Below are 207,097 nucleotides of genomic sequence, written 5' to 3'. Positions count from 1 at the left end.
TATGTCATAATTACATATTCTACTGCCGTTTATTTCATCACGATATACGGAACCAAGTCAAGAGTGTTCAGCTTAACCTTGCCCACTGTGTTTACATTTTAAAACTGTTCTGTCAGTCAGTAATGCCCTTCGCATGACTTTTGTTTCCAAGAACGAAACAATGGAAAATTATGTTTGTCAGTGTAGCGGGACTTACAAGAATAGTATTATCCTGTTTAATACTGTATAAGACAAGAGTTTTGTTTGAGATTTAGTCAGTATTGTGTATGTATATATAGGCTTTTAACTATCCTGCACGCTAATCTATGACAAATTTTTGGACTCCTCAAAAAGCGTCAATATATGGGAAGGTGGGGTAAGACGGGGTAGCGAGGTAAGATGGGGACCCTCCAAAAATATATAATACAGTATTAATTGAAAAGTTATTTTGACGCCATCTAGTCGTATTTATCAGTACTTGTTAGAGTCGCAAAAAGTTTGTTCGAAGGAGCGCACGATTCTTCATGGTAAGTACATTTTTAAAATTTGAAGTGGTTTTATCTAATTATTGAAGCATATAAAGTGCATGACTGTTATAATGTATGATAAACATAATGTGTGACATATTTTTTTTGTTAATTTGTATTTATTTTACTATTGTAAACTCATTAATTCATGCCGGTTTCTTTTGATTTATAACCTCTAAAAATTCAATACAACTTTTAAGTCCAGTTTGGGAAAGATGGGACACTTATGTGGGGCAAGACGGGGTAGGTACCCGATCTTATCCGCTGAGTTGTTATTCAGTTTGTTTTGAGATTGCATTCAACATTAACTATTTTTTTATAGTACAGTTCCAAAAACAGTAATGTTGTCATTTCCTGATGCTTAAATGGCTACACCGCCGTAAATCATTTAGCAAACTCTCCACCTCCACCAACTGCTTCAACCTCATGTCTCAAGCAGGCAACAGTAAATGATTATATAGATAATGATGCATTCCATCTGGTTAGCCCGAAAAAGTTAATGCCTTATTCGCGATTCGCCGAAAAAAGACCAAGACAAGTTCGAAGAAGGGGAAAAGCAGCTATTATTACTGCTTTTCTATATAAAAAAGAATGAGAGGAAAACTAAAATAGGTAGAAACTAAAACCACATGTAACAAACAAAAAGTAAATGACAAAAATAACAATAAAGAGAACTTGAAAAACCGAAAAAGCGAAAAGGCACAGAAGAAGAAGATACAGAATGTCTATACTGTCGCGGCTTGTATTCCGATTATCATACTTGTATCACTTATCGTACTTGAGGCAAGTGAGCGCATTGTGTCTGTGCAGGAGTGGAAGACAGCGATGACGAAGCTGAACATATCTGCCCGGTTTGTGAAGATGACGGCGCTTAAATAGTCTATACCCCATCTTACCCCAGGGGTATACCCCATCTTACCCTATAGGTGGGGTAAGATGGGGTGATTCAGTTATTTTTTAAAAGTTTATATTTTTATGAGAAGAACTTATTTTTTTTTGTTTTGACTGATTGTTATTAAAAGAAGAAAGACTGATTATTTAATTAATAAAAGTTCCTACGTTGTGCAATTAAAAAAGATGGGTTTTATTTATGAAATACCTTAAGGTCCCCGTCTTACCCCACCTTCCCTATACTTATTCATGTAGTAGCAAATTGATGATCTATACGTATTATTAAAAGCGACACTAAACGTGCGTTTACAATGGCTTGGAACATGAGCATAAATTGGCCAAGATGTTCTCGAACTCTTTTTAACATTGAGTTGTCATGTAGAGTGGGTTTTTATTGACTGATGGCCGTTGTGCTCCACTCTACTCCGCCAAGTTCCACGTCAGTGTAAACGCAACTTATTTGACTGACCGATATCTATTCCTCTGACTTTGCAGCTTTACAGATTTTTCGGTGCAAAATGCCTCTTCAACTCAAGCCATAATTAAATTAAATTTTCCAAAATTGTACGATTTTTTCTTCTATAATTAAACTGCAAATCCTTTTACAAAATAACATATAAAATTAAAAACACTAATAATACCTAAAGACGTCACTAGTACCCATATAAAAAAGCAGATATTCATTACGTAATAAACTCCTCTTCACAGTATTAAAATGAAAAATATCTTATTTTCAATCTGCACTTTACGCGGTGCGGTGAAAAGCAATTACGATAAAACAGTCCTGTGGTCACTGCGGTACATGATTTGTGACCCGCGGGTAAATTAACTCGTGCCAATTAAAATCTCGTAAGCCTTCCCTTGGATAAGAAATAATGTGTTTAAGGCAATACTGAAATAATGTTACAATTTATAAATTAAGATACACCAAGAAACCAGTTTTAGCTGCCGTTACGATGTTTTATTTCTCTGTTTATGAGTGATATTTTTTAATAATTATGAAAGTACATTCAACTCTGAAAAAAACACATTTAGGGTCCCGTAACATAAGCCAATAAGCTAAAAAAAACTGATTAACTATGAAATTGATGGCCGTACCACCATTGCTTGACCATAATTCTTATTTCCTTTATGTCTTGTAATATATCATTTGTAAAACTTTTGACTGCCTAGATGTCGCGATTCATGAGATACAGCTCGGTGACAGAGAGACGGAAAGACAAAAGTATCTCAATCATAAGGTCCCGTTTTTTAAAAAGGCTTTCAACATAGCTGGCCTTTCCTAAAACGAATAAATAATAATCCTGAAGTGCCATATGACTTGGAGATTGCAATTAGTTAATGCTGCTAACAGCATTAGCACCAGTGCTTTGCTAGTTAAGTTTAAACTTAATTGACACCATTGTTAGCTAACGAGATGAAAGTCCCGCGGTTAAACTGAATTGTTTGCTGAAGTATTTTGATACTACATTCATTAACTGCGCCGGTAATTAGGCAATGGCTTCTTTCGGCTGCGCTTCATGATAAAATAGAATTTAAATCGTCAACTTTATAAACAAAATACAATATTAGTTATAATATATAATAAGTTATGTATATTATAAATGTTGTAGGTACTCTGGATTTTAATGAATCAAAAGCTTTTGCATGGCTTTGTCTGCAGAAATTCGGTTATTGCTGCCAAATGCTAGCACCCACAAACTTTAACTTCAAATGTGTTAATCCACCAATAATTTTAAGACCAACCGACCTCGAATATTACAAATAGTAAAAATACATCATTTGTAAAAAAAACTGTCTAGCTGTCACGGTTTTCGAGAAACATCTTGGTTACGCACGGACAGATAGACTGACAGCGGACTTTCAGTAATCGGGTTCTTTTTTGGGTACGCAACCCTGGAAACAAACAAACAATCTTATTTTTATACTTATTCTGATTTATATTGTCTTAGTAAACAAGTTTACCACATTCGTAAACAACCGAGTGATTATCGACCCAACTGGCCTATATCTCGGTGCCTCATAAAAATGTAGGAAACTTTATATAGGACCATATTTGTCACAATATATAGGATTTGTGACCTATTTGTCACATCGGAATCCCTAGCCTAGGCCGGTTGAATAAATAATGTTTAGTGATGTAACGTTGTAAGAATATCGATTTGTTTTAATCGGTGTTTTTTTGTATTTTTTAAATTATAGGGATTTATGAGAATATTTTTCGTTTACAGAAACTGTCAATTCGGTTTATTATTTTGCCTTAAATTTAACGAGCTTTCAGTATTTCAAAACTGCTTGATTTTAATTAAAAATCTTTTAAAATAAAAATATATTATATATTTTTAGCCGAATTTATGTACTTTATACGTTAGATTTATAAGGACTATTATTCAATTTCAAGGTCAAGAATGCAACAGTCTCCAATTCTCCCAACCTTCTGGGCGCGTTTCTCGACTTTGGCAGGGATGAAGATGTGTTTTTTACGATTTTTAAATGATATATTTTTTATTTCGTATTCATATTTAGTCTAATATAGTTTTGAAATGTAAATATTATACATAGTGGCCACAAATGTCGAATTATTAAATAAATCATATCCAATAAAAAATACAAGCTCCACAATTCTATAAATTCCACAAAACATTAACAGATCTATCAGTTTTATCGAATAGTCTTTCAACATGAGACCCAATCTATCACTTGTCAAAATCAGAACTCTGAAAATAGAAATAGCTTTATATCCATTTACCGAAGATGGTTGGAGATATTTTCTAAATTTAAACTGGTACCTAGTTTACACTTTGACAGCTGTCAAGAATCAAATCAGCTCTACTGTAATGACACAGACATAGTTTAGAAAAGTATCTTCGTAAATGGAAAAGCTAACAATTTCTTTCCTTTTCTATAATTGTATGTTTTTTTCATACTTTAAAACATGATTTATGAAACGTGTTACGAACCTTATACTTGCTACTTTGAAAATAAATTTTAACGGTTTAGTACAATATTCAAACGGTACTTAATTTTAAATTTATTATTATCTTTTAAATCCTCCTTAAGATTTTAATTACACTGTCTGGACTGGTTTTAATTTACTCACTTAATGGACACACTTTTTGAGTATTTCCAGTTTGTAGTGAAACTTTAATAATTCACTGCGCGAAAAAGCTTGAAAAAAGCGTTGCGCAAAGTTAGTTAAAGCGTTAAATATAGTCTAGAATAATAAGATGGACAAATTGACAGTACACCTCTAGTTCCAAAACACTTTCCTGCTTATTAAAAAAAACTTATAAAATCAAAATGTGGATAACATTTATCGATATCATCGTGTCCCAACACTAAGAAGGACGTCCTACAATTTTGTCGCAATAATTTCTAGTCTAGCAGACAGAAGGATAATAAAAGTGTTTACAAAGAAGGAACTCTATTATTACTGTTAACTTACGATACTTCTCATTATTTATTTTTCTTTTATCAGTATTTTGATACCTATAAGTAGGCTAGAATTTAGTGAGCGTTGAAATCACGAAAAGTTACAAAATAAAAAAATCTGAGTTGATTGATAAAAATAGTGTGCAACTGAAAGAGAAATTAACTAGCCCGTTCAGTAAATTCCTCAAAATATTAGATTCATATTTTTTATTTCAATAAATACGAAATTAAAACGAATTAAAGATGGCGACAATTAAGCGAGGGGCTAATAACCTCACTTGTCGCTAAAAACTGTAATGATAAGTGACGTCACCCGAGATTTCAACAACTATGACCTTCCTTTTTTACCAGACAAAACAAAAAACATTTACGTATATTTTCTGCCTGTCTCTCTACAGTGGCAGCTATAATAATACGGCGTAACGTTAACAGCCATATCCGGTCCTTACAATAAAACCTCCTTCGCTTGCTGAAATTAATTCACGTTTCCATTGTAATGGTTATTGACAGTTACTCAGGACCAGACGGATTCTTAGAGACCATTTACAAGTATTAATTTCTCTCTTTATCGTTAACTACCTGTGGCTCGCGGCTTTGCCTGCCTGGATGTCGGTTAAAAATATAACCCTTCTTTAAGGAGATTACATACGGGTTAATCCAAGGTGCCAGCTGCCTCATACCAAATTTCACAAACATGCCAAATTTTATCGGAATCGGTCTAGCCGTTTAGTCGTGAAAAGGTAACAACTACACTGATACACAAACACATACGCGCATGCATATACTCACATACTTTCGAATTCACATACTAAATGATAGTGTGATAGTGGCAGTTTTTTTAGACATAAAAAAGCGGTAAAAAGCAAGTGAAACCGCAAAACAAAGCTAGTATGAAAAGAATATTATTACATAACATTAATGTGTTTTTGAAGACCATGTATTTTTTATATTTATTCGTTTTATAGGTCTTGGCAGTCCACTCCATAGCCTATTGTTGGATAATTTTATTGGATCCCATGCTATGACTAACAGTTTTATTAGAACCTCATATGATAAAAAAATGGATTCAGACTGGACTTTACTCGGTATTGTGTATTGAATTAATAAAATAAACAAAATCGAAAACGAAACAAAATACAGACGAATTGAGTACATCTTCCTTTTGAAAGTCGGTTAAATGATGAGAGTAATCTTAAGAAAACATGGATAACAGTTTTTTTTACGTGTTTGTCACTATTATATGTGGCTTAAATTCTATCACCAGGTTGTCCCTTACATATTTTCGATGACGTTTTCCCCTCGCAAGTAAAATCAAGCACGATCTTGACCCAAAAAGTAAAAATGTTATACGAAACCTTAAATATGAATTATAAAGAAAAGCAAATTAATGAGCATAATAATTTAAACATTAATTGTATACTCAAAAAACTATAAAACATGACCCCAGAACTCATGACCATTTTATTTCTGCTCATCTATTTTGTGCTACAGCATTTTAATATTTATTAAAACTTAACTTGTGATTACTTAAATGTATACAAACAATCACACCTAAGGTTAAACTTACATCAAAATGCAATAAAAAATCACATACATATACAGCTCAATTCAAAAGCAGTTTCTAGACCAAGTGCCGTTCGTATCAAAAGCTAAAGGAAATAAACAAGAGCAAACTTGTAAACATCGATAAAATGGAGTAGTATTCATGAATCGATTTGTTAACCGATTATATTTAGACTACACCGGCTAGTCCAGCGACCGTGTCTGTATAACGACATGTTTTATAAACAAAACTGAAATAAATTGTTCGAAACGTCGTTGTGACAGACATACAGACATGTACGTTACTTTTGAGCATGTTATGATTTACTAGCTACCAGCAGCCCGATAGGCTAGAAAATGATTCCACGAGAATGCAAAATCGAAATAAAAAACTATCCTATGTGTTAAACTAGGTTATAAACTGTGTGTCAAATTTTATCCAAACCCCTTCAGTAGTTTTTGCGTGAAATAGTAACAAATATCTACCCCTACATACAAAATTTTGCTTTTAAAATATTGTTAATTGTCTTCTACGAGTATTCTAATATAGGTATATCCCTTAGGCTTTTACTCAAGAACACGTTTAAAGTTGTTTTTAAGTAAATCTCAAGATACAAGCTTCTTCAAAACTAATGTAATTTATTATGCAAACCTGCAATAATTAAAACAAATAATATTTAAACTCAATTTCGCCACATAAACTGTCACTTATCACGGTCATTGCATGAAACTTATCAATCATACAGAAATATTAAACAAAAGGAGGCGATTATTTCAAACTATTGAAAATTACAAAATGGTGCATTATTTACACAATAACTCTTGAATGCACAAACATTTCAATGACATTTACATCTCAAGTGATTTTAGATTTCAATCAATGTTCCCATCTGCTTTCTGTCGTTTGCAATGGGTTATTCAATTTATTTACTTTAGGGATATCTGTAATTTTATTTTCAAGGTCAGATGATATACAATTAGGTCTATACTAATATAAATGGGCATAGAATACACACACATTCATGACGAAGAGAGTCATCATCATCCTAGCCATTCCGCAACTAAGTTGGGGTCGGCTTCTAGTCTTACTGCATTCAGCTAAGTACCAGAGTTTTACAAGGGGCGACTGAAAAAAAAATACACAGAAAAATGCGACAAAATAAAATTTCAATTGTTGTTTAATTATTCACTAGTAAATAAAAATCTAAGTTGTAATTATCAACCGATTTTTTGCAAAAGGTGTTGTCAATTTGTCTTTATTTTGTTTTTATTTCAAGTTTTATACCTCAGAACTTTTAGATTCTTTTTTTTTTATCGAGAAACAGATATCATTTTCTCCGTTTTGCTCAGTAGTTTTTCATTTGAAGTCAGCTGTATGTTTTGTTGTCAAAACAATATTATCTCAACATGATATTTATAATTTCATAATGAAACTAATAATCTGCCGGAACAATACAATTCAGAATATACATATTAACTATAATTAAACTAAGTGATTACTAACGTACAGCATTTTCTTAACACTAAATTGTAAAGCAATAATATAAGATTACACAACATACAAACGTCGTGCTCCTTCACGACAAATACACTCACTAATTGGTCCTCAGGAAACCAATTAAATCAGTGTGAACAATAGTATCAAATAGATTCGCAATTGCTTGGCATCTATCACAAGATTTCTAAGTCAGACTATCGCTAATGTTGAAACGAGATGCAGCTCTACGCCGTATATAGCGTTGTCCTTTTTCAACAGACGCCACATTCTTGCTTGAAGATATCGTGGTACCGGGGTGAGTTCAGACAATAGAGTAGGCTTCATTGTTAAAATACATTGGTAATTAACTCCTGAGTCGCTGTGAATTTGTCGGCCGCGGCCTGAAATTGATTAACCTCACTGTTGGTCGATAAAGGGACTTTCGAATGACAATTCAGTAATTTGGAGACTCTAGAGTCCATATTGGAATTTTGTAATGTCAGCAATTTACTGAAAGGGGGTCACAAAGTGTTTGTTAACTGGAATAGTGAATGTTTATCTGTCTTTATATAAATATATAATGGCACAGCTGGGCATACGCCTCTTAACGTCATATAGCTGAATATACAAGATGTAACTTTACAAGCTTCATTCTATTATATTCATTAATAAAAAAATGAGCGAATTAAAGAATAATGTAAAACAAAAAATACAAAGTACTTCACACACAATAAAAACCGTTTGCATAAGTGTGAGACACATCGCTTTGAATCAATACAATTATTAACAGACATTTTTCCTGTATTACTTACTAGTTAATTGTCCAGCCAAGTCCGACTTTAGATTTTCCGTCTAATTTATTCTTCACCCTTATCCATATTCCATCAAATCCCAGAAATTGTTACGACTAAGGACTGAAGTCATAAGCAATGTCCACATTAACTAAATTCAAAGGTAGAGCAAGACTAGCAATATACCCGTCCTTCAGACAGTCACCTAATCCAAGAAAACAAACTATAGAGCAACAAACAAGGCTACCTTGACCGCCACCAATATAGTCTGACTAATACTATGAGAATAAAATGAGCTCTTGAAGTAGAGCTGTTCTTGTTGAGCAAGCAAGACGACGCTCTATATTGTGTAAAGCTCTATCTCTCTCTTACAACTACACTCGGCTCTTGCTACACTGGCCACGTTATATTGCTTACCTAACCTATCTATAAAGTTGTGATGTAACTGCGAAACTTATTTGTAGAATAACAAGCTGAGCTATCGAAAACGGTTTGATTATTAGAGAGGAAAGAGGTTCTGTTGTTTTAATAGATACCTACTTTACCGATGATGATGACTGTGACTAAATGTTGTACAAACTCTATCATGATTGATCACATGCAAAATCTATGTTTGATTCTGCTTGATCCATGGTAATTTCGTGTAAGATTGAGTGATAATAAAAAAAATCAACTTCCACATTAAGGAGTTTAATCTTTATGTTGTAAGGTGTATCACAAACACTCAAATCGTATGCACAAACCTAGGCTCAGTACAAGCATTCGTGCATCACACAAACGCTTGTTCCACGCGGAGATCGGAAACAGTGTGTTTACCTTGATGACCTCAACCACTCTGCTATCCGTGCAGTCATTGTATGTCTATCATTGAAACCAGATTCTTGGGTGTTTCATATTTGGTGATTTATTTTTAAATCCAAAAAAAAATACACGGCAACATGAAACTCTTCTCTCGACACAGTTTATTGTGCCCAAATAATTTAAAAAGTAATAAAATATCCGCTAGAGAGGTCAAAAATGTTAATTCGAAAATTGTAGAGCCTCGCAAATTTCAAGGGCCATTAAAATTTACAAGCCTTTCGGTTATTTGCACTGAATTAATGTTTATTAAAAATGTCAGAAGGTAACTGTTGGGAATTGAATTACTTTTACTGTTGAAAGTCCTTGGTTTGCTTACTCAGATGAAATTGTATTAACGGATGCCGACACGATAATAAGTTATGTATTTATTTAAACCGTTTGCAAAACCATCTCCGTAATCCTCATTAATTCAAACATCTTTTTTGGTTTAGAAAGCTACTTAGTAAGGTTTGATTTGATTTAGCACATTTTAGTTCAATTAATTTGTATAGCACCAACCATCTTCAAACGGTAAGAAAAAAGTTAAGGTTTGAAATAAACGTTTCTGAACATCCGTGGCTCTGAACTATTGTAGACAATACATAATTATTATAACCAGCATACCTAACTTTTATTAAAGCTTTGTTGGGGTCGCTCATAATTTTCAGACTTGCATTTTAGTACTAATATGCTGCTAATGCTAAAACCTAGTTTTACCTGGTAGTTCAAATTCATGTTACGACGTTAAATATTTATAAACATGAACATGACATTTTTTACAATATTATAGCAATAGTGCTTGGATGGATATTTGCATTTTAATACAAAATATTCCATACATAAAATCAAAAAGGAAGCAATCAAAAACCGTTTACGAATGCACATATAAATAAACAACCCTGGCCCAAACCCAATAAACAACATGGCGGAAAAGGATAAAATAATGAAAGGTCTAATGTATGGGGTCCGCCCCGGGCCTGGCCCAGGGTGGTGCCCGGGCGACGTTTTCACAGGCCATTAAAATTCATTGCCCATCCGGGATAAAAATATTTTTATTTGACACTACGCTCGAATGGATTGTAGAGACAATTGGGGTTTAATCTGCCAGATGAAGTTACAAAAAAAATACCGTAAATCGGGGAAAATAGAGTAGGAAAAGTTGAAATTAAAAAAATGGGTCTTGCTCCATAATTGAATACTTTTAACAAAAACTTTGCATCAACCTAGAAGAATAGTAAATAAACTTTACTTATAACCAAGAAAATATGTATATAAGCAAAAGATAAAGTAAAAGGACGCCTAAATACTTTTTGAAGTACTACTTACGTATTGATGTTAATAATAAATAAATAATTCGATAGTTATTGAACCTACCCTGACCTGCCCTAACCCTGAATACATGGCATTTGTAAATAATTCATTCATTGAAGGTTGTCAAACCAAATTTAGAAATAATAAGCCTTATAACAATTTTATGAATTCAATATTGGGTGGTTGATGATTGATTCCAAGGAACGAAACTGAAAACTCAAGGGTAACGGAATGATAAATTATATTCGCCAGAGAAAGGGCTTGTTATCATGGTAATATCCTGTTTTAAAAGAAGTTGAAGATGGTCATAATCTGACTTCTTGACTGTACTCTTTCAAGCTATCCACATTAATGGAAATGCTCAAACTGTTAAGTACCCTCCACCTCTGCTAACTTGTCCCAATAAGGGCTTACATAAAACTAACATTCCAAATAAAAACAATTACTATCGGAGCACAAAGAGGTTGCATATGTACGGCCTAGGAATCCTTGATCGAAAATAGCAAGGAGTATCATACCTCGGAAAGGAGTTCGTCTACATCTTCATTTAGTTTTCAACTAACCTCTTTTGCACCATCCCCTTCACCTGTCCTCCATCGACATCGGAGTTGACTTAACGTTTTTGACAAGTACCTACCATATGATTTTGAAATATATTTTACAAATAATTTTGTACATTTAATATCTTACGATATAACTTTAAATTAAACTTAGAACTACTTTAAAACCACTTTATTTTTCAGTAATAGGGACTTGGTGGCTTATATTAGTGCAGCAACCAGAAGTTGTCCTGGCATAACCTCAAAATCTCATCTTCAATGTCCACATTGCGCAGAAAAGGTTATGAGCAAGTTCTAGAAGATGTCCAGGGTCTGAGCTAACATTGTGGAGCAAGGACCTTTAATTTGGAAAGTTGTTAGTTCAAACTGCAGGATCTATCAAAATCTTGCATTCTTTTGCTGAATCCAGAAAATCTAGAAGATACTACTTTCGGAATATCAAATTCTGCGAAAGCTGAACGACTACTCTTAGGATTTAAGCTTCGGAATTTTAGCCATTGATCAAAATTCAGTGAGAGGTACCAAAATCGGCCAATGATGAACGTCCTCCGGTCTATGTTTGGAGTTTGCAGCAGCTCAGCTGAGAAGGGAGAGGTCCACGACACTATAAGGAGAGTATTTGGCCATGATATGGTGATGAAAGACAACACAGACAGATATAACCAGTAAGTGACCAACATTTACAGTTATGTAGTCAAGAATCTAATTTTAGGTCTTGTAGTTTTGACGTAAAATCTTTTCAAGACACATTAAACATACATTGCCTCTACTATTGGCCTAAAATGTCATAGTTGTCTTGCGGTTTTATAATAATACACATGGATATGTATGCAGGTGCAGGTTCAATCCCAACACAGGCAAAGTAACAATGTGACTTTTCAAACTTGTATGTACTTTCGTCATTATTCTAAAATGCCACTACCAAACGGTGAAGGAAAACATCGTTAGGAAACTCGGATTCCAAATATTGAACATCAAGGAGTTAACGAATTTGTTGTAGTTTCCGACGAAATCCAGTCTTAAACTTATACTACCACGTTCCCATCCGACAGACTGAGAGTAAACTCCTTGCTGTATGCTTTTCGACTATAATTTGATACTTTCCATAAACAAGCTGAAACGAGGCATGCTTTACCGTTCCAACAAAACGCCGGTGTCAAGTGGAACTGTTAGCTTCGCTGCTGCGTAGCTCTGCAAAGTTGACACTTGTGCTACTTTAAATTAAATTCAAAAGAAAAACAAAGCGACGCTTCCCTAGCCATTTTGGAGTGACTGTGTAAAGTCAGATAGGGTTGAACCCTTGACAAAATGAAAACATTTCCGTCGTTTTTAGCTAGAAGAGATTGCAGTGTAACATTTTATGTAAAAAGTTACCACTTGTGATTACCTCCTTATCATAAAAACAGACTTGCTTTAATTATTTTTTTAGGTATCACCCGCCTTTTTCAAATTCGCACTAAGCCGTAAAATAAAATAAAACCTCTTACATCTAAATAGAGTCGTATGATGTCGTCAAAACACATAATTTGCAAAAAACACAAGCAACATATGCTTAAAATGAACTATCTTCGCTTTATTGCCAAAAACTCTTTGAACTTTGTCCCTATAACCTTCAACGGAATGTTATCAATCAATCTCTAAAACTAAAGCTTCAAACACCGTGTGAGCAACTCCACTGGAATCGTGTGTAATTACCTGGGAACAACATAAGTAGTGGCAACTGTTCCCGTCATTATAAACTCATCGAGTATGTATAAGAGGGTACCATAATTGAATCAATCGTGTCGGCCAAGTATAATACTGTTTTCAGTCAATTTTCTTATTAAAATACCAAACTGATTTAGCATAGTCGTTTCGAAATGTTAAATAACTCTTCTCTGACTTGCCAATAAATATACGATAATGATTTGGAAAAATTGGGACTTGCGATATACACAGCATCCCATGAAAATCGGTCAAGCTATTTAGGAGAGTCCGATCTCAAATGAAGGACTTCCCTTTTTCGGGATTCAATAACTGTTGCCTTAAAATTTCCTAGAGCGGGAAAAATAGTTTTTCTCGAATTTTATAAAACCTCGGTGACACAAAGATTGAATTCCTTACTGCGATAGGTTTGTATCTATTTTCAAATAGTTTCATTCTTATGAACATATTGTTTACTTACATATCACGCATCATTGCTATATAAAGTTTTTAAAATTGTACCTTTGCAGTGACTTAATAAAAGCTCTGATTGAATAGCTTTTCAATCAGCATCTATTCTGCAGAAAATTACTATGTTAGCGTACAGCGACAGTAGATTAGGAATGAATTTATTTGCATGTTGGTGCATGGGAAATTGCTAGTAGTCTTGAAAAATTCCATGTTCTATCGATGCTACATAAGATTTTCTTTATTATGTTATTACTAGCTGTTGCCCGCGACTTCGTCCGCGTGGTTAGAAGATATAAGTTATAATTTATACCTGCCTTCTATATATCTATCTGCCTTCTATCTATCTTGTAGGATTCAGTCAGCGTTTGCAATGTAAGCGCAAAAAATGTGTTTTTTTACGACCTCACATTAGAAACCTCAAAAATTGTAGCCTATGTGTTATTCTGATGTATAAGCTATATTGTGGTAAGGTTTCATTCAAATCCATTCAGTAGTTTTTACGTGAAAGAGTAAAAAACATCCATACATCCATACTTACAAACTTTCGCCTTTATAATAGTAGTAGGATACAATATAAAATGATTAACATTAAACAATATATAGTAAGCAGTAAAACTGTTTTATGAAAGGGTAAAGTATAAAATTGAGATTGAAAGAATGTCATGACTGACGGGATTCTTTGTTTTTTGATAAAATACACATTATACTAAACAAAAAATTGGAAAGAAACAGCATGCAAAAGTTTCAATAACTTTCCCTTTAATAATAACGTCCATTACAAATACCTATATTTATTTACACTGTACTATCTTATATACTCATTACCGCCATTTTTTCAGGAGAAGTAAATACGTAAGTCATATACGAGAGAACTTAGGCAAGATGCTGGACGCGAAGGTCACGAACTTCAAAACTAAACAAAACAAGAAACATGCGCCACCTGCACCAGAAGTAAGGAACTATTATCACTGAAAATTAAAAGTCTCAGTATTCTTCATCTACTTCGTTTGCACGCACTTAGTAGCTGGTTCGTACTCCGGTGGTTAAGGTCAAAGCCATCACTGTACGTGCCGTGTTGCCACTTCCATTCCCTCATAGGACAAGCGTTTGTGAGATCCACGAATGCTTGTCTTGCTTCTGAAACCCCCTTTTCTTAAGGCGGGAGAATCTTCATGGACATCCTCTCCCTCGGGGGAGGAAATGTGCAGTGTCAGACTCTTACTGACTAAACCTGGACCGCCACGCTACGTCATCCGCATTTTTGTGGCAATGCGTTGCAATCCTTCATACACCTTCTGAAACCCCCTGCGATAAATAATTCTTTAAAGCGGGAGTCGTTTATTAAAATAAACGTTAACAGTTTTTGTTCTAAGTCCAAACTGTGTCAGGTATAATATTATGGGTAAACCAAATTCCAAATTGCAATCTGCTTGTACCAGTTCGCAATTAAATAAGCGTGATCAAAGATTAGGGACGTTTGTCCATCAGCAGAAGGTCACAGACATGCATATTCTACGTAGGCTCCTTTCTGTCACTGGATAACTTCATGGGAAGAGACCCGGTCATTTTTGAAGGCGTACACGGGGACACAGGTCCAACATGTAGAGGCCTTGTTGAGAACTTTAATCTGAAGAGATGGGGTATCTAAGGGGCCATCCACCCCAGCTCTATAAAATAACAAATATGGACGGCCCAAGGTAGCTGCAAATTGTACTGTGTATAACTAATAAGGGCTACTGGTATAGTACAAAGGCTTATTATTATAACACTAATATTCAGCTTTTTTGTACTGACTAAGTTCCATTTTTCAGACTACAGATACAACTGACGATCGGCCTGGGAGAATAGGACCAAAAATCGTCGTGTTTGACGCTTCCACAGGTTAGTCTAAATTGTTGTTTAAACTGAAGTACCCAATAATAAATAGTAGAAACACGAAACGAGAGAAATTATATGACACTTTCAATTTAATGAATTTTACTTCAATTTAATACCACATTATATCTTAGTATTTATAGGAGACAGGTGACATTTCGAGAAAGGTTAGGGAATTTCCAAACCTAGCAGAGCTGTTCAATTAAATAATTAATTCGTCATCAATATCAATCAGATCGAAAATGATCCGAAAAGCACATAATGTCTCATAATCCAGGTTATATAAAGAATCTACGTACAAAATTCGTTTAAATCCGTTCCACGATTATGCGTGAAAAAGTAACACGCGTCTTTCACGTTTATAATACCTATTAAATAGGACAAATAGGTTATAAGATCTCGCTCACATTTAATGAGTCGCATAAGGAACTTACGTATAGAAAAAACTCCATCTACCCAACAACATGCCCCCCCCCTCCCAGATAGACATAAAATACAGTGAAAATGAAAACCCCCTTTTCAAATATTAAATGATGTAACGGTTTACTCACGCGTATTTATCGGGGTAGCCCGACTAGTTTGGGACCCAACCGGAGTCCTTAATCATGAGCAGACGCGGCGGGATCGCCGTTTTCCCTTTTGAAATGGAAAAAATACAGCCTTTATATTGTTCTAATAGACCATCCTCTCCTTTCCAAATCAGTAAAACTACCATACGTTTATTGTAACTTTATCTGTTTTATTCTATTTTAAGTTTCACGCTAAACTTCATCTGTTTTCATGAATATACGTGGAAGCCTCATCAAAAGCCCGTTAATAATGATCACGTTAGCTCGCTCATTTAACTGTCACAGTGTACGGAACCGAATAATTACGGCGTTAATTAGTACAGCCCCGTCTCGTACCGGCGTAGTTGCGAGCAGTTTGGTGATTTGCTAACTCGTTTGAGTACGAACAACTTTTGTGTAGGTATTTTGAGTTACGGTAACTTCATGTGAAAGGTTTGTAAGTACTGACATCGGAAAACTTAGTGAGATTAAAAAAAAAATACTTTAATTTTATGCTAGAAAACCGCATTTTTCTCTTGCAATTTTTTGTCAAGCTTTCAGCTGCTTCTGGGCAAAAACCAGCCAAATTTTATTACTAAAGTAACCCTTGCGGTTTGCTGCATGCTTTTAATTTAACCCGTCACTATTTTGGCAAGCAGTTACTGTAAATACCTTTAAGTACTATACTTGTACAAAAAGCATGTTTCTTTTATTTTATTTTTACTCATGTTCAATATGGATCTCTGTTGTCCGAATAAATCAATTTTATTATTATTATTAAAAGTATGTCATATCGAAAACTACATGTATCCTAGCAACGCCATCTATCGGTCAACATAGAAAATTACATACTGCAACTTCACTATAACCATGATTGCTAATAGTTTGCCCTGAACCAGTACCTATAATAATATTGCAGGCACAGGACGTCTCGTCCTAGTGGGTGACGAGCGAGTGAGTGTCCAAGGTCTGTCCAGCTTTGCCACCATCAGAGCGACGGCCTGCGTCTTCGGAGGCAGGTGGATGTACGAAGTGCAGCTAGGAACTAAGGGGATTATGCAGGTAAGAGACTGAAATCCGTTAATAGGTGTAAATGGAAGTAGGCCAATGTTGTAGAATAAAAGAGACACTGCATCGCGAGTAGAGCACTGTCTGATGTTCAAATGCTGTTAGGTTTTTAGAGCTGAACTTAAAGGTACTGGTAAAAAATATACTTTTGTTACTGTGGAACCGGTACTGCTGTTCCAGAAGTACCTTTGGCCTCTGTTTCTAATTTAGATAACGAAAATAGTATCAACGGCAACAAATATCCTACTGCATTAAGGGGGTGGATATGATGCTCAAATGCCTAAAAACAAATTTCTTTAAAGGATTGACAAGTTTTCAGAAAAAACGAATTAACTACGAGGAATCAAAGCGGCATCACTATTCCCATTTTGCAGCATCTTTTTCACATAGGCCAAATATAAACCCAAGTCTCTATCCACCAGATCGGTTGGTGCACCGCATCCTGCATATTCTCAATGGACACGGGAGTGGGGGACACAGCCCATTCGTACGCGTACGATGGTGGCAGGGTCAGGAAGTGGAATGTAGCCACCTCACCATACGGACAGGCCTGGCTGCCTGGTGACGTCATCGGATCCTGTATAGACTTGGACAGGGGAACGTTGGAGTTTTACAGGTGAAATGGAATGACGTAATTATGTCTCGCCTTGAATAGAAGACAATTGTGGTAGCTTTTTATGATAATGATGATATGTAATGCTTAGTAACTGATCTAATTCGGTGGTTGATCTTCTTTGCGTTTTCTTTGTAGTTGGAGGGAAGGGAAAATGAAATCATTTTTTTTTTCTTCGTTAATTTACGTTAGTTTAAGTAATTGGTGGTAAGTTTTATAACGACTTACAAGAGCTGTATCGATGAGTGTATTTTGGTTTTATCTATACGTAAATATCTATACATTAAGATAATGATTATGCTAAGCAAGAACTGACTTGAAAGAAGAGAAAATTAAGAAAATTCCAGATGGGAAAAATCCTTAACAAGGCTTATCTTTCCTATAACAAAAGTACATGATCTTTTATCAATTGAGCAATTTCCGAGTGTTGATCAAACGATCAACTTCCAATGTGACGCTAACTCAATCGGGAAATTCATCTTCGTGCCTCGATGCAATCTCGGACGCCAATTGATTTGTGCTATTTTTGCTTTTGTTCAATATTGTTTGAAGATATAAATATTTTCGCTACTGTTATATTCACGAGAATTCTGAAAATGCCAAGGATGAGATGGTTGGTTTCTTGATTTCCGTTCAATATATTTATTTGTCATTTTTAAAGATGCCCTATTTTAGAAGTAGTGACATAGTGATATAACATAGTGACCCGGAAGGTTTAGGAGCAGGTTTTAAAATAAGTTACATAATCATTGTCTACCATCCAGGTGGTTTACCATTATATTTATGATAGAACCAAAAACTTTACAGCAATAATCTGAAAAAATCTGGATTATTTTTATGCAACAAACATAATTTCTTAATTTATTTTTTGCCGACACCAATCCCATATTACGTATAAACATGTGAGCTGTTGGACATCCTAACCACACTTTCAATTAACGTAACGAGATTCTCGTATTCAAGTGCTTGAATATTAATACCTGAATATTTTCAATAGCAAATGGCTTCATGTAACTTTTGTATAATTCAGGATATAACGTACTTTTAATATGCATGGACGTTTTAAACGTATCTCTATATTTCTCTCTATAAAAACAATATTTCATAATTATTAAGTTAAAAATACTCGAGATAGCAAATCAAATAAGACTCAAACATGATGCAATCCACCCTACAAGTTGCAATACACCACGAATTTCAGTATCAGAAACCGACTTGAATTTCGAACCCGATAACATCTCTTCTCCAAATTTTTCAAGCTCTCCTTTTCACATATCCGCCATCTTAGTAGACGTCCAGATTGTTTGACTACTAGCGCCATCTGTTTTGGGATCGGCTTCCAGTCTAACCGGATTCCACTAAGTACTAGTGTCTTACAAGAAGTGACTGCCTATCTGACCACCTCAACTCAGTTACCTGGACAACGCGATACCCCTTGGTTAGACTGGTTGTCAGACTTTCAAGCTTCTGACTATCTGTAACGACTGTCAAAGATGAACGAATAACAGCCGGGACCCACAATTTAACGTGCCTATCGAAACACAAAGATGGTCACCCATTTACGGACCAACCGCGTCAAGCGTAGCTTAACCTGTGATCGATTCACTTATGCAGTTATAGCTTCGCCACGAGGTCGCCATCTGTTATTGTTAAACAATACTGATTCATTTTATCCTTCAGGAATGGCATATCAATGAGCATGGCGTTCGACAAGGTGACTCACGGTGCCGGGCTGGCATACTTCCCAGCTGTGTCTCTGGCTATGCAGGAACACTTATACGCCAATTTCGGGCACGTGCCGTTTGTGTAAGTACCTGCTGTCAAGTACTTGATAGTGACGTAACGGATGTAAGGTATTTGAGTGGATGAATGTAAATATTAATATTGCATGTTAACAGTATGATTCTTTTTATAATTAATTATTACATTATGATTTTTTGAATTTGTTATTGGACTAACTTGGCGTCTTAATATGTTATTATTAGATATTGGGTTCTCAACTGAGTCAATACACTAGGGTCTTTAAATTGGGTGTCTCTCTGCATTTGAGTTGTATGTTTGTAAACCCCTCGTGACACAAGGATTAGAATTCCTTACTGCGGTTAGAAAAAAAAAATATTTACTTTATTTATTACACTTATAGAATTTAATGAGATAAGAGATGGATTCATAGTACCTGGTTAACCTAAATTAAGTTTAACCATTTTCCTAGTCCAAAATATCTATTAAGCAAAGGTCTCCTAAGTATTCCCCCAATTGTCTCTCTCAGAATCCTAAAAATGGTGTGTTTAATGTTTCTTTCACCCCCAGGTTCCCTGTAGATGGTTTCGCACCTCTACAGGCAGCGCCAACCCGGGAGTGCTCCCGCGCCACTCTGCTGTTCAAGTCTCTGGACGCGCTCCTGGATGAACTGGCTCGACCCACTGACCTGAAGACCTCGCTCACTGCTAAGAGCAGCAAGGTATCCGTTCTACATATTATTATAGCTTTTTGTATTCTTTAGAAATATGTTTGGGACTTTCCCTTAAATTTGTTTTTTTTGGAAGTCTTTAAAAGTAAGAAATGTAGATAAGCTAGCATTTGCTCGTGCCTTCAGTTGCATAGTATGCTTTAACTATCTTTGGTATCCAAACTTCCGCGTTTTACGAAAATAGGATGAACGTTTTATCCGGGAAAGCGTAACAGAAACTCAGCATATTTATTATATTCTAGAATATGAGTAGAGCATATTGGTAAGGTATTTTTTCTGGAAATATGGAGACTATCTTTAAGGATTAGATATAAGAATGTACGTAAAGTAATTTTAAACAACTTTATTGCACCACGCCATAAAGAAACGCCTTTAGCAATCGAAATCTCATTTTTTTAAGAAAGCAAATCTATGTACATTAAATATAGAGAATATCTATGTACATTAATAGAGTGATCCTTCGTAAGAAACTCCCCTGTATCTCAAAGATTATTATCATCAATTTATAAAGGGATCGTAAGCCCCTCCTCAAACTAAAACTCCAACTTTGGGAATATCATGCAGAATATTCTTTTCTCTTTCTATTTCAGAAGCCACTACTATCTGCAAAACGACTAGCTACTAATATAAAAACTACTTTCAACCAGGCTAAGTCGGAATCGTCCAAGACTGCTGAAGAGGAGGTGGCGATAAGGATCCACAGCTCAGGGTCTGTGTACAGTCCACGGGACTCCCCGCATTCGATCGTCGATGCTCAGAATGCTGAGACTAAGAAAATGTCCAAAAGGGTTATTTACTTTATATTCTTTATATTAGACGTTCTATAAGACGTTTTACGGAGGGTCTATGTGTAATATTAATGTCCTGTAAATCTTTTGATGTTGTCGAGATATACGTAAATAAAATAAGATTGACAGAAATGACGTCTTCATGTTGAATAACGTCTAACCTTTATGTTACCAAATTTTAATTCTGTGAACCATTCACAAAAATCCTTTAGAAAATCTTTTCACAACAGAATGAAGTTAGAAAAAAAACAGAATATTCTATAAGACTTGAAGGAAAAAACTGTGGCAGTTTCTGAGTGAATGCTTATTATGAGTGTGGGTGATTTTTATATTTGCAAAACTTCCTTTGATACAAACATCAAAGGAAGTCCAAGGAAGGGTAAAATAGACTTCGGGCGCGAGTTGTTAAAACATTTTTAATTTAATTGCGATAGGTTTTCCGAAACATAAGATTTTTCGTTGAACTTTTTGCACACTCCTTTTTCACAGTTCTCCTAGCAGACTGCCTTAAAAAATTCTGACCTTCTCCTTTCCCAGGCATTCCTCATGTCTCTATCAAGACTGGTGGTGGTGGAACTGGGAGGAGTACTCCGGCTGTCGTACGTGGTGGTGGCGGAGCTGCTGCCGCGTCTCCGAGGGCTGATCGGCCTGAAGAGCAGGAGTCTGCATGCGGACCAACACGCCATCGACTTCTATATGAAGTGCAGGGACGAGAACTTTGTTAGTGGAGTTTGTATTTAACTGACTTATACTTATAATAGTAGGTATGATGTTTTTTTTAGTTTTTGGTTAAAGTGCCGAGATGTCAGGACTTTGAAGGTATTATCAGGAACGGTAGATAGGTAGCGAGAGAAGTTAATTACGTTAATATTTTTAAACATAAAAGATAAGATTCAAAATGCTATTTCCTGATGAAGCTCGTTTAGACGCTAAATTTCATTTGACTTTATGTTTAGCTTTACTTTCGGAAAATTTTGGAAATTCTTTAAAAGTCTTTGAAAATCCTTTATTCTATTGAAAATATCCAGAAGGTTCACATCTGTTTGGGCTGAAGGGTTTTTTAAATTCGTGGTCTCCTTCCATAAAAGCAAAAAAAAAAAAATAAGCCGACATATGGAAAATACATTCAATGTCCTCAAACAGATTTAAACCGGGTCAATCCAAACTGACATATTTTTTGTTCCACTCTATGCGGAGTAACTGGGAATTATGTCAATCATATTTATCGGATCGTTCTGAATATCCGAGCTTATTCCAAACAATTCGTTATAGAACATTGAACATGCAATGTTTTGTTGAAAAAAAACTGTTTTTTTCCTAGTCATCCATTTTAATCCTGGCTTACAATTTTGACACGTTTGGACAAAATACAAGCTGATACGAGAAACACCGTATGGAAACCAAGCACTCTTTTTATAGGGATTAAATTATTTGTTAATATGTATGCAAAATGTCAGCACATTCGGTAACGGGGAAGTGGGTCAAATACTACTCGCAAGACTTGATAACATAAAAAAGGGAACGGTTTAAATTTATAAAAGGTCACTACTTAATAAGTCACGTATCAACCTTGAAAGTTGAACAGATGATTTTGTAAATTACACAAATCTTAGTACAAAATGTTTTCTATTATCTACCAAAATAACTACAAATATTAACGTCCTATATGACGTAACTATTAATGGACGTGGCAATGCAATATTCACATACAATACATTATTAACTCTTCACTTAAGGCGAGAAACTCTTTCCACATTTTACCTCAACCCCGCAGACTAGAAGTGTAAGATTATGGGTAGTGACAATAACGAAACATCTACGAATAGACCCCCAAAATGTACCGAAGATCTACCATTAACTCTTCAATTAAGACTCTGGCCGGTAGAAGGGAGATAGAGCACTACACCACGTAGAGCGGCATCTTGCTTATACAACCAACACACTTTAAGAGGTAACAGTGGGCTCTGAAGTGTCCTTTGTGATCTGACCGCATATAAATGTATTATTTCGTTGAGAGCGAATTAACAGACCGCCCTTGACACACTTAATGCAAACTGCCTCCAAAGACTTTTGTTTTCGTACGAATCCTTATGTAAGTTTGTTTTTTAATCAACAAAGTTATACAGTCGATCGTGAAAAAGAGAAATATTTAAGTAAAAACTAGACAATCAGGGTAAACGTTATTAGGATACAAATTGTTTTTACTTAGGGCAAACCTATTTAGGTATTTAAGCCTGAATGTACCTAAATAACAAATAGAAACATATACAAAATAAACCTATTCAAATTGGTCAAGACGATTCAGAGATGTTTAATACTCAAAATAAAAAAAAATAAAAATTTGGTAAGCCATTAAAATGTTAAATGTAAACATTTAACATTTTAGATGACCAAATTTTTCTTCTTATTTTAGTTCTAAAAACTAAAATCTGGTTAAGAATACCTGCTATTAAATTAATTTACTGTAAAAGGCTTAACGTTTTTTTAATGAAGTTCCAATAGATAGACCTGTTCACAATTCTTGTAGTTAGCACTTTGTAAAACGGATAAAGATGTATCTAAATACGGAACAAGAATCACGTTTATTAATACCGTTGAAGCCTACAGCCGTTTAAACAAGACTCCTTTGACATTTAAACCTGAGCTTACCTCTCAACTTAAAATTGATTCAGTAAGGCAGAGCCCTTAACAGTTTATATCAATTAAACGAATTTCTACTTCTTCATAATTATATTTTAACTTGAATTTCTCGACTTTCTTGGATGATAAAGTTCTTAAATCGGTTTCGCTTAGCTCTAAGAGGTGAAGAACTCTTTCTTTTCAACTCTTTCTCTTTCAAAATGCAACTTGGGAGTGACGTGGAAGCCATAACTTATACGAAACGGTATAATTACTTTGACTTTTAACCAATATTGAAAGAACTACAAAAGATAAAAAAACGAGTTTAGCTATTTTTTCTTTACAAATAATGAACTGGTTGGGCTTATCATGGGGCACTATACCTAATTTACGCGAAGAGTAGAGACTTCGACCCCCGCGTAAGACACGCGTTTGTGTGATCCACGCGTCCTTGTTCTAGGTCTGGGTTTCTTTTTGCATGTGATCTTAATGTTTGTAAAACTCCCGCGATACAAGAATTAAAATCCCTACGAGTTTGATATTTCAAGACACCTAAATAAAAGCGAAATATATTATCAATTCCACGCGTCACTAAATCCACAATCACGTTGCAGTGAGGATATAATCCGTTGACAGAATACCTAATTCCATTTCAGCCGTTTTGAAGTACCTTATCCTACTTTATCCTTTTTCCCCAGGCCGGCCTCGCAGCCAAGCTCCTGTCTCAACCCAACACTAGACTCTGCACGATGCTGGACCTGCTCTGGACCTTCCTGGACGAGTCGGCCCTGTGTGACGTACTAGAACATTGTGTTGTCAGGGAATGTCTGCTATTTGACTTGGTTTCTCAGGTACTATGTGGTTATGTTTAGTGCATACCGGACAATTCAGAATAAAGTTGATGTCAAAAATATTTGAATATACTTCAGATGGTCAAATAGTCACATTATTTTGACTTCGTAAACCTTCACTGCTAGATGTAGTATTGTTTTAGTCGAAAACTCTACCCTTAAAATAACCCACTAAACTAGGTATTGAAATATGAGATCAATTATGCTATGGAGCAGGCCTTTAAGGCTTTATCGGGGTGCGTTTAAAACGAGTTTGTCTAAAATCATCTCAGCGTTTCTTTGTACTACACCCACGGAGCGTAACTTAAGAGATAGCAGAAGACAAGAAACTAGGCATAACTAAGTCAAAGTATCTATAAATGTGGTTCATTTCCAGGACATGTTCTTTAACCATCAAATGGAGGGAGTGTTCGTGCTGTGCGGGCTGATGCAGCATCGGGAGACCAGGCATCATCTCGTCAAATATGTATTCTTCAATAAAATCACGTGAGTACATATATATCGCCATTATTATGTATCCACTGTTGGGCATAGGTTTCCACTTATTCCGTTCTCTTTTTTCTTGCCTGTCCGCCTGTATTATTCTTGGTATCTTACCGATTTCATCTTTGGCTTATCTGAATTACTTCGTTCACCGTATAAAGGAAAATTAGTTTCTTAGATATTCCACTTAAAGCAGATGAGTCGATGAGTATAAAATTAAATAATTAAAAGATAATTATGGAATACTTTTACGGTATATGCTCACGGGATAATCCTTTTAGAGATAAATATTAAGAAAGCCTCAGTCTAGATACTTAGTTACTAACAACACCAAGAAATTCCGTATTAGCCTTGGTCTCAGCAAAAATATTTCCTATTCCGACATAAAACGAAATAAATCATATCTTATCTTTCCTAATGACATGTTTATTGCGACTGGAATGGCGTTGGCAGTCTTATATGCAGACATTTGCTACACTCAAATGGACGCTTTAGTGTGTTCTGCAATTTTTAAGAAGCAGATATTGCAATCTTGCCGTTTTATATACTTCTACTGCGAGAATGTTCGTGAATAAAAATTGTATGTTTAAAACAGAAATAATTTCATTTTCATTGATCAGCTGATCTCCTTACATCTGCTACACTAAGTTTAATAAGCTTACCACATGCATTTAAGGCAACAATATTTCTAATATAACGGTTCTAAACTCACATGGATTTATTGCGATTGCCCGACCCAGTTCGATTTGCGACCCCATCATCCGAAATAAGTCAGGCAAGGTGTAGACCTTTACAAAATTTAATAATGGGTCATCTTCACTAAAGTTGCTATTAAACAACTGTAACGGTTATAGAATTAAGACAATGCAAAATCGTATTAAAATGTTTCCGGAGGAATCACAAGGTCGTATGTAAAAGTTGATGCGACAATTACTGGACAAAAAACATCATACATAAAAACATAATAACAGACTTAACCTCAGCATTTTGATTTAAGGTTCGACAATTTCCTGAACGTGAAATGCCCGGACGACACCGTATTACGGACGGTCATCAGGAAGCCGTGGTGGCAGCGACCCACGTCCGTGCAAGGAGAGACTGATCCAAGGATAGCAGGTAACATCAGCGGGATCATCAGGGTTTCTATGGTTACCGGGGCCCCTATACACGAAAGGCTAAGGAAGGTACATGGGTGGGTTTTTGTCAATAGAAGTTTGACACTCCCATCCACTCAACCCAAAGCGGGGGTAGGTCAATTTTTGATTTTCTGTCTTAAAATAAAAAAAGGACAAAAGGTAACGTAGACCTTTGTAAGACAGACTGGTCGCGTCATGCATTCCATCGAATCATAACACTTAAGTTTGAGTATATATAGAAAGAAAAATAAGTAATTTTTATTATTTATGAAGCATACAAATAGTGTAAAAGGTATGCCTCGGATACTCGAAAACTTGATGTGATGTGTGACTACTGGTATAACACAGACTTTGAAGTCTTTGGCTCTCCTCCTAATCCCTTCATGTATTAGGAGGACTCATTGTCTTGCTTTTACCTCATACATGAAACGCCTCACTCACATTTGCTACCGTACCCTACTGAATTCAAATTAGAACACTGACTAAGATATGATCAGAAATGGATCCTCCCCTTTTTTTCGAACTTCCAACTTTTGTACAAAACAACATAACATAAGTTAAATTAATGTTCCTAACCGTCCCATAACTATACATAGAGATTTCCAACAAGAAATACAGAGTTCATTTTCGTTTCCCGATTTGTTGAGTCTTCAGATAATCCTAGTGGATTTTCTCCACAATAAAAGGGAATTGAGCGCCCAAGTAAAGCAGGGCGGGACAGCTAGGCCAGTAATAAACCCCAAACACCTATTTGGCCGGCTGCCCAAATACTCTTTACTTTTGAAACTGGTCGCAAATACGCGAACAGTCTGAAAGAGATAATACATTCAGCGAATTTTAAAAACCCTTTTGTTTGTGAAACGTCGGCATAAAATAGAATAGATGTTAATTCGTAAGAGATACAAAAATATGTTAAATTTAGTATACTTTTCTTACATATCTCGCCTTCAGTTGACGTCATATATACACTGACTTTTTGGGTGCATTCGTTTTGATCGACTTAAAAATTGTGGCGTCCAGCCCATTACTTTTAATGTATAAGCAAATAAAGTTTGTCGTTGATGGAGGCCACAGCGTAAAACAATTGGAAGTCTTATTTTGTTTAATCTTGATTGCACAAAAGTATGTATTCCAAGTATCCAGCACAAAGTAATACACAACTAGTACAACTTTCTTTTCAACGACGCCACAACTACAGCCACTTCTTTTAGGTCGTCAAAATTCAATTTCATCCAGTGCCACACACCTTGGTGCGTTTGTTAGGACAGCCTGTTACCAAGAACACGGGTAATATATGGTAAGATAGCTTGTTACCCAGGACACACGGTAATAATTAATACGAACAGCCTCTCCTTGCCCTGAAGAAGCTGAAATGTATTACACAAATATCATTTATTCACAGAAATGGCCGAAAAGGGGACCATCAAACGCTCGCCATTCGCACCGACCGGTACAGGTACTATAAATCATAACATTTAGTTTCAAGAGCCTTCAACACAGGTAATAATTCGAAATAACTACGTTTTACAACAACAAAAGGTAGAAGAATTTCTTTTGCTTTTTATCCCGTACACAAAATTCAGAATCTGAAAAAGTGCAGATTGGAACGTATCTATATATTAAAATTGTGTACAAAATAGTTTTGTTACGATAGTTGCAAAAACGACTTTAACGCTTACCGTGAAATTAAGAAAATACATAACACACTATAAATGAAGCTTTGTGAGTTTGTTTCTGACTGAATATTCCTCTATTTTTAAATCGTTGATTAATACATTCATATTGATGGAAAAATCGTCCATACTATTAAACCACGCCATTGCCTACACTAATACCCATATGCCATATATTATAATGTTTAGATAAAATATCGAAGCTGATGCCGTCCACTCAAGATGATGCGACAGTGGAGGCTCAGTACAGAGAGGACTGCAGCAAGATCACGAAAGCTGTCGCACCCTTGGAACAAGTACAGGTATCTTTAATAAAATAAATGTCTTTTTGAAACAGTTTTTCAGCCTTGGAGACAAAAATTACAAAACAATTCAAACGAATCTCGCTCGATGGTGTTTTTTTATATGTTACTAGCTGTCCTGGCGAACTACGCTCCGCCTAGCAGTTGAAGTACAATTCTCTTTTGCAATTTTTTAATATTTTTAAACCATTTACACCTTCCCTGGGCTGCTAGGAATATTTCAAGACTAAGATAAGCCAAATCGGTTCAGCCGCTCTCGAGTTTTAGCGAGACTTACGAAAAGCAATTCATTTTAATATATAAGATGTCACGATGTGGCATTTTCACGCAATATATATATATACTGTCAAAATTTCAGCTCTATCATAAGAGGAAAATTATTAAAATTCAACTTGAATTTTGATTACAGACCAACAAAATGACAGAGTGACAGGTGGATCTAAATAAAACCTTGTCAAAAGCTTTGTATAATATTCGTATAATGCTAATTGTTCTTTTTATTCTCGTATGGTTGAAGTACAACCCTATGTCAGACTTTTCATATTCTCTGAATTCCTCTTATGTGAGAACAGCGAATTTCTCAACATAACCGTGCCTATAAATATAAATATTTACCCATACATGTACAGTCACTTCACCTTGAAAAAGAAACAGTTATGAAAAGTAAATATACACATTTTCGCTTTCCCCTTTATTGTTGCATCATATAGATAAGCCAGCAATGCAACTTACTGAAAACAAGCCAAGCCCCGGGGCAGGCCTATAAAGTTCACGGTTAAAAGCCTAGGTCACGGATAAAAATTGCCGGATTTTGGCAACTTTCCCATTGGTCACAGTTATGCAATTCTGGCAATGTAGCAAACGTTGAACATAGGAAAATGGGGGAATTGGTGGCAAGAACACTACGCGCTTATCGGTTTTAGGAGATGATGATGAATACTGATCTCAATGAAGCCACTTCCACAAGTCTCTATCTTAGGCAACCTCGAACAAGCACGTGCTGGATGCGATCAGCCTTTCCACATGGATATTACGTTTCGGCCAATTTTTGGTTATTTTGGGCATAATTTCAAGCAATTTTTCTTGAATAAAAGCAAAAAGATTTTCTTTTATGACAGTGTTTATATTTTTCGCATCTGACTTATTCAGATGTATAACGAAAGGCGACGTGCATCAAAAAGTGATTAACTTTGTAGACTCCAGAACCAGTTCTACGACAGTGTAACCACTCCCCTCTACTTCTCTCTGTTCCGTGGGGCCGCATCGACAATTTCCTTTGCCTCGCGAACTGTTGCTCGACAATGCGACGATATTACGTCGAGATCTGTATGCTAATTTGGCAACCATGTATAAATCTCGTTTATATGATTTGTTGTGGCATGCTAAACTTCTTTGGACGAACTTTTTGTGTGCACAAAGTATTTTGTGCTTGTAGCCAAATCTTGACAACTTGGTGGTGAACAGTATTAACAATATTGCTCCATACAAAAGTTGTTAAATGTATTCTAAAGAACTGACGTCGCAGTTACTTATCAAAAAGTTCGAAAGGTCCGCCTACCACCTAGCTGCAATAACATTGTAGTTATACAATAGACATAGGGTGTTCTTTAAATATTTTAACCTTAAAACGATGAAATCGCAAAAAAGATTGAAGGCAAAAGATAAAAGATTTTTTTAACATTTTTTTTTAAATCCAACTTGCAGCCTTATTACAACTAGCCAACATCTCCATTGGAAGACAGCTGTAGTCCCAGAACCGTTGATTAAATTAATTTAAGTAATATATATCTTTGACAGTTAGAATTTCTTCTACTGCTTCTTGACAACTCAGACGGCACAAACATGGTGCCGTCCACTCGGAAGATATTCCTTGAGAAGTTCAGGAGGTACATCATGGATAACTGCATCCTCGATATGGTAACTATTTAATTCTAAGAATGGTAAACAGACTCCCTCTAGCCAAGTGACATTTCGTCAATCGTTACATAGATGGAAAATCAAATGCATGGAGATGATTAATCTAAGTCACGTGATCATTTATTTTCATTCATTGACGTTGACAATAGTAGAAATGCCACTATGAAGAACGATGGCTAGAGGGACTAATGATGTACAAAATGCTGTGTGAAACAAAACTGGAACGATAGACGAGCACTATAACTATAAAAAGTATATTTTTATAATAATTATCCTGAGACTGATTCATTATTAAATGATGCAACGGTTTACTCACACGTATTTATCGGGGGTGCCCGACTAGTTTCGGAGTCCTTAATCATGAGCTGGCGATCCCGCCTCGTCAGCTCATGATTAAACCAGCGTGAGTAAACCGTTACATCATTTAATTATAAAAAAGTAACTTGAGTTCAGCAGCCCGTTCGCCAAGCTTAAGTTAGGTATTGGATCCATTCTATTGAGGATCCCTCCAAAAAAATCTTAGTTTTATTTCACACACAAACTACTTAACCAGTAGCACAGGTTACCCCTAATTAACCAAACAAAAGAGGTAAATAGCGAAATACGAATTTACCGAACATTCCGGTACAACTTGGGGTCCGAATTTCGCAATAAAAAGTGTCAGGAGGCCATATTTCAGCGGCTGTTCAACATCTCCCGTAACTCTCCCGCCATCTCTTGGTGCTGCCACTCCAGACTACTGACCGCCGTGCTCAGACTGTGGAACGAAAACCCGATCGGCACACCGTAAGTATTGCTCTACAACCATCTTCTTATAACCTTTTCATATGACACAGCGGGAGAAATATTAGTACACTAGCTGTTGCCCGCGACTTCATCCGCGTGGTTAGAAGATAGCCTAAAGCTTTCTTCGATGAATGGTCTATTCAACACATAAAAGAGTTTTTCAATTTGGACCAGTAGTTCCTGAGATTAGCGTGTTCAAAATAAACAATCAAACAAACTCTTCAGCTTTATATATTAGTATAGATATGTACTCGTATATGCAAAAATAAGTATCATACATTTCAATCTTCAAGTAGAGGAAAAATAATGTAGAGCTACCAATGAAATGCCAAAACTCCTTATTTAATATACTTCATTTGTTTAATATACTCATACGACACAATTTACTTATTTAGCCAACTCACTTTAAAATGTAAGAAAGTTAAAACAAAGAAGTAAAAAATACCTAATTACTAGCGCCCGAGGCAATTCAAATTCAGCGAACGAGACCAGTTGGCACGGAACGTCTGAAACTCGCCGTTTCTTGCCAGAACTGCAGTCTTTTGTAAATCAAGACACGTTTCAAAGGAATATGTAAAGGCTTATTCAGACGATGCGAGAAATATCGTGTCTTAATACGTACATATCTGATGTTAGGAGTGAGGTAAAGGGTGTTTGGTTTATCGGTTAGCAAATTGATTTAGGTCAATGAAAAACTCATCAACCGATATATGCGCTTTCCTTGAAACCCCACAACGCGCTGTTTGCAATACCGTATTCAAATAAAAACAAAAATAATTATATTATTAAAAAAATATATGTGAATACGGTATTGCAAACGGCGCGTTGTGGTGGCGTGGCGCTATAATGGTTACATTATTTAAATAAATCTTCAGAAACAAAAAAAAAGAAAATGCGACAGATATGTGTAATAGGCTTTTGTTTTGGATATGTGTATTCAGTATATCCATTTTGTACAGAAGGTGCCGCCTGAAGAGATTTAAATGACATTTCCTTTGAATCAATTCAAGATATCAAACGATGCACCAAACACCCTATATATAACCATATCTCGCATAGTCTAAATGAGCCTTTACTTTATCTTTAAACAGAACATTTCACACGTCGTGTGGCGTATAGAGTGCTTCTAACATCTGGAGCTTTATGCTTCATTGATTATTCAATTCCTTATAACAGTGAAACTTGGAAAGCCTTTTTATTTAACAACGCGGAAATATTGCATGTCTTGCAATATAATAAAGTTGATAATTCGTTTTAGTTTTTCAATTCGCATCTTCCTCACGAAGAAAGCAGAAATTGATGTAAATGACAGATTTCAGACGCTAAAGAAAAATATTGCAAAATCAATCAATATAGCAAGAGCTATTTTTTGGTGTAGCATTTGATTTATGTATTAGTGACAAAAAATAGTCACATGTTTAAATGGTACATTATTGGATTTTTACGTTTATACGTTGTGTTATGTTGGAATTGCTGTCATTTAAATCACAGCATTTCCAACATATATAATAACTACCCTTACTAGTACTTGAGAACATTTGCTTACTAAGGTCCTTTTACCGAGTGCCCTTTTCGATCAGAATAAGATATTGACAATACCCGTATCGAAGGACGAAAATCCTTTTTGATATATTCTTCAAAGTGAAAACAAAGAGGTTTTGGGTCCTCCCTGATTTTATCAAAGCTCTCTATTAACAATAAAAGCGTATAAGCTCATTGTTTTTGATCTTCCCCGTTAGTAAAGATACGGAATATTATATTTTTTTGGAGTACGTTTCCGTGGCAAGGCCTAATGGTTACCCTCTATGTTTCTTTGTTCTCTTCACATATAGAGACTAGCTGTTGCCCGCGACTTCGTTCGCGTGGTTAGAACATATAAGTTATGATTTATACCTTCCCTGTTTTTTCCACAATTGCCATTGTATCTTCGCTCCTATTAGTCGCAGCGTGATGGTATATAGCCTAAAACCTTCCTCGATGAATGGTTTATTCAACACAAAAAGATTTTTTCAATTTGAACCAGTAGTTCCTGAGATTAGAGCGTTCAAACAAATAACTCTTCAAAACTTCAGCTTTATATATTAGTATAGATATAGAGGTTAGAGATAACAACATGTTCAAATACCTATCAACTATTTACGAGTATCTTAACCTAAGATTAAGATATGACAGCGGCAATACAAGCTTGGTATAATTAATGTTCCCTAAATTACATGTCCTTAATTAAAAATCAATATTGAGGTTGTAGAGAACAATAGGCTTTTATTCATGTAAATATTGAATTCCGCCGAAAAGGGTGAGTTTGGTAATTGACCCTCAGAGCTTGGGAAAAACTGAGGGTTGACGTGACAGTGACAATTTGACACGCATTAGCGCCGAATTAATTGCACAAATGTAATAATAATGTCCTAACCAACTAAGAGTGACGGCGTCTACTTTCGTAATTTAGTGTACAGCGAAGAAAGATATAGTTTAGTGGCCAACACAGGTGCACTCTCTTCTCTCCATTACTCTCATCGCCCGATAGGACAGCAATCTGAAACGACCGGGAACAAACAGAAGTTGTGATATTTATTTCTAAAACGCACACAACATTCGAAATTCAGTGCGTGCCTTGGCATCGAACGCGAGATCTTAGACTTGGCAGACCTGCGGACTTAAACAGTCACAGCTTCGACTTAATAGATACATTTCTCAAATATACAGCTTATAGAAACGCTAATAGAATAAGAGACAGGTGCATTTAAAAGTGAATAGGAAATACTGTTTCACACTGATTTTAAAATCCTGATTAACAAAACATGCATCTGCATCTGTAATAATCTTGGTATACGTTCAAGTAATAAGCAGTTATAATAATAATATACAGTTCGAAGAAAACTGAAGTGGACAAGGTTCTAATATTTTCTCAATTATAGTAACCAAGTAACCAAAAATATTTAAAACAAAGACTAAGCACGTTTTTTAAAATAATAGTTTTGGAATATAAATCAAAATATAGATGTAGTTGTGAAACTTTTACCTATTTATTTTGTGCCTGTGTATTTTAAAATTATGTTTGCGACTTAGTCTGAAGAAATAAAATTATAAATATTCGAAGGATTGGGTTTTATTGCTAATTGGAATCCTTTTTTTTATATAACCTTATGTTAGTTATTTTCTTCTTGGAGTATGTTCTTTATGATTCCAGACATGCAACGCCCCATGTACCAGCTCGGACATTTATAGATGGAGAACTAGATTTCTATAACGTGGACCGTTTGGGTGGAGTCCTACCTTTTCTGGTTAGGACTTTGAGGTAAGTCTGGTTATTTGTATGTAATGAGTGTTAATACCTGCAATCATGTGTGTCTACAGAACTACATATGTAGAACATTCCAGAAATTGCAACCTAAGCGCTAGTTGATAAAAATAAAAACTTTTCTAAAGATTCAGAAACTTTTTTAAAGATTTTTCATCATTATTAAATGATGTAACTGTTTACTCACGCGTATTTATCTGGGTAGCCCGACTAGTTTCGTACCCAACCGGAGTCCTTAATCATGAGCAGACGCGGCGGGATGGCGAGTCGAACTGATACCCCAATAGACACGCGTGAGTAAATCGTTACATCATTTAATAATTAATCATTCTCACGATAGTTATTATAAAAAAAAAATCATCAATCACTTTTATGATTGTACCAACCATTACTAAGCGCAAATTTTTATTTTTTGTTATTATGTCATCAGAATACATATAAACATTGTTTAGCTATTCATGAGATATAGCCTGGTGACAGACGGATGTATAGAAGGTGGCGCTTTAGTTACAAGGTTCAATTTTTAATCCATGGTTACGGATCTCTAAAATTCGGATCAACTCTTTTCTCTTATGTTCTGTTGAGGTTACTTTTTTATTGAGTGAGATTTTTTTTTTTTGTAACAATGTTTTCTACTCTATACTTTCATTTAGAAATGCTTATAAATACAACATTTATCTTCAGGCAAGACTTGGTTAACGTGTTGGGCGAGGACAACCCCTTCATACAGAGCTTTGAACCGAATTACAATCGCGCGGGCGGTATTGACACAGGTACTGGCAATATTTAACTTCGTTTTAATTATATAACTTTTAGTGGCAGTATTACTGGAATAAATAAGGTACATATTTCTGTCAGTTTTTTTGAGTAAATTAACTTGTAATTGAATGTAACGCGCGATGTGTCGCCGGTTCGATCCCCGCGTAGGCGTAGCAATTTGTAAGAAAAGGATCAAGTCACCCAGTGCGAGAGTTATTAAAAAAAGAAAGTTTTAAGAATAATACTTTGTACAGTAAAATTGCTGGCTTATAAAGAATACGAGCAATATAAGATAGATATCTGCCATACTTTTCCAAATATTTTTGATGAGTACTTAAAACATAGGAATTACGGCTAACGGTATTAAGTTTTTTTCCCGATAATAAGTTTACTATCGGGAAAAAAACTTAATACTGTTATAGTAGTGCTATTGTTTAGTTAAACAATCCTTTTAAGAAATATATTAGTATTACAGAACCCATGCTCTTCATATAAACAGGCTCTGACATTGCTTGATCAGACTACTTTTGGAATTTCCCAGGTGTGAGTGACATGGCTGCCGGCTCCCCTGGCTTGGCCACACTACCTCAAGTCATATCCTCGATGGCCAGGTTCATGCATCCGCCGATGCCGCCTATGCCTAATAGGTAAGATAGTGAAAGTACTACGACTACTACGATTTATCATATTTAATCTACGTGCTACGATAATTCTACGGCGTAGGCGTCGACTACGAACGCTACACGGTCGTAGCATTTTGTAGCACAGATGTTTGCCGCAGTAATATTTAAGGGATTGTTTTTTTTGGATTTTGAAATGGAATTACAGTTCTCTACTCTTGCATGACGTAAAAGCTTTACATGTCAGGACGTCGTGGACCTCAAGGACTGCGAAGATAAATGGTTTTTACAGAAAAACTAACAAATTATTTATGTATATGGTTAGTTACGTAATACTTTATACCGGGCATAGTTCATATTACTACAAAACATTCCACTATCTCTATATCCATTATCAAATCAAACTAAAACTAATCAACAGTTTCTCTCAAGCATCCATCTCACTCTCTCTCAGGACTACAGGAGAGACAGCGCTAGCGCTAAAAGGCACTCGCTCCATGATGCCAGGAGCTGGGTCCATCGACATCAGGTCCGCGTACCTCAGGCTGGTGGACGGACTACTAGCGCTATACCACGGAGCTGCCATCAAACATGCTGAGAAGGTAGGTATCAAAAAGTACTTTCTTACAAGTAGTTGTCAAAGTATTTTATATCTAAACATTCAAACATGTTTCGATATGTTTGAATGTTAAGATGTAAAATATGGCCTTAACTCACTAAATTGTCGTCAGTTTTTATTTTATTTCAGTGGTCTATTGCTTCCTTAAAGAAACTTGTTTATTTCAATGCCAGGAAGCAATATCTTCTTATATATAAAAATGAATTGCTGTTCGTTAGTCTCGCTAAAACTCGAGAATGGCTAATTTTAGTCTTGAAATATTCGTACCAGTCAAGGGAAGGTTTAAACGGTGAGAAAATACGGAAAAAATTACCGCAAAGAAAAAAAATACAACGCGGGTGAAACCGCGGGAAACAGCTAGTGTTTAATAAAAATAAAATAAAATTCATGTATTTCAGACCGGAATCCATAGTCTTAGTGACAATAATCTTAAAAACTATGTTACTAAAATAATAAGCTAATAATAATTAATATGAAAGAGTCTCTTTTTTAAAACCGTTGACAATTTTTTCGACAGCTAAAAGAAAAACAAGCTTTTATGATTACTTCATTAAAATTATATTTCTTGCAGCTCTGTGAACTGCGTGACAACCAACTGGACATGGCTGACTGCCTGCACGACATAGAGCATCGTATATACACCGTCACAGCTGAACTACAGGCCGGCGGTAAAACACCTTTGACTATCAAATCGCAAACAAAAAGGGATGTACACTCACTGTCATTATGCCAGAACAATACTTAACTAAATGGCACTAATTAATTTAAGTACTTATTCATTTAAAAACTCATAACACTCCTTAGAGAAACTTAATTCTAATGGGATAATCTAGACAACATAACTTAGTACACATATACCAGGATTTTGGACGGTATTAGTCGATCAGTTTACAACTAATTCCATCGTCAGATCGACTGATCGTCACTCTGATTGTCTACAAGACTAAACAATCAACAATTTGCCACTTAAACTTCTATCTGGGAGTAGTGGCTCAATTTCTTACTTAACTTTTTGAACTTTGATAAAGACAATAATTCAGGTTCCGATGTAAACACCGCGTCGTCAGAGCAAGAAAAGATAAAAAAGCAACTTATGGAAAACATGCTGAAGGAGCTGGAGAGATCGAAATCTGTTTACGAAGTAAGTAGTGTATGAACTAGCTGTACCCTGCTGTCTCATCCGCATTGCCTTTACTGTTATATACAAATCCACTGACATTCCTCTCTATGTAGTTTCTGTTATTTGTGCCATTTCCCAAGTCCAGCACAAAATGTATCATTTATTGAAAAAAAATCCGATGTTCTTTGCTTTAGAACACTTACAAAACAATATAAATAGTTTTCAACCTGTGCTTAGTGAAAGCTGTCACCAACCTTTGTTTACTTAAAACGATTGGCCCGATTCTATTTTTTACACAAGCTTTCAATTTCGACATTCTACTCCAAATTCCAAGAAATATTCATTTCATGCTCTAACATTATGATGATCATAGGCTATCCTAACGACAAGAACGGTTCTTGGTTGAATATTGTAACCCTAATGAAAACAAAATCTTCTAATATTGCTCAGGAGAAGTTGGAAGCAGGTGCTTTGCAAATGGCGTGGGTGATCGGTGCCATCTGGACGAAGCAGCGGCAGTCGGAGCTGGCGAAACACTTCTCGGGGACGCTGCATTCGCTCAGACTCTCATCAGACCCTGAGTATGCGACTCACGTTCAGGTACGTTCGTATTGGCTTACCCACCTATAACAGTCACATAGAATATGTATTTATACACACAAGATAATATTTTATATACTTTAATTTATCATCCCTATCATACATTTTATAGCATCGCTTTGGTTTATCTGTGACTGTAATGGTGTTATAATTTAGAAATAAATAAAGAAACTAAAAAAATAGTCATTTTTCATTTGATATAGGGTCAAGTCTAAGAATCCTAAGGATAAGAATCCAAGATTTAATTTTATAACAAACATCTGTGATCTATTTTTACCATTCGTGCCCTTCGCCAACTTGGCTTTAAAGTTTTGCCGAAGCCATTTCAACATTTCAAAGAGACATGTTTTCTATTTTAGTAGACAGTTGGAAAACCTGTATTCCTTTTTTAAACCTTGTATTGATTTCTCATTAACTCTGATTATCAATTTTGGTAGTGATTCCTGACTTTATCGTAGCATTCGCCTCAAATATGTGCCGTCAAACGTTTATTCCGTTTAGTACGCACAGGTGCAGAGCAAAGAGATCCTGCCCGGCAAGAGCTCGCTCCTCGGCGGCACCAGCTACGCCTCGCTGCAGCTGGAGTACACTTCCAGCTCAGATCAAAGGTAAACACACATGAAAAAACATCTCAATTTATAATTATCTTCTTTAATACCCGCATCTACGTTCTATGGTATACCGGCCAAAGAGAGCTTCTGCTAACTCAAAAACCAAGAGTCTTGCAATTGTGAAAGCGATACAATGCTTAAATACCTTTTCGTAAAGACGGTATGGGTTTCAGACCACCAAGTCCAATTTTATCCTATACAAAAAAAAAGTGTTTTCTTCCGCCAATAGGCCTAAACGCGTACTGCCGCTGGATCGTGGAGAAATTTAGAGGAGGCCGAGGCAGTTAGCTAGACCAAAAATCTCTGTGAGTTTACTTATATGTTTGATTTCAGTCCTCAAAGCCCAACATCAAGAGCAGCGACACCTCGCACGGGATCCAATTCACAGATAGGAACCTCGAATCGTAAGTTGCTAAAATCATTTATATAACTTATGAAGGCTGTATAAAAATAACAATGAAAATGAACTATTATAGATTAAGGTTGCATATACGATGTACGAGTCTGTCCATCTTGGTGTTCGATGCTTAGGTCTAGATTTTCAACTGTCTAGGTAAAACGGTTCAAGAGATACAGCATAGTGATGAACAGACCGACGTACAGAAAAATAGACAGATGGACGAACAACGGAGCCTCAGTAATAGGGTTCCGTTTTAACTTCTGGCTACGGAACCCTAACATTCAACAAGTCAAAGGGCTTCATATGGCTTACTTTGGCTTGTTATTGCTTAACATCCCTTATTATGGCATATTTTGGGCTTAGACACAGGTGGCCAAGAATTTGCAGAGTCTCTGTTCGCCTTCGTGCCGGAGTACCACGTGGACGCCATGCTGGAGCTGTGCAACACGCTGCGACTGTACATGCATCCCACGATCCCCGTGCAGCAGATACCAGGTAATACTGCAAATAATAATATCGTAGAGGTATAATGGGGACCAATTTTTGAATAGCTAGTACCATAGTACACGATTTTTTTAATTATCGTGCGGATGTTTCTCTATTTAATCAACGATTGCACCGATAGCCGAGTGGTTGAGGTGACCACGCCAAACCCGCTGTACGTGACGTGTCGCGGTTTCGATCTCCGCGTAAGACAAGCATTTGTGTGATCCACGAAAGCTTATCCTGAGTTTGGTTGTCTTAACAAACTTTCGTCGACCACACAAATGCTTGCTTAGCCTGCGCTAACATTTTACTTTGACACATCGGCTACTCTACACAAGCGCGCAGTCAGAAGCTGTTCAGCCGAAGTTAACATTATCTTTAATTCAAGTCGAAGGGTGCATTGGTTCAGCCATGATAGTGCAACATGGACAGCATTTCTAACATTGACTATAATAAGTACTAAATACAAGTTGCACCAGCAAAACAGAAGCCATTTTGTAACTGTCCAAAATGCCAACGGAACAGCTTAGATAAAGTCTGTCTAGATTAGAACCGTTTTAGGTCATCAAGGTAAAAGGCTTTCGGTCTAACACCGTTATTTATTGCCGCGCAAAGATTCGCGACTTGGCAAGCTTTCAACCGAACGCTTCGAGCTGGAAATGTATAGGTCCTGGGCTACTGGACTGTGTTTATTTTTTCGGACGGGAAATCATCAAATGACCTCTTTTGCTTTGGGTTGAGCGGGAGTGTCAAACGTTTACTGATTAAAATCCTGGATGATTGTGACTGGAGTTTTATTTTTATAACACTTTATTTATAAGAGCGCTAATTTCGCCAACATACTGTTTTGCAGTTTGGCGATCGTGTTTTTTTTTGTATTTTTTTTGTTTTGGTTAAATAAATGACTTTCTGTTGCCGGCGACCCCGTCTAAGTGAGAGAGAGAGAGAGATTTAAGTTTAAACCACGCAGTAGTTCCCGTTGCTGTAGGAATGCCTACCCAAAAATATAAAAATGCACATAACATTGATGACTTTGTTGCGTAATCAAAAACTTTTTATCATGACATTTTTTACCAAGTAATGACGTTACAAGCTACTCTGCGCTCTTCACACAAGGTAGAATGAGTGTACTATTCAAATAGAATTTCGATTGATTTCTATTTGCTCTTCCTGATTAAGCGGTTTTATTTGCATACGCTATCAATTTTCTTCTCGTATGTACAAAGACGCAAAGATATGGAAAAAATACTCCTTATAAAAGGAAAAATTCTTACAACATCAGGTGATACCCTCAATATTAATTTAGTAACACTAATAATATCCAGAAGCTATGAATGTTTTTCAATATCTGTTTTGTTTTAGAATGGGAAGAGCTGGTGGTATCCTGTGCTGCGTTCCTGTGCGCAGAGTTCGCCGACCAGAGGATAGTGTTGGCTAGCACAAGGGAGTCTTTAGTTCAGACCCTGGCTTCGTTCGCCACGCAGCCGGCCACTATGAGGGCTATAGAGCGAGTGCCCATCAAACAGTAAGTTCTGGTTTTATTTAATGGTGAATGACAAAAGCTGAGATCCTATCGCCATGTTTCAATGTACGACTTGAAATTTAAAACTGATGTAAAAGCGAGAGAGTGCACGATGTAGAGCGACGCCTCTTTACTATCACTGCAACAATATTTATTATAAAAGTGGTTTTTGTAAAGTCCCTGAAATAAAATATAATATCTGCTGTAAGTGCCTTGAAGAAAGCTTGTTACGAATGTGGATGTGAACAGAGCATACATAGCTTAACTTTCATGCCAGATAACTTTTTTGTGTTTCGACCGATTTTTTGTTAATCATGTCATAGAACAGTCGCCGTTAATTATTCAGCTGTAATAAAAAACGAACTTAATTGACATCGCTCTAGCCTTTACGGGAGCCGACCCAATCCGGGAGCTACTACGCAGACACACAAATCAAACTTAAGACACCCCTCTTTTTGCGTTCGGGGTTAAAAAACTAAAGTTTTATCAATAATTATTAATAATTATTTATTTATCCGCCCACATACCATTATCAAACCATTATTTAATGTATTCAATAGGTTTCACAAACAATATATAATAATTAATTTATCAGACCTAAACTGCTGTCTAAAATGTTTTATCTAAACTTTTAACTTCGAAATAATCAATTCTAGAACAACCACATCGGATTAACACGAAATCCCTTAAGCTGTAACAAATATAAAGTTATATTTAAAAGTTCTGGACCACGCACGCCGTATTACTCGAATGTACGCTGATCCCTCGTCGAAACGTAATGAAACTACGTCCACTCACCGCAGCCCGCTGCACTCTAACTTTTAAGTTGCAGCTTCAAGTTTAAGTATAAAGTTGTTCTGTAACGATTGAACTAAAAACTAATAGTCGAGGTTTTATATAATACTAGCCCAGCAAACGTTTTTTTGCCTAATAAATTATTTCTAGTTGTATTAAATTTTTTAATTATAAAAAAATAAAAACAAAAAAACGTCAAAAAAATGTTTTTTTTCGTGTTAGCAACCCTTATCACTTAGGGGTATGAAAAATAGATGTTAGCAGATTCTCAGACCTACTGAATAGGCATATTAAATTTGGTAATAATCGCGTAAAGCCGTTTCGGAGGAGTAACTAACATCGTGACATGGGAATTTTATATATTCGATCTATATCATATATTGAACTATGTAGATTTTTCCCGTGTTCAATTTATGCTTACGTAATTCGCTATTCAAGTTTTGTCATTCATTAACCGAGTAAAATATATTGCTTTAACAACAAAGAAAACAAATATGAACTTTAAATAAAAAACTACCTAGTCGGATTTGATGTTTTTTTATGAGACCAAATGACAGCCAAAGAGTAAATCTTTAAATGAGAGAACAATCAACAAAATTATTTTATCCAGTCCGCAGTTTTGAAGTACCAAAAACCAGCTCTTTGCAGTCGGTTGAATAGAGGTTTTTATTTTGTTTGCTAATGAGAAACGGAATTTATTTATTGATGTCCACGGATGCGTCGACGACCACGACTTTCGAGTTTCTTACCCGTCTTTTCGTAAGTCATATTAGTCGATACCTAAATACATCGTAACAGATTTGATCTACAATATTGCTTCAGACAGATGTGCATGGTGGAGGAGCTGGTGCGCCCTTACCAGAACCGCGCGTGGGCGCAGTCCAACTGGGTGCTGGTCCGCTTCTGGCACGGCTCCGGGTTCGGATTCCGGCACAGGCAGTGGCCGCATCTTGCTGCCAGGTAAACTTTGAAATATATATTACTTTACTTAAACTGTCTAGCTATTACGGTTTATATGCTACAACCTGGTGGTACAAGAAAGCAGTCAGTACGGCAGTTGTCAACATTTGGTCCGTCATGTTGTGAACAAGTTCATTCCTACATTTTCGTCAAAATTCGAACTTTATATTAAAATAAAAATGTTATGAATCCTTGAAAATTTGTTTACATTTTTTATCGCGTCTCGTTGGCCTTACTATACTCACTTTCTTATTTCACTTATTTAGGACTTTCATTACAATAAAATAATCCATATGAAATACATTAAACTGTACATTTTAATTTAACTAAAATGAATTATTTAACATTACTTTTAAAAATACGTAGGCATTTTCTTTTGTATCTATAATTAAAAGAAAACAAATCTTAAATCTCATTTGTTAAAACAATACTTTTAAAAGAATGGAGAGAAAAATCTCTTTCCACCTGAAAAGATTACGGCAATAAAACTCTGAACAATAGAAATAGTATTTAAAACAGACCACTTGATAAAACAGTCTTTTGTTTAATGGCTGCGCGTTAAAACAATAAAAACTAAGAACTTTTGTTGATTTAAAACAAAAGAAATGAATCTCTTTGTTGTGAAAGTGTTGAAGATTAAACTTTATGTGGAATTTATTAGATAATTTGTAAGTTAAGGATTTTAAAGGAAAGACAGTGTTTTGTTTAGACCTTGGAGCTCTATTTAAGTATATATTTCATCTGGTATGGAGATGTCATGGGTACATTTGTGTCCACGAACGCTTGCTCCGAGTCTATGTGTCTTTGTACATGTGACTTGAATGTTTGTACATAGGTACTAAATTGCGAGAGTAGTTAAAAAACAACTAGGGCCATCGCGATCCACTGCTAAATTAATAGTCTTCAGAATATCTCACAACTACCCTAAAGTACAAATTTACGTAACTATGTCCGATTAAATTTCTGTCAAAAACGAACATTCAGCTTCTTTTCTACCAGGGATACTTAACGAGGGATTTGTTTTCAATGTTTATTTAGATTCGCTTCGTCAGGGAAGTCTGTAATACTTGATGATAATTTATTTATTTATTTAAACTTTCATGTACAATTGTGGTATATAAGGCGGATTAAGATAATGCCATGTTTGGTTCTCAATAACTAATCATAGCAATGCAACACAGCCTGAAAAACGAAATGAAAAGTCTAAAAACAAAGCCTAAAGAGCCGCCCACCCTTTATGCTTTAATTAAATCTGGTATTTACATAACGTTGACACAGGAACAATTCACGTGACTCATGACCGAGCCGTAATTTATAGCCCACAAATCGTCGAGATTTATCGCGCAATACACAAATGGGATCCTATTAAATACTCCACAAATACCACAATAGGTATCTGTTAAGCGAGCTTACCTATAATCGTTATAAAATTTGAAATTCTCAAACAAAAAGTAAGTATTGTAACCAGTCAGTATTTGTCCCAATGCTGCTTAAATTCCAATTAAGAAAGAATAGAGTATTTGACAAAATCTAATATAGACATATGAATACTAAAGTATAAATATGAATAAATAAAATTTAGGTTTATTTTTTGGAAACGTACATATGTGACGGACTGAAGTTTTTTTTTGTCAAATGCCTTATTGGAAGTCCTTACTTTTTTATTTCATTTTCAATTTCATGACGCAGGTACGGCGACAGGGAGCCAACAGTTAACAACCTCGGTGCCAAAGTCGACGCGGGGCTTATGAGTCAATGTTTCGGTAAGTAACAACTATAACAGACTACTTCCTAAGTAAACCCGTTCTCTGGCGCTTTCTAACACGGTGATGATGTAAACTTAGATATTTATTTGTTGTCGAGCCTAATATTAAACCGATTATTATTTACTGAAACCGCTAGCTGGCGTTTTCTACGATAGTTATTGTTACTAAATTTTTGACCTTTTATTTTTTATCTGGCTGAAAATGACTGGACGATACTTCTGACAGCTAACAATGATTTTTCCGGTTCATATAATTGAGACAATTCTTAATCGTAAGAACATCTTTAACAGACTACCAACGCTATTCATTACGATATGTAGAGCCCACTGGAGACTTTTGCAGCTAAAACATAGGCATCTTGTATACTCGATAGGTCCTTGTCCATCGGAGGTGATCCAGACCCGCATCAAGGAGTACCTGACGAGCCACCCGACGCAGGCGGCCGCCTACCTCAACTCGCTGCTCAGCCAGCTCAACTGGGCCTTCTCCGAATTCATCACCATGATGCAAGAGGTGAACCAAAAATATAGATCTTCTACTTACCATAAAACCCCAATCAACCTGTTATTGAACCAAATCACTTGCCTATCCTTTTGATCCTATTTTTTCCGTCCCATTATTTCTTAAACAAATTGTGATAGCCTTAAGATCTTTTATCTGTACCAACCAGATATTTTAAAGAAAGCTGTTTATTTTTTATCTCTTCTACTATTGCGTACTTTACTATGAATCTAACCACATTCAAGTCGTAAACCAAAATGTTGACTGCGCAGATTGCAAAGTTGTTTAAGTCATCACGCCAAATCTATGGTGCACGGGTTTGCTCACCGCATAGGACTAGCATTTGTGTAATCTAATTAGTTTTGAGTCTGCGTTTTTCTGTGCATGTAACTCATGCATATTATACATGCATGTTTTTTAAATCCCCGCAATTTATTCTTCTTAGGGCAGGAGTAATTTTTCTTCCTTAATATTAACCTGAATCTCTGATTCCTTCATCAGATGGACAGAAGGTTTAAATTCTTTAGTCCGGGAGCAATTTCTTCTTTTTTTAATACTAACCTTACAAACTGCCATTTCAACAGATGGACCGAGTAAGCGTGGATGCCCACCTGGAGTCGCGTCAGATCAAGCTGTGCGCGACCTGCTTCGACCTGTACCACGGGCTGGCGAGGGCTCTAGAGATGACGCTCCACCTGGCGCCCACCCTGCTCACCAAGCCAGAGGCCTGCGACAACCAGAACGAACTGCTGCTTGGAAGGACTTGTCAGGTAAGTAGGATAGACTGAATAGGCAGCCAAGTTATGTATTGGCGAAATATATGGCGGTATACTTATGAAAGTGGCAAAAGTCTAGCGGTTATTCCACTAATAGATACAGGTTTTGCAGCAGTTATGTAGATATACAATTACTGGTAGTGCAACTTTTGAAACCCTCTGCCATATACAGGGACATTCAAATTTTAAAAAGGTTCACATCACTTAAAAATGTATATGGAGAGGTTGCCATATCCTGGTTTATTAGATCAGCCCTAATCCTGCTTTAACATAATTAGGTATATCAGTATCAAACGTGTGTTAATAATTAGAACGGATTTTTTTACTATTTATTTTCAGTTTATTTTTAGACATAATTTCCACCTCTTCAGTCTGTATTTCTGTATATATACATACTGTATACTTAATTTATTCATAATTTCCAGATCCTAATGGCCGTGGTATCTCGCGTCTGCATCAGAGGCGGAGGCGGTGCCAGTTTCGCTCGCCTCGTCGCCAGAGGCTTGCCAGACACTGACCGGGTGCACTACTATGTCGCTCTGGCACCAGTGGCTGGCTGCCTCATCAGGATGCTGGATCCCAAGCTGACGGCTGAAGTTAGTAATATTTTGGAGAAAAGTTTGTCATATTTAATTGAAAAGCATGTATTTAGAAGTTGAAATCGGTTCGTTAAAATAATTTTCAGTTATAATAGAAATAAGTTTATTTTATCTTTAATATAAAATTTTTGTGTCACGGAGTACATATTTGAACTCCGAAACGGCTCAATCGATTCACATGAAATTTTGTGTGTGCATTCATTTTTATTTCCTCGAACTATATTACATTTGTACGTCAAAACCACTTTTGTTGGGACAGCTAGATTATCTTTATAAAATTGAGTTTTCTTTATTAAAAGTTAGTTATTTACGTAAGTTTGTATGTAAATCCAAGTTAAACTTTACAGGTTAAATAATAACTATGTGTAAAATTGTATCCGTAAGTAATATAGGCACATTTGCAGGTAACTTAATTTTCCAAAACATCTAATTAAACCACCGACCTCAGTTTGCTACATAAATATTCTCAACTAACTTAACAAAAAACAACTTGCAGCGGGCAATTAAAAAGTCATTAAGAATACTCGCAGAGGTATCCATTACCTTAAAAACTGCTGTTGTGGAAGAGAGATGCCACGATACAAAATATAGTACACTGTCACGCTTTCACCACTGCAACTCTCCCACTTTAAGAGGTAGTAGTTGTTATCCCTTGACAGAAATGGTCAGCCATTTTGTTTTCATTTTGACATTACGTTTTCTGTTGCAGCATTTGGAACGAGTGACAAAGGCGCTTGTCACGGAGCCGCTGTTCAGAATGGACGGACTCGACCTCATGCTTGGGAAGACGAAAGATCATAAAGTTTTTTCTTTCTATAAATGTTAGTTGATTTTATTTTTTACGGGTTTTTGTACAGTAAGATGTGAGTTGTAGTTTTATATAGATCGACGAATTGTGAATGGCTACTTTAATTTTTATGGCTACATTCTGCCTTAAATTCCCAGTTCTTGACTGCTTTAATATTGTAGAGTCAGCGAACTATCGTATATTAAACTTTATTATGATCAGGTATTTGGAAGCAATTCTATAAAATTCTTAAGATTACCTAGCTAATTGCTAGTTTAAATATAAGCTTAAAAAATTGAACCTGAACGAAGATATAAGGAGGAAGGCAAGAAGGATTAAGGCAGAACTGTTAATATAATATGTAATATAGTATGTGCAGTGTAGCGCCATCCTATATCCCCAACGTCAACCTAATACAATATTTTATTCACCTCAGATCCAGATGACGTAACTATGGAAGAACTAAAGGCTCTCGAGGTGGTGGCCGACCGGCTGCGGGTGGCTCGCGACACGCTCGTCAAGACCAAGTCCCCGGGCTCCAGCGGCGCGCAGTCAGACCTGCTGTGCACGATCTGCTACGCGAGGCCCGCCGACACCGCCTTTGTGCCTTGTGGTCATCATTCTTGCAGGTATAATAGACTGCAGGGTTGTACGAAAGGGTTACCGAGGCTACGGTACACGAAGGGCAGTACAGCAGTACAGGAACATGTGTGGGTTTTAGTCAGTAAAATACTCTCGCTCAATCCAAATGGAAGGTGACTTGGATGATTTCCGTTACGAGAAAAAGGTACAGATATCATTTTGCATATATTCAAACAAAAACCACCCTTCTTTGTTTTCTGAGGAACTAGCTAGCAATTTTTAGGAGACGTTTTTAGGTGTAAGATATTTGCAGTGATTGAAGCGAGATAACATTCTTAGCCGAGTTCTGGAACAAATTTTATCGACAATTTCATTCTTTCAGAGCCTGTATAATGCAACACCTTCTAAACAGCAAGCAGTGCTTCTTCTGCAAAGCGGAAATAGACTCAGTTCGCGAAATAGAACCGGCCAACAACTGACGCCATGTTGCTTCGTCACCAAACAAGATGGCTGCCTTGACTGAGAATGAATCTGTGGGAACTAGAGCCACCCTACATTGTTTTTATAAAATAAAGTATGGAAATAATTTCTTGTATGTAGAGACGGTAATAATTTGGAATATTTCTAATAAATTATGTTTTATTTATTAAATTCTTTTTTATTACTCTACTGGGTACTAAATTACCAAAAGTTTTCCCCTATCTATAGCATACTGACACTGACTAAATAAAATAAAATAAAAAATACTGACGCCATAACAGAAAAAACATATCTTGGCTATGGTTTAAACCTAGCTAACACATCCGTCGCTCACTCAACCGTTTGTGAAGTAAGCGCAAAAATCTAGCTCTACTTAGCAGATTTCACTGAAGCTGTGCTGGCTACTGTGTTAAAGTCAGACCGTTGGGAGATAATATAACTCTACAACTATAAAAGCGAGAGAGCGAGAGAGAAAGCACACTGCACGGCGCAATGCGTCTCTCTCAGAACGGTACCTAACAGGTACTTTAAGACATGATCCTAGAACACTGAAATAAACACATGCAAACAATTAAAGGTTTTATTAAGTACATTAGCAGCTACGGTCAGGGTCCCTTCATGAGGCCTTGTGGAGAGTACCCGTAGTACGACACAGGGCACTCGCAGGTGCCGCGCGGGCCCGGGTATCCTCGAGGTCCAATTGGTCCTAGAATAAAGAAATATTGCAATTAAATACTTTAGTGTAATGTAAAAAATATCCCATTAAAGACCCTCACCGCCGCGGATTTTGCAACGTAGCTGTAGATCGTTTTAAAATGCTCGACAAAACGATGCAAATGTGTAACTGTATTGATTCAGGTAGGCAATAGGCAACGCTAAAAAAAGTCGCCTTGGCCGAGTGGTCTAATAAACTTCTTATTCCAAAAGTAGTAAGTCCGTACATACAAAATCGTTGATATGATATATAAGTCGGCTCTAATAACTAGTTGCTAGTTGCCCTTGCAATATGTACTGAAAATTCAAGCAACTAACCTTCTCTTCCCGGATCTCCTCTTTCTCCCATTCTTCCTGGATGGCCAGGAGGGCCAAGTGGACCTGAAAATACAAATATATAATTACTGTACACTGTGTTACAATCAACAGCTGAACACACTATGTCAAAAAGGGGTCACCGACAAAAATAAAAAGTTGCACGCATATTTTTGACAAGTATTTTATAAATAACGCCCATTCATAGTCACCATAAAAATGTTACTCCTGGGTGTGAATTGAACCCCAAGACTTTCGGTTTAACAATCTGGGACATCAACTAGCCAACAGGGGATTTGACGGAAGTTTATTTCAAAACGCAATAACAAAGGGACTATACATTTTCCTGACAATACATTACCTGCTATTCCTCTGGGTCCCTCTGGTCCTGGCAGTCCGACGCCTTCTGGTCCCCGGTCGCCTTTGTCCCCCTTCTCTCCAGGGACACCGGGGCTACCCGGCTTGCCAGACTCTCCTGCCTCACCAGGATATCCACGAGGACCTGGCTCGCCAGCATATCCTTGGACCCCTAGAATTTTATGGGATTTTGTTTGATATACAAAATTATGAATTAAATATTAAAACTCTTAAGAAACTTTTCAATGCTAAGAAGGTATTTAAAATTAAAAACACAACTAAAAGATTTCTCTTTTCTTGAAAGATCACCAACTGTTTCAAGTATACGAATTTTTCACAAAACCTTTTTGCTTGTGGTGTTTAACTATCAGCACAGTTGGACCTGGAATTCTTAACAGGCATGATATTTTCTTTCAATAACAAAGTAACTCACATAAAACTTTCACAATAAGTCCAGTAGTTCATGCAGATCAAGACCGGAGGTATAAAATCTATCTCGGAGGAAATATAAAAACTTTTTTTATGGACATTAATTGGTAAATGAATGAATCATCATCATACCTGGCGGTCCAGGCGGTCCTGGTCTGCCTGGATGCCCTCGTTTTCCAGCTACAGTCTGTGTGGGCAGTATCAGATTTGCAGTCAGCTCTCTAAACCGTTCTGAGGAGGAAACAAGAACGATTTGTAAATTACAAGTATTTTGGATGGGTTATACAAGGCTGATGATTTGAAATTGTGGATGAACGTTAAACAATTCAAATTTTACCTTTCACCACGTCTTCACATATGTTTCTTATTTCAGATTCAGATATTGACGGTGCCTGCTGCTGAAATATCGATAATTAAGTAATTAATTTTAAGGTTAACGCAATTGACTAAAAAATTATTAATTTATCTAATTAAGGGCCAATTTTTCAATTGCCAAATAACTTTTATCTGACGAATATGTTTGAAGTTTTGACAGCTTTTGTATAGAAAATATGTCAAACGGCCATATTTATTCCTCAGATAGAACATAACTGATGATTGAAAAATGGTCCCTAAGTCAAATTTATTACACAGATACAACTTGAGGAAGAACCCTTTGACTCCAGCCTACTTTAAACAATGAACAACATTACCTCGTAAACCCTAGCAGGGGGTGCCGGAAGTCCTGGTGGACCCGCTGGTCCAGGGGCTCCAGGGACCCCATTCACACCATCTTTGCCGGGGAAGCCTGGGAAACCGCGTTCGCCTTTCTGAAAATATTAGACAAGATTTTATGGAGATAAAAAATAGTTCGAAATAAGTATCTTTTACTTTAAATACAAATTCAGAATGCTAACTGGGTAAGAAAAGAGAAACTATTTTGTCCTTCATAGGACCTGAGGATATACCATTATGGTTAGTAATAACATTACGGTTGTGTAAGTATGACAGCGCAATACACGGCGTAGAGTGGCATCTCTCTTAAACACCAGCAATAATATTATTTAAGACGTGGTACTAAGCTTCTTCGACTAAGTTATATCGCATTAGAACAATTCATTAAAAGATTTCGCAAGAATTCATTTCATTTCATTTCATTTCATTCCAATAAACACTCACTTCTCCGCTCGGACCCTTAGGTCCAGGTGGTCCTGGTATTGAGATTTGCGCCCCAGCAGTGGCTGCAGTTCCTGGGGGACCTGGAGCCCCACGAGGCCCTGGTGGCCCTTCCGGACCCTAGAAATAAATAATTGACAGTCAGCGGCATGAAGATATTACTCTTCTCTTTTAATACAGTTTGCATCAAACTTGTCCGTATTAGTCGTCGTAACGTAAAATTATTAAGTATTTGTGATAATTTGTAAGAAACATTTAAATAATTTTCCAATATGTATTGTATCTACACCTATAGCAGTGAAAACAAATGGATCATTAAAACGGTTCACCATCTAAAATTAAGTTTTTTTTTTGTAAGTTTAATGAAATTTTCCAAAATCTGGGAAATATTTGTCGTTAATGCTGTGCTAAAGAAATATATGTTGTTGTTACAGTTGGTTGGTGTTGGTGTTACAAGACCTGGATTTTATTCGAATTTTCTTGGCAACGTCTTAGAAGTCACTTTTTTCTCTTTCAAATGTCGGACAGGGTTTTTCACACAAGCCATATATTTAGTCCATTTATAAACATAGATGTAAACAAAATAGCTACTTCAATTATATCTTGTAACAATAACCTGTAATCCTTCAGGACCCCTCTCTCCTGCGGGCCCCTGTGGCCCGGGCGGACCGCTGGTCCCCGCCGCACCTGTCAAACCAATTGGTCCCTGGGAACCCGGTTGACCCTAAAACCAGTTAACAATGATACATACACCCTAATTTATTTCTTCATCAATCAATACAATAAATGCCATCACCACAATCAGTGTCCCAAAAATTTGAATATCAAAATTGTTTTGCCCGTTACATGTAATACACGTATAAACAACTTTTTCAATAATAGTGTCGATTTGTTTGCATGAATTTTCCAAAAAGGTTTTCGTCTTTCCGAAAACTGTTTGGTGATTTAATGACTGTTATTGTGTTACATATCCATGAACGCTATTTATTATGTTAATCAGAATTCCGAATCTAGCATTAAAGTGAAGTTTTATCAAAAATGTTGTTCATAAACTTGTGCTTTATAAATATTTACGTTACCGGAGCTCCATTTAGTCCTGGCAGTCCCCTGGGACCAGTCTCCCCATCTCTGCCTGCTCTGCCCGGTGCACCTTTTTCTCCTTTTGCACCTACAAAACACAATATTAATTTAATCACATAAGGTACTGTGACCCCGGTACACAAAGATCACTTCAATAATGAAGTGAAGTGAAATATAATCATTAATATATAACAGACAATAATTACCTAATACGAGTGAGGAGTTGAAGTTACTGGCAGGTCCGGGCGGGCCCTGCTCACCGCGCTCCCCTCGCGGGCCCACGGGCCCTGGTGGTCCTGGTGAACCCTGAATAGTAAAAATTTCTCACAATAATAAAGTTACAAATTAATTTTAATTTCGCTTGTTATGTTCTTATGAATTGCTAATTTCCTACGGATACGAGGCTATGTATTTGAGGCTGTCCTAAGCCCTACCAAATCCTTCGTTCCGTTTCAGTATCCAAACTCTTCACTGCAAATATCTTGAAACTGAAAGCGGAACTACAGAATTTTGGTAATAATACACATTTTTTCCTTACAATAATAGTTGACTTACATCTTTCCCATGTGTGCCCGGTACACCAGCTAATCCAACCAGACCTGCTTCACCCGGTTCTCCTATAAAGTATAATGAAAGGTTATTATCCAATAAAAGGAAAAGTGGAATCAAAACATTGCTTTCTGGAACCGCAACAATGAGCAATAGTCTAGGCGGCCTTGCCTTTTCCCAACTATATTGGGGTCGGCTTCCAGTCTAACCGGATTCAGCTAAGTACCAGTGTTTTACAAGGAGCGACTGCCTCTCTGACCTCCTAAACCCAGACTGGTTGTCAGACTTTCGACTACTTATAATAACTACCAACGATGTAGGAATATCTGCCGGGACCCGCAATTTCACGGGCCTTCCGTAACACGGAGGAACTCGTTATGACAAAGATGGTCACCCATCTACGGACCAAATACATCAAGTGTAGCTTAACCTGTGAACAATTCACTTATGCGGTTATAGCTTAGCCACGAGCCCCTCGTTTACCTACGAAGATTCTACTCAAAAGATGAGAATCCTCACCTTTTTGGCCGACATCTCCCTTTTCACCTTTGGAGCCGCGTCGTCCTGGTTCTCCCGGCGGTCCAACATATCCTGTCCCTGTCGTCTGAAAACATTTCAATGGCTTCAGTTTCTCTACAATTCTAAAATAACATCCTAAAATTCTATCATCTCTTACCACTACACCCATTTATATCAATATCGTACTGTCCTCCAATGACTGGCCAAGGCCGTTAATACTGCTATGCTGGAGGCCGTGGGTTCGATTCCCACCCAGGGCCACTTACTAGACCAACAGGCCACTCATTGGAGGACCTACCACTCAGGACCTATGTTTGAGTGATGAGCACAATCATTTGGTAATGTCTGGTTATGTCTAAGGTGTAATTTATCTATTATATGAAATGTATATTTAAAAATAAACAAGTCTGTTTATCAGTTATCAAGAATACATAATACAAGCTTTTTTACTGCGAGACTAGATGACATCGTATGAAGATTGTGGAAATACTGACAAATAAATCCTATATAATATCCAAAAAGGAGCATGATAACAACTTACATTGACGACATACCCCGGCAGACCGGGCGCCCCGGGATCGCCCCGGTCACCCTTGATCCCCGGTACTCCAGGCGCTCCTAAGAAACCTGGGTCACCTTTCGTACCTCGTATCCCCTGGAAAACAATAGATCCAAGTTCGTATGAACGTATAAAATAATTATTTTTAATATAATCAATTATGGAGTTTCTTGCCGTTTCTTCTCCATACTAATGACACTTTGGAACCGCGCAACTAGAGACATTTCTATAAGGTTTTTAAAGTTCCGGGAAAATCAGCCTTGAAGTAAAAACGTATGATTTTTTTTTAATTTTGAGACATTTTTTTAAGGCCTTCTCATAGTCATCCCACTCCCATTTTATCTTGGTTTCGACGTCAAGTCTAACTAGATTCAGCCGAACACTGTATTCATTTTGAGCGATTTTCTTATGGATTTCTTATTAAGTACTCTAGTCATTTACTTACCGGGATACCAGTAAATCCTCTCGGTCCCGGCTCTCCTTTGATGCCTGGAGGTCCAACTGGACCCTGTAAAAGGCGATTGTAATTTTTAATGCAAACCAAAACATTTCTTAGATATATAATTTTTCACTACATTTGTATAAGATCCAAAAAAAATCTCTGTTATTTTCACATTTAATTACAAGACAGTTGTTTAATTGAGTTAATTACTCAATTAATCCTCAGCGTCACAATAAATGCGAGTATGAAAAACCTTTCAAATAAAATTATACAAATGACAAAATTGCCTCTGACTACGTAACAAATTAATTATAATAAATACGGGAACCACGATTTTAATAACATTATTCAGTAACGTACTATTTAGCCCACCATTGGGCAAAAACCTCTCACTTAATAATTCATCTTAATTCTTCAGGTACCTTTCGTATAAGGCTTTGTTTTAATCCAACCTAGTTCAATTATCTTGGCTGATTAGCACGAATACTGTATACTAAACTTTTCGAGTTGTCCCTCGCAAAAATTTATGATACAATCATTATTATTAAATGATACAATAATCAAATGAAAATCTTAAAACAATTCCAAAAGCTACTCACTGGCGGGCAGGTGTTATTACAGGATAATACGAACGGCTCGGCTATAGCAGACGGGTCGACATCATACTAAAAACAAACAGTTATAATTAGTCAAATTATTTTAAAACTGTTCGGTAAACATTTCAAACTTCAACTTGTTTAATTTTAATTCTAATTCTTGCAGAATTTTAAGAGAGCATGGCCTGTCCCTGTAAGGCACAGGCCATGCAATCGCAAAAATTTTGATGTGATTTTAAACGATAGTAGCAGCATTCTTTTTAAAATTAATTCATTTTATGGTTTATCCCTATCGTTTTTACACATAATAGGTTACATATAGTATAATAAGGATCATGGTGTGCCCAACCCGTAAGAGCTGAACTATGATTTAAAAGATCATAATCCGAATTCGAGATCAACTAAGAGAAAACTTACAGTCGGTGGTGATGTTGCTACGAGGAGCTGCGGCTTATCCTAAAAAAGTAAATGAGTAAGTTTAAATTAAGAAAAAAATAATAAATAATTACCATCTACCTGTTCACAAGACAAGTCACTAATTTATTATTTTGAAAATGAAGAACTGAAAAATGAAATGAAAATTACGTGCTGTAATTTAAGTAGTAAAAAAAATCCTGTGGAATTGAGAGCTTCCTCTTTTTTAAAGCCTTTAAAATGACGCTTGTTTAAAGACGAAAGTTTCTGTATGGGTAACGGATTTTATAACGACTGTTGATTACTCGATGTAAAGACACACTGAATTTAAGTTAAATAGTTCTACATTTTTCGATTTTAATTACTAAAATGTCTTCATAAAATAAAAAAATAAAAAAAACCTACTCACAATTTCTTCGCAGCTATCTCTAGTCAGGTTATAGCGGTCGCAGCTTAGCGACAACCATTGAAGGTCTATCTGAAAAGTGTTTACAAAAACATTAAGGCTTACACATTTAAGCAACTTGTACTGTGGAATTTGTTGGTCCATTTCAGAACTCTCTGAAGACAAGAGTCTTTAGGACGCGGTGAGAGACGGATAAAACATTAGAACATTGGTACATAGCATATGTAAGCATACCTTTCTCGCGAAGAGAGGTAACTATAATATTCACACAAGTCATTAAAACTTCACAACCGCCTTGACTGACGGTCTGGCGACGACTGATCAATGGACACTGGCAATGGCACGATGACAGTATTACTTTGTGGGTATAAGAATATAATAATATAATAATGTGAAAATAATCAAGAATAATCTAATATGAAAAACGTGTATTTATACTTACAGGTGCAGCCGTACCATCGTCGTTAGACACAATAGTTATTGAACTAGCATTCGTGTAGTCCCGGACGTCGATCTTCTCTGGCATTAGCTGCAAAATGAAAATAAAAGAAGTGGTTTCAGAAACACCATTAATTTGAAACCCCTGCGGCATAAGGATTTGAATTGAAGAGGGAGTCGTTTTAAAAACAAAAAAGAATCCTTAATAATTTTATAGAGCCGTAGAAAAACTCCTGTAAAATTCCTTGTTCCTCCTTGTTATTATACAGATTTCAAGACATTTTAAAACACTATAGATAATTGCCTCTTTATAGACCTTTGAAGCAAATATTGGCCAGGGCAGGGATCGAACCCGATCGAACTTGCAGTGATAGAGTATTGTCAATTGTTTTCGTTACTATTCAGGGGGCTTAGACAAAGTAACATCGCTTTGTAGCGAAACGATACCGAATTTCGACATCGTCTGTGAGATAACGACAAACATTTCCTAGCCAATGTAACTCCGTTGTCGTGATCGTTGTGACGAACCGATCATTCGTTAAAAACCAAAATATTGTTTATGGTATCGAAAATTTAGCTGTCACTGCAGCTGTCAGTTCAAATTGTTTAAATCCGCGAATTTTTTGTTTGTTTTAAAATTAGTATAAACTAAGTGTAGCATTGCTTTCATAGAAAAGTTTTCAAACAAAAACAGTATTCTGACGGTGGTAAGTGAAGTGAGGAGTGTTATTACTTATAGATCGTCTGCACAACTTAATTATATTTAAAATACTTATTTTTTTATTCACTGATGTTCAAACGATGAGTGTGTAAATTATTTAATTTTTAGCGATTAAATATGGAATCAAGAGTGCGAGCAAGTCCCGAGCAAATGACAACGATGCTTGAATATATGGAAACGTAAGTAAATACAAGTTTTAATCGTTGATGTGTAGTGGTGTAAACAGTAACGCGCTCTTTTAAATGAAATACTTATATTGAATCTTTGTTTGTTTACGTTAGTCATGGTGACCTGGCGAGGCCTCTTGCTGGTCCACAAGGTCGGGTACGGTTAGACCGGCTCTGGACTGAACTGGCCAATATGTTAAATGCTGTTGGTGGTGGTGTCAGCAAGACTACAAACAAGTGGAAAAAAGTAAACACCTAATGAACAGTTATTGAAAGATTCTTCCTTCGCAACAGTGATTCTTCCATCACTGGTGCTATGGGAGTGTAGCTAGCAATCTTATGTTTTCAAGGGTTTAATGCAGTGTATGAAAGTTGGCTTGAAATCAGTCTAAAGATTTTTGTAGAATATTTAATTTTATGTAATAATATGTAAAGTTTAGATTTTGTGTCAAATGGCCATATGAGAACAAATTATCCAAGATGCTTATTTATTTTTAAATTTTCAAAGTACTTAAACCTATTTCAGTTATGTATAAATGCATATACAGTTAAAACTAATGATTGATGTGATCTTTATTCAAAAAAGGTGTGGGCTGATTGGAAATCCAAAACAAAAAAAAAAGCTTTAGCCATAAGGCATCATGCAAGAGGGACGGGAGGTGGGCCAGCATGCAATCAAGCATTGTCAGCAAGTGATGAGAGAGTGCTGGCCATAATGGGTGCGCTAGCAGTGTCAGGCCAAGGCTCTGTAGAAGAGTTAGGATTTAATGTAAGTATTGTACGTCTTCAATGCTCCTGCTCAATAATAACCAATGTTTTTTAAATATACAAATTTGAAATATACTTGGTGAAACAAAAATTAATTAATATGCAATACACTATATTTTTTTTTTGATAAACCTGTTTAGTATTACTTTCAGTATTTATTCCATAAGTGTGTATTGTTTTCAATAAATCTGTGATTACCAATATTTTTCAGCGATCTAATCATTTTGCGCAAGATGATCCTGTCACCCAAGATGTTGTGATCTCATATTTAGAAATTGAAGATAGTAAGTATTAAAATATATATCCTTTAAATAAGTAAGTAATTATATATTATAAGTCATCTGAATAACCTAGGGAACTTAGTTTTGCTAATTATATTCTATATCATTTTGCCAATTTTTTTTAGAAATCCAACCAGCCAATTGCGCATTATTGAGTGAAAAAACATCGAACTATTTTAAAATATTGACAGGACTCAAATTCAACTAAACAATACCAACCAAAAAAAGAGGTATCTGTACTGCTCAAAATAATACAAATTTTCTTTAGCAGAAACTCCACAACCGTCACAGCCCTCAAATAATTTGTCTGCAAGGCAAACACCCCTTCCGCTTGTGCCGACTCCACTTTCGGCTCATGGACGGCAGCCTATTGCGCCATCCCCGCTAGCCCCAGTAGCGCTATCCCCGCCAGCCCCGGCAGCTCTATCCCCGCCAGCTTCACCAGCGCCCTCTACTCCGAGGCGAAGGCGACCAACTGTTCCCCGCGCGTCAGCTATTACTCCGCCAGCCAGGCGTCGTCCTCGCTTGGGTCGCAGGTCGCCGGCGTCACCGCAGTCTGCTGCTTCTCCCGACCGCCCCCGCTTGCGCGCCCGCCGTAGATTTGCACCGACCCCTTTTGAGAGAGCGGCAAGCGAATTTACAGCCGTTGAAGTACGACGCCTGGAGCTGGAGGAAGCCAGGAGTAGGCGGCAACACGAGCGCGACTTGCGAGCGTTGGAGGTCGAGCACGAGCGAAACCAAGTTTTCAGCTCCTTGGTACAAGTTGCTCAGGCTTGGCTTGATTATTATCGCAGTAGGGACAACACAGAACCGGTGAACACTGCGTAGTTCAGCAATTGTCTTGTCCCTATTTCTAAAATAATTAAATGCTTATCGCTGAAGCCTTAGCATTCTGCATCGCATACTAGTGCAAGGGTCATACTAAGAGCCTTGCACAAGTATGAGATGCAGAATATGTTTATGCAATATGTTAAAATTGTAACTTTGAGACTTTTTATTTTTATTTTTAAGTTTTGAAAATATTTACTTAATTAATTAATACTTGGAGCACCAAAGCAGATCACCTAGGTGATATCTGTACACCACCGAGGTGCTTTGCTGCTGCTGTGTTCTGTGAGGGACAGGTGTAACAGGAGTACAGAAAGTTTAGTTTTAGTTTATACAGCTTGATTACCTGATTATAGACTAGTGAGTTGAGGCTTGCCTAGAGCCCAACAGTTGAAATAAAAGGCTGATTAATATAATTGTTGTAAAGATTAAAATTTTATAGAGTTTATTTAATGAATAAGTCTATTCGATATAGCTTGATTACCTGATTATAGACTAGTGAGTTGAGGCTTGCCTAGAGCCCAACAGTTGAAATAAAAGGCTAATTAATATAATTGTTGTAAAGATTAAAATTTTATAGAGTTTATCTAGTGAATAAGTCTATTAGATATAGCTTGGTTACCTGATTATAGACTAGTGAGTTGAGGCTTGCCTAGAGCCCAACAATTGAAATAAAAGGCTGATTAATGTAATTGTTGTAAAGATTAAAATTTTATAGAGTTTATCTAGTGGATTAATAAAAATATACAAATTTTCAACTTAATTTTATTTATTAACATAATCACATCCTACTAACTAAGCGGCTTCGCATAGCCCTGCCTCGGATTAACTCATTTTGGTTATCATTGATGGAGGTGCTATGGTGTACAGCATCATCTTCACTACCTTCTAAGCTTCCGGCTGGCATATCACTCGGAGGTGGTATACTAGCATGTAATGCAATGTTGTGCAGCACACAACATGCATTTATAATTTTACTAGCCATCTCCGGGTGATAATGAAGGACTCTGTGTCGAAGCATACACCTCCATCGAGCCTTGAGTAATCCGAAGCAGCGTTCAATGCGAGACCTCGCTTGGACATGACGTCTTGTATAGGTATCTTCTTGCGACCCTGGTTCACAATTTAATATGGGCGTCATTAACCATGGGCGCTGTGGATAGCCAGAATCTCCTAAAAAAAAAGATAATATATATTTTTTTATTCCACTCAACTTTCAATAAAAAAGAATTGAATAACCATTATTTCTTTCAAGTTATGCTCCCTAAAATATAGTGCAATCAACTTGGCATATAGACCTATTGCAGATGTCTCACTATTTAAACTTACCAAGTAACCAAACATGTTCACCACTTTCATGCAGCCCTTCCATGTATGAGCCCACATGACTCGCTGACCATATGTGGGAGTCATGAGCAGCTCCACCAAATTTTGTGTTCACATTGGTTATTTTTAAATCATAATGACATATCTGCAAAGAAAATAAAATATTAGTTACTTATTGATTGATTTGCACAAAGACACAAATTGCAATATGAGGAGGGATTGAATTAAGCACTAAAACTAAATCATTAAAGTTTTATAGCTTATACTTACAAAATATAAACATATACATTATCATAATATACTTTGAATTGCCGTTGAATTCACTTTAAAAATAGTGATTATTTTATTCATAAACATAAATAGTTTCTATTAATTTTGTTAACCATGCAGTTTTGTACTATGATTGGAATTGATTGAGCAGCTTACCATTTGAACATTTAAGGAATGAAATCCTTTTCTATTATAAAATAAATGTTCTTCCTCAGCCGGTCTCACAATTGCAATGTGGGTACAATCAATGCACCCTATCACACCAGGCAAATTATGTGACCTTTGAAACCTGTAAATTATTTAATAATTTTACAACAAATATCAAATAGAACTTTAGTTATGCAGGAACCTTTAAAAAATTCAACCTATTTAATAAATACATACTTCTCTTTGATTATGGATCTCTCCTGAGGTGTTTGTGGAAATACTATCCACCTACTGACCATCCAATTATGGTTAAGGGCGTTTACTACCTCTCTGATGCAGCGACTTGTTGTCCGCTGTGTCAAATAGTGGCCCACACCCACAATTTTTTGGTACGACCCTGTAGCTAAAAAGCTAAGAGCACATAGCACCTGAAACATATAATAATACATAGGCAGGTTAGGCCATGAAGGTTGATTTCATTATTTTAATTTACATAAGTAATAGGTTTATCAAGTATTGTGTGATAAGTACCACGATATTATTGTTGTGTAGTACATCACCTATAATACAATTGTTTTATGAATTTAAAATTTCTTACCTTTGTTTCCAGGGAAATCTCAGATGAACCTTTCAATAGGGTATGACTTTTTAAGTCGCTGCATAGCTTTCGAAAGGTTTTTTTGTTAAGCCTGAAATGTTGCATGAACAACAATTCTGGCATTTCTTGAATTGTTTCCAATTGCCTTCGGTGTAATGTACGCTTTTGGCGCCTCTCCCAGGTGTTTTCATTGTGTGCAGCCCACAATAAACGTAGCGAATGCATTTTAAAATATATTAACTTCGCGAGAAAAGAAACTTCAGAGTGAACTCAGTGAACACTTGACGTCTAAAATCAGCTGCTTAATGAAATTCGGCCATATTGTAACGATAACTACAACGTTTGAACGTTCGTTTCGTTATCTTTTTTGACGATCACGATCGAGACAATAACGAACACCGAAAGTGCTGCTTGTCTACGCATTTGTATGGGATAAACGCGATATCGATTCGTTTCGTTATGGTTTCGTTATGAATTATAACATTGTCTACCAACTTACGATAACGATGACGATTGACCACGTGACTTAACGCGGCTTATGTCAATCCCATACTGTTTAAACTTATCGAACTTCGTTATCGTTTTTAAATTGTTACTTTGTCTAAGCCCCCAGCTCACCTCCACACAATCCACAGCCACATGAACAGTGTCGTTGGAGATCGATGCGTGTATTTTGTGCCATCCGGGAGTAAATATCTGGAAGTATGGAGTAGGAAGTAAGCTATTTTTTTACGCTTTTATTAGTATTTGTTACTGGTATCGTAAATGTTGTCTAAAATAATGTGGTTAAAAATATTTCCATCCCCTTTTCTCATACAACTCTTTCTAAGTTTCTTAAATAAATAATCCTTCGGACACAAAATCATAATTCCGAAATCCGATGTCGATGATTTTCATAACAGAATATGTTTTTGGTTAAAGTTTACAGTCATGCGGTCTTTTTTAGTTTTTAGTCACACACATTTGATTTAACAACTCATTTTACTTGTAAACGGAACAATAGGTTCGTAGGAAACAGAAAACAGCAGACTCAACTTACAAAACTCCACCCAACGGCTTCATCCCACACAACACATCACTTTCCTCTACTTATACATAGCATACTGTACCTCCCAACTATTAAAAAGCACTCTGGACCCTCCATAGAAGACCGCAATCTTCTTAGACACGGGTAAGAAGGTCAGTGAGAACAGAAGACTGTCGGCGCGAGCTCGCACCAAACTCCAGGGTCGGCGCTGACCGCGAGCGTTGAATGTGCCGACTATGCTGAAGTGTCCTGGTATACCGTTTGGGAAAACGTCCCTGGGAATTGAGAAGAGTTGATTAGTAAGGTGGGATTTTTTAGCAGAGGAATTAAGTATTATGTCTGCCTTAGGAAGTAAGAAAGCCACTGAAATGCTTAAACGACTATTTGACATGTACTTATTTTACTGTTTTGTTATTTTTTCTTTAAAAACGACTCAAACTCAGAACATGCATTTGTGGATCATTTCATTTCAAATACTTATCCTAGGCGGGAATCGAACCTATGGCCTACAACTAGACGTCGCGCACTGTGGGTTTGGTGCCACTCGGCTTTCAGTGCAATTGGTTGTCATAAGTCTTTTTATCATGAGTTCATGACATAATGGATCTCGACAAGCAACGAAGCACCTGTAACTGCATACATACTAAATTCGTCTATTTCAGGATTGCGGTTTCTAACACAGCTAAGTAACAATAATTAATCTGTTCCAACAAGTCTATAACTCAAACATAAACTTTTGTCTTTTCAGCGTCATACTCGACGACAAAGATATATGTCCCTGTTACTATATAATATCCATATCAGACTCACTTTAACGGCAAAGTAAAGTTAACGTCCAGCCCTATCCTATAAGCTCTCTGCAGGTCTTGCGACCCCTGTACCATGGTAACCCCCTTGGTACCGGGCTGGTCGAGCCGGTACACCGCTATCAGGTCCACTGTCTGGAAGTCCACGTCTCCAGGTCGCAGCCCAGAGCATGGAGCCACCATGTCTGCTTGGGGCATTTCTGTTGTAGTATTTTCTAGAAGAAAATTAAAATGGAATAACAATAATCCAATAGATCAAAACCGAAAAGTCTTTTGAACGTCATAAGCAAGAATCGGATTTATTACTTAGAGGAGAAAATATTTTATTTAATTAAACGGAATCATTACTGAACAACGGCCTTTAAAAAAAAACGGTATTACTAAAAATATCATTTTTACTTAAAATCAATACATTTATGTGAGTGTCTCACCTGTTTCTCCATTACTAGTTGGGTATGATGATATGAGGATTAAGAAAACTGTAAACCTGAAAAGCAAAACAAAAATGTACGTAGTTGAGCATTTAAGTACTTCTTAGCGTTTGTATTTAAAGTAATTGACATATTGTCAATTAGTTCGCCTGCTACTAAAATTATCGAACTATCCTATACCTATTTTAATCCTGGTTATAAACTAACTGTGTACGTTTCGTCTAAATCCGTTCGGTTAAATCCCCTCTAGTATGTGCCATAAAGTTTTACTATCCAAATGACTTTACTGGATCGTAGCGAATTAAAATCCATACCTACCGATATCATGTCGTCATATGAAGTAGAGCTGTCTAAACTCAGCCGTTACTCTCCATATTTTTTCATCCACAACTGATTTAACATTGACATTTTAACATAAAACCGATGCATCAAATAAATTGAAACATCAGCCGCGGCCTACTTTGGGCATGAAATCTCGATACGGGGGTCAACAAATAATTGATCTGTCTGGCCCACTTGTATGACCTTCAACAGTCAATGATTGAGCGAGCCAATTTGATGGGATCTCCAACGGGGGCTTTGACGTCAAACCATTTGAATGGTTTAATGTTTGAGATAACGAAGATATGTATGTGATGAATTGATGATACATATTTTGCTGTCTTGTAACGTTTCCGGATATAACTGAAGAATTGCTTAAGAGCCGTTAAAAATTTTTGCGAATAGAAACGCATGACAGAGAGATAGAAACAAATACAGAGTCTAATGATAAACAAAACGAATAAATTCCCTCAAATTCATTTGTCATAACCGTAACTTTTACTTAAAATTCGATCTTCAGTTTAAGTGAGCATTTGTTGTACCAGAAATACAGCATCTGTCAATTAATCTTCAACTCTCTGGCTATTATAGTGCATGAGGCATAGCCTGACGACGAATGTACGGAGGGTCAGACGGACGGACAGTCAAACGGACAGCGGACTGACTCAGAAATAGGATGCCAATACAATAAAATAATTTTCAATCTACGGGTAAGTCAACAGTTTTCCATAAAATTATGATAATTTAAATAACTCTTTTATAGGTTACTAGATTCTGTACTTCTTTCTGATCTTAATCATATTGAATTCTAAAGTTAACAAGACTCGTAAATCACGTACAAAATTGATGAAATGCAAGCTGTGCTTACTGCAAGTTTTACGACTGCCCAATTGAGAGTAGACACGATCATAAAATTTAGTGTATTGTTAACCATTCAAGCCAGTCACATTGTATTAAGTTTCTAGCTTGGTTAAATGGTATTTTGGAACCCCGACTCAAAAAGAGGAGTGTAATAATAAATAATAATAATAAATCATCGGTAATGAGGTTATATATCCCGCGAAAGTGTGGGGGTCGTGGCTTCCTAAATGCCAAGACCCTCCATAATCGCGAGGTATGTAACCTCAGGGAGTATTTCCTCCGAGTGGACGTGGGGATGCACCGAGATGTGGTGGCAGTGGATAAGGGCTTCACTCCGCTCTCTCTAGGTAAAGAGAACTGGCACAAACCTATCGTACTAAGCGTCAAAGACCGCAAAGATGTATGGCAAAGCAAGGAGCTACACGGACGCTATTATCGGACCCTTCACGGGGCCGATGTAGATTTCTTAGCGTCCGTGGCCTGGCTACGCTTCGGAGATCTCTTTGGAGAAACCGAAGGGTTTGTATGTGCAATTATGGATGAAGTTATCATGACGAATAACTACCGAAAATATATAATTAAGGATGGTACAGTTGACATCTGTCGGGCATGTCACTGTCCCGGTGAATCCTTGAGACATATAGTTTCGGGATGTTCTCGTCTTGCTAACGGTGAATACTTGCACAGACATAACCAAGTGGCCAGGATTATCCATCAGCAGCTTGCTCTGAAATACAAACTTGTGGAATCTGAGGTGCCGTACTATAAGTATGTGCCCGACCCAGTTCTCGAAAGTGGTCATATCACACTGTACTGGGATCGATCTATCATCACTGACAGGACTATTGTTGCCAATAAGCCTGATATAGTGGTGATCGATCGATCAGAGCGTCGGACAATGATTGTTGATATCACTATCCCCCATGACGAGAACCTCGTGAAAGCAGAAAAAGAAAAACAATTGAAATATTTGGATTTAGCTCACGAGGTTGTCGACTTGTGGGAGGTGGACTCGGCAATCATTGTCCCGATAGTCGTAAGTGCCAATGGCTTAATAGCCAAGAGCCTCGATCAACATCTTCGGAGGCTCTCGTTGGGCGTCAGGGTCAAGGGTTTGATTCAGAAAGCGGTACTTCTGGACACGGCGCGCATCGTGAGGAGGTTCCTCTCTCTGGAGCCCTGACCACCGGCAGCTTGGGCCCTGTACCCGTTGCCGGTTGGACACTATTTTTTATATTTTTAAATGTATGTTGTTTTTTATATATATTTAAAAATGTAATTTATATGTATTTTAATGAAATAAAGGAAATAATAATAAATGCGGACAACATCACATACATTGTTCTGAACCCAAAGTAAGTTGCGAAAGCACTTGTGTTATGGAATTCAGATACAACGAAGGTACCACAAACACCCAGACCCGAGACAATGTAGAAATTTGAATATTTACATTGACCCGACCGGGGATCGAACCCGGGACCACAGAGCTAGCGACACCTTGAAACCGGTATGTACGCCACTCGACCACGGAGGTCGTCGAAAAATAAAAATAAGCTTTACGTATCTGTCTGTCTGTGACACCATAGCTTTTCAACGGATTGAGCGATTTCAATTTCATTTGTTTTGTATTAAAGATGAATTATGAGTGTTCTTCTTACTTCTTAGCCATGTTTGATAAAAATCGGTAGAGCCATATAAAAGTTGTGGGTGCTGGAAGTTTTTACTCTCGAGGGTTTATTTAGTTTTACTTTTTTTTGTATTATTTCGTATCATTCTGTAACTTTTTACCACGCTTTTATTAACTTCACTTGTTTTTGATCTACTTCGAAGGGTCAGATTTCATTTAAACTTCGGAGACTTATTGAGGACCGATGACGATATAATAATTTATATTTCATTTACTTCACTTGTTTTATTTTAAAAGACTGGCTCGCAAAGGAAATTAATCCAGCACAGGCATACAGTCACACAGACTAGGAAAAATCACTCGTGCGTCACACAAAAGCTTGAGGTCTGCCGTGGTAACCTGTACACGTCCGCAGAAGTTTGGACAGTTATGAAAAAAACTGCCAAATTGTAAACCTGCTCTATTTTTTTATTCAGTCGTAAAGATACCTTAACATAACAGAAAGTTGACATGAAACAAATCTGACATAATTAGCAGTTAAATCACTTTTAAAGACCTTTTCTTTTAGTATTTCTTCAAGATTTATTTACTTAAACTTGAAGTTACACGGAAGATATAGTTTAATGCAATGCAAGCTTAAGGAATCACCGTACGTTAGGTAATTATATCAGCTTGTCTGTTTGATTTAATTTAAATTTACCCACTATGTACGAATCTATGTCTTCTGTAATAAATATTCTATTATTTTCTTTGGATTTGTCTCCTCTATATTCCATTATTTCTATACGATATCACTAAATAAATGTCCGAAGTAATTGTTAAGGCCCAAAGCGAATGCGCGAAACATTACTAAAACTATTAACTATGTCGTTATAACATTCCAATGCCCCAAATTAATAATTTAAAGTTAAACCATAAAAGCCATTATAAGGGACATTTTAATTCAGTTCAAGGACATTACAATTATCTTTGGGTGAGCGATTTGGGGCAGCCTATAAGTTGCCAATGAGAGTTGACTTTAATACAGAGATATTCACATTAATAATAATGACAGTTAGCCCGTGATACCGAACATTAAAATTCTATTTTAATGTTTTTTAGAATAAATTAATAGAATATAGCGACTCTCGCTATTTTATTTCTTCTTGAAGTTAAAAGAAGTTTTCATTTGCAAAACCAAAACCTTTACGAAATTCGTTTCTATTTGAGGAACATATTTTAAATATCTACGTAAAAATTGTCATTACCGTTTGACGATAGAACATGGTCATGCGATACTTATCTCAATGACACATAAAATTCAGACAAGGATCAGCCAAAATTAATGCAACAAAGATATGAATATCCATTTTTTAATTTTTTAAACGGCACTAAACGTTATATAGCATTCAGCAGTTTCCTGAAAGCAATCTCTCTTATTTACTAGCCTTTTCATCAGATACTGGGTCGCTTTCCAGTCTAAGATGACTCAAATACAGGTATTTGAGTCATCTTAGACTCAATCAGGATTGATTTTACACGCACCAAGTTTGTCTGCCCTCAATAGTCCTCAGTCATAGTATGTATCCCGTCAGAAAACCAGTTGTTAGTTTCGCAATAGTTTAAAGGTACAGCAGTATCTTCAAAACCCGAAAGTCTAAGTCTTAGAAGTACTAAAAACATTAAATTTCTATTGATATATGAATGATATATATTTCTATGAATATATAAGTTTCAATATTTTCTATACCAAAATTTATGAATCATTTTTTTAATAAAATATGATTCGAAAATATTATTTGCAAAATTTATTTGAAATTTATCTGAAATTCGTAGTACGCACGTATTGAATTTCAGTAAATTTAAAACCAAATCGAGCCCCTATGACACAAAAAGTAGCTTCCCTATTTAAAAAAAAAGCACTTCCTACAATAAATAAAATACTTACCTAAAAACCGCCATCATAATTTAAAATAACGAACACATATCGTAAATAGAACACATGAGATGCGCGCGCGCAACCCGCGCGATCCAGCCGCTGCGGCTTATACGTACTGGCCAGAAACCACTGAGATTTGTCACCAGCCATATAGTAGACATCAATTAATTCCCAACTGACAACTGGAACCGCAATTGAATGCGAAATATTTAATACAATGTCTGAAGATTGCGCCTTTAATCAAAATGAAGATGCTTTATGACGAAATTGTGTTTAAATGCACTGAGAGTGTGTCATAGTGGTCATATAGGCAGTACTTTATTATAATATGAAGAGGAAACTGTTAGTTTTAGGTCTTTTTTGTAATTTTCTGTGGATGCCATAACTGACTATTTTTCCCACGTTTTTATACACTCACTTTCTTGTTTCTGTGATTGTCGGTTTGTCGCTCCGGTTGGATTTTTGCAACTAAATTTTGAGACACTTCCCGATAAGCTAGCACACTGGAATTTTCAGTGTAGCTTCAAACCCGATGACAATGCAACTTACAACTATAAAAACGGTTAGACTGATCTTGATAAAATTTGAATAGAGTGACATTTAAAAACGTGGACGTGGACCAACATTGTGCTTTTGAGATTTTGCCATCCAAGTTTTCTGAATAGTTTAGTTTAGACGCATTACACATTGTCGAGGGGGACGCATTACACAATCGTAAGTCCTATATTAAAACATGGTGATAGGTGTCCTGGTACCTCTAAGTGATAGGTAATAGAGCTAATTTTGATGATGCAATAGACCACCGTGGTTGTTGCCGGCACAATACCTAATTACAATGCAGTTTTAGATATTCGTGCTAAAAAGGCGTCTACTCAATTTTGTATACCACTTATTTACAGAGTTCTAATTCTGCAGAATGTTTAAGAGTCAATTGGTTTAAAAATAACCGTTATTAACATATTATGGTTAGGCACTTTATGAAATCTACACATATTTAAGAAAGTTAAATTAAAAAAAAACAACGAATATGATTATTATATTTAGATATTAAGAATAGATTCAGTAGCTTTCCTTATCGTATTTTGGGGGCTTTGTGTTTTCTTTTCAATTTTACCCATTTACTCTAAAAAACGTTTTGTTCAGATTATAAAGTTAGCTGGTAAGCTTGAAATTATATTTAAAAACAAATCGTCCTACTCCTCCATGTAGGACGATCTTAAAGTGTAGATATAAAACGACAATTTTCGACGACAAAGATTACTCAAGAATAATATATAACCACAGCCTAATTAATTAATTAACTGTGTGGATATAAGGACTGTCAGTCATAATTAGACTTATCTAGACTGACATCACTCTTCTGAAAAATACTATTGTTTCATGCCGCTGACATCTGCCCGACATTTGATCCTTTCGCTTGTCATTGTTTTATCCACAACTCTAGCTTCAATTAAAATGACCAGTCATACGTTTTGTGAATGATTGAATTAGTTGTCAGTTAGATTATTAGATAGTTGCGCACTAAGTGATTAATCATACAGTTTCATGGTTCTTTCAGCCAATTTAAGGAGACATGTATGTATTTGATAGCAACTTAACATAACCTAAATCATTCGGAAAATAAGTTTCCAATTTTGGTCCTTCCACCAACCTCGGTGTATCCATTACTTCTGGATCTAAAATGGAACTGTTTTATAATTTTATTAGAGAGCGAACAAACTAGTAATTAATAATCAAAAAGAAGTCCTATAAAATTGATTTTTTTTATTGAAAAGTCGTAAAGTCGTGGGAGTCGTACGTGGAGTTTGAAAACGAAATGCATAACCCTGCGTCTCCTGTTAGGTCGATAAACGAAGAAAAGATTTTTTCATCAATTCTTTATCAATATATTGCTCACTATACATATTATGTGGGTCCATAAAGGATATACAATCGCACTGTCAAGGATATAGTCTTTAAATAGGCCTTCCTAGAACATATCTAGTGAATATCAGCTCGGAATGCGATAGATTTCATTTGTTAATAGGCCTTAATGAACGCTAAAGATAAACACGCGCCACACTCCCACTTTAATTATAACTACACAGTAACAAATCATTACGATTGTAATATTTTATTTCCTACATTGTAAATGACATGAAATGATTTAAATAAAACAGTTGATAGTGAACAGCTGTTGGTGATGAAGATTTTAAAATTGTTCTGTCGTAACTTGCTTACATCAACATTTAATTAATGGTCTTAATTTTGATTTGGTTTTATTAATTTTCAAAATTAAATTGACTGTTTTCTTTTGAGTAAATAAATGAGTAAAGATGTGATAGTAAATAATAATTCAGTTATTGTTGCATTAAACCAAAACTACAAAGAAGTTGATTTACAATATTCTTCTATATAGGAAAAAAACTTTTATCATTACCTACTAATTTTATTGTAATTAATAATTTGTAAATTCTATTATCACTTTGATTGAATGATTCGCGGCTCGTTTCCGTGTAGATCAAACACTTGAGGAAACAAGAAGGGGTAGGATGCGTGATCAAAAAGTGTAATAGAATCACTTAAAAAATACTATTTTATTTTTTCATAATATAATATTTTATTATGTAAGGAGTGTAAGGACATTCGTCAAGACGTGAGCGGTCGACAAAGAGAAAACATTACATACATTTTACAACAAGCAACATCGATGCATGATCAATGTTCGTTTTACGCAGGACCTTGTTAGCACCTGCAGAGCAGTTCATGTTCAAGAAGCAGTTAATTTAAGGATATATTAAATACCATTTAGAAGGCATATTTCAGCTTTACTGTGTAACTGAAGTAAATATTATTCTATTGAAATTTATTTCAAAGCACACCAGGATTCCGCGTAACCGGTCTTCATCATGCAACTTGTCAAAACGGAACGTCAAAGTTGTCTTCTGTCGTCAACGTGAACAAGTGCTGTATTTCATCATTATTTTAATTATTAGCCTCGATTATTTTCAAAATAAGATATAAAACACAACCAAGGTAATAAAAAGAGCAAGCTAAATGCATTAACTACCTTAAATTCGAGTTGGTTAGAAAGTGTTAGGTTATGAATAAAAAAACTGTTTCAGATGCCTCTTTCGTGTCGGTTTTATCAAGAAAAGTATCCTGAGGTGGAAGATGTGGTGATGGTGAACGTCAGGTCCATCGCGGAGATGGGCGCGTACGTCCACCTGCTAGAATACAATAATATTGAGGGCATGATCTTGCTCTCCGAGTTGTCCAGACGTCGTATCAGATCCATCAACAAATTGATCAGAGTGGGCAAGACTGAGCCCGTGGTCGTCATCAGAGTGGACAAAGAGAAAGGTAATAGTGCTAAATAGTCTTCTTTATGTATTGAGATAGTAGAACTTCTGTCTTCACCAGACATTGAAACTTTTACAAGTTACTCAAAGAAAATAATAATACAATGGGCATTATTGCCATTTTATTACAATTATTATGCCTGGAATGGTCTCTCTGAAGATCAGGAGACAGTTTTTCATACATGAAATATTGTTAAAACTAGAAGTCTGGGTTTTTTCCTATGTAGACTCCAACAATAGACAACATAAAAGCAAAGAATTTAAAACAAAGTACACCTCCAGTATCTACAACTTAGCTCATTATAAATTGTTATTATAATATCACCCAAAATATTACAGGTTACATAGACTTGTCAAAACGTCGTGTATCAGCCGAGGACATAGATAAGTGTACAGAGAGGTACGCCAAGGCTAAAGCGGTGAACTCCATCCTGCGTCACGTGGCAGAGCTTCTGCACTACGAGAGCTCGGAACAGTTGGAGGAGCTTTACAAAAGGACAGCATGGCTCTTTGAAGAGAAATATAAGAAGAAGGCCTCTGCTTATGATTTCTTCAAACAAGCAGCTGTGTGAGTATTATTTAATTAATATGGCAACATTTTTGTGGTCCTAAAAATATTCAGGCAATGGACATATCTGAAAGTCACAGTGCAAGACTTAATTTTTTGTTATGACTTCTGTTAGACCAGTATTTAATATGTTGGAAATCAATCATCATAATAGAATCAGATAACAAATCTCAGATGTTCCAATATGTTGAATACATTGTTGTGTTGATTAAGTTGTCTATGTTACACAATGCTAAAAACAAACTGATAAAAAATCATTTAAAACGAAAACAACAACAATACTAATATCGCCAGAAACAACTTTAAAGTTTTAGGCCTGCAGAATAGCGCACTATGCAGCACTGCCAAGTAATTAAAAAAAAAAACAAATCCAATAGACTACTTACTTACATCAATAAACATTACGATAGCTTCAATATCTTTCTATTTTCAGAGACCCATCAGTGTTAAATGAGTGTGGTCTTGACGAGAACACTAAAGAAGTCCTTCTAGCCAACATCAAGAGGAAGCTGACGTCACAAGCAGTCAAGATTAGGGCTGACATTGAATGTGCATGCTACGGTTATGAGGGCATTGACGCCGTCCGTGCTGCATTGAAGGCAGGGCTCGCACTCTCCACTGTGGACTTGCCTATCAAGATCAATCTCATTGCTCCACCCTTGTATGGTAAGCATTACCTATTTAAATAAGTAAACTATTAAAATATTTAAGTAAATTCAGTTCTACTGATCTAATACTAGGAAATAAAACATTTAGGGTATTGTAGTTCAAGAAGGAACAGTGACCTTGGTTATTATTTTTTAACTATAGTATTTTAGACTTTTATCTCTATTGCAATAGTTTTTTTTACGGCAATCTGCTAATTGCAATTGCAGAATTCCTGTATCTAAAACAACACAAAATAGATGTTAGGGTTTGCTAATACTTACAATAGATACTATTTACATGTATATTATTGCAATAGTTTCTTATATTTTTCAATTTCAGTAATGACGACGTCAACTCCCGAGAAGGCTGACGGTCTCAAGGCGTTGCAGGATGCCATAGACAAAATCAAGGAGACCATAGACACCGCCGGCGGTGTGTTCAACGTGCAAATGGCGGTATGTTGAAAAGACATTTATATGTAAACTATATACATTTTTAAATGTTCACACTTAATAAATGATGCAATGGTTTACTCACCCGTATTTATCGTAATTGCCCGACTTGTTCGACCCGCAACCCGCTGCGTCATCTCATGATTCAGGTCACCGGTAGTGTCCGACGAAACAAATCGGGCAAACCTGTATGACCTGTATGAATAAATACCTATATGACTAGAGATACTAAACTGTACAATGTAATTACAGCCTAAGGTGGTGACAGCGTCTGACGAAGCTGAGCTGGCGAGACAGATGGAGCGTGCGGAGGCCGAGAACGCGGAGGTCGCTGGAGACTCCGCCGAGGAAGACGAGGACCAAGGTATGAGTGGATGAGGAATCATATGTATTGCTTAGAGTCCAGATACTTCAGGTAGACATATAGGCAAGTTAAGAAAGTTGCCGTATGTACTGCGCTATGCACTGTTGCATCCCTTAGTGCATGCTTCGACCCTGTCAGATGAGGGTTGAAGAGGGTAAATCTCTTATCATAATTTCAGACAGTAACAGCAAGGTATCATTTTAACACAGTCAATAACCAAGACGTATATTTTTAATGTAGCTTCAATAGGAGACTGACCGACAGACTGACACTAGTTTTTAATATTGTTCATATATAAATTGTTTTGACGTTCAAAAGTGCCATATACTGGTCTAATTGAAATAAAGAATTTGACTTTGACTTTAATAAGAGATGAATTGATGACTGTTATTGACTTTTGCCGGCTCCCACGGTAGAGTGTTTGATCCATTTGTCGCGGGAGGTTTCACAAACATTGAAGGCACAGGCACAAATAAATCCAGGCCCAAAAATTCGTTTGTTCGTTTTTATTGAACTTTGATTTTATATGAGAGATATTTTGATTCGCTATATTGGTAGTTTGCGGCAGCCTACGCTATTGGATACGTTTGCTGCCGCAACCCTATTCATTCGTTTGTGAGATAGGCGTAGTGTACCTAATTAACAGCCTTACTTACTTCCTATTGTATACCTTGTTGGTTTTTAATTAGATCTTCTTTCATTAGGTATGGGCGATGTGCGCATGGATGATGAACCACAGCAGAACGGCGCGTCAGACGAGGAAGAAGGCTAGACCCCGCATTATATATTATTATATACAACCGATTGTTGGTAACAACACCTTAATACCTAATATACAGAAATTTTATACATAAACGTGTTTCATTTTAAGAGTGAGCATTTATACCTTCAGTAGGGGACCATTTATTTGGACAATACATTATTATTCGTCTATAGAAAGTTCCATATTTTTGGGATATTGATATTGTAAGAGCACCATTTGGTTAAATTAATGTGAAGCTTTACATCTGCTTTACACATACAATCACTTTGAAGATGCATTATTGCATCCAAGTGATAAATATTGATAAATTATTTACTTTTAAACATGCATATAGTAATGATCAAAAATTAAATGAATTGTCGTTGAATTACATAGATACATTGCAAAGCAATAAATTAAATTGCTGTTCAAGTTTGAGATTGACGCTTCGATGCGCTTCAACTTTATGCTGATAAAAATGACCAAATGGGATCTAAACTCCGAAATCCATCGTGACCAAACTTTGAATGCGTGCAATACGAAAAATACAAGTTCATATACTCACTAAATAAAATACAGTATAAAACTCAACAAACTATAATAACCAATATAATTATCTGATGACAACATTGTACGCGTCCACTACTGCCTTCTCGATCTCCTTGTGAACCTGGTTGACCTCGGCCTGAGTGAGGGTCCGCTCCAAATGCCTGTACACTATGCTGTAACATAAACTGTGCTTCTTGGACTTGGGGTGAACGAACTTATCTTTCAGTTTTACCTGTAAAGGAAAAAAACATTATTTGTTTCTACAGAGAAAAAATCTAAATCAACAGTTTTCATTTGGAGTAAGCCGTTTTCAAGGCAATTTCAAAACGTTACAATGATGACACTATAATAGTTGCGCGGTTCCAAAGCTTTATTCTTATGGAGAAGAACGAGCAAGAAAAGAGCTGTGAGGCTCATGGCCACATAACTCCTTCAAACTTTTGTTAACTCCTTTGAAACTCCATAACACTTTTAGCCTATAGAGAATTCCCATTCTTATGAAAATAAGACATTTTCAACTTAGTAACTATGATAGCTTGTTCTTAACTAACTTACCGCTGCGTCAGTTCAAAAAGGACTACGTTGAGTCAGAAACTAGTCAGGCTATAATGATAAATAAACATTAGCAAAACATTTTCAAACAGTTACGAATAAGCCTCACGATATTTATTACGATTATTAAATATCGTATCGTAAAACATTGCGAGAAGTAGCTTTTCTAAATTAAAACTTAAGAATAAAATCTGTAATAATAAACAAACCTGTTCTATAATATCACCACCAACATCCCGAACTAAGTCATAGAAGTCATTGCTCATAAAAGTGTCTATAGTCAAGTGGCTTGGTAGCCAAAATGACATATCATTTGTACACTGCGGGTACGAAGACACCGGCTTGTAAGTTATGTCCTCATTCAAATCCACATTCTCAAACTGTGTTACAAATCCTGAATCTGTACTCCACATTAGCCTGATATCCGGTATCTTGTATAAGGCCATGGCAAGTCGCTCCAATCCCAAACCGAAAGCATACGCAATAGTGTTTCTACTCGGTCCTGCGTTCACAAGTATTTCGTTTCTTACTATACCACAGCCTAGAACTTCAAGCCAGTTATTTTCGTAGTATATTTCAAGTTCCCAAGAAGGGTGAGTGAATGGGAAATATGCATCAACCCATCTGCACTTTATATCATCTCCAAATAAAACCTTTGTGAGCCCAATCAGATGGCTTTTCAATTGTCCCTCCATTAGTTTCGCAGCTTCTAAAGTATGGCAGCTCTGTTTCATCGGATCATCTATGGAGTTTACGTAGGCATGTGCATTTTCTTGGTCATATGATGGCTCAAATATTTCTAGGTCTGGCTTTCCAATGAACAGTTCTTCTTTTCGTTGCGATCTTACAGCATCTACCTGGAAAGATTATTTGATTACTGTTAACATGCTGCAAAGCAAGTTAGTAAATTTGGCTAAAAAATATGTATGTTAGTAACTATTCTGATTTATAAATACATAGTTTATTTGTATTTATGTTTACTAAGTTATACTGATATTGGTGCAGCCAATTTTGGGATGTTATGAGAAAATATACTCGGTTTAATTCATAGTCAACTTACTTGATGAAATACTGGAAAATGTGTAGAATCTATTTCATCCCTCCTATACACATCTCCGATCATCAAAAAATTGTCTAGGCCAGACCTTAGCAGCTCACTCTGGTGTGCGGTCATATGGGCCCTGAGCAGAGTCCCTCTATTTATGTAGTAACAGTCAGACTTGGCCCTACTTGGGTGATCGGTCGGAATCAACAAATCATCAAAGTTCTGCTTTGTGGTAACTATAGGTGACAAGTTATCATACACGCTAAATGCAGGGTGACCTCTCTTAGTGAACGAAGAGTAAAAATAATTCACTATTCTTTGCCTGACAATGGATAAAGGGTTATTCTTCTGTAAATGTAGATTTCGACCTAAATATGATATCATTTTAGGAGTCACGTTCGTGTAATCATCGCATATAAAGTTCTGGCCTTTTATTTGAATACTAGAGACCGATTTTGGTGCTGTGCTAAAATTATATTTCGATAAAATCGTCGTCAAGATGCGATTTTGTCTTGTAAATAGTTTCATGATTGACGATGTTTCTTCAAATAAATATTTGTATCACAGCTCAAGGAAGCTACGTAAAGTTTATTACTGTGTATTCGCAATAGACTTATAATACTTTTATTGGTACATTTCTACCAAAACACACCGCTGAAAACCCAATAACATGAGACACTAATTTGACAGTGTCAGACAGCAGACTGACAGATCTAAGATAGGTACGTTCAATAGGTAGCATCTCTGACTTAATTTAATTTGATATGCCATTCTCCATTTAATTTGATAAGAGTTGGTATAACTATCATTTGTTATGGAAAAGTGTACTTAATAATTATTCCACTATTTAAAATGTACAATTAATGTAACTGTGCCCACGCATCAAACTTACAAAATACGTTTTCAGTCTCTCATCTGTGATCTGTCATCTGAAAAATCAACAAACGTTAACCAGATGTCATATCACTTTACATAACCTTGCAGCTACATTATCCAAAGGATTCGTTTGATAATATTAGTGAAATTGAATTAAATACTTGTTCAAACAATTAGAAATATAACTGTATAACTATAATCTATCAGTTTATAAAATGATTCGTAATAGATTGTTACATTTGGCTCAATTGAGTGCTATTGGTCTAACCGGGTACTATGTTGGTCAAAATAAGGATAGGCTTTGCGATATTTTGTCGGATGACTCCGTAGTTATTGATGGAAAACGAATTAAAAGCATGCCTGGCCTACCGGTCTTCGGAACAGTGTCAGCGGCAACTCCTTACATGGAAATGGGCGGCAAAGATAGGGTAAGGGAAATACTCAAATATTCAGAGGCATGACCTAACTATTTATTGATTTAAAATATTCTAATTTCTTAGCTTATTAAACTGCTATTTGCTTTCATTTGATTTGACGGGCCTGTTGGTCTAGTGGTTAGTGATCCTGACTGCTATACCGGAGGTCGTGGGTTCGATTCCCGCCCAGGACAAATGTTGTGTGATGAGCATGATCATTCGTTCTGGTGTCTGGGTGTAATTTATCTATAATATGTATGTATTTAGAAATATATAAGTAAGTTTATCAGTTGTCTGGTTACCATAACACAAGCTCTGCTTAGCTTGGGATCAGATAACCGTATGTGAGTTGTCCTTGGATATATTATTATTATTATATTATTATTTAAATTTCAAAACTAAATAAATTATATAAAATTATTGACCATAACATATGATAAAACTGTCTTCTTGTACTACATATTATCTGATATTAAAATATGTATTAAATAATTAGAGAATTGTTGTAATTAATTTAACAAGTTAAATTATTACCATAACAAAGCAATCAATCAATTATTGAAAATGAAACAAACAAATATTATTTTTATTTTTCCAGGTATCACAAATAATGAAATATGGTTTCCCTAGTTTGGATAATGTGAGGTCATATGATGACTTTGTTCTGTCCTACGACAGACGTAACAGGGTACCTAACTGGGTGTTTGAGCATATCACCAAAGATCACATAGCTAAGAATGATCAGGTGGACCGCAGTAAATGTGACTTTAAACCGGATGAGAGCATCCATCCCTTCTTTAGGTAAGAAATTTCAATAAAAAATTACAAAAAAAATTAGACATAAGGCTCTTTTTTTTTAATTGTATTCCCATAGGTACATAGTACTTACTACTTTTCTGGAAATGTATCAGTGAGCCAGAATTTACTAGGCATTTTGAAACATTCACCTTAAATAACTGATAACTTACCTTCATACATGATTAAGTGTCTTAATACTATAAAATTAGTATATAGTTACTGTTTGTTGCCGTGGCTGATGATTCATCAGTGTTTGATAGTCATGTTTGATGTTGTGTAAGTTATGTCAGAAGCCTATTCACTAATATTAATGCAAAATTAATTGTCTGTTGTTGTCTGCACACTACACTCACGAAGTTTCGAGTTCTTGAAGTTTATCGCTTGATTTAGGGTCTATAAAAATTATAACCAAACAAATTTTTTTACGAACTGATAAACATGTTTATATACGTCAGTAATATTTCTGTTCTCTACAAATCTGATGTTTCCCTGAACGTTTTTGCTATACACAAATAGAAGCGCAGACGCACGTCCGGTCCTTTCCGCGTCCGTTGCAAAACTGACAGATTAGCATCGAGAGATCTACAACTACCCTCTCTACTTTTCGACATTTACTAAATGGATTCAAATACAACTTTTATGTTGCTCAACTTTCATTGCAACAACATGCATTGCGACTGGCGAGGCCCCGGGCGGAAGGTCTTAACAAAATGATCTGCCTACTTGCTACTTCAAAAAATCGAAAAAATCGACGAGCTTTTTTGCTTTTTTATAGGTAGTCTTACTTGTGAATTTGAATTTTTACGATTACGATTGTTAAATAAACTTCAAAAATTTTAGGGGCGCGAGGCTCCGGTCGATTGCCCTGTTCGCCACCCCCTAAGGGCGCCACTGTTCCTACTTAAAGATACAACGGTTTATATCATGCGTATTTATCGGGACCTACTAGGGCTACTAGTTTCGGTCTCAGTTCGCGACCAAACCCAGTTAATACGCGTGAGAATACGATTGTGTCATTTAAGTATGTTAATTTATTTATAAACTAGCTGTTGCCCGTGACTTCGTGTGCGTGGTTGGAAGATATAAATTATGATTTATACCTACCCTGTTTTTCCCACATTTTCCATTGTATCTTGGCTCCTATTAGTTGCAGCGTGATGGTATATAGCCTAAAACCTTTCTCGATAAATGGTCTATTCAACACAAAAATATTTTTTCAATTTGAACCAGTTATTCCTGAGATTAGCGCGTTCAAACAAACAAACAAGCAAACTCTTCAGCTTTAAATATTAGTATAGATAGGTACTTAAAAAATCTTGGAGAGCCATATCTATCTATATCTTATTAAGTCTTTTAAGAAAGTGTCTCTATTACCTATAACATTCTTCGAACTTTCTACAACTAGTCCCTACTAAGGAGAGCCCTTTTTTGACAACTAAATAACTATTGAATTAAATATATGTTAGGTTTTCATGTAATCTCTTCTTCCAGATCGCAGAACTCTGACTACAAAGGTTCTGGGTTCGACCGCGGGCACATGGCGGCAGCTGGTAACCACAGGCTGGCACAGAAGCATGTGGAACAGACATTCTTCCTCACTAACATGGCGCCACAGGTAACAACCAACCTCATTAGTCATGACTAGCTTTGTCAAGATGGTCAGCAGAAAAAAACAGGTTTTTGCCGCCTTGTAAGAAGAATTAAAGCCGATTTAGATTGTTTGAAAAAGAACATGCAGGTTGCGGTACATTGACGTCAATGTTCAATCATTTTTGTTGCTTTTGCCGTATCATACAGCAATGTATTACATGTACAAAATTTCTCGCATCATCATTTCCATCTACCGTCGCTGATGACGTAGCCCGGCTTAATGCTTTTGTCAAAGTCACACTATCCTCCCACTATTCCACGCTCCCTGATAACTAGTCGAAAATAACTAATGAAACACCACAGTAACCGGAGCCCTGAGCGGCGTTCTTTGATGACAATTGTAACCTAACCTTCTTATTAAGCACTAGATGTTATCTATATTGCTAGTCTAGACTCATATAATTTGTTATTATTAAGTCCTGGGACAATGATAAATGAAGCCCGTCAGATAATTTTAATGCGATGAATGAATCAATTGCTATACTATATTCCGTAGGTCTAAGGAACTTAAAAAAAAACTAGGTTATGGTGTGGTTAGGTGGGTATGTAATTTGGTAATATTTACTGTTGATCTATATTGGTATTTAGTCGCGTTTTATTTTGAACTGAGTTTTAGAAAAAACAAGCACCAATATCGTTTACCTTTTATAAGTAAATAACAAAAGAAGCGTACATGTAATATATTGTAAAAGTATCCGTAATAAATTAGCAATAAAAAGATTAACATCGATGGCTCTGGCTCAATATTTTGTAATTATTGACTAAATGTGACATCATACGATAATCTAATTTTGGCAGTGATATAATAAATTCTTCCAGTATATATTTAAATCTATGTATTACACATTACAGGTTGGAGAAGGCTTCAATAGACACGCGTGGAACACATTGGAGAAACACGTTCGGAAGCTAACTAAAGTGTATAACAACGTTTACTGCTGTACCGGTCCGTTATATCTGCCCAGGTAATATATAATAATAGTAAAATCTCGATGACGTGCAAATAGAAGGTTTATGTCTAGCTGTGGACGAAAATGGGCTGATGATGATGACTGAATGACATACCTTTTTAGATCTTTTTTTAATTTTCACGACACTTCGTGATTTTTTGGTTTGGCGTCACCTGGACCCCGACTCCGCTATTTCGAATGACCGATTAATTAATGGCAATTGGACTAAAGTTGTCACTATTGTTCTAAGCATTTTGCCAATTCAATAATTGAAAATTTATTGTATTGACCGTGAGTGTTTTGCCTGTACTGAATGTCCAATTATTGTTCAGGAAAAATGCTTACGAGAATAACAATAGTCATTTTAATCATATATCCATTCATTAATCGGCCATTGTAGATTGCGCAATCAAGGCCCTGAACTACTTGGTCATCCGTGCACTCAAATACGAATTGACCAATGTCAATCAAAAAGATACTTAAAATCTAATCACTTAAACCCAAATTTGTGTAACAGGCGTGAATCTGACGGCAAATCCTACGTGAGGTATCAAGTAATAGGCGCCAACACAGTAGCTGTCCCTACTCACTTCTATAAGGTGGTGGTTTGCGAGGCTCCTGACGGCACCCTCGACATGGAGGCCTACGTCATGCCGAACCAGAAGATACCGGACGAGACGCCCGTGTCTTCGTTCATGGTGAGAATTATTACTGATGTTTTTTTCATATTATGCTGATGAAACATAACTTGTACAAAAAAAAGCAGAAATAGGATAGTTATGAAGGGCAAAAGACTGAAAAGAATGTCAAAAATGAAAGGAGGCACATGAGTGGGTTATTCGAGGCTGATGATGTTGATGGCACCAAAGATTTTAGATATTGTCTCGCGTAGGTATCACAAACATTCAAGTCACATTCAATCAGACTACCCTTTTTTGTGTTTCTCCATTGTTTGTTAAGTAAAGTTGTTAATTTTTCATCAGTACACTGATATGATTATGATGATACACAATTCAAATTAGCTGCATCCATAATACAACTGGATTTCGCCGACTCACCATGCTTGTATAACATAATACATCTATAATTTTCGTTATTTTTTGTCCAGGTCCCACCTGAAACAGTTGAGAGGGCAGCAGGGCTTCTGTTCTTCGATAAGGTCCACAGAAGTAAATTGAACAGAATAAATGGAAAAAAGGTGTAAAAGCCAGGCCAAATATTTGATAGGAGACTAGTCAATGTAACTATAGCATATGTTTACGTAGACCGAGGATCTTAGGGCCTACTGCCACGTCTTAAAATATAGTAGTAATTGTGGAAGAGAGATGGGAGTATTCGGCGTGTAGTGCGCTGTCTTGCTTCCACAACTGTATAATATTGTTTTCTGAAGCATTGATAGCGTTGTGGTAAGTCTGTAGGACTTGCCAAGTCAAGAGATCCCAATTGAAGGCATCATCTTCTTAAATGTTTTTTTTTTGTTATCATGTCAAATCGTACACACAACACGGCTGCTTGTGTCTTGCGATACTAGCCGTCTTGGCCGAAAATCAATCAGGACATTTTATATTTATTGATTAAATTATTAATACAAGTCAAGACATTATCAATATTACTTTAAGACGTAGCGGTTGGCCCTCCAGCACCTTTATTATCGGTTCATCAAAAACACAATTTAATCAAATTTATCTCCATTCATTATATTATGTATATGAAGTTAATCTCACAAGATTCGATGAATTAGGTTTTTGAAACTGTCGATTTTTGCTAGATGTTATTGTAAATGGAATATAATTATGATGAGTTTGTACATAATTGTCATTTGTAAATAAAATTTTCGTTACAATATATGGGCTTTTTTTATTTCATATGAAGAAGTTATTTTGCTGTTTAATATTTATGGATAAATAACTAAGATAGGTTCCTTACCTAAAAGCGCAACTATCTGTCCGTCTGTCACAAGGCTGAATCTCAATAACTGTGATAGCTAAACAGTTGAAATTTTCACAGATTATATTTTTGTATTGCCCCTATAACAAATACTAAAGATCGTGTTTAAGTAACGATTTGAGACTTGGGGATTTTTTTAATTTGGTTTTCTTTTAGTCTTACGGAACTCTGAGTGTTGCCAGTAGGCGTCTGTATATTTCTACGATACTTACCTACCACGAAACCGAAAGTCGAGTTTGCCAGTGTTCATACATATAATATCTGCCTTAGCTTATGAACCAGAATCCCAAATAAAACTACCATTTATAAATAATAGTACATTTATTACTTGCAACACCAATTTTTTGGTGAACGTAGATGTGATGTTAAATTCTTATTACATACAGGTTTGCGAGTCATGAATATAAAATATCATTAATTCCCGGCAAAAATAATACCACATTTATTAATATGTAATTTTAGGTAACTTATGTTTACAATACTTAAAAGTTTGCGGACCAAGACTATTGAAAGTCATGCTGTTGAGTTTATGAAAGAGAAGTGAAGTTTTAACGTATTATCTAAGTCTCATTTGAAAAATACTTCACAATGAAAAACTATTTTTATCTCTGGTTTCAAACAAGCTGATCGATTTTATTTGTAACGTCTACTGACCACAAATGATTAGCAAAATACGTAGACATATGTATGTATTGCTAAGTATTTTGACATTTAAAACTGAGCAAATAATTAAATTTAAATCCACAATAGAAATTACGGTTTAAAATTCTATACGTAGTATCACAGACAATACACAGATTTTATCCCGAGATTTATAACTAGAATACATTGTAAAATGACTTTTTTTAATATACTACGACGCACGTAAAAGGAACTCTAAGGTGTCGGTTGAGGTTGACTACTAAAAAACCAATATGTACAAAATTTTAGACATACACCGCCTTTATCCATCACATAATTTACGCGCCTCACAAGGCATATCTCCCAGAGTTTTTTTTACATGCGTCAAGTTGTAGCTTCACAAAAATACCTCATTAGTCCTCATTATACAATAGAAACCAGCCCAACAAGATGTAAGATTTTACCAGCTAAAATGCTTATAAGTACCCATGACTTGTTGGTACAAGAATTAAAGTTGGTGTATTCGTTCAAGTCGAAATCACGTGACTTCAAAAGATAACGTCATTGGCGTTCACTGACCAACTCTTATTGACGTAAACTTCAGCCTACAGGGCGAGGGTAAATACAAAAATACTTATTCAAGTACCTACACAAGTGTGTGCGTTGCTCACACACACATACTAACATGACCATCAATTTACTGACTCTTAGTCGTATGCAACGAATAATGCGCACAATGCACATATACATGCATTCCGAGGCACCGAGGGCATTGATATTCAAAAAGGACACCGATCCTCAGACCAACCGCCACAAGAGAAGCTTACCCTCTAATATCTTCGGTTCTTACTTAAAACGAGCCAGTTACTTAAACTTACTTAACATTAAATACTAATATTTACATAAAACAAATCTTAAAATATACATTTATGTTTTTTTCACCTTGAGAAACTTAAGTTTATGTAGGTACCCTTATAATTAAATGCAATTTTATTGTGATATAAATAATGATAGTGGTCTACAATCCACAAATGTGACTCAACAACCGCCTCTTTAAGTGAGACTGTAGCTGTTGTGCGAGCGAGAGACCGAGAGTGCGAAGAGAACAACCTCTCTAGACTCTCTGTTCAATCGTCAATTATTATTCATATAAATTAGTTAGTAAAAAGCAGTACTAAAACATTACGGTTTATAATCAAAATATACTGTCAATTTGCGGCACAAGATGGCGCTCAAGCAGTAAATATTGGGAATTATCCAATTCAATTTTATAACGTTTGTAAATTTTAACTTTTTTTAAGTATAAGTAATCGTTCACAAAATACAAAGATAACTCAAAAAAAAATGTTGTAAATATCAAATTATTAACCGTAATGACACACATATATTATTTAAAACAACGAATGACAACCGTTGACGCTGATAGTAAAGGCAAGTTTCACTTAATGACTTTTTCTAAATGAACTGACATTTTAACAAATATGAGCGATTTCTAACCGACTCCAAATAGGACAAATATCTTATTTCGAATATGACATTTTCAATTGTCTATAAGTGCCACTCGCAAGTGCAAATTGTTGCTACTTATGGGGGATATTTTACAAATATCATGTAGATAATATGAGATACTTAAAAACTTGATCACAACAATCTTGAGATTAAATCTTACAGAAAACTTCAATTCTTTGACACTCAAAACCCTAATATACAATGTTCCTCGGAATCTGCGTTTTCATCAGCCGGAAATATTTCAAAATGTGGTTCCAACTCTTCCGCGTCGTCTACCTCCATAGACTCATCAATATTGCCAACCTGGCTACATTCTGAATTTATTACATCTTTTTTAGCTGCCTCCATGTTGGTCAATTTCCGTTTCGCTTTTTTAGCTAGAGGCTCTTCATCAGATGAATCAGAATCAAGGCCTCCTGACCGACTCTCTAAATGCGGCGGAACATTATCGCCATCCATTGTGTAATTAATTATTTTAGTTGGTGGATCAGGTTTGATCGGGCATGAAGCCTCGGACACTAAAGTATTTTTCTTCACCTGCATGCCATTATCATCGCACAACAATACAACTTGCTTGACTTTTTGTTTTCCATGTGGATATTTCCGGAGTAAAGAACATGGATTACTGAGCTCTCCCTGTGTCGTGTTTGGTACTTTGGGTAACAGTTTAATTAGTTTAATTGGTTTCGCATTGTTCTTGCGGGATATTATTGACGGCATACTCGTAACTCTAACAGGTGCTTCTACCCGCTTCGGGACTACGTTTGCGGGAGAGGCGTCGTCGTCTTCCGTCAAATCGATCACCGCTTTTGGTGTACCCGTTATTACTTTCGGGCAAATAGGTAACCTAGGCAAGCTGGTAGTCGATTTCATACATACTTTTACTGGCATAAGCAAACGCGTCTCGAAGTCTAGTTTGAAGAATAGCCCGTTGTTTAAACATGCGTACTTTAGTTCACATAGAGAAGTGATTGGGGATAGTTCACTGATGACAGGTCTACCTGAGGTAAAGATTTGCGTTCGTAGATAGCCGTGTGGATTGAATGGCGGCGCGTAGGATTGTAGGACAGAAGGTATTGTAACCGCGGGTGTGGCAGTGTCAGGGGCTGACGACGTCGCTTCCGAAGGCTGCGCTGTTGGTACGTCTTCGTCAAAAATCCCTGACATTTCCATCAGGTCTGACAATATATTTTTAGTAGCCTGGTTCTTTGACGCTGGGTCCTCAGGGGTATTTGTGTTATTACTTGGTTCAATAGGTTGTTCGGGAGTCGTAGCTGTGACGTGGACGTCTTGTTGAGAAACGTCTTTAATTACTGTCAGTTGGTTATCATTGAGATTACTTTCGGTAAGTGCATTTTCATCTTGTCTCGTTCCGTCAGTATTTTGAAGACCTGTTGCTAGGTTTTGGCCACTCGCTATTTCTTGGTGACTGTCTGTATTTTGTTTAGCTGTTGCACATGCATCGTGACCTTGTTTAGTAGGTGATACTTCGACTGTAGGTGTCGATGTATCAGAAATGCTACCTAGACTCGCTGTTACGTTAACGATTTGCTTGTCAACATTTGTATCAGTTTTTTCGGCATCATCTTTTGGCCCACTAGTTCCAACTGGACTGATATGAATAGTGATGTTGTCGTTTTTTGTGGCCTCTTGATTGGCGGTCTGTTCTTCACCCGCTGGTAATATGGCCAATCTAGAATTGCTTTTATCATCGTTTTCGTCCACATCAACAGTAGGTTTGTCTAATTTAATACTGATTGTCGCTACTGGTTCGGGTGTAGACTTTTTAACAGCAGTGTTAATGTATTGTTGCATGGCAGCTACGATACCCGGTACTGCGGCCATGTCGGTTGCTTTCACCTCAACGTTGGGGCTGACCGTGTACGTGACTGTACCATCAACTGCCAGAACTAAGTTCACACCATTGGGCGGATTTATAGTCGATTTCAAAACCTGTTGAGCTTCCTCAAATTTATATAAATTGGGTGGAAATTTAACTGTAGTCAACAGTATTTTATTCTTTTCTAAAAATATAGGGTTGTCGGCAGACAATGACGACGTCTGTTTACCGTTTAAATAGATTATTTTTTCTGGTGACCTCTTTATCGGCGTCAGCTGCTTTTGGGCTATTTGTAAGTTATTAGTATTTTGTGCCTGTTTTGCTGTGTTAGCTTGAGGCAGTGGGGTTGGCTCTACTGTTTTAGCACTCTTTGCTAGGTTAACACATTGCTTTTTGTGGGCATTGCACTTTACCACTGTGGTTGGTGTGGCACCGTGTAACGTTCCTGGTCTACGTCCCCTTCTTCTAACAACATGTCCATGCCGAGGAGGTGCCGGATTAACATTTAAAACAAGATTTCTGCTGCATGTCGTAGCTACATCAGTCTTAGGTGGGGGGGTGATGGCAGATGAAGCGCTACCTGACGTTGGTACTTTGACTGGTTCTTCACTTCTCACGTCAGTAATGATTGGTCCTTCAGTGATAGTAAACGATTCATCGTTAGACTCATCTAGATCTATTACTGTGTCTGTTTTACCATCGCTTATACTTGTTTGTATGGCCGCATCGATTAATTTGACAGGCGAATCTGCAGTATTGACATCAGTAACTTCGGGAGTTTTGTCAACAATTTCAACAGCCGTAGGCGGAGTAGTATGCGTAGCAGCCGTAGCAGTCGTTTCAGTAGCTTTAGCGTCTCGGTTTTTTTCCGCGAATTCATTTGATTTAGGGCAACAGATAACAATTTTAACTTTCTGATTATTCGGATCCGGTTTAGGCTCAGGGCTATCATCACGGATTTCAATAGCGCTTTCAGCTGTGGCGGTCTTAACATTTACATTATTAGACGGGGTATCTTCAATAAGTATAGTTTTATCCACATCTTTATTTTTTTCTGCTAGTGCTTCCTTTCGAATTTGGGATTCAGCCTGCTTTTGAAGTTTGTCGTTCAGAGCGTACTCCTCTAATAAGTGTTTGCAGCAGCATGTGCATACAGGGTACACGCATTCATGGAGAGGCAACTTTTTAGTGACACCCATCATGTGTATAATTTTCTTTTGCGCCCAACAGCAGCAAGTGCGTGAATTTGATTGCTGATCTGGCATTCTCTTTTCTTTTTTACTTTTAGGTTTCTTTTCTGCGGCTTTTATGCTTACTTTAGGCGTCTTCGTTTGACTTGTACTTTCTTCTACATTGACAGGGATCGGTGCATCGAAAAAGCTTCCGTCTATTTTCTTTTTCTTTTTGACCTTTTGTTTTTTTTGCGAACCATCATTCTCTTGCTCGTCATAAACAAATAGGAATAACATTTTGTTTAATGTGTCTATGGTAAGAAGCGCTTCGTCGCTTTTACTTGTAGAGCCGGCGACGCTTGGGTCAGAGCTTTTAGGAATCCAAGGAACTGTTGGGCCCAATGTCCTTTTCCTAACAGGCGCAGCCTTCGACCAAGCAGGCCCCACGCGGGGTAGTTTTTGTGTAATTAAGTCTGGGTAGCGCTCGAGATATCCGTGAGGACCTTTCTGTTTTGGTTGGATAAGCCTTGAGTTTCGGGAGTTAGGTTCATAATTGACCACGCCAGGTGGGCACTTGGTTGTGTTTGGCAGCCGCGTTTCTGCGAATGGGGCTTTTGGCTGTGACGTGTCTAGGTCAATAAATCCTTTTTGCAGTGGCATTCCTAATGCAGTTGCAGGAGCTGGTTTTTGAGCAGTTGGCACTATAGAAACCTGCACTTGTGGCATGTTATTTTGCACCTGTATAGGACTAACCTCTGCTGTGAGTAAAGTCTGATTAATTCGACGTATCTCACTTATATCAGGTAAGTTTATTATTTTCTTCCTTTCATTAGTTTGCTCAGTCGGTTGTACTTGTGCTTGGTGCTCGCTAGGTTTTAAAGGCTCATAGTTAACGGTAGGGAATATTTCAACCGGTTTGGAGTTATCGATGAGACTTTGTGCGGGCATAGCGGAAGGTATAACGGATACATTTTGGCGAGTCTCTTCCGTATTTCTGGATTCTGCTTTTGAATTAGCCTTAAGATATAAAGTACCGTTTATAAGTTTTCGTTCGAAAGATTTCCCGAGGTCAATCGTCAATGGTTTGCAAGTCTTCAAAAGACCCCTGTTACGCGGCGAGCTTAAGAAGCCGACTGTCAAACGTTTGAGCCTCGTATTAAAATCTGGGTTTTTACACAGCTGTATAGGATTGTACGTGCGCGCTCGCGGTTTCTGTAACAAGTAACTGGACGATTTTACTTTCAGACTATCAGGAACAGTTTCCTCTTCACTATCTTCAGCCATTTTTAAATCATCTTTTGTTTCTTCAGGTTTTTCTTTGACTGCTTGCTTCAGAGTAGGTTTGCTTTGTTTACAGATAATATCGATCAGCTGTTTGTCTTGTATACGTTGGTAATACTTGAGCCCCATGTCGTCTAGTCGAGTTGTATATGTTATAGGTAACATGAGGAGTTTAAGGTCAATTGTTGGTACATCTTTAATAACTTTTTCTTCTACTTTGATAGGTTTGTCTTCTGTAATAAATGATTGAAGTTCAGTTAAATTGTTTAATTATGTTATCTAATTTTTTAGACTTACGAACGAACAAAAGCTCAAAATTAAAATATTTATGGATTTGTATATATTTCTCGATTGATGGGTTAAATTTGACTCAAATAAGCAAACGATTAAGCAATACGATTTTACAGTCTCGAGACAACATTTTTCTAAAATTTGTAATAATGAAGAAATGGAAGGGCAAATTGGCATTAATTAAAAAAAACAATAATGCTGTCATCATGTTTAGTAAATTTCGCGAAGTCTCAGAAAAACACATACAAACACTTACCATAATCATCGACATAGGCGATCCCGTCATCCACAAATGCTATACCATCATCAGCAAAACTCATATCATTCGAAAGCTCACCAAAAGAGAACTTCTCAAATTCTTTAACTGCCGTTATTTTTTTAGCTGTTACTTCAGGTAAGTCTTTTTCAGTTTTAACTTTGGGCGTTTCAACATCGGAATCATCGTCTAATTCTATTACTTCAGGAGTTGGTTCTGTGCTTTTAGGAGCTTCAGTTACAGTTGGTTCAACAATTTCAGGCACATCAACAGGAATTGTACTTTTTTCAATAATTTCAGGTATATTTTCTTCTGCAGTTTCGCTATCATTAACTGTAGGTATAGTGATATTTTCTTCTATAATTTCATCGTTAGTAACAGGATTAATCGAAGTTTCAGCATCTGTAGCTACAGTTTGTTCTAAAACTACGTCTTTAAGCGTTTTAGGGTTATTAATAGTAGCCCCTGACTCATCTATTTGCGATAAAATTGCGTTAGTATCGTCGACATTACCGAATACGCACGTGATTTGTGGTAACATGTTTTCTTTTTGTTGGTTTAGTGTGAATTGAATTGCTTGCGTTATTTCATTTTCTGCGTCAGCGAGATCGTCGGACGAATCAACGCCTTCAGTTTTATCTAAGTTTTCGTGTTCGACTGCAGTGTACTGTAAAGCTTCGTCGAACCATGGGTTTTTGGGTTCCTCAATGTAAGGTCCATCTATGTCCATGTCTGCGGGTTCTTCCTTGATTTGTGGTGGTTCCAGGGGTTGTTTTTGCTCCGTGTTTGACTTTGGTACTTCACCCTCATTGTCAGAGTCTGCCCCAAGATCTATAGTTTCTATCACAGGTTCAATGACCTCCAGGTCAGGACTATGGTCTGCAGGGAAAGGGAAATTATTAAAAAATGAAAAATTCTTAATATATCTTTAGAGTTCCAACTTAACGTGACCATCGATATGACGCATGCCATCCAATCTTGAAGCAAAATGCTAATGATTCACTTACCTTCAGCGACTGGTGTCTTTTTAACAGGTATCCCTGGTTTCTCAATCATTTTATGTGCCTGGAACATTATATAATATCACGTATTTTTTCTACACACCCAGACTCTGAACAAGCAGTCGTGGATCACACAAATATTGATTCTGAATCAGTCGTTGGAATACGAGCGGTGTGTATTCTAATTGTATGGATTCTGAGATAGTTTTACTCACCAGCATTTCGGGTAATATGACTTCTTCTTTCTCTATCATCTGGTCCCACTCAGGGAAAGGGAGGGTCACCAGACATCTATAACTATAAAGAGAAAATTAAAAATTGTCATACAAATGTTCAGTGACCTACATCCATTTTCATCAAGTTAACAGATAATAACTTTCGTGAGGATAAACGGTTTACTCACGCGTATTTATCGGGATCGCATAGTCGTGCAAACTAAACAGTTTTATGAGCTGACGCGGCGGCGATGTCACTACTCTAAGCAAGTCGTCTCGCGATTCCGACCTTGCTTCATGGTTAAGAACTTCCGTTTGAACCAGAACTAGTTGCGGGTGATCCCGATAAATATACCTTACTAAACCCAAAAGCAATTTTCGAACAAGAAGACTTCAGTGTCAATGTTAACAAATATTTGATTATGTCATAAAAAAATTGCAAGTCTGACGTCTCCATTGTCTCTTTTACTTAAGTAATAAACTATTTATGAATTCCTCAAGTCTTTATGTTACATACTGCATAGCGATCTCGATTTGCAGCGGTGAAGGCGTGTGTGGCTCGGCGAAGGACAGACGTTTGACCATGCCGCGGTACGCGAACCAGAAGTTATAGAACTGGTCTCTAGTGGCACGCTTCAGCTGGTACCAGCGCAGCTGTAGCAGCATCGGAGAGCACTGGTGGCCCCTGTAAATAATAATTTTGATGAATGAATAATCCCTGCTAATATTATAAATGCGAAAGTAACTCTGTCTGTCTGTCTGTTACGCTTTCACGTCTAAACCACTGAACTGTATTTAATGAAATTAGGTACAGAGGTAGAGTTGACCTAGAGAAAGAACATAGGATAGTTTTTATCCCGGTATTTTGAAGAGTTCTCTTGGAAACGCGATATAACCGACCTCGACGCGGGCGAAGCCGCGGGCGAAAAGCTAGTAATTAATAGATTACGTGACCATGATTTAGTGACCATCTATGTCATAAGCAGTGGCGCAGCGATGGGGGGGGCGGGGGGGGGGCGGACCGCCTCGGGCGCCACTGTCAGGAGGGCGGCAAATTATCATGCAAAATTTCGACGTTCCGCGCGCGAACAAAACAAAGAAGTGTAAGATAACTTCATTTTCAATCATTTTTCCAACTTTGGGCGCCAAGGTGAATCCGCCCCGGGCGATGGTGACCCAAGCTACGCCACTGGTCATAACTAGTTCCTCACAGTTCCTCCCTGTATCGGCTGTGGCGCTAATAAGTGCTGCTACATCATCATGTATCGGGTTGTGCGTCTTCTTTAAAAATGGTTGAGCACTACTTGAGCTGCATGAGCTACTCGGGGCATGCGAACAGCATGATGGCACGAACTCAGATTCATCTGGCTCTTCGTTCCAAAGGCCAGTCCAGGAACTATATATTTACTCATTGTGGTAAACTACACTGTCTGGACTTGAGTTTGTTTCGACGCACGGATCTTGAGCGCTGACCTTCACCTGCGCAGAAGTGATGTTTTGTGTCCCTTTTGCGGTATGAAGTGAGGCGCGGGGTGAACTAAAGTGCAGTGACTGTCCCGCAGCGCATCGCGTCATAGCCGTCCCTCGTTGATTCGAGTACGCACAATTGATAGGCGTTTTCATTTACGATGCGCAAAGCGATCCTTACTCTTCAGCCGAGCGCTCAAGATTCGTGCCGGTAACTATAGACAGCTGAAAAATGTCGACACCTGATAGCTTAAACAGTGACATGTAGAAGTAATGACGTCTATCCTATTAACAGAATAAATTATATCTTTTCATATTTTATTTTTTTTATATATCCTGGAACAACTCACACACGGTTATCTAATCCCAAGCTAAGCTTTAGAGCTTGTGTTATGGTAACCAGACAACTGATAAACTTACTTATATATTTCTAAATACATACATATTATAGATAAATTACACCCAGACACCAGAACAAATGATCATGCTCATCACACAAACATTTGTCCTGGGCGGGAATCGAACCCACGACCTCCGGTATAGCAGTCAGGGTCGCTAACCACTAGACCAACAGGCCCGTCAAAAAGTGGTATACCATTTTTTGGTGGTATACCACTCGGCTATCCGTGTAGTTCTTAATAAAGTCTAGGAACAAGTACTCACTGGTTATTGTAGTACAGCGTGGCGGCTGACCAGGCTTGCGCCAGTTCCTCGCCCCGCGCGCCTTCGATGCCAAACTTCTTGACAATCGCCAGCAGATCCACCAACGGCTTGGGATCCTGTTTCGATTTTACGGCTTTCGGCTGCTAAAAAATACACGCGATTATCATATGGTTGGAACGAAGAGAACGGATGTGGATGAGACGCTCATATACTGTAGCCGCATGCAACACCAACACTTAGCTAAGTGCAATCATAATAATAGATTTGAAAAATCGAAATACCCACTTTTTTAAATGTCAAATGTTATCAAATTTCGTCAGATTTTATAATTGTAAATTGCATTGTCATCAGGTGTGAAGCTACCCTGAAAAGTACAGCCGGCTAGCTTATCGGGGAGTGTCTCAAAATTGAGTTACAACAACCCGAACGACAAACAAACATACAAACAAGAAAGTGAGTTTATAAAAACGTGGGAAAATTACGATTACGATTTGTCTCTCTGTTGGTCTATTGGTTAATGGCCCTGACTGCTATACCGGAGGTCGGTTGGGAGTCCCACCTCAGGACAAATGTTTGAGTGATGAGCACGGTTATATGTTCTGTGTCTGGGTGTAATTTATCTCTATATTATTTAAGTACTCATAATACAAGCTCTGCCTATTTGGAGACTTTATGGTGTTAGGCGTAAGAAAGAAAAATACAGCACGATTTGCTCATTGTTTCGTTGTTGAAAACAGCTATAACTCTTCTTTTAAACGTACAATAATTCAGACAATAATTAAATCACATTAATTAATTGAACAGAGATCCAAAAAAACTAAATGATTCTCTAAATTTTAGTGCAATAGAAATTGAACTTTATTACCATTTTGATAACGTCCACGTTCTGGTGAACGAGGACCATGTCGAACATAAGCCAATCCGTTAAGGACATTCGCGCCGCCTTAGGTATCCTGGCTACTTGATCGTTGCATTCGAACAGCTTCTCCAACTTCCTCAAAGTTAAAGCTCGCATCCGAGACCTGGGGAAGAACAGCCTTGTTTTAGGTAGAGGTACATAAAGCGCGGATATCGCTTAGGTATTCAGTATAAACTGTGAAGTTTTCTACCCCTTTAATCTGATTAGACCTTAAGCAGAGATGACATAGGTGCCGAATACGCAGTTCAATTGCAGTCGACGTACAATCGCACCGCACGAGCTTGAATTGCAATTTGCGTTAAGAAATGCTTTAATTTTTTGCCTCGCAATGGATAAACAGATTTAAAATCAAAATCAAAGTCATTCATTTAAATAAGGCTAATAGGTACTTTTTTAAGGTCTTCTTAAATTGGACACACCGCCCACGCTTCACCGCTTCCTTGGAGCTTTTTCTGTGAGAGAAAAAACGGCGCAACAAACTCCCCAACGAATACCTAGACTTCAGTAGCTGAAAACCTTTTTTGTATAAGAAGACGATTATCTAGTCTAGTGCACTAACCATAACGCCTTGCATTCGTACGAAGTCTCCCTCTTTAAGCACTCCCAGACCTCTTTCTCCGGCCTCTTCTCCAGCAGCAGCAGACGAGCGACCGTGCGGATCAACCGCCGCTTGAACTTGTCCAAATCCGACACATCTCTGGTAATGTGAGCTGGAAATAGGCTTCAATTATTATCTGAAGACTTGTAAGGTATCAAACGAATAGAATATGCGAACTATAAAAAAAAAACGATAAGTAAACAAAAGAGTAGAATAATATTCAATTTATATCTTCTAATATATAAAATTCCCGTGTCACGATGTTAGTTACCGTACTCCTCCGAAACGGCTTTACCGATTTTTACCAAATTTTATATACGTATTTGGAGGTCTGAGAATCAGCTACTATCTATTTTTCATAACCCTAAATGATAAGGGTTGTCCACCCTTAATATTTTGTCTCCACTGTGATCATCGACTGTTAGGCGGTACGTAGTTCGCCGGGTTAGCTAGTTTTAGCCCGTCTAAACTGAATAATAATTAGTATTTTTACCCAATAAAGTATTTTTTTCTCACTTATTTGTCATGCCCGACAAGGTCACAATGCTCCTAAATTAATATTTATCTTTATGTACCTTCCACCAAATTTACAATGGCCGATGAATGAATGGCAATGGGATTAAATTTGAAATTATTCCTATTCTCTTAAGCATTTTGCGAATACAATAATAGGAAGTTAATTGTATTGACCTTGGGTGTACCGGCCCGTACTAATTTTCCAATTATATTGCAGGAAAAAAAAAATTTTTCATTCATTCATCGGCCATTGTAAATTGGGACCCTGGAGGCCGTCGATCTTAATGAAGTTTAAGATGGGGTCTCCTGATGTTTACTGTTTGAGCCTTTGTTACTAACTTTGTTAAAAACGGTAACTGCCAAAAATTAGAAACGGCCTTTGAAATAATTCAACATTTATACATTCATTTGGGTGTCGTCGAAGATCATCATTTTTAACAAAATCGCAAGTCTTAAAATACATATACTTTTCATGTATAAAAAAAACTATAGCTATGCATACAACAGTTTCATACAATGAGTAGATATATAATATATATATATATATATCCTGGGACAACTCACACACGGTTATCTGATCCCAAGCTAAGCAGAGCTTGTGTTATGGTAACCAGACAACTGATAAACTTACTTATATTTTTCTAAATACATACATGTTATAGATAAATTACACCCAGACACAGAACAAATGATCGTGCTCATCACACAACATTTGTCCTGGGCGGGAATCGAACCCACGACCTCCGGTATAGCAGTCAGGGTCACTAACCACAAGACCAACAGGCCAGTCAAAGATACTTGCTCCGTATTTACACCGCGTCCGAAATTCGCCCACTCTCCCCTACAATGTCTCGTCCACAAAGATCTGTGTTAAGGTCCCCTTGAGCAGTCAAAGCTTACAGACGGACAGATTACTTTCGCATTCATAAAGCATAAAGATTAAGCCATTTATTAAAGGTATACCTGGATGATACTTGGCCATCCGAGGGACAGCATCAGGTCTCAGTTCGAGATAACCGCCAAACACTTCATATACATCATAGCCAAAAAAATCTTTATTCATCTGAAAAACATTATCATGAATTTCGTTAACTAGGTACCTACTCGTTCAATCTTCGAATCAAAATTATTTATTCAAAATAAATTTTTTTTACTGTCATGATTTTACTAGATAGCGCGAATCGCCATATTTTTCGATTTTCAGTTTTATTAAGCTATGAAATGGTTGTTATGGATTAAATGGTCTTGTTGGATAAATTTTGTATATTGAGGGAGGACCCATAGGAGCATACATCGAAACAAGAGCAACATAAGATAAAAGAAGAAAATTATTTTGATCGCTTTTTTTCCATTCTAAATAGGCATGTATTGGATCAATACTTAAAATAAGTAGGTATTTCATACACAATTTTTTTTTTTTAATTACTGACAAATAACATTGTATTTTTTATTTAGTCGGTTGCGGCTTTTGCTATTCAGCCGAGACGACGAGGTGATAAGTATTTAGTCATTTAATAGAATACGCGTTTTTTTTTTAGTTGGGAAAAAAAATGTCATTAAGGTAAACTTACATCAAAATGATCCTGACACACAAATCTCTCGTTAAGAAAATACCATTCCAACGTTATACTTTTCCATTTCTCCCTCAACTCCGGGTCCTTCGGTAAACTGAAGAACGTCTTCCTTGGATTATTAACATTGTTGTTCTTACAATTTTTCACTGAGCAAAATTTAATGATCATGTACTTTTGGACTTTAATCGCCATGGCTTGGCTTTCGAGAAACTTCGATCAAGATACTACCAGCTATAGTATTATACTAAACAATATTTAAAACGTAATTAGTTGCGGAATTTATTTCGTATTTATTTCCATTTGTTGCTATTTTATATAAGACCCCAAACGCAATCTGCATTTTACTGTAATACTATTAATTGGTAATTAAATGCATCGTTCTTCATCGTTGTGTCACAAATTAAGTTACACGACAACAGGTGTTCTATTTAGATTTCAAACTGTTGAACACATAATAATATTAGATTCTTCTATTCGAATCTAAATACCGCGTTACCGCTTCTCTCAATTCAAAGATCAATAAATTATTCACATTAACAAAACAAACAAAACGCTACACATCAACATGGTTTGCGGACTCCACTTAAAGTATTTCGGAACTCTGTTTTTGTATCGAAAGCACAACACTAGACTGTCTAACTTAAAAACACGAAATCGCTTGACAACACTACAGACATTATTTAAAATCACTATCATATTAACTTATTTAGGCATTTGTAAATATTTAGACCGGCGGTGGCGGCCAACGAACTGTTTCGATGTAAATCCATCATAATCATAATATAGGCAGCCTATTGTACCGGGCTCCCGCGCATGCGTACTAAGGACTCTTTGGTTGCAACTCGCAGCTACTTTAACTTCGGTCAAAGAAGCTTTTAGGTTACCGCTAAAACACTAAAAAAAACTTGGCAGTTATCTCGAATAAGAAGAAAGAATACTTAATAAGTACGTTTCCTGATGTTGGCGCCTGTTAAATGTTAATGAGAATGAAAATTTATCCTGGAGAAGAATGAAACTAATTCGTGCAGGCGAAGCGGCGCGTAAGCTAGTTTATGTCAAATTATGAATAATTCTAAATATCTATTCAAAAACAAGGAACTGCTAAACTAACTCCTGTAAACTTTTAATTGTATTTCGTTATCATCAAACTTAAGTCGATTTTGGCGCCGAAACCGGTTAGTCGTTTGGCTAAATTTTACTTTTCTCCACATGATTTAATCTTGATTTTCACATTTAGAATACTTCAGTATATACAATTTGGATGATATTTCAAAATTTTGTTGCTTGATTATGGAGGCAAAGTAGGTATAGACATACATTAAAGTAATTCTTTTAAGAAGCTGTAAAGGTTCCCTGGCAAATTAAGGCTAAATTGGTTGATTGAAGGGAACAAAACGTTTTGGTAAAAAGATTAAGAATGTGCGTTAGCCAGACATCCTCAATTCTGCAGTTTAATTCTATAGGAATTCTAATGGATACCATGACATATTATTATGGCAATGACAACCTTTGCTTTTAACAATTGTTCGTTAGTTAAAATAACAGCTTAGTAAAAGGATTAAAATAAAAGATCTTGAATAAAAGTAGTTCGCATAAGCAAATATATTTGTATCTTCTAAATAATGACTGGCTTGTTGGTCTAGCAGTTAGTCCCGACTGCTATACCGGAACTTGTGGGTTTGATTCCCACCCAGGACAAATGTTTGTTTGTTTGAGGCTAGATGGTATTGTGTGAAAGTTGTAGTATTTAATTATATCTCATTATATTATTAAACTGAATAAATTAATTTGAACAGTTCACAATTAGGCATAAAATAATGCAAAAGTATCTGTCAGTCTGGTTTGCTTACACAGCCATACCTGAATCGATTTTGATAAAACTTGGCACAGGTGATGCTGGAATCCAAAAAAGAACAGTTTACCTTTGCCAATATCAATTTGTAAGAATTTGTAAGTTACAAGATCGCACAGCAATAAAACAAATAAAACAGTTACTAGGAAATCTTTTACATTGTGTAATTTATGTAATTCATCAAGTAAAACACTTTCTATAAATAATTAATATATTCATAAAATTTCTTCAGTACAATTTCTTTTTTTCTTTTAATAATCAATGAACTGGTTTCTTAATTTTCCTTCTTCTTTTGTAACTTATTATGCATAGCCTCATTCAGAAAGGTAGTTGTTTGTGTACTTATTATTAGCATAGCATAGCATCTAACTGCCATATGTCTCAATAGATGTAGGTATAGATTAACAATAGTCAGATGCTCAGTATCAAATGTTCAGTTATACTATACACACCTATGCTGAAATGAAAAAAAAAAGAAATTAGTTATGCTTGTCTTTGTATTATAATTATTATTTATAATCACATTAATGTTATGTCTTAAAAAGCACTGAAAACTTAACAGAAATTGAATTTTAAGTTATTACAAGTCGACATTCAGTCGAACACATCGATAAAAATATAAATTTATACTGCAGAAAATAAAGCATTATCTGCACTATTATAGAATTAAATACCATAATATTGTTGTCATGAAGAGTAAACAACAACATGAACTTACCGCCAATCCAGCTTCATTTACAAGTTTTATCATTTTAAGCCTTTTGACATTTAGGACAATAATTACTTCGTTCAAACTCGCAGTTATAGTGTATAATAATAAAATAAGTCTTTAAAAACATTCGCAAGAACCATTATTACCTACCATTTGAATCGCATTTCTCGTGTTAAGATAAAATATGACAATCAAAACAAACACCTTGGTGTTGTCAAAATAGCGCGTGTTCTAGTGTTGCCATAACGGTGCTAAACAAAACCGAATAAATCAATTAAAAAAATAGGCTATCAAAAATAATGTGTTAGCGTTAGTTGCTTGGCAGAAAAAAAACACGTATAAAAAAGGGGCCCACTAGGAGCCATTTTTTCTGGTAAATTATTGAAACTCATTAGACTATTTTATCGCAATAAACAGTAAAGAATGAGGACGTCTCTACTTTCACTATGAAACATTTTTGTTCAAACTATTTCCACAGAATATACAGTTGCTATTTCATTGTCTAGTGACGAAAAGCCCATAACTTCCTAAATATTGACTTATATTGCGGTATATTGGTTTTTGCCATCAATATTTAAAGGTAGAATTAAAAATATAATACCACTTTTTTGCGTTTCAACAAAAATTGATTTCGTCTGTGTGACTAGACTACCGTCACTGAAAATTGTATTTATTCAAAGAAATTAATAGGGAAAGGTCAATTGTTTTTATTAGGATAAAAAACATTCCATCCGTATGTAAAATATTATTCATCAAATTATTTTACAAGCCATTTTCAATATATAATAATTATGGTTAATATGTGGGCTAATTAATTATTATTACTATCTGAGATTCGAGTTCGATATATTGAAGAATTAAACGATAAATTTTAAAATATTCACTTTGACTTACAGAATGAGTAGAAACTAAACGTAACACTGTTAAATTACGGATTGCGGATTGTGTAATATTTGAAATGTCAATGGCCTACAGATAATTCGTCACGTGGTCATAGAACACTATAGTTATAATAAGAACACTATTGTTTCTATTTGCTTTCTTTAACCGATCACGCATGCTTTACCTACTTGGTTTTTAATATCCAAAATTATTTTCTTTGATTTAGCAGTAGGTAACTGTTACAAAAAAAGAATTCTTCTTCCGTAAACAAAATAAAAATATACTAAAATAATAAATAGCCCGAATTCAGTCTTTTCTTTTTGAGGACGGTTAAAAAGCAATTACTGATCTGGTATAAAAGCACATTTTTGGAAACAAATAATGAAAACAAGTAATATTTAGAGCAGTATTGAAAGTACGGTAGGTAGTAAATACTACAACCCCAGTACAATATCGCCGTCTCTTTCTGCCCCGCCGTTATTTCGTATCTACGTCTCGCTTCAACTATCTCTATCTACCTTTATCCCATAAAAACGGTATACTCGAAGAGAGTCAGACGTGTCGCCCAGTAACAGAAATCCAGTAAATTATCAAAAAAATTGAAAAAATGCATAAATTTGTTCATCGCTGATGGGATCTAATGGACTGTTCAATATCGTATTGGCTGATTCTAAACTTCGTCATTTTTTATAATACGAAGGAAAATTAAGACCTCAGATGCGAGTCAGTATTTTATCTTGATTTTATTTCGTCTATTTTTGCCATTAAAAATAGACGTTCACTTGGTTCATATCTCTTTATTGAAAATTGAAATGCTATCGCTGTTTTTTTTTTATAATTGTATAGAAATAATTGAACGATCCGTTTTCGCGTACCGGAAAAGATTTTTTTTATAATATTGTTTTAAGTAATATTGATTAGCTGGACATGGTCACGGACAATTTTTTCGTATTATGTAATTAATATAAACCGCACAATATTTACGTTCTAATGCAACATTCACTCGCAAATGATATTTTTTTTTCCTAAAAACGCTGTTTTGCCATATTAATTACTTCTAGCGAATTTCTGGTATAGAAAAAACGTTATATGAATAAAGTCGGACAAGCCTTATCTGAAAAATAGTTTGTACCCATTTTTCAGACCTAGGTAGGTATAGGTACTTAATATGCATATAATTTTTCATTTCTTTATAATCGGTCTAGCATTTCGGAAGAGTATGATAACTATCACGGAGAGATTATTTATAAGATATTCAATGAAAAAATTAAACGTAAAATACATTACCTATAGAAAAGATTTCACTTTATATGTGAAAGTATTCCGCATAAAATTTAAGGTTAAGTTATAAAACTACATGTAAATATAAAACCAATATTAATTACACGAAAATAAAATAAATAATATCTAAAGAGAATATTCAGTTGAAATGTCGTCTTCATAGACGTCTATCCCCGTTTGACGCATGAACGCAAATGAACATTCGGTATAAGCCGAGCCAAGAAAAGGTACGTTTATAGGTTACCCATCGATAACAGCTGTCTCCAAACACTTCTATTAAATCACACACATAACTATTTAACACGGACACTAAATAAATAACAAATACGAGTAACTTTTTACAGTTTTCGTTTTTCACCGCACTTGTGAACACGTCAACGTTTCAAAACAATATGGCGAAAACGGGCATCGTTCAATGTACGTAGCGCGGGTTTCTAGTTCTACCTCGAGGCTCGAAACTGTTACGTTTGACAGAAATAGCAATACTACCTATCTCTGTCGCAAGCCCCTTATACTGTTCCGCTGACAAGGACACTGCGCGAGGGAGATGAAACATGCCCATTGATTGCCGCCGCCATTTGGAAAGCAAACGTCGAACGAGCCGGACGCATGTCGCTACAGAAATTGCGCTATGAAACAATACATAACGAATGCTTCACGTGTTATTTTTTAAACAAACGTCTGTATTCTGTACTGTTCTTTTAGTTCACCGTATATCGTGTTTTCGAAATGGTCATCGAAAGACAATTTAAAACCGGACTTTTGCTATGGTAAAAAATATTGAATTCTGGCAGTGATGTCGATTTCCAATGATTGTAATGGTGCTATCGAGTCGATAGCGATAACGACCTTGACGTAATGTAAAACATATTTTTTTAGTCGTGTCATAATTTTAATACATATTACAATATCTATAAAATTACGACACGTTTAACTTATTTATTTCAATTTGAGGTTACAATCTTCTTGTAGGTGCTTCTACAGATAAAGTAAAAGAGTGGTATCTAATAGATTGCGGCAAAGTAAATATTACGTTCTTACATTTTTTGTGTACCAATTGCTAGCGTCTTGTTGTGATAATTGCAAGAGAATTATAACTCTGATAAAATCAAGATCCCCTACTACTGTCTGGGTTGTTTTCTTTTTGTTAGCATCAATCGAGCTAAAATTAATAAATATTCATTATTAATATTTTATTCGGAGGAGCTCGAGGCTAGATTATAAATGCACAAGTTGATTGATCACAGGTTAACGCTCTACCCGGTCGGTCCGTAGATGGGTTACCATCTTTCCTCCGGTTCGTGGCTGTTAATGCTGTTATTCATACATATTTTCAGTCGTTACAGGTAGTCAGTAGCTAGAAAGTCTGACAACCAGTCTAAAAAACGGGTATCGTGTTGTTGTTGTTGCTTTTTTTTTTAATAAAATGATAAATAAATATTTTATTCATAGCAAAGCTAATAATTAACCATGGTTTTAAATTTATGAAAAGATGCACATCAAAACATGAAATGTATTAAACGATAGTCAACTGCATTACATTGTGCTATACCTAATTATTATGGGTATTGGTATTATCGGTTTGTATCGAAATATTAAGTCTTCTAAGGTTCACGAGACTTCATGGGAAGAAGGCGTGCAGAGCGCTGAGTGACACAGGGCCAACATGCGTTCATGCCTTGAAAATCTTTGAGTTGAGATCCTTAATCTAAAATATGATGGGGATCTACCATCCCCTGCTCTATAAAATAAGGGACGTAGACGGCCCAAGGTAGCAACAAACTTTTAGGTATTATTTATACTTATAAAAACAACAGGAATAGGATATGTTTGTCTTCTCTCGCCTTTCGCATCTGAGAGGCAGAGGAGAATTTCATATACAAAAGAGGCATATACCCAGCCGTGTAAGTCAATGCCAATGGTGGTGGTAATGCTTAACAAATATCGTAAAACATAAGGACCTTGGTGAAAAGAGTAAGTCTCTCTGTCTCCTAAGCCTCAGTATAATTAGGCATGCATCAAATAATTAAAAAAATACTTTGAAAATGGAACAATTTTCGATATTCGAAACGTGTGGTAGGGGACTCTTTTCTTATGTTGTGAATGTTTCCATTGTATTAAGTTACACAAATTTTTATTGATGTCATTTTATGTAATAAATACGCACAAATAATATTTAAAGTTTTGTTTTTTTTCAATCTACACAATTTCGAAATTTATCCACCTAAATTAACGTATTAAATGCCGACTATATATTTAATTACGTCAATTTTCTTCATATGAGCATCGAAGCAGCAACTCTTTTTCCAGATAAGGTAAGTAGAGTTAAGTAAATACGCTAGTTTGTTTCCCTACGATACTTAAACAGAGTTTAAATTTAAACCTACGTAGGTCAAAAAGTATAAAGGTGTAACATTTTTTTAGTCAAAAAAATGTTATTGTGAAAGTGGTTTTTGAGTAGGTATTAAAGAAATCTGGTAGGTTCCGCTCCGGCAGCTTTTTACCGGCTGGATTCCTTTTAAGTTAAAACTATCTTCCCCAGCAACGAACAACCATAACAACGATAAATTTCCTGTCTTAAATATCGTAACGTGCTGTACGAATGTTGTGGAAACAAACTTGAGAAGATATACTCATATAAATATATGAACAGTCTGTACAAAGGAATACAATGTTAACGCAACCTGCATTAAGGTTCTTTTTCGTTTACTACTTTGATGAACTTTCTCAAGGTACGTTACTCACACTAATGGTTTGTCTATGTGATGAAACAACTGTTTCGTAAACAAGTGTCAATGCTTGTATGAAATTTAAGTGAACTCTTTTTTTTCATCAACTTTTAAATTTCATCAGCGAATTTTAAAAGCCTCCAGCCAAGGAAAAGATGATCCATTTTTTTAAACAGCTTTGAAGCATACCTTTTTATGTCAAGATCAAAAGTTACAAGGATAACTGTAGTTGCTCGGTTCCGAAATGTCATTCGTAAGGAGAAGAACCGGCAAGAAACTCCATAAGTTACTCTTTTTAAAAATAGATGTAGGTATTTACAGTATATTTTATAAAATATTATGTTTTATGCAAGCACAGCGTAAAATAGTAAGTAGTCTTTCTATAAAAATGGAAAGAAAAAAAAACCAAATACGTTTTATACGTTTACACTGTTGATACATTTACAGAAAAAAAGAACATTTTACACACATCAATTTAATAATATGTAGTATGTCAAGGCTTGTCAAAACTTTCAGAAATGTAGGATCAATGAATTCCTTAATACAAATGAAAAGAACCCAAACTCGAGGGGGTTTTCTCGTTTTATAGCGGAACTCCCATAGCCATCTTGCAGCAAATTAGATCAGTCCATGTCTTCCTAAGATAATTATAATAAACATCAAACTGGAATAAAATATCTTTTTTTTAGATACTAACTAGTAGCTACCACAATTAGTCATAAATATACCTAAAGGCCCATAATCTTACATAACCATTTAATCGCGGAACCTTCTTCAAATAAACTTAATTTAGAAAATCGAACTCAGAATCCATACTTGTTTTCATATTTTTACACAGCGTCGATGTCCTAACCCCCATTACGCGCACCCTAAACGTTCATATTAAATGCATACTTACCTATAGCATCATAAATCGAGTCATTCAAATGGGTTTGTAATAAATCCAGTCGGAGTCTCACAGCACGGCTAGATCGATGGCAGACGCATTCATGACACGCGGGGGGCAGACCGCGGGCCGGATACGCTATAGGCTGCCTGCAATCCTTGCATTTGCGTCACAAGCCGAACGCACCCGAAGTTTGACGAATAGCACGCCTGTTGATTGTCCCGCCAAATTCGTATTTTACGATAGAACGATGAATAATATTAATTCACATCTCGCTCACTAATGCGAGATGTGAATTTATTGTGAAATTGATTTCATCTAACATGGTTACAACATGTGTGAATTATGATAAAATGAATGGCACATCATTATTTTTGTAGTAATCTAATAATCACTAATAATCCACTAATGAGCCAATAGTGATATTAAAAAATACTTTACATACTAAGTATATTTATTTCTAACTAATTAGGGTCTTGCTAGTGGAATTCGGACCAAGCAATTTTATAAAAAAAATTAAATCTTTATTGATATTAAGGGGTTTTTATACACATGGATTCCATGCTTCAACCCGATTGTACCTTATACAAAATTTACTTACACGCTACTGAAAAGGGAATCACTGATTACCTACTAATACATTTATATACGTATCTGTTGTGTAGATGCTTATAATTTATCATCTCTTTTGTCACCTTCTTTTTCTCTAAGTATGCTCTCTTCCCCTTTAAATAATATACCTGATAGATAAATTTACTTGGCATGAAGCTTTTGCAAAAAAGCTCTTCATTCAATCTTCATTCAAACATCAACAACAAAAAATACCCAAGTCGATAAAACATCCATTATTTTAATATTTTTTCACAATTAAGGAGAGTCATTTTTATGAAAGATTGACCGTTGGACCAACGCGTGCAACGACTCCGGGAACAAAGAAATCTATCCTCTTTGTTAATTCAGGTTATAAAATATTAGTGTACCAAATTTCGGTTTTTGCGTGGAAGAGTAACAAACATCTATGCAGACCTACTTATGTACAAACTATCGCGTTTATAATATTAGTAGCATCTTTTAGTAGAGATATTTTTATGAAATAATCAAAACTCTACCATCTTTTTTACTAGCTATCTTGCTTTTGATTAACTAAATAATTAATTGTTACCACAAGATGTATGCATATGTACCTGCCATTCAATACCAAATTATTACAAAACGAACTTATAGACCAGCAGACAGCAGCCATTGAACGCTATGTCTATTCATATTTCTACGTAGGTAGTGTAGGTACATACATCATAAAACATTCAGAATCCACTAGCAACAGCAGATTCTCTGTCTCGTCTCGTTATTGATTGCTTCGTCCGGTGCACAGTGCAGGCAGATACTATAGGTTTATAGACATGTACTAGGTACCTGCGTCGAGACCTATGCGTACGAAGAGCTCAGGTCAAATCAATATAGTTTCCCTGTGTCGCTCTATTATTTTATGTTCGCATTTTAATTTGGTTTGAGATTAATTTATAGTTACAATAACGATTACAGTCTGTAGTTTCATTAACTCTAGATCTTTTGACGATATGCTATTAGGAATGCACAATAGCTTCGGTAAAAAGGGGTGAATAAGGCTGCCGGGATAGAGTCGAATTTTGTCTTGTCCCGTTTTTATTTTACAAGCGAAAACTGCTTCCTTTTATAAAATAGTCAAGAGATATCATTATATCTTAATTTGTTCAATAAATTATTTCAAAGCCCTATCCTATCTATTAATCCCAGAGCTCAAGTTACGATATTTATAACTATTTCCTATCAAGAATTATACGAAAAATATTTTAAGTAGCAATATGCCAATCAGCTTAATAAGATGTTTTGAATCATGGGGAAGTTTTATAAATGAAACAAACATTGGATTACAAGGTGTATTGGGAGAAGCAAAATACATCAAGTTTGAATACAGCAACTTATATTAATATAAATGTAAAAATGACTAGAAACCATCATTAAAAACTTACTCTATAAATTAAAGTCTGTAAATTAAATAACCTAAATAATAAAAAATACTAAAAAAAGTCAACTTCAAGATGATTTTGTAATCTTGAGAATTAAGCATGATAATTACTGCTTTTCAATTGAGTAATTTTTGAGTATTCATTAAAACTTAATTATAAAAAAACAATCGCGCTAACAGCCCTATCCTAATCCCTGCATGTTACAATCACTGCTTTCAATAAGATTTTGCGCTTCAGAGTAAATTTGGCACAATCAATACATGAAGTAAATAGACAATCTAAGACCCCAGTCCTTTTTAGATCAAAACAAAATAGAAACAATCAGACCATTTTCAACTCCTTCATGAAAAAAAAAAACAGTACTACCCTTGTGTTAAGCTGTGCAAGTTAACTCTTTGGTGTTGCACACCTTGTTAATATTTTATTTTGATATACAATTCTGAGGATAGCCAAACAGGTCAAAATCTTTCCTACCAGCTTAGCTGCAATTATTAAACTCAATATAAAAAATATAAAGTTTAAATTTGATTAAAAAATTATCACAATATGAAGCAACATTTACTGATAGACATGGATCACTACAAATAAATATTGGTGGGGTAATGACTTTCCACTGGGATATAATATTGTGGAAGTCATTAGTTATCAATTTCTAGGGCGAAATTGTGAGGAATCACACGGTGAGGACAGTCCCTCAGAGTATTCAGTCCTGCTGTAAAGGAAAAAAAATAAAGTTAATTCGCTGAAATATTATAGTAATTATTCGCTAATGCTGCTAAAAAGCTGTTTTAATAAATTTATTTGATAATTATGCTTTACAATTTAGTATAAAATAATTAATAAAGAATGGATTTTATGCAAGGTTTTTTTTATGCAATCGCTTTGGCAAAAAACACAGCCTTCAACGTTGAAATTCAATAATATTATATTCAGTGCTTTAACTGTCAGAGAAATCAAGAACTTAATAATTTATATTATACAACTGTAGCACCTGATTCTAATTGAAGTTTAAGTATAGAGCTGTGTACTGAAGATTCATAAATAATAGATTTAAAAAAAGTATAGAGCTACTTACTATCCTCCGGCAGGCCCTTGACACGGTTCACAATCCTCTTCAAGGAGCAGCTACAATAGTCCTTGTCGTAGAAGCCCAGGGTCAGGTCCCATGGCTCCAGATTGAAGTATTTGGTAACTACAAGAAGAACAAAGAGTCTATAATTATAAATAATCTATGGAGGTATTATATATGGCTGATGAATAATTTGCCAATGATAATAAAAAAATAATAAATAAAAATTATCATAGTGAATTAAGTAAGTAACGAAATTCATTTACTTATGCAAATATGTGTAGTATATATCAAATATCAAAAATTAAGTTGAGTAAGTATAAAAGGAATTTAGATTTGTAATACTTTTTGTTTTCCGTTCCAATGTCGCATGGAAACTTCCTAGATATGCTAAAATAAATAACAAAACAAAATAAAACAGTAAAAATCAAGATTTTTACATAATAGATTACGATTAACGTCGGATAAAATTGTTTAGTAAACAAATACAACACATTAATAGGCAAAACTCACCGCAGTAGTTGCAGCGTTGGAAAAAGCTGTCGAAATAGGTGCTGTTGAAGAAGATAGCAGGCAGAGGAGGCCGCGGGGACCTCGGACGAGTCAGCCTAAATGCTGCAAACGCATTTTCCAAGGCAAGAACAGGTTCCTCATCAAACGCAATATCCTCCGGATTTTTTGGCTTCTTCGTAACAGTCATCGTAAACGATTTAGAAGAAGACTACTCAGATAGTAAAGATCAATACGACAATGATAATTGAGTAAAATTAAGCACAATTTATTTTATCACAACAAGTGTACAACCACCGGTATCAACGGCAAACCGCTTCCGAGTACGACGTACGTTGCGGCGCGCTTAGGTAGGACAGGAAGTCGCAAAATGTCAGACGACGCGTTGAACTCGGTCGGAGATCGGCTCTGCTCGGGTCTCGGCCTCTCGGGCGTGGGCGTTTCAATAAAAAGGAAGGATTTACTGAAAAAACAACAAGTGTTGCGACTTAAAAAAAAACTTAGTAGAGGGTTTTGAAATGTATTGAAGTAATATTTCCTGTAGCTGAACATCGCACCCATTTTGGCTCTTACAGACCAGACCAACGTGCAGCGGCGGTCTTACTCCAGATACTGCTTTGGCATTGTTTTTTTTTTATTTGTTTCCGTACTGAACTGGTGCTTTCGAAGCAAACCAAGAAGGAGTTACCGATCTGTACCTACTTCAAGGAATTTATACAATTTGTATTTGATTTTGACTTGATTTGTCTTTTGTAAAACAAAGAGAAAAATTACCAAATCAAATCTTTCTGACACTTATATCAATCGTTTTTTAATTTAATATGACTTTTTACAAACGACACTAAGATTTTTTACCTTTTTTGCACCTAAATAAACGGACTGGAGAGCTATCAACTTATCCGGATCATTACCTGTCGATCGAAAGAAAGCAGCTTCTGCTCGTGCCACTACACGAATTGGCGCTAACAGTGTACCAACTCGATTTCATAATATGTATATGAAATGTGAGACTATATGTAGTAATACAGATTTTTAGAAATGTAATGACGACTCTCAAAGATCAAGGTTAAGTCATGTTTTTTGTATTTACGCGGGCTTCGAACCCGTAACCGTATGTCCGATGGTCGGTCTTGCTAACATTAAACCAACGAGACAAAGTTTTATTACATTTACAAATATTTGTTTCTATATTTTTGGGTGTTTCAGAAAGAAAGAGGTTTTAATAAAACACGATCGTGGGATATTGAAGCAATATTTGTTGTTCATTTTTATTTTTCTAAAATTTTCTACAATGAACGATAAAAGACTAGCGCTACTTTTTTCCCTACAGATATGATATGAATACACAGAAATACGTATATCGAAGAATAATATAGATAGACACTTATTAAAATGTTAATTTTAAAATATTCGTCGACGATAAAGGTTTATAAAATAGTTCGGCTACATTTCTCCGACATATTTTGCGTTTATTTATAACAAGACAACGTAGGTAAGTTGCTGGTCACGTATTTACGTTTGGAAATAAACGTTACCCTATCGTTCCAACCTTACAAACATTAATAGCAAGAAATATTTTTAGAAAATATCATTTTATCCAATATGATCTACTAATCAAAAATTCTAAATCCTTAAATATAAGTAATACAGCGGAATTAAGATGTATGAACATTTAAAGAAGTCACTTGTTGATCTATACAATTATATTTAAATTCTCAATAGTTACTTATTAATACAATTCTCAATGGTTAATATTACTAATTTGCTACTTTCACAATACAATTTTAGAAACCTGAAACAACATCAATAGACCTTACATCTTTATTTCAGTCACTAACTTAAACTTATCTTAAAATGACAGGGATATAATGTTGACAAAGTGACGGCGGTTCAGTATAAGTGACGTTTTGGTGTTACACTGCATTTACACAGCCTTTTCATCGATTTTTTATGGATAATTTGCATAATGTTTAAGGGGCTTCATAATTAGTGTTGTAACTTAATTATCAAGTATAATATTAATTATTTGAAAATACAGGTGCAGTTTGCTACGGTCAATACAACATGCGTCATGATGGGTTTATACCATAGGTTTTACTGCATTTTCTCACTAAATACACATTCACTGTTAAATTAAATTTTAAATGAATGTATTTTTTCTACGAATCACATTTTCATACATTTAGAATTACGTAAAATAAATAACATTTTTTTGTTTATTAACTTAACAATAAGTTATTTATTAAATCATATAATTATATAACGGCGAACTTTACTAACGTAAGTACTATAAATTTAACTTAATCATCGTTCATTAAAGTTAAACATAAAATAAAAAACATAAACAACAACAAGGGTCCATGAATTGAACTGTCTTTACACGAACACTTATACAGGATGTCCCACAAATCAACGCATAACCGAAGTCAGGGGGACAGGGTGTCCCTTTAAGTAAATTTAAGTTTCCTAAAAATATTACATAATTTTTATACATATACCTTTTACCTTGTCACGATGTCAAGTCACACAGTGACAAAAAAATGTATATTACTGGTTATTTTTGCATGAATAACTTATCTGTTTACAATTGGATAGCCCAGTAAAAGTATAGCCCATTAAGTTATTGGTTTACCGGCTAAATAACAAATCGTCTTACCATGTCATTAGATTTGGATAAAATAGTAGTGACAACTTTTTTATGTTTATTCCCTTAAGTATTTTGAAAATACGATTACTCTTCTGATCTACATATAACCACATACAAAGATAGGATAAAAAAGGTTGAATCTAAGGGATTCCGCTCATTATTCTTTTTAATCGATTATCGACTGTTTATAGCCCCGGATTAGCATTGAAGATTGAGATAAGCATAAGTATGAAAGTATGTCAAAAAGTCAAAATATACAGATTTTATATAGTGCTACATTATAGAACATCATTTAAATATACATATAAATGCTAGGATACTTAACATACATACATATAGGAAGCATGTTTTTTTTATTCATAGTGGGTGCCTATTACCTCCTTTCAAGGCGGACGACGCAATGTACGGTGCAGCAAAATCTTACTTGAAGAGGCTGTGATAGGCCCCCACTAAATACAGTTGTATGATTAATTTGATGAGTAGACTTGATGTCGTCATACAGTTCCGATGCGTTGCGAGGATGTATTGTAGTTGTCACGAACTGAAATAAAAAGACATGAATTATTTGTAATGTTTACACTATTTTAGTACAGTTATAAGTTAACAACATCCGCAGCCTCTTTCCTGCCACTGCTAGACATAGGCCTCGTGTCACTTTGTCTTGCGTTAGCCTTATTCCCCGAGACTGTTTTTTTATGAGTTGCTAATGCTAGTTTGCAGGACAAAAAAAAATACGTATCCCTAGTAATGCATTCAAGTATTAGACGGACACTGTAAACAAAATCTTTCCTATTGACATTAAAAAAGCGAAAGGGAAAAATGTATACTGACCTCATAGATCTTTTCTCGGGCTGCAACCCCTCAGGGTTGCGTTACTCGTAGAACCAAGATAGCGAGCTTTTCGTTGAGAGTGAGAGTTGGTGGCAATGGATACGGATATATCAATCTTGCTGATGAAGTCAAAAAGTTCATCTGGGAAAAGACTTGTGGACACCCAGAATACAAACAAGTATCCTGGGTTTTGACTAGTAGAATATCTTTGGGTTTCTACAGCTAGTTTTTCAAGACGCCTTTTGACGCTACTATTATCATGTCTGATTTAATCAATTATGACTATGTCAGTCTCGTCTTCAATTTGCAATACATTTCTCAATATTTTTAATCTTTCGACCCTCTCGTCTGAAATGTTACAGTCAATACAATTTTGAATCATTATATTTACAGCCTCATCTTGTTTTAAAGAATTTTTTGAAGCAGTTTGCTGAGAATCCTCCTTCAATGTATTTATATTGCCTTTAACATTACCGTTCAAAGTTCTGTTATTCGTTCCATTTTTAGACACTAAATGAGAGGTACTGCTTTCTGACGCGCCGGCGGTCAAGCCTTTAACGTTAGTACCATTTTCAGAACCTGAACTAGACAGCGTTTCATCAGGTGCGTTAGTAGAAGACTCATGTTTGATTTTAATATTTATATTATCATCGTCTGCTTCGAATTCTTTCAATTTGTCAATTAATCTTGACATCATAACAGAGCGATACTTAGCAGGTTTTTTGGGTTTTTGTTTATTACTTACAGTGGCATCGTTTGCAACCGAATCAGGTTTTTGATTATCATTTTGTTCGGAAGTTGCAGTGCCAGCATTATCATCAGCTATAAAAAAGCTAAATTCAATTAAATGCAATAAGTACTGTACTTTATGCTCACCTACAGTGTGAGCCGCTTTGTTAACAACTGCTACTATATCATCGTATAAATCTTGCATTGTGGAAGCATGTGAAGTGTTATTTTCAGTAGTAATATCATCATTCAAAGTGATATCTGGCGGTTTCTGTTTATCCGTGAGCCTAACGTCAGGAGTTCGATGGTAACCGTTCTTCGGAGGTACGTCCGTTTCAATATCAGTAGTATCTTCAATTTTCATTGCTAATTCTTTGTTGTTTTCACATGGATTTCTGTTTGTGCTGGGATTCGATTTTTGATTATGGGCTGAGGTTGATACATCATTCAGATTATGATTAGAATCTCCGTGAGAGGGGCCTATTGGGGGTGTTTGTGATAGACCTGCACTAGAAATTTCATGTGAGATATTTTGAAGAGAATCCGTATCATCTATAGAATCCCCCAACAGAAAACTGTGAATAGAGGTTATGGATCTTACACTAGAATTATTATTAGAATCATTTGTGGTATTTTCATTTTTAATTGGCATAGGTGGATGAGATTCTTCAGATATGCTATTCCTTAGTGTATTGGAACAAATGGTGTTACTTGAATCTTGCGGTGCATCTTCTGTTAGGTCAATCACATTGTCACCTTCGTTTAAATATTGAATTTTATCTGTATTTAGCGTTAGCTCGTTTTGTGTTTCAATATTAGTAGTATCTTCACTTTTCATTGCTAATTCTTTGTTGTTTTCACATGGATTTCTGTTTGTGCTGGGATTCGATTTTTGATGATTGGCTGCGATTAATTCATCATTCAGATTATGATTACAATCTCCGTGAGAGGGGCCTATTGGGGGTGTTTGTGATAGACCTGCACTAGAAATTTCATGTGAGATATTTTGAAGAGAATCCGTATCATCTATAGAATCCCCCAACAGAAAACTGTGAATAGAGGTTATGGATCTTACACTAGAATTATTATTAGAATCATTCGTGGTATTTTCATTTTTAATTGGCATAGGTGGATGAGATTCTTCGGATATGCTATTTCTTAGTTTATTGGAACAAATGGTGTTACTTGAATCTTGCGGTGCATCTTCTGTTAGGTCAATCACATTGTCATCTTCGTTTAAATCTTGAATTTTATCTGTGTTTAGCCTTAGCTCGTTTTGTGTTTCAATATTAGTAGTATTCTTCACTTCACTTTTCATTGCTAATTCTTTGTTGTTTTCACATGGATTTCTGTTTGTGCTGGGATTCGAATTTTGATTATGGGCTGAGGTTGATACATCATTCAGATTATGATTAGAATCTCCGTGAGAGGGGCCTATTGGGGGTGTTTGTGATAGACCTGCACTAGAAATTTCATGTGAGATATTTTGAAGAGAATCCGTATCATCTATAGAATCCCCCAACAGAAAACTGTGAATAGAGGTTATGGATCTTACACTAGAATTATTATTAGAATCATTTGTGGTATTTTCATTTTTAATTGGCGTAGGTGGATGAGATTCTTCGGATATGCTATTTCTTAGTTTATTGGAACAAATGGTGTTACTTGAATCTTGCGGTGCATCTTCTGTTAGGTCAATCACATTGTCATCTTCGTTTAAATCTTGAATTTTATCTGTGTTTAGCCTTAGCTCGTTTTGTGTTTCAATATTAGTAGTATTCTTCACTTCACTTTTCATTGCTAATTCTTTGTTGTTTTCACATGGATTTCTGTTTGTGCTGGGATTCGATTTTTGATTATGGGCTGAGGTTGATTCATCATTCAGATTATGATTAGAATCTCCGTGAGAGGGGCCTATTGGGGGTGTTTGTGATAGACCTGCACTAGAAATTTCATGTGAGATATTTTGAAGAGAATCCGTATCATCTATAGAATCCCCCAACAAAAAACTATGAATAAGGGTATTTTTTTTTACATTGGAATTACTATTAGAATCATTCGTTATAATTTCACTTTTAATTGGCTTAGATGGATGAGATCCTTCGGATATGCTATTCCTTAGTATATTTTTACTTGGTGAATGTTTTTCTAGCGTATTGGAACCAACGGCGTTACTTGAATCTTGCGGCGCATCTTCTGTTCGGTCAATCGCATTGTCATCTTCGTTTAAATCTTGAATTTTATCTGTATTTCGAGATGGCTCTTCAAGAATCTCATCTATACTTTGAATGTCATTAGTCTTAGCAAAAGAATCGTCAACACAGAGTAAGAATAGGGACATGTTTTTTTTTATTGATTTGATACCTAAATTCTTTGCTCCATCTTCTAATTTAAATAAAAGAACATCGCCTGATAATTTGATAATATTTGCTCTCTTATCATAAATTAACTTCCCAATCTTCTTGTAGTCAGTTGAATTTGACCTACGTCTGGTTCTGATTAAAGATTTATTATTTGACAAACGTTGTTTCCTAAGATTTTTGTAGCTACTTTTTTTTATGTAACGAGAATTACGATGATGAGTAATACATGGTTTATTTTTAAGCCCTTTGGTACTGATTTTTATATCCTCTTTTTTTAACGTAGAATTGTGATGCATAGTTGCATCGTTAATTGCGTTTTCGTCTACATAAGTGCAATTATTTACGCCAAGTAAAGCGCTTTTTGGTACTTCCTCGTGATTAACAACTTTGCGAGTGTTAGGCCGTTTTTTGTGATTTGATACGACGTTGTGCAAAACACTTGAAGAAGGCAAGCTATTTGTTTGATCTCTGTGTATGATTTTGGATTGAAAAGGCTTGGTAGCCTCATTTATAGTTTCGTTACTATTATGACTTTTATCTACGGAAACATTATTCCGTCTTGGTTTGGATTGTTGTTGAATTGAACAATTCGCATCTCCATGGCTGCTAAAATACAAGGAATCCACTAAACTTTTAGGACTAGACGGTATTTTTTTGGGGTTGGTAGCCAATAAATCTTTGTTTGTCTCTGGTATACAACAACTTTTTGTCCGTTGCCTAGTTCTTGGTCTATGGTCTATGGCTGTTTCGTGTAGTTGTTGTTTTTTATTATTTCCTTGTTTTTCTCTTGAGATATTTGATGAATTTTGGTTATATTCCTTATATTTACGAGCGCTGGAGGATGCATTCGGACAATCGCCGTAACACTCATCCAAAGACGGACAAGACTTACGTCGTTTCTTGATTGCAGAGGATTCCTTTGCGAATGATTTTGAACGAGTCCTTTTTTTGGGAATTTTGAACCCCTGCGTAACATCAGAGGTTGTAGGATCATTTAAGGTATTTGCGTTCATATTGTAAGAGTCCTCCTTTTCAGCTTTTTTAGGATTTGGTTGTGCTTCGCTTAGCACTTCATTATTTTTTACTCTGCTTGATGATGCTGCAGGTGTGGACGGTGGCGATGTAGTACTCATCCTTCTCAATTTTACGGTATTACCACCATTTTGGGAAGGAACAAACGTATAATTTGATAAAACTGCTGAAGACGGGACGTCGAATAACTCATCTGTCTTGTTTAGGGGTGTTTTATGAATGGTGGGTGTTTTGCTTTTCTTCGACTTCGACGACGCTTTGTTTTTACTTTTTGATTTTCTGTCTTTTCGTTTGTGATTTTTGTTTTTACTATCCTTGTGTCTTGTTTGAACTGATCTTAATTGATCATTATGAGATGCATTAGGACCATTGTGTAAATCCATTTTGGCTGCTTGAATATCTTTGTTATCTGAAATGAAATAGCACACAGAATCGTTTTTTTGCGTTTAATGTATACTTGAGTCTATTTTTAAGTTTTTAAATTCTTATTATTGTATGTTATATCGAAAAATTCTAGTATATAGTACCCGACATTGGATCAAATATTAGGTTTAAGAGTCTCTTTTGCAAGAGTTCCCTACTAAGTTTACCCATTTATTGAAAACTCAAGCACTAGATTTTCTATTAGAACTGTAACTACCCTGGCTAATTTCTAATTCTGGAAAATTGATGGATGCATATTCTCTGAAGGATGCGATATGCTGTTTATTTGTCGTAGCAGCTATATTGGACAATAACTCTGTCAATGACGACGACGTTTCGGATGTTTTAGATGCAACCGGCTCTTGTTCGTTTAGAGTCGGACTAATATCAATAATTTTCTTACTATTCTCAAACTTTTCTGTAAAATAACGTCTTTTATTTACAATCATAGATTTAATTAAGTCAAGTGTAGTCTTTAAAATAGACAATTCCGTTTTCGACATAGTTTTCAAATCAACGTCGGCAACTACAGTGTGTTTTGCAAGCGTCCCTTTTATCGTGAACTTTATTTGACTAAATTTTGTTAAAATTTCTATAACTTTTTCTGGCTCTTTTAATTGTTTAATTTCACTTGCACTGTCGGCGATCGGCAGTCGCAAAGCAACAATAAAGCTTTCTAATGGAATGTAAAATGAATGGTCAAATTGGAAACGTTCGAAATTTGTTTTTGTTATAGTCGAAACTCTACCATTAGGAAGGGATTTATTGTATAATACATCATTAGAATGTCTGGCAGTCAAAGGCAATAGTTGAAGTTTAGATTTCACTGTATTTTCTGGCTTACAACAACAAGCACAGTAGTTTATGAGACAACGATGCGGGTTTCTTATAAAATTAACAGAACTGCTAGGAACTCCTTCTTGTAACAATGAATAAGCATACTGTTCACGTTTATACCAGCAACAAATATTATATTTATTAGTTATTAACATAAACCTAAAAAGACTAAAATTTTTAAGATTTAAAAGATTTTCTTTTTCATTTACATTCTTACATAATAATTCAATTTCACCATTTAAGCCGATCTGATAATATTCACCAGGAAATTGAAGATTCGTTGGATTTGTAAATATTGCGTTTTCTTTTGGTTGGTTACTCCTCGTTTTCGGTGCGCTTGGAGGTACGGTTAGGCATTTGACAAGAAGGTTATTCGATGCCGTACTCTTGTTTTGTGCCTGGTCGGTATCCGATACAAAACAACTTAACGGAACATTGTTTGTTAAATTCTTGAACCAAGTACTTGGTGACGTTTTCTCCAAGTCATTAATAGGTTGCGGTGTAGATACTGTTTCGTTTATCTTGCAGCAACACAAGCAATGACCGGGTCTGCAATTGTGTGGTTTTCTTAAGCCTTTCGCTGTTTCTTGAGGAAAAGATACATTTAGAAATCTTTCTCTTTCGAACCAGCAACAACAGTAGACTCTGTGAAATGGCGAATCATTGAATGCGGCCGTAATATTGTCATCGACTTTCTTATAATCCGTTACGCGGTAATTTTTATCGAAGCTATATTTTTCGGCTTCATTTTGTTGATGATCATAAATAATGATACCATTTGGGTTGCTTATGGGGTGCTGGGGCTTTATAGGTGTATCCGAGAGTTTTATCTCCTGCAAGCTACTGTCACTGGCTGATCTGTCACTACCGGTACAATCTTCATCAGCGTACATTTGTTTCTCACTATTGGATTCATACCGACGAAATTTTGTACTTTTTCCCGAATGCACCTCTGAATTGATTATATGAATCTTCTCTTTTAATCTTTGATGTGTTATTCCAAGACAGCCTAGTGTATTGCGCTTGAGAGGATTAAATACGGGCTTACTCTGTTGGGCGACAATTTCATATATTTTTTTTGCTTTTTTATGTTTTGTGTTGTTCCTGAAGATGTCTAGTTGTTCGAGTCTAGTTGTGTACACTATTGGGGATAAAGGTCTGTGATCTACTTCTTCTTTAACGTGAACCGCATCGCACCCAGCTGAGTCTCTGGTATAAGTCCACCCATAATTACCCTAGAAAAAAACACACACTTAACGGCTAACCAAAACACAATTCTTAATATTATATTCAATTACATTTTGTAATTCATTAAACAAAAATATGGACAGAGATGCGAATATAACCAAATATTTTGTAATGTACATTTTTAATTGTTGTTTAATGATATACCTATAAGTGAGATTGCAGAATAATGTTTATCCTATACCCTATCCAAAATACCCAAAAAATATAGTGTAAACAAACCATTCAAAGAGTTTTTCGATGTCATATTTTTATGGCTGGATTTATTTGGAATAATTAGATATTTATTATAAAAGTCTGAAATTGACTACAATAATAAGTTGATTGAGTCACTTTAAAATGTAATTTTAAATATTCATATTTATGCTTTGCAAATCGTACCTTAAAAGGCACCTAATAAGACAGCTTTTCCAAACTTCAACGCTATTTCATATGGTGACAATTTAAGGAATACCTCAAACCTGAATATTTTACTTGACAGGAGAAGCTTTTTGATTTGGTAGTACTATGACCACCACCATGCTTTTTTACTCGTTGATGCTAGCGTACTTTCGTATTTTCATATTTTAGTTATTTCCTTGTTTTATCGTTATTTATTGTTGTTATTCTTAAGTTTTTATTTTATTTATTGTTTTTATTACTTAAATTGTGTAAGTGTACATTCGTGAAATAAGTGAACCTTATAAATTACATAAGTCATTATGTTGAAGATAGTAACTGTGCTGCAAGAAAAATACAACCAATTATCTTAAATTTTATTTTATAAAAAAAATGTTGAGAAGTTTGGATTCTTAGTTTATTTTTGTTATTTTGGTATATTGGATAGGGTATACTCGAATTTCGCTCAAATGTCAAAAAAAAACCGGCCAAGTGCGAGACGGACTCGCGCACCGAGGGTTCCGTACAAACCTGCAAGGTTTACAAAGTTCGTTCATTACTACAATCGAGTCATATAAATATATATTTTGTAATGTAACAAAAAATTTAAGGTTTTCGGAATTTTTCCTTTATGTGTGCTATAAAACGTTGCTTCATGCCAAATTTCAAGATTCTAGGTCGACTTACGACTGGAAGTACCCTTTAGGTTTTGATTCCCTTGCGAGTACTTGCGAGTTTCAAAATATGCAGCTTAAATTGCTGTTTCTTTTGATTGCGTTGACATAGAAGTTTGATTTTGTTACAGCTTAAAGGTATTATAGACCTGAGTATTTGGTATGAATTTCAATTTAATACCTCTACGCGTTTATGAGGAAATAGGTAGTAAGTTTAAAATTATTAAAAAAATATATATTATGTGATGTAACTAAAAATTTATGGTTTTCATAATTTTTCCTTTATCTATGCTATAAGACGTTGCTTCGTACCAAATTTCAAGATTCTGAGTTCACGGGAAGCACCCTGTAGGTTTTGATTCCCTTGCAAGTGTCGAAAATTTGCAGCATAAACGGCTGTATCTTTTGATTGCGTTGGCTTAGAAATTTGAGGCTGCAAGGGACAGTAGACTTGAGTAATCGATATAAATTTCAGCTTCATACCTCCACGCGTTCCCGAGAAAAAGGGTCTTGACAGACGGACAACCAAGTGATCCTATAAGGGTTCCGTTTTTTCCTTTTGAGGTACGAAACCCTAAAAAAACGAGTGTAATTATGACTAAAGTGAAACTTCTTTTGCTCAGTCTCGGCAAATATAATATTCTATTTTTTTTCCCCCATCCCCCAGTCTACTAGCGTTTGCTTCGTCGGATCACACTATTCGTAACGCTTACCTTTACCCCAAGTCAAGCTTGCGTAGAAAAAGTTTTACTTCAAAAAGATTTCATTAAACTTTTGTGCGAAGTTCAGAGCATTTGAAATGTGTTAGCAAGTATGTCTGGTCCACGCTGACGAGTACGTTACCACCAGCGCGGTTTACATCAGACTATGCATCGTGTAACGACAGAACAGATGAATGTTAAATTAAAACCAGTCAAGTACGTGTAAGGCTCGTTTTCAGGGTTCCTTACAAATAGGACAAATAAAAAAATTTGGAAACAAAAATAGACACCAATCATGACGGTAACAAGATTTTTTAAACGCGATCTTTATTTATAGCATTTAGTTGTTTAAGATACCTACAGCCTTGTTACTGACGGACGCACCGAGAGAGAGACAGGGTTACCACAGAGTTAGGTTACGATTTGACTCTTAAAACCCAAAAAAGGCAAAACTGTTCATTCACACCTTCAAAGTATATGAACCGAGCCTTATTGTCATCTTTGTTTTTCTTCAGAGCTTAAGAGTATTTTTAAATACTAAACGACTTTTAAAATACTACGAAACTTTAAATAAATTTCGCGATAATAATTTCTGATAGTCTCCAAATAGAATAAATCGCTAACAACATTTTAATAAGACTAAAAGAATAAAAAATTAAAAAATTGTGTGCTATGTACAATTTCGGGAAAGTCTCACGAGTTTTTAAGCCATGGTTACTGTGTCACATAAATGTCCAAAAAAGATGTGACGTGGTTACATGTATCATCATCATCAGCTCATATTCGTCTACTGCTGGACATAGGCCTCCCCAATTGCACGCCATCGAGATCTATCTTTGGCTGCTCTGTTATATGTGCAGCTGTATATCTGTTATAGCACAAGCTAAATTTTACATCAACACTTATATTTTTCATCTAATATGGAATTTGAAAAGGATAAACAAAATTCAATTTTTTTTTTTATAAATGCGACCCTATTTTGTAGCATTCTTTTTTTTTTATAAATGCGACCATATTTTATAGTAATCGATAGTCTTTACGAAAAAAGATATTTCTATGTATCATATATTTTTTAAACTTTAATTAAGTATTGAATTGCACTGAAAAATCTTTTATATGTTTACTCGCTAAACCTACACTCACTTCGTATTACGAGCAATCTATTGACAGTTTTCACGGATTGTAACAAACAAGTAAAGCGAGATGTTTAAAACCATATTTGATCAAAAGCTTTTGCATAGTTTCATGGAATCAGTAAGAGTCCTATCATAGGGCTTTCAAATTGTATTGCATGTAACACCAAAGTAAAAATAAAATATACCAAAAAAAAAAAACACTTTTTGAACAAAAACCCAATGGGCATCAAACATCAAAGGAAAAAGGACAAACGAACTAGGGTTCGAAAACATCAGCACCTATTGCCTCCATGAGTAAGCATTTTGTTCACAATCACAACAAAAAGCAATATTTATTATAAAAAAATATTTTTGAAATCAATTCAAAATAATGCAGCATAAAATCAAATTGAATTAAGTACATGTATCCCGTAATGTTTGGTTAATTTTACAATCTGTCAAATGATCACTTTCAAAGCAGAATAAAATATTTAAACGAGTCATTGCAGAGCCAACATTAATAAACACCAGGTTATACAAATTATCAATATTTGTAGTATATTCAGGATGCGGAGCTCGTGGCTAAGCTATAACTGCTTAAGTGAATCGATCACAGGTTAACCTATGCATGGCGCGGCTAGTCTGTACATGGGTGACCATCTTTGTCATAACGAGTGACTCTGTCTTTCAGAAGGCACGTTAAATTGTGGTTCCCGGCTGTTATTTATAAATCTTTGACAGTTGTTACAGGTACTCAGAACCTTGAAAGTCTGACAACCAGTCTAAATAAGGGGTATTGTGATGCCCAGGTAACTGGGTTGAGGAGGTCAGATAGGCAGTCACTTCTTGTAAAACACTGTTACTTAGCTGAAAAAATCAGTGGTGCCCGCATTAAAATTGAATGTGAACCTTGGGCATACAAATTCATAAATAGAACAGCAACAGCAGACAACTATGTTCATTTTTAATACAAGATTCCTTTTTTTTCTAACATTTTCTATTTGGTTTACTGAGTCGCATTTATATTTAACACACTTTACATATAAATAATATATTTGAAAATAATTGATAAATAAATTGAACAATAGTGCTTGATATCTTTAGCTGTCCTTTTTTCGCATTTTTTTTAACATAGATCTCAATTATTATGTATTCTAATAATAAATAAAAAAAACATTTGTAAACATTTGCGCCATTATTTTACTAATAGTTGAGTCTAGTGATTATAACCAAAAACCTTTACTAAATTTAAAATCAGATTACTGGTTTTCTGCATTAGTCTATAGGGCAAGGGTGAAACAAAAAGGACGCAGCGCGCATGCGTATTATCTGTTAAATTTTAAAGATATTTGGTCGTAAATTCAAAACTCGCAGAGCATGTAAATAGAAACTCCATCTATACAGAAACTTCGATTTTACACTTTCCATCCATATTAATGCTTAAAATATCACATATAGCAAAAAACACTTACCGTATCCATGTCCTGATTAATTTACACAGATTTTCGAACAAATGACGATAACATAAACACGATTTAATTGTAAACAAAAAACTAAACGATAAACCAACTGTGTTATGACGTATAGTGTCAGAGCTACTCGCGACGTGCCGGGTCTTGGTAAACGGATTGTTCTCGTTGTCTTCGTGAACCACAGACTATATTTCCTCAAAGAAAAGGCTATCACATTTAACAATATCCTCAGTATTCTAGGCGTTAAGTTATTTCCAACTTCAATACATTTAAAATTCTGACACTATAAAATGCAGAGAGAGGAATTATTTAAAATAGCACTGACCTGACGATGCGATGCGTGGTCTGGCGCTCGAATGCGACTTGCGATCTGCGCGGAAGCGAAGGGGAAGGGATGTGAGGGGTGGTTAGGGTACCTGCGAATGCAAGCAGACTATATCTGTATTGCCTGTAACTATACTAAATATGCTCCGAACTGCCGGCTTCGGCCTTGAAACTGGGGGGGGGCGCTGTGCGCCCGGGAAATCATATTGATTTATGAGCTCCTGTTGCACTTCGGATAGCTCTATTAAGAGTGCTCTATTTTGCTGTTTCATAACGTATGTTCAACAGATTTTTTTCTGTGTTTGTTTATCAATTATGAGGAATAGATATACTGAAAAGGGGTATCTAAGAAGTCTACATTTAGAATAAAATTGATATTTCATATTTTTTTTGGCCATTTTTTTTGTAGCTAAAAAGCCATAATTCCTTATTACTTTATGTTCTATGTAGGTACACTTACTTATATTTGCATTGCATTGAATATTATTGCTGGTGTGTTACAATATTTTTCTTCCATCGCCTTACCTGGAACAATCAGACCAACAGTTTATTTGAACTTCACTTTGAAAAAAAAAATTGTTTACTCAAGAACAGACTTCATTTTGAATAATTTGTCTTAATTTAAAACTAAACGCTTATGTTTCATTATTTAACTTTTTGTCAGCCAATTGCGAATCGTACTCGTGAAAAAGGGGGCACAAAAAATCAAATTGGAAAAAACAAAACCTGTCATAAACCGAATCAATTCAACCTCGATGTTGATTTTTATTATTTGGTGCTAATGCGGCATTCTTCTATGAACATCTATCACATTTCATGAGATGCAGCCTGGCGGAGGGATAGTCACCGGAGCTCTAGTAATAGGGTTCCAATTTTACCACTTGGGTACGTCACGCTGACAGGAATGAAGGCTATGAAAATAGATTTACTGACAAGAACACTTTTAGTTTTAAAACGTCTTCCGCACTAACTTATTAGACGCTTGTGTCGCGGGTGGTTTCACATATGCACATTCAAGTCACATGCACAAATACACCCAGACTCAGGACAAGCATTCGTGGATCCCACAAACCCTTGTCTTACGCGGGAATCGAATCCGCATAACGTCGCTCACCCTTAAAAAATAATTATAGCTCTATGTAATATTAGTAAGTATTAGTAATAATATAATACATACTCAATACTACGTCGGTTTACGGGAAGGTATTCAATATCCGTATCTATTTTCTTGAACGAATTAATTAAAAAAGTAATATTATGAAAAAAATGTTTGAATCTTGTTTGAATACTTCATAATTTTATTTTCGCGGCGCTCTGTTCAATTTGGCAGCCATACTGTCGTTGCCATGGAAAAGCTATCCGTGTTAGATGTGTATTTCTTAAAAATACGTGTCTCGTAGGTATTTACTGTACTTAATATTGTTTTAAGCAATTAATTTAAGCGAGTTATAGTGATTTTGTCCCTGAAATAAATCAAGTATCAAAACATGTAAAAAAATCAAGTGCAGTGTTATTCATTTGCGTTTAACTGATTGGCTATGCTTAAAAATATGTTTCATTTAGATGAAATTTTGTGTTAATTAAATCGAGTTTTTAGTTGCATGACGCTTTGTAATATTTTTTAATTATTATGTCAGTTCAATCATAAAAATTAAATGGCAGTATGTCCTAATTTAATTGACACAGTAACCTAAAAACAGGGATCAAAATTAAAAACATTAAGATCGAAAAAAACTCAATATTCTTCGTAATGTGTTACAAGTTTTATGAAATGGTGTGTAGATGACATCGTGATAGTTTTCAAATAAGATTATGTTTTTCCGGACAATACACGAGAAAATGTATATAACGAAGTTTATAAAGAAATTGAGTAGAATATCGTCGAGAATGAAGTAAGTTTTATAATATATTCTTGCTTTGAAATATTTTGACGTCATAGACTATTGACCATTTTTTTCAGACGGATCGTTCGACTAAGGAAATTTGAACGTACCAAGCTTAAAAAATAGCGTATTTTAATATTTTCAAGAAATTATCATTTTTACTTTATTACTTTATCTTTGCGAATTGATAAAACGATGTAAGAGCGAACCTTTTGCTAACATTGAAAACATTGTCGACTTTCAGTCACGGTCTTACTTTCACATCGAGCTACGGAAATTATGTTACGAAAAACTATCCCATATTGGGGCTGGTAAATATACCAAAGTTTTGTCTAAGAACCTTTCTACTATAATTTGCAATGCATAACAAACTGTTCATCATTTTTCTGGTCTATGACTGTCGGTAACGAATTCCCGCGCTTTTTAAAATTAAAAACCTCAATTTTTTTCAGCCATTTTAACATTAAGATGAAAATATCGTGTTAATATGGGGGAAGCACTTAGTAAATTGATATCAGCCGGTGGCGTGCAGGGCGGTGGTTCAGTTCTAGATAGAGTGATATCACAGCCAAGCAGTGAAGATCATACCGTTTTGTATAAACTTGCTGATTATAAAAAAGGTACGACATACAAGAATAATGAATGCACCACATTATATTTTAAAATCACAGGCACGGAATTAGATTTTAGAGCGAATTAAAATAATTACTTCAATTTTTGATGTTTAATAGTTTAGTTTTAGTATTTAAAAGTTAAAATGGATATGCAATGGATCACTCACCCTAAACGTCAGTCCTCCCGAACGCACCAACGTTCGCTGTTTACATGTCCGTAGCTGTTTGTTAATTGGTGCCCGGACGGAGCTCCAATAGCCGACAGGTCCCCCTCAACCAGACGAACGACCTATCGATTTTATCGCTAGCCTACCTGTGTTCGAGCTACGAAATATTGAAATCTAGAATCATGTAAATTTTAGGTTATGAATAAAGAGTCTTTAATATTCACGCATGCTATTTTTATTGTTCAGTTGAGCGTTGTTAGTTATCATATTAAGCTTAAATTGGTTGTCGACGATATCCTTAAAAAGCTAGAATTAAATATATTTGTTTGAACTATTGCTATCACTAAAGCTTCTGGCGTAACTCGCGAAAAAAAATGGAAGCAGACTTAAGACCTTAAATGTCGGATACCCACAAAAGGACAATTAAATACTAAATTCGATAGTTTTGAGACTAAAGTTTCCTATACGATACAATTGTTTTTTAAAGAAAGCTACCTCTGAGATTGCTTCAAGGTTTCTTCTCAGGGTAGCCAATTATAAAATGTTGACTCCACATAATATGCTTGGTCTCATTTAAACGTGAAAACAGTTATCCTATGGGCAAATATATACACCTTAATTTGACATCATTTATTTTGGGACATTTTATCAATGTATACAAAGGTTCAGTTTTACAAAGGTAATCAATATTGGAACCACATTTATTTATAGGTGGCCTCCTACTCGAGACCTATACTAAAGGGGGGATGGTGGCCGCAGAGAAGTTAATAAAGGATGAGTTCGCGGCATACATGTACGCCGGCGGGCGGGGCCGGGTGATCAATAGAGCTGAGTACCTGAGGTGGAAGTTCAGAGACCAGGAACAGGTGACGTGGTGACTTATTGTCTTGATCAACCTTGAGTATCCCACAGCTGGGCATAGGCTTCTCTTTTGCCATTCTTCTTATAACTAACTGCTGGGCTTAGGTCACCTTATAAATTTTATTTACTAAAATGTTTACGTATTTCTTTATTTAACTCCGTAATATTTTTTCGTTGAATTTGTACATTTTACTTTGGATTTATTTTTAGAACTTGATAATCACGCTTTGCCCAATTTTCTGTCTGATGCTGCTTAAAACAGTCATTTCTGAAATACGCAATAAAAAAAAGTCAGATAGAACTTATTTATGAAACAAATTTCTTAGTTTTGTGTCATCGTAAGTATAATTCCCCTTATAGGTTGTTCTACCAATAGAAGCATCGTTATCTCCACACGACCCTCTCGCGAAATGGGAGGACCACACAGCCTGCTGGCAGATGTGCTACAGAGGGGCTCTGGGGGAGTCGCTGCTGCATGTACTCATCATATGTGATACAAAGGTCAGATAGAACGTACTACCAGTTAAATTCTTAGGGGTTTCTTCGTATGTTGCAGTTGTGGAAGAAAAGCGTCGCTCTACAGCGTATTGTAGAGTCCTTCCGGCACGGCAATGTCTACTTTAAGAGCCTCTTTTAAGGTCATCTTTTTGACACACTTGGCCGGTGGAGTTTCTGTTCAAGCTGCTTAGAGTTGTTGAACATGGATGTAGCTGGATGTAGGAAAAGAGGACGACCAACGAAACGATGAATTGTGATGATTGTGTGAAAGACGATATGGCAGCAAATAATGTTTTTTTTTTTTTGTGATATGACGCCAGGTAGAAAGGTATTGCGGCGCCGTACTCAATTAAAAAAATCCGGATAAGATTAGGGGAATGATGTGATCAGCGGAGGTTTCTTCTAATAATTAATCATGTTTTCGTACCGAAGAACCTGAAAGAGTTAGATGTTCTATCTTTTTAAGCTTGCGCTAAGCTTTTTAACAACGGCAGTTGAACATTCTGTTAATAATCATTCCGAAATGAATAAGTTGTACTAGTTTTCTAACGGAAATATAAAGTTTTATACATTTCAGATACACACAAGGTTAGCGAGAACATTGGTAAAATGTTTTCCGAAACTATCTCTAGACGTCGTTGAAGGTGAAGAATATTTAGGTAAGTTATAGTTACCTTACTAGAGTTAAGGCTTAAAGACGAGGCGAGAAATATTGTATGAGTTTCTATATATTTTCTGAAATGATAAACTTTTGACATCAAGGCTACAAGGCTCCACAATGCTTTGCAACTCCCACGGTATTTCGTTGGAGGTCTCGTTTAAGTTAGCCTTAATAAGTAGTTACCTAATAGCCAAACTTGATGTAATTTTTATGGGAAATGACAGACCGTAAATGAAAAACTATAACAAAATCGGTTCATGAAGTCCAAAGATAACAAACAGAAAACAGACGTTTTTAGGAACTCCTCCTTTTTAAAGTCGTTTGAAAAGTGACGAACTAAAAAGTCTGATTTACAGGAGCAAGTTCCCTGCACCTAGCTATAGCTTATAGTAACAACGAGTTAGTACAAGACCTGGTGGAGGCAGGGGCTGACGTCAACCAGCGAGCTATCGGTAAGCTATAGGAATATTGACTTATTCTTGTAAATATTTTGCCGCTTAAGAATCAGGTTTTTGTTTATAACTTGTAGCCACTATTTTATTATTGGTCATTATTGCGTACTGCAGGACAAAGGCCTCCCTTAGCTTTTCCTATAAATCCCTGTTAATGGCTAAAAGTGCCTTTTTTAGAGAAAGGATCAAGTTTTCCCTGGCTTTTTTTCCTGGGGTTTCCGCACCATCAAAAGTCAAAAAAAGAGGCTAAAATGAACATTACTAAAAGCTACAAGCCAAATAAACCAATATTCCAAAAATACATAAAAAAAACTCATTTTTAAATAACCTCCATTTCATATTATGGGCAAAAAGTTGTATAAATCGTTTTAGCAATTTCTGTAAAAGGGTAATCGATCCAGCCACTTCCTTGGCTTGCCCAATCCCCCAAAAATTCCTTTTAAAACGTTTCAGGCAGTTTCTTCCTCCCCCGAGACCAGCAGCGCGTACCCCCAGCTAGACAAACAAACTACGAAGGTCTGGCTTACCTAGGAGAGTACCCCCTGGCCTGGGCAGCCTGCTGCGCCAACGAGGGAGTGTACAACCTGCTGTGTGACTCCGGAGCGGACCCTGACGCTCAAGACTCGTTTGGGAACATGATATTGCATATGGTGGTTGTTTGTGATAAGTTGGTATGTGTCAAAAATATTTTTTTAGTCCGAGATTCGAAAAAAGTGTAATGGAGAAATAGAATAGAATCATTTAATAATCTCCTCGTAATATAATATACGATACGATTTTCGGCCACCGAGACATTATGCCAGCAGCGCTGGCCATATTTAAGTGCACAGGAGGCGCGGTAACAATGGTGCCCTCTCTGTTTCCTTATTCTTAGCCTGATCGGACGGCAATCCGAACGACCGAACAGAGATCAGGCGAAGCACCTACATTTTGACTTCCGAAACACGAAAGCTGTATTTCTTAAACATATTGAACATTGGAAAAGATGCTCCGTGCCCGAGGATCGTACTCCAGAACTTTGACTTGGAAGTCCCTACCTATTACTACTAAGCTACTACAGCTTCAAAATACCTCCGAATAACATCTCCCAGGACATGTTCGGCTACGCGCTTCGCCATCCGAAAGTACCAGCCAGCAACGGGCGTATGAACTTAGCTGGCTTCACACCTTTGACCCTGGCCTGCCAGCTGGGCCGAGCCTCGGTCTTCCGGGAGATGTTGGAGCTCTCCGCTAAGGAGTTCTGGCGGTACTCCAACATCACCTGCTCTGCTTACCCACTTAATGCTCTGGATACACTGTTACCTGATGGACGGACTAGTAAGTTAGACGTTACCTAATTTTAAATCTTTTATGTTGAACCTAGATTTCCGCGATAAAAATATCAGTGTTTTTAGAATTATTTTTAAAGTAGGTTTTATTAACTGTAGTTTGCGGCTTATAAATTTCAAAATATGATGTAATCTTGCCCTTATAAGTACTTAGTAGATAGTAGCCATTAGTTTTCAGCCATATTAGTATCAATCCTCGATAACACGATACGTGGTCTAATGTGTAGGACGTTAGTTAATTCGTATTTAAAAACAACGGCTACTGCATAAATGAATTAAATCCTCGTGCAGCAGATTTACAAAAGAACACCCAGACTCAGGACAAGCTTTCGTAGATCACACAAATGTTTGTCCTACACGGGATCGAACATGCCACGTACAGTGAGTGTGGTAACCTCAATCATTCGGCTATCCGAGCAGTACCTGTGACGTAACCTATCATACGACCCAATACGAAAACTGAATGCTTTCTTATTCTCTCCAGACTGGAACTCCGCATTATTCATAATTCTGAACGGAACTAAACAGGAGCATCTCAACATGTTGGACGGAGGCATCATTCAAAGGCTGCTCGAAGAGAAATGGAAGACCTTCGCTAGAGTACGTAGAACCCCCTAATATATTTATATGCTAGCGTTCACTTAAGCTATGAAAGTGATTCGTAGGCAGCTAAATAAATGTATTTGGAATACGGTCCTGATAAAAAACGGTAGAAAGAAATGTAGTCATCTGTTACATTAATTAAGTACAACAAGACTTCTATGGTCGTAGTACAGTGCAACGAGCCGCATACCCGAAGCTAATCTGTATGTTCTTTAAGATAAATATTTATAGTTGCAATACTTTTGCTTTTATTATTTTCAATTTCTCTTCCAGAATAAATTCCTCAAACGTCTTCTCATCCTGATGCTGCATCTGTTCCTCCTGTCCCTCTCCGTGTACCTCCGCCACAGCAGCGCGGAGGCCGACGCGCACCCTGACTGGGGTCTCGAGATAACGGACGCCAGGAGTGGGGTCCGCCTAGCGAGCGAACTGGGGACTATAGTCAGCACTCTAGCGTACATCATACTCCAGCAAGGAGATGAGCTGAAGAACCAGGGACTGGTCGCGTACTTCAAGCAGTTGGTACGTTGCTTTGGTAGTTTGTAAGGTTTCTGATACCAGGTGTGGCCGTGTGGGGTCCGCCTAGCAAGCGAACTGGGGACTACAGTCAGCACGCTAAGGTATACTTGTACTGCAGCAAAGAAACCAGTTAAAGAACCAGTTCCAAGCACTTAGTAAGTTGGTTGAGCCAAAAGTTCTGTTATGGGCAGGGAAGAGAAAGAACAAACCTAGAGGTCCACACGTTTATCTCAAATACCACCATGAATCGAATCAAAGACAAAGTATAAGTACTTACTAGAAACCACGTTAGATCCTAATCAACTTTACACTGTGTAAACATTGATTTCCAACTACACTTGTTATCGAACACCGATTTCAGATAATATCAGCAGTGTTAGCTTAACTGTTGTACCACAATGTGCTTCAGATCCACGAGCCCGCGAAGTTCATCTTCTTGATCTCGAACCTGCTGCTGCTGGCGTGTATCCCGGCGCGTCTGATGCGGCAGACCATGCTCGAGGAGGCGCTCCTCATCTTCCTGCTGCCGGGATGCTGGTTCCTGCTCATGTTCTTTGCTGGGTAAGATAATTACACCTTACCTTATGATGACCAATCTAACAAGTTCTTTCCGCCCTGGCATACTGATAAACATAATTTGCACCATTGCTCTAAACTCTACATCCTGTCAAATCCAACTGACGTCACTTCAAGTAGCAATGTACGACCTACAGCAAAACTTAAGCATTGATTTCCAAGGCAATGTGTTTAAAAAAGAACCCAGCAAGACAGAATTTTACTAATCCAATTCATAAAAAAAAATAGATTAAAAAAAACCCACGTTTTTTAATGTAAAATTTTATCAAATTTTGGCAGTATTTATAGTTGTAAATTGCATTGTCATCGGCTTTGAAGCTACCCTGAAAATTTCAGTCTGCTAGCTTATCGGGAAGAGCTTTAAAATTGAGTTACAAAAATCCAACCGGAACGACAAACGTGGGAAAAGTAATAACGTCTTTGGACTGGACTAATGGCAAGATAGCCAGAATGCTGCACGACTAGTTTCTGTTCAAAATATCCAGGAACATGGGTATTGTTTCTTATACACCACCTCTGTGTACAGCGCCGTGAAGCTGACGGGTCCCTTCGTGACGATGATCTACAGCATGATCACAGGTGACATGTTCACCTTCGGCATCATCTACACCATCGTGCTGTTCGGATTCTCGCAGTCCTTCTACTTCTTGTATAAAGGTATTGGAGCTATCTTCTTTATGATTTAATATTAGGTCCTATTATATGATTGGGACTGAGCTTTGCAATAAGAGGGATTTCCATTTAGTTTGTGTTTTTCATGCTTCTTTTTGAGGATTAAAATGGTCCAGGTGTAACCAGTTCATACAAAAGTGATCCTGTTGCTGTATACGTCCTTAATGTAAAATTCGTGTTCTCAGTAACTATGGTTTTGGTCTGTTCTCTTTAGGTTTCCCGAATGTCCAGTCCACGCTGTTCTCGAGCTACCCAACCACATGGATGGCCCTGTTTCAAATCACTCTAGGAGATTACAGTGTAAGTCTTCACTTTGAAAAATTCCGTACTTTATATTAAAATTGCTCCCGTTTTAATAACTTGACCCAAAATACTCGCAGTACACAGATCTAAGCATGACGACATACCCGAACCTGTCGAAGACCGTATTCGCGGTGTTCATGGTGTTCGTGCCGATCCTGTTGCTCAACATGTTGATCGCTATGATGGGCAACACTTACGCGCACGTCATCGAACAGTCGGAGAAGGAGTGGGTTAAACAGGTGAGGGAAAGACAAAGTATGAAATATATTATTCATATATTTATACTAGGTGTTGCCCGCGACTTTGTCCGCGTGGTTAGAAGATGTTTAAGTTATGATTTATACCTGCCCTGTTTTTTCCACATTTTCCTTTGTATCTTCGCTCCTATTAGTCGCAGCGTGACAATAATATAGTATAGCTATACAAAGAAAATTGTATGGTACATAAAACGACGCGTATTTTTTGGAAGCGCACGATTAGTTTTGATTCCAACTGGGATCTGATCATGAGCTGACACGGTGGCGTTTCTGAAAAGATACTGAAATGTATGAAAAGGTTGGTATTGAACCCCCAACGTAGTTTGGGAATAGAGTTAGTAGAAAGATTTTCTCACAACGTTTTGACCTTAAAATACTATACGAAGAAAGTATATCCTGGCATTTGACTTATCCATATTTTAGTACCAGATCGAGGTTATCTAAAGCAACTGAATAACTTAAGACAAAAAAATCAAAATGTACCTTTATGAGCATCTAATTTTCTTACTAAATCCAATTCAAATTTTTTCCCTTTCTTTAATTTCCAGTGGGCAAAAATCGTGGTATCGTTAGAACGGTCGGTAGCCCAGGAAGACGCTCACAAGTACCTGCAGGAGTACTCCATAGGGCTCGGGCCCTCCGACGACCCGCGCTACGAGGTGCGGGCCGTCATGGTCATCAAGAGCAAGGCCAAGACCAGGGCCAAGCAGAGGAAGGGGGCACTTACGAATTGGAAGGTGAGGATATCATCAACCTTCCCTTTATCCCAACTATGTTAGGGTCGGCTTCCAGTCTAACCGGATTCAGCTAAGTACCAGTGTTTTACAAGGAGCGACTGCCTATCTGACCCCCTCATCCCGGATACCTGGGCTAGTTGTTAGACTTTTTAGCTTCTGACTACCAGTAATGATGCATCTAACATAACTAATGACTATCAAGGATCTATGGAATAACAGCCATTACCCGTAATTTAACACGTCTCCCGGAGATGTGCCTGACTCAGGAAATCGTTATTACATAGATGGTCATCCATTCACGGGCCGACCATAACAAGCGTAGCTTAACTTGTGAACAGTATTTTTTTCAGTTAGGTACAGCTTTTTAAAGTATAAGCATCTGTTGCTGAAAGCGAGGGGTCTTTACCCACTATTCAAAAAGGAGTCCAAAACAACCAAGGCTTGCCAGGGTCGAACAGAGAATGCATAGGCAATCTCGTAACTTTGACCTAGGCAGTCGTAGGGGCTCGCTGCTGTTGAACTCGCAAATATATTGCTTATCTTCGACTTGTCTCCTGTCCCGCTGCCGCAGCGCGTGGGCCGCGTGACGATAGCGGAGCTGCGGCGGCGCGGCATCAGCGGCGAGGAGCTGCGCCGCCTCATGTGGGGGAGGGTCTCCATCTCCACGCCCACCAAGGGGCCCGGGTAACACTCGTGCATATTTATTACACTTACTTCCACTTTATGCACAACTTCCACACAATGCCATCTAGTCTCAAAGTAAGAAAAGCTTGTATTATGTGTTCTAAACATCGATAGACATATATTTCCACTGAGTGGTATAGATCTCCCAACGCGAAATCCCCCATATCTGAGACCCTCTATTCATATCTGATGGAACATGAGGAGAGTGCCTTTTTATGGAATGTAATAATAAAAAGCGGGGACTCTGAGGTCAACATCCGCAAATAGTGAGGGTCCCTGATACCTCCAAGAAAATCAAGCCAGAATGAAGAAGGACCCCCTCTGTACAATGCTTGAAAAATCTCTGTTTCAAAAATAAGTACAAAGAAAAAGGGGTTTTCTCTGAACCTCACTCCACTGCACAAGGGGATAAGGTATGGATGTTTGTTACTCTTACACGCAAAAATCACTGAATGGATTTAGGAGAAAATTAGACTAAGAGGTAGTTATCGCGATTTTTGTTCCCATGGCAACTATCATATTTAATTTGCCACAGCTAGTTAACGGTACTTTATAAATATTTCTCTGGTACAGTCGTCGTGGGGCCGCGGTAGCTCCTCCGCCCCTGACGGGCCCCGCGCCCGCTGGCATGGCGGCTGTGACGTCACCCGCCGTGACGTCAGAGGGCGGCGGCGTGGCGCCCGCGCTCTCCTCCGCGCTCAACGTCATGGCCTTCACTGAGTTAGACCTGCCTGGGACTACGCCAGGTATTACTACAACTAAAATAAAAGTAGCATTATATGTATGTCCTTAGTGGACTTTAAGTGGACAAAAAAACAGTTTAGTCCGCCAATCAGATTTCCCTTAAAAAAATATTGGATACGTATTTTTTTAAGGGGGTAATGTGATTTAAAATCAAGTGAAGTTTTAACTCCCACTACCAGTAGTGCGTGCTTTTAAACTTCCTTACTTTTTGATAATGTGATTTAAAAATGAAAACTGCGTATTCAATATTTTTGAAATCTGTCTGAGGCATATACATACCCCATTACAAAGACCCGGGCAAAACACGGTGCCAGCCCGCTTTAAATTTGACAAAAAATAATCTCAATTATTATTCACTCACAAGGGACAGAACAAAAACAGCAGCAACAAGACAAATTACTAGTCAATGGGACTACACCACCGATACTGCCCCAGCCATCACCAATAGCCCCAACCCAACCTGGTCTGCCAACATCCAACCAACTCCACGTGCCGCCAATATTACCCCCCAACAAGTCCGTATTGGAGGCCAATATTGGTGGGCCAATACCTGCAACGCCAGTACCAATAGCACCAACTGTGCCAACATCGATGGCACCAGTCGTGCCAATGGGGCAGCCAATGATGGGAGTCCAGGGGCAAATGTTTGGACCAGAAATAAATATACAGAAACCAGGTAAGTGTTCTCTCGTATATCAATATTTCTTTGAATAGTTCTGAAATGCAAGATAAATATTTATTAAATGACCTTATGCCTCGTATTGTAGGGGACATTTTCTCCGTGCTCTTAATTGACAATCTCTTGATTTGACTTCTACAATTTTCTTTATGGAATTACTCAAGTGGGTCAAGCGGAACTTAAGTTTTTTATTTAAGAAAATGTCTTTAATATTCTTGCTACGGAGTGTAAGTTTATTGCGATCCGATTACCTAGCAATATTCGGCTTAATTTTGAGATAAGAAAAATATCGAAATATATTATTTCCGGGTTTTTAGGGTAAGAAGAAGAAAATAGCTTTCAGACAGATTTGAGACAATTATAGTTTCTTACCGATTCTTCTTCATAAGCATGACATTTTCTAACCGTGTACCTAGAGTCAATATTGTTTAACGTTTTGAAAGTGCCTGGAAAACGGCTTGTTTGAAATGAATCTTTTGATTTTTGATGAGATATTTTGGAAAAAAACCGTTGCAGCCAAAAAAAATATGCGAGTAATCAATACTTCATCTACTAGGTACAGACGAAGTGTTCCGCGACTACCTGTTCGAGCTGATCAACCTGGCGGAGGGCGCGGACGCGGACGGGGCGCAGCTGCGGTTCCTGGCCGAGAGGGCCGCCAGCCTCGACGATGTTCCCGAGATCGATATCACTGTCACTGTGAGTGCGGCTGAGAGAGTGCTTTAAAGTTGTCTTTGACAACATTCTTCATCTTTGACAATCTTTGTCGTTGACAGGAATTTGGTTTATTCCTTGTGACGTGGGGGGTTTTGCAAACATTCAAGTCACATGCACAAAGATACCCACTTAGGGCTAACATTCATGGATTTAAAAAATGCTGGACCTACGCGGATATGTAACCCGATGTGACTTTAACCAATCGGCTATAGAATAGGCGAGTTCTATAGGTCACCACGCTAAATCCAATGTGCGCGACGTGTCGCAGGTCTGATCCACGAACACTTTACTGAGACTGGGTGTCTTTGTGCACGTGACTTGAATGCTTTTGAAATCAAGCGCGAAAAATTACATTTGCTATAGTTGAAATCTGGTGCCGTGTTAAAAACAAAAATTAAAGTTGAGTAAGGATTGCTGTCGTCCTGAATTTGATGAGTTTCTTTCTTTTTAAGTTACAAGTGTGTCACAAGTCCGACATGCACTTCTCCGGTGTGTTTCTACAATGATAGTTGTTGTTTGGCAGACGGCCGCGAAGTCAGCCCGGCGCGTGGTGGCGGGCGCCGTGTCGGGGCTGTTCGGCGTGGCCGCGCCCGCCAGCGCGGGGCCCGCCTGGCGCCGCGAGCGACACGACAACAGCGACAGCGACCCCGTGGCCGGTCAGTCCCATGCACCAACATCAGCCTAGCCTTTCCCAACTATGTTGACGACCTCCGTAGTCGAGTGGCGTAAGCACCGGTTTCAAAGTGTCGCTAGCTCTGAGGTCCTGGGTTCGATCCCCGGCCGGGTCAATGTAAATTCACATTTCTACATTGTCTCGGGACTGGGTGTTTGTGGTACCTTCGTCGTATCTGAAATCCATAACACAAGTGCTTTAGCAACTTGCTTTGGGTTCAGAACAATGTCTGTGATGTTGTCCTCATTTATTATTAAAAAAAAGTTGTCGTCGTCGTCCACTCTAACCGGATTCAGCTAAGTACCAATGTTTGACTAGGAGCGACTGCCTATCTGACCTCCTCAACCCAGTTACCTGGGCAACACAACACGATACCCCTTAGTTACACTGATTGTCAGACTTTCTAGCTTCTGACTAGGTACCTGTAATGACCATCAAATATGTAGGAATAACAGCCGGGACACGGCTTTCAAAACTCGGAGGAACTTGTTATGACGGAGATGGTCACCCATCTAAATAAATAATAAATAATCTACAGACCAACCGCGTCAAGTGTAGCTTAACCTGTGATGTATCCACTTATAGCTTAGCTACGAGCTCCGCAGGTAAGTAGCATACACCGATACACGATATACACCAACAATACCTATTTTAAGGAAGTGGTTATGTGGTTCAGGTTGCCAAGGCAAACCAACTAAGCTTGGGTGTGTGGACGTTTTGCGGGTTTGTACCTGACCCTCAAAGTAATTTAAGGTTTCTTGAAATTACAATTTATTCAAATATGTTGCATTGATGACACATTAGGTACATTTTATTGTACAATGTAACATGTCCGTCCCCCAGAGTCCGTGCTACTGGGCCGCGCGTCCCGCGCCCGCCGCGCGCGCTCCGCGTCCCGCCGCGCCGCGCCGCCGCCCCCGCACCTCTACGTGCCCGCCAGGTATATACAATCATATCAAGTATAACATCATCCCATTGTAATTCCTACCCCTGTATCTCAGCAACATAATATCTACAAACGGTAGCTATAAAAATGCTCAATAAAATCTAAAATAATACTAGCTGTTGCCCGCGACTTCGTCCGCGTGGTTAGAATAAATTGCGACTATAACTTGAGATTTAAACTATCCTATCTCTCAAGTTGGATTGAACTGCACATGGTGTGCGAATTTTATTATAATCGGTTAAGTGGTTTAGGAGTCCATTGAGGACTTGACAAACATTGTGACACGAGATTTATATATATTAAGATAACATTTCAATTTTGCCAAATCACGTGACTTATATCTATAATTTTCATATTTTCGAGCGTCTTTTATCAACGCAAATAATTATCGAATTGAAACTTGTCTAAGGGCAGGTGAATTGCCAATAAAAGCAAATTAATTTGATATTGATCATCAACACAAAACGAACTTCAGATAGGCGTGTCACAGGCGAAGGAAACTTGCCACTCGCGCATGACAGCGACAAATGGAAGAGGGTTACTATTACTGTCGTTATGGCCTATGCCCAACAGTGGGAGATGTTTCTCTAGATATTGAATAAACGCCGTTTATTATTAGTTACCAGAGCGAGAAAAAAAATGCTAGAACCCTTTAAAATTGACCCAACTCACCCAACCTTCAATAATAGTAGGTAGGTATATTTATATGTATGCGGTCAACAGGTCTATGTACTTGGTGGCATCTGAAAGCAGTGCTGTGGAGAGTGATGCTCCTTTAGATGAACAAGCCAGCTCTGGAAACAACTCGTAAGTCTTCTATTTTGTTTTAGGTTAATATGTTGGTTTAATTCAATGAAAGTCTTCATTATAATTTACGATTTTATTTTTTATTTAAAAACAAACGATTAAAATCGATTTAGATTTTTTTGTCATTTATATAAATAAATACTCTTCATTTATTTATATAAAATTTTAAACTAATGGAGGAGAAAATACCGTGTAACAAACATATAAAAATATAAAACATTTTAATTTATTGTGTATTGAAAAATTTTCTTACTTAAGTAAGGTGAGAAATTCTATATTTTACAAGCTTGGGATTTCATTGAGATTACTTCCTCTACCTACATCACATTGTCAAAACAATGTTTTACTTATTCAAAAAGCACAAGGGCTCCCAGATTCTGAACAAGCATTATTGGTCACACAAATGCTTCTCCTATCCTTGATCAAACTAACAGCAAGTCATACAGAGTGTTTATTAACATGATTAGTTCCACCAGTCAGCTCTCCATACCATCTTAAGGGATTTACCAAAAAAACTTAATATAAGCTATCAGGTAAAATAATTGGCAATTATTAGAGGTAAAATAGTATGCAGACTCCATACTTAACACAATATAGTTGTGTAGATTATGTATTAATAGTATTACATGATATTCTTTAAACTCAGATCTTGTATAAATAATCAACATGCACCCACATTTATGAAATAAAAGAATATTATTTCAAATTTGTCTGGTATTCCAAACATTTTCATTCAATAAAAAGTCTTTAGTTTATTTTTATATCAGTTCCTTTGCTGATATACCTCAAATACCTAACTTATCACATAACACTCACATAATTAATATTTACAAAGTCTTTTGATCTCCTAAATTACTCTTAATATAACCATTCATTTTTTATACACCTCCGTAAAGTCCGTACCTTCTGTTAAATTGTTTCTTAGTCCAGTTATTAATACTTTATTTATTAATAGCTCGGCGTGATACCTTTGCTCGGGATCCATTCTCTTTAGTTTACAAGCCACGTTGGCCCCGATAGCTTCAAGTTCTCTATCAAGCACCTCTGCATTAACTGGATACAACTGTTCAACTTTTAATCTTTTGACTTTGCGTTCATTTACATGGTTTTGGTTGATAACTATGTGATTGTTTTCATCCTCTAATGCTAATACATCTCTTTTCTGATATGAACTGTCGTTATTTTCATTGCCATCATCATCCTGAAAATGTTTAAATATATAGTTTGATCAGTCAAAAGTTTAAAAATATTTTGTAAAGAGGAAGTGTTTACTCACTTCGTAATAGTTATCGTCGATATTAATTTCTACTGTGTTATTGTGCTGTAAATGTAGTTTGTCGTCAAGAAATCTTAGCATATGGAATTTACTATATTTCGGTTCATATTCATAAATCTCTTCACCGTCTGGACCGACAGTTCTTGATGCTAAATATTTATGCAACACTTTTCTGTAGCACGATCTCAATACGTTTATTTTTTTTCTAACACTGTATCTGGTTGCCTCTGGATCCCACTTTCTTAAAACTTGTAACAAAACATCGTGTGCAGCGTTTCGTTTGTGTTTATTTGTATAGTGTGCATGATCTGGGTTCCAAAGCTCAGGTAAATGTTCATACGTTTTTATAAATTCATCCTCCAAATCTCGAGTCTCCTTGTTTGCGTTATCTTCCATTATTTTAAAATTCAAATAACTCACACAAAATTGTGCGACAGTTTGACATAAAGTTTTACGCAGCAACACAGCGTAAAATAGCTCCAGTTCAATTCAATTCTGCGAATAAATATGGCTTCACGAGAATGGCTTGAAGAACTGAGGCAGTCAAACAAACTGATTGATCGACCGAATTTGACAAAACAAACAACAGGGTTACATGCTACAATAAAGTTCGTGTGCAGAAAATTATAAAAAAATAATAGATAAATAAAACGCATCCATCCTTTTTCAATAAAAACAAGTAAATAAACCATAACAATTTAAAATAAGTAGCAATCAATCAAAATTTCATGGTTCGCGTATATATCTACCTCTACAGCGTTACCTTTATATAATTATGTTCTACTATTCACAACGCGTACTCGGTTTGCCATTATTTTTAAACGGGCTGTGAAGAGATTTCAATAAAGCCAATTGCTTCTAATCTTGCTTGGGCATTCAGAAGTGATAAATTAAAGAGATATAAGAAACATATTATACGTGCTTCCCTGCATGTTTTGGAAAGGATTGCTCATAGTTTTTGGACTGTCTTTTGTATTCATGGTCATTAACATCTCTTTTAATAAAAATTACAAATACCTACACTGCGTGATATTATCTATGTCCCTAATTAAATTAATTTTGTATATTTCAGAGCATTGGGAGATGTGGCTCGTATCAAGGCAGCGCGGCCCTTATGCATTTTGACAGCTACTGGCTTACCTGGCCCAGCGCAAGTTCAACATTCAATGCTTGTTGTTGGTAAGTTGGTTGGAATATTCTCGATTTCAAGACATACTTCCCAGGCATAACTTACCTGAGAGGTGGCTACAGTCACTCATCAGCCCTTAGCGCTGTGCAGATAAACCTCGTACATATACACACAGCGTCGCGCAAAGATGAGTTACACCATCCACTTAAGAGGAAAACGTTTTATACTTTTATTTAGTTCGATGATCAAGATATTAGACTGACCTATCTTAAAAGCTCCTAACACGCTACCACAGTTAGGGTACCTTATGGAGAACCTACTAACACTTTGTTTTATGCCAGGCGCCGGCAGTGGTGCTGACGTTGAGAGCGGTGCGCCTACTGAATCCAAACATGTGAAAACGAGGAGGCCAAAGACTGCTCGCACAAGACGGAACAGGTAACCTTGTAGAGAATTTAAAACTGAAAGTTGTGCACTGAACCTGTAAAACCTGTGGACGTCCAGTAAGTCAAGCAGCGTGCAACTTGCTGAGGCGAAAAATGTCTTCCTCATACTAGCTTTCGAAAAATGTCTTGTTGAATTGTTGCAAGTCTCTTCATTCATTTCAATCATCAAATATTTTTGCTTTATTCTAGAATCTTCTTCTTTCGTCTAACTCCTATTACAATTAGCTCCTCCAGGTTTAATAACCACGAATTTATTATACCTTACCTGTAATTCTAAAACTGTTGATAGATAATTTTCGTTTCCCTAGGGTATCACCCTTACCAGTCGTTGAAACAGGGAGTCCTCTGCAGCCGTGGGCGACGGCCCCTCTGTCTCGGCTCTCGCAACTAATTAGGACGTCGAGCGCATCAACGGCCTCTCTCAACTCGCATACCTCAGCGGACGAATCAGATCGACAGAGATATTGATCGATTTAGCTTCAAAATACGTGAAACATTTCACTGCCAACGACAGGATTCACTACACTTGTAGTTTTGGTCAATAAGTAATCAATAATTTGTATATTTGAATGAAGTAGCAATTCCAATTATAAATTCCTTCTGAACTCTGAAGGTTTACGCAATTCGACGGTATCTGTTCTTAGTACTTATATAGTGTGTGTTACCTATGTTAGTGTTTCATCTTATGGCTTTAATTAATCAGTGATAATAAGTACAAACAAAGTTTATTTACTGGATAGAGTTAGTTACTTAGTAATTAAGTAAGTTAGTTACTAAGCATAAATATAAAAATACGTTTAAATACAGCAGGCCTAAAGCCCTTTCTAGAGTAATAATTATTGTATCTATGGTGAAATGAAACAGCACATAGTTTAAATATAATTATTTATTATATTCAACCCTAATTCGTCGCTGTGAAAACCAATAATGATATGAAATACGAAAATGAAAGTAACATAAAAATAAAATAATTTTGATGTTGAATGCTATTCCAATTATATTGTAAAGTAAGTTGGTAACCAAAATCAATATGAAATGTTAAACAAAAGATATAAATAATATAACAAAAATAAATAATAATTATGACTAGACGTACGTTTTTGTCTAAAATTGACATATATTGTAGGTATTGCGCAATTCTATATTTAGATACTTTTAAGACACGGACACAATTACTTTTATAATAATCCTGTAAATTAAAATCTATACCAGCCTGCTATCAACTAGTACAGCAAGTTCAAATTTGAAAATCGTGTTTGCACAGAACTGAAGTAAATATTTTTGACACCCTAAACAAATCATTTTACTATTGATGTTTATAATCACTTGTGGTGTAGTAAACAGTTTTAAATTGCGTCATATAATTGGGTTTTAAAAACACTAACAAATACTCAAAAATCAGGTTTCATGGGGTTACCCTCACAACGTACGTAAGAGAATTTTGAATGCGACCAGCGCCAATCTCATGAAATGGAAACATTTGCCAACGATGTAGCTTGTTTTGTTGGTAATACTTCGTACAAGTCCAGACCAGAGCTACGTATGAGAGTAACCAGACAGTCAATAAATCAGAGTTAAATGATCCTTTCATTTATAACTACACTTACCAAGATAATCTCAGTAATACCACCTTAACGTCAGCGTTCGTGCTCGTTCCGCCATAATCCAACATTATTTGTATCATTATTGTGTCAGTTTCAATGATATTAACCAGTGGCAGTACGTCTCCCACCTTTAACAGATCGACAACAATGAGGGTAGTGATACAATCACAAGATGAGATGCAAATATGCATACACACAAGATAATATCAAAATCAATATAGCAAGAACACAGTCATGTAAAAATACAAGTACATGATATGGGCATACTAGAAACATGGAAGTGTTACATTATGTAACACAAACATTCATAAAATGTTAAGATGTTTCCGCCTTGTGATGGTGACGTATTGCGCGTGTGAATCAGTTAGGAATCTCTGCTTATGCGATTCTGTGAAAAGCACATTTAAAATATGCAAACATCATAAATCCAGTACCATAAAACAGTGAACAGTGAGGTCAATAACTACAAAATGTTAACGTCACGAAGTACACCTAATCATCGATGTTTATAGATAGCATCTAGTTCAGTGCCACGATTGATTGTGATTGTTTTAACCTCCTTTGCTGTCGCCATTATTTTCATTTATATGGCCAGAAGTAAGATAAGTAAACTGAGAAAGTATGCATGACTTTCAAAAAAATATCTGTTGCAAAAATATAGGAATTATTAAAGAAAACGCTATTTCTTTTCAGTACATAGTTGAAAAATACAATAATATTAACAATCACATGTATTTGTATCCTTATAAACTAAGGTTTTACTAGACTTCTTACTTACAGTTAATGTGTGTGAACACCTATTTACTTTACTATAAAGCGTATCTTTAAACATCGATGCATCGAAGATTGAATTCAATAATCACAAGATCCATAATCATAGATAGATTCGGGAAGATTATCTTGTTAGGTCAGTTTCTCTGTCACAATATTATTTTAGCTACGTGTGAAAGAAATTGACCCCGTAAATTATGTATGCCTACCGGGATAATATCTATCAATATTCGGTAATTAGACCCATTCCTACTAAACGTCTTATCGTGTAAGTCAAATTAAGTCGTCGAACGATACATAAAATCCCCAAATATATAACCAAACAGTTTGAAAGCACGTTTTCATTGTTAAGAGTTAGGGTCACTTACCTCCAGGACTGTGGACAGAAACCATGATTATAAATAAAATGAACACACAAGTGAATCAATATACACTTTATATGCTTAAAAATTAATACAAGTCTGTGGGGCGCGCGCCCTCGGTGTCGTGACGCGCGTGTGTTCCGCGCCGAACCATTATTGAACAGTGTCGAAAGGAATGTAGATAGTATTACATTACCTTCATCGCATTTATTTCTCATATAGACTAACACCTATTTAATCCTTGGCTTCATAACCGTACATCACTGATATCAGCATTTACAACCTAAGAGCTGTTAAGAGAGATGTGGCGCCAAACGTAATAACCTAACTTATGCTAAATATCGTTCAAAATACGTGAATTGGGAGTTCTGCTTTCATGATTTATTAGTGATTTTAGAATAAGGAGCTCCAAATTCACGAGTATAGTACACATGTATGTATGAGACAGTATGCGTGTCACTAGTCACTCAGCACAGTGCATTACCTCGACTCCTCGCGGTGCGCTGGCCGCTTTCGTTCATTCTCTCTAAGCTCCGTGGTAGGTCGGATCATTCTGTTACATCTTTTAAGGCAGTGTGGCTTTCTAACTTATACCTGGACAAACTGGCATGTCAAATGTTTAATATTGGCACAGAAACAATCAGAATATTACAGTAAGTATAGATAGGACATGATATAAAATAGCAAAACAATAAACCACACGGCCGTAAGGTAATAATTCATAGTTTTTCGTAAAAAATAATCTTATCCTATACGTTTTGTTGACAATATTAGTGTTAGTTACCCACAAGAAATAAATAGTTGATACGGGGCTATGTACTGTCTATTCACGATAACGTGAATTCAGATATGAGTTGACTTCAAAATCGCTGCTAGTTTGTCTATTTAAAAACTTAATTGTATTTATTTACATTCATAAATAACATTACTGAACTTTAAAATAATCAGATCATATAAATTGTAACGTTGCAAGTGTGGATGTGATGCGTTTACTAGTCATAAGAGACGGACGCATATTGTTTGAATATCATTTTGAGAGGTCGACTCAGATCTAAACCCGCGTGCGCCTACAACTAAACTTCATCAGCAAATTGGAGCAGTAATAGCTCGATGCGTCCCTCGCCTACGTTTCCGGATAAAGGTTTAATTTGTTTAGAACTAAAACGAGGGTGTCAGGCGGCGGCTCCTCTCCTGGCCCTCCGTCGGCGTTCTGCAATCACACAAACAAACGAACATGGCAACACTTGCTACGAAACAAATTGTGGATTTTGCGCTCACGAGCAGGCAACCCCGGAACTGGCCTACATCTGCAACACTACACACACAATAGTCGGTGTTCAAACATCTCACAGATAACTACTAGACACCTCAATAATAGCATAATAATAGTTTACATTATGAATTTATGACATGCAAACTGAAAGAGAATATATTATAAATTAACACATGCATTTCGTCAATATATGTTTATAATATATAACGCAAAATGCCTGTAAAATAAAGATTAATTTGCAATGTAAAATATAAACCAATCACCCTTGATAAAGTACACAAAATATATCTACATGCTGAATAGCCCCCGGCATTGAAATAAAATACAACCACATCATCATACACATTACAATCATCAAGACAGCTGGACAAGTGACTATCTATATCTGTTGATAGTTTCTTATTCCAAACGTCTATAACAATGGTGAGCATCAAATAAAATGTGAAGCAGAAGCTACATAAAATAAGTACATAACAAGTAAAATAAAATGGTACATAAGTGTTTATCATTGCGAACTAGTTAAGCTTAGGTTTTAGATAATGTATAAACGGAAGACAAGTTTCATAAATATTGTGTGATATTTTTGTAGTAAGTGTTTGTTGAAAACGTAGTACAGTATGGTTGTGTGTGGGTGCGCGATACTCACAGCCTACTGGTGGTGCTCGGCGTTGGGCTGCGGGTAGGCGGGGTAGGGCTGGTAGGCGGGGTACACGGCGGGCGCGTACACGCCGTACTGCGCGTACTGGCCGCCCGCGCCCGCGCCGCCCGCCGCGCCCGCGCCCGCCGCGCCCCCGCCCGGCGTCGAGCTGCCGCCGCCGCCGCCGCCGCCGATAGCGCCGCTCGACTGCACAGAGGCGCATGTTACATAACTCACTTACTAAAGTAATTTGACTAATGTTCACTGTGTTCATAATTTAAATAAACCTAAATAAAATTAGATCATTATAATGTTAAAACAGGTAATTTATGTTATAAAAATCTGGGACTGGAGGTTATTTTTTCTATGTTGTTGCATTAATTTATGTTGTTGCATTAATTGACAGTGGTGCTTGTGACTGACCTTCATTTTGATCTGCTGCTCAATGGCCTCGGCCTCCTTGAGCTTGCCGATGCTGCGGTAGTACTCGGCCCACTGCGCGCTGTAGTCGGGCTGGGAGCCGCCGGCGGGCGGCGCGGGCGTGGCGCCCGACGCCGGGGGAGTGCCGCCGCCGTTTCCGCCGCCGCCGCCTAGTGGTACATACCCGTCACTTAGAATTGATAATTATTTATATTGTCCTCAACTAACAAGCGATGAAAGAAAACTGAAGAACTGTTTCTATAAAAATGAACTCATTGCGTAAAAAATATCGGGATCAGATGATCCTAAATACTAATTCATTGAGGCTAAAAATTTTGTCCATTTTATTGTCCGAATATCAACTGTACCAACCTGTTCATAAAATTAAGTGTTTCATAGGAATTATAATAGGAATGGAAATGAATAAGGTCTTATACTCACGTACCTAGAAAAGTAGACTCAAAGGAAATAAAACAAATTAAATACTTCACTTAGCATTGTATTAAACTTTGTAAAAGTTGATCAATTAAAATTATATTTCATAGTAGAGATGGACATGCATTATAGCCTTTATAAATAAATTCCTTAGCATAAACCTTACAATGGAAAGAGATGATAAAATCTCGAATTTAATTAAATAGTTAAATGCCATGCTACCAAATTTGACTAACATAAAAAATTAAAAATCATTGTACTTACATAACTAGCGACTAATTAATTAGATTCATAGGAGACATAGTTTTACATGACAACCATAGTTTTTGATGAATTTAAAAAACTAATCCTATCGCTTACGTTTTGTACCTTTTTATAAATTAAAGCATAGATTTGGTATCATAACTAGAAATTACATACAAAATCTTCACTGTTTACGTTCTAATACAAGTTTGAAATAGTTTTGATTGATGTTTTGTCCTTATTCCATATACTGCTGGTGAGAGGGATATTGTTGCGAGCCGCTGAACTGGCTTGAGTATTCATCGCCTGATGACCAAAATTTTTAACTCACTGAGACACATCACCAATATTTCAAAGTCACACACAAAATAAAATTATAAATTTTGTTTTAAATAAGCACTAACATAATTAGAAGTTTAATTTTAATGTCTTTTGTGGTTAATTTAGAAAAAAAAAAACACTTATCTTGTAGATGTTAGATATTATTATGAAAGTTTGGTGTTAGAATAATAATTTCCGCACGAACCAATTATTTTTGCGTGTCAATCTAAGATTTTGAATTCTGTGTAATTCGATTTTTGTTTAATTATAACGTTAACACAGATCGTTTAAATTGCGTGTTGATGACCGAAATAAAAATAATAAGCCCGACTTTAAACGTATAAAACTTAACCGAATGGAGTGTTTGAAAAGGTGCTGAAGCAGATGTTAAACAGACAAAACATCTAAGTTGCCATCTGTATACTTAACTGAAATCGAAAAAACCCAGCACATAATTTTTCAACTTCCATTCAGAGTTTGTTCGCACAATCGAAATTGATGGCCTACTTAAATTTTTGTTTGGCACAGGAGATTAATACTCGCCAACGTCTAGCAGTAATAATTAAGATCTAGATAAAACAATGGTCTTTACCTGGCTGCGGTTGTTGTTGTTGTTGCTGCTGTTGCTGCTTGGCCTGCTGTTCAATAGCTTCGGCCTCTCGCATCAGCCCCAGCGAGCGGTAGTAGTCAATCCATTGCTGCGAGTAGTCAGGCTGGCCTGTCGCTGGGTTGATTTGGACTTGTTGCTGTATCGTCGACAGGAAATAAGGTCAGATAAGTGGTTGCAGTAAAGTTAATTTGAACTTTATAAACGAAAGACGTGCAAATGAAAGCTAATTTCATTATTAGATTCAAATTAATGTGCTACCAGCCACTTTTGTAAATAATACACAAAGAAGAAATTTTACCACTAAAACACGAGAAATAGAAAACAATCTCGCATGATTTTTGTGACCAATTCAGAGGGAATATACTTAAATCAACAAGTAAAATGAAACAGAACCATCTCAAACAGCCTCATAAGTAACTAAGTCTACAGCATTTTTGCTACATTGAGCAATTTTTCATGTCCAAATTATGTTTGCGTTCCGTAGTAGGTACACACCTGCGGCGCCTGTTGCTGCGCGGGCTGGTGCCAGTGCGGGTTGTACCCCCAGGCGGGCGGGCCTCCGCCGCCGCCGCCGCCGTAGTACTCGCCACCGTTGCCGCCATTACCGTTTCCGTTGCCATTGCCACCGTTGCCACCATTTGAACCCTCTTGGATGAAGTTCACTGGCTGAGGAGGACCATGAAAAGAAATAGCTTTAAATATGATGTGTTGAAGAAGTAATATTAAGCTTCTGCTGATGTGAAAGTACTACTATACAACCCAGGACATTATGTTGGAAACATCCGAACCAATATTGAGTAAGACTGTTGTAGTGTTAGTGCTCACCATGCCAACTTTTTCCATGATGATCCGCTTGCAGTGGTCGACAGCCTCGGGATGTCCGCGGATGTAGAAGGTGCGGTTGTTGCGGTCGCTGCCCTGCGCGCGCCGGTCCAGCTCGCAGTGCGCGCCAGACTCCGCGTTTATTTGTTTAATTACTTCACCACCTGGATTTTATATATACTTTTTAGTATAGTGGTAGCGTAAAGTTTATGGGCGAGTATTTTTCTTCTCATTTTTAGTTTTTTTTTATTCTTTGTTGTAAAGGTATTTTGAACATGATATAATTTCAAACAATAAACTGTTTTACGCAACATTTAAATATTATTTTTTAAACTGCTGTCGCAGAGACACCATTCATTTCATAAAAGCCTGGTTAGCCATACGAGTAACAATATACCTCTCATTTTTACCATTACTGCCTAACTGAGCAAGCAAACCGTGTATTTGGCAATACTGTCAGGAATTAAGTGTGTTTAGTGTGAGTGCTCGTGCGTGCGTACCCCTGCCGATGATGAGTCCGCACTTGACGTTGGACACGGTGAAGGTGACCCGTATCTCCTGCGCGTCCTGCCAGGCCGCGTAGTCCCCGGCGCCGCGCTCGCCGTTGCGCGCGGCCGCGCCGCCGCGTCCCCGCCCCGCGCGGACCTCCTGCTCGCGCCGCTACACACACACATGTACTCAAGCTTATCGTGTACATAACAAATGTAAATTATGCCTACTTCATATCTGACCACTCATCTAAGAGGTCCTCACAAGGAAACCTCTTCAATGATAAGAGTTAAATAAAGCTATGGCCGATTATTTTTTACAGACCACACTCATCATGATCATAAGCAGTTTTACTACCAAATTATTCCATTAATTGCAGTAAGCAAAATGAAAAAATAAGATAACTTACATTAACACTTGAGATGAGATCCTCAATCATTTGCCTGGCTTGATCAACCTGGTGTGGCTTGCCTTGCAGATAACATCTGTATCAAAAATGTTCATTCAGTTTTGAACTACATAAATACAAATAAACTAGTTTTGAAGCCTTGTCAAAGTGATGTTACCTCTTGTCGTTGGGTCCGTCATCTCTCTCCTGGTGGAACTGCACTCTGCATCCAGTTTCAGCTTGGATCTTTTTGATCATGTCTCCGCCGCGACCAATAACGATACCGACTGCGACTTTGGGTACTAGTACCTATACAACAACAAAAAAACATTAATTTTACTTAATTCGTATATCGATATTGTAATGTAACGAAAACCAATGCTATTCTCGTCACTTTAATTAAAATGTGACGAAGACTGCTGTGTTAATGCCGGTCTTAGTAATACCTAAGGCGTAAAACTACTAAGGTGTATTCAATTTCGATGTATTAATTGAATACCTCAATAAATATTGTTTATGATGATGTTTCATTACCTCTGTGGAGTTGGTAGCGAGCCCGTTGCCCTGGTCGTGGCCGGCGTAGTTGTCGTCGTATGGCGGCGGGCGCGGGCCCCCGCCCTGCTGCATGTCCTTGTCGGCGAGCAGCTCGTACACAAGCTGCTTCGCGTGCTCCACCTTCGCCGGGTCACCAGATATACGCAGAGGCTTCTCCTACATACACAATGTTTAGTATTAGGAGTTGTATACCATACAAATTTACATTGGCATTAGTTTATCCCCTACAATTTTACTAGTTCAATACAGCTGAAGCTAAAATGTGTTTATGAAAAAACTTGAACCTATTGTCTTATTTTTTAACCCTGTCATGCAGTTTTAAAACTTCAGCTAAATTCTAAGACAGTGTGTTGGCTTTTCATTTGTCGATGTACAATGTACATTAAGTATCTTTACAGTAAGATTAGATTATCTGCTTTCTGGAATTTTCTCACTTTTTTAATATTAAGAGAATTACCGAAAAAAAAAACATTATTAAATGATAAAATATCTCTGGTGGAAAGCTAAAAATGTACTCTGAAGCACCACAATTTCCGATATTACGTACATACAAAAAATTCAGACTATTTTAGAACATTATACCTAAGTCCCTTTAATTCATTCAAACCGTTTTTGTACTTACATATTCTGTGTTAGGACCATCCTGTATGACGACCATCTTAGCTCCGGATTGCTCCTGAAGTTGTTTGATAGTTTTGCCGTTCTTGCCAATGATCAGGCCCACCTTGGGTCCCGGCAGCATTATTTCTTCCTGCTTTAATTTTTAAAATAATCCACAAATTAATTGACCCGTTGTTGTCTTGGTTACGAATACCAACAAATATATTTGATGCAAACAAAATAGAACATTAGTAAATTGAACACTTTTACACTTTAATTAGAGTAATGTGGTCTATATCAGGTAATTGCATTTTTATATTTATATTGATACAATGTAAGTCAATATACCATTAAAACATTTAATAAAATATATACAGTGGTTTCCATGCATGAAAAGCAACACCCAAACCATTGCTAACAGACCTAATATTCTACATTCACAACAATTCCTACTATTTTACAATAACTTAACTACATTATTTATAACCCTATGTTTGTACAACATATCACTTCACAAATTACGCTAACACAGTGTTCTCTACATACAATCTAATCACATCAATCTATGTATAAAGAACAGTAATCAATTGACACTCTAATGAGAGTAACAGTTGTATTCACAAGCGACACATAACTGAGTGACGGTCTCAAATGTCTTTCTCAACATACGCTTTGGAGTGACAGAGACGGCACGTCATTTAAGAGCGACTTTAACTGAGTGTCATTTGTGAAAACTCCGGTGAGACACTTTACAAGAAGCGTGAACTACGAACTATCGTACGACTGTGTGATACATTTTACTAATTTTGCTATATTGTCTTCTGCTTATTTATTACGGAAAGCTTATAAAGTGTCTACTCACGTCACAATTTTGCACCCAATCTGCGCGTCCGATCGGTAGGTTGCCCTGTGGATGCACAAGTTGGAATAAATCCTACAAGAGATCGAATCCTACCGGGTCGGGTCACATGGTCATTACCAGTCAAGAAAACAAATTAATAGCCCAATACATTTGAGTGATAACACCTACGTTATAGGACTAATGTAACATGTCTACAAGCCCTGATTCTTCGTTCGTTTGAATCCACAGCTCTCGAAGTATTTGCTTGTTAAAAGAACACACTGAAAAAGACCTGTATCGCCTTCAGATTGGCTGCGAAGTTGTGACGTGAACAGTCGAAAAACTATAGAGTATCCAATGAATGGTAAAACGATTCAGAGAACATTTTCAAAAAAACCCGAATATCTAGATAAAGTTTTTGCCGTCTTGAGTCATACTCAGCATAAATGCAAACTGTAGAAGTACAGTAAAAGCAAGAAATGTATATACAGAAGCAACCAAATCCGTCACCAAATTGGTTATGGGCTAGTTATTAGCAAGCAAACTGGAAGGCATATGTTATTAATCAACACTTTGAATAGAAAAGTTGGTTCAGCATGTCACATTGTTTGGGTTTGCTAGTGAATGTGCTAATAGATGAAACAAAGAAGCCATTGGTACTGTAACTGTAAAACGAAAAGCTAGATCGGAAACAAGACTTCCTTATTGCTATTTATGTACATTGAACAGAAAATATCTTGTTAACAGAAAGATAAGATAGGTCCCGTAGTGGCAGTTACACTAAAGGGTTGTTGTTTTTGCAAAACTTTCTGACAAACGTTTAAGGAACGCAATATCCGTATTCATATAATCATGGCTACTTTTTAAAGGCTCCTGTCCCCAATGACCGCAATCACTACCGCATGCATTATGTCTATTAAATCCAATCCAGAAGCATCAACCAAATCTTCCCATTCTTCAAAAAAAAAAATAACTTGTTTGCACATCAACTTGCAGATAAGTCAGTGCACCTATTTTGTGGAATCGTAACAAGCGGTACGTAAGGAAATGCGAGAATAGGGATTGTTCCGATTTACTGGTTCTACATAGCTAGTGTTGCTAATGGTAATGTAGCTGTGTAGAGTACCTGAATGTAGCTTCCCAACCCCTCACCGACAGAGCAGACACGCCCAACATATAACTGTTAGATAAGCTATAATGTAGTTAGTACATACCGCCATGGAGCCCTGCGCCCCCCGCGGCGGCGGCGGCGGCATGCCGGGCCCGCCGCCCGCGCCCGCTCCCTCGCCGTGTTGCGGCGCGTTCTCACGACCGCGGTGGTTCACGATTTGGTTCACCAGTTCCCTAAGAGATATCGATATTTTATATGGTACATTGGTGCAGCAATGAAGGGTGAGTGATGCTCTCTCTCTGCTTGTTTAGTTATAATATGTTCAATGCTAGATGATATGTTCATGAAATTCGATGTGACAGCATTGATTCTCCAAACTTGGAAGATTGTTTCGGCATACATATCAATAAATTGTCAGAGGAAATGAGTTATAAGTATACGCAAGTCATCATTAATAAAAAAAATGATTAGTCTGCGTCAAAATAAAGTGATTCATATTTATAAATCATAAGTAACATCATACAAGCAAAAATTTGAGAGAACTCAAAAGATTATTGCATACAATTTTACTAAATAACCGAGGTGTATATTTTTTTTGTACAATCACGACTACTTCTAAACAATATCTATTCGAAGGAAAATGTATGTTTACAAAAACTCCCACGTACTTAGCCCTAAGTATCGCCTCCCTGGATCCCGTGAGCGTGCACAGCCTGTCGGGCTGGCCACCAGAGTCGGGCGCCATCTGTATCTTACACCCAGACTCGGCCTGCAAGCGCGTTATCTGCTCACCTCCGCGTCCGATAACTGTGAACGATGGAACGTGTAAGTTCATTGTGTTTTACATTATCTTGAATATTGCAGATAAGTTTACTTGCTGCTGTGGAAATTGAATAGGGTTTATCTTTGCTGTTCTTCATTTCGTCAGCGTAACTGTAATATGAAGCGCGCCAAGACTTGTTGCCACGCGATTCACCGTATTTTTTTATTTTTTACGGATTTTGTAGGAATCAATAAGGAGTTTCTTATTTACGTGGCGCTAGTTTATTGTGTACCGTTATAGCCGAAAAACATTTACAGATCTTTAACTTTTCCATGTTTTTGGAGAAGCAGAAGACTAATGGTGCTGATTTGCCGTTAAGCCTCATGCTGCACTAAGTATTCGAAGAACCTTTTCTTCCTTCTTGGTCGTAATTACATTACTGAGGTTCATCGCCACGATCGAAGTCTTTCAGTGACTACAGGGGTAACAAATCTTCCTCACGAGCAGAGGAAAGTGCTACTTATTAGCCTAATTTAAATGTATTTTGTTGACACTTACTAAGTCCAACCATCTTGTCAGGCACCCTGATGTACTCGTTGAGTGTCTGGTCGGGCATGAGGCTGCCGGCGCCCGCGTTGGGCGGCGGGGGCGGCGCCGCGCTCGCCGGCGGCGCTGCGGCACGGCTCACGACCGCTACGGCGGATGGTGCACTGTATGCGGATAATTAAGTTAAATTTACATAGCTGTAGAAAAACCATTGTAAGTTTGTATATTATTTTTAATGCTACCCGTACCGACAATCCTGTTACTTTAAAATAATACTTTTAAAAATATATACATACATCTGAAAGCATTATTTTAAGAATATAAGCTTTTCTTCTAAGATCCAATAACTCGGCCTTGGATTTTTTGATTACCAATATTTAATTCGATATTGTTCAAGCAGTTTAACAATTTGTTGAAGTTTAGTCCTATTTGCAATATCAAAATTATATCTGATACAAAAAGGTCATAAAATCGATCGACGCAGACACGCAGTAATTTCGCATTAAAGATGTCATTTTAACCATACTCTATTAAACCTTTTGAGACACATTAGGTATTTTTAACAAAGGCAATACTAGTAAAATAAAAAGTAAGTACGAGAAAACGTTAATAAAAAATGTCTTAACAATAAACTTTCCAGCATGAATTATACATAAGCATTCAGAATTGCGTGCGCGGGAAGGATGCAGCTGTCGTGCGACGCGCCGACCTCGCAACAACCGTTTTCATACATGTAGACATTAATGGCATTAACTTAAAAAAAGATTTGGAAAATGTATTATTAATGATCGCCTAGTAAATCATCAGCATTTCGTTTAGTATTAGGCTAGTCCTTAAGTGATAATTACTATTGTTACCAAATGAAACAAATTAACTAATGAACTCCACACTAGGTGGAGCCTGTCTCACGGAGGAATTCTTTAGAACAAAAATCTTGGGTTTTTTTTTTATTATACTTTAACTTTCTTGGACAACCTTGTATTTTCTTCCATAATTTAAGAGTATTAGTCTAGCTAGTAAAACAAATACAGGGTCGACAAAAATCACTGCATTTTTGTTTCCAAGATCAGATAGCATTTATTTGTGCTATATTTTATTTTGTTTTATCAATTATAATTATGTTTCTCCATTCTATATTCAAAGTAAACAAGTCCTATGTGAATCAACAAATACTTGCCTCATTTGTTGTTGTTGTTGATACGCGACTTCGACGGACGCTAACTTCTTTGCATTCGGTTCGGGTCCCTCCTCCAAAGGCCTCTTGCTTCCACCTCCTTCTAGCTTAGCAGCAACCTGTTCAGAAGGTTTGTGTGTGTAGTGATATGTTTACTCATGATTTAAATTAATGCAGGATAGATATACTGGGAAAGCTAGACAGGCTATGAGTGACCTTCTACTTCATGACCCATCTAATGGCTGTTCTCATTTTTTTTTAAATATCATTTATTGTAACAGCTGTTGGGAATAATTGTGAAAGTTATATTTAGAAGTCACCATTATCAGCCTGGTTTTGTTTCACACTGCATGTTTTATGTTATAATGTTGGTAAGAAAACTACTTTTTTATAGCCACTAATAATATTTAGTAATGAGAGTGAAAAATCAAGAAAACTTAAAAACCATAAAATGTAGGTATATATAATGAGATTCAGTCCATAAATTAAAAGTAACAACTACCTACGTATACAAAATGCTGACAAAATAGAATTTGTTTCGCATTGCAGAAAATTTACAATTGAAAACAACTTTTGTGATATTTGTAATTTATAAACATAATCATCTGTCCAAGACAAATTTATGGATGTCATTTCAATTCAAAACTGAAGTTTGAATTATATTTGGTTGGCTTCTAACATTGTTTAGATTCAGAAATACCATATGATAGTGATTTCATTATGTTCTTGAACTTGAACTTCAATAATGGTGGGCTGAAAAATGGCGCGAAATATAAGGTTTTGATACCGCAAGCCTCATTTACCTCCAGTGGATGCCAAAATGGAACTATTTGCCAAGGAAATGCAACTATGCTATACCCCATCAAGTTACCTTAATATCTCATACATAACTAATTTGAAATAATTGCAGTTAATACTTGGCATGTTTAAGTTACAGAAACATTGTAAATATCTAAAATACATGTCGTATGTTAGTTACTCAAGTGTGTTTATGGTTATCCTTAGCTACAAGTCGACAAAATAAAACAAAGTAGTTTTGATTACATTGGTCTTTGTTGCTGATTAAAATATTGATCAAATCTGTTTGCCATTACCATAACATTTAGTATGCAGATTACTGTGATGACGTGAGAGCTTGATTATTGTATTTTACATTGATCTTGAAACTTTCAGTTTGGCGACTGATGCATAATAATTCGCGAGTTCGCGTCCATTATGTGGCACGACGCAGTTTGCGACACTACCAGTCTGCGTGTAAGCACACTCAAAATATCAATTACTAAGACAAGAATACTAATAACACAAAGCCGCATTGTATTTTGCAACCAACAATAATTCAGCAACGCGAAAAATTAGAATCAATAAGTAGGTTAGGTAAAAGCATCTTACCTACGATCCTTCAACAGAACATCAATAAAATGAACGAAAAAAGGTGGGTTATTATAAAATGAATGATAATTTCCATGATGAAGGTATAAACACAATTTTTAACGGAAATTAACACGCAAATGTCAATAGACGCGAATTTTGTGAAGAGAAGATGTGCTTACCAATCTAGCACGTTGTACAGCAGCCGCAAATCCCGCCGTTTGGCTATTGTTTTGAAGCGTAGCCATAGAAGAATAATCACTCATATTTGAACCCAATTTCACATTCAACCGCGCAATACCGCAGCCATTAAAAAGGATCAAAATGACCCAAAAACTTTATGAAAGGTTTCTCTCGCAACGCAAGTTCGTTGCGAGAAAGACGCGGACCATAGACAAAATGAGAGATGTTTTAAATGTCGCTTACCAAATAGATTTCGTTTTGTATTTATCTACAAACTTGAATGGTCTAATGAGTTCCCAAATATAACTGAAGCGTCATGCCTATCTCATAACAACGGTTGTACTATTTTGAAATTTATAATACTGAAAACATATTAAGAATTAGAATAGTCAAAATTGTTGTCTTTGGTTATGCATATAATAACGTTTGGTTCCTCCTGTCGCATAAAACATGACGTGCCAGCAAGGATTTATTCTAATCAGTTAAAATAGTTTTTATTATTATTTACTTATATATTGGAAACTATAATATAACCATATTTTGATTTAAAGAAAAGCAATTAAACCCTTAATATTATAAAAACTCTTTTCGAAGTTTGCAGTAATGCTGTTGCATTTTTGTGCATTCATTTATTACAAAATTTACGGAATTTGATATAATGCCTGAAATAATTTTTAATTCAAATATTTTGCATTTTACAGAAATATTGATTTTCAGACTAATAAGATAATTGTTTTCTAATTAATCAAACGCTACATTTCATTATAATTTCATAATTAAGATATTTATTTTTCATTATGAATTATAATATTTTGTTTTCAGATTTAAAACACCAAATGCATTTCATAAATTGTGTAATACAAAAAATTATAATAGCCAAAAAGCTCATACTTTAAACTATCTGAAGAAACTACCGGATGAAAAGGTCGATGCACTGAAAATAACAAAACGTAATAACTTTTTTTTCTATGTTATGGGTGCGTGCATTTGTGTTGTCCGGTGTTTGAAGACGCTTGGAATTCGCTTTCAATTTCTTCGTAGGAAAAATGTCGGGTGATACCGATAAAGCGAAAATCAGTGACAATCAGGTATAGTTGTGAAATATGTTTTTGTATTAATTTTCTTCGTTATAGTGCGCGTCAAATAAGAAGGATTTGAGTTGTGTAGTGCTGTTATTTCCGTGTTATATCACTAATGTTTGCCTGCGTCTCAACATGGCTGACAGAACGTTTGCTTCCCGCTAAAAGCGGGAACTACGCCACGGAGGGTTGTGATACTAGTTAATATTTCGCAATTAAAACTGTGAATGCCAACTTGATCAGTTATCGAAACTGATTCTAATGGGATATTTTTCAGGATTTCGCATATTTTGGCCACCCCCGCCCCTTTGCATTTCGTTGCAGGGCCTTTGTTAATGTGCACGATGTTATATGACATTGATATGAAATCCGCATGACCTTGATATTTGGTTTCTTGCGATTATTCAAGTTTAGAGGTAGCGTGATATGTTGTTGTTCCACTGAGTCGCGAACTCGCGCCTCATTATTTACACTCGGAACTGGCCCGGCGATGTAAATAAAACATAGTTATCCTTTCGGGGGCCTTTATTGCTGACCTCTTTGGTTTTTTTTCCGGTACATTTTTTTGTGTTTGTAGCTTTACGATCGTATTATGGCGCGAACGTAAATAAATTAGCGTGAAATATCTTGCAGATGCATTGAATTTGGGTGGAGAGATGTAGAATATTCCTTTCTATGGTCGTACATACATAGATATTGTATGTACACAGCTGTATGCGTCTTACGGTAGTGCTAGAAGAGAAGCATTAAAATTTGTGACTTGCGTCTATTTACATAAGGTTGATAATTGAGTGATGGCGCGCGGAAGTGACGCCGACTTCACCAATAGAATGGTGTTCGACATGCAGATTTGGCAATGCATGGTTGCAAAATTTAGTTTTTTTTTAATAATAATAAGAGATTTGAAACAACATTTACGATGCACCTGTTGTGTTGATTTCATAGAATTTGAACATTTTCTCTCCAAACATACTTAGTGTACTTATTTCTGATATAGTTTCACAATCCAGGTTGTTTCTTTATCTTGGAATTAATTAGATTTTTTAATAGAGCAAACTAAAGCTGTAATTTATTATGTCCAAGTAATACTTACTTGCTTATTAAATAATTCAGGATTCAATGTTATACAAAACTGCTTGTATGGAAATGAAAATTACTACTATGCCTATTCCATTGGTGTAACCTAGCCTAAGTATTGACATGATTTTCAATATAATTGACTCATTCTGCAGTAATAAATGTAATTAATAATTATAAATAATACCAATCCCAAACATCTAAAATAAGAAACTAGTATGAGACAAAAAATCAGCCAATGATGTTTGTTTAATCAATAATCAATTGACCTACCCTGCATATTACACATGATAACAATCTATACTACTTAGTAAAATAGCTACCTGTATTCATTATGTAAAAATGTTGAATATTTTCTTCTGTGAAATTAATATCTTTACGCTTGTTAATAAACTAAACAAGTGAAAAATCTGCCTTATTGTAATTTGTATTTTTTTGTATCTATAATGTAACTCAGTTTTCTTATAAGATTCAGTTGTTATAGTAAAATTAACATTAAGATATAAAATATATCGTTAGGTAGACATATTCTGCAGAAAAGATTTAAAAATATATATAACATGTAACTAATACTGATAATTTTATAACCAGGATGAAGACAAGAAGTCCGGAGCAGGTGACGGGCAAACCACAGAAGATGAGTCCTCCCAGGACTCCAAGGGTGAGTCGCAGGCTTCTGAGCCTGCAGCAGCCCAAGGTAACGCCGATGTAGATCAACTAGACAGCAAAGAAGAAATACCACCTAGTGAAGGTCAGGTCATTGAAGCTGTTCCGTCCTGTCTCGTCAATGTGTCTCATAAGTCGGTGTTCATCTACATGGCAACTAACCTTTTGGGGCTGTTTTATTGTCCATTGCATGCTATGTTACTATAATTTCAGATATTGTCACCAAAATGCGGTAATGGATTTGTACGTTTTGTATGTTTTGTAACTTGTGTGATAAGATGTGTAATGTCAATAATGTGCTTGTACACAGTACAGGTTTGTGTCGTCTTGTTTGAAAATTAACAAGAAAGCATTTTACATCTCATTCCAATGCACAATGTGTTAACCTCATCATTCATTTAATAACGAAAATAATGACATTATCCAATAACATAACTTGTCTAAAGTATTGGTATATGTTTAAATTAACAAAACATGTGCCTTAAAAAAATATCTCCAGTATGATCTGATTTAGATCTTATAAAATATTAATGTGTTAGCGCCTACCGGAAACATTTTGGCATTTAATTTAACATCTTATAAATATCATTATTAAACTACGTAAAGTCACTATTACAAAAAACTAGATACAAAATTTCATTTTATTATTCCCCTACTAGGATTGAACCCGTAGTACTTCGTATAGAGACAGTCAGCGTATTTACGTCTGCACGTTACATTTTTTCAGTTGCTAACGCTAGTACATAACGCTACAATGTATGTTTTTTTTTTATATCACGTGACGGAACTCGTCATTTTCCATCATTCGAGCCCTTTCTATCAAAGGTTACAATTGCCGAAATGACACTTGGTTAAGGGGTTACTTTACCTTTCATAGAGGCAGAGAAAAACTATATTACAATTCGTAATATCCCAAATCAAAAATCTCTTCCATATTCCATTTATTAATTTATTTCATAAGCTTCAGTAGCTATCATCCCACGACGGTAGTAAGTCATTAATCATAACGGCTCTATTATTAGAAACGTAGGTTTTCATTTTTTGAAGCCCTGACAACCTACTTAGTATGCACTGTTGGGTCTATAATGACTTGGTTGTTAACCATCATCATAAGGGCTCAGGTGTTAAATTGAACTGTAAAGGAGTAGTTTGATTTAGCTTGTCGTCATAATATGTAAAATTTATTTTTATTTTCCCGCCCTAAATAACATGTTCCAAAAAGGTTACAGAACCCTTCAAATCTTAGTCTTATCTTATTTGAATCTTAAACTCTTCATCTTGAAGAAATCAAAACACGATAATATTCACACAATGAGTAACTTACTGAGGTAAATTAAAAAAAAAACGTGTAAATTAAGCCTCACATTACAAATCCTACTATAATCTAAACAATTAAAATGAATTCCCAAAAAAAAAACAAAGAAAATCGAAGTTATTAAGCTTTTACATGCGAGAAGTTAATTGATATCATAATAAGGTAATATTATAAATGCAAGTTGGGTGGGTGTATGAGTCACAAGGTTATAAAATAATCATTAATTGAACTCTTTGGCAATTGAATTAACAAGAAAACGGGGATCACATAATCGTGGTCAATTAATAAGGACCAAGAATAAAGTTTATGTAACTGGTTTTGAAACAGAATTAAGCATTTCTTTTTCAGAATTTGTTTATTAGGTGCAGATATCTCTAATAATTCAACGATTTATTATTTAATTAATTAACTGTCGAAGTTTAGAGTTAATATAAACAAATTATATTACACAATTACAAAAAAGTTTACTACAATGTTTAGTTATGTGGTTTAAAGAGTTTTTTGAAATCCATGATTTTGTACGTTATCGTAGTGTAATGAACTTCTTAACTTTCCTAGATTTTTATTTCGACTTAGTACAAAAAGAGTTGTATAATATTTTATCATAAATTGACTAATTTTAACTCGTGTTATATTATCTTACAGACAGATTAATTATACATATTTTATTATATGCCCAAACTACGAAATCGTTTGTACGGTATAATATTATTTTCGGGATTCGAATCCTTACCGCAGAAGTCCAGTCTAGACAAAACCGAAAGGTTAATGAGACGTCTAAGTTTAGAAAGTTGTCTTTCCATTACCACTAGCCCTACCTCGACCCGCTCAGAAATGATTGTTTGTCTTCGTTATAATTTCGAATGAACCAAGTTACGTTCTACATAAACACTCGATTAGTGGCCAATATACTTAATAAAAGCCTTGAACAAAATGAACATATGGAAAAATCTTATAACCTGTTCCAAATTCGCTTTTCAATGTCATTCATCTTGACTGGCCCATCCTTCCCTATTAACAAGTGCTCTCATTGTGGAAAATAAAGAAAAACATGCTAAGCTATCTTTTTTACATCGGGTATAGTTGTAACTAACTATAACTATACCTTCGTATGATGCGAGCTAACCGCTTACTTCTCACAGCCGAGATTCAGTTAGTGTCCAGAGCAATTTAACCAATCACGTGGGAACAGATAAACGACCATTATGTACACTCACAACGTCATTCTCGGCATTTTGAACTTTAAGGACTTTTATTTTGGCGTTTTTCTATTTTGTTTTTCAATTATAAGTAAGTTCATTGTAAAATTTGTACATGCTGACACTTTTTTTTTGCTTAATCAATAGTATCTTTTGTGAAAATAAAATTTAGTAATAAGTGATTTCAAACTACCAATTAAAGTCTTAAATAAACCCACTAATTACTTAACTTGTTTCAAAATACCAAAACGTCATTAGATCTACGATATCGGTCGTTAAAACGTAACAAGTTGTTGGCATATCCACAAATGTGAGCATCAAATTACTTATGCACTGTTAAGGTAGTTAGCACGTTGATAAATTGCTCAATTTAACTGTGCAAACTGATCGTCAGTTAAGAGGCCGGTGTAAGCAGCGCGCAACTGCAATTCGACGCGAGCCAAAAATCGGACGAAACATTGCTATCTCTATCGGACTTCTCGCGGCGCAGCGCGTAGCTGTGTGCGTGCGTGTAGTACTTTTGTAGCGAGTCATTCATAATGACTGATAACCACAACATTGTACTAATTTTGTTTAGTAAATGCTTTATTTTTGTTATTTAATTTTCGGAACCGTTGGTGAACACAAAAACCAGTAATGCTTTTTTTGGAAATTATTGTACGATGTCTATATCAGAAGATTTAATGATATTAGGTATCTTAAATCTAAAAATCGAATAAAATAAAACGTGAACGAAAACTTTTCAATACAAACGTAATACCAAAAGACGGTATTTAATTTATCTAGGTTCCTAATAAACTTTTGGTTTAAAACGTTCACTATTACGAAATGCCAGCGAATTGCATTTCGCATATTTTAACACCGCTAACAGCATATTTTCAACTTATTTTTTCTGTAATTTAATTCTTAATATTTAATAATAATTAGTCGCAGTGTGATGATAAAATAAATATTTTTCAATTTGGACCAGTAGTTCCTGAGATTAGCGCGTTCAAACAAACAAACAAACAAACTCTTCAGCTTTATATATTAGGACCTATAGAAGTATAGATAACATTTATGAGCTTAAATATGATAGAAAATACAAAAAATTTGCTAATATAAAGCGCCTTCTCGTTTATAACCACAACAATATCATAACGGGCCGTGCAGCAGAAATCGTAATATTTTAATTTCGCTATAACTTCAGAACCAAACGTCCAATTTTAATTATTCAAAGACCAAATATTATCTACATTAACTGTACATAGTGATGAAATAATTAATTTTGATAAGGATTAATAGCATGAGTAAAATAAACGCGTTTAAATGTAGTCCAAAAAAAATGAAGATTTTTCAATAAAAAAAATGGTTATTGTACCTCACTCGACATAGATAGGTATAGTGTGTCGCGAACTTTTTTGTAGATATTTATAACATCTACAATTACTTAGAACATTTTATGGTTCTATCTTTAATAGTTTAGGCAGGGTACGCAAAATAAGTAACTTTTTTGGTTGATTTTTTACACCTTGTGTTCGAAAACCCTAATATCTTACGGAAGCCTATTTTTGTGCAAAATTAAATATAGCCTAAATTACTCGTGGATAATGTAGCTTTCGAATGGTGAAATAATTTTTAAAATCGGTCCAGAAGTTTATGAGCCTATTCAATACAATGAAACAAACAAAGTTTTCCTCTTTATACTATTAGTGTAGATTAAAATTCGGTAAATTTAAAATGATCAAGAGTATGTTTTCGTTATGAAACTTATTTTTTGGTACCTAATAGGTAACAAATATTACGTAAGTAATCCAACCCAAGTTTAATTTTTTTTTGCAATAAGAAAGAGTACCTATTGTTTTACACTATCCCATTTTTCCATTAAATCTTTTTCCAAATATTTCACTCCCACCACATCCATGTATTGGCTAGAGGCCTCCGTCGACTCCGTCCTAACTCGCCTATACCTACGCGATAATCACCTACAGCGAGCGACAACTGTTACCTACTAAGTTCCGTTTAAAATTTTAAAGTAGGTATGCTAGAGGCGGTTTTTTTAAATATTATATTAAACAGTACATACATTAATGTTAGGTAATATTTCGTAAGTAAATAGTTAGTTAATAAAAAATATATTTATTACTAGCTTTTCGCCCGCAGCTTCGTCCGCGTCGATGTCGGTTATATCGCGTTTCCAAGAAAGAGAACTCTTCAAAAGTCCGGGATAAAAACTATCCTATGTTCTTTCTCAAGGTCAACTCTATCTCTGTACCAAATTTCATTAAAATCAGTTCGGTGGTTTAGACGTGAAGGCGTAACAGCCAGACAGACAGAGTTACTTTCGCATTTATAATATTAGGTATAGTAGGGAATATTAGTAGGGATTAAAACGTTTTTTTTTTTCATACCTACTTTGTTAAAATTTTACTTTGCTTGTAGGTACGTACACTACGTACTACGTAGTAGGTACTGTGCCAAATTTCATTAAAATCAGTTCTTCGTCTTCTTAAAGTGCTTACAGATATAACAAATTTTTTTTCTTTCTTTTTTGTTAAAAAGCTACTCCCGCACTAAGGAATTTAATCCATGTGTTGCGGGGCTTTCACAAACATACAATTCACATGCACAAAGACACCTAGCCTCAGAACAAGCATTCGTGAATCACACAAACGCTTGTCCTACACGGGGATCAAACCCGCGACACGTCGCGCCCAGTGGTTTAGGCGGGATGACCTCAACCGCTCGGCTATCCGTGTAGTCAAATTGAATGAAAGTGTCAAAAAACCTTGACAAATATATATTTTTGCTATTTAGTCTTGAAACCATAATTTCAAATTCAAATGCTACAACAAATACATTATAACACTCAAATTTAAAGTAAAGGAGAAATCCAATTAACATTGACAGAGTAGGTATTAATCTAGGCGCGCTATACCAGAGTAAAGCAGACAAAAAGTAAACAAAACCTATGTGCTCGCCCTCGCTCTACCCCATCCAAATTATTAAATTTATTTAACTATTAATTTTAATAATCACTTATTACGTCGTCGTCAAAAATGAATACTTTATTTAACTATAAACAACAAAACAATCTTTTACATCGGTAAACTACCTAATAGTTATAATGTCGAACCCAACGCCAGCGCATGCCACGAGCAGTGCGTACACGCACACAAACATAGCGTGTTGGACGTTGGTGAGACATGCGACAGCGATAATATGGTTCCAGATTTGTGATAAATTTGGTTGTGTTCCGTAATACCAAAAATTATGAATGAAAACTTATTATATGTCCACTTTTTTTTTGATAAATTGCAACTAGACTATATAATCTGTGTTCCTATTAAAAGGATATTAAGAATATTAATGTTTTAAGTACAGAAATATTAAGTTGAAAACATGCTGTTAGCGGTGTTAAAATATACGAAATGCAATTCGCTCGCATTTCGTAAATAGTGAATGTTTTAAACTAAAAGTTTAATAGGAACCTAGATAAATACCGTCTGTATCCGAATAACATAACTTTAAGTCGGTGATATGTTCGTAGCGACAATGATTTTGGTATTACGTTTGTATGGAAAAGTATTCGTTCACCGCACCCTTAACGGGCTGGTCTGAACGGAGGGAATGACACGAACGGTGCCCGATACTCCTGGGGGCTTGCTATGATCACTGTACTTATATTAAGTGCTGGCATTATGTCTGCGAAGTATTGATATATCTGAAGCTATGATCATAACAACATCTTCTGATATTAAGAAATCAATTAGATGCTGTAAAAAGAAGACATTTACCCATACTTTATTGTTTATAAAGATATCACTTTCATTATACCACTGTTGACTAAAATAATGCACAAAATAGGCATACAAAACTGAAGATGGAAACAAAATTGATGGCCAAGTCTAATTGCCCATTGATTATCTTGAGTTGATAAAGTACAAATTTACCCATTATGTTGCCGACTTAAGCCAGTACACAAACTATTATTACAATACCAACATGTACTACTACGTTCATGTGCACGAACCTTAACGTGCGTGAGAGAAATGGATCACTCATTCATAATTCAGTGGCTGTAAGATCAGTTTGCACAGTCAAATCGATTTGTAACTCGAGTTAAGGGCATTGACACGCGTCTTGCACACCTTCGGGATACGATTTATTAATATAACTAATTAGACGAAAAAGGAATCGTTTAATTACCAACGTATTAATTATTAGTTTTATATTCTTAATTAGTTGCTGTCTAATTGGAAGACAGTAACTTACAGTAGAATTGAATGCAGAATTATGCGTTTATCTTTGTTAAGATTAGACATGAAGACGAATCCATGCAAATAACATCTGTCTCAATTAATTGTTAATTTTGTAGATTACGATCACGAAAATCTTGAAATAATCACACGTTTTCTTTTATCAAACATCTACTCAAAGCTGCATTTGAAAAGCAGATATTTTTATTAAAACTCTATCCAGTAGTGAAATGTTATATTTTAGAATTTAATTATCTCAACCAGTATTATTGTGTGTTATGTAGTATCGAATAAATTAATCGATAGCGTTTATCGTTGACAGTTTATCGCGTTCGCAAATCAGTTTAGGTGTTGTTTGATTTTGGGCTTTAATTTCAGGCGATAAAGTCCACAATGAAGTGCGAAATTATAGATTTAGTACTTATGTTTTTGTTACTAAGTTAACTCGATGTAGAACCTAGAACTACTTGATTGTCGTTATATGAAAGCTGTTACTGAGAGGAATAAGAGGTTAATATTCTATTTGTAGTAGAGAGTACTTGGTAACTAAACGATATTTGTAAAGGTCAATTCGAGAAACAGGGCACTGTTGCGTATATTTATCGCTAACTCGATTTTTCGCAACAAGAGAGGAAGTTTGTCCTATTATTTCAAAATTTTATAAAACAGAACTTGTAATAAATATTCACAGTCATTGAACGATACGAACTCTTATCGTTGATAATATAATTTTGGCGACTCGAAGAGCAACCGTAACATACATATCTATAAGATAACGGTGAGGTGATCACTAAATTAAATAAATAAAATTAATGTTCGGCGTGACCACGAAGATAATTATGTAAACCGATTGAAGATATCGCAAAATTCTGTTCGTAATTATGCAACAAAATCTCGGATCTTTCATATGTAATGTTCATATTGTTTTTAGGTATAAAAATTAGGCTGGCTAAGCTAGACTGGAGGTTTTTAAAGTGTGATAGGAAATAGAGATACCGTGTATCAAAATCGGATGCACATACCTAGAGACAGTTAGTTTCTAGAAAGTCGCGACATTGTATAAAACTACAAACTAGATATGAACGAAAATAAAAATCAGTTTGCATAATACAACTGTACAAACATATAAACGTAAATCATGCATTACATATTATTCATATCATCTGGGTTACTCCTGAAGTCAAATGTTGTCATTTTGGGCCCATCCAATAGCGGTACTGGGAAATGGGATTTTGTATGAGTTTAATCGTTAAAAAAAACATTAATATACTTTAAAAACAAGAAATCAATTTTAAGGTAAAATATAGTATGTTTCTTTTTTATTAATATTTAATCGCCTGGATCCATTTGAAGACGCCAGACACTGGATTTATTACAAACAAATACAAATAATTAAAATAGGCTTTAGTACGATAGTTTAACAAGCCTAATTTTCATTGTTTGTCATTTTAAACAGGTGATACAAAATCGACTACGGCTAACGGCAAGGACGACGACCCGGCAGGAGATGACTCTAAAGATGACACGAGAGATGATACGGCTGATGGTGACACTAAAAAGGTACGTTAACATCCTATTAGCTCATACTCAACTTTTAGTCAATTTGAAGTAGTTCTTAGCTAGTTCCCTAGCACCTGGATCCTAAATCAAAACTTAACTTTAATTTGTTTATTAATAAAAGAATAGATCTTTATTGTACACCATAGAATTGCAGCAGTGATTCATAATACATACAGTGTTAGGGTACAATGGCCATATTTAACTTACTTTTTACCTGAATGTGACAAGATGACACTAAAATGCAATTTAAAACTATTTAGCTGTCTTCTGATGTCTTATGGCAATATGTTTAGAAATGAGTTCCAGCGAAAAATCATAAAGATGTTTTAACTGTTTTAAGTATACTTCTATGACAAAAAAATCAAAAAAAATAAGCTAGCAAGCAATTTGGTTAGTATAGAGGTTGCAAATTAGGTGGTTCCGCCTTTGCATAATATTTATTACTCATTCATTATTTATTCCAAATATAAAAACATAAATTAAGACGATGCCACTCCAAAATTGTAGTAATTAGTGTACACTTCGGGGTAGATATTATGTAGTATGAAACAAGAAATATGCAATATTAGTTTAGGTTTGTAAGAAACGTGTCAAATATTTATGGTGCCTAATTGACACAAGTTGTTGCTATTAATGTTGTACTGAGCATCTCGCGTGCTGCTTACCCAGTTGGCGAAGAGAGCGTGACCAATGCGGATGTTATCTCTTTATTATGTAATTAATTCAACTAATGTGGAATAAATGTATTTCACTAAAAGAAACCTATTAAGTACAGAGTAACCTTGAAATTTGAATCGCGCGGAATAATAAAAATGCCGACACGATTATGTGATACAGTGAAAACCCGTTTCCGTCGTTACTATCGAGCTATCGCACGCATACATTAGAAATAACTAGTTTGTACTAGTGTTCGTTAGAACTAGAATTGACTGCAAGGCAACAACGAGTAAAACTAGTTTCATCTGGAACCTGTGGCAAATTGGTTTAGCTAGTGCTGTTTCTACCAAGGTTATAGTTTATATAGCGCTTGACAACGCATGCGTAGCAGTAAAACGTTTCTGATTGGTCAAGCTAGTTCGCGCAAAGCGGTTAGTCGAGTCCATAGCTGCACACAAGAACTGTCAACCTTCCGCAACGCACGTATAAAGTTACGGCATTAATAATGGCAGACGTTATTCAAGAAACGCTTTTGAAAGAAAAGTTTATGAGCCGTATATTACAGATAGACAAACATGAAAAGAAAGAAGACCATTACAATGTTATGACTAAGGAGGGCTATGAGAAATTAATGGACGAAATTGAAGAAGCACAATTAGCTCAAAAGAAAACACCTAAGCAGTATAGACGATTAAATAGATTCAAAGTTGTCAAGATTTGCGGGGCACGGAAGTTAGTGACGAAAAGGAAACCTATGAGGTTTTATTTATATATAGACGAAATCTTTGATACTATTGCAACGGCTCACCTAGCCGCCGGCCATGGCGGTCGTGATAGACTAAGAAAAGAAACTTCAAAAACATTTGCAAACATCACAACGGAAATGATAAAGATTTTCCTCTCCATGTGTGAAATATGTCAAATTAAAAAGAGTATGAAGAAAAGGAGTCTTGAAGCAAAACCTAAACTTTCCGAGATGAAAAGTCGTTCTCAAGTCGAATTGATTGACATGCAAGCAAAAGAAGATCGGGGATATAGGTTTATCTTGGTTTATCAGGACTATTCTACAAGGTTCGTCTTGCTACGCGCATTACCGACTGATGCTATTTTAGAAGTTGCTGAACAATTAACAGATATATTTTTGACATTTGGCGCGCCTTGCATTTTACAATCAAATCACAGCAAGACATTTATTAACTCTGTCATAGATAGAGTTATGGTTTTATGGCCCGAATGTAAAGTGGTGTATGGAAAACCAAAGTCCAGCAAAGCTGTTGAACAGACTAGTCAAGACATTCTAAGAAGGTTGTCTATGTGGATGAAACAAAACAATACTTCGAATTGGTCGAACGGTCTTCGCTTCGTACAATTTGAGAGAAATCGGGCAATTCATTCTGGTAATAAGCTATCGCCATATAAAGCTATGTTTGGTAAGGAGCCGCGACCAGGGCTCCCGACTCTGAGGTTGCCTTCGGATGTTAACAAGGAGTTACAAGACGCAGAACTAGAAAAAAAGATAAATAGCGATAATTTAATAAGAAATGAAATGAAGGTGGAAATAAGTTCCTTGGATATAGACTCTAATTCGCCGTGATGTATACAAACAGTACAACATTGATTAAGTATATGGCTCAATGAGTTACTCGTAAGAAAAAAAGAACGGCATGACAAGTATACGCTGCGGACTAGGTTTCTTTCTATTTCTTTTCATAGAAAGAAATACCAACGGGTCAGGTCTAAATATTGTGCTTTAATTATGATGGAAACAAATTTTAATAATGATCTGCTAAGTGAAATGAATAAGTAACGTATTTCTTTTGTACAATAAGCCATGTATTTTTATTTATTATTGAATAAATGAGTTACGGATGATCAAAGATCTTTTTTTTTTATAAAATATAAATTTCGGATTTGTAATATCGTCTATCAAAGACTAATGTGTCGCGATCTCAGTAAACCTGTAAAGATCATAATTGTGTAATATTTTTTTTACCATAATGATCCCAAGTGTTTTTATAAACTATATGCATATTTCCGCTAACATTGTATTTTTGCAATAGGAAAGCACTACTACCTATTTTATTAAAATCCCGGGATTTAGAGATAAAAATAGTAAGTCTTTACAAACTACACTAGCTGAACCGGAGAACGTTGCCTTGCCATTACATAGGAGTTAGGTGTGGTACACTCTTACCATGAGTATAATAACAAGATAGGAGCCAAGATTTCTCAGACCTACTAAAATGCGTATGATATGAGGAAGTATGGTAACTGTCATTGTGTCACAAGTATTTTTTTAATAAAATTAAAATAACGAATATGGAGCTTTTATGGAATATTCTCAAAAAAAGAAGTTCCCCCATTTTCTTTTATTTGAAGTGTTGTAGACTTTTCAATGCAATTCATGTAATTTTGTGATTAATTGGGGTCTTTCGGTTTGTTATAGGAAGAAAATGGCGAGACACATGATGAAGATGAAAAAGATGACGTAAAATCTAATGACAAGGCTGCAAAGAAGCCAGCTCCGAAAAAGAAAGCTAAGAAGGAGGTATGTATATACTCTTAAATTATAGCAACTAGACTTCATTATTATTGTATACGCGGCCACTGTACAGAAGTCAAAAACTACACACCCCATGTGTAACAAAAAATGTCCGTTTGAACCACCGTGCCTAATGACTAGATTGTAGTATACAACAACAATACATTGTTGTAGATTCAGTTAACAAGCTGACGAAATATCGCTTATATTTCGTTGAATGTTGAAACGCGGTCAAAAATTTATTTACATTACTTTTATCCGTGTCCCATGGCACTTGAATGATATTTTTTTCTCATTTCATCTCTGTTATTTATGTCGTGCTACGATACCAAGATTCATTCGTTATCAATCATAATACAAGACTTTTAGGGTATATAAAAGCTGTTGGTGAACTAAATAAAAAAATACGAAAGTCTGATTACGTTTGTTCATAATTGTAGGATACAGAAGAGGAGGACGAGGAAGATGAAGAGGAGGAGGAGGAGGAAGAGGAAGGCGAGGAGGGAGAAGAAGAGGAGGACAAGAAACCAGCTAAAGAGAAGTAAGTGGTCAATTGGTTCAGGATAATAAGAGGAGTCGAGGGTAGCCGGAGAAAACATTCCCGCCTGATCCGGCTGCAATGGGGGAACGGAGGTAGTACTATGCTGCATACCCGTTTTCTCCAGATTCCGTTTCTATTGTGTCACATGAAGATTTTCACAAGAAGACAAAAATAATGATAACATGCTTCATAAAGTTCTGTGTTATTTACTTATTTGTTATTCAAGTAGGTAATTAAATTTTAAATATAGGTTATTAATCAATCTTAATGATTTAAATATTAATACTCCCATTACATAAAAACCTGAGCATAAAGGTTTGAAGCGCGAAATAAACAATGCTTCAATAGCAATACTGTAATAATTATATACAAGTCAGATTTTTAATAATATAGTTTTGTGAACAGAGTAAAGAAGCCAGCAAAGAAAGCTAAAGAGGACGACGAGGGTGACGATGAGGAGGGCGACGAGGAAGAGGAGGAGGAAGAGGAAGAAGAAGAGGAAGAGGAGGAGGCGCCTAAACCAAAGCCTAAGAAAGAGGTGAGTCCACTACTCAACTCTCCCGCACCAGACCCACAGTGTCACTGACACTGAGGCTCATTCTATTTTATTACATATAGTGATTTGAAATGGCACAAATATACACTCCTTTATGGAGCATTATAAACTCCTCTAATCCTCTATCTCCTGGCTCGTTATTGGATACAGTTGTTAAAGTCAAACTGAGGCGCAAAGGCGATGTCGCCAATAAGAAATAATCGAGCACTGATCATTCTGCTTGCTCACTTGCTGGTTGGCGTTTTCGGATACCACTGTCTAATCAATATTTCTCACATTGTGCCTTTATGCTTTTTACATGTGAAAATGGAATTTTGAGACAACAAAATTGGATGTCTGAGCGCTCACGTGGCGCTCACAAATTGCCTTCCGATGACGAACACCCCGTAATAATTTAATACTAAAATTCTCTTATCACAGCCAACGGAACCGCCAGTCCCTCTGCCGGCCGGTAAGGGCATCCCGCTGGGCCATATCAGCAAAGTTGAAGTGTCGTTGTCGCGGTTCAAGACGCAGGATCAGAAACTCTTGCATCAGTATTTGTATGGGGTGAGTTACTTTTTTAATTTAATAGTATACATTAATGGCTTTATATAGAATTGTTTATTCATCTTTAAGTTCGAAAAGAGAGAGATTTATGAATAATATAGTTATGCATGTAGATGAAGTCATAGTTAGTATGTTGAAGGCTCACTTCCAATTTGTCGTCGTACAGCTACATATCGAAAACTTTGCTCTTAACTATTTAAAACCGCATCCATTTCTCAAATGTTTCATTATGTGTAGTGATGTCAGATTTTGATTGATTGAGTAACCATATTTGAATTTCGCAGCAACTATGTTTGGATCGTAACGTGAAGCGCAACATAAAGAAGTTCAAGGGTTACGAGTGGGCCATCGGTTCATCAGAATACAAGGCGAAGCTCGAGGAGACTACTAAGATGGAGTCAAAGCAGCTACGGACCATGTGCGAGATGCTCGATCTTGATAAAAAAGGTTTGTCTAATATTCACAGGTTACTTAATACATGTCTGAGGAGTTGTTGCAGGTCCAGGTTTTGAGACATGTTTGAGTGAACTTGCTCAAATGTGATAGATGTCGTTGATGTAAAGAATATATTTCAATCGTATTTTTGTTGCATTTCATGTAGTAGATTAAATAGGTGGGTAATGTTTGTAAAAAATCATAAGTGTTGCCTCGCAGGAGTGAGCTACATTCTGTTCTCACTGAGTGCGCTTGTGCATGTCAGCCGTGTAATAAGGAGTGGTGTCGTGTGCAGGCTCCGCGGCGGAGCTGTCGGCGCGGCTGGTGGGCTTCCTGCAGCAGCCGGGCCCCAACTCGCCGCACATGCGCGGCGGCCCGCGCGCGCCCGCCGCCGCGCCGCCCGCCGCGCCCGGCGGCCGCCCGCGACGCTCCGCCGCCGTCAAGGTGCACAACAGAGGTAAACAAACCTTTATCACTATCCTATCAACAAGAACTCACCATTTCTGGGTGTTCTTTTTCCTCTTCTAGTGCACCTTGTGCATCCCCTCATCCAGGTGTTCGCAGGAAACTTAGCTATCAAAGCAGTAGGTAAACTCTCCGTCGTCTCATATAACCTAAGACATATCAACAAAGTAAAATTACAACCAATAAACAAACTTTGAATTTACAAAACATTATTGATTAATACTATTCAACAAGTAAATATTTAACTACTTTTAACTTCTCAGGCTACTCTGATGAGGAGTATGAATCCGATCCAGAAACGAAAGTGAAGGGTCCAAAGCCGCCTAAAGACGGATCTGAAGATTCCGATGTAAGTTTTGTATGTTGACAATTTTTTAGTATTTCACACTGGACTCCTAAGTATCGAGATTTCAGTTAAATTTAACTTTCTTTCATGCACCGTATTTTTTTTTGTCCTCGTATTAATTTTTGGAAAATCTTATCGAGTAAATATATATTTTAAACGGTTTCTAAGTAGTTTAACCATCAGTCTGGATACTTGAGACTCCATTTAAATCAACCATATGAATACAATTGAAGTCCAGAGTAATGTAACGAACAGTTCAACATGGCTTATGTGTGTTCCGCAGGGCTCGTTCAACCCGAGCGGGTCGGAGGAGGCGGACAGCGACTTCGACCCGGAGGCGGGCGAGAGCGCGGCCGGCGTCGCGCGCAAGCGCAAGTCCACCGGCCGCCGCCGCTCCGCCGGCAAGCCCGCCAAGCGCGGCCGCAAGCCCAAGGGCAAGAAGGGCCGGGTACGTACCGCACTGTACTCTACCGCCACGGGACATCCTTTTCATTCTGACTATTCCCTGGCCTATAACAATTTACCGTTGCCAGTCTATGCTCCCCTTTCATGCAATCCATCCCTTATTTACCTTATCTTCGCATATCGATTCATTCAGTTATGACAGCCTTGTTGCTGTAGACAGCGTCCTATAAATTATCTGTCCTACTGATACGCTTTCAAGATGTATTTTATCAAATTTACAACGCTTTACTTTAGAATATTAGTTATGAAGCAATGTAATTCGAATTTGCGGCAATTATTTAAAGACTATGGCAACTAGCTCGAACTCTGACTCTTAGCTCGAAGAGCTTGAATCTTGGCTAAGCTAAAACTGCATAAGTTGATTGGCCACAGCCCACAGGTTAAGCTTGACGCTGTCGGTCTTTAGATGGGTGACCTTCTTGGTCATGACGAGTTCCTCCGTATTCAGCTGAAACTGGTTAGGCTGGCAACCGACCCCAACATAGTTGGGAAAAGGCTAAGACGATGAAGATATAGCAAGACTCTCCTTAGGAGAATATCCTTTTTATTAAAATATGTTTTCTTTTGTATAGCCAAGTAAATCGGGACGCGGTCGACGAGCGAGGTCCGACAGTGAAGAGGAGAGTGAAAAGTCAGAGAGCGAAAGTGAGAACGAGTCCGGAAGCGAAGGAGAGGAATCTGACGTAAGTGCATTTATGAATCCTTACAAATCTTTAGCTTAGCACTTTATAGCTGTGACCAGGCAATGTGGTAAGTAGTGTCAGTTAGTGTTGAATTTTTGTATTTTTTTCACAGAAAGCTTACAAATAACAAGCTTTTTTCTTAAATGTCAAGCTTAAATTTAACATTGTTTTTGAAAGTATCCACGACTGACGATGTAATTATGGTTATAATGTCAAGTTTTTGTTTTAATCCAGGAGCCAAAGTCGAAACGCGGCCGGCCAGCAGGTTCCGTAGCGAAGGGCCGTAAAGGCGCCGTGGCCAAGAACGCTAACGCTAAGGCCACGCCCGTCAAGCGGAAAGCACCAACGCCGCCCGGTATGTACATACACAACAAAACTTCATTTTACTTTAAAATGGTAGTAGTATGGTTTCATGTAAGTATGTTAGCATACATACCATGTGCATATGTGTTTTCGAAACAATCGCATATTTTTTTTATTTCCTATATACTTATTTGATTTTACTTTATTTTTTTATTATCAGTGTCTTAGGACTCGTCTGTCCAATTAAAGCCAAGTGTTTCTTCATTATTTTACTTTTGATTCGAATCCTGGCAGCGGTTTTGTTTCGTTTATTTTTTTTTAGTTTAACGTTTTGCTTTGTCGCGTTAACTATTCAGCTAAGAAGAAGGCCGTCGCAGGCAAGGGGGCGGGCCGGCCGGCTAAGAAGGGCGGCAAAAAGGCGTCGTCAGACGAAGAGTCCGGCGAGGGCAGCGAGGAGGACGAGGAGGAGGAGGCCAGCGACGAGGAGGACGACAGCGGGGACGAGTCCGACACGCCCGCCGACAAGAAGGCCAAGCGGCCGCCCACTGTGCGTACTACTAGCTTATAAACGTAGACTTTCAGGCAAACAGTAACTGAAACTGTTGTTTTTCAAGTCATGAGTCCCTCAAGTATGTGAGGAACAAAATCTATTTAACTGGATAAACTACTAGACAAAATATTTCTTTTTGATTCTTTCTTGCTGTACTGCAGATGTGTGATAAAAGCTCGATACCATAATCGCTGATACTATAATCTTACGAATATAGGACGACGAGATCAAGAAGTACGTGAAGCAAATCCTCGAAGGTGCGAACTTAGAGCAGATCACAATGAAGACGGTGTGCAAACAGGTGTACAGCCACTATCCGGACTTCGACCTCGCGCACAAGAAGGACTTCATCAAGGCCACAGTCAAGTCGGTGTGTATCTCACAACTTTAACCGCTATCTTATTATACCATTACAGCTCATCATACCAGCGGCAACGCCAAACATTTATAATCATTGCACATTGATCCAGACCAGAATATAACATAGAAGATTCGAAAACATACTTATGTCAGTCTTAGAATTAAACATCACGATTTTGTAGTACTGTAACTCATAATATACATGTATCAATAATTCTAAGGAAAAAAATTGTAAATGATTGCACAATCATTGCATAATATCATTTATAAATAGATATTAGTGTATTACCATTTTTGTGCGCTTTTAGAAATATTAGGAAGTTTCATCATCATGTACCTAGTAAGGCATTGTTTAGGTGAATATTTTGTTTGTAAAATTATAAGGGTGAAGGTATGAATGCTACCGGTCACCATATTGATGACTGATTTTAAATAGTAAGCATATTTTTAATCGGATTTCTATTTTAAGAGATAATTTCTTGTGTACAACCATTAAACATTATAAAATCTTGCCGCAACGCAAACAGTGAAACAAAACAAAACATGTTTGTTGTAAATGTTTAAGAATAATGTAAACTAGTCACCCATTTCATTGCATGATCATCCAACATGATGTTATTAGTTCCTTGGCACCCAAAGCATGATAATCATTATTTTTAATTTATTTTCTTATTATTTTTCTTTGTTGCAGTGTATTTAAGATGATAGGAGTTAAGAGCGGAGTGTAGATGTCTACATAGTATACCTATAGATTATAAAAGGACATAGCTATATATTATTACAATAATAATATATTATGAATAAAATATTATGAAATGAAGTGGAACGGATAAACACCCGCTTTACTTTACAAGGTAGATGTTTTGCTTGTTTTGATTTTGCATGCATGACTTTTTAATTTCCAATTATAAATGATTCAACATGTTTTTGATTGCTAATGTTTTAAACAAGAAAATAGCAGTTTCTAGTATTGATTACTAGTACATTACAGCGATCTATTCAACTATCTTAAAAATATTTAATATCATTACAGCTGGATAATTGAAAGACATGTTGTATCTTTTAAATGCTTTAATTCCCTGCCTGCTTTTCATGGGTCAAATTATGTTTTAGCTTGCGATTTTTTACCATATTCCCATTTTCTTTTGATTATAAACCCCAATACAACGCCTCATTCATTTGAGGTGTTCAATTATTTTTATTTAATTTCGTTTTACCCGATTTGGTGAGACTGGTGGCTACTTTTAAAGTTTTGAAAAAGGATGTAATATTAACGAAACAGATATACCATGTTTCACGAATATGTAACCCATTGCTACAACATGAATTTGTCAAGCCACTCTGTTTTTTACTGCATTTGTATTATATTGTTATGACATTCGTTTGAGTGTGATTAAGGATGTAAAATTTATATGTTAATGCATTCGAGGCGCGCATGAACGCTAAAACAAGTAGTCTGTATTTTACATGGAACTGAAGGAAAAGCATGATATTGAAACAACGGTCATGTGTTTGTTTACGCCTTCATGCGTACCCTCGTATTATAGTTTGGGTTTTATACCAGGTGCACATCTTCACCGCTCAAGCTTTCTAGGTTATCATCTAACCTTGGTAAGTATGCAATATAATTATACCATGAATTGTTTCTTACAGCTCATATCATCGTGAGCAGGTGACTATTCGGCCGCAAACACATTCATAGTCGAGTAAGCACCACTTAAAAATACTTAGACTAATGCCCCTAGCATCGTCCGGCTGTACACCGCACCGCGCAGATCTTTACACCGTTTTGTTACTCCTAGTAGGTACATTTGTTTGTTTCGCCGGCGACGCTCTGTGGGCCTGTGTAATTTTATGTTGTAGGAATAATTCCCATAGAAGTAAGGATAACCCAAGTAAAACAGCTCTAGGATTTGTAAGATCGTTTTATTTTAACTGTGCCTGTATTAGTAATACGATCACGTTTGTTGATTATGTTATGAGGAATGCGGCTCGGTGTTAGCTGGTAACTGATGTATTTCCATTATTCTCTAGAATTACTCTACGTTATAAGTTATAGTTTGATAATAAAATGCTTATTTTTTTCACATAATCAGTTACATAAGCGAATGTTTTTGTATTGGTAGGTACATAAAGCTGCAGCGCGATAATTAGCGTTTGAGTTTATATATTTTAATATGTTTTTTCTAAATGTGGTTTATGTTAATTTTTAATTTGAACCGATTACGCTGACAGTTGGACAGCAGCTTTATGGATAGTTCGATTATAACACGAACGATTATACATGGTGATATTTTGAACGAAGTACATGAGGTAGGGTGGTCAGGGCCTGCAGATGAATTTGCGCCGCCAGTAAAATGGCTTGGCTTGGCATAATAAGGTTTATGATCGCATTTTGCAGCTACTTACTCAGACTTAAATTATCATTTATTGTGAGCTTACCACAAGCACCAACTTTCCACATAAGGTAATTTATTTCCTTTTCGTATAACCTGGCAGCATGATAATGTACTCTGTCCCCTACGCCTAATAATGTTCAAAATATCACCTGTATAAGAACATGTTTTTAAAGCTCTAGTTTTAAAAGTACATTTATGTAAGTTTATTCCTAACGCTCGAGCCGTATTCAATTATGCTAAAGTCATGATAATCCCTTTTTATATGCAATGATATGTACAAAGTTCAGGAACATTGGAACAATGATATACTTAATAAAATTCCAAATTAATACACTACTATATGTATAGTGATATCACACAATATAATAATCCGATTATTAAATTAAGGATTTAAGTATTAGTGTTGTAAAATCCAAAAATATTTTTTTATTGGGACCGGGGAAGACATTGCCTTTGTCATTTTTAACTTGAGTTAAAATAACGTATTGGTACACTATTGCAAAATAATTAGGTATTAAAAAGCCGGTTATGTATAAGATACTTTCATAATGTTTCCTAATTTATAAAATCGTTAATTTGTTTTCATGGTGTTTCGGAAAACTGTTTTATTTTTTTAACGCGGAAGTAGTTTGTAAAAGTTTTCTCGCAGTTCAGCACTATCGCAAAATAAAACTATTCGATTTAGGGTCGGTTAAGCGTACTTTAAGAAGTGTAAATAATACACAGGACTTGCGATTTTGGGGGGATGTTGCGTGTTAATATTTGTAGACGTGAAATGTGTTACATATATGGTTGTAATAGTCACTTGTAAACTATAATTCTCATATAATAATTACAGAAGCAAGTGACTGATATAGCTTGATGTTTGTGTGTATATCACACGCATGTCCCGCGTTGTAAATTAGTTTGTTTCCAATAAGTTAGCGTATTGTTCAGTACATAATGTGTTCACGCGGCGAAGTCTAGCTCATTGGCAGAATATCACGATCCACACACCGCTATAGTGGTCCCAACCCGTTAGGATTCCTTTAGTGCAATAATGTAACGCGTAACAAGTATATTAAAATCAATGTCGTTCTTCAAATCATATCAATGTTTTTGTGGTCAATCCGAGCTTAGCTTACATAGACAAGCATTCTCTCAAAATAGTGTATAAGATGGTTTCTTGAAGGATCAACCGCTTCTTATAATTTTAGGTGCTTATACAGCATTTGATATTTGTTTTAAATGTAACTTGTGGCCGATGTCGCTAAGTCCGTGGGTGAGCTATGGTAGGTGTGGGTTCGGGCGAGCAGCGACGCGGCGCAATGCGTTCACTCATAGAGGTGACCTGTTTTTTGTCTATATTCGCTAATCTCTATACGTGAATCGCATTGGTAAGAGCAGCCCCAGACTTTACCATCAGGTAATCCTGGGGTTGTCGTAATGTCCTATGTTCTGTTTCCTTCAGTTGGAGGTCGTCTCCCCGCGCGCCCGAGCCTTTTATTTCTAAGATAGTTGTAATCAACATTAAATGTGTATTTGTGAATTTTTAACCTTATTTCGGTTGATGTTTCTTTTTAAATGTGTAAATGGCTGAGATCTGTAGCGAAGTAGTGACATGGAGTGATAGCGAGTGACTGGTTCCCCCTTTTACAATTGGATAATAGATAATAAAGTAAATAAAAGTTTGAAATGTATGTTTTATTTCCACCTGTTTTCTCACAGTCTATTATTTAAATATACACTATCATACAATAATACAAAGGTATGTTACATTTTAATTTAAACTTAACATACGTTGTTTACATTTAGGTAGGTACATAGAATTTATCCTAATCAACTAACATCGAGATCCAATTTCGGACGGATATTATTACAAAGTTAGTATGTACAATATTTGACTAATTGTAATATACAAAATATTAATTTGTTAGTAAACTATGTACTATAAGTTTCATTCATATCCAGTTTCAAATTATTGAGTAGGTTCTTAGTGAACAAGACGCAAAGTGGGTTGTATATGTAATTTGAAACGCATCATGCTCCAGGCTGATAATAAACTTTTTTGATCTAAATAATATAATAGTTGACCATGGTGACGACAAAAAGTCTGCATTGAGAACAGCAATATAACCCAGTAATATTTATCTGATCATTTAACATATTGACATTACGATTCTTCTCAACCATATTATAAATATCATCATTATAAATAGTCAATTTATATCATCATAAAATTCATACACAAACAATTTGAATTTTTCATTCCATTATACCATATTGGCACAAAATAAACCTTGTACAACATTGAAGGCCCTACAAAATCAATGTCCGCTCAATTTTTTGTCACTGAGCTAGGTATGTGAGTTGTAGGATGGAAGAGGTAGACAAGACTTTCTACGACGTGGGTTGCCTCTCTACCCCCCCAACCGCAAGAGCACACTAAGATAAATATCGATAGACATAAAATGGATCAGTAGTATCATACTAAAGCTTGGTTTCTGGTTTGGCGGGTTGCTTGCGGAAGGCGTGCAGCCTCCGCGGGCGGCGGTCGGCGCAGGCGTACACGTCGTCGCGCGGCACCATGTCGGGGTGGCGGTAGTAGCTCTCGTAGGTCGGGCTCTGCAGCTGCGACGCCGCCGAGCAGTTCGAGCGGTGGTCGCTGTCGTTGTCGTCCCCGCTGTCTACATCGCCTGTGGTTGTTAAAAGGAAATAAAAAAAAATGAGTATTGCTTCATTCTTGCCAGAAAGTTTTGATATGAGCATCAAATTAAAGTATTGAGTCTTAGATAACTCGAATGTCCGACGAATCGTTATAGCAACATGGAATATATTCGGTTCTCAATGGCGATTTTAAAATAAATGCAGACAACATCACATACATTGTTCTGAACCCAAAGTAAATTGCTAAAGCACTTGTGTTATAGAATTCAGATACAACTAAGGTACCACAAAACACCCAGACCCGAGACAATGTAGAAATGTGAATTTTTACATTGACCCGACCACGAAGGTCGTTAAATTTTACAAGCATTAGAATCAGATCGAAGTGTATTATATGATGTTCCTTTTTCAAGGGTCCACAAATGTGTGCTAAAGTAATTTGAAACAATACAATTAGCATACCATCACTGCTGTTATTGCTAGGCACGTGAGCATCTCGCAGTCGCGGCCTCCGGCGCCAGTATCGGAACTCGCGCGGAAGCGTGTATGACCGCGGCAGAGATATCTGCGTAAGACATCGTGAAAGTATCAATAAATAATTAAAAGGCGATCTGATGTAAGCCTTCCAACCAATCTTGGTACATTTTACTGTTTAAGTAGGTACCTGGCTATCAATATCGCTCGGTGGTCGCGGTGTTTCTCGAGCGGGTCCGTCAGGACTGGACTCCTCGCCACTGCTACCGCCGCCGCCCTCCTCTTTCTTCCTGTTACTTGAAAACATATTTATCATTTATTTAACTCTTTCGTAGTTTTGATGATTTTAACCATGTAACGTAAAACAATAGTTGAGAAGATGAAAATATAAATTCAAAAGCCTATATCCATATGCTTGCAGATTTTCTATTTAAATATATTTTAGAATAAGTTTACAAAAAGCTGTAAGTTACTCACGCGTAAGGCGCCCCCCAGTGGCAGCAAACTTGTCTGTTACATCCCTCCAGGTAGTGCGGCGCCAGCAGGATCTCCGGCGTCCGGCAGCGCTGCATCTTCCTCATCTGCTCCATCTTCTTCCCGGCCAGTCCCGGGTACTGAAACCTCTCACAGTTCTGGTTGTACCCACACCCTACTTCATTGTAGTTATTCCTAATATTATCTATACTTTGAACGTTCAACGCCGTATGTAACGCAGTTACGTATTCGTCTTTATTCTCCCCGTATTTCGGGTATTGGTTACCCTCGCAATATCCAGAATAGTCCCCCATTGGTCTGTGGTCTTCAGAATATATAGAATTTTGAGGTATTCTCGGTTTGTCAAGGCCGGTAGTTTCGTAGTTATTACTGACATCCGGCATGTAGTTCCTTGGGCTATTATTTAGAACATTTCTAGTACTGGTACAGCCATTCGCTTCGTAATTCCTTGTTTCGTTCATAGCTAAGTAGTTAGGTGATCGGATCGGCGTTCGTGTGACGTCATTCCTCATGTTCGCTGGGTTTTCGTAGAAGGTTCGTGTGTTGTCGTATCTGTTCGGCAGTCTTCGCATTTTGAGTGGATCGTTGATGTCTGCGGGGGGATTTTCGTTGTTCTGGAAGTTTGTGTTGAACTCTGGTTTGATTTCTGTGTACGTTGGATAGATGTTGCAAATGGGGTAGTTTTGATAGGAGTGTGTCATCTCGATGCTAGGCCAGGCGGGCGGCTCGGCGTGTGTCTTGGCGCGCGGTATGGGTTGTCGCTGAAGACTGCTGTATATTTCCTCGGCAGCTACGGGCGTTGTTTTCGCCAGCTTGCCCTGTTTGATCTCCTCTTCTATGACGCGTAGTTCTGCGAGCTGCTTTTGTTTCTTCTCTTGAAGTTTCTGCTGGATGTTGACTCGGGAACCGACACTGGAGCCTTCGTTTTCTGAAGACCCGCCCTGTAAGATACAGAATTCGCGTCACAATTCAATAAAGGGGAATTTGATATTTTTTTAAATCAGAAATTCTAACGTCCTTTCTTTGAGGAAATTCTCACTTAGGTTTTTAAGATTTTTACGGTTCTGATACTAGGTTGTTGGTATGATATTAAAATTAAGATATGTATATATAATATTGTATTACATGATGATTATGAGCGGCTGGAAGTGGTCGTCGCCAGAAGGCGGCGGGCGGGGCGGCGGGCGCGGCCGGGGCGCCGGGCGGCGGGACGAATGATGTTGGCTTCTTCTTCTTACGAGCTGTCGCTGCACTGTTACAGGAAAGTGTATTCTATAGTACTGAAGTTAAGGCTTAGAGTTGTTTTAAGGTTTTTCAACAAAAAAACTAAATAGGAAGTGCGTATGCTAAACATTTAGCAGTTTGCCATATGTTTATCTGGAGGCGCAACACCACCTTTTAAAGTAAGTTCATTTTTAATTTAATTTCTGCAACTGCAATAGTCCTTAAGAGGTTTCAAGTCTCCTCATAGAATAAACTGCTAAATGAAAATTATTCAAAAACAAAATCTTCTACACTAAAAAATAAATGGGGTTATATTCTAAAGTAATTAATAAAAATTTAAGTAATTATTATCTAAATTAATTTTCCTTCTTGGTCTTCATCTTTCAGCCTTAATCTAAATTAAGATACGTATAATCATTCCTCGCTTTACCTGTTACTAACTGGGTTGGTGAAGCGGCAGTTGAAGACGCCGGGTATAGTGGGGTTGTCCCCCTGTCCCGACTGCTTGCCGTCCTTGATCTGAGAGGACGTGTTGGTGCTGTTGGTGCCCTGCTGGTGCTCACCCAACATGTAGCCCAGGCGCCGCACGTGGAAATATCTGGGGTATGGGAGAAATGGGTTAGTCAGTTGAGGTAATGGGATAAAACATAAGGAGTTCGGGAGTAAGCTCTATCTGGCTGGGGCATACGCAAGCCAGATACAGGTCTGCCATAGCAGAAGGAGCTCGTGACTAAGCTACAAGTACACAAGTTCATTGATCACCGATTAAGCTGCGCTTGATGCGGTCGGTCCGTGGATGGGTGACAATCTATGTCATAACGAGTTCCTCCGTGTTTCGCATGGCACGTTAGTACAATGATTACAGGTTAAGTAATTGACACGACTCCGTGTTTTGGGAGACACTTTAAATTGTGGGTCACGGCTGTTATTAACACATCTTTGACAGGCCATACGGGACGCCCAAAGATTTTTTTTTCCTTTCCCCTACAAGTTCTATGAGAACTATTAGAGCGATTTCCCCGTAGAAGCATTACACATAGTTTTCACAAATACTTTTATTTATACATTTATCAACCGACTTAAAGACAGATGTTATACTATCAGACCTGTAATACAGTAGCATGAAGGCGAGTCCCGCGCAGAAGGCGGCGGCGGCGGCGGCGGCGAGCGGCGCGGGCGCGGCGGCGCGGCCTGACCACCACCACGCCGTCACCAGCAACCAGTTCTCCACGCACATCACGCAGTAGAACGTCACCTGACACACCCACAACTGTTACTACAGGCTTCGGGTAGAAGGGTAACCGGAAGGCGGAGGAACGGGTGTTGTGATGCAACTTAGGGGAGGCCTATGTCCAGGAGTGAACTTCGATAGGCTGAATTGATTTTGATTGATAAGGGTAACGAGCATATGTGTGTTCAGGTTTTATAGGACCTAAAAGCTTTTCGATGCTAAATGAAAAAAAAATCAACAATTCGGTTTACCAGTCAGAAGTTCCGAGGTAACAAAACGGTATTTAGAGTTTTACAAAACCTCAGTTTTGTCTACATTTTTATTTCAATAACATTACTGTACATAATATCAAAATTTCCAAGAATATTATATTTCCTATACATAGTAAACAACATTCTTACCATTTTCTGCCTATGATTGAGCTCTTGCAGGTTGACATAGGCGAAGACGTACACAAACGCGATGAGTGCAGACAGGTACGCCTTGCGCGGGCGACTGATGCGCTCGCCATGGAACACGTTCTTGGGAGATATCAGCCACAGGAACATTGAAAGCCAGTGGAGACCTGCATAAATTGTAATAATTGTTGTCATGTGATGTTAATCTTCATGAAATAGGTTCTGAATAACCATAACATATTTTATGAATACTATTTACTAATATACGTATTTTATAACACAACTGATAGGTGTTTTAACGAGTATGCTTAAAAAGGTTAAGACATTTCGATTCGCGAAATGACTACATGGTCTATAATTGAAGAATTCTTGCATGTAGTCATTTCGCGAATCAGTAATTCTTAAACTAAACCCGTAAAAAATTGTGAATTTATCTTTGTGAATACTGCGTAGAGATATATTTTGTATGATATAGATCTCTCTCTTCTCATTTTATTTACTAGCGGTATCTAGCGTTATCTGGATTAAAGGCAGGGGAAAGAATATTCCAAAATTGTCTCACCTATAACTAAGAAGACCCAATACTCGTAGACTAGAGCGTACACAGTGAGAGCGCATATCCGCGCCGATATGGTTCCCAAGCGCCATAAGAACTGGAAGCAAACAAATTATGACACAACTCTTTAAAGTAACATTTCTTCGCATGTAATACTGAGACTTTTCCAGCCCTACCCCAGGGCTGGAAAAGTCTCTTAGTATATAGTATATAAGTGTCTCAGTAAATAACATTTCGCGTTAATATAAAATGCTTAAATATATGAAAATGATTTCGTTACGTGAAGTCAAGTGACTTAGATCTGTTATTTTCATACTTTCGAGCGTATCTATCGACAGTTATGATTCTCTAAATTTAAAACAGCACAAATTATAATTGCAACCAAATCGATTAAATTATTCATGGGCTTTAGCTAATTATGGCATAACTGTTATTGATACCTGGAATATAACGCCGAGCCAGGTAAGCACGAGTCGGTGAACGTTCTGCAGACGCACGTTCTTGCTGAAGCTGGCCAGCGCCCAGCACACGGAGAACAGCGACAGGGACGCTGATATCACGTTCAACTCCGCGAACGCTTTGTTTGCTGAAATGTTATCATACACATACAGACCTCTTATACTCAATACTCAATAATTTATTGCGTTCCATAATGTACATGAAGGTCTTAAAATATAATAATAAAGAACCATTATGGACCCTGTCGGGCACAGCAATATTTAAGGAGAGAGGAAGCAGTAATCTATACTAATATGAGAGTGAGTGTTGTATAAAGCTGAAGAGTTTGTTTGTTTTTTTGAACGCGCTAATCTCTCCAAATTGAAAAAAACATTTTGTGTTGAATAGACCATTCATCGAGGAAGGCTTAGGCTATAAACCATCACGCTGCGACTAAAAGGAGCGAAGATACAATGGAAAATGTGAACAAAAACAGGGCAGGCATAAATCATAACTTATACTTCTACCCACGGGGACAGTGTCGCGAGCAACAGCTAGTAGCCTTATATTTAATAGTAATAAAATCAAAAGTTTTTTACTCAAGTAGGCCGTTTAACAGGCACTTTCAAAACGTTACAGTGATGGCTCTATTCGCGCTCTAATTTGACTGCACCGATTGTCGAACAGTATAGATCACCACGTCGAACCCACTGTGCACCAGGGGTTTGGACCAAACGTAGGACAGGCATTTATGTGATTTGCTACCAGAAAAGCTTGTTCCGAGTCTGGGTATTTTTGTGGATGTGACTTTAATGTTTGTAAAAGTTCTTGCGAAACAAGGACAAAATGTCTTATTGCTGGAGTTTTTTTTTTTAACAGTGTTAGAGATGGTGGGGTTTTAAGAAGCGTGTTTTTGTGGGAAGATGAGCGGACTCCCCAACCTAATAAGGGATCTACATAAACATTTAATTCAATGCACAAATAACACTTACATTTCGATCACAAAATAGCCTTTTCCCACACGGATTCCGAATGCCCTGATTTTTTTTAACTAGTAGAGGTATACTGGTTACTGGTGATGGGCACCCTTTACCGCACGTAGGCTCCAAGTTGGCCCATTGTGCGTCGGGTGGCTTTCGGAGACTATCAGTCCAGCCATAGTAGAGGTATAATATAAATTAACTTTTGTATTACCTGAGGGTTCATCGATACTCGGTTCGGGCGTGACTCCGAGCTCGTTGGCTGGCTCCCGGTTTGTGTCCTTGAAGAGAATGTGCAGCTGCAGGAGTAACATCGGTGCCGCCTCGCAGAACGCGTGGACTAGTCGAAGCATGCCTAGCACAAAAAATGATGATGTAAATGTCGTAGACTCGCATGATTCTCGGTATAGACTTTTAGATATGGAGGTTGTTGTAGGTCTCCTTATCTTAGGGATACAAGGAGGCCTGATAATGCCCTCCATCAGCCACCATAGGATGGCCTTTTCCGGCATTCGCGGGAATGTCTGACAACCAAAGTTCAAAAACGGCGCGCGGTGCTTCTGCGTGGCTCTCAATTGGCGACACAAAAGGATATCTCATTTTAATGTTGCCACCTAGTGCTTGCATGCTTAGCATAACGGTAGTTTTCATCGCGTTCTCGTGGTCTCAAATCCAAGTGGATTGCTGGTCCTTCTTTACACTCGGGTGAATGAACTCTGAATGCAATATCACAAAACTATTACTTACATAAGTCCCGCACTTGGTGCTTGACCCGTCGCAGCTCAACAGGTACGAGCAGACGAGCATACCGCCACAGCACTCCTAGCTGGAGGCAATGCAGCAGGATCGGCAGCCATGGCGGACGGCCCTTACGACCCTCACCAGCCCACCAAACGTGTAGGTACCAACGGAGGGATAGCACCTGATGGGGGACGAAAACAGTAAGGCTCGTTAAAGATAAGGATGTTTTAACAGAAATTGCGGACCTCGTAATTATGTGACGCTAGTAAAAGTAGGGATATATGTGCAAAGAAAAAAATCGTACAAAAAAAAGAAATGTAATTAAATGATTTGAATACATAAACAGAATATTGGCAGGGTAGTTCTGTTTTGAGCCAAGGTCTAATTAATTCAAAAGTTTTGGTATTTTTATAAATGGCAACTTCGGTTTATTATACAGTCACAAAGCTTGTATTTTTTGCAAAGATTTTTAAGCAATAGGTACGTACCTGTGATATGAGTAGCGAAGTTATAACAATAGATATAGCAGCGGCGAAGGTCCCTTTATATCCCCGCTCTAGCAGCGCGTACCCCATCACGACGTCGAATACAACGTCGCAGAAGTAGCCCGCCAGAGATATGACGTTGAATAGCACGTCGCACAGCGGCAGGAACTCCGCCATTTCCAAACATTTCTTTTAACTACTATCTGTTTGTGAATTACCTCTTATTTCTTGATTTGTCGTCATTTGCTGTAAAGTTTAAAAAAATATTTAAGTTTATTTAAAGTTTTGCGTGGAACGAAACGTAACGAATGAAGTTTCCTTGTGCTTTTCTGCTTGGTGCCTTCGTTTTTATTTCTTATTTAATTTTATATGTACCAATTATATCAAACACAAAACCTTAATAAAATGGGTGCTTATTTATTATAGGAAATAAATCAAAAGGAATGTAATAAATGACTAACTTTTAGTTAGGAAAAAGCGCGCGGTAAAGCTACGTTCAAGTACGACATTAAAAGTGAAACGGAACGAACGCCAATACGACATTGTTTGTTGACGTTTTGACGAACATGGTTATATTTTGTACTTTCTAGTATTTTCTTCGCATTTCTTGAGCACTATGTCGAACTATACAGATCTTGTGAATAAATTTGGCAAAGAGACGTCGCGGGCCGCGTGTAAAAAGTGCGGTTATGCAGGGCATCTTACGTTTCAATGTAGAAACTTCATCAAGGTACGTGCTTATTAAACTTTGAACAAGTTTACTTGACTATAAGAAGATCTAGGTATATCCGTTTATACAAATTGTCTTGTGTTACCGTAAATTGTGAAGTTAAAAATGCTGAAACTCCTTCATTAAACGCACTAGTACTTGCATGACATTTTAAGTATGTAAACAATAATACGATGGTTATTCATGAGTATTTATCTACCCTATACTAGTTTCGAACCGTAACGGAAAAATTAAGTCATGACCTGACGGGATGGTGGTTTCCATTGTAGCATTTTGTCAATAGTTACTTAATCATGTTAGTATGTACTATGTATAAGCGCTCAATTAAAGTCTCAGACTGTGTATTCTTTATAAAATTGTTTTTTCCATAGCTACAGAAGAAATAAATATTACTAGTTTAAGTTACAAGTTCTAATTACATTGATATATTTTCTAGGTAGATCCAAACAAGGAGATAGTGTTAGATGTGAGCAGTACAAGTAGCGAGAGCGAGGAAGAGTATGCCACGCCCCTGCAGAGGCTGAGGGAGGCGGAGCTGCGGCAGAAGCTGCAGGAGAAACTCCGGGAGGCTAAGGAGAAGAAGAGCAAGAAGAAGAAGAGGTCTAGGTATGAGACAGTTATGACTTTTGTATGCATAATTATGTGTATATGTGGAGACTACTACTGAGACTTTGAGTTTGGCCCTATGGCACTATATGGCAGGTTTTGTGATTTGTTTTTAAATTCCAGTAAACTGTGTATTAGTCAAAATTTATGATCATTTAGCACTGTTAATCCCTACTAATATTATAAATGTGAAAGTAACTCTGTCTGTCTGTTACGCTTCCACGTCTAAACTACTGAACTGATTTTAATGAAATTTAGTACAGAGATAAAGTTGACCTTGAGAAAGAACATAGGATAGTTTTTATCCTGGACTTTTGAAGAGTTCTCTTGGAAACGCGATATAACCGACCTCGACATGGGCGAAAAGCTAGTAGGGCATAAAAACACAAAATTGTAATAAGCATCAAGTATTTTCAGAATCTAGTCAATCTTAAAGTTGTCTGTAAAATATCACTTTTAGCAATCCAGTGTTTATGTAGTGTGCGATATAGAATATTCTATCTATCTAAATTATAATAAATAATCAATCACTTTGTCAACAGGTCATCTAGCACATCATCAGACAGCAGTTCATCATCATCAAGCAGCGAGTCAGACAGAGAAAGAAGAAAACGGAAAAAGAAATCCAAAAAGTCCAAATCAAAAAGGTCCAAGTCTCACAGCGAGAGAAAGAAGAGCAGGAAATAACATTTTTGGAGTAATTTTAAGTTTTTATTATTAATTATAGGTAATTCAAGCAATAAGTAATGTAACATGCCTTGAACAGAAATCTAAATAAATATTTAAATATTTTGTTAATACCTATTTAATTAAGCAAACATATCCGCCATGGCGCCATCTAGTGCTTATGAATAAAATCAATGTGTTCTGTAGTAGAAAAATAAACGTAATTGTTATGCCATAACTCTATTTGACTTGTTATTAATGCATATTATTATGTTATTAAAGTGAGTACTTTTGTTTATTGTTACAATATTGTGTAATAGAAAGCTGTTTAACATAATCTCGTTTTCAACCAGTTTCATAGATTTAGAGTATATGAAAAATAAAGTCCTATATTATAAAGGTAATTGCTAATTAAGTTCATCTGGAACATGTTTTATGCCATAAGATGATTCACACAGACAATATTTTAAGTAGGATAAATTGGTGTCCCATCATATCAATTGATCTTTCAGAAACTTGACTTATATTATTTAAGTATTTAATTTGTAATTTCTTGTTAAGGCTGATAAATCAATTGTTATGCAATAATGTGTGTGTTTGTATGTTAGATATAAATTTTGAGAATTCTGTTTCTGAAAAAACCATGAAATTGTGCAAGTTTAATTAAATATTTTGTAATTGTAATAAAGTATTTTTCTTCCTATTTCTAATGAAGCACTAGCAAAACTAAAAAATAAAACACAACTAGTCAAAACTAATCTGGTTGTGTGGTTCCAAAGTGTCATTCCTACAGATAAACTCAACAAGGTTTCAAATAAAATATGATTCACAAACCATTTACTTTAACTGATTTTATACCGGCGCCTTCTAAATCCTCCTCCATTGCGACATATTCTATTATGGTTTATTCACATAAAATTTATTGCCCATATTCAATAATAGATACAATTTGAAGCAAAACATTTTTTTATCGAAATAACATATGCTGGCTTTCACTCTATACACTTTTCAAAAATGGAGCTTGGTTTTTTCCAAGTATACAAGGATAGTATTTTGAGATTATTAACAAATATTTAAATCTCAATTTAATATACCCTCACTACATGCATGTCCATGGAAAGCTTCACAGTGATAAAGGTCCTTACATTTGGCAGTGAATTACAATAATTATTGCTGTAATTATGATATAATTTGGGCCCTTCCTTAGTTATTTTTTGGTCACTCAAAAATTCCTGAACTTCCAAACTTAAAAGAGAGTTTTTAGTTTAACACATGTACTTACAATATTTGTTTGTATTTCTTCATGTTTACGCGTTTCGGTAATTCTAGCTAAACTTTATCAAGTTGTTAAACTTATCACTTTTTCAAAAGTTACTTGTTTATTTCAAATGTCAGAAATATCAATTAAATCTATTTTTAATTATTTTTGTAAAGTAATACTTGCATTTCAATGTTTAACTAGTTATAATAAATGAATGCAGACATATCGAGTCATTAGTTTACTTTTTGATGCGCGAGAAAGTGGGCTAATATGACTTTCGCCTTGTGTTTTATTAAACGAAACAAACTATTAGTGCATTAACCATGACTTTTTGCATCTTAAAACTAATGTGAGATACTATATTATGCCTATTTTCATAGTAAATAACACAACATACCTTATCCTAAAGAGTTTTTCAATGTTTTAAACTAGTAACCAGGATGTAATTTTAAACCATTTAAAACACACATGTGCATCTCTCACTCATTGTATTATAAATGTTTTTATTTAAAAGGATATTCCCACAGTTATCACTATTCACATCACATAAAAAGCTTAGAATATTTTGGTTAAGTTATTCTAAGTTTCAATCAAGTTCACGTCAAAAGTTCATTAATACTAGCGACATCTAGCGTATGGCACGCGGAGCAGGGCAAAGCTCGATCGATCGCAGTGGGTGCGTTCATTGGCGATGAATGCGAGGAATGCATCCAGTTTACCAGCGCTGCATTCTTTTATCCTTACACATACGTCGTGGTGTCGTTTATAAGTTGCACGTAGTTTTTACTCGTTAGGAAATGTCTTACAACTAGATCTTGATCTGTGAGTTGTCGTAGTCGTGGTCGGCGATCTGGTGGCGATTCCCTGCGAATATACCGTTATTTTAAAATTATAGTTGTAATTTATATTCATGAATGTACCGTGCGAATATTCACATACATAAAACAATACGATGAGCAGCCACCGAGTAGCCTCAAGAAGGCCGGCAATGCAAATGACATAGTTGCCTCGTCCATTGCTAGAATCTTAATGAGCTCGATGGGATCTATTCGCATAGAGTTCATATCGCATATTTTTTCCTGAAATAAAAAAGGTATTTGAATAACCAAAAACCCTTGTATTACATAAAATACATATAGCTTATCTGGTTAGAATCGGAAAAAAATATTCAAATCTATTCCTACATTTACATTCCGAAGTTATACCATCTGTTCTAAAGATGTTTGTATGATGATGTAACAAGTACTTTAAGTAGTTAAGGTCTAAATCTTGTTTAAATAGACATCATAAATACCTGTGTTAAGGCGACCACTTCCATTTTCTGTTTTTCTAAGGACGCGACCAAATCCTTGGTGATGGCGACACATTTTTTACTCACTTGCTTAACACATTCCCTGTATGAAATTTTTGCCTTACCAGAATTGCACCTCTTTTCGAATTCCATTGTCGCTCTAGTTGCCTATAAAATAAGAACATTTTAGTAATTGTACATTCGTTTCAGTATATCAAAGGACAGTTAATTTCTACACAGTGAGATATTCTATACCTACTCAGGACCTTAGTACATTTTTGAAACACTCAAACGCTTGTGGTGAAGTTTAATACCCTTATAGGTATATGTGGAAGTTAGAACGTACACTATACTACACTTAGTGGCATCTCCCTTTATAATATCAAACAGTTCATAACGAATGCGTACTAGAAAAATAAAGTTTGCTTCTTACCTCTTTAATATCCTTAAGCAGGAACAAAGTTTTCTCATGATAACTGTTAAAGAATTTCATCAAGATTCTCTTGGTGTACTGCACCAGATCTCGCTGTGTCGGGACCTCATATGTTCCGATGTTCATCGGACTCTCTGTCTCAGGACATTTCTTGTTAACACGTTTCTTTACTTTTGCTTTTGTTTTCGGACGATATTTTGGACGAGGTGTTGGTTTCGTCTGAAATGATATTAGAGAAGTTAGAACTCTTTTAAAAGCACGGTTACAGTAATTGGGAACGTTTTAATCCTTTCCAACATCATGTCTTTTTCAATACCTTTAACGGCTTTAACTCTTGAAAATAAATGTAGCAATCCTTATAAAGTCGCTTGTACGAGATACGAGTTGAGACCTTAGATATTCGACATCCAACTACTTCCTCTTAAAATACCATTATTGTAGTTGAGGAAGATAGAAGCTAATCTACGCCATGCATGTATTGAGCTCAACGATTCAAGGTTCGACGACAGTACCGGGTCCCAACTACATGCACGGGGGTGTTTATGGGACCCCCGACAGGGGACCACATTTCGTGCAGTGGATTTGGTCCCAGTACCAGGTGGAGAGGCCGAGGCACTTACACGTGTCCTCCATAATGCGAAGGAAGCCGTCGGCATCTATTAACGGTGCTCCGTGGTCGGTGCGTGTTGAATTGCTATGCATAGCGGCGAGTCGACTAAATGCGGGAGACGTTGTACGGAGGTTCGGGATTAGTCAAGAAGAATCTGATACTACCCGTTTTCTGCCCCGAAGAGGTGGGTGTGCATGAATATTCCCCAACCTAACCAAAAAAGACCCATAACAAATCTGACGATACCTTTCAACAAAGTTACCTACCGAATTGGTACTATTGGTGTTGCTAGTAGTTACATTCAAGTGAGGAAAACTCGAGTTTGTGAGAAACTTCACAAGGAAGAGATTATGTCGATTCGTTGACACTGCGGTAGTCGGGTGCGAGTGTTTGGCTATATCGAATCCTCGGAATATCTCGTAGTTGACGTAGCAAATACTAAAGGTTATGTTCAGTGATAACAGCAAGAGATCTGTAAAAAAAATAGCTTATAAGTTATCTTTTTATGAATGACGAAGAGATCTGCGTTGGTCTAGAGGCAGGTCGAGGAGACTGGACCTGGTATAACATCGATATTTCTTTAAAGGATTACAGTGAATTTACTCCAAACATTCAAAAATATAATGGCAAAAATGGATGTTTTGTGAAAGATTATAAGCAAACTATAGATTAGATTAGATTAGAATATTCTTTATTGTACACCATGGAATTACAACTATAGATGTTTATTAAGTTTATTTATTTATTTATTTATTTATATAGGTTTACCAACAGCTTCTGTGTACAGTAATGCTTATGTATTTTGATAATTATGTCTAAGACTTACACAGTCGCCAATTACTGGTTAACCAGCAGTCACAAAAGAAGTGATAAGTGCTAAGAATAATCTAAAACTAAAACTAAATTAACTAGGTTACATGAGCTTGAAGTTAAAAGTACAATAGAGCAATAAACTTAAAACATACTTATAAAACAAAAACAGTATTGTCTCTTTGCAACAGGAGAACAGGAAAACTAGTAATAATAACCTACTGAGATCAGAGTTGAACTTAAAAATAGATAACTTAATAAAATACAATATAATATAAATCTATGTACTACTAAACACAAATAACATTTTGCTGTGACTCTTGGGACTCCAATAATCGGGCCTTAAAGATGTTATAGGAAACTTGGTAAATATCAAGATCGGGTAGGGATTTAATTAATGCATTCATCTCTCTGCTAAGCCTGACCAGTGGCGAGTTTCCTCCTATGTTGGTTCTAGTTATTGGAGTATGGAATAGGTTGGTAATGGGATGTCTAGGAATATTGTATGGTACTTTTAGTCCAACATTTTCTATGAGTTTAATACAATCTAATTTATTGTTCAACAATTTGTAGAAGAACATGAGGTCGTGCATCAGTCGACGGTCGCGTAGAGAGACCATTTCATAACACTGAAGACGTTGTTCATAAGGACAACGAGGTGATATTTTGCCAGATGTCTTAAGTTGATAAATAAAGCGGCAGTCATATTTAAATCCTAGCTTTGTTATCCCAAAAATTGTCTCATATTATAGGAAAACATTGAAAAGTCTAATGTAACAAAATACAGCCATTTTTTGATTAAAGGAAACAACCATAATATAAAAACCATTACCCACACAAATATTTTTGTTCAGACATTGCGAAATAATTAAAAACACAACAGTATTAATTAAATTAGAAACACTTTCTTGACTTAACGGGTCACATGCTACTGCTAAATTTAGTTTAATGTTTGCTGAGCACTGCTTTCAAAACTGTAGTTTTATCGATAATGTTTACAGTAACGTTTAAGGTTTCATAACAAGAATCCATGTTTTTTCCTCCATATCCACCCATTCACTATATTGCGCTATGGTTTGTAATAGTAATTCAATGGTTATGGCAAAGCCAAAAAAAGAAATGATTAAGTATGAGTCGCACTTGCTACATTGCAAGTTCCGTATAAAGGGGCTTAAGCGAAACGAAAGACACGAAAACCGTGTTGTTTCCAAGTTTCGTTGGACGGTAGTTGGCAGTCTGCGAAAAAACCTCACAAGTCCTTTTTTCTCTATCCCACTGTGCCCCACTGCTGGTCAAAGGTCTCTCCCAAAACCTTCCACGATTCTTTGTTCTGGACCACATGCAACCAGCCCACGCCGTAAGCGTTAGTAAGTACTTACCAAGATACAATATACTTACCGGCTGGGCACACTCCCGGCCAGCAGCGTTGTAAATGTATTAGTAACTAGTTTTTCGCCCGCGGCTTTGCCCGCGTCGAGGTCGGTTATATCACGTTTCCAAGAGAACTCTTCAAAAGTCCGGGATAAAAAGTATCCTATTTTCTTTTCAAGGTCAATTCTATCTCTGTACCAAATTTCATTAAAATCAGTTCAGTGGTTTAGACGTGAAAGCGTAACAGACAGCCTAGACAGAGTTACTTTCGCATTTATAATATTAGTAGGGATAATTGTATATAAGAGTGCCTAATAAAAGTACTTACCTAAGAATAAAATATTCTGTCGTTTTCGTATTTATTAAGATCTTGTTATTCACATGGTAGTATTAGAAATAGTTGGACGGTAGAAAGCCCCGCTGTGATCGTTTGGTCACGATTCTTTGAAAGTTTGTAATGCGCTTACAGTTCCCAGTTCAGTAGTGTTTTTGGTTTAAACACTATAACATAACACAGAAATAAGATTTGATACTAATATTGAAGGGGAATGAACGAAAAGTGAATATAACACAACATTATACTTAGAGAAACAATACATTTTTAAGAGAAAAATGTAACGATATTTCGTTCCTAATTCTTTATCCATAACGCCTGATCTTTTAGCCCCAGCAAGAAAGCATTCAACCCATTTTAATGTCTCTTGGGACATAAGCATGTCTGGGAATACACACGGACAGAAATACTAACTAATAGTAATAGAACGAAAGGATCTCGTGGCTAAGCTATAACCGCATAAGTGATTCGATCACAGGTTAAGGTATGCTTGACGCGGTTGGTCCGTAGATGGGTGACCATCTTTGTCATAACGAGTTCCTCCGTGTTTCGGAAGGCACGTTAAATTGTGTGTCCCGGCTGTTATTCCTACATCTTTGACAGTCGTTACAGGTAGTCAGAAGCTTGAAAAAGTCTGACGGCCAGTCTAACCAAGGGGTATCGTGTTGCCCAGGTAACTGGGTTAAGGAGGTTAGATAGGCAGTCGCTCCTTGTAAAACACTGGTACTTAGCTGAAACCGGTTGGACTGGTAGCCGACCCCAACATAGTTGGGAAAAGGGTAGGCCAATGATGAGTAATAGAACATTATGGCTTTACCACTTCACAATACAAGAATCAAAATGTAACGGAAAAAGTAGGAAATATAAATTACTAGCTGTTGCCCGTGGTTCCGCTCGCTACAAATCAAAAATGGTCCCACGGAAAAACTATATAATATCCTATATGTTAATCCTGGCTTTAAACTATCAATGTACCAAATTTCATCTAAATCTGTTCAGTGATTTTACCGAGAAAGAGAAACAAACATCCCAATACCTAAACTACAAACTTTCAAGTTTATAATATTAGTGAATAGGATGCATCTGTATCTACAACATAACCTCTTGGAACACATCTACACATGTGTCTTGTATATATGTAGTTGTAGAGCTTTTAAATGTCTTTCCACTAGTTTTTTGATCAGCGTCATGTGACGTGAATTGATGGATTGAGTTACATTAGCAGCGGGAGATGTTTGTCTAACACCGAGCAAACACACGAGAACATTCAAGCCATTGCATTTTGCTTGGGTTTGCGCTTTCATTTTGTGTTAGAAAGAAGATTAAACTCAATGACCCTGCTATCGATCGAGAAGAGAAAATCATATTTTTTTAAAACAAAAACGGTCAGCTGATTTCAAATAAAAACTACAGAGCCAACCGTGATAAAATTGTGGGAAACTATGGGTAATAATGACAGCTATTGCTAGTTAGGTAAAAAATAATCAACCAACGCTTCATCAAATCCGAATCCGTTTGTTCGATGGTAAGAAACAAGGAAAGGAAAGCAAAATATCAACGAATTGAATATCTTCCCATTTTTAAAGTCGGGTGATGAGTTTAACTGGGATCGAAAGTACGATCGATTTAACTCATCTTTGCGTCCAGCGTTATGTCTTGGAACCCTTATAAATACAATGATGTTGTGTAACAATATAATACAGATTGAAGTTCCAATAATACACGATCGCTATAATCTCACGCACACATAGCGACGTGCGCACATATGGGTTGAATAATCTGTAGAAGAATTGATTACTCTGGATTCAAAGGGGCTGATCGGGTTTAGATAATTTTAGGCTCCGCTTGCGGCTTTTGTTATAGTTAATATGTTGGGTGAATAGTCTTAAAGTCTATGTAGATTTTAATTGAATGCATATCACCTCTATTTTTATGAAAATAATCGTTTCCATGGTTACTAATGGGTATCAGTTGTTATGTCAATATTGTTTGTGACAGACGACAGACAATCGACGCCCAAAAGAAGTAAATATTACAAGTCGTAATTTTATTTATATAAGGTAACTTAATATTTTGTGACACATTAGTTTTAAGCTGTTTAAAAAGCAATATCATATGGTAACGGCCTTGTTAATGGGAGTAATGGTATTTAACTTTGCGTTGTAGTGGGACGATAACTAAATATGGTTTCATTACGGATTAAGCGATGTTAATTCCTTCTACTTTCCATTTTCTCTTCTATCAGTAAGCTGAAGCATTTAAATAGGTGTCCACTTCCCTCTGGGCCTGCAGCTGTGGAAGCAAACTGCAGAAGCTTTGCCAAGCAGTGACAGTGTTTTTTTTTTATATTTAGGTTGCTGTGTAAGTTGCTGTGAAAATGGATAAGCCTTTAACTCAGGACGACTTCGCAGCGATCGAGGATCAGTTGAAGGATTGCGTGGAACAGGACAGGAAGTATTGGAGAGTCAACGATGTGAAGTGTGACGCAATATATACAGCAAAGACTTATGAGGAGTTTGCGTAAGTACGAGATAGTGGTTTTTCTTAAGGATGATACTGTTAGAAGGCGTCCGGTCTTATTGAGATTGTGCGACTGGGGAGAGTGGGGCTATAAATATGTGAAAAAAATTGTAAAACCTCCCGATGGGTAATGGGGAATATGCATGATTTTTTTTTTATTTTTTATATGTTTCTACTAGTTATTACATTACCAAACATACAAATATCACGTCCAAAATATAAACTATTATGCAAAAAATTAAATATTAAAATCGCGATCAATTTAAACGCGGCCATTTTGGCGCGCTTGCTCGTGACGTCACCATTACACGAGTTCGATGTCAACAGCAAAGTGATTGGTTTACAAAATTACCAAAAAATAAATAAAGTGAGTGAATATCGACTTAATTACCATGGATACAATACAATAACAATTATTCCTCCAAAAAGAAACCATACAAATAGCTTGTTGACAGCAGACGTCTCGTGTAAAACTGACGTCACGTTTTGTTCCACCAATAGTGTTGCGTTTAGAAAATTTGCGCGGTAATTTCAAAACAGACACTTTTTGATGATTAAATTTCATTATTAAATTAAAATAAATTCTAAAAATAATTGTATAGTGTGTTTTCAGTAGCAATAAATATTACAAAAAAAAATATTTTGTCCATATTTAAGTCACGTGCATATTCCCCATTATCAGAACGAAGCGGGGGTTAATATTACCACTTCGAAAAACAATCTGAAGCTCCTTTGAAACGTTCGATTAAAGTCTTTATCTAGGTGTGAAAGTAGAAGACCGACCTACTTCCACTTCTTAAAGCAAGTCCATTGTAGTTGCGGAAGAGAGATGTCGTTCCCCGCCATGTTTTTCAGTCTCGCTTTATATCTGCAATTATCTTAACTGCGTCTTACGTTAAGAAATTGGCAGTAGGACCCCAGAAGTCTCCCTTTTCAACTTCAAGTCTACTTAAGAGAGGTGGTCTACTCTTGTCAAGTCTTCACGATGAAATGTATCAGCTAATAAGGTCTCGTGTTGTCAGGGATCGCGTGGCCGCTGCACACCTGCGCCCTCTAGAGCGCAGTGACTACCAGAAGAAGAAGAGCAGTGGGTGGAACCAGTATGCTCTGAGAGAAAAGAAGGAATATGATGAATAAACTCATGTAGAATTATGATGACGTTTCATTTTGATTTCTTCTTTGTTTAAACGATATGTAATGATTAACTCCGTGTGTCACGGGGTGTTTTGCAAATAATCAGGTTGTATGCGCAAAGAGACCCAGACTCAGGACAGGCATTTGTGGATCATAATGATTATCCTAGGGTTGGTGTGGTAATTTGTAGTACTCAACTACCTACTCACACAGTCAAAAAAAAATATTATTTTTTTATGTGGCACATAAGGAACAACCTAAATTGAGTCACTAAATAAGTTTCAATGCTTGCTAAAAACGCAGTTTCTACAACAGATAAATTAGGAAATCATATACAATTAAGAAAACGTTTATTTACTTTAAAAAAAGGGTTGAGTTGGCCAATTTTCTACATAACAAATACTAAGATACATAAATGATTACATTTCAAACTTGAAGCTAAACTAAATAACATAAAAATATATTATGTTTGAAATTGCTTTTTTGCATTGGAATCAAAGTTCTCAAAAACAGAGAAATCAAAGCTCTTCCTCAATATTAAGAAAACTAAAATGAATTACGCTGTATGCAAATAAACTGATTTAATTATCCAAGTATTATTAAAATTTAAGTAGAAAAAACAATCACGTTAAAAATATTCTGTCGTAGCGGATAGCGACTTTCAGTTTCACAGAGCGTAAACTTGGTCATTTTGAAATTTTCTTATTAAAGTTATTTAACAACTAATAATGTTGTCACACAATTTATTTAAAAATTGCGTGGTCAGGTTGTAATTTCAAGAGCGATTATCGTTTGTTGGTACAGTTGAGTTCGTCAATACCGGCAGAGATAATGAGCGTTGGAATGCTAAATATAGGTAAATTTTATGAATCAATTATTTAATATTAACGATTCAATATCAGGTGCTAACATGCGTATAAATAAGAAAATCGAACATATTAAGCGGTATCTAAATCTTGAGCACAACGAAACGATGTTTAAAGCGAGCACAATTTTACAAACTTTTCAATATTCAAACACTTTTGAAATTAGAGAGAGCCATGTTATAAACTCGACTGTACTTGTACAACATTTGCCACTAACATGCAAAATACATAAAAGTACAAGGTTATATAAATCACACAACGATTAGCTTTGACAAAAGATTTATGCATCACGTGATATTAACACAATAAAGACGTAGTTTCTGGCTGGTTTATGATGCCAATAAATAATGTATAACCACCAAGATTTAAGTATAAAGAATCGCATTTTTATTCAGTATAAACTTCATGAATAAACTTTACAAATAAAAATAGGAAATGATTATAGTAAAGGTGTTGGTACGGAAGTTTAAAAAGTAATTAGGATAAAATAATTAAAGAAATTAAGTAAAATAGTAACAATGATACAATCATAAAATCTAAATCTTAAAAATATGTATTAAATTGATTACAAATTATGTATGTACAAATAATATAAACATAAAATCTATCGTTAAAAAGTATTCGATTTAAAAGTTGAATTTTAGGGTGAGGTCACACCATCTTATCCGATAGGGCAATTACAAGTGAATTTCTTATATTTTCGTCAGAGTTTATATTTGACTAGCTGTTGCCCGCGACTTCGTCCACGTGGTTAGAAGATCTTGAACCGTTTTCGCAGCGCACGCAACGGTAACCCTCAAAGATGAATAATAGGAGCGAAGATACAATGGAAAATGTGAAAAAAACAGGGCAGGTATAAATCATAACTTATATCTTCTAACCACGGGGACGAAGTCGCGGGCAACAGCTAGTATTAGTATAGGTTAGAATGATTTTGATAATTTACAGTGCTTTGATACATTACGGCTCTACTGTAGCCTGAATCTTGATTGTGATATTGCGTCGAAAACCGCTCAAAAGCTATTTTGATCTCAGAGATGATATCCGGCAACGAATTAAGTGCTTTATCATAGTAAAAATAGTTAGTAACACAAAACTATTCTGAATGTAATTATGTATCAATAGCCAGCTTTTGATTTTCACTGTTTCGCTATCTTTTATTGAGGGTCAATCATGTCCTTGCCTTGCTAGAGGTTCAAGTTATTCCTCTACCATTTTTTATCAGAATCGTTTTAGTGGTTTAGCCTTGAAAGTGTAACATATAGACTGGCGGAGTTACTTTCACATTTATAGCTATTATAAGCGATGTTTGCAAATAGTTTAAATTATTAGTCTTTCTTATTCTTAGGGTTTGACATGGAGATGATGATTTCTATTTTCGTCTGCGGACTCTCCGTCATTGGGTGATAGAACCTTGTGTCATTCCGGTCCATGGGGACTAGGGGCGTGGTGTACCATCCGTACCTGCGAAGATAGAATAGAAAGAAAGTGATATCAAGTGCTAGTTACATGCCGCAGTGGTATTCAAAATATTTGTAATATATATTGCAAGTTTGAACCGGCTAGGTTCTTCAGTAATAATAGGAAAAATAGTTGGACCCGAACAATATTTATTAAAGCAGAGGGTCTGCCAGTTGTGTAAGCGTAACAGAGCACTAAACACAGTAGCGGTGTCTCTTTTTCACAACTGCAAAAATATAACTTTAAGAGTCGATTGTCGTGGAGCGGTGGAACTGTGCATGAACGACTACATGGTTAAGAACACCGGTTGGGGGCAAAATTTATTTTTAAGCTATTCCAGGCTTTCACCAATATTCAAGTCATAGACATGCAGATCATATACCTTCTATCCGAGCATTTAGTCACAGGATCCCTGTAATAACGCATGCTAGATGTACTTACTGTCAGAGTTTAAACCACCCGTAGATTTCAATCATGGCTTAATACATTTTTGGTTTTCCTCATGATGTATTTCTTTAGCATTGTTTTAAATAATAAGAAACTTACGACTGGTTCTCCGTAGCCGGTGAGGAGTATTTGCTGCGAGGGCCCTTGGCCCTGGTCTGTGCCACGTTGTGAGTGTAGTCATCCACCAACTCGGTCTGCTCTTGAGACTCTGCTGTCAACTGGTCGTGCGCCGCGTAGAACTTACCAGTTACCGGGATGGCTGGGAACAAACGATGCAAATACGTATTATATTAGTGCGAGGAAACTCGGTGTACGGAGTTATTTTTTGTGATTGTAGACGATCTCTAGGTATTATTATAATAATATTGTAAACAGAATGACAGCGTGTTACTGGGGAATTTGCTGCACCGTTTGTTTTTTTTACAGCAAAAGTACATAAGAAGCGGTGAAGGGTGGGCGAAACTAGGTGCTGTCCAATGTAATCTGACCTTCAAAATCTTCCACTTCGTAGCCTAATTTGAATAAAATAATGACTTTTGATTTGATTTCATTGAGTATTTACATTACCTTAAGTAACGTATTTGTCACAAACTCAAAAACTGAACCTCGTTCTAACATTACACAAAATTTTTGAATTGTATCTTAAAGTATGGAGGATGACTCACATCCAAAGTTAGGTCTGTAAATCTTGTAATTCTTGAAGTGTTTCACTTCCCGGTAAATGATTTCGTTGAGCATGTGAATGTCTATCGGCATCCTCGTGCCAAACGTGCACTTGCCTTCGACCATGGTGGCTGAAAAACAAAAAGAAAGATTATACAACTATCTTCTTTGTTGGATTCATCATCATCATCATCATCATCATCTACAGCCTTTGCCCTCCCACTGCTGGGCATAGGCATCCCCTTTCTCGTACCAATTTCTACAGTCCTGTGCAAGCCTCATGCAGACTCGACCCGAGACCTTATTTATATTTTCGATCATCTTGCCCCCGGACGACCGACGCTTCTTTTGCTGTGCCCTGGCCTCCTTTGGCTCTGGCCAAGTGAACTCTCTAATTAATTTCAGCCTCGTTATTCTGGGTTACTATATTTTAATCAAAATATGATTTTGGATTAGAGACTAGTTATCCAACATACCTGTGATTGGGTAGTTGGTAGAAAATATACCCAAGCTCAAGGAGTTTTAAAGGAAAAAGAAGGATAATGTTCAAGGTATAAAAGTATTCTGCTTACCTGACTTATGTAAGAGCGACAAAAAAATAAAATAATATAAAATAAACACCACTGTTTTTGTGCTTCCTAAAGTATTGATTGACAATGTCAATTTTGGTAATGTGACATCAGCTGATGTACTTACCGTAAAGGTTTTAGAATGAAGTTTGTTATATATAACACAGGTATAATCTTGATTACTAAATTATAGTGAGATTTTAACTAATAATATGTTGTTTTAACAACAAGAACATACAATCATTAAATAAAAAACTACTGAGAGAAACTTGAAGATTTTTTACTGAAGAATTTTTATGGGACCAAATGAAGAAATAACCGATAGAAATCACGGTTCATGAGACACAGCCTGGTGACAGAAGGACGTATGAACAGCGGAGCCTTAGCAATAGGGTTAAATTTTTACGCTTTAGATACGGAACACTAAAAGTAATCCGATACGATTGAAACGTCGTCTCGAACCGATAGCTTTTCATTTCGATTCGACACATTCAAATCAACCATAATTTAGTTAGATGAAGAAATAAATCCTCCTTGGTCTTAGGTTGTAATCAACAGGTAGGGATGTTAATTTTAATGGGGGGTTAACCGTGTTAGCTTGGGGTTCCCGGTTTAATCTGAGATAGAGGATAGATTGCCACCGCCGGCGCTACGAGACTGCTGAGTACAGATAGAAACAAACGCTGATGAACGCGATAAGGAACTAGTATGCAGTTTATAGTGACAAAAATGTAATATCGACGCTGAAATATTAATTTCTTTCTGTAACTGATGAACGTACTTACATATTTCTAAATAGTTACACAATATCATCGTCCTATCCTTTTCCTATGTCCCTCCCTTCGACTCAGTCTAACTGGATGCAGCTAAGTACCAGCATTTTATAAGGACCGACTGCCTATCTGACTTCCTCAACCCAGTTACCTGGGCAACACGATACCCCATGGTTAGACTGGTTGTCAGACTTTCTAGCTTCTGACTAGGTACTTGTAACGACGTAAAAGATGGATAAAAAAACTGCCGAGACCCACAAACGTGCCTTCTGTGACATGGAGGATCTCATTATGACAAAGATGGTCACCCATCCAGGGGCTGACCGAGTCACGCGTAGCTTAACCTGCGTTGTAATTTTTGCTGTTACAGGTTAGCCATTAGCATAGCTCCTTACAAAATATCGGTATACCTACTTGCAAAATAGAACCTGTTTTTAATCGACTTATTTTGCTGACTGTACTTTGCGACACCATGGTGAACACGTATTATTTGAGTAAAAAATACGTTGTTTAAACTAGAGATATGTACCAATCTTACGATTTTGGAATGTAATATTGTACATTTTGTTATTTTTGACCGCCTTCCAAAAAGAAAAGGTTTTCAATTCGATCTTTAATAAATTATTTATAATTCGTTATTTGTAAGTTTGGTCCTGGATCCTTGGTTCCTAGGCATTTTGGAGCGTCAATTGATACAATTAAACACCAGCTAGCTGTCTTGAAAAAACACATAGAGTTTTATATAAGCCTTATATTTTCTGTAATTCTTTGTCACATATATATCGTTTTGACAAAAAAAATAACTTCTTCATATAAAAGTCAAACTTAAAAAAAGGGTTAAGCTCGCCTATTGTACGTGCTTTTTATGTTATTTTATTATTATACGTATCACTGTACAATGAAGAAGTAAATTAAATTAAAAAGGATTTAAGACATTCCACAAAAAAGTCCATAATCCCTAAACCCGCTCTAATAATCCACCTTCTATAGATGAAATAATTTTCAAAAGAATACCAATAAGTAATGAAAAATTCTAATAAATGATTCGTCCTTCCGTTAAGCATCCATGAACTGAATTTAAAACCTTGATGGTCCCTCTATATCTCTCATTCTTCGGCGGGAACGCGTGAGGTGCCTTCGGGAGGTAGCACAGTCATGAGCGGAGCGGGCGCGGCAGCGGGTAAACCGATAAAAATAAATATAGTATTAAAACACATGGCTTTTTCTTCAGGCGGTTTTAATGAGTTAGTGAATGGAGTGGATGTTAGGAATATATTTCAAGTGACACTTTTGATTGCTCTTTTTAGTGGAAGTTTGTATAGATTTTTTTGATATACATACATTTGTGGTAGATTGAATACAAAGATTATATGAAGGGTAAACACTTCTCTAAGTAAAGATAACAAATACCTATAAAATGATACAACAAAAATGAAATATGTTTTAGTCAGCAGCATAATAAAACGTTTGAAGACGTTAAAACGGTTAGTATCTACTGTACTTCTATCGCAAATTCTTCACTTTGTCTTTGTTTTATTAAAACTATGCAACCTACCAATTTAAAAATCGATTACTTCTGTTTCAATAAAATTCCCTCGAAAGTCATATCCTTTGTAGTCTCTTTGATATTCATGAAAATACTCTT

The 207,097-nt window shown here is 36.4% G+C and overlaps 19 protein-coding genes across 42 annotated transcripts; 8 read left to right on the top strand and 11 right to left on the bottom strand.

Moving 5' to 3' along the window:
- Nucleotides 1–11,045: 11,045 nt before the first annotated feature.
- Nucleotides 11,046–48,088, top strand: LOC113494241 (E3 ubiquitin-protein ligase RNF123-like). 8 transcript variants are annotated; one of them, XM_026872492.1, is made up of 36 exons: nt 11,393–11,419; nt 11,534–12,015; nt 14,344–14,455; nt 15,316–15,385; nt 16,847–16,989; nt 17,418–17,611; nt 19,289–19,414; nt 19,919–20,069; nt 20,669–20,866; nt 21,404–21,586; nt 24,184–24,336; nt 24,713–24,822; nt 25,817–25,935; nt 27,358–27,411; nt 27,818–27,930; nt 29,728–29,847; nt 30,512–30,633; nt 33,824–33,931; nt 34,619–34,707; nt 35,214–35,340; nt 35,768–35,915; nt 36,504–36,600; nt 36,973–37,073; nt 37,503–37,652; nt 38,154–38,260; nt 38,597–38,667; nt 39,027–39,158; nt 40,512–40,674; nt 42,289–42,426; nt 44,116–44,189; nt 44,566–44,705; nt 45,278–45,463; nt 45,895–46,065; nt 46,778–46,889; nt 47,292–47,484; nt 47,820–48,088. In XM_026872492.1, exons 2-36 carry the CDS (start codon nt 11,885–11,887, stop codon nt 47,914–47,916), a joined length of 4,503 nt encoding a protein of 1,500 aa, XP_026728293.1. In that variant the 5' UTR covers nt 11,393–11,419; nt 11,534–11,884; the 3' UTR covers nt 47,917–48,088. The 8 variants fall into 8 exon arrangements, with proteins under 8 accessions (XP_026728299.1, XP_026728295.1, XP_026728294.1 ...); XM_026872498.1 differs by having other exon boundaries at nt 11,046–12,015; nt 20,726–20,866; XM_026872494.1 differs by having other exon boundaries at nt 11,046–12,015; nt 30,527–30,633.
- A 395-nt stretch (nt 48,089–48,483) lies between these two features.
- On the bottom strand, nt 48,484–68,191 carry LOC113494238 (collagen alpha-1(IX) chain-like). The gene is made up of 23 exons (XM_026872486.1): nt 67,997–68,191; nt 63,261–63,316; nt 62,834–63,044; nt 62,106–62,298; nt 61,615–61,692; nt 55,895–55,981; nt 55,456–55,524; nt 55,050–55,088; nt 54,636–54,701; nt 54,040–54,102; nt 53,577–53,690; nt 53,036–53,120; nt 52,523–52,584; nt 52,174–52,273; nt 51,967–52,055; nt 51,504–51,611; nt 50,891–51,007; nt 50,425–50,541; nt 50,070–50,130; nt 49,865–49,963; nt 49,308–49,475; nt 48,950–49,012; nt 48,484–48,623 (listed from the first exon to the last, which is right to left on the bottom strand). Exons 1-23 carry the CDS (start codon nt 68,011–68,013, stop codon nt 48,523–48,525), a joined length of 2,163 nt encoding a protein of 720 aa, XP_026728287.1. The 5' UTR covers nt 68,014–68,191; the 3' UTR covers nt 48,484–48,522.
- LOC113494240 (myb-related transcription factor, partner of profilin-like) lies at nt 56,498–59,347 on the top strand. 3 transcript variants are annotated; one of them, XM_026872490.1, is made up of 6 exons: nt 56,498–56,597; nt 56,720–56,790; nt 56,893–57,025; nt 57,365–57,547; nt 57,758–57,830; nt 58,099–59,347. In XM_026872490.1, exons 2-6 carry the CDS (start codon nt 56,729–56,731, stop codon nt 58,653–58,655), a joined length of 1,008 nt encoding a protein of 335 aa, XP_026728291.1. In that variant the 5' UTR covers nt 56,498–56,597; nt 56,720–56,728; the 3' UTR covers nt 58,656–59,347. The 3 variants fall into 3 exon arrangements, with proteins under 3 accessions (XP_026728291.1, XP_026728289.1, XP_026728290.1); XM_026872488.1 differs by having other exon boundaries at nt 58,096–59,346; XM_026872489.1 differs by lacking the exon at nt 56,498–56,597 and having other exon boundaries at nt 56,692–56,790; nt 58,096–59,346.
- On the bottom strand, nt 59,401–61,597 carry LOC113494239 (putative nuclease HARBI1). Its single transcript, XM_026872487.1, has 5 exons — nt 60,997–61,597; nt 60,636–60,826; nt 60,408–60,540; nt 59,985–60,126; nt 59,401–59,828 (listed from the first exon to the last, which is right to left on the bottom strand). The coding sequence occupies exons 1-5, from the start codon at nt 61,219–61,221 to the stop codon at nt 59,437–59,439; spliced, it is 1,083 nt and encodes a 360-aa protein (XP_026728288.1). The 5' UTR covers nt 61,222–61,597; the 3' UTR covers nt 59,401–59,436.
- A 2,696-nt stretch (nt 68,192–70,887) lies between the features above and the next one.
- Nucleotides 70,888–74,215, top strand: LOC113494236 (eukaryotic translation initiation factor 2 subunit 1). Its single transcript, XM_026872484.1, has 7 exons — nt 70,888–71,002; nt 71,092–71,329; nt 71,668–71,896; nt 72,330–72,562; nt 72,884–72,999; nt 73,249–73,360; nt 74,065–74,215. Exons 2-7 carry the CDS (start codon nt 71,092–71,094, stop codon nt 74,130–74,132), a joined length of 996 nt encoding a protein of 331 aa, XP_026728285.1. The 5' UTR covers nt 70,888–71,002; the 3' UTR covers nt 74,133–74,215.
- A 468-nt stretch (nt 74,216–74,683) lies between these two features.
- LOC113494235 (probable phenylalanine--tRNA ligase, mitochondrial) lies at nt 74,684–78,899 on the bottom strand. 2 transcript variants are annotated; one of them, XM_026872482.1, is made up of 3 exons: nt 78,509–78,899; nt 75,413–76,060; nt 74,684–74,883 (listed from the first exon to the last, which is right to left on the bottom strand). In XM_026872482.1, exons 1-3 carry the CDS (start codon nt 78,512–78,514, stop codon nt 74,716–74,718), a joined length of 822 nt encoding a protein of 273 aa, XP_026728283.1. In that variant the 5' UTR covers nt 78,515–78,899; the 3' UTR covers nt 74,684–74,715. The 2 variants fall into 2 exon arrangements, with proteins under 2 accessions (XP_026728283.1, XP_026728282.1); XM_026872481.1 differs by lacking the exon at nt 78,509–78,899 and adding an exon at nt 76,264–76,949.
- LOC113494237 (endonuclease G, mitochondrial) lies at nt 77,047–82,783 on the top strand. The gene is made up of 6 exons (XM_026872485.1): nt 77,047–77,552; nt 78,139–78,341; nt 79,830–79,953; nt 80,841–80,953; nt 81,456–81,636; nt 82,047–82,783. Exons 1-6 carry the CDS (start codon nt 77,340–77,342, stop codon nt 82,140–82,142), a joined length of 930 nt encoding a protein of 309 aa, XP_026728286.1. The 5' UTR covers nt 77,047–77,339; the 3' UTR covers nt 82,143–82,783.
- Nucleotides 82,784–84,013: 1,230 nt separating this feature from the next.
- On the bottom strand, nt 84,014–101,887 carry LOC113494233. Of its 3 annotated transcripts, none has more exons than XM_026872478.1 (10): nt 96,806–98,461; nt 96,198–96,297; nt 94,680–94,830; nt 94,067–94,223; nt 93,202–93,344; nt 91,589–91,756; nt 91,072–91,153; nt 90,863–90,920; nt 89,856–90,734; nt 84,014–89,541 (listed from the first exon to the last, which is right to left on the bottom strand). In XM_026872478.1, the coding sequence occupies exons 1-10, from the start codon at nt 96,998–97,000 to the stop codon at nt 85,199–85,201; spliced, it is 6,276 nt and encodes a 2,091-aa protein (XP_026728279.1). In that variant the 5' UTR covers nt 97,001–98,461; the 3' UTR covers nt 84,014–85,198. The 3 variants fall into 3 exon arrangements, with proteins under 3 accessions (XP_026728279.1, XP_026728280.1, XP_026728281.1); XM_026872479.1 differs by having other exon boundaries at nt 93,202–93,341; XM_026872480.1 differs by lacking the exons at nt 96,198–96,297; nt 96,806–98,461 and adding an exon at nt 101,780–101,887.
- Nucleotides 101,888–107,521: 5,634 nt separating this feature from the next.
- On the bottom strand, nt 107,522–109,466 carry LOC113494231. The gene is made up of 3 exons (XM_026872476.1): nt 108,739–109,466; nt 108,232–108,348; nt 107,522–107,868 (listed from the first exon to the last, which is right to left on the bottom strand). The coding sequence occupies exons 1-3, from the start codon at nt 108,923–108,925 to the stop codon at nt 107,795–107,797; spliced, it is 378 nt and encodes a 125-aa protein (XP_026728277.1). The 5' UTR covers nt 108,926–109,466; the 3' UTR covers nt 107,522–107,794.
- Nucleotides 109,467–110,931: 1,465 nt separating this feature from the next.
- Nucleotides 110,932–124,060, bottom strand: LOC113494227 (uncharacterized protein DDB_G0283357-like). Of its 5 annotated transcripts, none has more exons than XM_026872469.1 (4): nt 123,967–124,060; nt 123,508–123,598; nt 112,214–116,746; nt 110,932–111,923 (listed from the first exon to the last, which is right to left on the bottom strand). In XM_026872469.1, the coding sequence occupies exon 3, from the start codon at nt 116,718–116,720 to the stop codon at nt 112,482–112,484; it is 4,239 nt and encodes a 1,412-aa protein (XP_026728270.1). In that variant the 5' UTR covers nt 116,721–116,746; nt 123,508–123,598; nt 123,967–124,060; the 3' UTR covers nt 110,932–111,923; nt 112,214–112,481. The 5 variants fall into 5 exon arrangements, with proteins under 5 accessions (XP_026728270.1, XP_026728266.1, XP_026728267.1 ...); XM_026872465.1 differs by lacking the exons at nt 123,508–123,598; nt 123,967–124,060 and adding exons at nt 117,815–118,832; nt 123,183–123,489; XM_026872466.1 differs by lacking the exons at nt 123,508–123,598; nt 123,967–124,060 and adding exons at nt 117,833–118,832; nt 123,183–123,489.
- Nucleotides 124,061–125,331: 1,271 nt separating this feature from the next.
- LOC113494232 lies at nt 125,332–142,366 on the top strand. The gene is made up of 24 exons (XM_026872477.1): nt 125,332–126,009; nt 126,882–127,036; nt 127,392–127,532; nt 128,107–128,188; nt 128,547–128,642; nt 129,096–129,313; nt 129,734–129,959; nt 130,455–130,570; nt 130,847–131,095; nt 131,502–131,653; nt 132,195–132,325; nt 132,555–132,640; nt 132,721–132,882; nt 133,449–133,637; nt 134,209–134,321; nt 134,895–135,067; nt 135,430–135,741; nt 136,301–136,443; nt 136,985–137,117; nt 137,978–138,074; nt 138,804–138,887; nt 141,236–141,342; nt 141,634–141,730; nt 142,047–142,366. The coding sequence occupies exons 1-24, from the start codon at nt 125,877–125,879 to the stop codon at nt 142,204–142,206; spliced, it is 3,555 nt and encodes a 1,184-aa protein (XP_026728278.1). The 5' UTR covers nt 125,332–125,876; the 3' UTR covers nt 142,207–142,366.
- On the bottom strand, nt 139,620–140,791 carry LOC113494230. The gene is made up of 2 exons (XM_026872475.1): nt 140,164–140,791; nt 139,620–140,088 (listed from the first exon to the last, which is right to left on the bottom strand). Exons 1-2 carry the CDS (start codon nt 140,557–140,559, stop codon nt 139,759–139,761), a joined length of 726 nt encoding a protein of 241 aa, XP_026728276.1. The 5' UTR covers nt 140,560–140,791; the 3' UTR covers nt 139,620–139,758.
- A 2,166-nt stretch (nt 142,367–144,532) lies between the features above and the next one.
- On the bottom strand, nt 144,533–157,649 carry LOC113494229 (far upstream element-binding protein 3). 4 transcript variants are annotated; one of them, XM_026872472.1, is made up of 17 exons: nt 157,254–157,487; nt 155,707–155,822; nt 154,542–154,693; nt 153,889–154,027; nt 153,324–153,453; nt 152,131–152,175; nt 151,291–151,422; nt 150,648–150,824; nt 150,292–150,422; nt 150,135–150,210; nt 149,737–149,896; nt 149,240–149,400; nt 148,910–149,080; nt 148,397–148,550; nt 146,937–146,975; nt 146,395–146,507; nt 144,533–145,685 (listed from the first exon to the last, which is right to left on the bottom strand). In XM_026872472.1, exons 1-16 carry the CDS (start codon nt 157,335–157,337, stop codon nt 146,398–146,400), a joined length of 1,977 nt encoding a protein of 658 aa, XP_026728273.1. In that variant the 5' UTR covers nt 157,338–157,487; the 3' UTR covers nt 144,533–145,685; nt 146,395–146,397. The 4 variants fall into 4 exon arrangements, with proteins under 4 accessions (XP_026728273.1, XP_026728274.1, XP_026728272.1 ...); XM_026872473.1 differs by lacking the exons at nt 152,131–152,175; nt 157,254–157,487 and adding an exon at nt 157,498–157,649 and having other exon boundaries at nt 146,395–146,592; nt 146,809–146,975; XM_026872471.1 differs by lacking the exon at nt 152,131–152,175 and having other exon boundaries at nt 146,395–146,592; nt 146,809–146,975.
- Nucleotides 157,650–158,231: 582 nt separating this feature from the next.
- On the top strand, nt 158,232–180,914 carry LOC113494226 (protein DEK-like). Of its 3 annotated transcripts, none has more exons than XM_026872464.1 (17): nt 158,232–158,342; nt 160,002–160,071; nt 168,285–168,388; nt 171,492–171,593; nt 172,028–172,128; nt 172,534–172,666; nt 173,105–173,233; nt 173,518–173,680; nt 173,964–174,125; nt 174,397–174,491; nt 174,763–174,927; nt 175,517–175,627; nt 175,862–175,982; nt 176,287–176,477; nt 176,698–176,850; nt 177,532–177,694; nt 178,494–180,914. In XM_026872464.1, exons 1-16 carry the CDS (start codon nt 158,301–158,303, stop codon nt 177,538–177,540), a joined length of 1,851 nt encoding a protein of 616 aa, XP_026728265.1. In that variant the 5' UTR covers nt 158,232–158,300; the 3' UTR covers nt 177,541–177,694; nt 178,494–180,914. The 3 variants fall into 3 exon arrangements, with proteins under 3 accessions (XP_026728265.1, XP_026728264.1, XP_026728263.1); XM_026872463.1 differs by having other exon boundaries at nt 160,002–160,161; nt 174,397–174,482; XM_026872462.1 differs by having other exon boundaries at nt 160,002–160,161.
- A 75-nt stretch (nt 180,915–180,989) lies between these two features.
- On the bottom strand, nt 180,990–192,657 carry LOC113494223. Of its 2 annotated transcripts, none has more exons than XM_026872456.1 (14): nt 192,568–192,657; nt 188,911–189,153; nt 188,429–188,603; nt 187,896–188,036; nt 186,704–186,849; nt 186,270–186,360; nt 185,711–185,874; nt 185,185–185,333; nt 184,509–184,676; nt 183,980–184,106; nt 182,837–183,795; nt 182,550–182,655; nt 182,348–182,450; nt 180,990–181,914 (listed from the first exon to the last, which is right to left on the bottom strand). In XM_026872456.1, the coding sequence occupies exons 2-14, from the start codon at nt 189,082–189,084 to the stop codon at nt 181,709–181,711; spliced, it is 2,709 nt and encodes a 902-aa protein (XP_026728257.1). In that variant the 5' UTR covers nt 189,085–189,153; nt 192,568–192,657; the 3' UTR covers nt 180,990–181,708. The 2 variants fall into 2 exon arrangements, with proteins under 2 accessions (XP_026728257.1, XP_026728259.1); XM_026872458.1 differs by having other exon boundaries at nt 182,550–182,649.
- On the top strand, nt 189,333–191,745 carry LOC113494225 (protein SREK1IP1-like). The gene is made up of 3 exons (XM_026872461.1): nt 189,333–189,637; nt 190,074–190,243; nt 190,786–191,745. The coding sequence occupies exons 1-3, from the start codon at nt 189,524–189,526 to the stop codon at nt 190,928–190,930; spliced, it is 429 nt and encodes a 142-aa protein (XP_026728262.1). The 5' UTR covers nt 189,333–189,523; the 3' UTR covers nt 190,931–191,745.
- Nucleotides 192,642–196,199, bottom strand: LOC113494224. Of its 2 annotated transcripts, none has more exons than XM_026872459.1 (6): nt 196,151–196,199; nt 194,771–194,976; nt 193,895–194,113; nt 193,465–193,629; nt 193,110–193,249; nt 192,642–193,034 (listed from the first exon to the last, which is right to left on the bottom strand). In XM_026872459.1, exons 1-6 carry the CDS (start codon nt 196,170–196,172, stop codon nt 192,911–192,913), a joined length of 876 nt encoding a protein of 291 aa, XP_026728260.1. In that variant the 5' UTR covers nt 196,173–196,199; the 3' UTR covers nt 192,642–192,910. The 2 variants fall into 2 exon arrangements, with proteins under 2 accessions (XP_026728260.1, XP_026728261.1); XM_026872460.1 differs by having other exon boundaries at nt 196,147–196,170.
- A 2,234-nt stretch (nt 196,200–198,433) lies between these two features.
- LOC113493852 (coiled-coil domain-containing protein 103) lies at nt 198,434–200,697 on the top strand. Its single transcript, XM_026871884.1, has 3 exons — nt 198,434–199,079; nt 199,373–199,539; nt 200,562–200,697. The coding sequence occupies exons 2-3, from the start codon at nt 199,397–199,399 to the stop codon at nt 200,674–200,676; spliced, it is 258 nt and encodes an 85-aa protein (XP_026727685.1). The 5' UTR covers nt 198,434–199,079; nt 199,373–199,396; the 3' UTR covers nt 200,677–200,697.
- Nucleotides 200,698–202,437: 1,740 nt separating this feature from the next.
- Nucleotides 202,438–204,773, bottom strand: LOC113493879 (protein FAM183A-like). Its single transcript, XM_026871911.1, has 4 exons — nt 204,683–204,773; nt 204,113–204,241; nt 203,547–203,706; nt 202,438–203,003 (listed from the first exon to the last, which is right to left on the bottom strand). Exons 2-4 carry the CDS (start codon nt 204,234–204,236, stop codon nt 202,868–202,870), a joined length of 420 nt encoding a protein of 139 aa, XP_026727712.1. The 5' UTR covers nt 204,237–204,241; nt 204,683–204,773; the 3' UTR covers nt 202,438–202,867.
- Nucleotides 204,774–207,097: the final 2,324 nt, after the last annotated feature.

Source organism: Trichoplusia ni, chromosome 5 (genome assembly GCF_003590095.1).
Source record: "Trichoplusia ni isolate ovarian cell line Hi5 chromosome 5, tn1, whole genome shotgun sequence".
Classification (NCBI taxonomy): Eukaryota; Metazoa; Arthropoda; class Insecta; order Lepidoptera; family Noctuidae; genus Trichoplusia; species Trichoplusia ni.
The sequence above is the reverse complement of the archived record's forward strand: the minus strand, read 5'-3'. Positions and strand labels throughout refer to the sequence as shown.

Bases quoted from the DNA above. Each gene is read 5' to 3' on its own strand.
- LOC113494241 (XM_026872491.1), top strand. From the start codon at position 11,885: ATGATGAACGTCCTCCGGTCTATGTTTGGAGTTTGCAGCAGCTCAGCT. The intron at 35,341-35,767 runs GTAAGATAGTGA...ACTCTCTCTCAG, and splicing joins ATGCCGCCTATGCCTAATAG to GACTACAGGAGAGACAGCGC. The intron at 37,074-37,502 runs GTAAGTAGTGTA...AATATTGCTCAG, and splicing joins GATCGAAATCTGTTTACGAA to GAGAAGTTGGAAGCAGGTGC.
- LOC113494240 (XM_026872488.1), top strand. From the start codon at position 56,729: ATGGAATCAAGAGTGCGAGCAAGTCCCGAGCAAATGACAACGATGCTT. The intron at 57,548-57,757 runs GTAAGTATTGTA...AATATTTTTCAG, and splicing joins TAGAAGAGTTAGGATTTAAT to CGATCTAATCATTTTGCGCA. The intron at 57,831-58,095 runs GTAAGTATTAAA...AATTTTCTTTAG, and splicing joins ATATTTAGAAATTGAAGATA to CAGAAACTCCACAACCGTCA.
- LOC113494239 (XM_026872487.1), bottom strand. From the start codon at position 61,221: ATGCATTCGCTACGTTTATTGTGGGCTGCACACAATGAAAACACCTGG. The intron at 60,127-60,407 runs GTAAGCTGCTCA...TTTTCTTTGCAG, and splicing joins ATTCCTTAAATGTTCAAATG to ATATGTCATTATGATTTAAA. The intron at 59,829-59,984 runs GTAAGTTTAAAT...CTTTTTTTTTAG, and splicing joins TGAACATGTTTGGTTACTTG to GAGATTCTGGCTATCCACAG.
- LOC113494238 (XM_026872486.1), bottom strand. The intron at 62,299-62,833 runs GTGAGTCTGATA...CTCAATTCCCAG, and splicing joins AACTTTACTTTGCCGTTAAA to GGACGTTTTCCCAAACGGTA. The intron at 55,982-61,614 runs GTGAGCTGGGGG...TTCATTTTGCAG, and splicing joins TGGCTGTGGATTGTGTGGAG to CTAATGCCAGAGAAGATCGA.
- LOC113494236 (XM_026872484.1), top strand. From the start codon at position 71,092: ATGCCTCTTTCGTGTCGGTTTTATCAAGAAAAGTATCCTGAGGTGGAA. The intron at 71,330-71,667 runs GTAATAGTGCTA...AAAATATTACAG, and splicing joins CAGAGTGGACAAAGAGAAAG to GTTACATAGACTTGTCAAAA. The intron at 71,897-72,329 runs GTGAGTATTATT...TTCTATTTTCAG, and splicing joins TTCTTCAAACAAGCAGCTGT to AGACCCATCAGTGTTAAATG.
- LOC113494235 (XM_026872481.1), bottom strand. From the start codon at position 76,776: ATGAAACTATTTACAAGACAAAATCGCATCTTGACGACGATTTTATCG. The intron at 76,061-76,263 runs GTAAGTTGACTA...TAATCTTTCCAG, and splicing joins ATTTTCCAGTATTTCATCAA to GTAGATGCTGTAAGATCGCA. The intron at 74,884-75,412 runs GTTTGTTTATTA...TTTCCTTTACAG, and splicing joins GTGGTGATATTATAGAACAG to GTAAAACTGAAAGATAAGTT.
- LOC113494237 (XM_026872485.1), top strand. From the start codon at position 77,340: ATGATTCGTAATAGATTGTTACATTTGGCTCAATTGAGTGCTATTGGT. The intron at 78,342-79,829 runs GTAAGAAATTTC...CTCTTCTTCCAG, and splicing joins AGCATCCATCCCTTCTTTAG to ATCGCAGAACTCTGACTACA. The intron at 81,637-82,046 runs GTGAGAATTATT...TTTTTTGTCCAG, and splicing joins CGCCCGTGTCTTCGTTCATG to GTCCCACCTGAAACAGTTGA.
- LOC113494233 (XM_026872478.1), bottom strand. From the start codon at position 97,000: ATGGCGATTAAAGTCCAAAAGTACATGATCATTAAATTTTGCTCAGTG. The intron at 96,298-96,805 runs GTAAGTTTACCT...AATGTTTTTCAG, and splicing joins TGTGTCAGGATCATTTTGAT to ATGAATAAAGATTTTTTTGG. The intron at 91,757-93,201 runs GTGAGTACTTGT...TATTATTTACAG, and splicing joins ACGCTGTACTACAATAACCA to GGGCCACCAGTGCTCTCCGA.
- LOC113494231 (XM_026872476.1), bottom strand. From the start codon at position 108,925: ATGACTGTTACGAAGAAGCCAAAAAATCCGGAGGATATTGCGTTTGAT. The intron at 108,349-108,738 runs GTGAGTTTTGCC...TTCTTCTTGTAG, and splicing joins CCAACGCTGCAACTACTGCG to TTACCAAATACTTCAATCTG. The intron at 107,869-108,231 runs GTAAGTAGCTCT...TTTCCTTTACAG, and splicing joins CAAGGGCCTGCCGGAGGATA to CAGGACTGAATACTCTGAGG.
- LOC113494227 (XM_026872465.1), bottom strand. The intron at 116,747-117,814 runs GTAAGAATGTAA...ATTTCATTTCAG, and splicing joins TGGTGAAATTGAATTATTAT to ATAACAAAGATATTCAAGCA.
- LOC113494232 (XM_026872477.1), top strand. From the start codon at position 125,877: ATGGGGGAAGCACTTAGTAAATTGATATCAGCCGGTGGCGTGCAGGGC. The intron at 136,444-136,984 runs GTGAGTGCGGCT...GTTGTTTGGCAG, and splicing joins AGATCGATATCACTGTCACT to ACGGCCGCGAAGTCAGCCCG. The intron at 141,731-142,046 runs GTAACCTTGTAG...TCGTTTCCCTAG, and splicing joins GCTCGCACAAGACGGAACAG to GGTATCACCCTTACCAGTCG.
- LOC113494230 (XM_026872475.1), bottom strand. From the start codon at position 140,559: ATGGAAGATAACGCAAACAAGGAGACTCGAGATTTGGAGGATGAATTT. The intron at 140,089-140,163 runs GTGAGTAAACAC...AAACATTTTCAG, and splicing joins TCGACGATAACTATTACGAA to GATGATGATGGCAATGAAAA.
- LOC113494229 (XM_026872471.1), bottom strand. From the start codon at position 157,337: ATGAGTGATTATTCTTCTATGGCTACGCTTCAAAACAATAGCCAAACG. The intron at 154,694-155,706 runs GCAAGTATTTGT...ATCCGCATACAG, and splicing joins CAACAACAACAACAAATGAG to TGCACCATCCGCCGTAGCGG. The intron at 150,423-150,647 runs GTAATGAAACAT...GTTGTTGTATAG, and splicing joins TCGCTACCAACTCCACAGAG to GTACTAGTACCCAAAGTCGC.
- LOC113494226 (XM_026872462.1), top strand. From the start codon at position 158,301: ATGTCGGGTGATACCGATAAAGCGAAAATCAGTGACAATCAG. The intron at 171,594-172,027 runs GTATGTATATAC...TCATAATTGTAG, and splicing joins AAAAGAAAGCTAAGAAGGAG to GATACAGAAGAGGAGGACGA. The intron at 172,667-173,104 runs GTGAGTCCACTA...CTCTTATCACAG, and splicing joins AACCAAAGCCTAAGAAAGAG to CCAACGGAACCGCCAGTCCC.
- LOC113494223 (XM_026872456.1), bottom strand. From the start codon at position 189,084: ATGGCGGAGTTCCTGCCGCTGTGCGACGTGCTATTCAACGTCATATCT. The intron at 186,361-186,703 runs GTATCAATAACA...GTTTGCTTCCAG, and splicing joins GGCTCGGCGTTATATTCCAG to TTCTTATGGCGCTTGGGAAC. The intron at 182,656-182,836 runs GTGAGTAACTTA...TATGTTTTCAAG, and splicing joins CACTGGGGGGCGCCTTACGC to TAACAGGAAGAAAGAGGAGG.
- LOC113494225 (XM_026872461.1), top strand. From the start codon at position 189,524: ATGTCGAACTATACAGATCTTGTGAATAAATTTGGCAAAGAGACGTCG. The intron at 189,638-190,073 runs GTACGTGCTTAT...TATATTTTCTAG, and splicing joins AATGTAGAAACTTCATCAAG to GTAGATCCAAACAAGGAGAT. The intron at 190,244-190,785 runs GTATGAGACAGT...CTTTGTCAACAG, and splicing joins AAGAAGAAGAAGAGGTCTAG to GTCATCTAGCACATCATCAG.
- LOC113494224 (XM_026872459.1), bottom strand. From the start codon at position 196,172: ATGTCTGAACAAAAATATTTGT. The intron at 194,977-196,150 runs GTGGGTAATGGT...TTTTTTTTACAG, and splicing joins GTCTGAACAAAAATATTTGT to ATCTCTTGCTGTTATCACTG. The intron at 194,114-194,770 runs GTAGGTAACTTT...ATATCATTTCAG, and splicing joins ACACCAATAGTACCAATTCG to ACGAAACCAACACCTCGTCC.
- LOC113493852 (XM_026871884.1), top strand. From the start codon at position 199,397: ATGGATAAGCCTTTAACTCAGGACGACTTCGCAGCGATCGAGGATCAG. The intron at 199,540-200,561 runs GTAAGTACGAGA...TCGTGTTGTCAG, and splicing joins AAGACTTATGAGGAGTTTGC to GGATCGCGTGGCCGCTGCAC.
- LOC113493879 (XM_026871911.1), bottom strand. From the start codon at position 204,236: ATGGTCGAAGGCAAGTGCACGTTTGGCACGAGGATGCCGATAGACATT. The intron at 203,707-204,112 runs GTGAGTCATCCT...GTTTGTTCCCAG, and splicing joins TTACAGACCTAACTTTGGAT to CCATCCCGGTAACTGGTAAG. The intron at 203,004-203,546 runs GTAAGTTTCTTA...CTATCTTCGCAG, and splicing joins CCGGCTACGGAGAACCAGTC to GTACGGATGGTACACCACGC.